The following is a 284,696-nucleotide window of genomic DNA, read 5'->3' as shown; positions in this document are numbered from 1 at the left end:
GATTCCCCTCTCCTCTCCAAGCGGGGTTTGATTCCCCTCTCCTCTCCAAGCGGGGTTTGACTCCCCTCTCCTCTCCAAGCGGGGATTGATTCCCCTCTCCTCTCCAAGCTGGGTTTGATTCCCCTCTCCTCTCCAAGCGGGGTTTGATTCCCCTCTCCTCTCCAGGCGGGGTTTGATTCCCCTCTCCTCTCCAAGCGGGGTTTGATTCCCCTCTCCTCTCCAGGCGGGGTTTGATTCCCCTCTCCTCTCCAAGCGGGTTTGATTCCCCTCTCCTCTCCACGCGGGGTTTGATTCCCCTCTCCTCTCCAAGCGGGGTTTGATTCCCCTCTCCTCTCCAGGCGGGGTTTGATTCCCCTCTCCTCTCCAAGCGGGGTTTGATTCCCCTCTCCTCTCCAAGCGGGGTTTGATTCCCTTCTCCTCTCCAAGCGGGGTTTGATTCCCCTCTCCTCTCCAAGCGGGGTTTGATTCCCCTCTCCACTCCAAGCGGGGTTTGATTCCCCTCTCCTCTCCAAGCGGGGTTTGATTCCCCTCTCCTCTCCAAGCGGGGTTTGACTCCCCTCTCCTCTCCAAGGGGGTTTGATTCCCCTCTCCTCTCCAAGCTGGGTTTGATTCCCCTCTCCTCTCCAAGCGGGGTTTGATTCCCCTCTCCTCTCCAAGCGGGGTTTGATTCCCCTCTCCCTCTACAAGGGGGGTTTGATTCCCCTCTCCTCTCCAAGCGGGGTTTGATTCCCCTCTCCTCTCCAGGCTGGGTTTGATTCCCCTCTCCTCTCCAGGCTCGGTTTGATTCCCCTTTCCTCTCCAAGCGGGGTTTGATTCCCCTCTCCTCCCCAAGCGGGGTTTGATTCCCCTCTCTTCTCCAAGCGGAGTTTAATTCCCCTCTCCTCTCCAGGCGGGGTTTGATTCCCCTCTCCTCTCCAAGCGGGGTTTGATTCCCCTCTCCTCTCCAAGCGAGGTTTGATTCCCCTCTCCTCTCCAGGCTGGGTTTGATTCCCCTCTCCTCTCCAAGCGGGGTTTGATTCCCCTCTCCTCTCCAGGCGGGGTTTGATTCCCCTCTCCTCTCCAAGCGGGGTTTGATTCCCCTCTCCTCTCCAGGCGGGGTTTGATTCCCCTCTCCTCTCCAAGCGGGGTTTGATTCCCCTCTCCTCTCCACGCGGGGTTTGATTCCCCTCTCCTCTCCAAGCGGGGTTTGATTCCCCTCTCCTCTCCAGGCGGGGTTTGATTCCCCTCTCCTCTCCAAGCGGGGTTTGATTCCCCTCTCCTCTCCAAGCGGGGTTTGATTCCCTTCTCCTCTCCAAGCGGGGTTTGATTCCCTTCTCCTCTCCAAGCGGGGTTTGATTCCCCTCTCCTCTCCAAGCGGGGTTTGATTCCCCTCTCCACTCCAAGCGGGGTTTGATTCCCCTCTCCTCTCCAAGCGGGGTTTGATTCCCCTCTCCTCTCCAAGCGGGGTTTGACTCCCCTCTCCTCTCCAAGCGGGGTTTGATTCCCCTCTCCTCTCCAAGCTGGGTTTGATTCCCCTCTCCTCTCCAAGCGGGGTTTGATTCCCCTCTCCTCTCCAAGCGGGGTTTGATTCCCCTCTCCTCTCCAAGGGGGGTTTGATTCCCCTCTCCTCTCCAAGCGGGGTTTGATTCCCCTCTCCTCTCCAGGCTGGGTTTGATTCCCCTCTCCTCTCCAGGCTCGGTTTGATTCCCCTTTCCTCTCCAAGCGGGGTTTGATTCCCCTCTCTTCTCCAAGCGGAGTTTAATTCCCCCTCTCCTCTCCAGGCGGGGTTTGATTCCCCTCTCCTCTCCAAGCGGGGTTTGATTCCCCTCTCCTCTCCAAGCGAGGTTTGATTCCCCCTCTCCTCTCCAGGCTGGGTTTGATTCCCCTCTCCTCTCCAAGCGGGGTTTGATTCCCCTCTCCTCTCCAGGCGGGGTTTGATTCCCCTCTCCTCTCCAAGCGGGGTTTGATTCCCCTCTCCTCTCCAGGCGGGGTTTGATTCCCCTCTCCTCTCCAAGCGGGGTTTGATTCCCCTCTCCTCTCCACGCGGGGTTTGATTCCCCTCTCCTCTCCAAGCGGGGTTTGATTCCCCTCTCCTCTCCAGGCGGGGTTTGATTCCCCTCTCCTCTCCAAGCGGGGTTTGATTCCCCTCTCCTCTCCAAGCGGGGTTTGATTCCCTTCTCCTCTCCAAGCGGGGTTTGATTCCCTTCTCCTCTCCAAGCGGGGTTTGATTCCCCTCTCCTCTCCAAGCGGGGTTTGATTCCCCTCTCCACTCCAAGCGGGGTTTGATTCCCCTCTCCTCTCCAAGCGGGGTTTGATTCCCCTCTCCTCTCCAAGCGGGGTTTGACTCCCCTCTCCTCTCCAAGCGGGGTTTGATTCCCCTCTCCTCTCCAAGCTGGGTTTGATTCCCCTCTCCTCTCCAAGCGGGGTTTGATTCCCCTCTCCTCTCCAAGCGGGTTTGATTCCCCTCTCCTCTCCAAGGGGGGTTTGATTCCCCTCTCCTCTCCAAGCGGGGTTTGATTCCCTCTCCTCTCCAGGCTGGGTTTGATTCCCCTCTCCTCTCCAGGCTCGGTTTGATTCCCTTTCCTCTCCAAGCGGGGTTTGATTCCCCTCTCCTCCCCAAGCGGGGTTTGATTCCCCTCTCTTCTCCAAGCGGAGTTTAATTCCCCTCTCCTCTCCAGGCGGGGTTTGATTCCCCTCTCCTCTCCAAGCGGGGTTTGATTCCCCTCTCCTCTCCAAGCGGGGTTTGATTCCCCTCTCCTCTCCAGGCTGGGTTTGATTCCCCTCTCCTCTCCAAGCGGGGTTTGATTCCCCTCTCCTCTCCAAGCGGGGTTTGATTCCCCTCGCCTCTCCAAGCGGGGTTTGATTCCCCTCTCCTCTCCAAGCTGAGTTTGATTCCCCTCTCCTCTCCAAGCGGGGTTTGATTCCCCTCTCCTCTCCAAGCGGGGTTTGATTCCCCTCTCCTCTCCAGGCGGGGTTTGATTCCCCTCTCCTCTCCAAGCGGGGTTTGATTCCCCTCTCCTCTCCAGGCGGGGTTTGATTCCCCTCTCCTCTCCAAGCGGGGTTTGATTCCCCTCTCCTCTCCACGCGGGGTTTGATTCCCCTCTCCTCTCCAAGCGGGGTTTGATTCTCCTCTCCTCTCCAGGCGGGGTTTGATTCCCCTCTCCTCTCCAAGCGGGGTTTGATTCCCCTCTCCTCTCCAAGCGGGGTTTGATTCCCTTCTCCTCTCCAAGCGGGGTTTGATTCCCTTCTCCTCTCCAAGCGGGGTTTGATTCCCCTCTCCTCTCCAAGCGGGGTTTGATTCCCCTCTCCACTCCAAGCGGGGTTTGATTCCCCTCTCCTCTCCAAGCGGGGTTTGATTCCCCTCTCCTCTCCAAGCGGGGTTTGACTCCCCTCTCCTCTCCAAGCGGGGTTTGATTCCCCTCTCCTCTCCAAGCTGGGTTTGATTCCCCTCTCCTCTCCAAGCGGGGTTTGATTCCCCTCTCCTCTCCAAGCGGGGTTTGATTCCCCTCTCCTCTCCAAGGGGGGTTTGATTCCCCTCTCCTCTCCAAGCGGGGTTTGATTCCCCTCTCCTCTCCAGGCTGGGTTTGATTCCCCTCTCCTCTCCAGGCTCGGTTTGATTCCCCTTTCCTCTCCAAGCGGGGTTTGATTCCCCTCTCCTCCCCAAGCGGGGTTTGATTCCCCTCTCTTCTCCAAGCGGAGTTTAATTCCCCTCTCCTCTCCAGGCGGGGTTTGATTCCCCTCTCCTCTCCAAGCGGGGTTTGATTCCCCTCTCCTCTCCAAGCGAGGTTTGATTCCCCTCTCCTCTCCAGGCTGGGTTTGATTCCCCTCTCCTCTCCAAGCGGGGTTTGATTCCCCTCTCCTCTCCAAGCGGGGTTTGATTCCCCTCGCCTCTCCAAGCGGGGTTTGATTCCCCTCTCCTCTCCAAGCTGAGTTTGATTCCCCTCTCCTCTCCAAGCGGGGTTTGATTCCCCTCTCCTCTCCAAGCGGGGTTTGATTCCCCTCTCCTCTCCAAGCGGGGTTTGATTCCCCTCTCCTCTCCAGGCTCGGTTTGATTCCCCTTTCCTCTCCAAGCGGGGTTTGATTCCCCTCTGCTCTCCAAGCGGGGTTTGATTCCCCTCTCCTCTCCAAGCGGAGTTTGATTCCCCTCTCATCTCCAGGTGGGGTTTGATTCCCCTCTCCTCTCCAAGCGGGGTTTGATTCCCCTCTCCTCTCCAAGCGGGGTTTGATTCCCCTCTCCTCTCCAAGCGGGGTTTGATTCCCCTCTCCTCTCCAAGTGGGGTTTGATTCCCCTCTCCTCTCCAAGCGGAGTTTGATTCCCCTCTCCTCTCCAAGCGGGGTTTGATTCCCCTCTCCTCTCCAAGCGGGGTTTGATTCCCCGCTCCTCTCCATGCGGGGTTTGACTCCCCTCTCCTCTCCAAGCGGGGTTTGATTCCCCTCTCCTCTCCAAGCTGGGTTTGATTCCCCTCTCCTCTCCAAGCGGGGTTTGATTCCCCTCTCCTCTCCTAGCGGGGTTTGATTCCCCTCTCCTCTCCAAGCGGTGTTTGATTCCCCTCTCCTCTCCAGGCGGGGTTTGATTCCCCTCTCCTCTCCAAGCGGGGTTTGATTCCCCTCTCCTCTCCACGCGGGGTTTGATTCCCCTCTCCTCTCCCAGCGGGGTTTGATTCCCCTCTCTTCTCCAAGCGGGGTTTGATTCCCCTCTCCTCTCCAGGCGGGGTTTGATTCCCCTCTCCTCTCCAAGCGGGGTTTGATTCCCCTCTCCTCTCCAGGCGGGGTTTGATTCCCCTCTCCTCTCCAAGAGGGGTTTGATTCCCCTCTCCTCTCCAAGCGGGGTTTGATTCCCCTCTCCTCTCCAAGCGGGGTTTGATTCCCCTCTCCTCTCCAAGCGGGGTTTGATTCCCTTCTCCTCTCCAAGCGGGGTTTGATTCCCCTCTCCTCTCCAAGCGGGGTTTGATTCCCCTCTCCTCTCCAAGCGGGGTTTGATTCCCCTCTCCTCTCCAAGCGGGGTTTGATTCCCCTCTCCTCTCCAAGTGGGGTTTGACTCCCCTCTCCTGTCCAAGCGGGGTTTGATTCTCCTCTCCTCTCAAAAGCTGGGTTTGATTCCCCTCTCCTCTCCAGGCGGGGTTTGATTCCCCTCTCCTCTCCAAGCGGGGTTTGATTCCCCTCTCCTCTCCAAGCGGGGTTTCATTCCCCTCTCCTCTCTAAGAGGATTTGATTCCCCTCTCCTCTCCAAGCGGGGTTTGATTCCCCTCTCCTCTCCAAGCGGGGTTTGATTCCCTTCTCCTCTCCAAGAGGGGTTTGATTCCCCTCTCCTCTCCAAGAGGGGTTTGATTCCCCTCTCCTCTCCAAGCAGGGTTTGATTCCCCTCTCCTCTCCAAGAGAGGTTTGATTCCCCTCTACTCTCCAAGCGGGGTTTGATTCCCCTCTCCTCTCCAAGCGGGGTTTGATTCCCCTCTCCTCTCCAAGCGGGGTTTGATTCCCCTCTCCTCTCCAAGCGGGGTTTGATTCCCCTCTCCTCTCCAAGCGGGGTTTGACTCCCCTCTCCTCTCCAAGCGGGGTTTGATTCCCCTCTCCTCTCAAAAGCTGGGTTTGATTCCCCTCTCCTCTCCAGGCGGGGTTTGATTCCCCTCTCCTCTCCAAGCGGGGTTTGATTCCCCTCTCCTCTCCAAGGGGGGTTTGATTCCCCTCCCCTCGCCAAGCGGGGTTTCATTCCCCTCTCCTCTCCAATAGGGTTTGATTCCCCTCTCCTCTCCAAGCGGGGTTTGATTCCCCTCTCCTCTCCAAGCTGGGTTTGATTCCCCTCTCCTCTCCAAGAGGGGTTTGATTCCCCTCTCCTCTCCAAGCGGGGTTTGATTCCCTCTCCTCTCCAAGCGGGGTTTGATTCCCCTCTCCTCTCCAAGCGTGGTTTGATTCCCCTCTCCTCTCCAAGCGTGGTTTGATTCCCCTCTCCTCTCCAAGCGGGGTTTGATTCCCCTCTCCTCTCCAAGCGGGGTTTGATTCCCCTCTCCTCTCCAAGCGGGTTTTGATTCCCCTCTCCTCTCCAAGCGGGGTTTGATTCCCCTCTCCTCTCCAAGCGGGGTTTGATTCCCCTCTCCTCTCCAAGCGGGGTTTGATTCCCCTCTCCTCTCCAGGCTCGGTTTGATTCCCCTTTCCTCTCCAAGCGGGGTTTGATTCCCCTCTGCTCTCAAAGCGGGTTTTGATTCCCCTCTCCTCTCCAAGCGGAGTTTGATTCCCCTCTCATCTCCAGGTGGGGTTTGATTCCCCTCTCCTCTCCAAGCGGGGTTTGATTCCCCTCTCCTCTCCAAGCGGGGTTTGATTCCCCTCTCCTCTCCAGGCTGGGTTTGATTCCCCTCTCCTCTCCAAGCGGGGTTTGATTCCCCTCTCCTCTCCAAGCGGAGTTTGATTCCCCTCTCCTCTCCAAGCGGGGTTTGATTCCCCTCTCCTCTCCAAGCGGGGTTTGATTCCCCTCTCCTCTCCAAGCGGGGTTTGACTCCCCTCTCCTCTCCAAGCGGGGTTTGATTCCCCTCTCCTCTCCAAGCTGGGTTTGATTCCCCTCTCCTCTCCAAGCGGGGTTTGATTCCCCTCTCCTCTCCAGGCGGGGTTTGATTTCCCCTCTCCTCTCCAAGCGGGGTTTGATTCCCCTCTCCTCTCCAGGCGGGGTTTGATTCCCCTCTCCTCTCCAAGCGGGGTTTGATTCCCCTCTCCTCTCCACGCGGGGTTTGATTCCCCTCTCCTCTCCAAGCGGGGTTTGATTCCCCTCTCCTCTCCAGGCGGGGTTTGATTCCCCTCTCCTCTCCAAGCGGGGTTTGATTCCCCTCTCCTCTCCAAGCGGGGTTTGATTCCCTTCTCCTCTCCAAGCGGGGTTTGATTCCCCTCTCCTCTCCAAGCGGGGTTTGATTCCCCTCTCCACTCCAAGCGGGGTTTGATTCCCCTCTCCTCTCCAAGCGGGGTTTGATTCCCCTCTCCTCTCCAAGCGGGGTTTGACTCCCCTCTCCTCTCCAAGCGGGGTTTGATTCCCCTCTCCTCTCCAAGCTGGGTTTGATTCCCCTCTCCTCTCCAAGCGGGGTTTGATTCCCCTCTCCTCTCCAAGCGGGGTTTGATTCCCCTCTCCTCTCCAAGGGGGGTTTGATTCCCCTCTCCTCTCCAAGCGGGGTTTGATTCCCCTCTCCTCTCCAGGCTGGGTTTGATTCCCCTCTCCTCTCCAGGCTCGGTTTGATTCCCCTTTCCTCTCCAAGCGGGGTTTGATTCCCCTCTCCTCCCCAAGCGGGGTTTGATTCCCCTCTCTTCTCCAAGCGGAGTTTAATTCCCCTCTCCTCTCCAGGCGGGGTTTGATTCCCCTCTCCTCTCCAAGCGGGGTTTGATTCCCCTCTCCTCTCCAAGCGAGGTTTGATTCCCCTCTCCTCTCCAGGCTGGGTTTGATTCCCCTCTCCTCTCCAAGCGGGGTATGATTCCCCTCTCCTCTCCAGGCGGGGTTTGATTCCCCTCTCCTCTCCAAGCGGGGTTTGATTCCCCTCTCCTCTCCAGGCGGGGTTTGATTCCCCTCTCCTCTCCAAGCGGGGTTTGATTCCCCTCTCCTCTCCACGCGGGGTTTGATTCCCCTCTCCTCTCCAAGCGGGGTTTGATTCCCCTCTCCTCTCCAGGCGGGGTTTGATTCCCCTCTCCTCTCCAAGCGGGGTTTGATTCCCCTCTCCTCTCCAAGCGGGGTTTGATTCCCTTCTCCTCTCCAAGCGGGGTTTGATTCCCTTCTCCTCTCCAAGCGGGGTTTGATTCCCCTCTCCTCTCCAAGCGGGGTTTGATTCCCCTCTCCACTCCAAGCGGGGTTTGATTCCCCTCTCCTCTCCAAGCGGGGTTTGATTCCCCTCTCCTCTCCAAGCGGGGTTTGACTCCCCTCTCCTCTCCAAGCGGGGTTTGATTCCCCTCTCCTCTCCAAGCTGGGTTTGATTCCCCTCTCCTCTCCAAGCGGGGTTTGATTCCCCTCTCCTCTCCAAGCGGGGTTTGATTCCCCTCTCCTCTCCAAGGGGGGTTTGATTCCCCTCTCCTCTCCAAGCGGGGTTTGATTCCCCTCTCCTCTCCAGGCTGGGTTTGATTCCCCTCTCCTCTCCAGGCTCGGTTTGATTCCCCTTTCCTCTCCAAGCGGGGTTTGATTCCCCTCTCCTCCCCAAGCGGGGTTTGATTCCCCTCTCTTCTCCAAGCGGAGTTTAATTCCCCTCTCCTCTCCAGGCGGGGTTTGATTCCCCTCTCCTCTCCAAGCGGGGTTTGATTCCCCTCTCCTCTCCAAGCGGGGTTTGATTCCCCTCTCCTCTCCAAGGGGTGTTTGATTCCCCTCACCTCTCCAAGCGGGGTTTGATTCCCCTCTCCTCTCCAGGCTGGGTTTGATTCCCCTCTCCTCTCCAAGCGGGGTTTGATTCCCCTCTCCTCTCCAAGCGGGGTTTGATTCCCCTCGCCTCTCCAAGCGGGGTTTGATTCCCCTCTCCTCTCCAAGCTGAGTTTGATTCCCCTCTCCTCTCCAAGCGGGGTTTGATTCCCCTCTCCTCTCCAAGCGGGGTTTGATTCCCCTCTCCTCTCCAAGCGGGGTTTGATTCCCCTCTCCTCTCCAGGCTCGGTTTGATTCCCCTTTCCTCTCCAAGCGGGGTTTGATTCCCCTCTGCTCTCCAAGCGGGGTTTGATTCCCCTCTCCTCTCCAAGCGGAGTTTGATTCCCCTCTCATCTCCAGGTGGGGTTTGATTCCCCTCTCCTCTCCAAGCGGGGTTTGATTCCCCTCTCCTCTCCAAGCGGGGTTTGATTCCCCTCTCCTCTCCAAGCGGGGTTTGATTCCCCTCTCCTCTCCAAGCGGGGTTTGATTCCCCTCTCCTCTCCAAGCGGAGTTTGATTCCCCTCTCCTCTCCAAGCGGGGTTTGATTCCCCTCTCCTCTCCAAGCGGGGTTTGATTCCCCGCTCCTCTCCATGCGGGGTTTGACTCCCCTCTCCTCTCCAAGCGGGGTTTGATTCCCCTCTCCTCTCCAAGCTGGGTTTGATTCCCCTCTCCTCTCCAAGCGGGGTTTGATTCCCCTCTCCTCTCCTAGCGGGGTTTGATTCCCCTCTCCTCTCCAAGCGGTGTTTGATTCCCCTCTCCTCTCCAGGCGGGGTTTGATTCCCCTCTCCTCTCCAAGCGGGGTTTGATTCCCCTCTCTTCTCCAAGCGGGGTTTGATTACCCTCTCCTCTCCAGGCGGGGTTTGATTCCCCTCTCCTCTCCAAGCGGGGTTTGATTCCCCTCTCCTCTCCAGGCGGGGTTTGATTCCCCTCTCCTCTCCAAGAGGGGTTTGATTCCCCTCTCCTCTCCAAGCGGGGTTTGATTCCCCTCTCCTCTCCAAGCGGGGTTTGATTCCCCTCTCCTCTCCAAGCGGGGTTTGATTCCCTTCTCCTCTCCAAGCGGGGTTTGATTCCCCTCTCCTCTCCAAGCGGGGTTTGATTCCCCTCTCCTCTCCAAGCGGGGTTTGATTCCCCTCTCCTCTCCAAGCGGGGTTTGATTCCCCTCTCCTCTCCAAGTGGGGTTTGACTCCCCTCTCCTCTCCAAGTGGGGTTTGACTCCCCTCTCCTGTCCAAGCGGGGTTTGATTCTCCTCTCCTCTCAAAAGCTGGGTTTGATTCCCCTCTCCTCTCCAGGCGGGGTTTGATTCCCCTCTCCTCTCCAAGCGGGGTTTGATTCCCCTCTCCTCTCCAAGCGGGGTTTCATTCCCCTCTCCTCTCTAAGAGGGTTTGATTCCCCTCTCCTCTCCAAGCGGGGTTTGATTCCCCTCTCCTCTCCAAGCGGGGTTTGATTCCCTTCTCCTCTCCAAGAGGGGTTTGATTCCCCTCTCCTCTCCAAGCAGGGTTTGATTCCCCTCTCCTCTCCAAGAGAGGTTTGATTCCCCTCTACTCTCCAAGCGGGGTTTGATTCCCCTCTCCTCTCCAAGCGGGGTTTGATTCCCCTCTCCACTCCAAGCGGGGTTTGATTCCCCACTCCTCTCCAAGCGGGGTTTGATTCCCTTCTCCTCTCCAAGCGGGGTTTGATTCCCCTCTCCTCTCCAAGCGGGGTTTGATTCCCCTCTCCTCTCCAAGCGGGGTTTGATTCCCCTCTCCTCTCCAAGCGGGGTTTGATTCCCCTCTCCTCTCCAAGCTGGGTTTGATTCCCCTCTCCTCTCCAAGCTGGGTTTGATTCCCCTCTCCTCTCCAAGCGGGGTTTGATTCCCCTCTCCTCTCCAAGTGGGGTTTGATTCCCCTCTCCTCTCCAAGCGGGGTTTGATTCCCCTCTCCTCTCCAAGCGGGGTTTGATTCCCCTCTCCTCTCCAAGCGGGGTTTGATTCCCCTCTCCTCTCCAAGCGGGGTTTGACTCCCCTCTCCTCTCCAAGCGGGGTTTGATTCCCCTCTCCTCTCAAAAGCTGGGTTTGATTCCCCTCTCCTCTCCAGGCGGGGTTTGATTCCCCTCTCCTCTCCAAGCGGGGTTTGATTCCCCTCTCCTCTCCAAGGGGGGTTTGATTCCCCTCTCCTCGCCAAGCGGGGTTTCATTCCCCTCTCCTCTCCAATAGGGTTTGATTCCCCTCTCCTCTCCAAGCGGGGTTTGATTCCCCTCTCCTCTCCAAGCTGGGTTTGATTCCCCTCTCCTCTCCAAGAGGGGTTTGATTCCCCTCTCCTCTCCAAGCGGGGTTTGATTCCCCTCTCCTCTCCAAGCGGGGTTTGATTCCCCTCTCCTCTCCAAGCGTGGTTTGATTCCCCTCTCCTCTCCAAGCGTGGTTTGATTCCCCTCTCCTCTCCAAGCGGGGTTTGATTCCCCTCTCCTCTCCAAGCGGGGTTTGATTCCCCTCTCCTCTCCAAGCGGGTTTTGATTCCCCTCTCCTCTCCAAGCGGGGTTTGACTCCCCTCTCCTCTCCAAGCGGGGTTTGATTCCCCTCTCCTCTCCAAGCTGGGTTTGATTCCCCTCTCCTCTCCAAGCGGGGTTTGATTCCCCTCTCCTCTCCAAGCGGGGTTTGATTCCCCTCTCCTCTCCAAGGGGGGTTTGATTCCCCTCTCCTCTCCAAGCGGGGTTTGATTCCCCTCTCCTCTCCAGGCTGGGTTTGATTCCCCTCTCCTCTCCAGGCTCGGTTTGATTCCCCTCTCCTCTCCAAGCGGGGTTTGATTCCCCTCTCCTCTCCAAGCGGGGTTTGATTCCCCTCTCTTCTCCAAGCGGAGTTTGATTCCCCTCTCCTCTCCAGGCGGGGTTTGATTCCCCTCTCCTCTCCAAGCGGGGTTTGATTCCCCTCTCCTCTCCAAGCGGGGTTTGATTCCCCTCTCCTCTCCAGGCTGAGTTTGATTCCCCTCTTCTCTCCAGGCTGGGTTTGATTCCCCTCTCCTCTCCAAGCGGGGTTTGATTCCCCTCTCCTCTCCAAGCGGGGTTTGATTCCCCTCTCCTCTCCAAGCGGGGTTTGATTCCCCTCTCCTCTCCAAGCTGAGTTTGATTCCCCTCTCCTCTCCAAGCGGGGTTTGATTCCCCTCTCCTCTCCAGGCTCGGTTTGATTCCCCTTTCCTCTCCAAGCGGGGTTTGATTCCCCTCTACTCTCCAAGCGGGGTTTGATTCCCCTCTCCTCTCCAAGCGGAGTTTGATTCCCCTCTCATCTCCAGGTGGGGTTTGATTCCCCTCTCCTCTCCAAGCGGGGTTTGATTCCCCTCTCCTCTCCAAGCGGGGTTTGATTCCCCTCTCCTCTCCAGGCTGGGTTTGATTCCCCTCTCCTCTCCAAGCGGGGTTTGATTCCCCTCTCCTCTCCAAGCGGGGTTTGATTCCCCTCTCCTCTCCAAGCGGGGTTTGATTCCCCTCTCCTCTCCAAGCGGGGTTTGACTCCCCTCTCCTCTCCAAGCGGGGTTTGATTCCCCTCTCCTCTCCAAGCGGGGTTTGATTCCCCTCTCCTCTCCAAGCGGGGTTTGATTCCCCTCTCCTCTCCAAGCGGGGTTTGATTCCCCTCTCCTCTCCTAGCGGGGTTTGATTCCCCTCTCCTCTCGAAGCGGGGTTTGATTCCCCTCTCCTCTCCCAGCGGGGTTTGATTCCCCTCTCTTCTCCAAGCGGGGTTTGATTCCCCTCTCTTCTCCAAGCGGGGTTTGATTCCCCTCTCCTCTCCAAGCGGGGTTTGATTCCCCTCTCCTCTCCAAGCGGGGTTTGATTCCCCTCTCCTCTCCAAGCGGGGTTTGATTCCCCTCTCCTCTCCAAGCTGGGTTTGATTCCCCTCTCCTCTCCAAGCGGGGTTTGATTACCCTCTCCTCTCCAGGCGGGGTTTGATTCCCCTCTCCTCTCCAAGCGGGGTTTGATTCCCCTCTCCTCTCCAAGCGGAGTTTGATTCCCCTCTCCTCTCCAAGCGGGGTTTGATTCCCCTCTCCTCTCCAAGCGGGGTTTGATTCCCCTCTCCTCTCCAAGCGGGGTTTGACTCCCCTCTCCTCTCCAAGCGGGGTTTGATTCCCCTCTCCTCTCCAAGTTGGGTTTTATTCCCCTCTCCTCTCCATGCGGGGTTTGATTCCCCTCTCCTCTCCAAGCGGAGTTTGATTCCCCTCTCCTCTCCAAGCGGGGTTTGATTCCCCTCTCCTCTCCAAGCGGGGTTTGATTCCCCTCTCCTCTCCAAGCGGGGTTTGACTCCCCTCTCCTCTCCAAGCGGGGTTTGATTCCCCTCTCCTCTCCAAGTTGGGTTTTATTCCCCTCTCCTCTCCATGCGGGGTTTGATTCCCCTCTCCTCTCCTAGCGGGGTTTGATTCCCCTCTCCTCTCCAGGCGGGGTTTGATTCCCCTCTCCTCTCCAGGCGGGGTTTGACTCCCCTCTCCTCTCCAAGCAGGGTTTGATTCCCCTCTCCTCTCCAAGCTGGGTTTGATTCCCCTCTCCTCTCCAAGCGGGGTTTGATTCCCCTCTCCTCTCCAAGCGGGGTTTGATTCCCCTCTCCTCTCCAAGGGGGGTTTGATTCCCCTCTCCTCTCCAAGCGGGGTTTGATTCCCCTCTCCTCTCCAGGCTGGGTTTGATTCCCCTCTCCTCTCCAGGCTCGGTTTGATTCCCCTCTCCTCTCCAAGCGGGGTTTGATTCCCCTCTCCTCTCCAAGCTGGGTTTGATTCCCCTCTCCTCTCCAAGAGGGGTTTGATTCCCCTCTCCTCTCCAAGCGGGGTTTGATTCCCCTCTCCTCTCCAAGCGGGGTTTGATTCCCCTCTCCTCTCCAAGCGTGGTTTGATTCCCCTCTCCTCTCCAGGCGGGGTTTGATTCCCCTCTCCTCTCCAGGCGGGGTTTGACTCCCCTCTCCTCTCCAAGCAGGGTTTGATTCCCCTCTCCTCTCCAAGCTGGGTTTGATTCCCCTCTCCTCTCCAAGCGGGGTTTGATTCCCCTCTCCTCTCCAGGCGGGGTTTGATTCCCCTCTCCTCTCCAAGCGGGGTTTGATTCCCCTCTCCTCTCCAAGGGGGGTTTGATTCCCCTCTCCTCGCCAAGCGGGGTTTCATTCCCCTCTCCTCTCCAATAGGGTTTGATTCCCCTCTCCTCTCCAAGCGGGGTTTGATTCCCCTCTCCTCTCCAAGCTGGGTTTGATTCCCCTCTCCTCTCCAAGAGGGGTTTGATTCCCCTCTCCTCTCCAAGCGGGGTTTGATTCCCCTCTCCTCTCCAAGCGGGGTTTGATTCCCCTCTCCTCTCCAAGCGTGGTTTGATTCCCCTCTCCTCTCCAAGCGTGGTTTGATTCCCCTCTCCTCTCCAAGCGGGGTTTGATTCCCCTCTCCTCTCCAAGCGGGGTTTGATTCCCCTCTCCTCTCCAAGCGGGTTTTGATTCCCCTCTCCTCTCCAAGCGGGGTTTGACTCCCCTCTCCTCTCCAAGCGGGGTTTGATTCCCCTCTCCTCTCCAAGCTGGGTTTGATTCCCCTCTCCTCTCCAAGCGGGGTTTGATTCCCCTCTCCTCTCCAAGCGGGGTTTGATTCCCCTCTCCTCTCCAAGGGGGGTTTGATTCCCCTCTCCTCTCCAAGCGGGGTTTGATTCCCCTCTCCTCTCCAGGCTGGGTTTGATTCCCCTCTCCTCTCCAGGCTCGGTTTGATTCCCCTCTCCTCTCCAAGCGGGGTTTGATTCCCCTCTCCTCTCCAAGCGGGGTTTGATTCCCCTCTCTTCTCCAAGCGGAGTTTGATTCCCCTCTCCTCTCCAGGCGGGGTTTGATTCCCCTCTCCTCTCCAAGCGGGGTTTGATTCCCCTCTCCTCTCCAAGCGGGGTTTGATTCCCCTCTCCTCTCCAGGCTGAGTTTGATTCCCCTCTTCTCTCCAGGCTGGGTTTGATTCCCCTCTCCTCTCCAAGCGGGGTTTGATTCCCCTCTCCTCTCCAAGCGGGGTTTGATTCCCCTCTCCTCTCCAAGCGGGGTTTGATTCCCCTCTCCTCTCCAAGCTGAGTTTGATTCCCCTCTCCTCTCCAAGCGGGGTTTGATTCCCCTCTCCTCTCCAGGCTCGGTTTGATTCCCCTTTCCTCTCCAAGCGGGGTTTGATTCCCCTCTACTCTCCAAGCGGGGTTTGATTCCCCTCTCCTCTCCAAGCGGAGTTTGATTCCCCTCTCATCTCCAGGTGGGGTTTGATTCCCCTCTCCTCTCCAAGCGGGGTTTGATTCCCCTCTCCTCTCCAAGCGGGGTTTGATTCCCCTCTCCTCTCCAGGCTGGGTTTGATTCCCCTCTCCTCTCCAAGCGGGGTTTGATTCCCCTCTCCTCTCCAAGCGGGGTTTGATTCCCCTCTCCTCTCCAAGCGGGGTTTGATTCCCCTCTCCTCTCCAAGCGGGGTTTGACTCCCCTCTCCTCTCCAAGCGGGGTTTGATTCCCCTCTCCTCTCCAAGCGGGGTTTGATTCCCCTCTCCTCTCCAAGCGGGGTTTGATTCCCCTCTCCTCTCCAAGCGGGGTTTGATTCCCCTCTCCTCTCCTAGCGGGGTTTGATTCCCCTCTCCTCTCGAAGCGGGGTTTGATTCCCCTCTCCTCTCCCAGCGGGGTTTGATTCCCCTCTCTTCTCCAAGCGGGGTTTGATTCCCCTCTCTTCTCCAAGCGGGGTTTGATTCCCCTCTCCTCTCCAAGCGGGGTTTGATTCCCCTCTCCTCTCCAAGCGGGGTTTGATTCCCCTCTCCTCTCCAAGCGGGGTTTGATTCCCCTCTCCTCTCCAAGCTGGGTTTGATTCCCCTCTCCTCTCCAAGCGGGGTTTGATTACCCTCTCCTCTCCAGGCGGGGTTTGATTCCCCTCTCCTCTCCAAGCGGGGTTTGATTCCCCTCTCCTCTCCAAGCGGAGTTTGATTCCCCTCTCCTCTCCAAGCGGGGTTTGATTCCCCTCTCCTCTCCAAGCGGGGTTTGATTCCCCTCTCCTCTCCAAGCGGGGTTTGACTCCCCTCTCCTCTCCAAGCGGGGTTTGATTCCCCTCTCCTCTCCAAGTTGGGTTTTATTCCCCTCTCCTCTCCATGCGGGGTTTGATTCCCCTCTCCTCTCCAAGCGGAGTTTGATTCCCCTCTCCTCTCCAAGCGGGGTTTGATTCCCCTCTCCTCTCCAAGCGGGGTTTGATTCCCCTCTCCTCTCCAAGCGGGGTTTGACTCCCCTCTCCTCTCCAAGCGGGGTTTGATTCCCCTCTCCTCTCCAAGTTGGGTTTTATTCCCCTCTCCTCTCCATGCGGGGTTTGATTCCCCTCTCCTCTCCTAGCGGGGTTTGATTCCCCTCTCCTCTCCAGGCGGGGTTTGATTCCCCTCTCCTCTCCAGGCGGGGTTTGACTCCCCTCTCCTCTCCAAGCAGGGTTTGATTCCCCTCTCCTCTCCAAGCTGGGTTTGATTCCCCTCTCCTCTCCAAGCGGGGTTTGATTCCCCTCTCCTCTCCAAGCGGGGTTTGATTCCCCTCTCCTCTCCAAGGGGGGTTTGATTCCCCTCTCCTCTCCAAGCGGGGTTTGATTCCCCTCTCCTCTCCAGGCTGGGTTTGATTCCCCTCTCCTCTCCAGGCTCGGTTTGATTCCCCTCTCCTCTCCAAGCGGGGTTTGATTCCCCTCTCCTCTCCAAGCGGGGTTTGATTCCCCTCTCTTCTCCAAGCGGAGTTTGATTCCCCTCTCCTCTCCAGGCGGGGTTTGATTCCCCTCTCCTCTCCAAGCGGGGTTTGATTCCCCTCTCCTCTCCAAGCGGGGTTTGATTCCCCTCTCCTCTCCAGGCTGAGTTTGATTCCCCTCTTCTCTCCAGGCTGGGTTTGATTCCCCTCTCCTCTCCAAGCGGGGTTTGATTCCCCTCTACTCTCCAAGCGGGGTTTGATTCCCCTCTCCTCTCCAAGCGGGGTTTGATTCCCCTCTCCTCTCCAAGCTGAGTTTGATTCCCCTCTCCTCTCCAAGCGGGGTTTGATTCCCCTCTCCTCTCCAAGCGGGGTTTGATTCCCCTCTCCTCTCCAGGCTCGGTTTGATTCCCCTTTCCTCTCCAAGCGGGGTTTGATTCCCCTCTGCTCTCCAAGCGGGGTTTGATTCCCCTCTCCTCTCCAAGCGGAGTTTGATTCCCCTCTCATCTCCAGGTGGGGTTTGATTCCCCTCTCCTCTCCAAGCGGGGTTTGATTCCCCTCTCCTCTCCAAGCGGGGTTTGATTCCCCTCTCCTCTCCAGGCTGGGTTTGATTCCCCTCTCCTCTCCAAGCGGGGTTTGATTCCCCTCTCCTCTCCAAGCGGGGTTTGATTCCCCTCTCCTCTCCAAGCGGGGTTTGATTCCCCTCTCCTCTCCAGGCGGGGTTTGATTCCCCTCTCCTCTCCAAGCGGGGTTTGATGCCCTCTCCTCTCCACGCGGGGTTTGATTCCCCTCTCCTCTCCCAGCGGGGTTTGATTCCCCTCTCTTCTCCAAGCGGGGTTTGATTCCCCTCTCTTCTCCAAGCGGGGTTTGATTCCCCTCTCCTCTCCAAGCGGGGTTTGATTCCCCTCTCCTCTCCAAGCGGGGTTTGATTCCCCTCTCCTCTCCAAGTGGGGTTTGATTCCCCTCTCCTCTCCAAGCTGGGTTTGATTCCCCTCTCCTCTCCAAGCGGGGTTTGATTACCCTCTCCTCTCCAGGCGGGGTTTGATTCCCCTCTCCTCTCCAAGCGGGGTTTGATTCCCCTCTCCTCTCCAAGCGGAGTTTGATTCCCCTCTCCTCTCCAAGCGGGGTTTGATTCCCCTCTCCTCTCCAAGCGGGGTTTGATTCCCCTCTCCTCTCCAAGCGGAGTTTGACTCCCCTCTCCTCTCCAAGCGGGGTTTGATTCCCCTCTCCTCTCCAAGTTGGGTTTTATTCCCCTCTCCTCTCCATGCGGGGTTTGATTCCCCTCTCCTCTCCTAGCGGGGTTTGATTCCCCTCTCCTCTCCAAGCGGGGTTTGATTCCCCTCTCCTCTCCAGGCGGGGTTTGATTCCCCTCTCCTCTCCAAGCGGGGTTTGACTCCCCTCTCCTCTCCAAGCGGGGTTTGATTCCCCTCTCCTCTCCAAGCTGGGTTTGATTCCCCTCTCCTCTCCAAGCGGGGTTTGATTCCCCTCTCCTCTCCAAGCGGGGTTTGATTCCCCTCTCCTCTCCAAGGGGGGTTTGATTCCCCTCTCCTCTCCAAGCGGGGTTTGATTCCCCTCTCCTCTCCAGGCTGGGTTTGATTCCCCTCTCCTCTCCAGGCTCGGTTTGATTCCCCTCTCCTCTCCAAGCGGGGTTTGATTCCCCTCTCCTCTCCAAGCGGGGTTTGATTCCCCTCTCTTCTCCAAGCGGAGTTTGATTCCCCTCTCCTCTCCAGGCGGGGTTTGATTCCCCTCTCCTCTCCAAGCGGGGTTTGATTCCCCTCTCCTCTCCAAGCGGGGTTTGATTCCCCTCTCCTCTCCAAGCGGGGTTTGATTCCCCTCTCCTCTCCAGGCTGGGTTTGATTCCCCTCTCCTCTCCAAGCGGGGTTTGATTCCCCTCTACTCTCCAAGCGGGGTTTGATTCCCCTCTCCTCTCCAAGCGGGGTTTGATTCCCCTCTCCTCTCCAAGCTGAGTTTGATTCCCCTCTCCTCTCCAAGCGGGGTTTGATTCCCCTCTCCTCTCCAAGCGGGGTTTGATTCCCCTCTCCTCTCCAGGCTCGGTTTGATTCCCCTTTCCTCTCCAAGCGGGGTTTGATTCCCCTCTGCTCTCCAAGCGGGGTTTGATTCCCCTCTCCTCTCCAAGCTGGGTTTGATTCCCCTCTCCTCTCCAAGCGGGGTTTGATTCCCCTCTCCTCTCCAAGCGGGGTTTGATTCCCCTCTCCTCTCCAAGGGGGGTTTGATTCCCCTCTCCTCTCCAGGCGGGGTTTGATTCCCCTCTCCTCTCCAAGCGGGGTTTGACTCCCCTCTCCTCTCCAAGCGGGGTTTGATTCCCCTCTCCTCTCCAAGCGGGGTTTGATTCCCCTCTCCTCTCCAAGCGGGGTTTGACTCCCCTCTCCTCTCCAAGCGGGGTTTGATTCCCCTCTCCTCTCCAAGCTGGGTTTGATTCCCCTCTCCTCTCCAAGCGGGGTTTGATTCCCCTCTCCTCTCCAAGCGGGGTTTGATTCCCCTCTCCTCTCCAAGCGGGGTTTGATTCCCCTCTCCTCTCCAGGCTGGGTTTGATTCCCCTCTCCTCTCCAGGCTCGGTTTGATTCCCCTCTCCTCTCCAAGCGGGGTTTGATTCCCCTCTCCTCTCCAAGCGGGGTTTGATTCCCCTCTCGTCTCCAAGCGGAGTTTGATTCCCCTCTCCTCTCCAGGCGGGGTTTGATTCCCCTCTCCTCTCCAAGCGGGGTTTGATTCCCCTCTCCTCTCCAAGCGGGGTTTGATTCCCCTCTCCTCTCCAGGCTGAGTTTGATTCCCCTCTTCTCTCCAGGCTGGGTTTGATTCCCCTCTCCTCTCCAAGCGGGGTTTGATTCCCCTCTCCTCTCCAAGCGGGGTTTGATTCCCCTCTCCTCTCCAAGCGGGGTTTGATTCCCCTCTCCTCTCCAAGCTGAGTTTGATTCCCCTGTCCTCTCCAAGCGGGGTTTGATTCCCCTCTCCTCTCCAAGCGGGGTTTGATTCCCCTCTCCTCTCCAGGCTCGGTTTGATTCCCCTTTCCTCTCCAAGCGGGGTTTGATTCCCCTCTGCTCTCCAAGCGGGGTTTGATTCCCCTCTCCTCTCCAAGCGGAGTTTGATTCCCCTCTCCTCTCCAGGCGGGGTTTGATTCCCCTCTCCTCTCCAAGCGGGGTTTGATTCCCCTCTCCTCTCCAAGCGGGGTTTGATTCCCCTCTCCTCTCCAGGCTGAGTTTGATTCCCCTCTTCTCTCCAGGCTGGGTTTGATTCCCCTCTCCTCTCCAAGCGGGGTTTGATTCCCCTCTCCTCTCCAAGCGGGGTTTGATTCCCCTCTCCTCTCCAAGCGGGGTTTGATTCCCCTCTCCTCTCCAAGCTGAGTTTGATTCCCCTGTCCTCTCCAAGCGGGGTTTGATTCCCCTCTCCTCTCCAAGCGGGGTTTGATTCCCCTCTCCTCTCCAGGCTCGGTTTGATTCCCCTTTCCTCTCCAAGCGGGGTTTGATTCCCCTCTGCTCTCCAAGCGGGGTTTGATTCCCCTCTCCTCTCCAAGCGGAGTTTGATTCCCCTCTCATCTCCAGGTGGGGTTTGATTCCCCTCTCCTCTCCAAGCGGGGTTTGATTCCCCTCTCCTCTCCAAGCGGGGTTTGATTCCCCTCTCCTCTCCAGGCTGGGTTTGATTCCCCTCTCCTCTCCAAGCGGGGTTTGATTCCCCTCTCCTCTCCAAGCGGGGTTTGATTCCCCTCTCCTCTCCAAGCGGGGTTTGATTCCCCTCTCCTCTCCAAGCGGGGTTTGACTCCCCTCTCCTCTCCAAGCGGGGTTTGATTCCCCTCTCCTCTCCAAGCGGGGTTTGATTCCCCTCTCCTCTCCAAGCGGGGTTTGATTCCCCTCTCCTCTCCAAGCAGGGTTTGATTCCCCTCTCCTCTCCTAGCGGGGTTTGATTCCCCTCTCCTCTCGAAGCGGGGTTTGATTCCCCTCTCCTCTCCAGGCGGGGTTTGATTCCCCTCTCCTCTCCAAGCGGAGTTTGATTCCCCTCTCCTCTCCACGCGGGGTTTGATTCCCCTCTCCTCTCCCAGCGGGGTTTGATTCCCCTCTCTTCTCCAAGCGGGGTTTGATTCCCCTCTCTTCTCCAAGCGGGGTTTGATTCCCCTCTCCTCTCCAAGCGGGGTTTGATTCCCCTCTCCTCTCCAAGCGGGGTTTGATTCCCCTCTCCTCTCCAAGCGGGGTTTGATTCCCCTCTCCTCTCCAAGCTGGGTTTGATTCCCCTCTCCTCTCCAAGCGGGGTTTGATTACCCTCTCCTCTCCAGGCGGGGTTTGATTCCCCTCTCCTCTCCAAGCGGGGTTTGATTCCCCTCTCCTCTCCAAGCGGAGTTTGATTCCCCTCTCCTCTCCAAGCGGGGTTTGATTCCCCTCTCCTCTCCAAGCGGGGTTTGACTCCCCTCTCCTCTCCAAGCGGGGTTTGATTCCCCTCTCCTCTCCAAGCTGGGTTTGATTCCCCTCTCCTCTCCAAGCGGGGTTTGATTCCCCTCTCCTCTCCTAGCGGGGTTTGATTCCCCTCTCCTCTCCAAGCGGGGTTTGATTCCCCTCTCCTCTCCAGGCTGGGTTTGATTCCCCTCTCCTCTGCAGGCTGGGTTTGATTCCCCTCTCCTCTCCAAGCGGGGTTTGATTCCCCTCTCCTCTCCAATTGGGGTTTGATTCCCCTCTCCTCTCCAAGCGGGGTTTGATTCCCCTATCCTCTCCAAGCGGGGTTTGATTCCCCTCTCCTCTCCAAGCTGGGTTTGATTCCCCTCTCCTCTCCAAGCGGGGTTTGATTACCCTCTCCTCTCCAGGCGGGGTTTGATTCCCCTCTCCTCTCCAGGCTGGGTTTGATTCCCCTCTCCTCTCCAAGCGGGGTTTGATTCCCCTCTCCTCTCCAAGCGGGGTTTGATTCCCCTCTCCTCTCCAGGCTGGGTTTGATTCCCCTCTCCTCTGCAGGCTGGGTTTGATTCCCCTCGCCTCTCCAAGCGGGGTTTGATTCCCCTCTCCTCTCCAATTGGGGTTTGATTCCCCTCTCCTCTCCAAGCGGGATTTGATTCCCCTCTCCTCTCCAAGCTGGGTTTGATTCCCCTCTCCTCTCCAAGCTGGGTTTGATTCCCCTCTCCTCTCCAAGCGGGGTTTGATTCCCCTCTCCTCTCCAGGCTCGGTTTGATTCCCCTTTCCTCTCCAAGCGGGGTTTGATTCCCCTCTGCTCTCCAAGCAGGGTTTGATTCCCCTCTCCTCTCCAGGCGGAGTTTGATTCCCCTCTCCTCTCCAGGTGGGGTTTGATTCCCCTCTCCTCTCCAAGCGGGGTTTGATTCCCCTCTCCTCTCCAAGCGGGGTTTGATTCCCCTCTCTTCTCCAGGCTGGGTTTGATTCCCCTCTCCTCTCCAAGCGGGATTTGATTCCCCTCTCCTCTCCAAGCGGAGTTTGATTCCCCTCTCCTCTCCAAGCGGGGTTTGATTCCCCTCTCCTCTCCAAGCGGGGTTTGATTCCCCTCTCCTCTCCAAGCGGGGTTTGATTCCCCTCTCCTCTCCAAGCGGGGTTTGATTCCCCTCTCCTCTCCAAGCGGGGGTTTGATTCCCCCCTCCTCTCCAAGCGGGGTTTGATTCCCCTCTCCTCTCCAAGCGGGGTTTGATTCCCCTCTCCTCTCCAAGCGGGGTTTGATTCTCCTCTCCTCTCCAAGCTGGGTTTGATTCCCCTCTCATCTCCAAGCGGGGTTTGATTCCCCTCTCCTCTCCAAGCGGGGTTTGATTCGCCTCTACTCTCCAAGCGGGGTTTGATTCCCCTCTCCTCTCCAAGCGGGGTTTGATTCCCCTCTCCTCTCCAAGCGGGGTTTGATTCCCCTCCCCTCTCCAAGCGGGGTTTGATTCCCCTTTCCTCTCCAGGCTGGGTTTGATTCCCCTCTCCTCTCCAAGCGGGGTTTGATTCCCCTCCCCTCTCCAAGCGGGGTTTGATTCCCCTTTCCTCTCCAAGCGGGGTTTGATTCCCCTCTCCTCTCCAGGCGGGGTTTGATTCCCCTCTCCTCTCCAGGCGGGGTTTGATTCCCCTCTCCTCTCCAGGCGGTGTTTGATTCCCCTCTCCTCTCCAAGCGGGGTTTGATTCCCCTCTCCTCTCCAAGCGGGGTTTGATTCCCCTTTCCTCTCCAGGCTGGGTTTGATTCCCCTCTCCTCTCCAAGCGGGGTTTGATTCCCCTCCCCTCTCCAAGCGGGGTTTGATTCCCCTTTCCTCTCCAAGCGGGGTTTGATTCCCCTCTCCTCTCCAAGCGGGGTTTGATTCCCCTCTCCTCTCCAGGCGGGGTTTGATTCCCCTCTCCTCTCCAAGCGGGGTTTGATTCCCCTCTCCTCTCCAAGCGGGGTTTGATTCCCCTCTCCTCTCCAAGCGGGGTTTGATTCCCCTCTCCTCTCCAAGCGGGGTTTGATTCCCCTCTCCTCTCCAAGCGGGGTTTGATTCCCCTCTCCTCTCCAAGCGGGGTTTGATTCCCCTCTCCTCTCCAAGCGGGGTTTGACTCCCCTCCCCTCTCCAAGCGGGGTTTGATTCCCCTCTCCTCTCCAGGCTGGGTTCGATTCCCCTCTCCTTTCCAGGCTGGGTTTGATTCCCCTTTCCTCTCCAAGCGGGGTTTGATTCCCCTCTCCTCTCCAAGCGGGGTTTGATTCCCCTCTCCTCTCCAAGCGGAGTTTGATTCCCCTCTCCTCTCTAGGCGGGGTTTGATTCCCCTCTCCTCTCCAAGCGGGGTTTGATTCCCCTCTCTTCTCTCCAGGCTGGGTTTGATTCCCCTCTACTCTCCAGGCTGGGTTTGATTCCCCTCTCCTCTCCAAGCGGGGTTTGATTCCCCTCTCCTCTCCAAGCGGGGTTTGATTCCCCTCTCCTCTCCAAGTGGGGTTTGATTCCCCTCTCCTCTCCAAGCTGGGTTTGATTCCCCTCTCCTCTCCAAGCTGGGTTTGATTCCCCTCTCCTCTCCAAGCGGGGTTTGATTCCCCTCTCCTCTCCAGGCTCGGTTTGATTCCCCTTTCCTCTCCAAGCTGGGTTTGATTCCCCTCTCCTCTCCAAGCGGGGTTTGATTCCCCTCTCCTCTCCAGGCTGGGTTTGATTCCCCTCTCCTCTCCAAGCGGGGTTTGATTCCCCTCTCCTCTCCAAGCGGGGTTTGACTCCCCTCTCCTCTCCAAGCGGGGTTTGATTCCCCTCTCCTCTCCAAGCTGGGTTTGATTCCCCTCTCCTCTCCAAGCGGGGTTTGATTCCCCTCTCCTCTCCTAGCGGGGTTTGATTCCCCTCTCCTCTCCAAGCGGGGTTTGATTCCCCTCTCCTCTCCAGGCTGGGTTTGATTCCCCTCTCCTCTGCAGGCTGGGTTTGATTCCCCTCTCCTCTCCAAGCGGGGTTTGATTCCCCTCTCCTCTCCAATTGGGGTTTGATTCCCCTCTCCTCTCCAAGCGGGGTTTGATTCCCCTATCCTCTCCAAGCGGGGTTTGATTCCCCTCTCCTCTCCAAGCTGGGTTTGATTCCCCTCTCCTCTCCAAGCGGGGTTTGATTACCCTCTCCTCTCCAGGCGGGGTTTGATTCCCCTCTCCTCTCCAGGCTGGGTTTGATTCCCCTCTCCTCTCCAAGCGGGGTTTGATTCCCCTCTCCTCTCCAAGCGGGGTTTGATTCCCCTCTCCTCTCCAGGCTGGGTTTGATTCCCCTCTCCTCTGCAGGCTGGGTTTGATTCCCCTCGCCTCTCCAAGCGGGGTTTGATTCCCCTCTCCTCTCCAATTGGGGTTTGATTCCCCTCTCCTCTCCAAGCGGGATTTGATTCCCCTCTCCTCTCCAAGCTGGGTTTGATTCCCCTCTCCTCTCCAAGCTGGGTTTGATTCCCCTCTCCTCTCCAAGCGGGGTTTGATTCCCCTCTCCTCTCCAGGCTCGGTTTGATTCCCCTTTCCTCTCCAAGCGGGGTTTGATTCCCCTCTGCTCTCCAAGCAGGGTTTGATTCCCCTCTCCTCTCCAGGCGGAGTTTGATTCCCCTCTCCTCTCCAGGTGGGGTTTGATTCCCCTCTCCTCTCCAAGCGGGGTTTGATTCCCCTCTCCTCTCCAAGCGGGGTTTGATTCCCCTCTCTTCTCCAGGCTGGGTTTGATTCCCCTCTCCTCTCCAAGCGGGATTTGATTCCCCTCTCCTCTCCAAGCGGAGTTTGATTCCCCTCTCCTCTCCAAGCGGGGTTTGATTCCCCTCTCCTCTCCAAGCGGGGTTTGATTCCCCTCTCCTCTCCAAGCGGGGTTTGATTCCCCTCTCCTCTCCAAGCGGGGTTTGATTCCCCTCTCCTCTCCAAGCGGGGGTTTGATTCCCCCCTCCTCTCCAAGCGGGGTTTGATTCCCCTCTCCTCTCCAAGCGGGGTTTGATTCCCCTCTCCTCTCCAAGCGGGGTTTGATTCTCCTCTCCTCTCCAAGCTGGGTTTGATTCCCCTCTCATCTCCAAGCGGGGTTTGATTCCCCTCTCCTCTCCAAGCGGGGTTTGATTCGCCTCTACTCTCCAAGCGGGGTTTGATTCCCCTCTCCTCTCCAAGCGGGGTTTGATTCCCCTCTCCTCTCCAAGCGGGGTTTGATTCCCCTCCCCTCTCCAAGCGGGGTTTGATTCCCCTTTCCTCTCCAGGCTGGGTTTGATTCCCCTCTCCTCTCCAAGCGGGGTTTGATTCCCCTCCCCTCTCCAAGCGGGGTTTGATTCCCCTTTCCTCTCCAAGCGGGGTTTGATTCCCCTCTCCTCTCCAGGCGGGGTTTGATTCCCCTCTCCTCTCCAGGCGGGGTTTGATTCCCCTCTCCTCTCCAGGCGGTGTTTGATTCCCCTCTCCTCTCCAAGCGGGGTTTGATTCCCCTCTCCTCTCCAAGCGGGGTTTGATTCCCCTTTCCTCTCCAGGCTGGGTTTGATTCCCCTCTCCTCTCCAAGCGGGGTTTGATTCCCCTCCCCTCTCCAAGCGGGGTTTGATTCCCCTTTCCTCTCCAAGCGGGGTTTGATTCCCCTCTCCTCTCCAAGCGGGGTTTGATTCCCCTCTCCTCTCCAGGCGGGGTTTGATTCCCCTCTCCTCTCCAAGCGGGGTTTGATTCCCCTCTCCTCTCCAAGCGGGGTTTGATTCCCCTCTCCTCTCCAAGCGGGGTTTGATTCCCCTCTCCTCTCCAAGCGGGGTTTGATTCCCCTCTCCTCTCCAAGCGGGGTTTGATTCCCCTCTCCTCTCCAAGCGGGGTTTGATTCCCCTCTCCTCTCCAAGCGGGGTTTGACTCCCCTCCCCTCTCCAAGCGGGGTTTGATTCCCCTCTCCTCTCCAGGCTGGGTTCGATTCCCCTCTCCTTTCCAGGCTGGGTTTGATTCCCCTTTCCTCTCCAAGCGGGGTTTGATTCCCCTCTCCTCTCCAAGCGGGGTTTGATTCCCCTCTCCTCTCCAAGCGGAGTTTGATTCCCCTCTCCTCTCTAGGCGGGGTTTGATTCCCCTCTCCTCTCCAAGCGGGGTTTGATTCCCCTCTCTTCTCTCCAGGCTGGGTTTGATTCCCCTCTACTCTCCAGGCTGGGTTTGATTCCCCTCTCCTCTCCAAGCGGGGTTTGATTCCCCTCTCCTCTCCAAGCGGGGTTTGATTCCCCTCTCCTCTCCAAGTGGGGTTTGATTCCCCTCTCCTCTCCAAGCTGGGTTTGATTCCCCTCTCCTCTCCAAGCTGGGTTTGATTCCCCTCTCCTCTCCAAGCGGGGTTTGATTCCCCTCTCCTCTCCAGGCTCGGTTTGATTCCCCTTTCCTCTCCAAGCTGGGTTTGATTCCCCTCTCCTCTCCAGGCGGGGTTTGATTCCCCTCACCTCTCCAAGCGGGGTTTGATTCCCCTCTCCTCTCCAAGCGGGGTTTGATTCCCCTCTCCTATCCAGGCTGGGTTTGATTCCCCTCTCCTCTCCAAGCGGGGTTTGATTCCCCTCTCCTCTCCAAGCGGGGTTTGATTCCCCTCTCCTCTCCAAGCGGGGTTTGATTCCCCTCTCCTCTCCAAGCGGGGTTTGACTCCCCTCTCCTCTCCAAGCGGGGTTTGATTCCCCTCTCCTCTCCAAGCTGGGTTTGATTCCCGTCTCCTCTCCAAGCGGGGTTTGATTCCCCTCTCCTCTCCAAGCGGGGTTTGATTCCCCTCTCCTCTCCAGGCTGGGTTTGATTCCCCTCTCCTCTCCAAGCGGGGTTTGATTCCCCTCTCCTCTCCAGGCGGGGTTTGATTCCCCTCTCCTCTCCAGGCTGGGTTTGATTCCCCTCTCCTCTCCAAGCGGGGTTTGATTCCCTTCTCCTCTCCATGAGGGGTTTGATTTCCCTCTCCTCTCCAAGCGGGGTTTGATTCCCCTCTCCTCTCCAAGCGGGGTTTGATTCCCCTCTCCTCTCCAGGCGGGGTTTGATTCCCCTCTCCTCTCCAAACGGGGTTTGATTCCCCTCTCCTCTCCCAGCGGGGTTTGATTCCCCTCTCCTCTCCAAGCGGGGTTTGATTCCCCTCTCCTCTCCAAGCGGGGTTTGATTCCCCTCTCCTCTCCAAGCGGGGTTTGATTCCCCTCAGCTCTCCAAGCGGGGTTTGACTCCCCTCTCCTCTCCAAGCGGGGTTTGATTCCCCTCTCCTCTCCAAGCTGGGTTTGATTCCCCTCTCCTCTCCAAGCGGGGTTTGATTCCCCTCTCCTCTCCAAGCGGTGTTTGATTCCCCTCTCCTCTCCATGCGGGGTTTGATTCCCCTCTCCTCTCCAGGCTGGGTTTGATTCCCCTCTCCTCTCCAGGCTGGGTTTGATTCCCCTCTCCTCCCCAGGCTGGGTTTGATTCCCCTCTCCTCTCCAGGCTGGGTTTGATTCCCCTCTCCTCTCCAAGCGGGGTTTGATTCCCTTCTCCTCTCCAAAAGGGGTTTGATTTCCCTCTCCTCTCTAAGCGGGGTTTGATTCCACTCTCCTCTCCAAGCGGGGTTTAATTCCCCTCTCCTCTCCAGGCGGGGTTTGATTCCCCTCTCCTCTCCAAGCGGGGTTTGATTCCCCTCTCCTCTCAAAGCGGGGTTTGATTCCCCTCTCCTCTCCAAGCGGGGTTTCATTCCCCTCTCCTCTCCAAGCGGGGTTTGATTCCCCTCTCTTCTCCAAGCGGGGTTTGATTCCCCTCTCTTCTCCAAGCGGGATTTGATTCCCCTCTCCTCTCCAAGCGGGGTTTGATTCCCCTCTCCTATCCAAGCGGGGTTTGATTCTCCTCTCCTCTCCAAGCAGGGTTTGATTCCCCTCTCCTCTCCAAGCGGGGTTTGATTCCCCTCTCCTCTCCAAGAGGGGTTTGATTCCGCTCTCCTCTCCAAGCGGGGTTTGATTCCCCTCTCCTCTCCAAGCGGGGTTTGATTCCCCTCTCCTCTCCAAGCGGGGTTTGGTTCCCCTCTCCTCTCCAAGCGGGGTTTGATTCACCTCCCCTCTCCAAGCGGGGTTTGATTCCCCTCTCCTCTCCAGGCTGGGTTTGATTCCCCTCTCCTCTCCAGGCTGGGTTTGATTCCCCTTTCCTCTCCAAGCGGGGTTTGATTCCCCTCTCCTCTCCAAGCAGGGTTTGATTCCCCTCTCCTCTCCAAGCGGAGTTTGATTCCCCTCTCCTCTCCAAGCTGGGTTTGATTCCCCTCTCCTCTCCAAGCGGGGTTTGATCCCCTCTCCTCTCCAAGCGGGGTTTGATTCCCCTCTCCTCTCCAGGCTGGGTTTGATTCCCCTCTCCTCTCCAGGCTGGGTTTGATTCCCCTCTCCTCTCCAAGCGGGGTTTGATTCCCCTCTCCTCTCCAAGCGGGGTTTGATTCCCCTCTCCTCTCCAAGCGGGGTTTGATTCCCCTCTCCTCTCCAAGCTGGGTTTGATTCCCCTTTCCTCTCCAAGCGGGGTTTGATTCCCCTCTCCTCTCCAAGCGGGGTTTGATTCCCCTCTCCTCTCCAAGCGGAGTTTGATTCCCCTCTCCTCTCCAAGCTGGGTTTGATTCCCCTCTCCTATCCAAGCGGGGTTTGATCCCCTCTCCTCTCCAAGCGGGGTTTGATTCCCCTCTCCTCTCCAGGCTGGGTTTGATTCCCCTCTCCTCTCCAAGCTGGGTTTGATTCCCCTCTCCTCTCCAAGCGGGGTTTGATTCCCCTCTCCTCTCCAAGCGGGGTTTGATTCCCCTCTCCTCTCCAGGCTCGGTTTGATTCCCCTTTCCTCTCCAAGCGGGGTTTGATTCCCCTCTCCTCTCCAAGCGGGGTTTGATTCCCCTCTCCTCTCCAAGCTGGGTTTGATTCCCCTCTCCTCTCCAGGCTGGGTTTGATTCCCCTCTCCTCTCCAAGCGGGGTTTGATTCCCTTCTCCTCTCCATGAGGGGTTTGATTTCCCTCTCCTCTCCAAGCGGGGTTTGATTCCCCTCTCCTCTCCAAGCGGGGTTTGATTCCCCTCTCCTCTCCAGGCGGGGTTTGATTCCCCTCTCCTCTCCAAACGGGGTTTGATTCCCCTCTCCTCTCCCAGCGGGGTTTGATTCCCCTCTCCTCTCCAAGCGGGGTTTGATTCCCCTCTCCTCTCCAAGCGGGGTTTGATTCCCCTCTCCTCTCCAAGCGGGGTTTTATTCCCCTCAGCTCTCCAAGCGGGGTTTGACTCCCCTCTCCTCTCCAAGCGGGGTTTGACTCCCCTCTCCTCTCCAAGCTGGGTTTGATTCCCCTCTCCTCTCCAAGCGGGGTTTGATTCCCCTCTCCTCTCCAAGCGGGGTTTGATTCCCCTCTCCTCTCCATGCGGGGTTTGATTCCCCTCTCCTCTCCAGGCTGGGTTTGATTCCCCTCTCCTCTCCAGGCTGGGTTTGATTCCCCTCTCCTCTCCAAGCGGGGTTTGATTCCCTTCTCCTCTCCAAGAGGGGTTTGATTTCCCTCTCCTCTCTAAGCGGGGTTTGATTCCACTCTCCTCTCCAAGCGGGGTTTGATTCCCCTCTCCTCTCCAAGCGGGGTTTGATTCCCCTCTCCTCTCCATGCGGGGTTTGATTCCCCTCTCCTCTCCAGGCTGGGTTTGATTCCCCTCTCCTCTCCAGGCTGGGTTTGATTCCCCTCTCCTCTCCAAGCGGGGTTTGATTCCCTTCTCCTCTCCAAGAGGGGTTTGATTTCCCTCTCCTCTCTAAGCGGGGTTTGATTCCACTCTCCTCTCCAAGCGGGGTTTAATTCCCCTCTCCTCTCCAGGCGGGGTTTGATTCCCCTCTCCTCTCCAAGCGGGGTTTGATTCCCCTCTCCTCTCAAAGCGGGGTTTGATTCCCCTCTCCTCTCCAAGCGGGGTTTCATTCCCCTCTCCTCTCCAAGCGGGGTTTGATTCCCCTCTCTTCTCCAAGCGGGGTTTGATTCCCCTCTCTTCTCCAAGCGGGATTTGATTCCCCTCTCCTCTCCAAGCGGGGTTTGATTCCCCTCTCCTATCCAAGCGGGGTTTGATTCTCCTCTCCTCTCCAAGCAGGGTTTGATTCCCCTCTCCTCTCCAAGCGGGGTTTGATTCCCCTCTCCTCTCCAAGAGGGGTTTGATTCCGCTCTCCTCTCCAAGCGGGGTTTGATTCCCCTCTCCTCTCCAAGCGGGGTTTGATTCCCCTCTCCTCTCCAAGCGGGGTTTGGTTCCCCTCTCCTCTCCAAGCGGGGTTTGATTCACCTCCCCTCTCCAAGCGGGGTTTGATTCCCCTCTCCTCTCCAGGCTGGGTTTGATTCCCCTCTCCTCTCCAGGCTGGGTTTGATTCCCCTTTCCTCTCCAAGCGGGGTTTGATTCCCCTCTCCTCTCCAAGCGGGGTTTGATTCCCCTCTCCTCTCCAAGCGGAGTTTGATTCCCCTCTCCTCTCCAAGCTGGGTTTGATTCCCCTCTCCTCTCCAAGCGGGGTTTGATCCCCTCTCCTCTCCAAGCGGGGTTTGATTCCCCTCTCCTCTCCAGGCTGGGTTTGATTCCCCTCTCCTCTCCAGGCTGGGTTTGATTCCCCTCTCCTCTCCAAGCGGGGTTTGATTCCCCTCTCCTCTCCAAGCGGGGTTTGATTCCCCTCTCCTCTCCAAGCTGGGTTTGATTCCCCTTTCCTCTCCAAGCGGGGTTTGATTCCCCTCTCCTCTCCAAGCGGGGTTTGATTCCCCTCTCCTCTCCAAGCGGAGTTTGATTCCCCTCTCCTCTCCAAGCTGGGTTTGATTCCCCTCTCCTATCCAAGCGGGGTTTGATCCCCTCTCCTCTCCAAGCGGGGTTTGATTCCCCTCTCCTCTCCAGGCTGGGTTTGATTCCCCTCTCCTCTCCAAGCTGGGTTTGATTCCCCTCTCCTCTCCAAGCGGGGTTTGATTCCCCTCTCCTCTCCAGGCTCGGTTTGATTCCCCTTTCCTCTCCAAGCGGGGTTTGATTCCCCTCTCCTCTCCAAGCGGGGTTTGATTCCCCTCTCCTCTCCAAGCTGGGTTTGATTCCCCTCTCCTCTCCAAGCGGGGTTTGATTCCCCTCTCCTCTCCAAGCGGGGTTTGATTCCCCTCTCCTCTCCAGGCGGGGTTTGATTCCCCTCTCCTCTCCAGTCTGGGTTTGATTTCCCTCTCCTCTCCAAGCGGGGTTTGATTCCCCTCTCCTCTCCAGGCGGGGTTTGATTCCCCTCTCCTCTCCAGGCTGGGTTTGATTCCCCTCTCCTCTCCAAGCGGGGTTTGATTCCCTTCTCCTCTCCATGAGGGGTTTGATTTCCCTCTCCTCTCCAAGCGGGGTTTGATTCCCCTCTCCTCTCCAAGCGGGGTTTGATTCCCCTCTCCTCTCCAGGCGGGGTTTGATTCCCCTCTCCTCTCCAAACGGGGTTTGATTCCCCTCTCCTCTCCCAGCGGGGTTTGATTCCCCTCTCCTCTCCAAGCGGGGTTTGATTCCCCTCTCCTCTCCAAGCGGGGTTTGATTCCCCTCTCCTCTCCAAGCGGGGTTTGATTCCCCTCAGCTCTCCAAGCGGGGTTTGACTCCCCTCTCCTCTCCAAGCGGGGTTTGATTCCCCTCTCCTCTCCAAGCTGGGTTTGATTCCCCTCTCCTCTCCAAGCGGGGTTTGATTCCCCTCTCCTCTCCAAGCGGGGTTTGATTCCCCTCTCCTCTCCATGCGGGGTTTGATTCCCCTCTCCTCTCCAGGCTGGGTTTGATTCCCCTCTCCTCTCCAGGCTGGGTTTGATTCCCCTCTCCTCTCCAAGCGGGGTTTGATTCCCTTCTCCTCTCCAAGAGGGGTTTGATTTCCCTCTCCTCTCTAAGCGGGGTTTGATTCCACTCTCCTCTCCAAGCGGGGTTTAATTCCCCTCTCCTCTCCAGGCGGGGTTTGATTCCCCTCTCCTCTCCAAGCGGGGTTTGATTCCCCTCTCCTCTCAAAGCGGGGTTTGATTCCCCTCTCCTCTCCAAGCGGGGTTTCATTCCCCTCTCCTCTCCAAGCGGGGTTTGATTCCCCTCTCTTCTCCAAGCGGGATTTGAGTCCCCTCTCTTCTCCAAGCGGGATTTGATTCCCCTCTCCTCTCCAAGCGGGGTTTGATTCCCCTCTCCTATCCTAGCGGGGTTTGATTCTCCTCTCCTCTCCAAGCGGGGTTTGATTCCCCTCTCCTCTCCAAGCGGGGTTTGATTCCCCTCTCCTCTCCAAGCGGGGTTTGATTCCCCTCTCCTCTCCAAGCGGGGTTTGATTCCCCTCTCCTCTCCAAGCGGGTTAGATTCCCCTCTCCTCTCCAAGCTGGGTTTGATTCCCCTCTCCTCTCCAAGTTGGGTTTGATTCCCCTCTCCTCTCCAAGCGGGGTTTGATTCCCCTCTCCTCTCCAGGCTCGGTTTGATTCCCCTCTCCTCTCCAAGCGGGGTTTGATTCCCCTCTCCTCTCCAAGCGGGGTTTGATTCCCCTCTCCTCTCCAAGCGGGGTTTGATTCCCCTCTCCTCTCCAAGCGGGGTTTGATTCCCCTCTCCTCTCCAGGCTCGGTTTGATTCCCCTCTCCTCTCCAAGCGGGGTTTGATTCCCCTCTCCTCTCCAAGCGGGGTTTGATTCCCCTCTCCTCTCCAAGCGGGGTTTGATTCCCCTCTCCTCTCCAAGCGGGGTTTGATTCCCCTCTCCTCTCCAAGCGGGGTTTCATTCCCCTCCCCTCTCCAAGCGGGGTTTGATTCCCCTCCCCTCACCAAGCGGGGTTTGATTCCCCTCTCCTCTCCAAGTGGGGTTTGATTCCCCTCTCCTCTCCAAGCGGGGTTTGATTCCCCTCTCCTCTCCAAGCGGGGTTTGATTCCCCTCTCCTCTCCAAGCGGGGTTTGATTCCCCTCTCCTCTCCAGGCGGGGTTTGATTCCCCTCTCCTCTCCAAGCGGGGTTTGATTCCCCTCTCCTCTCCAAACGGGGTTTGATTCCCCTCTCCAAGCGGGGTTTGATTCCCCTCTCCTCTCCAAGCTGGGTTTGATTCCCCTCTCCTCTCCAAGCTGGGTTTGATTCCCCTCTCCTCTCCAAGCGGGGTTTTATTCCGCTCTCCTCTCCAAGCGGGGTTTTATTCCCCTCTCCTCTCCAAGCGGGGTTTGATTCCCCTCTCCTCTCCAAGCGGGGTTTGATTCCCCTCTCCTCTCCAGGCGGGGTTTGATTCCCCTCTCCTCTCCAGGCGGGGTTTGATTCCCCTCTCCTCTCCAGGCGGGGTTTGATTCCCCTCTCCTCTCCAAGCGGGGTTTGATTCCCCTCTCCTCTCCAAGCGGGGTTTGATTCCCCTCTCCTCTCCAGGCTGGGTTTGATTCCCCTCTTCTCTCCAGGCTGCGTTTGATTCCCCTCTTCTCTCCAGGCTGGGTTTGATTCCCCTCTCCTCTCCAAGCGGGGTTTGATTCCCCTCTCCTCTCCAAGCGGGGTTTGATTCCCCTCTCCTCTCCAAGCTGGGTTTGATTCCCCTCTCCTCTCCAAGCTGGGTTTGATTCCCCTCTCCTCTCCAAGCGGGGTTTGATTCCCCTCTCCTCTGCAGGCTCGGTTTGATTCCCCTCTCCTCTCCAAGCGGGGTTTGATTCCCCTCTGCTCTCCAAGCAGGGTTTGATTCCCCTCTACTCTCCAAGCGGAGTTTGATTCCCCTCTCCTCTCCAAGCGGGGTTTGATTCCCCTCTCCTCTCCAAGCGGGGTTTGATTCCCCTCTCCTCTCCAAGCGGGGTTTGATTCCCCTCTCCTCTCCAAGCGGGGTTTGATTCCCCTCTCCTCTCCAAGCTGGGTTAGATTCCCCTCTCCTCTCCAAGCTGGGTTTGATTCCCCTCTCCTCTCCAAGCGGGGTTTGATTCCCCTCTCCTCTCCAAGCGGGGTTTGATTCCCCTCTCCTCTCCAAGCTGGGTTTGATTTCCCTCTCCTCTCCAAGCGGGGTTTGATTCCCCTCTCCTCTCCAAGCGGAGTTTGATTCCCCTCTCCTCTCCAAGCGGGGTTTGATTCCCCTCTCCTCTCCAAGCGGGGTTTGATTCCCCTCTCCTCTCCAGGCGGGGTTAGATTCCCCTCTCCTCTCCAGACGGGGTTTGATTCCCCTCTCCTCCCCAAGCGGGGTTTAATTCCCCTCTCCTCTCCAGGCGGGGTTTGATTCCCCTCTCCTCTCCAGGCGGGGTTTTATTCCCCTCTCCTCTCCAAGCGGGGTTTGATTCCCCTCTCCTCTCCAAGCGGGGTTAGATTCCCCTCTCCTCTCCAAGCTGGGTTTGATTCCCCTCTCCTCTCCAAGTTGGGTTTGATTCCTCTCTCCTCTCCAAGCGGGGTTAGATTCCCCTCTCCTCTCCAAGCTGGGTTTGATTCCCCTCTCCTCTCCAAGCGGGGTTTGATTCTCCTCTCCTCTCCAAGCGGGGTTTGATTCCCCTCTACTCTCCAAGCGGGGTTTGATTCCCCACTCCTCTCCAAGCGGGGTTTGATTTCCCTCTCCTCTCCAAGCGGGGTTTGATTCCCCTCCCTTCTCCAAGCGGGGTTTGATTCCCCTCTCCTCACCAAGCGGGGTTTGATTCCCCTCCCCTCTCCAAGCTGGGTTTGATTCCCCTCTCCTCTCCAAGCGGGGTTTGATTCCCCTCTCCTCTCCAAGCGGGGTTTGATTCCCCTCTCCTCTCCAAGCGGGCTTTGATTCCCCTCTCCTCTCCAAGCGGGGTTTGATTCCCCTCTCCTCTCCAAGCGGGGTTTGATTCCCATCTCCTCTCCAAGCGGGGTTTGATTCCCCTCTCCTCTCCAAGCGGGGTTTGATTCCCCTCTCCTCTCCAAGCGAGGTTTGATTCCCCTCTCCTCTCCAAGCGGGCTTTGATTCCCCTCTCCTCTCCAAGCCGGGTTTGATTCCCCTCTCCTCTCCAAGCGGGGTTTGATTCCCATCTCCTCTCCAAGCGGGGTTTGATTCCCCTCTCCTCTCCAAGCGGGGTTTGATTCCCCTCTCCTCTCCAAGCGGGGTTTGATTCCCCTCTCCTCTCCAAGCGGGGTTTGATTCCCCTCTCCTCTCCAAGCTGGGTTTGATTCCCCTCTCCTCTCCAAGCGGGGTTTGATTCCCCTCTCCTCTCCAAGCTGAGTTTGATTCCCCTCTCCTCTCCAAGCGGGGTTTGATTCCCCTTTCCTCTCCAGGCGGGGTTTGATTCCCCTCTCCTCTCCAGGCGGGGTTTGATTCCCCTCTCCAAGCGGGGTTTGATTTCCCTCTCCAAGCGGGGTTTGATTCCCCTTTCCTCTCCAAGCTGGGTTTGATTCCCCTCTCCTCTCCAAGCTGGGTTTGATTCCCCTCTCCTCTCCAAGCGGGGTTTGATTCTCCTCTCCTCTACAAGCGGGGTTTGATTCCCCTCTCCTCTCCAAGCGGGGTTTGATTCCCCTCTCCTCTCCAAGCGGGGTTTGATTCCCCTCTCCTCTCCAGGCGGAGTTTGATTCCCCTCTCCTCTCCAGGCGGGGTTTGATTCCCCTCTCCTCTCCAGGCGGGGTTTGATTCCCCTCTCCTCTCCAAGCGGGGTTTGATTCCCCTCTCCTCTCCAAGCGGGGTTTGATTCCCCTCTCCTCTCCAGGCTGGGTTTGATTCCCCTCTTCTCTCCAGGCTGGGTTTGATTCCCCTCTTCTCCCCAGGCTGGGTTGCATTCCCCTCTCCTCTCCAAGCGGGGTTTGATTCCCCTCTCCTCTCCAAGCGGGGTTTGATTCCCCTCTCCTCTCCAAGCTGGGTTTGATTCCCCTCTCCTCTCCAAGCTGGGTTTGATTCCCCTCTCCTCTCCAAGCGGGGTTTGATTCCCCTCTCCTCTCCAGGCTCAGTTTGATTCCCCTTTCCTCTCCAAGCGGGGTTTGATTCACCTCTGCTCTCCAAGCAGGGTTTGATTCCCATCTACTCTCCAAGCGGAGTTTGATTCCCCTCTCCTCTCCAGGCGGGGTTTGATTCCCCTCTACTCTCCAAGCGGGGTTTGATTCCCCTCTCCTCTCCAAGCGGGGTTTGATTCCCCTCTCCTCTCCAGGCTCGGTTTGATTCCCCTTTCCTCTCCAAGCGGGGTTTGATTCACCTCTGCTCTCCAAGCAGGGTTTGATTCCCATCTACTCTCCAAGCGGAGTTTGATTCCCCTCTCCTCTCCAGGCTGGCTTTGATTCCCCTCTCCTCTCCAAGCGGGGTTTGATTCCCCTCTCCTCTCCAAGCGAAGTTTGATTCCCCTCTCCTCTCCAAGCGGGGTTTGATTCCCCTCTCCTCTCCAAGCGGGGTTTGATTCCCCTCTCCTCTCCAAGCGGGATTTGATTCCCCTCTCCTCTCCAAGCGGGGTTTGATTCCCCTCTCCTCTCCAAGCGGGGTTTGATTCCCCTCTCCTCTCCAAGCTGGGTTTGATTCCCCTCTCCTCTCCAAGCGGGGTTTGATTCCCCTCTCCTCTCCAAGCGGGGTTTGATTCCCCTCTCCTCTCCAAGCGGGGTTTGATTCCCCTCTCCTCTCCAGGCTGGGTTTGATTCCCCTCTTCTCTCCAGGCTGGGTTTGATTCCCCTCTTCTCCCCAGGCTGGGTTGCATTCCCCTCTCCTCTCCAAGCGGGGTTTGATTCCCCTCTCCTCTCCAAGCGGGGTTTGATTCCCCTCTCCTCTCCAAGCTGGGTTTGATTCCCCTCTCCTCTCCAAGCTGGGTTTGATTCCCCTCTCCTCTCCAAGCGGGGTTTGATTCCCCTCTCCTCTCCAGGCTCGGTTTGATTCCCCTTTCCTCTCCAAGCGGGGTTTGATTCACCTCTGCTCTCCAAGCAGGGTTTGATTCCCCTCTACTCTCCAAGCGGAGTTTGATTCCCCTCTCCTCTCCAGGCGGGGTTTGATTCCCCTCTACTCTCCAAGCGGGGTATGATTCCCCCCTCCTCTCCAAGCTGGGTTTGATTCCCCTCTCCTCTCCAGGATCGGTTTGATTCCCCTTTCCTCTCCAAGCGGGGTTTGATTCACCTCTGCTCTCCAAGCAGGGTTTGATTCCCCTCTACTCTCCAAGCGGAGTTTGATTCCCCTCTCCTCTCCAGGCGGGGTATGATTCCCCTCTACTCTCCAAGCGGGGTATGATTCCCCCCTCTTCTCCAAGCGGGGTTTGATTCCCCTCTCCTCTCCAGGCTGGCTTTGATTCCCCTCTCCTCTCCAAGCGGGGTTTGATTCCCCTCTCCTCTCCAAGCGAAGTTTGATTCCCCTCTCCTCTCCAAGCGGGGTTTGATTCCCCTCTCCTCTCCAAGCGGGGTTTGATTCCCCTCTCCTCTCCAAGCGGGATTTGATTCCCCTCTCCTCTCCAAGCGGGGTTTGATTCCCCTCTCCTCTCCAAGCGGGGTTTGATTCCCCTCTCCTCTCCAAGCTGGGTTTGATTCCCCTCTCCTCTCCAAGCGGGGTTTGATTCCCCTCTCCAAGCTGGGTTTGATTCACCTCTCCTCTCCAAGCTGGGTTTGATTCACCTCTCCTCTCCAAGCTGGGTTTGATTCCCCTCTCCTCTCCAAGCTGGGTTTGATTCCCCTCTCCTCTCCAAGCGGGGTTTGATTCCCCTCTCCTCTCCAAGCGGGGTTTGATTCCCCTCTCCTCTCTAAGCGGGGTTTGATTCCCCTCTCCTCTCCAAGCGGGGTTTGATTCCCCTCTCCTCTCCAGGCGGGGTTTGATTCCCCTCTCCTCTCCAAGCGGGGTTTGATTCCCCTCTCCTCTCCAAGCGGGGTTTGATTCCCCTCTCCTCTCCAAGCGGGGTTTGATTCCCCTCTCCTCTCCAAGCGGAGTTTGATTCCCCTCTCCTCTCCAAGCGGGGTTTGATTCCCCTCTCCTCTCCAAGCGGGGTTTGATTCCCCTCTCCTCTACAAGCTGGGTTTGATTCCCCTCTCCTCTCCAAGCGGGGTTTGATTCCCCTCTCCTCTCCAAGCTGAGTTTGATTCCCCTCTCCTCTCCAAGCAGGGTTTGATTCCCCTCTCCTCTCCAAGCGGGGTTTGATTCCCCTCTCCTCTCCAAGCGGGGTTTGATTCCCCTCTCCTCTCCAAGCTGAGTTTCATTCCCCTCTCCTCTCCAAGCGGGGTTTGATTCCCCTCTCCTCTCCAAGCGGGGTTTGATTCCCCTCTCCTCTCCAAACTGGGTTTGATTCCCCTCTCCTCTCCAGGCTGGGTTTGATTCCCCTCTTCTCTCCAGGCTGGGTTTGATTCCCCTCTTCTCCCCAGGCTGGGTTGCATTCCCCTCTCCTCTCCAAGCGGGGTTTGATTCCCCTCTCCTCTCCAAGCGGGGTTTGATTCCCCTCTCCTCTCCAAGCTGGGTTTGATTCCCCTCTCCTCTCCAAGCGGGGTTTGATTCCCCTCTCCTCTCCAAGCTGGGTTTGATTCCCCTCTCCTCTCCAAGCGGGGTTTGATTCCCCTCTCCAAGCTGGGTTTGATTCACCTCTCCTCTCCAAGCTGGGTTTGATTCACCTCTCCTCTCCAAGCTGGGTTTGATTCCCCTCTCCTCTCCAAGCTGGGTTTGATTCCCCTCTCCTCTCCAAGCGGGGTTTGATTCCCCTCTCCTCTCCAAGCGGGGTTTGATTCCCCTCTCCTCTCCAAGCGGGGTTTGATTCCCCTCTCCTCTCCAAGCGGGGTTTGAATCCCCTCTCCTCTCCAGGCGGGGTTTGATTCCCCTCTCCTCTCCAAGCGGGGTTTGATTCCCCTCTCCTCTCCAAGCGGGGTTTGATTCCCCTCTCCTCTCCAAGCGGGGTTTGATTCCCCTCTCCTCTCCAAGCGGGGTTTGATTCCCCTCTCCTCTCCAAGCGGAGTTTGATTCCCCTCTCCTCTCCAAGCGGGGTTTGATTCCCCTCTCCTCTCCAAGCGGGGTTTGATTCCCCTCTCCTCTCCAAGCTGGGTTTGATTCCCCTCTCCTCTCCAAGCTGAGTTTGATTCCCCTCTCCTCTCCAAGCAGGGTTTGATTCCCCTCTCCTCTCCAAGCGGGGTTTGATTCCCCTCTCCTCTCCAAGCGGGGTTTGATTCCCCTCTCCTCTCCAAGCTGAGTTTCATTCCCCTCTCCTCTCCAAGCGGGGTTTGATTCCCCTCTCCTCTCCAAGCGGGGTTTGATTCCCCTCTCCTCTCCAAACTGGGTTTGATTCCCCTCTCCTCTCCAGGCTGGGTTTGATTCCCCTCTTCTCTCCAGGCTGGGTTTGATTCCCCTCTTCTCCCCAGGCTGGGTTGCATTCCCCTCTCCTCTCCAAGCGGGGTTTGATTCCCCTCTCCTCTCCAAGCGGGGTTTGATTCCCCTCTCCTCTCCAAGCGGGGTTTGATTCCCCTCTCCTCTCCAAGCGGGGTTTGATTCCCCTCTCCTCTCCAAGCTGGGTTTGATTCCCCTCTCCTCTCCAAGCGGGGTTTGATTCCCCTCTCCAAGCTGGGTTTGATTCACCTCTCCTCTCCAAGCTGGGTTTGATTCACCTCTCCTCTCCAAGCTGGGTTTGATTCACCTCTCCTCTCCAAGCTGGGTTTGATTCCCCTCTCCTCTCCAAGCTGGGTTTGATTCCCCTCTCCTCTCCAAGCGGGGTTTGATTCCCCTCTCCTCTCCAAGCGGGGTTTGATTCCCCTCTCCTCTCCAAGCGGGGTTTGATTCCCCTCTCCTCTCCAAGCGGGGTTTGATTCCCCTCTCCTCTCCAGGCGGGGTTTGATTCCCCTCTCCTCTCCAGGCGGGGTTTGATTCCCCTCTCCTCTCCAAGCGGGGTTTGATTCCCCTCTCCTCTCCAAGCGGGGTTTGATTCCCCTCTCCTCTCCAAGCGGGGTTTGATTCCCCTCTCCTCTCCAAGCGGAGTTTGATTCCCCTCTCCTCTCCAAGCGGGGTTTGATTCCCCTCTCCTCTCCAAGCGGGGTTTGATTCCCCTCTCCTCTCCAAGCTGGGTTTGATTCCCCTCTCCTCTCCAAGCGGGGTTTGATTCCCCTCTCCTCTCCAAGCTGAGTTTGATTCCCCTCTCCTCTCCAAGCAGGGTTTGATTCCCCTCTCCTCTCCAAGCGGGGTTTGATTCCCCTCTCCTCTCCAAGCGGGGTTTGATTCCCCTCTCCTCTCCAAGCTGAGTTTCATTCCCCTCTCCTCTCCAAGCGGGGTTTGATTCCCCTCTCCTCTCCAAGCGGGGTTTGATTCCCCTCTCCTCTCCCAACTGGGTTTGATTCCCCTCTCCTCTCCAAGCGGGGTTTGATTCCCCTCTCCTCTCCAAGCGGGGTTTGATTCCCCTCTCCTCTCCAAGCGGGGTTTGATTCCCCTCTCCTCTCCAAGCGGGGTTTGATTCCCCTCTCCTCTCCAAGCGGGGTTTGATTCCCCTCTCCTCTCCAGGCTGGGTTTGATTCCCCTCTCCTCTCCAGGCTGGGTTTGATTCCCCTCTCCTCTCCAAGCGGGGTTTGATTCCCCTCTCCTCTCCAAGCTGAGTTTCATTCCCCTCTCCTCTCCAAGCGGGGTTTGATTCCCCTCTCCTCTCCAAGCGGGGTTTGATTCCCCTCTCCTCTCCAAGCGGGGTTTGATTCCCCTCTCCTCTCCAAGCGGGGTTAGATTCCCCTCTCCTCTCCAAACTGGGTTTGATTCCCCTCTCCTCTCCAAGCGGGGTTTGATTCCCCTCTCCTCTCCAAGCGGGGATTGATTCCCCTCTCCTCTGCAAGCGGGGTTTCATTCCCCTCTCCTCTCCAAGCGGGGTTTCATTCCCCTCTCCTCTCCAAGCGGGGTTTCATTCCCCTCTCCTCTCCAAGCGGGTTTGATTCCCCTCTCCTCTCCAGGCGGGGTTTGATTCCCCTCTCCTCTCCAATCGGGGTTTGATTCCCCTCTCCTCTCCAAGCGGGGTTGGATTCCCCTCTCCTCTCCAAGCTGGGTTGGATTCCCCTCTCCTCTCCAAGCTGGGTTGGATTCCCCTCTCCTCTCCAAGCGGGGTTTAATTCCTCTCTCCTCTCCAAGCGGGGTTTGATTCCCCTCTCCTCTCCAAGCGGGGTTTGATTCCCCTCTCCTACCCAAGCGGGGTTTGATTCCCCTCTCCTCTCCAAGCGGGGTTTGATTCCCCTCTCCTCTCCAAGCGGGGTTTGATTCCCCTCTCCTCTCCAAGCGGGGTTTGATTCCCCTCTCCTCTCCAAGCGGGGTTTGATTCCCCTCTTCTCTCCAAGCGGGGTTTGATTCCCCTCTCCTCTCCAAGCGGGGTTTGATTCCCCTCTCCTCTCCAAGCGGGGTTTTATTCCCCTCTCCTCTCCAAGTGGGGTTTGATTCCCCTCCAAGCGGGGTTTGATTCCCCTCTCCTCTCCAAGCGGGGTTTGATTCCCCTCTCCTCTCCAAGCTGGGTTTGATTCCCCTCTCCTCTCCAAGCGGGGTTTGATTCCCCTCTCCTCTCCAAGCGGGGTTTGATTCCCCTCTCCTCTCCAAGCGGGGTTTGATTCCCCTCTCCTCTCCAAGCGGGGTTTGATTCCCCTCTCCTCTCCAAGCGGGGTTTGATTCCCCTCTCCTCTTCAAGCGGGGTTTGATTCCCCTCTCCTCTCCAAGCGGGGTTTGATTTCCCTCTCCTTTCCAAGCGGGGTTTGATTCCCCTCTCCTCTCTAAGCTGGGTTTGATTCCCCTCTCCTCTCCAAGCTGGGTTTGATTCCCCTCTCCTCTCCAAGCTGGGTTTGATTCCCCTCTCCTCTCCAAGCGGGTTTGATTGCCCTCTCCTCTCCAAACGGGGTTTGATTCCCCTCTCCTCTCCAAGCTGGGTTTGATTCCCCTCTCCTCTCCAAGCGGGGTTTGATTCCCCTCTCCTCTCCAAAAAAGAATTGAAGAAAGGCTGTACAAGAAAGTCTATTTATTCCAAATATGAGCCAATGTGCTATTTCAAAAGTAGTAGATAGTTCAACATCCAACAAAAGTACTTATAATGGAGTTTGCCAGAATGAGGTCAGAGATTCTATCCCCATTTTCAAATGTAGCACCTTTCACAGTGGCTTACTCTCTGTACAATAATAGCATTCCATTAGAACAGAACATACTTCATAAAATAAATGAATACCATTAAATCACTCTTAGCCTACCTCAAAGGATTTTTGCATAGTCATCAATAGCATTTCCAAAATATAGACCTCTCTATAAACAAGAAAATATGTGTTTACGACACATATTCATGAATAACATTAAAACATAATATCCATCAAATATTAAAATTATCTATTTAGTGCCACTCTGGCTACCAGCTCACTCTATAATGGAGATCCAGATCCAGCTGTATGTTTCAGAATCAGGATCTCAACCATGCTGTTCGGAAGAACAGGTGCACCATAGGGGCTGATAATTAAGAAAACTTAAAGGGCACACATTACTTCCACAATATGATGCACATCTTATTTAAAAAGAACAGGATAAGCCCCAAGATGAGTTTCAACCATGTGGTATGATTCTGTCCAAGGATAAGGTGAAAAAGCATTCTATCTGTTGGTTAATATCCATCTTTTGACATTGGCGAGGTGTTATAATTCCCAGTCCAAAAAAAGATAAGTCCTCCAAAGAGTGATTCAGCGTGATCCGGTGATCCGTCAACAGCACTTTTCTGATCCCATTTCAAATCCCGGATAGGTGCTCCATGATCCAGATCTTGAGTGGTCTGGTTGAGATTCCCACATGCACATTTTACACAAGAAATCGCATTTTTGGACAAACAATTAATGAAACAATCCACCGTGACTTTAAAATTATTTGAATGTGTGTGTGCGCCAAAGCCTCTAACATTGATTTGCAGACTGAGCAGTGGCAACCCTGTGCTGGCTCCAGGTTGGGAAACGCCTGGAGATTTGGGGTTTCATCCACGAGTGTACAGGGATCTCAGTGGGGTAGGATGCCAGAGAATCCACCTTCCAAAGTGGGAACTGATCTCTGTAATTCCAGGGGAACCCCAGGTCCCACCTGAAGGTGAGAACCAGGTACCACCTGAAGGTTGGCAACTCTAGCCTCAGCTGAAGTAGTTTTCAGGCTGGTGCAGGCCTTCTTTCAGTCAGCCCCTGGGCCATCTTTATTTTTCTTAAACTCAAGCTGATGTCTTCTACTTGATTGGCTGAGAATCCCTAGCTGGTGAAGGGGGAGGCCATGAGAACTAAATTTCACAGGGAAAGTCTGCTTCTGAGGAACTGTGACTAGGTCAGATAAGGTTGCCAGTTTCCAGGTGGTGGCTGGAGATCTCCCAGGATTACAGTGGATCTCAAGACTACAGATATCATTCCACCTGGAGCAAATGAGAGCCAGTTTGGTGTAGTGGTTAGGAGTGCGGACTTCTAATCTGGCAAGCCAGGTTCGATTCTGCGCTCCCCCACATGCAGCCAGCTGGGTGACCTTGGGCTCGCCACAGAACTGATAAAACTGTTCTAACCGAGCAGGAATATCGGGGCTCTCTCAGCCTCACCCCTTCACAGGGTGTCTGTTGTGGGGAGAGGAAAGGGAAGGTCAACTGTAAGCCGCTTTGAGCCTCCTTCGGGTAGGGAAAAGCGGCATATAAGAACCAACTCTTCTTCTTCTTTACAGGGTGGGATTGGCTGAGGTATTGAATCTCCACATTCAAAGGTACTCATCCTCTGAATCTCAGAGGAGTCAAACAGCAACATCAGGGGAAAACCTCAGTCTCTAGGCCCATTTGTTGGCCCTCCAGAGGAACTGGCTGACCACAGGATAAGTCAAGATGTGTGGACTTGATGGACTATTGGGCTATCTAGCAAGGCTTTTCATATGTTCTTATTCATGGAGGATATGTCTATCAACATCTACTAGGCATGGTGACTAAGAGGAGCCTCCACATTCACAAGCATCTGAATCCCAGAACCAGGAGGCAACATCAGTAGAAGTTCTTTGCCCTGTGGTTGCCCCTCCAGAGGAACTGTTTGGCCACTGTGTGAGACAGGATGCTGGACTAAATGGACCACTGGTCTGATCCAGCAAGGTCTCTTCTGATGTTTTCATGACGCCTTGGCCTCTCTACCCTGTTTTTAGAACTGGTTGACCACTGGGTGGGGCAGGATGCTGGACTAGCTGGACCACTTGGCTGATCCAGCAGGGCTCTTCTGCTGCTCTTAAGCAGGGAAGAGGTTGGCTCGGCAAGGCCTCCCTTATTTTCAACAGCAGCATGATTCATGTTTATCACCACTTCTGTCTAAACAATCGCCTCTTGGGGACACAAATAACTTGACTGCTTAGATCCCTTGGTTTTTCACAGGAGCATCTTGCCAAACCATCTGCTGTGGAGTTGCTTGTGACAAGTAAACCATAGAGAGAGTAAAAGCTGCCTCTGGAATATAATTCATGGTTACGCAGCTATTTCCCCTATTCCAACAGCTCCCATTGTGCCCTAGCTGGAAGCCTGGATGCTCTGCTCTGCTCTGCCCTGCCCAAAGAGGCCCATATCCTCTGCACAGGGGGCTGAGACACCTGGTAGGCCCAGAACAAACAGTCATGGACTATATTAACTTAATTCTAATGCCTGAAACCTGACTCAGCCACTGGAGGTCAGCAGAAACCTACAGAACAATTTGAGAGGGTAACCATGTTAGTCCGCAGTAGAGGCCAACAAGATGTTCAGGGTAGAAGCTTTCAAGAGTCCAAGCTTTCTTTGTTGGTTACAAGTTGGAGTGGAGATCTCGGAGTCCTTATATGCCAGTCTGAAGGTGGCAGCGGTGTTGCAAAGAAGGAACTCAGGACGCAGAGGTACAATGACGCTCAGTGTTGGTAAATGTATGGTGCTGCATAAGGGGATGAAAAATTCCCACTTCAACTAGACTAACAGGGTCTGAACTTACTGACACTGGGAGGGGAAAAGATTTGGGGTCATAGTGGACCCAAGTTAAAGTGTCCACTCAGACCATTCCCAGATTTAGGAGGCATAGCATACCTCATTTCAGTTTCGCTTTTTGATTAGATTATGTGAGTTGGCTTTTTGAATTTGGGATTTCCTCCCCTCTTTTTCCAGGCTGTAATTTGCCATGTTTTCCGCATTGGGGTCAGAAGGAGGCAGCCGCCCTTCCCTGTTCCAAAAGAGTGTTGTTGTTTTTGCAAAATAGGTGCCTGCTTGCAGCTTTCTTTTGTGGCCCTTTATTCCATGTTCCCTCACCTCCCCCCTTCCCCAGGTGTTTTCTTTTTAAATAAGGTTACAATGCTGTGGCGTTGTAACAAACAATTTATTATTGTCCCTGGAGGATTGGAGAAGGCAGCGGGCTTCAGAAGGACAGGGGTGGGGGGAGGCGGGGGAGGAGAGATCCATGTGTGCCTCCCCAATGCTGCATGGAGTGGCTGTCAGATTGCATGGAGAGGAGAGGCATGGAGGTCCTCTTTCTTCCCTTCCCCGATCCGAGCCCGCATTGCTGGGGAGAGGTGAGGAAACTTGGAATGAAAGGGTGCTATTTGGGGGGGGGGGAAGAGGCACAGGTAATATGGAAGAGGGGAACACTAGGGCACTTTGTCCATAGGAGGAGGAGGAAGAGAGGGAGGAGGGAAGATGGTGATGAGGAAAGTGGTGTACCCAAACACTTAAAATGGCCGGTGTGCTGTCCAAATAGCTATTAATCAGAATACTGAGAAATAAGAGACATTATCTCCGTTTACTTGGGAATTGTAGTCAGATCCCTAGACCAGGGGTAGTCAAACTGCGGCCCTCCCAATGTCCATGGACTACAATTCCCATGAGCCCCTGCCAGCAAATGCTCATGGGAATTGTATTCCATGGACATCTGGAGGGCCGCAGTTTGACTACCCCTGCCCTAGATCAGCCCAATTATCATCTGATCTGAGACTATATCCTTTGTCCCTTTTTCAGCCCTGAATTTCTGATTGTTTTTTCTAATTCTAATTTAGTGAGAAGGATGGCATCAAGGGAAAAGAAACAGCCAGACTGATAGTGAAAACAGGCACAAAGGGAGTGGAAGTCTTATCTAAAGTATCAAGCACACATGGCCCTAAAGCACAGATTGTTTTGAAACATCGTTTTTCACCGGGGGAGGCATCATCTGCGCATGGAATTGGGGTCCCTGTGGGTGGGCACGAAGCTGTGTATTTCCTTGCATTCTGCAGACTAGATGACCCTGGAGGACCTTTCCAATTCAATGATTCTGTGAAATACCAAAGACAGCAAAAAAATTTTTTTTAATTACATAGGATGGTATTTTCTTTCCCTAGAGATAAAAGAGCTTCCGTACTCGCATATAAGCAGAGTTTTCCAGCACAGTTTTTAGCACTTAAAAGACCTCCTCGGCTTATACGCAGGTAATTGATTAACAGCCTACCCCCAGCCAGCCAATTGCAGCATTGCATCTGCAACCTGATCTCTTTGCAAGTGAGCAAGTGGCCTCCAGTTAACCTTTGCCTTCTGTAAAGATCTTAACAACTAATCACTTGGTGAGTGAGCTAATTGTTCCCAGCTAACCTTTGCCTTCTGCAAATATCTTGAAAGCTTACTCTGGCAGCTTGTAGGCAGGGCCGGATTTTCCTATAGGCTAACTAGGCTTCAGCCTAGGGCCTCAAGATCAAGAGGGGCCTATATTCCACATTTTTTATAAATCACATGTTTCAGTTAACATATTGATATATATCACAGTAATGATGTATTTTATTATCTCTCATGTAATTTACAAACTTAAAAATGGGAGGTGAAAGGGCCACATAAGTGGGATAACCTAGGGCCTCTTTTCATGTAAATTCGGCCCTGCTTGTAGGACATCAATGATTTGGCTGAGGGATTCTGATATTTTCCCCCCTTCTTTTCCTAATCACTTCTTCCAAACTATTCTTTTGGTTTCTGTGGGTGGGGTGAGGTGGGTTTTAGGGGTGCTTTGGGATTTACTGTTTTTTCAGTGTTTCTTTTTTTACCTGAGGGGCAGCATTGTTTGCCTTTTCTTCTTGGGGTTGTGTTTCTTTTAAAAGTTGATTTTTACAGTTCTTTCTTTCAGTGTTCAGTTTTACAGTTCTTTATTTCAGTGTTTTGTTCTGGGGAGGGGGGGCACTGCAGTTGTAGTTAGAGTTGTCCATTCTCCCAGTTTGGTAGCTGTTGTACTTTTTGTAGTAGGTTGCCAACTTTGGGTACTACTGTTCTGCTCTGGTTTGCTGGCCGGGGGGCACTGTTTGGTTCTCTTGTCAGAGCTGTTCTCACAGAGCAGTTCTGTCAGTGCTCTCTCAGGGTGTTTGGCATCAAGAGAGGAAGGGAAGGTAAGCTGCTTTGAGACTCCTTTGGTTAGTGAAAAGTGGGGTACAAAAACCAGCAGCTATTCATCCTCTTGACTTTTCTGTATTTGTTGGGGGGGGGAGACTGGATGGGAAAGCCTGTGATGATGGAGCATGGATTAAGCGCTTAGGCCACCCTGTAAATTTACCAGTAGCTTGCTGCATTTCCCACCCTCGGCTTATATGCAAGTCAATAAGTTTGCCCAGATTTTGTGGTAAAATTAAGTGCCTCGGCTTATATGCGAGTATATACGGTATGTAAGAAAGGAATGGTTTTATAAAGGAATGCAGAAAGGGAGAACATGTCAGACCCTCACAGTGTAGGTGTAGGTTCCCTGGTTTGGGGCACTCTTGTCACTGGCCATCTGGTCAGCAGGGGGAAATTATGTCCCGAAAGACAGGCAAGAAGCTGGAAATAAATGTGCCCTGTCTGTGTTACCTAGAAGTGTCATAGGCACATCAGTGATGTTGGGGGGGGGGGATGCTCTGGGTTTGGGGCAAAACTCTATGGTAGAAGGCTAGTTCTACCATAGAACTTTTGCCCACAAACCAAAGCAGCTTCCCCAATGTCTTGTGTTACTTCTGTGTTCAGTTCCAGCTTCTTCTCGTCCTGCTCCTGGTAAGTTGACTCTCATCTCCCACCAACTGGTCCAATGACCTGGCAACCCTAGAAGCACATGTTGACTTGTGCTTTCTTGATTTCTCTCTGACAGCTTGGTGGCTGGCTAGAGCAGGGATGGAGTTTACAATTCAGAGGCACTCCTTTATATCTACTGTTGCTAATGAATGGGGGCTTGTGGACGTGCCCCAAGATCACCTGACCTTAGTTTGTTCTACAGCAAGACTGTCTTAAAGACAGCTGTACAAGATGGTTCAAGCACTCTTTATATTAAAGTTGGTTGAAGCCATTCCTCTCTTTGGAAGCCTTTATCTGCAGACTCCAAAACAGTACAGCTGGCATTGAAGACTTTTATTCGCAGAAGAAGTCGCTGATCTGCAAGATACAAACATTAGAAGGGAATAACAAAATTTATTCACTTGAAAACTATGCCAGATTTCTTTGAAAGGAAGATGACCCTGAATTTTATACACATGGACTTCACCTTTCAAAGCAGCCATTTTATCCAGGCGTACTGATCCCTGTCACCTGGAGATGAGAGTCCAGGAGCACCTTCAAAACTAATCACATTTGTGGCAGGGGAGGAGTTTTTGTGAGTCACTGCTCACTTCTTCAGATACAGGAAGAATGTGAGTCTGTTCTTATATCTTGGAGAGTGGAGCGATTTCAGGTGCCAAATGACTACACTAGGTGAATGACAATCACATGTGCAATTGGATTAGATGTGATAGGCAGAGAAATCAGCCAAGGTCATGAGACAGGAAACCTTGGTCTTGATTCAGTCCAGGAGGGTGCATTGTCTTAAGCTTCATTATCAGTTGCAATTCAGCAGTCGCACTTTCTAATCTCCTACTGAAATTTCTTTACAAAAGTTTCTAGCTGTATCTGACAAACTGAGCTGTGACTCACCCCTGCAAGGAAGGGCAAGTTAGCTTCATTATGTGTGGTGCTCCTGTGGGGTCTGCTGGTTTCACCCAGGGTGCCCTATCCTACTCTACCCATTTCATCTCCATCCAGATGAAGAACAGATTCATGCTGCTGCTTTCATTTCAGCATGCCATTTTGCTTGTGGAGACTGGGGCTGGGGCCTGAATGGAGTGGATTTGAGCACACCACCCACAACATCAACTCTCTTGAAGTGTTTGAAAGATTGTCCCTTAGAGGAGGGCAGGGACGGGTTCCTGTTGGCAGCAAAGGATAGGAGCCACAGTCATGGCTTTAAACTCCGTGCAGAGTGATACCGGCTAGATATCAGAGTGGTTCAACAGTGGGATGGGTTGTCTAATGAGTTGGGGGCGCTCCCTTATGTCACCTGTGGGTTCTGCAGAGGTATCTTTGTGCGAGGGGATTCGGAATGGGGAGATTGGTGGGCTGTTTCTGTGCCCATCCAACGTGTCACCGGCCCTGTTACTTCTTTCCAGCCTGGTTTTAATTCCAGGAAGAGCATTTCACCGTAACTTTTCATGCTCACATCACACACCCTCCAAAGTCCAGGGCCAGGTAGCCAGAAAGTAGCAAGCTGACCTTCAGGAAGGTCAACTGCTCCACTCTCCAGGGGATGATGTGCTCAGGCGATGTTGCCTGCATGGGGAAATGCGGGCTCACTCTGCATGAGAGGAGCTCCTGGGCCATGGCAGAGAGGTCCGGCCAGACCAAATCCCTTGTGGCCCAGCACCTCAGCGGACAGACGGTCTGCAGCTCATAAGACTCTGCAAGGTAAGCCCTCACCCTTGCAACCGCCGTGTCCTTTCTCATGGCCCTAACACTCCCCAAAGGGACAAACAACCACCCGATGACTGACATCTGACAGGGTGAGCCCTTGGCTGATGTTTGATTGGAAGGGTTTACAAGTTAAGCAATTCCTAACACAGACCCTTTTCACTAGAGGCCTACTTAGCAGAGCCTAACTTTCAGCCAGAAACACACATTTGAACCTAAAACACACAACTCATCTCAATACCCCCGCCCTAAAAAAATCCCAAACCTCGAGAAATTAAAGTACCAATCGCCTAGAAATTAAACTAGATCAAAACTGAAGAGAAACGACAACACCCAAGCCAAACCGGGGAAAAAGAGAGGCCTGCAGCCTTGGCCTTGCCCCACCCCCACCCCCAACTAATGGAAATGTGTGTTATAGAGACATTGTTAGAGGTGCCAAACTCCAGGCAAGACCTGGGGATCCCCTGAATCAGGGGTAGTCAAACTGCAACCCTCCAGATGTCCATGGACTACAATTTTATCCAGGCGTACTGATCCCTGTCACCTGGAGATGAGAGTCTGGCAGGGGCTCATGGGAATTGTAGTCCATGGACATCTGGAGGGCCACAGTTTGACTAGCCTTGCTCATCTCCAAAAGACCAGCAATGAGACGCAGAAGGTGGATCCAACCATCTTCCAGATGGCAAAGATCAGTTCCCCTGGAAAAAAGGGCTACTTGGGAGGGAGGACTCTGGGGCAGGGCATCCCACTCCCTGTCCTCCTCCAAAACTCCAGGAGTTTCAAAGTCAGGAGGTGGTGGCCAAGGGGGGGGGGGGGCTGGCAAGCCTCATGATTACAGGTGTGTTTTTGGAAATGTTCTGGGCAGCAGCAAGAGACCAGCCTTCCTGTATGGACACGCAAAAACGGAGCTCTGTTTTCGCCCCCAAAATATAAAATTTAGACACCTAAGAGGAAGCCCACTCCACAGCTCTTCCCTCGTGCCCTGCTTGCCATCTTGAAAAACCTGGAGGTCAGTCTCAGAGAAGGCAAATGGCCACTTAGAAGGGTGGATGGGGTGGCCTCATACCCTGCTGAGGAGCCTCCTCTTCTCCTCCCAGACTCCATCCCCCAAAATCTCCAACTTTTTCCCAACTGGAAACTCTAGGCATGAGGGTTGCCAGCTGTGGGTTGGGAGATTCCTGGAGGTGTGGAAGGGGGTGGAGCCTGGGGAGGGCGGGGACTTCAGTGGGGTCCAATGGCCACAAAGTCCACCTTCCAAAGCGGCCATTTTCTCCAGGGAGATCAGTTGGAACAGTGGAAGATCTCCAGCCACCCCCTGGAGGCTGGCAACCCTACTAGGCACAGCCCTGAGAGGCAGGTGGGTCATAGGCATGTGGGAAAGGGTGGCGCTCCCGGCGCAAGAGAAGTGATCTACACACACCTCTGCGGCTCAAAGGAGAGAGGCAACCCAGAGGGCAGCTGCCAAGAATGGGGCCTCTGGCCCAGCACAGTGGGGGGAGGGACAGAACAGGCTCGCGGCAGGCAGGAGGGTGGCCAACAAGCACAGGAGGCTCCTTGTACTCTGAAGAGAGCCCCTTTCAGCACACAGCAGGACGGAGCCAAGCAAAACTTGGCAGAGGCTCATTCGGTAACATCCGTGGAGCAAAAAGTCTGAGTCCAGCGCCACCTCCCAGACCAACACAGTGGGTAGCTGAGCTTGTGTGGATGCACACTTCTCTGGATGTGGCAAAACAGACTTCTCCGAGCATTCTAGACTGCTAGAGGGAGGGGGCTGAGTGGCCAGGGAGGATGCAGAAGCCCCTGGGGGTAAATGCTTTGACGGGTGTGCTGATTTGCAACTGCTCTAATGCAGTCTTTGCTAAAGGTGTTGCTCAGCTCCTCCTGCATCTTGATAGATTCAGGTGGGCAGCCTGGTTGGCCTGGAGCAGCAGGACAAAGTTTGAGTCCTGGGGTACCCTGAAGACCAGCAAAGTTTCATTCAAAGTAATGATTTTTGTGAGCAAGCACACTTCCTCAGGCACAGTGACTCCAACTAGCCCTTACTGGCAACTAACCTGCCCCCACACTTTCTGTTTCAAAGACCTTGTGGCCAGCAGACATCTTTGTTGGTCTTCAAGGTGCCACTGGCCCTCTAGCTCCGGTCCAATCTACCAATGAAGCAAGTGGGTCACTTGGTTACTTGGTCCGTCTTCATTTAAAATGAGCCCATCCGTTCCTCCACTCTACGGTTACGGGACAAGAAGCCCCCGCCCAGTTGCTCAAACGATACCTGAGCCTGGCAGGACCAAAACCCCTCTCCTACCTTCGTGGGAATTGTCTCGTTTGCTTTCCGGAAGACGTTCTGTTCCGTGACTAAGTTCCTGGGGAAATAGCCCATGGTGCCCACCTGGTCCTCATACTGTTCACTGTACACCTTGCAACAACAACAACAACAAAACCGCAAGATTAATCATGGCCCCCATGGTCCCCATAACATGGTAGTTCCCCTAGAGAAAATGGCAGATTTGAAGGGTGGACTATAAGGCATAATTCCACCCTGAAGTCCTTCTCCTCCTCTCCCATCCCCATCCCTCCCCTCTCAGTCTTTGGTCATTTCCCAGCCAAAAGATGGCAACCGACTTTTCCATCTCTGGGAAGAATGACCTACTGTAGCTTCTTAGGAGCATCAGAGAGCCATGTTTGATCAGGCCAGTGGCTCATTCAGGCCAACACTCTGTGTCACCCAGGGGCCGATAAGAGGTCCACCAGCGGGTCCAGGACTCCAGAATCTCTCCCACAGTGCCCCCCCAAGCAACAAGAACACAGAGCAGGGGTAGTCAAACTGTGGCCCTCCAGATGTCCATGGACTACAATTCCCATGAGCCCCTGCCAGCATTCACTGGCAGGGGCTCATGGGAATTGTAGTCCATGGACATCTGGAGGGCCACAGTTTGACTACACCTGACACAGAGTATCACCGCCCTGGACAGAGCGTTCCATCTAGACCTTAGGGCTCATAGCCAAGGATGGACCTGGGCTCCAGACATTTATCCAGTCCCCTTTCAAAGCAGACTGTGCTTGTAGCCAGCGTCACCACCTGGGGCACTGAATTCCGTGTGTAAAAGCTTCTTTTCGGAAACATGAAAGGCATCAGAAGAATGATCCTTTTCTGTTGATAAAATGCCTTTTGAAGGGGTTTTTTGATCCTGATGGGGGGATGGGTTGGAGGGGACACACACAAGGTGCAGTGAAATATCTGCCTTTTTCAGCCATTTGGCAGGAACAACTTATTTCAGCTGTTCCTTGATAGTTGCACGTGCCCAGTCTGAAATCTGTAGTGGCCCTGCTTTGAAAACTTCAGCCTGCCCCCCCCACTTTTCTGCCCCTCAACAAGCGAAAAGAGGCTAGAAATGGGTTCTTACACTCAATTATTGCTTTTCATGGAATCTGCTGCGACCTTAGATTCCTTTTCTTTAAACTTCTAATCAGGGAAGACTGACCAAGGTGAACAGGTGTGTTCATCTGTCTGGAGCAGCAGGAAAGAGCCAGAGTTGAGCAGCACCTCAAAGGTTAACAAAATTTGTGGCAGGGAAGGAACTTCCGTGTATCTTTGGATGCAGCTAGAATGCGAGTCCCTTTGTCCTTCTGTCTGGAAGAGTGGAATTATTTCAGATCCAAGAGGCAAGGCCAAAGGAACTCACATTCTAGCTGCACTGGAAGAGGTGAAAACTTTTGTTTTGTCACAAATTTTGTTAGTTTTGAACTCTCGCTCTACCAGGAGTAGTCAAACTGCGGCCCTCCAGATGTCCATGGACTACAATTCCCATGAGCCCCTGCCAGTGCATGCTGGCAGGGGCTCATGGGAATTGTAGTCCATGGACATCTGGAGGGCTGCAGTTTGACTACCCCTGCAGGCTAACCAGAGAAGGAAAGGGGTGTGACAGGCATGTAACTGGCCTTCCCAGAGATGTGGGGCTGACTTTAAAAGGATCCTGGTAATCCCAATTCCTTAACCCTGCAGTGACTGGCAGATAAGAGCCCAGCAGAGATATGATGACTGTTTATATACGGACGCTCTTACATTTCCATACCAGAATTCCCCTGCTTTTTTCTCTTTCACCAGCTTGGAGTAAATGTAGATCAGTTGCCCCTTTCGGAGATTGATGAACCTGCAGTCGGGTGCATTGTAATTGTCTTCGGCTCTTGCAAGAGAAATGGCATCTGTGGGGCAGAAAATGAGACAAGTGGATTTTCAAAAGAATGCAGACAGGGCAGGATCTAGGAAGATGCTACCATGCTATATTCAGGTCCCTAGTGTGGTATCTGTGGGCAAGATATGACCCGTTGACACAATTCCTGGTGCCCACCAAGTGCTTTTTGAAAGTGGGCAGGGTTACATGTGGTTTATAACAAGCGTGGCTTCTGGAGATATGATTGGCTGTTCAGACTTATATGAAAAGTTACTTTGACAGCAGCTGCCACCTTAGCACAATGGTCTCCACTGTGTGGTCAAAGGTGAGCTGCAGCAGCCATTTTGTGACTGGCTACACTTCCTGTGGCTGCCATTTTGTGGCTGCAGAATTCCAAAGGTGCCCTACAGGATCTAAAGCAGTGGTTCTCAACCTCGGGGTCAGGACCCCTTTGGGGGTTGAACGACCCTTTCACAGGGGTTGCGGCAGGGCAAGCAGCTCGGCCAGGGTGGCACCATCCATACAACAGCCTTGTGGGGTAGATCAGGGTAGTGTCCATCTGTCTGGAGCAGCGGAAAAGAGCGAGATAGGCATGGTGGGACAAGAGGCAGAGCCGAACTGAGAAACCCCAGGGGAAAAAAAACAATTTATATACAATCACTTGCATAATTTTATGGTTTGGGGTCACCACAACATGAGGTTATTAAAGGGTCGTGGCATTAGAAAGGTTGAGAACCACTGCACTAAAGGGTTGCAGAGCCCTGGCTTTTATGTAACCCACAAGAAGAATACTGAATTTTCTCAAGCGACATTCAACTTGTGCTAAAGTACCAAATGCCTAAGGTTTTGCCAAAAAATACAATTCTTGAAAAAACAGTGCACTCTGAAGCAGGGGTAGTCAAACGGCGGCCCTCCAGATGTCCATGGACTACAATTCCCAGGAGCCCCTGCCAGCATTCGCTGGCAGGGGCTCCTGGGAATTGTAGTCCATGGACATCTGGAGGGCCGCCGTTTGACTACCCCTGCTCTGAAGCGTATCACCTGGCCCCTCAGAGGGATTTGTGCTCGCTACCAATGAGATTAAAAAAGCAGACTTACACACACAGCCTTTATCTGCACACCGCTTTTTGCTGGAGAGTTTGCCCATAAAAAGCCCGTTCCTGGTCGGGAACGTGATCCCCAGGCAGAGCAGAACGAACAGCCAACGAATGGCGTGTGACATTTCCTGCCCCTGCGCTCTCTTCCAAGGACCTCACTCAAACGAAAGGCAGACGGAGGAATGGTTCCCTTCTGCAGAAACACCAAGACTCATCTGCAGGGGGGGGGGGGACGACATCTCCAACCAACCAACCAACCAACCAACAGGATGGGGCGTGGACCACATTCCAGCTGCAGAAATCCGCGGGGAGACTCAGTCCTGCCAAAATACCTCTGTCTGCTGCACAAGGCTACGAATGCAGGGAGCTTTAAGATTACTTCTATGAAATTTTGCCCAGAGATGGGGGGGAAAACATCCATCCTTTAACTGCACAAATGTTTTCAAATTATGGGTTGGTTGAAATACAGCAGCACCAGCAATCGTGCGCCGTGTCAGGGGGGGACATGTTGATGCCCACCGAGCCAGTGTGGGTGATGGTTATAGCAGGGATTCCCGATGAGGGGCCTACGGACCCCTGGGGGTCCGCACCTTTCCCCTCCTGCCTTTTTTTAATTTCAGATTTTATTTATGGTCCAACAGCAAAGGGTACAGGTGGTGATGTCACTTCCTGTGGCATTTCACTTCCGGGGGCATGGCAGGGATGTGTGTGGCTAGCAAACATCACTTCCAAGTGTGCTCGAAGCCTGAACATTTATTTCAGGGGCTCCTCCATGGTCAAAAGGTTGGAAAAGGCTGGATTAGAGACTTGGAACTGAACTAGGGTTGTGCGTCCAAATCGGCTGTTCCAGGCCGACGCTGACAGCGCCGCACTGCCAGGGCCATGGAGAGGAGCCTTTTGGCAGCAGGCAGAGATAGAGCCCTGCTGGACATAATCCAGCACTCCAGGAGCCTGCCCAGACTAATGGCCAACTCCCATATGCAAACTCATGGAACACATGTGATGGCGGCGAGGAAGCTGGCCGTGCGGCGGTACCACCAGACCTCGGAACAGTGCTGGACAAAGTTTAAAAGGCTAATATTGGACTTCCTCGCCAGTCTGGTGGCACGGCAGGGTGACCCCAGAGAGTGGAAGGACAGCCGTACACAATCAGTTTATGGTTCTCTGTGGGATGCTCTCAATGGGAGGAGAGACGACACCTGCAGGAATGCTTACATGTTAAGTTTTCAAGCACCCTCTAACTCAGGGGTAGTCAAACTGCGGCCCTCCAGATGTCCATGGACTACAATTCCCAGGAGCCCCCTGCCAGCATTCGCTGGCAGGGGGCTCCTGGGAAGTGTAGTCCATGGACATCTGGAGGGCCGCAGTTTGACTTCCCCTGCTCTAACTACTCCCCCCCCCACCCTGGGAATTCTCCCACAGTTCTGAACTGGGATTCTTTTGCAGGAGAGGCTGAAGCAGAGTTGGTTCTTATGTGCCGCTTTTCTCTACCTGAAGGAGGCTCAAAGTGGCTTAGTGAGAAACACTTGCTATTTCTTGCGACTTATCATCACTTTTTTGCTATATATGATGATGGTGTTTAATCACCCTTTTCTGAATCTTTTAATATTATTTGTTTTCCAAAATAAAGGAATTAAAAAAAAAACAGGAATGCACTAAGCATAATTATTACTTTTTTAAAAAAAATAGGGGACATCAGCAGCCTGACCCTAGAATAATTTTCTCAGCAGTAAACCCCCCTGTGATAAAGTGTCCCAGGAATGTGGCCAAAGGGACTCTCCACGGAGCCCCTTTCCTTACAATGGGGTTCAAAGGCCACTTGTGTATCAAACAACTCTAAGGGAGTTTAACAAGTGCTGCAACGCACGGCTGTATGGATTGATGATGAAAGAAGTCTTGTTGGAAACGTTTGGAGGATAAAAATTGTACTGACTGGTTCTGTTGTACTAGATTTGGAAAGACACCCCCCCCATACACACACACCACATTTCAGACCTTGTTTTATCAAAGGCAACAGGATGAGCGGTGCAGAAATAAACTCGAACAATAGGCAGCTGTATTGTGGCTGATCAAAGAGGGCATCATGCGGGAAAATCCGGCAGTCGGTAGGAGACTCCCACTGCCATCTGCTTATCTTCCCGGGCCTCGCACTTTCGGTAGAGATTAGAATTTGTCAAGGGAGGAAGAGCCACTGTATTTATCTCCAGCATCAGAAATGGGAACTTTAGCACAGAGGAAAGTGCTCCTTGCGTGCGCGGAGGAGAAGAGCACAAAATCAGAGGGAAGGGTGCCTAAGCGGCTTTTCTTTTCATTCGCATCAAAATGGGGCTGCCTTTGAGTCAGCGCCTCCAACGACTGGGCTGGATCCGCCAGCCCCTTGTTGTGGATGGAACTTCTGCCCACAGAGTGTGACTTCTGCTACAGCTAGAAATGCTCTGCTGAAATCCTTGGGGGGGGGGGCGGCTCTCTAGGTGCAGGGCATTTGGGGGTAGGGCGTTTTGAACAGATGCTGGAAGGGGACAAGTTCTGCACTGTGGACAGAACACGTGATGGCGCCTCTACTGAGTCAGACCCTTGGTCCATCGAAGGCAAGGTTGAAGTCTTTCACAACACCTTCTCCATGGGATCTTCTGCAGGACAAGCAGATGCTCTGCCACGGAGCCCTGCTCCAAAACTCTCAAGGAGACCCAAGCCACCACCCTCACTCGAGTCCACCAAACATTAAGTGCATTCCGGCTGAAAGAAGGCAACACACAGTGAATTCTCATTTCCCACCCCCAAAGGAATAAGACACAGCTTTATTCTTGAACAGGCAGCATTTCCTACAGGGAACTTCACTATGAAGAACCAGAGAAAGCCACAGTATAAATTGAACAGGGATCAAACAAAAACAACCAATTCAACCCAAGCACGGGTTAAATTTCTTCCACGCAAGCGTCAGACTCTTCTAGAGGACTCCTCGACCAATTCAAACTATTTCACACAATCGATTTCCCTGAAACTGAAGAAGCTGTGCATCAATTTACCAAAATGGTGATGTCCTATATAAAAACACTCCCAATAACCCAGTCCTTCTGGTTCACTTCTTGGCGTAAGTGATTTTCATGGCGTGGGAGGGAGTTATTTTGAAGCCCTGGAGAGCGTCCCGTGCAGCACCTGCCTGCCCTTCGTTTTCAAACTCCACAAAGGCAATGTCGTGCCTGCCGGGGACCAGGCGGACTTCTTTGAAACCAGGGAACCTTGAAGGAAAGAGAAATATTTATTTACAGTATTTATTCCCCCACCCCAATCAGGGCCACTCAGGTGGCCTTACCCAAGATCCTATTCTTTACTGAATTACAGAGCTATTCTTGTTTTCTAACAACAGAGAAATCTTCAGCCAGGTAGCTGTGCTGGTCTGAAGCAAAAGAACAAAGTTTGAGTCCAGGGGCATCTTTAAGACCAACAAAGTTTTACTCTGGGAGCAAGCGTTTGTGTGCAGGCACACTTCCCCAGATAGCTTTGTTCAACTGAGAAACCTGTAACTTTCACAGCTGAAAATAAAGTTGAGTTGCTACACACATTCTGCTAAAGAGGAGCACCTTAAAAGCACCACACACTGAAAACTGGAGATCATATGCAGGAACCACAAAATTTAGAAAAAAAACCAGCCCCCAGGTCTCCATAGTGGAGTTTTCCTTCAGGTCCTGCAGCTTCGCACTGGATCAATGCATCACAGTTGCTATCCCACCTTGGACTGGTCTTGTGGTCTACACTCAGCATTGGCCTTCAGACTTTCTAGACCTGAGGGATCTTCACAAACTCTGCCAGGAAACCATGTGAGAAGAAGAGGGCGACACAGAGCTAGGGCCTCACCACAGTCAAGGCCAGAACGACGGGAAGCAAACCAAGAATTGGGAACACAACCTGAGCCCCAGAAGGTATATCAGAAAACCTCTCCACAACCCAGTGTCTTCACTGGACTTTACAAGTTTCATGTCTGGACCAAGAATCAGAAGGCTTGCAGTCTTGGCGGCCCATTAAGCAGTTTCCCATCATGAAGAGGAAGTTGTATACAAGCTTACTTACTTTCTCAAAGAATTCTAAAGGTGGGTGAGGCAGGACTTCCCCGTCTTGCAGGAGCCTTGCTGATTTTCCCTCAGCAGGCCTTATCCTTCTATGAGCTTAACAATTATCTCTTTGATTACAACTTCTACTAATTTGTCTGGACAGATGTGAGGATGCTGGCTGGCCTCGCATTTCCTGGCCCCCCTCTGGATCTCTGTTTAAAAACAGGTGTTGCATTTGCTACTCTCCACTCTTCTGGCATAGCAGCTGTCCTTATGTTCTTATGATTTTCTTTGACCACAGCGCTAAGCAGCTTGATTCAGTTGTCTTGAACAGAGCAAAGACAGCGACTCTGAACATCACAGCTCAGCATAACAACCAGTTCCATTCCTTGAATGAGTATGAACAGGAAGATGGAAGGAGAGCTAAGGAAACACCTAACTGTAGCCCACACCTAACAAAAGAACTGAAAAAGAGTTCTGCAGGATCAGACCAGAGGCCTGTCTAGTCCACCGTCTTGTCTCACGCAGTGGCCAACCAGTTCCTCTAGAGCAGGGGTGGCTAAACTGTAGGTCTTCAGATGTCCATGGGCTACAATTCTCAGCCCTGAGGGCTGAGGCCTTCTCCTGAGGTTGCCCCCTGGCATGGGATTTTGAGCCTGACTGCCTGTGAATGCAGAGGTTCCTTCAGTCCTCATTGCTAGGAACCACTGATGGACCTTGCCTCCATGAATCTGTTTAATTTCCTTTTGAAGCCCACGGCCAGCACGGCATCCTCCAGCAGTGGATTCTTCCAAAGCTGTTCACTTGCCTCAGTGTTTGTCTTGTTTTGTCAAATTACAACTTGGAGCTAAGTTGGGTTGAAGGATGTGAATGTCCTGCAATGGCCTAGTCAAAGCCCAGACCTCAATCCAATGGAGAATCTGTGGGATGACTTGAGGACTGCTGTACACCAGTGCTACCCATCTAATTTGAAGGAGTTGGAGCAGTTTTGCCTTGAGGAATAGGCAAAAATCCCAGAGGCTAGATGTGCTAGGTTGATAAAAGGCATATCCCAAAAGACGTGCAGCTGTAATTCCAGCAAGAGGTGGCTCTACAAAGTATCGACCTACGCACCAATGTGATTTCTGTCTTGCGTACTGTTTTGATTCAAGTGGGTAGCTGTGTTGGTCTGAAGCAGCGCAACAAAACAAAATCAGAGTCCAGTGGCACCTTGAAGGCCAACAAAGATTTATTTCAGGCATGAGCTTTCGAGTGCAAGCCAGAATGCGAACTCACGCCTTGAATAAATCTTTGTTGGTCTTAAAGGTGCCACTGGACTCTGATTTTGTTTTGTTGAGTACTGTTTGTGTCACATCACAATGTGGTTGTAACGCGACACAACAGGGCGAACTCTGAGGATGGGCTGGGGAGTGAATAGTTTTGCAAGCGACCGTCCTTCCCTTTTGGCCAACATCAACACCTCATCTGTGTCCCCCCACGCAGAAAAAAAGAAGAAGAAGAAGAGAAAGAGGAAGAGGAAGAGGAGGAAGAGGAGGAAGAAGAAGAGGAGGAAGAAGAGGAGGAAGAAGAGGAAGAGGAAGAGGAAGAAGAAGAAGGAAGAAGAAGGAAGAAGAAGGAAGAAGAAGAAGAAGAAGAAGAAAGAAGAGTTGGTTCTTATATGCCACTTTTCTCTACCCGAAGGTCTCAAAGAGGCTTACATTCGCCTTCCCTTTCCTCTCCCCACAACAGACACCCTGTGAGGTGGGTGAGGCTGAGAGAGCCCCGATATCACTGCCCAGTCAGAACAGCTTTATCAGTGCTGTGGCAAGCCCAAGGTCACCCAGCTGGTTGCACGAGGGGGAGCGCAGAATCGAACCCAGCATGCCAGATTAGAAGTCCACACCTAACCACTACACCAAAGTTCACTTGGATTCCCTTCTCTATCTAGGCCACAAAGGCCCTTCCAAATCAAAATGGTGGGAAGCTGTTGTGAAGGTCCTGAGAAATCCGGGAGCCACTTGGTCTCGCTTCAGTCTTTTCAAAATCAGAGGATCTAAAAATCTTTAAGCATAAAGGTGGAGGAGGAAATGGCACTTACTGATTAAAGAGCATCGACAACATCATTTCGTTGGTCTCTTCTGGCAAGTTGTTGAGGAAAAGTATGTAGTTTGGTGGATTATCAGGGACCTGTAACAAAACACAAGCCCATTGGCTTTGAGAATCTGTGAACAATTTTCCTTTGGCATTCCTGGATCCCAGCGATTCTACTACTGCCAATGCTCCAAACTGAGTGAGGTTGGGGTTTGTAATGGCGCAATGCGACACCATGTTACTCCTAAGACTGGAGTAACTCTGCAGTGAGTGGCTCTTCTGTCAGCTTAGAAGAAAGGGAAGCAGAAAAGTGGGCCGCACCAGGTGGGGATTTTGCTCAGCATATTGGTCACCAGTGATCTGATTGATTGTGCAGATTTATAAAGGTGTTGCTTGGGCGGCGGCGGCCACAACACAGAGATGTTGGCCTCTGTTACTGAAGTTCAGCTGCACCCACCAGGTTGTGTCAGAATTCCAGTGCTGCAGGCAGGCAAAGGAAGGCTGTGGACCCCTGATATGAGTTACTCCGCCTGCTTACAGGAATGCTACTAGAACAAAGGCTGGGACTCTGTTAGAATGGCCAGATTTGGTAGCATACATTGGCTCAATTCATATTCTTTTTTTTTGGGGGGGGGGGGCGCGGGGTAGGACCACAGTATTGACTTGAAGGGAGTAAAATGGATTAATCCATTTCTCAACAGCCGATGGAAAAGTCTTGCTTAAGCCAAAAATGCTGTCACCTAAATACGCTCAGATCTGTTGCTCAAGAAAGCCAAGTGTGACAATTATTTGAATTTGTTTGAGAGAAATGTGAGGGAGAATCTTACCTGTTGGTTCTGCGAAGAGTTGGCCTGGGCATTTGCTGAATTCTGGTTTGCTCCCTAGTAAGAAACATAAGAATCTAAGGACATAACTGAAACCACGTTGGATCAGGCCCGTGGCCCACCCAGTCCAACATCCTGTGTCACACAATGGCCAAAACCCAGGGGCCGTCAGGAGGTCCACCAGTGGGGCCAGAACTCCAGAAGACCCCACATTGTGGCCCTTCAAGCACCAGGAATGCCCCAGACAGAGTGTTTCATCTATACCAGGCTTTCATAACCTAAAAGGGTTTCCCAAATTGGTGAGAGTTGATTAAGTTTTAATATATATTTTGAATTTCTTAAACATTTATCAGGTGATATGACCATATATGGACATCTGGAACCACCCATCCCATCCCCAAAAGGCCAATGATGGGCCTGGAAGGGGAGGGGACCCAGGTGGGTGTGTCCACAGCTCTGCTTCCCGACCATATTCTTCACAATGGCACCACTTCTAGTGTTCCTCGAAGCCTGATTAACGTTTCAGGGGTTTCTCGATGGTAAAGAATTTGAGAAAGGGCTGAAGTGGCAGTAAAGTAGTAACCGAGGGGAAAGGTGGGCTTCTCCCTGCAGAGCATGGTAGGAAGGCAGCCTCTATTGACCTCTGCAGGAGAGGGCCTCCCTCTGGAGCAGGGGTAGTCAAACTGCGGCCCTCCAGATGTCCATGAACTACAACTCCCATGAGCCCCTGCCAGCGTTTGCTGGCAGGGGCTCATGGGAGTTGTAGTCCTTGGACATCTGGAGGGCCGCAGTTTGACTACCCCTGCTCTGGAGTATTAAGGGAATACCAGAGTAGCTGTAAGACAGCCTCCAGTGGCTGGCTGTGGAAGCACAGTCCCAATATGTTTCTGCCCAGTGGATGGAAGAGGCAGTTTTGTTTTGTTTTTTAGATTATGGTCTCCGGAAGATTCTGAGAAAGGAAAAACACTGAACAACGCAATTTAATTTGCATTTCATATTACACATTTCAAGAAGTGAGGACTGACTCATGAAAGCTTATGCTTACACCCTGTGTCTAAGAGCTGCTGGTGGACTTCTGCTCCATCTGTTCACTAATCCCCTCTTGAAGCTGTCTAGGCTTGAAGTGGCCACCACTTCCTGTGGCAGTAAATTCCACCTGTTAATGACTCTCTGGGTGTTAATGACTCTCCTGTGATCTGTTATAAACCTGCCACTCAACAATTTCATTAAATGCCAATGAGTTCTTGTGAGAAAGGGAGAGAAGGACTTCTATCTCTGCCTTCTCTGTCTCCTGCAGAACTCGGTAAATCTCTATCATATCACACCTCAGTAGACATTTCCCCAAGGTATCGAGACGTAACTTCTTTAACTTTTCTTCACAAGGAAAGTGTTCCATCCCCTTAATCATTTTACTTGACTTTGTTTTCTGAGCAAAGAAGCCAGCCCACTCCTCAGCTATTCACTTGCAAATGGAGCTTACCTGATTGGGCTTTTTGTTTGCTGCATTTGCGGACTGCTCCAGCAACTTGGACTTCTTTTTCTCTTTCCTCTTCTCCTTGTCAGCAAAGGTCCCACGCATTTTCGAAATGACGTCGGAGTCTGTTTTCGCATACTGAATGCGCTGTTTAGAATGAGATTTTAAACCAGGGGTTTAGAATAATGAGGATGGATCCAAAGTTGTACTATGTTTGGATAATGTTTAGGGAAGCCAACGTGGAAATCTCCAAGAATTACAGCTCATCTCCAGAGATCAGTTCTCCTGGAGAAAATGGAAGCTTTGGAGGGGGGACTCTGTGGCATTGCTGAAGTCTCTCTCCTCCCCAGGCTCCAAATCCTGGTGTCTAGGAGTCTACCAACCTAGAGCTGGCAGCCCTACTCCACCTCTGCCAGTGGTCGGGGGAACCTGGAAACTGTAATAAGGTCTGAATAGCTAGGTTGCATGCTGACCCCTAGAACACAATATCTATTTATTTAGTACTTTTAAAAAATCCTGCTTCTTTTCATTTTATCCTCACAACAACCCTGTGAGATAAATTCGGCTGAGAGAGATCAGCTGACCCAAGGCCACTCAGGAAGCTCTGGAGCATAACGGGGATTTTGACCAGTTATATGCATGGTGGTTTCTGGACAGTGAAAAACTCATTTCCAAACATATTTTACCTGACAGCCTGCTGGCTATCATGTCCTAAATTTGGTCGAGGCAACCTTGTTTCAGCACTTCTAGCTGTTCTAACTCGTTGCAAAAGAATGTGCATGTTAAGCACAATAGCCATTCTCATGGGCTGGAAAGCATTTAAAAAACAGAATCCAGAAGATTCTGAACAACTTAAGGATCACATCCCAGAAATTATAAACATATTTGGCTACTGATTATGGGTTATTCATAATACTGATAGCTCTGACCAGAATGGCCCAGGCTAACCCAATTTCATCAGATCACGAAAGCTAAGCAGGGTCATGTTTGGATGGCATTCAGATGGGAGACTACCCAAAAAGTCCAAGGTAGTAACACAGAGACAGGTAAGGGCAAACTACCTCTAAATGTCCCTTGCTGTAAAAGCCCTGCAGCGGGCTTTCCCAACCAGGGTTTCATGAAACCTTGGAATTTCTGGATGGCTCTGGAAGGGTTGCCTGAATGGATGGGACTTAATTTTTTATATATTTTTAAATTTGTTAAACATTTATCAGGTGAAACGACCCTCTCAAACTGGCCAGTGATGGGCCTGGAGCGGGTGGGAATGGGAGTGGCCCCAGGTGGGCGTGAACTCAGCTGTACTTTCCAACCATATTCTGCACAATTGCACCACTTCTCGGGGGTTTCTCAAGGGTAAAAAAGTTGAGAGAGGCTGCCCCACAGGGTCGCCGTAAGTCAGCCGTGACAAAGAAAACTTACCATTGGTTTACCATAAAATGGAAAGCCCTGCAGCTGTCTGAGGGCATTGGTGGATGACCCAAGTTCCTTAAATATCACAAAGGCCTGTCCCCGCATCTTCATGGTCTTCAGAGCCACAATGTCCACGACATGGCCAAACTGAGAAAACAGCGCATATAAAGACCTTTTCAGCTCTGTTGAGAAAAAAGCCACAAGCATTACTGCATGCCTTTATTTATTTAGGGCTTTTTGCTCCTCCTTAAAAAGACTCAAGGTGGGTTATGACATTTTATAAATATTTGTTAGCAGAACAAGTCAGGTTACAGTTAAATATCTGCAAATCCAACAATCAAAAAGATCCAGCCAATCAACACCAGACAACGGTTACAAGCTAAACAGAATGCAGGGACAAACTGGGAAGCAATATGGTCCTGTTTGCAATTTTTAAATTTACTTCATTTACATCCAACCCTTCCCCGTAATGGGGACCCTATGCTGCTTACACAATAAAAGGGACCATAAAAGGTAAAGGTATCCCATGTGCAAGCACCGAGTCATGTCTGACCCTTGGGGTGACGCCCTCCAGCGTTTTCTTGGCAGACTCAATACGGGGTGGTTTGCCAGTGCCTTCCCCAGTCATGACCATTTACCCCCCAGCAAGCTGGGTACTCATTTTACCGACCTCGGAAGGATGGAAGGCTGAGTCAACCTTGAGCCGGCTGCTGGGATCGAACTCCCAGCCTCATGGACAGACAGCTTCAGACAACATGTCTGCTGCCTTACCACTCTGCGTCACAAGAGGCTCTCCACAAGGGACCATACAGGCTATCTAGTCTACTCCCTGCTTAATGCAGGATCAGCCTAAAGCATCCAGAATAAGTATCTCTCCTGCTGCTGCTTGAAGACTGCTGATGAGGAACTCATCACCTCTCCAAGCAGCCCATTTCACCACTGAACCACTCTAAGAAAAATGTTTCCTCCTAATATCCAGCTGGTATCACTCTACCCATAATCTAAACCCAGGATTGTGAGTCCTGTCCTTTGCTACCAACAGGAAAAGCTCCCTGCCCTCCTCCAAGGGACAGCCTTTCAGATACTTCTAGAGAGCTCTCATCCCCCCCCCCCTTTCCAGATTGAACATTCCAAGGTCCATCAGCCTGTCTCCAGGTCCAGTTTTGCTCTCCTCCATTGTATTGTCACAACAGCCCTGTGATGTAGGTTAGGCTGAGGGTATGAGGCTGGCCTGACATCATCCAGTAAGCTTCCACAGGCAGCAGGGGTAGGGGGGACTGCACTGCACCTGTTCTTATTACATTTTCTAGATTCATCTGTCTGGTTGGAGTTAAAAAGAATTATCAAGACTATTCTGAGCCTTACACTTTTCTGTTTCTAAAACGCCATTTTATTATTTATTAATTAATACTGAAGGCCACTGCAAGCAGGAGGGTGGTTACCAAATGTTAAAACAAAAATAAATAATTCTGCCATACAGGTCAGCCAAGTATAGTTGGGCCAAGATAGTCAAGTTTCTCACCACCAAGAAAGAAGAGCTGTTTTGGTTTTTTTGTGCCTTGCTTTTCACTTCCAGAAGGAGTCCTGAAGCAGCTTACAATCACAACGTTTCCCACAGAAAATATCACATGACTGCAGCAACTCTCCAGATGGAGTAGGCAAATGTCACTGACCACCACCTTTTTGCAGAGGCTGCTCCCTATTATAGATCAGCCAACAGGCAGCTAAAGAACAGCTCCTGTTAGTACTTTTTTCTCCTTCTACATTTCCCTAAAAAAAAGCTACCTTGAGAAAATCTCCTAAAGAATAATCCTCTCTCAAGGTGGGAAAGGAGAGACAGGAAGAACACAATTGCTGTCAATTGTGCTAAATCCTCAGGCTAACAATTTAGAGCCATTTTGGGGTAATGGTGTAGGAGTGGTGGCTTCTAATCTGGGTTTGATCCCCCACTGCTCCTCCTCCACATGCAGCCAGCTGGGTGAACTTCGGCTAATCACAGCACTGATAAAGCTGTTCTGACCAAGCAGTAATATCAGGGCTCTCTCAGCCTCCCCTCCCTCACAAGGTGTCTGTTGTGGGAAGAGAAAAGGGAAGGCAATTGTAAACTGCTTTGAGACTCCATCAGGGAGAGAAAAGTGACATATAAGAACCAACTCTTCTTCTTCAGTAATATCAGGGCTCTCGCAGCCTCACCTGCCTCACAAGGTTCCTATTGTGGGGAGAGGAAAGGGAAGGAAAATGTAAGCCACTTTGAGGCTCCTCTGGTAGAAAAGGGTGCATATAAAAGCCCACTCTTTTTCTCCTAAGTCTGAAGTGGTGAATTACTGTCATACCTTCTTTCTTAATTTTGTCGTTAACATTGTTGATGTAAAGCGTGTGATTTGGTCGTATATCCATCTTTGAATTGGTTTTGTGCTCCCCTGGAAAACACAATGTATAGATTAGCCACAATGTATAGATGTAACTGTCTGTCGCAGGGATGCTCTGTGTTCTTGGTGGGCCACACTGGGAGGGCTTCTGGAGTTCTACCCCCATTGGGTTTTGGCCACTGTCTGACACAGCGTTGGACTAGATGGGCCATTGGCCTGATCCAACACGACTTCTAATCCGTTCTCTTAAATCCAAGGATCAGGCACATTTTCTCTAGATGAAAGTCAGTGTGGTTCAGATTCCCCACTCTGCCATGGAAGATGGATGGCTGACCTTGTGCTTGTCCTACCTCAAGGAATATTTTTGAAGAAAATACAGACAACAGAATGATGTATGCAGTTTTGGGCCCCATTTGGGAGAAAGGTGGAGTATATACAAAGCAAATTATGCAAACTCAAAGCAGGTTTTGTGAGGATTATTAATCACAGTCCCCTTAAAAGGGAGGAAAGAGCAAATAATAGCAAGCGGCTCAAACTCATCAGTAATTTTAGTGGTCAATCAGGGACTGGAATTCATGGCTGCCCAGTCGAAACACTGCATCTCTACCCATCACATCACAAGGGCTCCTTGCACCAAAGCAAGGCACACATTATACAAAAATATAAGAGTGATGTGTAGTGATTAGAAAACGGAGAAGAACCAGGTTCAAATGCTAGACTGCCATAGAACTTACTAGGTGACCCAGGACCAGCCGTTTTCTCACAGCTGAGCCTACCACACAAGGCTGTAGTGAGGACCAAGAAGGGGATGAGATAGCCAAGCTCACTGCAGTCAACTAGATGAAGGAACGAGGAGATAAAAATTAAGTAGTAAGCTATTATACTTGGGTCACAGCATGATAAGCCAGTTGCTGGAAAAGATAATAATGCTAGGAAATAATCAAGGTATCTGGAAAAGAGTAATCCTAGAACTGAAAGGAGCCATGCAGGCCATCTAGTCCAACCCCCTGCTCAATGCAGGATCAGCCTAAGGCAGCCTTAATAGGAATCTGTCCAGCTACTGCTTAAAGGCTGCCAGGGACCTAACATGAGATGGATTGACTCCATCGAGGAAGCCACGGCCCTCAGCCTGTATGATCCAAGAAAGGCTGTTAATAGGATGTTTGGAAGATTTTAAATTCATAGGGTCACCGTAAGTCAGATGTGACTTGACAGCACATCACACAGACAAATACATGAAAAAAAGTACACAATAGACATTAACGTCAATCAAATATTGTTTGCACAATGTGTACAGGAACAGAAATGTAATAAACTTATATTTTTCAACCTTCCACACATCCTCAAACTAAGGAGAGGTAGATATGTGTGTGGGGATCAATTATCTGCCCAAATTTGTAGCTGGTTTCAACATAGCAACAGTAAAGGGAGCAGCCAAAGACGTTCTCAGATAGCCAGCCCTGCTGCTGATACACATAACAGTGACAGTCAGGAGAGATAACTCCACGCCAGCCCTCCCTGGCATTGAAATTTAACAGAGGGAGCCAGAACTCCCTTTTCTGCAAACTGCACTGTTTGAATTGTATAGGTGCCTTGGTCACAAGTTAAAGCAGAGCACAAATCTAAAAGACACACAAAGTTTAATTCCAGTAACAAGCTTTTGTATGGGTGTAAGAACCCAAAAGCTTATACTCAAGATTTAAACTTTGTTGCTATTTGAAGAGGCACACATGCACATGAAAGCTAATATCCACATTTTGGTGGTCTTCATGGTGACCCTGGACCCCAACATTGTTGTCTTGCTTCAGACCTGGATAATAGAATCATAGAGAAGGGACCTCATGGGTCATCTAGTCCAACCCTCTGCACTATGCAGGACACTAATATCCCATCTATCACGCATACACAGTTTTAAAGGAGCAAAACCACACAAGAGTCCTAGCTAGAGACTTTCAATCGTGGCCTGCTATAAGGGTCATTTTTGGGATGTCACAGCCCCCGCCCCCGAGTGCCACAAGACAGAAAGGCAGCTAATTAATTGTTTAATTGTTAACGAGAGGGATGTATCCGAATCAGCCTGCGCTTGAATTCCCCCTTCATCCACGGACATCACGGCGCTCTCCTCCCTGTCTTAACCCAAGAACAACAAGCCTGCGAGGGAGACCGAGGGGACTCTACGGCCCAATGAAGGAGAAGCTCGGAAGACAGCCCCAGCCACCCTTTCCATGCGGCCCTCAGAACAGCCCTGCGAGGTAGGCTGACAGGGTGGGACTAGCCTAGCGAGTCTCCGCCGCGGGGTGAGAACTAGCCCCCCCCCCTTTCCCGACGCCGCTCCAAAGCCCTCTCCTCACCGCGCTGCTCCGACCCACCGGCTGCATGCGCCCTTCGCCCCGCCTCCCGACTTCCGGTTCCGGTTCGCCGATCGCTCTAGCCACGCCCACTCGCTGTAGGCCGTCTAGCCCAGGGGTGGTCAAACTGCGGCCCTCCAGATGTCCTACAATTCCCATGAGCCCCCTGCCAGCGAATGCTGGCAGGGGCTCATGGGAATCGTAGTCCATGGACATATGGAAGGCCACAGTGATTGAAGCCGGATCCAAGGTCGGATTTCCTAAGTGAGGCCATAGAGACTCCTGGGACAGAGCGTCGGCAAGTCGGCTTGTCCAGCCGATGGGTTGGAGGCGTTCCAAAAACCGGAAATAGGCTTGAGTAGTTGGAACGCGCGCCGGTCGTCCTGGAGACAGCCTCGACTTCCGGTAAAAATGAAACCGCAAGACGGAAAGCGACCGGTTTATCCCGCGTCAATCATAGACCGGAAGTGGCTCGCGGGACCGCGTGCTTCCGGCGTTCCTGTGACGCCGCTTGCGGTTCCCTTGACTACGGGGGAAGAGGCTCGATCTCAGCACGATCAGCTCTGTGTTCGCCTCTGCCAGCATTCCCGAGCGGGCTGCTCGTGGCTGGAGCCTGAGCCTCTCCTATGCAAAATTTGCCAGAGTGGGATCCGGTACCGCCTCGTCTTCTTCAGTGGCTAATAATTACAAGAAGTCATCACAAATCACTGATCTTCTAGATGTGGATTGAACTGAACAATGAACATTCTCTCTTTGATGCTACCTGTATGACAAAAGACAATAAGCCCATGAGCACCTGTGTCGGGTAGTCAAACTGCGGCCCTCGAGATGTCAATGGACTACAAATCCCATGAACCCTGCCAGCATTCGCTGGTAGGGGCTCATGGGAATTGTAGTCCACAGACATCTCGAGGGCTGCAGTTTGACTACCCCTGATGTATGTTTCTTTGGAATGATACCCCAACAGCAGACATTACTTCCAGTCATACCTACAAATAGCACCACATTGCCACTCTTGTCTCAGTTGAAAAGTGTTCCGGAGGGGACCGTGGCCTCTGCCTACTCCTTAACCCTCATAGCTGTTAAGAGAGAACCTTTTTAAAACATGTCTTTACTCATTGGATATAACATTTGAAGTGACAGCACTCAGTGCCATGTCCTTGTCCAGAGCGTTCTCCCGCTGGAGGGGCAAGGACATCTTCTGGGTGATTTCCACTGTTCCATCAGGGAGGCAGGACATATTCGAGTTCTTCTTCCTTTTAGCCTTCAGTGGGCGTCACCCAAGCTCAGTTCGTTTCCTGCCTCGCATAGGGAGACAGCTAGTCAGGCAGCCAACAGTCCTTACTTTGATGTTCTATTCTATTTGTATTCTACTTCTTTCAGCCTATACTACTTATTTCTAATTCCTAAATGTCTGTCTGGAGTCTGTCTGTGCTCCAAGACAGCAGGAGAGTAAAACAGGGAGAGAAAAGCTGCTATAAACACACTTTCCACAATAGGGGTAAAGGAGGCCATTACAAGCCTTGAGGAGTCAATGGAAGTCAGAGGCATGAAGAGCTGTGACTTAGCTAGAAGCCCCAGTGTTACTGGGGGAGGCTGTAAAGTAGGCGAGTGCATCCTCTAGGACAGTGCTCCCCAATCTTTTTATCACCGGGGACCACTCAACGCCGGGGACCACTCACCGGGGACCACTCAATGTCTTTTACTGAGGCCCGGTGGGGGGGGGATAGTTTACTCCTCTACTCTCAACCACTGCCCTAGCGCTCTCTGATCGCTATGGCAATGTTTAAACATCCCTTCAAAATAAGATACAGACACCCCACAGCAATGAAGTGTGTTGTAAAGGGCTGGGGGGGGTGAAGTAAAGGGCCGGGGGGGGGGAGAAGGCGTCCTTCGGGACCCACCTCCAATTAGTCGAAGGACCACATGTGGTCCGAGGCCCACAGGTTGGGGATCGCTACTCTAGGACGGGCAATTAACCTGTGGTCCTGCAGATGTCCATGGACTTCAATTCCCATGATCCCCTGCCAGTGTTTTCCCTACTTTCAATTTGTTTCCAATGTCCTGTGTGAACTGGCCAAATCCACCTGCAAAGAGTCGCTGAAGTGGACTGAAACTGCATTTATATAGCGTGTGTGAAGGGGTCCAGAATTATTCTAGCAAGGAAGGCATTCAAAGGCCTATTGGTGATATCATGGCTACTGTATTAACCTTAGGAGGAAAAGAAGAATTGGCTTCCTAATGCCGCAAATCGAGCTCTTTGGGAATGACGCTGCTGAGACGCAGAGCAGCTCAGCTGATGGAGTGATCTGGATTCCTTGCTCAAAGAGTTTGGGGGAGATCAAAGACAAGGATATATTTGGAGCAGGACTGATGCACCAGGGGACTGTGTCTTCAAAGCCAGTTCTGAATAAGAGCCTCTTTGCTGATTTATCATGAACCTGAGAAGATTAATCTTAGAAAGGTGGCAGTGACATTATCTGGAGGGAACAGAAAAGTCACCCTCAAACCTCTACCTCAGAACGGGGCTTCCTGTGATCAAGGTTGACGGCCGCTGTTTGGGGGTGAGCAATCAGGTTTGATACAGCTTCTTATTTGGCTCTGTCCTTTCAGTCCAGGGCTGTTTCCTTGGGCTCATTATCAGCCAGGCCCTTTGCTAAAAAGGTCGACCCTGATCCGCCACTTCCCAAGGGCCCTCTCCCTGAGCCTCCCTCCTATTTGCACCCACCATAATTCTGCCCAACCCACTGGGTTATCAGTAGGAGTTATACAAATGTTTTGAATAAAATATTTAGTTTTGTAGCTCCCTCCTCCAGTGTGTCTGGAAGTAAACCTCTCAGTCTGAGGCAACATGCATAGGATTGGACTGCATGTAAAGTTGCCAGTCTCCAGGTGGGGCCTGGAGTTCTCCCAGGATTATGAGTGATTTCCAGAGGAGAGAGATCAGTTCCCCTGGATAAAGGGTCAGCTCCAGCATCTGAGCTCTATGGCATCACACTCTCAATGGATGGCGTCAACCCTTCCCAGCAGCTGTCCCCAAATCTCCAGGATTTTCCCAACCAGGAGTTGGCAACTGTGAATTCAGTTACAGAAGCTCCAGCTTCTCACCTGTCAATACTTCTGACCTCCTGAATGGTGAAAAGAATACGCCTTCCGTCCTGCACACTACCACAAGTTGCAGGACTAACGTTGTGAAGTCCCTGGAGATTTTGGGGTCGAGCCTGGAGAAGGACCTCAGTTTTCAGCCTCCATTATAATGATTGAGCTCCAAAAGACCAAGATAAGTTCCTCTGGAATAAACAGCGGTTTGGAGGGTAGACTCAGGGGTGGCCAAACTGTGGTTCTCCAAAAGTCCGTGGACTACAATTCCCGTGAGCCCCTACCAGCGTGCACTGGCAGAGGCTGATGGGAACTGTAGTCCACAGACATCTGGAGAGCCACAATTTGTCTACCCTGCATTATGGTATTCTAGCCTGCAGAGGTGCCCTCTCCCCCAGGCTCCACCCCCAAAATCTCTAGATTGGGAAGTACCTGTAGATTTCGGGGCTTGCAGAGGGAGCTCTGCCAGGTGCAGCGCTGTAGAGGCCCCCCCCCCCAAAAAAGCAGCATTTTCTCCAGGAAAAGGGAGAATCTCCGCTGGCTGGAGATCAATTATCACAGCGGGTGACCTGGAGGCTGGCAGCCCTGATTGTCGGGGGAGGCCAGATTGTCCGGAGTGCAGTTTAAGACCGGTCACCATGTTAGTCCAGGAGCACCTTCGAGACTAACCCCATGTGTGGCAGGGAGAGCTTTTGTGGGTTCCTGCCCGCTTCTTCCGATGCAGCTAGGCGTGCATCTTGCAGAGTGGCGGGATCAGGGGGAGTCAAACTGCGGCCCTCCAGATGTCCATGGACTACAATTCCCAGGAGCCCCCTGCCATGCTGGCAGGGGCTCCTGGGAATTGTAGTCCATGGACATCTGGAGGGCCGCAGTTTGACTACCCCTGGGGGGGATTATAAGAAGAGCCCCCCCAAAGCGCCTAACAAATCCTGTTAGTCGGTGCGGCGCTGCTGTCGGCCTCTGGCTCTTTTCCAGGCGTGGGAACAGCCTGTCCTTGCAGGAGGTCTCCATCCCCCCCCGGGAGGTTGGCACCGTAGGACACCTCCAGTGACGCGGCCAGACCAGCTCCCCGCTCAGCAGCACTAGGCTCGTCTGGGCTGCCGCTTGGAGCAGGCGGAGCGCGCGTGCGCAGGCGCTCTTCTCCGGAGAGCGGCGCGGTCGAAGCCGGGCAAGGGGGAGGCGGGCGCGGCTGCAGCGCGTTCCGCGCCGGTTTGTCCCTCGCCCGCACCTGTAGGCGCGTCCCGCTCCGGGCGGCTCCGCGTCGCCGGGCGGAGGGAGGTCGGTCGGTCGCCATGGCCTCGGTGAAGGTGGCCGTTCGCGTCAGGCCTCTGGACCGCAGGTGAGAAGAGCGGGCAGCGCTGCCGGGACCCCCCGGCTAGAGAGCCCCTCCGCTCTGGGTCCGCGGCGCGGGAGAAGGTTGCCATCCTCCAGGCGGAGCGGGCGGGAGGTCTCCCGGGAGGGCTCTGTGAGGGGTGCCAGGTGGGATCCCGTGGGATCCTCGCTCACCTGCGGGCGACAGAACAGCCCCCCCTGGAGACAATGGCCGCTTGGCAGGGGGGGCTGCGTGGCCCCGCACCCCGCTGAGCTTCCTCCTCCAGGAATCCCCCGCCCGGGTGTTGGCGGCCGGGGGCAGGAGGAGGCCGGGCCCTTTGAGACCCGGGCAGGAATCAGGCTGGTTGTCTTCGTCCCTGCTCGCTTGGAGTCAATAGCAGGTTAGAAGACCTGGGTTTGTTAGTGTGGATCGTAGAGTTGGAAGGGGGCCTCGAGGGTCATCTAGTCCAACCCTCTCCAAGCTCCCTCAACCTTTCTGCATACATCTTGGTCTTCAAACCCCTCAGCATTTTCATTGCCCTCTGGACATTGTTCTCTGCCCTCCGGTTTGTCTACATTCTTCATCAGTCGTGGTACCCAAAACTGAACACTGCTCCAAGTGAGGTCTTACCAGAGCACCTCCCATGATCTGGACACTATACTTATTTGGATAGAGCCCAAAATCCCATTTGCATTTTTAGCCGCGGAGTCGCACTGCTGGCCCCAGTCTTCTAAGATTTCTAGTTCTTTTTTGCACATACCGCTGCCAAGACAGGTCTTCCCCATCCTATAGTGAAGCATTTGATTTTTCCCACCTAAATGCAGAACTTTACAGTTTTCACTATTGAAATTCATTTTAACCCAGTTTTCCAGCCTGTCAAGATCATCCTGTATCCTGATTCTGCCTTTTGCTGTGTTTGCTACCCCTCCCAGTTTAGTAAATTTAATAAGCGCCTCTTCTCTTCCTTCATTGAAATCACTGGTGTATATGTTGAACAACACAGGTCCCAGGACAGATCCCTGAGGCACTCCACTTGTTTCTCCTCTTCAAGAGGATGCTGAACCATTAACAAGCACCCTTTGGGTACAATCTCTCAATCAGTTATCAATCCACCTCACAGTACTATGATCCATACAGCATTTTACCAGCTTGTCAACAGGAATATCATGTGGAACCTTATCAGAAGCTTTACTGAAATCAAGATAAACTATATCTCCAGCATTCCCCTGATCCAGCAAGGTAGTAACTTTCTCGAAAAAAAGAGATAAGGTTAGTCTGACATGATTTGTTCTTGACAAAGTGGTGCTGACGTCCATCTGATCTCTTAAAGTCCTGCAAACTATAGAGCTACACTTTGTACAGCTGACGGATGTGTTTGTGGTATTAATTCAGAGCATATAAATTTGTGTTCTGCTTCCCATGGAACTGCACTTTTAAAAGCAAGTTTCAGTGGAACACGGAGTTCTCCACCTCAAAGAAATAGTCCACGAAGTGCACTCTTTTTCTGCAAGAGTGTGCTAGACAGTTGGAGCAAAATTGAGCATGAGTCCCATGGCATCTTAAACACTTCAGGGTGAAGCTTATTTTTAAAGTGCCTAGTTAAAATATGGATTATCCTCCTGAGAACTTAGGGTCCCAGGAAATGGGAAAGGTACTGCTGCAGTCCATACGAAGGACTCATTTTTCATTTTACTCTTTGCACCCTTATACCTCTCTTATAGTCTGGATGCTGTTTGTTTGCCCCAGAATGACCACTTAAAACTGACATAGGGTTGCCAGTTTCCAGGAATTACATCTGACTGCTAGATTGCAGAGATCAGTTTCCCTTGGGGAAAAAAATCTGCTTTAGATGGTAGAATCTATGACATGGATATCAAATATATGCCTATAGACTGGAGCTGGCTCATCAAGGGTTCATCTGGCCTGTAAACAATGGGCCATTTCCTTCATTGATGGAGGACAGAGGCTGTGCATTCTGTCCCTATATGCCAGAGGTGGCCAAACTGTGGCTCTCCAGCTGTTCGTAAACTATAATGACCATGAGCTGCTGCCAGCACGTGCAGGAAGGGGCTTATGATCATTGTAGTCCATGGAGTGCTGGAGAGGCACAGTTTGGCCACTTCTGTATGCTGTCCCTGTGCTAGTGTGTAACAGGTGGTGGAAGTGGGAAGTTGGGCATAGAATCATGGAAGGATCCATATAGGTATCTGTCCAGCCCTGCTTAAATACCACCAGTCTTCCACTGTTGAACTACTCTGTAAACATTTTTTCCTGATATCTAGCCAGTATCATTGTTCATGTAGATTAAACACATTACTGCTGGTATTATCCTCTGCTGCTCTCCTCTAAGTGATAACCTTTCAAATAAAGAAAGCGATCGTCCCCTCTCACCCTCCTCCAGGCTGAACATTCCCAAGTCCTTCAGCCTTTCCGCATAAGTCTTGATCCAAAGCCCTGGATCATAAGCGTCGCTCTCTTCTGAACCCTCTCAATTTTGTCCACGTCCTTTTTGAAGCAAGGCCTCCAGAACTGCACACAGGACTCCACGTGGGGTCTGACCAATGCAGTATACAGCGGGACTATGACATCTTGTGATCTAGATGTGATGCCCCTGTTGATACAGCCCAAGATGGCATTCCTCTTCTTTACCGCCTCATCACACTGTCTGCTTATATTTAGCTTACTGTTCAAAAGTACCCCAAGCTCTCATTCACACAGACTGCTACCCACAAGTGCATCTCCAACCCACTATGCCTGCTGCTCATTTTTGTGACCCAGATGTGGAACTCTGCACTTCTGAATTGTATCTTGTTCTCATTTGAACTCTATTTTCTGGAGTGTTCGCTACTGTACAGGGGAGGTCCTGTAAGAAAAGACTGGTCTTTGGCATTATAACCATGCTGAAGTCCCTGCCGTAACCTGGGCTTCATGCCCAAATCTCCAGGAATTTCCAAATCCAGAGTTGGCATCCCTAAACTGACCACAAGTTGAGAATGGCAGTGTGCGACTTGATGGAATTGATCACACCTTGGTGACTCAGCAGGACAAAGCTTAACTTGCATAGCGCCATAAAAAACCAAATTGCATTGGAGTCTGCACTTTCCTCGGGCTTTCTTATTCACTGGGGGTGAACTAAATTAACCTCCAGGTGATAATGAAGGAGACCTCTTTGAGATAGCCAACTTCTGCGAGCTCTTTGTTGCTCCTCTTCCAAATAAGACTGGAATAAGTTCAGCAGGAGTCCTGTTGGTGACAGAGCTCAACTCTGGAGGGTGCAGGCAGAGAAATTTTTCCTTCCTCCTTGGCTCAAAGAAGTGGCTAACTGGCCGTATCCAGAGCCATATCCTTCCGCTCTGCCGTAAACACTCAGGGTTCTGAGCCTTGGCAGGCTCACTTGCTCTGACTTAAACAGGACTTCTGCTCAAAAGTCAGGGCCATTCCGCATGACTTAAATGTAGCAGCAGTCTTACCTTTGGTAAATGCTACAAATTGAACGTTCCGCATGACGTCGCACACAATCTGCAACACTCCTGCAACACTCCCGCAAAAAGCATTTTGTTGTAGTGCTTTTCGGGGAATTGGGAAAAGTGGGGGCATTTCCGCACAAAGGGAAAAGCGCTGCAGGCAAAAGCGGCAGGTCGCGGTAACGCACACAGCTGTTTCTATCGAAAAAAGGCTCTCCCACTAGCGTGGCTCTTGTACCACACAAGTTTCTGGTCTCACCGAAATTGCAACAGAGGAGGCAATATTTTTCCGCACTTCCTCCTGCCCCTGGCTGTCAATCAACCAGAACAGCCAATTAACTGTTGTGTTCGTGTTTACCTTTAAGAACTCTTTTTTAAAAACTCGAAAACACCAGTAGCAATGCATATTCATTACTTCCAGGTATCAGAGAGACCTTTTCCGCTGGTGTAGGAGCTGGTGCTTAATCGCTTAATCATTTGCACGCTCTCAAAGAAAAAAGAAATCCCCCCCGCTATTCCTGGCTGAAATTATGGGCGGTGTCAAAGGGGGGGGGTGGGCTGTATTATGCTTGGAAACTTTACAGACACTTGCTTGTTGAGTGATTTCAGCCAATGAAGCAATGCTTATTGTTGCTTTTGCTGGTTTAAGGGGAAAAAATGGCGATCGCTACACCGGAAGCGTGGGTGCAAGAGATTAGGGAGGGACATTCTTTCTACCGCTACATTGTGAGCGCACATGTCTTTTTCGGATGTGTTGCAGGTTGTTCTCAAGAGACTAGCGTTTTTTTAAGGGGGAATCCACTTTTGTGGACTTTTGTGGATTCCCCGAAAATCGCTACAACGAAGCGAATTTTGCGGGAATGTTGCAGGAGTGTTGCTGATTGTGTACGACCTTGTGAATAACGAGAAATATATAGCGTTACACAATGGCAGTACTTCGGCTACATTAACACTGTGCGGAATGGACCTGGATTCCCCCTGAAAAAACTGCTACACTTCTGCGTACAAGCTGCAACAAACCAGCAAAAGACATGTGTGTTCTCAATGTAGCGGTAGAAAGAAAGTCCCTCCCCCGCTCTTGCCCCGAACTTCCGGAGAAGCGATCGCCATTTTTTCCCCCTTAGACCTGCAAAAGCAACGAACAAGCAAGGCTTCTCTGGCTAAAGTCCCTCCACAGAAGTGATTTAAAGTAAAACAAAGCTCGCTAAGTTCCCAAGCACAACACAGCCCCCTGTTCGGCACTGCCGGTAATTTTGGCCACAAATCGCGCCCGTGGGGGGGGGGGATTTTTTTTTCTACTTGAGGAGCGTGTAAACGATTAATCGCCAGCTCCTAAGCAAGCAAAAAGGACTTTCCGATGCAATGATTGAACGCATATTCTTGGCAACGGGTGTGTTTGGTTAAAAAAAAAACAGTTCTTAAAGGGAAAGGGGCTTTTCAGGAGCATGAACACAACAGCCCATTGGCTGTTCCATTTGATTGACGGCCAGGGGCGGGAAGAAGCGATTTGATTGACGACCAGGGGTGGGAAAGGGAGTGGGCCTAATGTATATAATATATTCTTGGGATTCAGAACTGACCCAGATGAACCATGTGCTGGAGAAGTGAAGAGAAGGCTAATCCCAGGAAGAAAGGCTTTTACAAACTCGGGAAAGATTTTGAAGGACAAAGACATTTCAGTGGCAACAAAGATCCAAATGCTCAAAGCAGTAGTTTTTCCTCTGTCAATGTGAAAGCTGGGCCCTAAGGACTTGTGAGAGAAAGAAGATAGTTTGACTACCCCTGTCTTAAAGCAACGATCTAGAAACAAAAACTCCCACATGTGGGTCACAGAATGCATGCAAATGATGGATTAGAATAAATGATTATGCTTGTTAAGACTGAAGGAAGCAGAAGAAGAGACACTTAAAGAGCCAGATGAATGGTTTGAGTCAAAGACTTAAGTGGGTTGACTTTGCAAAAACTGCCCTGGGAACCGAGATAGTGGGAGAATTCTCAGTCCTTCACTTTGTTCTGGAAATGATGGGATCAGAGCCTGTTTATTTGTTTACAACCTCCCCCTTCCCCCCTTTCTCACCAGTAAGGGACCCTGAGCCTCTTACAATATTGTCTTCTCCTTCCCTTGTTTATCTTCACAAACATCCTTTGAGGCAGATTGAGCTGAGAGAGAGAGAGAGAGAGGGAGAGAGAGAAGAGATTGGCTCAGGGTCACCCACTGAGATTCCTGGGTCTCCCGGATGCTAGTCCTGAATTCCCCAGAATGGTGCCTGTGGGTGTCATGGTGCTTGCCAATACCTTTCCTGCCACCTGCCAAGTATTTTTCAAAATGGTTGAGGTCAGAAGGGACTTCTCCCCAGGAGGAGTTGGCCACTGGAGGTCTGACTGGCTGAGCAGATGAAAATAACCACTGGGTTGGTTTCATTCTGAGTCTTTCTCACTATATATGTGTGTGTGTGTGTGTATGTATATACATATACATATTGGTCCTCTTGCTGCCTGCTTCTTTACATAGGAATGTGTTTGGCTCTACCTCCCATAGCAGCCATATTGTGAATGTTGTGTCTCTTAAACCTGGGTCTCCGACCATTTTGAGCCTTCAGGCAGCCTTGGGATTCTTACACAGTGTGATGGGCAAAGCAACAGAATGGCTACCACAAAATGGCTGCTGCAGCTTACCTTCAGTTATACACAGAAGATCCTTTTGTTGTAGCGGCTGCCAAATCATCTGCAGAGCCAATCAGAAACCTTGCTAGACCCACCTACTTTCTAAAAACACCTGATGGGCACCAGGAAAGGTGTTGGTAGGTTTCATGGTACCCACGGGCAACATACTGGGGACTGCTTTAAAACTACTATCTCTTTCCTGTCTTGGTTGCCTAGAAAAGGGAATGTTGAATAAGCTCATTTTTACGATGTATGTCTTCTGAAGAAGGCACAGATGCCTCCACATCTTTAGTGTAACGCTATCCTTGGAGACAGTAACATGCATCAGCTTTCTCTGGGGCTTAGGGTTACTGTGATGTACTTTTGGACGTAGCACAGAAATCAGAAAATGTTGTGAGATGCCTCTTAGAATGCATTGCTTTCTGTTGGGGGTCCCAGGCTTTTTGGAAAGTTTGTTGGCACCTTTGGGTTTCATGTAGGCCCAGTCACAAAGCGGCCACTGCAAAATGCCCGCTGAAGGAGGCAGAGTAAGCACAACATGGTGCCGTAGCTTTTCTTCAGTCCCACTAGAGATCCTTGTGTTGTGTTGGCAGCTGCTGCCAAAGCAGTGTTTAGAACAGGGGTAGTCAAACTGCGGCCCTCCAGATGTCCATGGACTACAATTCCCAGAAGCCCCTGCCAGCATTCGCTGGCAGGGGCTTCTGGGAATTGTAGTCCATGGACATCTGGAGGGCCGCAGTTTTGACTACCCCTGGTTTAGAAGAAGAAAAAATCTGCACAGCCGATCAGGTCGCCATAACCATGGCCATGTCTATTTTTATGAAGATACTTGGCTGCCAAGGAAGGTATCAACTCCCTCCACCCCATGTATAATTTTATAAACCTGTATATCATGTCCTGCCTTAGTCTTCCGTTTTCTCAACGGAAAAGTCCCAGCCTCTTCAATCTTTCCTCCTAGAGAAGGAGCTCCAACCCCCTCATCATCTTGATTATTCTCCTCTGTACTCTTTCCAAATCTGCCTTGTCCTTTGAGAGATACGGTGATGAGGCCTGTAACTTGAACTGAACACACTCGCTATTTTTAGATATAAAAGCAACCTTGATTGCGTTCCCTCTCCCTGAATACAAAGTGGATCCTGGGACCAGTCTTGTGACCTCTGAAGTCATCTGCTTCTTTGCAGACACAAAACTCATGGCACCTGTTTATCATGATGGACTCTTACGCGGTCCACTGACTGTTCATGCAAGCACAAATGGTTTCTCAGGTACCACAAAACCAATGGGGCAGCTCTTTGTCTTTTGGAAAGGGTTGGTTAATTTTGGTTTGTTGGGCCGGTGCCTGTCCTTCACAGATCCTTAACTTTGACAGTTTCCTTGAAAATCAACAACTTTGGCCATTGCAGAAATTCAGTTTTTCCTATTCCAGTGGATCTGAGATATGTTCCTGAAGCCATGATGTCTCTTAATATATGCAAAGAAGGGGTTTTTGCTGGTTTTGGTGGCATTGAAACAAGTTCTGGAAGAGAAGAAATTCTCATTTGAACGAGGGTGTGATTATAATATTGGTAATGCTTCTGTGCAATAAAGAAGAGTTGGTTTTTATACCTGCTTCTCACTACGTGAAGGAGTCTCAAAGCTGCTTATAATTGCCTTCCTGTTTTCTCCCCACACAGACACCCTGTTAGGCAGGTGGGGTTTTCTGAGAGAACTGTGTCTGGCCCAAGGTCACCCAGCTGGCAGCATAAGGAGGAGTGGAAAATCAAACCTGCCTCTCCAGACTGGAGGCTGCTGCTCTGAACTTCTACCATGCTCAGGGTTTCATTTCAGTTGAGTACTGGACTGAGAACTACTAGCTAAGGTTTCTCTTGTCTTGTGTTTATCAATCATAAGGATATTAGTAAAACACTCATGATATCTAATGGGTGCTTTCATACATGCTAAATAATGCAGTTTCCATTCATATCAGTGACCATTTGTAAGTAGATTTTGCCATTTCTCACAATAAAATCCATTTGCAAAGTGCATTGAATATGGATTGAAATTGCATTATTTAGTGTGTGTGAAAGTCTACAGGCATAAATATATACATTTATACATTTATTTTGGATGAATGTGGGGCTGGTTTTTGCTGTCGTCCCAGGGTTTCAAAACACACTTGAAACCAGGTTGGTCTACTCTAGTGGGTAGAATGTTGATCTTGGATCTGGGAGACTCAAGTTTAAATTCTTGCTCTTCCACAGTCACATGCTGGTCTGGTCAACTTCCAAGTGATTTTGGACCAGTCATGGACTCTCAGCCAACCTATTACACCTCACTTGGTTGGGAAGGTTGAAGGAATGAAGGGAACCCGTATAGGTGGCCCTGAGGTTTTTGAAAATAGGGCAAGATAGAAATGTAGTAAGTAAATAGTAGGAGTGGCCAAACTGTGGCTCCCAAGATGTCCATGCACAGGCTCATGGGAATTGTAGTCCATGGACATCTGGAGAGTCATAGTTTGGCCACACCTGACTCCAGTGTTAGCCTGTCCAGGTCACTGTTGTCTGTGGTGCCTGGGAACATGGTTTCAGGAGATCTTTCACCATCTGTGGCTTGATCCTTTTAACTGTGGATGCCAAGAGTTTGGACCAGGACCTTTATGTATGTATGTATGGTATGTATGCATTTATTTATTTATCTATTTATTTATCTACCTATCTACCTACCTATCTACCCATTTATTTATTTCCCGCCACTTCCCAAGGGCTCGTGGCCGTTTACAATTCATTAAAACCCCAATAAAATCCTGTAACAATAAAACAATCTCGCATAAAACTAACAATAAGAGGATCCAGCGGAAAAAAAACTCGTCCCAATTTAGCCAACCTTAACCATCTCTAGAGGGGAGGGAAAAGAAAAAGAGGAGGAAGGGAGAGGGGGCTAATGGAATACGCTACCACTGCTTCTATGGGGAGAGGCACCTTCTGGCCCCTTTTGCATGCAAGCAGATGCTCTACCACTGAGCCATGGCCTGTCCTCTGCCAGGCTCCATTTTTTTTTCCTGGGGCTATCAAAAGATTGGGATTATCTCCCCTTAACTTTCCTATTTGTCAGTATGTGCCATCTCCCTCTTTGTCCACTGTGTTAGTGCGTGTTTAATGGAATGCAAGGTAGCTTGATTAATTCATGTTCTATTGAAAAATGGCCTGCTTCCTGAAGTCTCAAATAAGGACCAGCCAAACTGGCTGTGCAGGTACAGTGTCCAGTTCAGTTTCCTCTACTCCTCCCTCCCCCAAACTGAATTACAAACATTTGCCAGGATAAGCTGCTTATTGGAACCTAAAGTTTTTGCAGACTTACCCAGTTGTATATTGTGTGTGAAACTTATCCAGTTGTACATTTTTTTTTGTGTGTGCATGCATGTACTTGTTGGAATGATCCCCTCCCCCCCCAAATTAAGCGTGATATTCCTGGATTTTATATTTTGTCCTGTTACAATGATTCTTATATTGGGGTGTGTTATATGGGCCAAAATATCTGCTCCTCATCCCAGTCAGCCTACTTTCTGTTATATCCTTCCCCTTAGCATCTTAATAGTTCAGTGGCTCCTAGTTCTTAGTGCTTTGGGAGCAATAGTCAGAGGGCTTTTAGAGTTTGGGCCCTCCTGGTGGTCCTCCTGGTGGAGCCTGGATTTTGACCGCTGTGTGATGCAGAGTGTTGAATTGGATGAGTCACTGGACTGATTCAGCATGACTTATGTTCTCATGTCTGGGGCAATGACCCTCTGTCTTCTTGGTGCTTGGGGGGCAACAGTGGGAGGGCTTTTGGAGTTCTGGCCCCACTGCTGGACCTCTCGATGGCCTCTGGGGTTGGGCTTCAGTGTGACAAAGTGTTGGCCTGGGTGGGGCCATTCTTACGTCCCCAACCTCGTTGAGCTTGTGGGGCACCTTGGAATTCTAACACAATGTTATGGGTGCATCCCCAAAATGGCTGCCATGGGAGGTGGAGCTGATCTCAAAATGGCTGGTTTGGGAGGCACACACTCCCAAGAGGAAGCTCACGTACAGGAGAGAAGTGGAGTAATTCAAGGAATAAACTGGAGAGAGAATAAAAGCAGCACTGTGGTGATGGCAGCTCTCTTATCAAAGTTATTTGAATCTGCATAGCCCGTTAGATCTCCAGAGGCCAATCAGAAGTCATGTTAGGCAGGAGGCCCCACCCACTGGTGCTAGAGCAGCTTTGTTGCCAGAGCAGCTCCTTGCTGATACCTCTCCCGTTTCCCCCCTTCTCTGAATGCACTGCCCCCCTGGCACGGTCATCACCCTTCTGCCTTGGGCACTGCTGTCGCAATGCAGTTGGAACCTGTGGCATTCGAGTTCTAGAAGCTGAGTTCTTTAGTCTAACTAGCCGTGAGGCAAAGGACTCTAGTTTCACCACAGTGTCACGTGAATGATAGTGGGCCTGGACTGCTTCAGCTTTGGGGAGTTTGTCAGCCTTGCTCTCCCTTTTCTAAATTAGCTGGCTCTAGCTTTAGCTGTTATTTTTGTATCCTGTTTTTTATTACTGAGTCCCAAAGCAGCCTCCCCTTCCTCTCCCTACACCAAGGGTAGTCAAACTGCGGCCCTCCAGATGTCCATGGACTACAATTCCCAGGAGCCCCTGCCAGCGAACGCTGGCAGGGGCTCCTGGGAATTGTAGTCCATGGACATCTGGAGGGCCACAGTTTGACTACCCCTGCCCTACACAGATACCCTGTGAGGTAGTTAGGGCTGAGAGAGCTCTGAGAAAACTGGGACTGGGCCAAGGTTTCCCAGCTGGTCTCATGTGAAGGTAGAGGGCGAGCGGCAAATCAGCATGCAGCATATTGAAAATGTTTAACAGATTCAAGGCCTAAACAAGAATAACCAGCTTAGTTTATATGGTTACCATTTGTTTGGATTTAATTCAGAGGGGAAAACATAAACAAGGAAATAACTGTGTCAAAATTGGAGATTCGTGTGTAGAAATTTTGCATCCATTGTGTATTTTCTGGACTTTACTGTAAAATGCCATTTCCATTTTGATTTGGGTTGATTTAAATTTTCCCTCTGCAACAAGCATGATTGATCTGGAGTGACCCTACTTTTCCCTTGCGATATCCTGGAGTGGATATAACCCTCGATATTTTAAAAATTGGCATGAGTAAAGGTGCAGCTCTCTGCTTTCCCCGAAACAACTTGCCACCTCAAGCCTCCAATGCTGTAGAAAAGACCTAATTGGCCAGGGCGTCATTTCAAAGGCTTCCTTGTTCCCAGGCTGCAAGGTTTCCCTTAAAGAGGAAGCCCTAACTTCTCTCAGCAGAGGCTCCAGAAGCCCTAACCTCTCTCGGCAGAGATTTTCCTCTTGGATTTATTGCTGTCTCCAATCCTCCCCCCCCCCCCCTTCAAGAAAAGAAAGAGGCTCCTGCTGCGCTTGGTTCTTCCCCTTCTGAGTTTCCCTAATCACGTGCAGAATACTTTTTTGTTTCAGTGGGTGGGTGGGGGGGGGGCAGAGGAAGACCCGAGTTCAAATCTATCTGAGTTCAGCAGGATCCACAATAATCAAAGTAAGTGCAGAATCAACCCTGGGCTATCATTAAGCCCACAAATAGCCCACATGGCCTGTGAATACGGAGGCTGCCACATTCCCCTGTGTCCCTGAGACACATGGCCTTGTTTGGCCCAGAGGATCTCCTGTATGCTCTCTCTTCTGCCAAACTTCCTCTCCAGAGACAAGGCCTCCCTCTCTCTGACTTCTCCCACTCTGATCCACTGCCCTTTTATACTCCCCCCCCCAGCCTTCCAAGGCCCCTCCTCCTTCTCCTTCAGGAGTGCCCCTCCCACTAGGGATTCCCAGGTCCCCTTTAAGCTCCTAGCTATAGGGATCCGTCACAGTTTGCCTAAAGGAAGGGGCATGAAAGGGATCGCTGAAATGGTTGCCAGCCATTTAAATGTAACCACTTGGTGGATAGGTGGAGCTATCCGTGCCAATTTTATTCCTATCTGGTGGGGGAGCAGCACAACTGCTGAATTCTGGAATATGATTGCTACAGTTATCTCTAAAGCGGCCATGTTCCTGGAAGGTTTCTTAGGTTAAATCATGGAGAATTCCCTTCTCAAGGGATTTGTGAATTTGTTCTTCATTCCATAACATCTGCAAGGCTTTTTGCTCAGAACTGGAAGAAGGATCTGATCCCAAAGAAAGAGAATTGATCAGAGAATTCAGTAGAATGTGTTCATCTATGAAAATTAGCTTGTCCGCTACATGGCCATATGTCTGATGAGTTTGAAAGATGGAATGTTTTTAGAATGAGAAATTAATTCCAAGCTGGTATCATTGACATTTTCTAATGTATTTATTAAGGGATTTTTACTCTGCCCTTCCCCAATAGCTTTGTTGTTTGCATTTCAGAACTTTGTCAGTATAAGTTTTATTTCTCCATCTCCAAATCTCTAGGGATTTTCCATCCCAGATTTGGCAGCCCTACCTTGGGCAAGTCACTGTCCCTCTCAGCCTGCCTAATCTTCAAGTGGGGCTTGGAGTTCTGGAATAAGAACTGATCTTCACCACAAAGATCAGTTCCCTTGGAGAAAATGGCTGCTTTTGAGAGTGGATTCTTCACTGAGCTCTCCCCCTCCAAGCAGATCTGTCAAGCCTACCTCCCTTACAGGTGTATCAGGAGGCTTAGATGGAGGAGAAGGAAGTAATGTTGGGCTGGGAAGTAATGTTTGGGCTGATCCTGCGTTGAGCAGGTGGTTGGACTAGATGGCCTGTATGGCCCCTTCCAACTCTATGATTCTGTGATTCTGTGAATGTATGCGGTCTTAAATCTCTTGAGGAAGAGCAAATGGGATAAAAAGGTAACTGAAATATTTGAAATGAACACTGGAAAGTTGGATGGGAAATGAGGCTGCTGTGAAAAATCAAACAAAGGTTTATTATACTTGAAGAAATACACATTTACTGCCTACAAACACCAGTTGTTTAATAATATTCATAATCTCTTATAATACATTATTTTTTTTTACAGGGAAAAGGATCTTTGTGCTAAATTTATTATTTCCATGGAGAAAAATAAAACATCAATTACAAATATGAAGGTGAGCGTTTCAGCCATCTTGGAAATGATTTTTTTAATTTTTGACGTGTCTAATTTCCTGCCAGACCGGTATGTTATTGTTAGAATGTGAAGCTTAGGGGTATCAGGATCGGTAAACCTCTTCAGTAGTGAACCAGAAAAAGTGTCTTGTATCCCCCCTACAACAAATATTTGTATCCCCCCCCAGCAAATATTTCCCCATGCCAGATTGCTTTGTGGAAAAATTACAGAGGAGGGCGACCAAGATGACGAGGAGGTTGGAGCAGAGACTGAAGAGTCCGGGACTTTTCAGTTTAGGAAAGAGAGAGTTAAGGGGGGACATGATGGAGGTTTATTAAACGATAACATTTTCTTAATCTTCCCAAAAGACTAGAACTCAAGGGCATCCAGTGAAGCTGGTGGACAGCACGTTCAGGACGGAAAAAAGGAAATCCTACTTAATAGAGAGAGTGATTCAAATGTGGAATGCGTTGCCAAAGAATGAAAGCCACAGGGATAAACAGCTGTGAAAGGGAGTTAGATTCATGGTGGATAAGCCTATCACTGACTACTAGCCATGGTGACTGAGGGGAACCTCCACATTCAGAGGCACTAATTTTCTGAATTCCAGAGCCAAGAGACAAGGCCTCTATGAAGGAAGGCCACTATGCCTTGTGGCTGGCTCCACCTCCTATGGCAGGGGTAGTCAAACTGCGGCCCTCCAGATGTCCATGGACTACAATTCCCAGGAGCCCCCTGCCAGCAAATGCTGGCAGGGGGCTCCTGGGAATTGTAGTCCATGGACATCTGGAGGGCCGCAGTTTGACTACCCCTGTCCTATGGCAACCATTTTGTGGCTGCACCTATCACCCTTTGTCAGAATTCCAGAGGAGCCTGCAGGTTATAAAGATTAAGGGCCCCTGGGTGGTCCATTTTTACTTACAGGGAAAGGAATTATGCATTTTCAGCAGTGTGTAACAAATACACAGGGACATCGGTTAAACCAGGGAAGGACCTCCAGGTTTCCGTTAATGGTATTAGTCACAGTTTTACATCTCATTTATTTCATACAAAAAAGAGGAAAGACTTATTTGTATATTTGTATATAACATAAAATGGGATCCTGAGATAAATTTTCCAAACTTTTCATCATTAGATACCAGAAGGAGGAACTGGAGATATTGGAAGAGAACGGATCAAAACGTTTACCTATGATTTTTCCTACTTCTCAGCTGATGCTAAAAGTCCAAACTATGCATCACAGGAAATGGTAAGCCGTAGGGACCTCCAATTCTTAAACTTTGTAACTGATCCTCTTTAGTAAATACTGAGTTAGCGTTGTTAGTGGAAGGCTATTGTATTATATCAGGTGTGAGCTTCTGCTAAAGAGGGCAAATTAAAAGTTACGTTTTAATTTACTTATGCCATGAAACATTGCTAGGTAAAGGTATCCCCTGTGCAAGCACCGAGTCATGTCTGACCCTTGGGGAGACGCCCTCTAGCGTTTTCTTGGCAGACTCAATACGGGGTGGTTTGCCAGTGCCTTCCCCAGTCATTACCGTTTACCCCCCAGCAAGCTGGGTACTCATTTTACCGACCTCGGAAGGATGGAAGGCTGAGTCAACCTTGAGCTGGCTGCTGGGATTGAACTCTCAGCCTCATGGGCAAAGCTTTCAGGCGGCTGCCTTACCACTCTGCGCCACAAGAGGCTCTTATTGCTAGAAACATTCCTAGACCTCTTTTAATCTGTTTCTTTTCCACCTTCACAGGTTTTCAATGATCTTGGCACTGACGTCCTAAAATCTGCTTTTGAAGGTTATAATGCTTGTATTTTTGCATATGGACAGACTGGATCTGGGAAGTCTTACACGATGATGGGAAATGCCGTATGTCAATTTTCAGATTCCAATTATACTACTGCATCCAACCACCCATCTTTCTGCCTGTCTGTCACCTGTCCGTCTGCTTCCCTTGTCATCCATCCATCCGCCTCCCTCCCTCCATCCATCCATCCATCCACCCGCCTCCCTCCCTCCATCCCTCCATCCGCCTCCCTCCCTCCCTCCATCCATCCATCCATCCATCTGCCTCCCTCCCTCCCTCCCTCCCTCCATCCATCCATCCGCCTCCCTCCCTCCCTCCCTCCATCCATCCATCTGCCTCCCTCCCTCCATTCATCCATCCATCCATCCATCCATCTGCCTGCCTCCCTCCATCCATCCATCCGCCTCCCTCCCTCTCTCCATCCATCCATCCATCCATCCATCCGCCTCCCTCCCTCCCTCCCTCCCTCCATCCATCCCCTCCCTCCCTCCCTCCCTCCCTCCCTCCCTCCCTCCCTCCCTCCCTCCCTCCATCCACCTCCATCCATCCATTCATCCATCCATCCCCCTCCCTCCCTCCCTCCCTCCCTCCATCCATCCATCCACCTCCCTCCCTCCATCCATCCATCCGCCTCCCTCCCTCCATCCATCAATTCATCCATCCATCCATCCCCCTCCCTCCCTCCCTCCCTCCATCCATCCATCCATCCATCCGCCTCCCTCCCTCCCTCCCTCCCTCCATCCCTCCATCCATCCATCCAACTCTGCCTGCCTGCCTGCCTGTTTGGCATGATCTGAATTGTCAAAAGGAACATTTTAATTCCATACAGAATGAAATAGTTTCAAATTTCTATTTTTGCAAGGCATTATTTTGCTTAGCTTAGATAAAGGTATGGATTTTCAGAATTAAAGGTAGGCTCCATGACTATCCTTTGGTTGCTAACGTATATGTATGTGGTGGCTTCCTCAAATTACATACAGAGTAAAATGTAACTAATGTCACCACTCAGGGATAAAGCTTTACTTCTGTATTGGAAATGTGAAACAGTCCTACCTAAGTTATCGTTTGCTAATTTTATGAATACAATTTTTTCTGGCCACTCAATAGCCACAAATATCTTACCTTTTAAATGTTACCTGTGTCAGTGATCCCCTCACTTTGATGTTCTGTGCTGTATGACCCAATATGTACCATTGTTTATCTCTTTATAGGGGGACGTTGGTTTAATACCTCGTATTTGTGAAGGGCTGTTTAACCGAATCAATGAGAAAACGAGATGGAACGAAGCCTCTTTCCGCACAGAGGTCAGGTACGTTTAGTGATCAGCAGCCAAGGCCTGCCTGGTTTTTGCCGTCTTGGTGTTGATCAGATGGGTCGTCCAGTGGTTCACAAGACTGAGTCGTCTCTTCCTCCAACACATTGGCAGAGTGCAAAAGAGGTGTGAAGTACCAGCTGCCTAAAGAATAAATAGCTTTGTTGAGAAGAGAAACAACTTTGTAAAGAAGAAAGGAAAGAGATAGTCCTAACAGTTTTACTGACTAACTGTTGTGGAGGCAGTCAGGAAGGAAGTGTATTCAGAGGAGCAGGAAGTCTCCAACTCAGCCAATCAGGACACTGGAAGAGATTATTTGAAAAATACCTGGAAGTTACTGATCTAAATATGCTAACTATACATTTCTCCTGATGCCCCTGTAGGATATTGCCTGTATGCTGTTGAGTCATGCACACTTCAGATCTTGCATATTCCAACTCTGCACAGGTAGAGGCACAGGAATCAAGTTTACAGGGACCACTGCCTCATCAATCATAGAGGCTTGTTTGGTGATACACAAGAGGCAGCTGGTTCAGCAGCAGCCCCACAGTTATGGAACAGCCACCCCAGGGAGGCTTTTCACCTTCAGGAGCCAGCTAAAGATGGTTTTATTTAGGACCACATTTGGTTGAGTTTGCTAGCAGCCGTGGCTTATGTTTTTGATTTTTATGTTTTAATGTATTTGGTTTTATGTATGCCTACATATGCCTTGAGCTCCGTAAGGTAGAATGTTGGTGAATAAATGGTTTAAGTCAGTATTCCAGAACCATTTTGGATCCAGAGTGAGTTTCTTGATTTCTCGTGTTGTAGCAGCCCAAAGAAGCTGCACACAAACTCTGTGCAGGGAAAAGAGAGCATGAACACATGGGCTTAGATCCATCCTTGGATCAGCGCCCAGCCAAATTCCCAATAAGCAGACTCTTTGGATGAAGAAATCACTTTAGGAAAGAATGTAACAAAAAAGGTGCATGGGGTTCTTTGCTGAAACTGAAGTTAATGCAAACTCACCTATATGGCCACCTTAAGGCCCACCCGCTATAACTTTTTTGGCACGCAAATCTCAGTGGGTTTTGAACAGGGGTAGTCAAACTGCGGCCCTCCAGATGTCCATGGACTACAATTCCCAGGAGCCCCTGCCAGCGAATGCTGGCAGGGGCTCCTGGGAATTGTAGTCCATGGACATCTGGAGGGCCGCAGTTTGACTACCCCTAGTTTTGAACCTCATGTACTGGGCATTCATTTTTTATTCCTTCCCTAACTTGGACTTGTAAAAGTGTATTGTTTGAATCATAAGAGAGATCCATTTGAAAATATTCTTTAAAAAAAATTGGATGACCTTCTGATGTGAAGCTTCTTTGTTGTAGTTATTTGGAAATTTACAATGAACGTGTCAGAGACCTATTAAGGCGCAAATCTTCCAAAACAAATAACTTACGGATTCGTGAGCATCCGAAAGAAGGCCCTTACGTTGAAGGTAAGACCAAAGTAAGCAAATGTTTCCTTCTCCCTCTGAGAGGAAGGAGGCATCTGTGCTCGGTTATTCTTGCCTAATGCTAGGGAGGCAGTAGGCAAACTTTCCCCCCCTTCAGTTTCCTGTTTCTGGTGGGAATAGCTCCAGTTTTCCCTCCTGCTTTGAGGGAGAGCAGTTGGCTAGAGAGCTCTGCAGCTCTTAGCTTGTGTTTTTTACTTACATTTTCTCTTTACTTTAATTTTCTCTTATTCACTTAGCTACTATTTCTTCCTTTCTGTCAGTCCTCTAGGAGCTGATAGCTGGCTAATTTTTTGGAATTCTTAAAGATTTCTCTCCAACCCTCAGAGATGCCGTTCTTTGCCACATTTTGTCTGCCACATTTTGTCTGCCATTTAAAGCGGACATTTGCTGCTTCTTTTGTATGGCCCCAAACACACCCAATGACTACTTCCTCTCTGGTGGACAATGCCTCTAGGAAGGCTGTACCAACTGTGGCAAAGGCCCAAAACTGGGAAGTCCAAGCAATGTGAAAAAAAAAGCTGTGGGAAGAGCCAGCTGCAGCAGTGGTGAGTGTCCCTGCAATTCAGCCAAACCCTTCCAGTGGCCAGACTGTTGGCTCTGTGGCAGTGAGTCAGAGGGATGCTCAAGATTGCTCCAGCTCCCTGGGCCCCAATAGTGACACCTTCTCCTTATCCAGACCTGGCTTGGTTAGGAGTGCAGACTTCTAATCTGGCGAGCCAGGTTCAATTCTGTGCTCCTCCACATATAGCCAGCTGAGTGATCTTGGGCTTCCCACAGCACTGATAAAGCTGTTCTGACTGATCAGTAATATCAGGGCTCTCTCAGCCTCACCTCCCTCACAGGGTGTCTGTTGTGGGAAGAGGAAAGGGAAGGCGAATCTCTCAGTTGGGTGTACTCTCTATCCACAAGGACAAGGTTTTTACATACCAACCCAACTTTTCCCCCAAAGATTAGTTCATCATTTCATGCTTCCCATTTTATGCAACTCCAGACCTCCCAAGAGAGGGAGTGGAATAAATTGGATGTATGACGGGCCCTCAGGACTTGCCATAATAGAACCCAGGACATCTGGAGATCAAAGCACCTGTTCATCAATCCATGTCCCATGAACGCTGTTTCCAAAATGTCCACAGCAGCAATCAGTGGGGTTTGAGAGCTTGCATAATAGAAGGCTATAAGTCTCAGAAACTCCCAGTCCCAGTAGGAATCACAGCCCATTCCCTGGGAAGTGCAGCCACTAACACCACCTTTTGCAACTGAGCATCAGTCGAGGAGGTCTGCAGGACCACCACTTGGTCCTCTGTGCCTGCCTTTGTGTGTCACTGCAGGCTGAATGCCTACGGATGCAATCCACCTCCCTTGGTACTAAGGTGCTACAACATGTTGGGATCCAAAGATTATGGACCCGCTTAGGATTTAAGTGCTTTTCTTTCAAGTCTCAGCACAGATGCCCTCCTCTCAAAGGCAGAAAAAAACATTGGTTACCTACCGAGAAGGATCCTTCTCTTCTGAGTAAGGAGGGCATCTGGTCCATTCCCATTTTGTTCTGGAGCCTATTGGACATGTTGTAGTAATTCCTTGTTTAAGACTTGTTACCTCTTTAAAATCACTTGTACACAGAGCTAATACAAGGCTAACCTTCAGTTCTTTCTCTTGTTTCCTTGTTACTCATCTCTGTTCATGTATACGGTTCTGTAAATAGTTATTGTTAGTTGAGTACTTCCTTTATTAGGCTTTTGGAAGACTCAGACTGGAGCCAGAGCAATTCCCACCAGGAAACTGAAGGGGAAAAAATGTGCCTCCTGCCTTCCTAGCAACAGGTGAGAATAACCCAGCACAGATGCCCTTCTTACTCAGGGCAGAAGGACCGTTCTCAGTAGGTAACCAATGGTCGATTTATTGTCTATCCAGGTGTATGTTTAATTGAAAGAATTTGTCTTGGTTGTAAATGGGAGGTAGTTGTAAATGAAGTTATAAAAGCCTTTGATCCCTGTTTGGGTCTGCTAATTTGTGTGTAGTTTGTACCCAGTTGCGATGAAAATTTAAAGATTTCTTCTAGCAAGTGTTCTACTAATTGATTTGAGATTAATGCTGAGTCTGACTTATAAATCAAAGGCTCCTGTGATGGAAGAGTGCTTATTAGAGTTTAATTGTCTTAATCCATCCTTTTCTGATGTGTGCTGTAGTCTCCTGAGAGTACAACATATTTAGAAGATTGTGAACTTTGTATGCCCAAAGTAACTTTTTGAACATTTAATATACTTAGATGTCTACTGAAATAAATATGGTTGGTCTTAAGGTCTCCTTATGGCTTTCATGGTATAGTACAATAGTAAAATCGAGAAGTTTTTCAAGTATATTCAGAGAGACAACGTTGTGCAGTGGTTGGAACAGGGGACCTCAATGTGGTATCTGTGGGCACCATGTTGCTCGCTAACATGGGTGTAAACTTTGGGGGGGGGGGGCTGAGGGGCTCGACAAAGTCATAAGAGGGACTCGGTTACAATGGCAGCTGAGGCAAAGGATTTACTCTGCCGCTGTATAAATAGCCAAAAGCAGCAAAACTCCCACTCTGCAGGAAATAAAACCCTCCATGTATGCCATAGCTTCGCACCAGAGGAAACCAGGGAAAGGCATCTATTTTGGGCTGTGTGGCATAGCTGGTTGGTTTGACTGTGGAAAGACAAGAAACTTCTCACCATCTAGAAGGAATACATCAAGAGTGACTGTGACAAAATGTGCATGTTGCAATAAAAAATGTGTGAATTTGTTCATATCTTGTGGATCTCAATTGTCTGAAGTTTATTCTATATGGCTGGCTCACCAGGCAGATGCCTGGAGGCTGTAGCAGAATGGGTTGAGGATAGTCACATGAAACTCAACTCCTCAGAGACAGAGGTCCTTTGGATAGGTGAGAAAGGGTCAGACCAGGAAGCGTGCCTCCCAAACCTGAATGGTGTACAACTTAAAATTGCACAATTGGTCAGGAATTTCGGCATGATCTTTGATGCTTCCTTAGCCCTGGAAGCTCAAGTCACAAAAGTAGCTCAACTGGCATTTTCCCATCTCTGTCAAGCCAAGCTACTAGCACCCTATTTGTCCCCAGAACATCTTGCTAGAGGGATCCGTGCAACAGTCATCTCTAGGCTGGAATACTGTAATTTGTTCTACACAGGCCTTCCTTTATCCCTGCAATGGAAATTACAGCTGGTCCAAAATGCAGCTGCTGCTCGCATCTTTACCCGAACATCATGGAGAATCCACATTATCCCAACCTTTCTGCAGCTGCACTGGCTACCAGTTGGGGGTACTGGTACTTGCCTTCAGGGCCATATGCAGTCTGGGTCCTGTGTACGTCAAGGACAACGGGCGTCTTGTCTGTTACCATTTCCGTTTTAGGGAACGTGCTAGTAGATGTGTTCCACATTAATAATTTGTGTTGTTAATTAAAAGTTAAAGTTATTTTTCAGCTATTTGAAGAGTATTTGTCAAAGTGAAATGTTTCACAAGCTGAACCTAGAAGGCAGAAATTAACTATGCACTGCAATGCAGTCATTTCCCATAAACGGAGTCATGTGATTTTAATAATGACAATAATCATCACTTGCTTTGAATGTCTATGTTTTAAGGTTGACTTTTAAAGCAGTGTGCTAAGAAAGCAAGGTAGTCTCTCAAATCCTAGATGGCAGAAGGGTGGGTTTTATGGGCACTGTTCCGCATTGCCTCAAAACATGCTTGTACTGCCTTACAGGAGATGAGTTTAAAGTGAGATGAGAGCCAGTAGTACTCTGTACGTTATACCTCCTTAAATCATCCTCCATGGCCCCACCTCCGTAGGCTTCTCCCTGTGATGTCACTGGCTCTGCCCTATGATGCCAGCAGACCTCTGGCTCGGCTTGCGCCTCCCCCCCCCCTGAAATAGAAACTTCTAAACCCCTGCCCGCTGACACTTTACCTGGGGACTGCCAAGTGTTTTTAGGAGTGGGTGTGGCCAGGTGGGACTTCTATCCAACTGGGCTTCTGATGAGACATTAGAGAACTGAGTGGCTGTAGAGATTTAGCAGCACCTGGTTTTGTTCCGCCTCCCCTGTTTGCCAGTGTTGTAAAAAGAAATGATTCCTCTGATTTCCTGTATTTGGGCTTCCCCTGTGGATCTGTATCTGCAGGCCTATCAGCTTCTTGGGGTGGCCATTCTGTGGTTGTCTCTGCCTCCCTAAGAAGCCATTTTGCGGTTTGCACCCGGTGGCAACGTTCCAAAGGCTTTAAGCAGCCGGGGAGCCTCTAGATCAGGGGTAGTCAAACATCGGCCCTCCAGATGTCCATGGACTACAATTCCCAGGAGCCCCTGCCAGCGAATGCTGGCAGGGGCTCCTGGGAATTGTAGTCCATGGACATCTGGAGGGCCGATGTTTGACTACCCCTGCTCTAGGGGAAGAGAGATCCACTTGGCCATAAAAGCTTTCTGAGTGACACTGAGCCAGTTAAAAGCACTCTGCCTAACCTTCCTCACAGGGTTGTTGTAAAGATAAAATGGAGGAGAGTTTTGGGTAAGTTGCTTTGGGTACCCACTAGGGAGGAAGGCAGAGAATAAATAAAGGCAATAGATAGTGAACTCTATTGGGCTGTGAAGTAATCCTCCTCTATTTTCTTTCCTCCATCAGATTTGTCTAAACACTTAGTGCAAAATTACTGTGACGTAGAAGAACTCATAGAAGCAGGAAACATCAATCGGACAACGGCTGCCACGGGAATGAATGACGTCAGCAGTCGATCCCACGCCATTTTCACCATGAACTTCACTCAGGTGAGAGCCACAAAATTTCTGAAAGGTTAGGGCAGTTCTGGACAAATGACAGAGGAAGGGGCTGCAAGGGGCTGCAACCCCTTCCAAGGAGGAAAGGCTGCAGAATCTAGAACACTTCAGTTTAGAAAAGGGATTGGGGAGGGTGAATGGTAGAGGTTTATCAAATTATTCATGGGCTGGAGGGAGTGGACAAAGAGAACCTTTTCTCCCTCTTCCAAATGTCTAGAACTCAAGGGCATCCAAGGAAACTGCCCTATTGTTAGGGCCCTCCAGAGGAACTGGTTGGCCACTGTGTGAGTCAGAAGGCTGGAAGAGACTGTTCTGATCCAGCTGGGCTCTTCTGATGTTTGTGACAAAATGGCTTGTTTCTGATATGCAAGCCTTGGTCAGCCTTGCTGATTCCAAGCAGTTGCCAATTCCTGGATAAGCTTTTTTCTCCCTCCCTCTTCCTCTCTTCACCCCCCAAAAAACCTTTCTCAACCTTTTTACCATTAAGCAACCGCTGAAAAATTTTTCAGCTTTTGAGAATCCCCAGAGGGCTCAGAGCTTGACCAGAGCAGCAATTCGGGGAGAGGGAAAGTTGGTTTGAAAGCAGAGAAGAGGTCATTCAGAAGGCAGAGAGCCATCTTTTTAAGGTCCAAATCCAAGAGAAGGTAGTGGTGGTGGTCAGAATGTCAGACTAGGGTCTGGATTCAAATCTTACTCTGCTACAAATCTCCAGGTGTGGTAGAATCATAGGGCCATTCCGCACTCGTTCAAAATTGCACAATGGTTGCAAATTGAAATCGCTACAGTTTTGCTGTTATGCGCAGCGTCGTTGACAATCTGCAACACTCCTGAAACCGATCCGCAAAAAGCGCTTCGTTGTAGCGCTTTCAGGGAAATCCCAAAAAGTGGATTCACCATCTGGAAAGCGCTACACTCTTGCAACCAATCTGCAACACTAGTGGGAAAGTTCTGTGCGTTACCATTGCGGTTTCTGCAAAGTCCCTCCCCCTAGCTCTCTCCTCTGATCTTCCGGTGAAGCGATTGCCATTTTTTTTCTCCCCAGAGCTGTTTTAAGTCACCAAGCACGAAGCAACACACAGCCCCATTTGCTGGTTTATTTTCCCTTTATTTTTCACTGTATTTTTGGCCGAAAATCGTGCCCGTGCGGGGGGGGGGGTATTTTTTTTTCACTCGGGGGGAGCGTGGCAACGATGAAACGGCAGCTCAAACACCACCTGCTAGCTAGATGGGTCTCTCTGTTGCAACGAATCAACGCAGATTCGTTGCAACATGTGTGTGTTTTTTTTTTAAACCTTCCTTAAAGGGAAAGGGGCTTTTTGGGAGCATGATAACGGCCGCCCATTGGCTGCTTAATGGCCAAGGGCGGGACAAAGCTCGGCAAATATCGCTTCCTGGCTAGCGATTTTTGCCGAGACCGGAAACCTGTGGGAAACAATAAAAATGCAACTGGATTCCACTACAAAGGCAGGTATGCATAATGACGAATTCCACTATTTAAAATGGCATTTTTTTGTTCCGCAACCAATTTGCTACATAGATCCTGGTGCGGAATGGCCCATAGAGTTGGAAGAGACCTCCTGGGTCATCTTGTCCAACCCCCTGCACTATGCAGGACATGCACATCCCAATTACTCATCCACTGTAATCTGCCACCCCCTTAAGCTTTCATAGAATCAGCCTTTTCGTCAGATGGCTATCCAGCCTGTTTAAAAATTTCCAAAGATGTAGAATGCGCCATCTCCCGAGAAAACCCATTCCACTGAGAAACGACTCTGACTGTCAGGAACCTCTTCCAGATGTTTAGACAGAATGGTTCTCGTCCGTCTCTCCGGGGCAAGAGAGAACAATTCTGCTCCATCCTCCATATGGCACCCTTTTAAGTACTTGAAGATAGTTATCAGATCCCCTCTCAATCGTCTCCTCTCCAGGCTAAACAGACCAAGCTCACCCAACCTTTCCTCTTACAAACCCCTCACCATCTTTGTTGCCCTCCTCTGGACACCTGTTTGTCTACATTCCCCTTCAACTGTGGTGCCCAAAACTGAACACAGTACTCCAAGTGAGACCGAACCAGAGTAGAGTAAAGCGGTACCATCACCTCCCGTGATCTGGACACGATACTCCATTTGATTCAGCCCAAAATCCCATTTGCCTTTTTAGCCACCAAGTCACACTGCTGACTCATGTTCAAAGTATGGTTTACTAAGACTCCTAGCTTCTTTTCACACATGCTACTGTTAAGACCAGTCTCCCCCATTCTATATTGGTGTATTTGGTTTTTCCTACCTAAATGCAGAACTTTACATTTGTCCCTATTGAATTTCATTTTATTCAGTTTAGCCCAGTTTTTGAGCCTATCAAGGTCATCCTGTATTCTGATTCTTTCTTCTGTTGTGTTTACTATCCCTCCCAGTTTAGTCTGCAAATTTAATAATTATACCCTCTAATCCTTCATCCAAATAATTTATACTCTACAAAGTAGTTTTGCAGCGTAGAGGTTTTGTTGTTTATTGACCTGTGCAACGCCAGGTCAATAAACAACAAAACCTCTACGCTGCAAAACTACTTTGTAGAGCAAAGAGCGGACCTGGCGTGCTTGACAGAAACCTGGACCAGGGAAGGGGAGACAGTTGCCCTCAAAGACCTAGCCCCTGCTGGGTTCTCTGTCCTCCACCAGTCCCGGACAGCGGGGCGGGGAGGAGGGGTGGCAATCCTAACCCGAGAGGCTTTCTCCTTTAGAGCCCTCCCTGCGCCGTCAATACCAGGCATTGAATGTGTTGGCCTCGGATGGGGATCAACCGAGAGCGTGGCCATCTGGTTAGTATACCGCGCGCCCACTGCACCACCAGATGCCCTGCCTGCCCTGCTAGAGGCGGTGGCGGCCTGGACGCTACAGTTCTCCAGTCTACTAGTCCTGGGGGACTTTAACGTCCATGCTGAGCTACTGTCCTCTAGAACTGGACAGGACCTAGTGTCAACCATGGCAACACTGGGGCTCTCGCAATTTGTTGTTGGCCCCACCCATCAAGCAGGCCACACCCTGGACCTTATTTTCGGCGTAGGTTTGGATGTGGATCTGGTCACAACAACAGCCGTGCCATGGTCAGACCACTATGCTCTAAAGGCTCGGCTAAGGCTTCCACCACCTCCTCAGTTGGGCGCCGAGCAAATTTTAGCTCGCCCGCGGAGACTTATGGATCCAATAGGATTCCTGAACGCTCTGCGGGAGCCAATGCCTCCCGGCACTTCTCTCAATGGCCTGGTCAGTGACTGGCATGACAGACTGCTGACTGCCATTGATGAGATAGCTCCCCGACGCCCTCTCCGGCTCCGTCTCAAGCGAGCTCCCTGGTACACCGAGGAGCTTCGCGACAAGAAACGGGAACTGAGACGGCTAGAGCGAGTTTGGAGGAAGACTCGTGACGAAGCCTCGAGAACATCTTATAGAATGCAGATGAAAGCCTATGAGATGGCGGTGAAGTCAGTAAAACGCAATTTTTACTCGGCTACCATCGCATCTGCAGACTCACGCCCAGCTCAATTGTTTAAGGTAGTTCGATCTCTCACTGCCCTGATTGAAGGGCAACAAAACAGTAGCCAATTGGACATCAGCTGTGAGGCATTTGCGAGTCATTTTGCGGACAAAATCTCGACACTCCGCCACGACCTCCCCCCAACCTTAGATACAAAAAGTGAACTAGAGGCCCCTTGGCCGTCTTTGGAGAAAACTATGAGTAACTTCAGACGACTCACGCTGACCGAAGTGGACAGGATTCTAGCGACAACAAGACCAACTACATGCCCACTAGATCCTTGCCCATCCTGGCTCTTGAAAACAGCTGGCATAAAGATAATGGGCCCCCTCCGGGAGATAATCAACCTATCTCTAACAACAGGAGAATTCCCGGAGGGTTTGAAAGAGGCTGTGGTACGTCCACTGTTGAAAAAAACATCTCTAAACCCACAAGAGCCTAACAACTACAGGCCCGTGTCTCACTTAGCGTTTCTGGGCAAGATGATAGAAAGGGCAGTCGCAAACCAACTGACAGAATACCTGGAAGAAGCTTCGGTCCTAGACCCATCTCAGTCTGGCTTCCGGCCTGGCCATGGGGTAGAGACAGCGCTAATCGCCCTGACGGACGACCTCCGTCGCCAGTTGGATCGAGGCGGGTCGGCACTGCTGATATTATTAGACCTCTCAGCAGCGTTCGACACAGTCGATCACGAGCTTCTAGCTCGCCGCCTCATCGATGCTGGAATACAAGGGACAGCCCTTCAATGGCTGATCTCCTTCCTCCAGGGTCGTGGACAGAGGGTTGCAATAGGAGAGAAAACATCAGGCCGCCGGCAACTTACTTGTGGAGTCCCACAAGGAGCGGTCCTCTCTCCTATCCTATTCAACATCTTCATGCGCCCTCTCGCACAGCTGGTACGGACGTTCGGGCTGGGTTGCCATCAATATGCAGATGACACCCAGCTCTTCCTCCTGATGGATGGCCGCCCTGACTCTCCCCCAGAAGCATTAGCCAGCTGCCTGGAAGCAGTGACGAGATGGCTCAAGCAGAGTCGTCTGAAGCTCAATCCTTTAAAGACGGAGGTCCTGTGGCTAGGTAGGAAGGGCCCTTGCGAGGAAGCGCGCCTGCCTACCCTGGATGGCGTGCAGCTCTCCACGGCTCATGCCGCCAGGAACCTAGGCGTGATTCTGGACGCCTCCCTCACAATGGAGGCCCAGATCACAAAGGTAGCGCGGCTGGCATTCTACCATCTCCGCCAAGCCAAACTACTAGCGCCCTACCTGGCCCCGGAACACCTAGCCACAGTGATCCATGCGACGGTCACCTCTAGACTAGACTTTTGTAACTCGCTCTACGCAGGCCTGCCCTTAGCCCTGACCCGGAAACTACAACTAGTTCAAAATGCAGCAGCCAGGATCCTCACGGCAACACCGTGGAGGTCCCATATCCGGCCTATTCTTCATCAGCTGCAATGGCTACCAGTTGAATTCCGGATCAGACTAAAGGTTCTGGTAATTACCTTCAAGGCCATACGCGGTCAGGGCCCAGTGTACCTGAGGGACCGCCTCCCCGCCTATGCCCCCAAAAGAGCTCTACGCTCTACTGCCTCAAATCAGCTAAGGATCCCTGGCCCTAAAGAAGTCCGTCTGGTCTCGACCAGGGCCAGAGCATTCTCTGTTCTGGCCCCTACCTGGTGGAACGAGCTCCCAGAAGAGATCAGGGCCCTGACGGAGCTTAAACAGTTCCGCAGGGCCTGCAAGAAGGAGCTCCTCCATCAGGCATTTGGCCGAGACCAGACGTAATCAACAGCGACCAAGGGCCCCTGCTCCCCCCCCACCCCCCCTCAGAATTCAATCAATAAACCACCCCTCTCAGAATCCCATCAACAAGCCCTGGACCTGTTTGTATCACAACTGTTTACTGTTATACTGTGTTGTGTTTGGTTGCAATTGTTGGTTATTGATGTATATGTTTTACAGACTGTTTTATGTAAGGTTCCTTGTTATAATGTAAACCGCCCTGAGCCTCCGGGGAGGGCGGTATAGAAGTATGATAAATAAATAAATAAATAAATAAATAAATAAATAAATAAATATGTTGAACAACACAGGCCCCAGGACAGATCCTTGGGGCACTCCACTTGACACTCTTCTCCAAGACGATGCTGAATCATTTACAAGTACCCTTTGGCTATGATCAGTCAACCAGTTATCTGACAGAATTAGGATACATACAACATTTACCAGCTTGTCAACAAGAATATCATGTGGAACCTTATCAAAAGCTTTACTGAAATCCAGAAAAACTATGTCCACAGCATCCCCCTGATCCAGCAAGACAGTAATTTTCTCGAAAATAGAGATCAGGTTGATCTGACGTGACTTGTTCTTGCGAAACCCATGCTGATTCTTAGAAATCACAGCTCTCTGATCCAGCTACTCAAGGACCAGCTGTTCGATAATTTGCACCAAATTTTTGCCAGGAAGCGATTGCAAGCCACTTTGAGGCTCCTTTAGGTAGAGAAAAGTGGCATATAAGTCTTCTTCTTCTAATAATAATTTATCTAAATAGTTCGTGTATAATTTAATACGATGCAACTCTATTAACTACATAGAAAAGCCCCCTTGAATAATTAAATTTTGCACATTTTGCAGAAGGCCAGAAGTGCAGAAGCCTTGATGACCTCCTAATAGCCGTCTCACCTCATTATTTTATGGTTCCGGGCTATAGAGTGATAGTTTATCCATGATCAAAACGCCCGGTTCAAATCCTTTGAACCACATTTTTCAGACTCATACCGAATCCTAGTTAAGAAATGCTTTTATTTGAGTGTCTGTAATTCCAGTTGCACTATCATAGGTGCGATTTGGAAAAAGTAAACGGATAAATAACTTGCATGAGTGACGGTTCTAATCTCAAATTGCAGAAGTAGTACAGTACCCTGGTTCCTTTTTTTGTGAACAAGTGCTCTGGTGTCTTCCCATAACACCTTGGGATTCGTAGCAGGAGCAAAGTAATAATTCGTATCTCAACACCTCGTGGATGCTGCTTCTCCTCCAGGCCAAGTTCGATGCCGAAATGCCATGTGAGACTGTGAGCAAAATACATTTGGTCGACCTTGCTGGAAGCGAAAGAGCCGATGCCACCGGGGCTACTGGCGTCCGATTAAAAGAAGGAGGAAATATTAACAAGTCTCTAGTGACCCTGGGAAATGTAATTTCTGCCTTAGGTATGTCTCCCTGCTTTTTGTTTTGTCCTTTTGTTTATTGCATGCTGAAGAAAACTTTGCAGTTCTACTTGTCATCTGCCTCTCCAACGTTCCCCTTATTGTCTTTCTTCCTTCGTAGCTGATTTATCTCAGGATGCTGCAAACTCCTTTGCAAAGAAGAAGCAAGTCTTTGTGCCTTACAGGGATTCTGTTTTGACGTGGCTTCTGAAAGACAGCCTGGGAGGAAACTCGAAAACATTGATGATTGCCAGTGGGTTGTATATTTTTTAATCCGTATTCCCAGTGCGTTACCTTTCTTCATAAAAAAGGTTTTCTACAAATCTAATGGCTTGACATTGCAAATGATGCATTAAGCAGTGATACTGTCTGCTTTTAGATTTTAGTATCTTCACAAACATGCGGCAGTCAGAGTAAGATTCTGTGCCAACTGCGGGAGCAGAGAAAAAAAATCAGAGTTGTTCCATGCTATTACTTGAAGGTAGAACAAAGTTTGAGCCCAGTGGCACCTGTAAGACCCACAGAGCTTTCATGTGCAGGCACATTTCTTTAGATACAGCCTTGGCCAACCATTAGTTGCCAGGAAGCGCTAATGGGAGTCAAGATGCGTAAGCAATTGAACAATAAGTATGAAATATGCGTGCAGAATCAGAGTCGCAGAAAGAGACCACAAAAGGCCACTCTTCCTGGGGACGTAAAACATACGTAGTCCTGACAGGTGCTCATCCAGCGTTCTCCTAAAAACTTCCAACAAAGGAGACTCCACCACTCTCCAAGGCAGCATTTTCTACGTACAAAAAGCCCTCCCCATCAGAAAATGTTTTCCCTTATGTAAGTGGGATTTGAACCCATGGCTCCTAGTCCGTGTCTCTAAAGCAGGGGTAGTCAAACGGCGGCCCCCCAGATGCGGCATTTGCTGGCAGGGACTCATGGGAATTGTAGTCCATTAACATCTGGAAGACCACAGGTTGACTTACCCCTGTTGTAGCTAATAGCAGCAAATTAGTAGAAGGAGATTTGGTTCTTATATGCCACTTTTCTCTACCTGAAGGAGTCTCAAAGTGGCTTACTGTTGCCTTCCCTTTCCTCTCCCCACAACAGACACCCTGTGAGGGAGGTGAGGCTGAGAGAGCCCTGATATTACTGAAGAAGAAGAAGAGTTGGTTCTTCTATGCTGCTTTTCTCTACCCAAAGGAGTCTCAAAGCGGCAACAGACACCCTGTGAGGTGGGTGAGGCTGAGAGAGCCCTGAAATTACTGAAAAAGAAGAAGAGTTGGTTCTTATATGCTACCTTTCTCTACCGGAAGGAGTCTCAGAGTGGCTTACAATCCCCTTTCCTTTCCTCTCCCCGCAACAGGCACCCTGTGAGATAGGTGAGGCTGAGAGAGCCCTGACATTACTGCTCAGTCAGAAAAGCTTTCTGATGGCTGTGATGAGCCCAAGGTCACGTGGAGGAGTGAGGAATCTAACTCAGCTCCCCAGATTGGAAGTTGGCAATCCTAACCACTACACCAAGCTGGCTCAGAGATTATAAAAGAGTTAACAGTGGTGCAAAAATGGAGCAACTTAGTGAGTTCTGTGTCACTCAGTTCTTAAATCCTGTATATTTCCATGCACCACTTACATCATGGTCTTCAGGGTGCCCCCTGCTGTTTGCTTCCCCATTCAGGGTGGCCCACCTCAAACTGACCAGAATCTGAGTATTTGTCCCCTGCTCCCTGGGGTTCTGGAAGACATTAGGAGGGTCACCTTGTTGGAGATCTTCAGGAGGCTCTACCAGTTTTGTTTGCTTGCTTGCAACAGCAGGTGTCTTTTCAGGGGAGACAGATCACTTGAGAGGTTTATTAGAATCTCTGATGTTTAATTATTAACTGTAAGCTGCCTTGAGCCACAAGAAATGGCAGGGTACAAATACTTTGGTAAATAACAAGAAAATCCTTCTTTGTGCTGTATTTGATGATGAGTTTGTCTGGCCCTTGTAGCAACAATGTGTGTCATGTAGGCCAGGAGGCGGGGCAAACTGGATGAGCGAGGAGACTGGTTGGTCCGTCCCGCTTCTGATGCGGCATGCCATGGGTAGCCTTGCCCACTGATACTGCTCCTTTCTCTCTCTTCCTTCGGTGCCGGGTTTTGCCACCGTACTGCCCTCTCCCTCAGATGGTCACCCATCTGAGTAGCACACATTAGGAGAGGATGGCGAAGGTGTGCTTTGAAGCTTGCTTGTTGCTTGACCATAAAGTTTGTTAAATGTAATGATACAAAAATTGCCCCTTTTTGACTAGTGGTAACAAGATAAGAAACTACATCTGTGCAGAAACAAGAACTTGCTTTGTTCTGAGTATTAGATTCATTCATTCATTCATTTATTCATTCATATACTGCCACTGTCAGCGTGTTGGCTTGTGGCGGTTTACATCCAATAAAAAACATAAAAACATCATAAAACCACATAAAACCATCAAAATTACATAAATTACAGCAGGGTAGCCATGTTGGGAGGCAGTGGAAGATCTGGATTTGAGACCAAGAGCCCCTCAGAAACCGAACATATTTTGGGGCATAAGGTTTCAAGAGTCTCCCTCCCCTCTTGTTGGTCACAAGAGCCAGCTTGGTTTAGTGGTTAGGAGTGCAGACTTCTAATCTGGCAAGCTGGGTTCAATTCTGCATTCCTCCACTTGCAGCCAGCTGGGTGACGTTGGGCTCACCACAGCACTGATAGAACTATTCTGACTGAGCAGTGATATCAGGGGTCTCTCAGCCTCACCTCCCTCACAGGGTGTCTGTTGTGGGGAGAGGAAAGGGAAGGTGACTGTAAGCCACTTTGAGACTCCTTTGGGTAGAGAAAAGCGGCATATAAGAACCAACTCCTCCTCCTCCTCCTCCTCCTCCTCCTACTACAACTACTACTGCTACTACTGCTACTACTGCTACTACCACCACGATCTCAGGGCTCTCTCAGCCTAACCCACTTCATGGTGTCTGTTGTGGGGAGAGGAAAGGGAAGGCAAATGTAAGTTGCTTTGAGACTCCTTTGGGTAGAGAAAAGCGGCATACAAGAACCAGCTCTTCCTCTTCTACAATAGTATGAACCAACTCTTCTGGTTTCAAATCTAGGTTTTTTTAGTTGAATTATTTTGTTAAAAACTGCTGTACCTTTCTTTTGTGATTGTGTCCAAGTCAGAAATTGCCTGGTTTGAAATAGGCTGTTAAATCATGCATAGAAAATGAGTAACACAGTCCACGTCACAGCAGGAAAATAGGCCACTCACTTTCTGTCCCCCCCCCCACCCCTGCCAATATAGGGTTTGTATGATTTTGAAATGATGCTTTGGTGAGCCTGTGTCCGAATTCTCTTCCTTCAGCTATTTCACCCGCCGACGTGAATTACGGGGAAACCCTAAGCACCCTTCGCTATGCAAACCGGGCCAAAAACATCATTAACAAGCCTACCATCAATGAAGATCCAAATGTCAAGCTGATTCGAGAACTTCGAGCTGAAATAGCCCGGCTGAAAGCTCTGCTTGCCCAGGGAAATCAGGTGAGTTTGCACCTGAGAGAAGCCCCCGGAGTTTCTTTGAGAAGCGCCTTCTGCCTCTCCTTCACAGAATGCTCTTGATTTTATGCTGGCGTTCACATAGACTGATGCAGCTCTGGCATTTTCCTGACGTAATTTGCTCTTCAGTTCCCTGCTGGGATTTCCTCTGTGCTTTCCTGTTTTTCCCTCTGGAGTCCCCAGTGGTCTTTTTGCCATTGTTGTATTGACAGGCCAGGTCAGGGCTCCCCAATGTGTGGTGTCCATGGGCACGGTGGCAATCATGACACCTTTCCTGCTGCCTGACAGATGTTTTCAGAAATCGGGGGGGGGGGAGGCTTTCTAAGTCAGCTGTGGCAGCCGTTCTGTCTCTGGCTTCCCGTCCTAGGGCAGTCATTATGTTACTGTCTGAACTTTAAAATTGCCCACATATTGTGGACACTGACAACAGAGTCAGTGTCCTAACACTACTACACTATACCTCACTACCTGTTTTTTAAAGGGAAAATGCCTGCCAGTGATGGTGTGTGGGGTGCAGGATGGGGAGGGAATCCACACATTCCCTTCCACACTCTTTGAACTTCCACACGCAGCCCCCTGCTCAATGCAGGATCAGCCTAATTTATACAAGATAAGTACCTGTCCAGTTGCTGCTTGAAGACCACCCGTGAGGGGAAGCTCACCTCCTCCTTAGGCAGCCTATTCCACTGCTGAACTACTCTGACTGTGAAATCCCCCCCCCTCATATTTACCCAGTAACGTTATACACATAATTAACAGTCGTTACTGCAGGTCCTGTCCTCTGCTGGCAACAGTCAAGTCAAGTCAGATTTTATTGCATGTAGCCATAGGCCATTACAATACAAAAGGAAAATATAAAAGGATTTAAAGGTATCCCCTGTGCAAGCACCGGGTCATGTCTGACCCTTGGGGTGACGCCTTCTAGCGTTTTCATGGCAGACTCAATACGGGGTGGTTTGCCAGTGCCTTCCCCAGTCATTACCGTTGACCCCCCAGCAAGCTGGGTACTCATTTTACCGACCCCGGAAGGATGGAAGGCTAAGTCAACCTTGAGCCGGCTGCTGGGATTGAACTCCCAGCCTCATGGGCAGAGCTTTCACACTGCATGTCTGCTGCCTTACCACTCTGCACCACAAGAGGCTCTTAAAAGGATTTAAAACATTTCAAATCAGTAATAAAAAAGGTGCTGGCAACAGGAACCGCTCCATTCCCTCCTCCAAGTGACAACCTTTCAAATACTTAAAACATGACACCTTACAAACATGACGCCCCTCACCTTCCCAAATCCCTCAGCCAATTTTGGCCATGTCCCTTTTGAAGTGAGGCCTCCAGAACTGCACACAGGACTCCAGGTAGGGACTGACTAATGCAGAATACAGCCTGGCTGTGACATCTTGTGATTTTGATGTGATGCTTCTATTGATACAGCCCAAGACTGCATCCACCTTTTTTACTGTTCTCATTTGCCCACTTGAACACTTTATCTCCGGAATGTTCACTACTCCTCCCAGTTTGGTGTCACCCACATATTTAATGAGGATTCCCTCAGTCTACCCCCTTGTCCAGATCAATGAAAAAAAAATGTCTCCACTCATAAAATACTATGGACAGCCACTCCTTGGGCACAGTTTTCTGGCCAGTTCCCTATCCAGGCTGGACCAGTCCTAAAAAGCATTGCATACAGAATATAAAAATGTAGCATAAAGTGTTATATAAATCAATAAAACAATCAGTGGAATATATTACCTAGGTATGGGGAGTAACCATTGTTTCCGAAGCCTAATTGCCTGGCAACCAAGCTTCGCCATTTGAAAGGTAGTCTTTGGGATCTTCTAACATTCTATCTTTCCTGGGTGTTAGTCAAACTGCGGCCCTCCAGATGTCCATGGACTACAATTCCCATGAGCCCCTGCCAGCGAATGCTGGCAGGGACTCCTGGGAATTGTAGTCCATGGACATCTGGAGGGCCAAAGTTTGACCATTCCTGTTCTAGGCGGATAGCATCTATGAAGGATTCACGTATTTGGTCGTACAGGTGACATTCAAAAATTACCTAATCCACAGACTCAGCATATGCATAAGCGTTCCAGGGCATCCTCCTATGTTTACCCTCTAGAACAGCAGAGGGTAAGGCATCATGCCTTATAAGGGTGAATGTTCTTTGATAGTCTGGATTTTCTAAATTCCTTAAATAGGGCATTAGAACAACTCTATTTAGGCTGACCCTACTAGTTAGATGCCTTCTAGCTCCATCCAGGGCATGTTGCCTTTCTGTATCTAGGATTCTTTGTTTGGCAGACCTTGGTTTGTTGATAATCCACCGCAGATAGAAATGGCTCAGACAAACCATAGAAACCCAGTTTATTTCTCACCAACCTTATTTCTCACCAACCTTGCCCAAGTGGGCACATATTTATCTTTCAGAACTAAACTCTTAGATGAGGTAGTCAGCTTCAGCCAGTAAGTTATGACTGCAATCCAAAGCCTCGCCTCCATGGTGACCATGCATGTCTCCAGCCAGGTGATGAAAATCCAGTCTACAGCCCTCCAGTTTACCCATTAGAACATCAAGAGCCTTAGTGACATCCAGGTAAACAACATCCACTGAGTTTTTGCGATCTAATAAGCCCACCACTCTGTCAAAGAAGGTAATCAGGTTGGTCTGGCAGGGCATGTTGGAGACATATCCGTGAGGACTTCCCCAGATCACCAAGATGTTTGCAGATTGCCCCGTTTAAAATCCGCTCCATTATCTTCCCTACAATTGAGGTCATACTCACTGACGTGTCGTTTCCCAGGGCATCTCTCCTCCCTTTTTTAAAGATTGGGATAAGATTCCTTCTCCTCCAGTCTTCTGGCACATCTCCAGTCCTCCAAGAGGTCCTAAAGATGGTGGACAAGTGTTCCATAAACTCTCCGGAAAGTTCTTTGAGCACTCTCAGGTGCACACCATCTGGCCCAGGGGATTTGAACTCGCGCAGTGCAGCTAACTGCCTCTCAACAACCTCTCTGTCCATGTCAACCTACTGTCAGGATCAGTACCTGTTCCCTGCCATGACTTGTCCATGAACAGGGGCCTCTCCATCGTGTCTGTATCCTGTATGCTTTGTATTCAGTTGGGGCTCTCTATGTAACTCAAGCCCCTTGATTTTGCTGTCTGCCTAAAACCGAAACCTCTTTGCTGTTCCCATGTTATCATGATTTGTAGTGCCCGCTTTGAACTGTTTGTCTCTTGAACCTTGCAAGCTAGCTCTGCTTTTTGTAACAATAATAGTGTATCTTGTTAATAGGCGCCAGGCAGTCCAAGGATGCGCCAAATGTAACACTCCCTGGCTAGTTACCTAAATTGGTACCTGGAAAGGAGGGAACCCTCCCTCTGGGAACATTCAAGTTTTGGGCGGAAGAACTGCTTTGAAAAGGGCTTGCATTTTCATTGTAGGTTAGATTTGACTTTTCAAGTTATAGTGACTGAAGTAAACTTCCATTAAAGCTTTCTTATTACAGAAGTTTTGTTGTGAGTTCTTTTATCACTTGACACCTACCACCCAGACACTATACCTTGCCTAGTGTCATCCTTAGATATGTCCATATTCAGAGGCAAAATAGCAATTGAGCCTTTCTGCAGTGTCTCTGTCCTTTATCCTAACCTCTCCATCTTTACCCAACAGTGGGCCTATTGCCTCGTTTATCTTTCTCTCCAGTGTGGACCCCAGATTGCTCACATCATTCTTCTCTCTTGCATTTCATCTCCACAAGTCACCTAGGAGGTCAGTTAGACTGTCCCGAGGTCACCCGTCCCATCAAGCTTCCGTGGCAGAGTGCAGATTTCAGCCCAGTTCTCCCAGATTCCAGTCTGACACTCAAACCCTGCTGGCTCACCTGGTGTCTCACCAGGCTATCCATGAAAGGTGGTCAAACTAAGGTTCTCCAGATGTCCAGGGACTACAATTGCCATGAGCCCCTGTTGGCTCGTGGTAATTGTAATCCATGAACATCTGGAGAGGCACAGTTTGGCCACACCTGCTGTAGATCATTCAAAGGAAGCACATAAATGATGATCCTTCACAGGTAGACTTGTCTGGAGAGCTGCCCATTCCATATGCAGGGAAGAGATTTCAGCAGGGCAGAATAATCTCGTTCACCGAAACCAGTGAATTAATGATCTTTGCTTTGCTTTCCACTCAGATCGCGCTTCTGGATTCTCCAACTGCTTTAAGTATGGAAGAGAAACTTCAGCAGAATGAAGCAAGAGTAAGTGAACAGTTTGCCGGAAAGTGTTCTGAATGAGGTTCTGGGCCTCTGTGTAGGGCTGCCCTTGAAGATTGCAAGGAAGCTCTTGGTGGTCCCAAATAGAATGGCAAAGGTCTTTACTGGGATGTTCATCTGGGATCCTATGAAGCTGGTGTGATGTCATCTACTGGGCCCAATACAAGGTGCTGGTTTAGGCCCTTGAAGCCCTGCACACCTTGGACCTTGGATTGTCCAACGTGGGAGTTGGAATCTGTACAGGGGACCTTACTTAGGGAACCAGGCTTGTCTGAGATTTGGCTAGGTGACCCCGGGCAGGGCCTTCTCTGCTGCTACCCCCATCACCATGGGCCATCTGGCTGGGCTTAAAGACCTGCCTGTTCTAGATAGCCTTCGATTGAGATGAAGGGCTTTTAGGAATATGTTGTAGGAGCATTGTAGGGAAATTAACTTCACCATTGGATAGTCTAGAACAGTGTTTATTATTTTTAATGCTGTTTACGTTGGGTGTTTTTGTCTTAAAGTAGCAACTTCCTTGTGGATAGGGTTGTCAACCTCCAGATAGGGTTGTCAACCTCCAGGTAGCACCTGGAGATCTCCCTTTATTGCAGTTGATCTCCATATGAGCAAGATCTTTTTCCCTGGAAAAAAATTGGTACTGTGGAGGGTGAACTCTTATGGTATTAAGACCAGCTGAGGTCTCCCCCTCCACAAGCCCTTCCCTCCCCTGGCTCCATCTCCCAAATCTCAAGAAATTTTCTCTCCCAATTTTTCTCCCCCAAAACCTGGGGACCCATTTTGTTGGCTGAACAGCGATTAATCTCGACTCTAGAGAGAAACCAACCTCCGGCAGTTTCTGTGTAAACATAATAAAAATCAAACTATAATTTTGTGTTCCAGGTTAAATCAATAAGCTAAGAAGTGTTGTGAATTATTGTTCACATTAGAAACTGCAAAATAGGGGCTAATTAGAATGTATTATTCATAATCAGATGGTAATAATCATCTTTTTCCCTGCTGGGAAATCTGCACAAGAAGTATTTGAGCATTAGTTTTCCATTGCCTTTTGTTAACCTCATTAGCATGTTGTGTGATATGATTCAAGGTAATTGTTGCAGGTTTAATTCCTAGAAATCTGAAATGGGTTTTACAATGGTCAGTCCCTAATCTAATGCAGCAATTAATTAGTTTTGAAAATGAAACCTTTTATTTTTGCACACAGCTTTAAAAAAGCAGCTTTTTTTGTCAACATAACTTTATTCTCTCAAACAAATTTCTTAAGAGGGGAGGAAAAAACCACCCCTGCATGGAGTGTCACAACTGCTGGAGTCACTAGCCTGACCTTCCTCACAGATTGTTGTGAGAACATAATTCAAGACAGAGGTTCAGTACCTAAAAACTCTAGACTTTTGTTTTGATTAATGCTCTGGGTTTTCCCTCTCCTCCCCCCTAGGTGCAAGAGCTTACCAAAGAATGGACCAATAAGTGGAATGAAACCCAAAATATTCTAAAAGTAAGACTTGTTTTGCATGTTTTATTTTTTAATGTCTGAATGTTTAATGTGGATTCCTGAGCCTTAAACTTCAGTTTGTGTAGAATGGAGTTGGATGTAGAATGAGTAGCAACATCATTTTGTTCAATATGGCTTGAATTTTTAAAAGTAAGCTAAAGGTAAAGGTATCCCCTGTGCCAGCACCGAGTCATGTCTGACCCTTGGGGTGACGCCCTCTAGCGTTTTCATGGCAGACTCAATACGGGGTGGTTTGCCAGTGCCTTCCCCAGTCATTACCGTTTACCCCCCAGCAAGCTGGGTACTCATTTTACCCACCTCGGAAGGATGGAAGGCTGAGTTGACCTTGAGCTGGCTGCTGGGATCAAACTCCCAGCCTCATGGTCAGAGCTTCAGACAGCATATTGGCTTCCTTACCACCCTGCGCCACAAGAGGCTCTTTTTTAAAAGTACAGTTTGTTAAATTTGCTTTAAATTATTTTTATTGGAGATCTTAAGTTAGAATTTGAGGGATGGATGCTTTATTGTGGAGAACACCGTGGCAACTAGCAAGTTTTCTGGGGAAGGAACCATCAGATCTTTGCAAATGTTTAACGCACTTTTCTTCATAAACAAGACCTTTAGTGCTAATTTATTGAATCTGAATTTGTTTATAAGAGGTTCATCTAGTCCAGCATCAAGTCTCACATAGTGGCCAGCCAGTACTTTTGGAGATACAATAGCAGGGTGTATAGCAGGGGTAGTCAAACTGTGGCCCTCCAGATGTCCGTGGACTACAATTCCCATGAGCCCCTGCCAGCGAATGCTGGCAGGGGCTCATGGGAATTGTAGTCCACAGACATCTGGAGGGCCTCAGTTTGACTGCCCCTGGTGTAGAGGCTGAGGTCTTTCCCCAGTGTTGCCTCCTAGCAATGGGATTCAGAGCGTTAGTCTCTCTGATCTATTGAGGTTCCCTTTAGTTCACAGCACAAAGGAGAAAATAAAAAAGGGTCAAAACAAGGGAAACGTGCTCAAGCCTCTGTAGGGCAAAACGTGTTGCAAAATTGAATGTTAATATTTATTAAAATTAAAATCCCAAGGCTCGAAATATAATCTCCTTCAAATCCAAGTGTTGCTAATGCCACCACTGATGCATTTCGCCACCCCTGCCTTTATCAATGGTCAGGCATCAGTAAATAAAGCAGCATACATAAAATACAGAAACAGCCATGCTAAATATACAGTTGGCTCCTTTACATCCAGTGATATAATATGTTTACTATGTAGGACACTCTGTCTGGTCTCCTTTTTCTTTATGCCTGTAGCAATCACTACATTGAGTGGCCTGCCTTTTTGAGAGTTCTTACTTCCGAAAACTTTTAAAAGATTGAACAGGTATAGAAAGGTTGCAGGGCTCATGAAGACCATTCAGGACATCATCTTTTTAAAGTGGATAGTTTATTGCTGGTAGTTTATTGCTGCTTGTTATATTCTGTTAACCCTGACAAGGGATGGGCATGAAATGAAGCATGAAGCATGATGCACAATTCGTCACAAATATTGGCCTGTTTGTGATTCATGAACCATATTTTAACTGGTCTACCATCACAAAGTGGTTTGTGGTGGTTCATTGATGGAGCAGAAAACAGGGATTTAAAGAGACTCCGCAAAAACCACTAAAAAACTGACCCTCGGGGAGGCATACCTGTCAAGATGAGCAACACATGGAGGCGTGGTCCCCCCCCCCCCAAAGTGTCCAGACTGGTTAGGGATGAGCAGTAGAACACGACCATGGCCGCTCCCAGGAGGCTGGGTTCCCACCTTACATTTACAAAACACAGTGCACTGTGTCCAATGCTTTCTAGTGTTTGGTTGAGTCTGGGGCTTGTTTGTCGTCGTCGTCGTCCCCCCCCCCCCCATATTGGGGCATATTTTTTTTGTTCAGGGAATGGTATACAGTTATTTTAAATGCATTCATATTATGTATTTATGTCATGCTTGCAAAATACAGTTTGCAAGGAAGAGACCTACAAGAACTTGCAAAGGAAGGAAAATATCATTCCGACCACTCCCTGTGGCCATCCCCCCCCCCCCCAGCGCGGTCTCTTCCTTCTCTCTCCCTCCTCCCAGCTCACAGTTGACGTGGTATCTGGAGCTGTCACCCCAAGTTTAGTCAATTTCTGATGTGGTTTGTTTGCTTTTGGTTAGCTTTCAGGAAGGATTCTATCCCAAAATGAGGCAGTTTTCTTTCTTTTCTTTTTAAGGTCATGTTTTCCTGCAAAGCTGGGTAGATCTAGAACTTGAGATGGGCATGAACTGGGAAACGAAAGCCCATGCCTTGAATAAATCCTTGTTGGCCTTAACGAACTTGTTAGACTAGCAAAGGCCTGGTGAACGTCTGTATCCCGATCCTGTTAAAGCAAATCCCAAATTCTAGTGCAGGGGTCCCCAGGCTTTATGAATCTAGGGGTGCTTTGGGGATTCTTATACAAGGTGGTGGTCCCTGCAACAAAATGGCTGCTGCAGGAGGTGGATCCAACCACAAAATGCCAGGGACTGAGGGTCTTCAGAACTGTCCTCATAACTCTTCAGTATTTACAGCAGAATCTCTAACATAGAATCATAGAATCATAGAGTTGGAAGGGGCCATACAGGCCATCTAGTCCAACCCCCTACTCAATGTTCATAGAATCATAGAGTTGGAAGGGGCCATACAGGCCATCTAGTCCAACCCCCTACTCAATGTTCATAGAATCATAGAGTTGGAAGGGGCCATACAGGCTATCTAGTCCAACCCCCTACTCAATGTTCATAGAATCATAGAGTTGGAAGGGGCCATACAGGCTATCTAGTCCAACCCCCTACTCAATGTTCATAGAATCATAGAGTTGGAAGGGGCCATACAGGCCATCTAGTCCAACCCCCTGCTCAACGCAGGATCAGCCCAAAGGATGAGTTCCAACCTGCACAGCCAACCTGAAGCACTGCTGGGGACAAGCTCCGCCTAAGCCTGCACTCTTTCTGTATAAATACCTAATGGGCACCATGAAAGGTATTGCTGGGCACCATGTTGGAGACCCCTGCGTTAGTGTTTAGCACTAATACATTGCGCTCTCTCGCCAGTTAGAAAGCCCAGCAAGGGAGAAACTGGTTTGGGACCCAAGATATACCAAAACAGGGATGATACAACAGAGTGCCTTCCTTTCCCCCCAAGAACTCCCTTTCCCATCCCATCCTTATTCTGCCTCGGAGAACAGTGCCACAGTTGCTGCCCAGCCTCTTGTGTGCTTCCCTAAAAATTCTCACAGAATCAGGTTTGCCCATATATGCGGCATATTGTGGGCGCTGCTCCCCTCCCCCTTAAGGCTTCCTGCTGGCATTTTTAAAAAGGCAGCCAGTCCACTGCTTGGCTCTCCAGTGCTACCAGCTTTGCCAATAACATAACAGCCTCACACTTTGAAATGTGTGCGCAATATGGAGCGCTATGTGGCACTGAGAGCCACCAGGCAGATGGCATGGCAGAATGAACCGCTTTGCTTAATTTCTGCCCAGAGACGGAACTGGGGATTGGAAAATTCATATTGCTCAGAACTGAGGTACAACTTTCAGATGATAGGCATGATCTAAGTTTCCTTTTCTCTCTTTTCTCCCCCCTTGCTTAGTACGTCATGACTGGGAAAAAAAATCTTTTAAAATAGTTTCCCTTTTAAAAACTTGATCCTCTTTGTTTGAGCTGCTCCCGTTTTGATGTGTCAATCATAGAGAACTGGCTTGTATTTTAATTGACGTCTGTGCGGCAGGCTTAGCTTCAGGGAGAAATAGAAGCATCAACCCATTCATCTGTTCTGTTTTACGGCTGCATGCTAAAACCCTGTGTCTTGGGAAGAGGCAAACTTTAAGTGCGAGCCATAAAATAATACAGCTTTGGCAACATAAAACAGCTGGAAGTTTGAGCTTGGCTCCCCTGGTACTTACAGGAACAATTCAGCATTCTCTCCTCATCCGTTGACTCTCCAGTGTATTCTGCTTGAGAACTGCAACTGCTCTGGCCGTGAAATGCGCTTTTTCCAAACACACGGAGGAAATGCGGGCTGCAGGCCCCGTTTGCAGTAGGCACTGTTACTTTTTCTTTTTTTTTTGTACTTCTCAGGCTGTCCTCAAGGGGCTGAAAGTGCAAAAAGTCCTACAACAAGAGGACAGCCAGCTCTGAGCCCCGTGGCACCTTACAGACCAACACAGTTTTCAAGATACGAGATTTTAAGAACAGCAGAAGAGCCAGTCCAGGAGTCCTTGTAGGCCAGCATCCTGCACAATGGCCAGTCAGTTCCTCTGGATGGCCCACAGTAGGGCATAGAGATGGAGGCCTTCCCCTGTTGTTGCCTCCTGGCTTTGTGATCCAGATGTTTATAAGGACATGAGAAGAGACTGTCTGGGTCAGACCAGGGTATATCTAGTCTGGCATCCTATCTCTTACAGTGGCCAACCAGTTCCTCTGGAGGTCCCACTGCCAAGACCAGGGGTAATCAAACTGTGGCCCTCCAGATGTCCATGCACTACAATTCCCAGGAGCCCCTGCCAGCGAATGCTGGCAGGGGCTTCTGGGAATTGTAGTCCATGGACATCTGGAGGGCCGCAGTTTGACTACCCCTGGCCAAGACCTTCTGATATTGCCTCCTGGTACTGAAATTCAGAGGTTTATATTAACATATAAGAAGGGCCCTGCTGGGTCATACCAGTGGTCTGTCTAGTCCAGGCTTTCTCAACCAGGGTTTCGTGAAACCCTGGGGCTTCTTGATGGCCCTGGAAGGGTTTCCCAAATGGATATTTTTGATGTGGAACACATCTTCTGGCATGCCTCCTGGGACGGAAATGGGTACAGACGTGACATCTGTAGTCCTGCCCAGGGACTGCATCAGAAGAGGCAGGAAGGGAAGCAGCCGGTGGAGGCGGAGGCCAGGGCACCAACCATGAGGGAGGGGGGGAGGGAGGGAGTCAGCTGGTGGAGGTGGAGGCTGGGCGCTGTCCATGAAACAGAGACATGGCCAGTGGAGGCGGAGGCCTGTGGGGCCCAGGGCAGAGGCCACATGACAGGCCAAAGTCGAGACACTGCATTCGCTCATGGGATTGTAGTCCATGGACATCTGGAGGGCCGCAATTTGACTACCCCTGCTCTACGGCTTGCAAGAATGGGCCGACGAGGTCACGGCTAGGATCACCGAAGTGGCCAAGGCGCACTGAAGTGCACTGTTAAATAACAGTGTATGTTATTTAACTGGACCAGTGTGCCAGCAGCAAGCCCTGTGAAAACCGTGCTTGCAGAGCGGTGCTGCTCCTTACCGAAATTGGGATGATTCATTAGCAGTCAAGCTTTACACAAGAGATCTCTTGCTCTCCCTCAGGTTCTGTTCCCTCTGTTGACCTGTCTCTTCCTCTTCAGCCCTTTGCAAGAGTCACCTTCTTACGGCAGCTTCTGCCCAGCTTTCCCATGCTTGGGTCTGTAGAAGTGATCACTGCTATGACTCACACTTTCTACACTGTCCTTCCAACGTTATGGGATCAGAGAAGGCTACACATTCCTCCTTTTCATTGGGTTTTAAGAAGCCGTGTAATCCAGGGTTTCCTGGTAGGCTTTTGGCTTAATCTGATTTTAATGCTTCATTTATTTCTATTGTTTTGTTCTGTGGCTAGGGGCCCATTGGCGTGACATCTGACCTCCAAGGGACAGAGATCAGTTCCCCTGGAGAAAATGGCAGCTTGCTGAAGTCCTCCCCCCCCCAAAAAAAATCTTTACAAATTTCTCAACCGAGAGCAGGAAACCCAATTGGTTTAAGTTTTAATTTGGATAATAAGTGTCTTTATTTTTGCTTAAAGCACTTTATGCCTCCTTTCTACCATGTAGGGTCCCCCAGGAGGCAAACATCAAAGCACACGAAAGAGGGTTGAGTATCATGCTGGATTAAGTCCCATAAAGACATTTTAAATATAAGAAATATCTCTGCTTTGCTTGCCAGGTAGGTTTTATGTATAAAAAAAGGAATGATAGGGCGAGTAACTAGGTTGACCGTTTTGCACTCAGAAAAGAGCAAGTCTCCATCAGCCCCTGCAACACTAACAACATTTGTGGCAGGGGAGGAGCTTTCCTGAGTCCCTGCTCTAGTTCATCATCTGTCTTGGAGAGTGAAGCGATTTCAGAGCCAAGCTATAAAAACTCGCATTCTCACCGGATCTGAAGATGTGAGCAGCGACTCACGAAAGCTTCTCCCCTGCCACAAATTTTGTTAAGGAGCTCCGGGTCTCTGGCTGTTTTCTGAATGCAAAAGTGTCAGTATGGTTACTACTCCTCCTCTAACTCTTGTCTCCTCGTCATGTGACCAAAGTATGACATTTCAGCATCTTGCTAGAGTTCCGGCTTGAATGTCAAAGTAAAAAAGCAGCTGGTGAGATATGAACCCAGAAATCCTACTTCAACCCAATGTCACGTCCCTCTGTCTAATTTTGGAGGGCATCTTGTGGTTACCGAATGCTAGAAATACTGTCCCACCCGCAGCCCAGTTTCTTCCAGGTCCTCTAATTCTTATTGCCAGGACGAGGAGGGGAGAAATTGGTGGTGCCTTCTAGTGCCATTCTTTTCACAATCCTCTTAGACTACAAAACTATGGTGATTTATTATTGCAACCTGACTGATGGTTTGTTCTTAGATCTGCCTTTGTGATTTTCATCGGCCTACTTTGAAATGCTTTTGTGCCATAATGTGGATGTTGGCTGTTGAGAGCTGTGTGAAGAAGCTGCCTAGCTTTGAAATCCAACGTCAGATGTTGGCTCCTTTGACCCCATCTGCTGTGCGCTCTCTTCCCGAAGGTCTGCCTTTGTCAGTGCAGAGTCCATGCCCCTGTGCACTGCGCATTTTGACAAAGTAATCCCTTGTGCTTTCCATTGACTTACTAAAACTACTTGGGACTTTTCCTCAGCATGACAGATTATCCAGTTAGGAAGGAAAGAGGGCAGTGTCTTTGTTTGTCATCATCAGGTGGCAAGTGTGAAATTTAAAGTGCAATGGTTTTTTTCTTGGTATTTTTCAGTTCAGGTCTATTGAACCTGAAACAGTTTCAGAATTCCTGAAAAAATCTCAATTCTGGTAAAGTGTTTGGATCTGGATTTTGCCAAAAATCCTATTTTTCCCAGGTCCGATACATTCGAATCGAAAAACACAAGGGGGGGAAGCAGCCCCAAAGCTGCAAAAAAGAAACCTCCCAGCAACTGAGAGGTGTCTGAGCTGGGGCTCTTTTGGGTGGGCCCTTTAAACCAGATTACCCAACAGAGCGCACAAAGCACCAGTTATCAGCCCCTCTTGAATGAGGGAGAATGGCCTGAGAGACGTCAGGGCCAGGGACTAGGCTGGGGGGCATGCAGAGGGCGACCCTGGCCTCAACCACATGCCTGGAAGAAGAGCCCTCATTCCACCAGGCCACACACTCTTCCCCTGGGGTCGCCGACCACCAGTAAGCTAGAATTTGATGAGCAAAGTTCTCCTTGGGGGTTTAAACTAGAGTTGTGCACTTGGGCTTGGTTTGGCCACCTCGGCGATCACTGGAGCCCAAAGTGGTGTGTAGGAGGCCAGTGCTGTGGCGCGGAAAGGAGGGGCAGCAGCAGTGATGGTGTTGCAGTGGCCAGCTGGTGTGCCATCGCAGCCCCCCTTCTCCGCAATGCAGTGCAGTGATCGCCAAGGCGATCCCTTAGTGCAGGGGTAGTCAAACTGCGGCCCTCCAGATGTCCATGGACTACAATTCCCATGAGCCCCTGCCAGCGAATGCTCAAGGGAATTGTAGTCCATGGACATCTGGAGGGCTGCAGTTTGATTACCCCTGCCCTAGTGTATAGGGGCTACACCCCTAGTGTATACGGAGAGGCAGGCCCAGATCACGTCAAGCCTTAAAGATTTTCACTGCATCCCAGAAGTAGATATTAAATATTCTCTACGCAATCCTAACACCTTAACTCTCCAGTTGTCTAGTGCCTTGTTTGTTTTCCAAGTAATTATCCCTCAAACCTGACAACGTCTTTTCTCCCCCCACCACCCCTTTCTAAAGGGCATTAAGTTCACTTATATTCCAGATCAAAAGTTTGTAATCCATGTTCAAGCCTCCATAGAAACCAAGTCCCTTTTCCCATCCTTCTCCCTTTTCCGCTGGTCTTTCTATTGAGCTGGTGGTTGTTGCCTACAATCGTGACGCGATGGTTGTGGGCTTTCTTTAACTTCCCACTGTGTTTTATATCTTTTGACCAATTCACTCACTCTGAAGGCTGAGTTCAGTCTACATCTCTGATCTTGGAATGTAAAGATGACGCCTCCGAATTTGTCCCATCGAAATGAAATCTGTTTCTGCGCGAGTCTATCTGTCAGGAAGACGTAATCTTTTCTTTTCCATGAAATTCTTTGTGGGACTTCCTTCACAATTATCCCTTCCCTACCATCAGTCTTAAATTTCATCTTGGAATATTGTTGTAGGGTTCGGTCTCCAGTCGATTTCTACACAAGCAGACCAATGTATCCCTTGGAGTTTTCCTCGTTGTTGCATATCTGGAGTTCATGCTGTAGGCAGAATCCACTCTATTTGCATACCTTCTTCTGAAAGTTCAAGGAACTCTGCAAATGAATTAACCACTCTTTGTCTTATACCAGGGGTAGTCAAACTGCGGCATTCGCTGGCAGGGTCTCCTGGGAATTGTAGTCCATGGACATCTGGAGGGCCGCAGTTTGACCACCCCTGTCTTATACTTTCTCCCTTCATGTCTGTGATATTTCTCTATCTTAGGAAATGCTCCTTTTCTTTATGTTCCAAAAGACTGGAGTTATCCAGGCTTATTTTAAGTTGTATATTAACTGCATCCATCTTGGTTTCTGATGTTAGGTTTTTCTCTTTAACAAATTTGAATTTCCACTAGAAAATGATTTATAGAGTTATATTTCTTAATACCATCCTTCACTTTAAATCGCATGGTTTTGAAGGCCTCTTTGAAACATAGGAGTCTGTTGTTTATTAATTGAAGACTGGCATCTAATTTACATAGCCTCTGTTCCAATTTCTGATCTGGAATTTCTGGAAAGAGTTCATACTTGGTTTTTCGGATGTTTGTTCAGTCTTGATGGCCATTTTAGGAGCCTTTTGTTGTTGCTGTTGTTGCAAATTTACGCATTTATTACACATTTGTTGTCATTATTTTCCCATCTATACTATCTTCCACAGTCACTGGATGGCTGTATTTATAGTCCAAAAAGGTTAAGTTATCCAAGTGTCCACTAGATGGTAGTATTGCATCACAAATGGATTTAGCTCAGTCTGTGACTCTCTGATGACCCCAGACATGCCCTCTGTGGTGGCCAACTGAGCCACCTTGCCTTTCTAGAAATACAAGGCATGACAATGGCAGCCTGGTTCCTGGGATCTTGTAAACCTTAATTAAGGCTAAACATACTGTTCAGGTGCCACCAACTCAGATTTCCACTTCATGGGAGCTTCAAGAGTTGTGCAGGGGTAGTTTGCCACTGCTTTCCCCTGTATAACAGCATCAGTATTCCTTGGTGGTCTCCCATCCAAGTTCTGGATTCCCACCTTTCCCAAGTGCATGTGGACCAGATTCAGATCTTGTACCCCTTTCCAAACCTGGACCAGTTAAGTTTCCCAAAGGGAAGCTCCCTGAGGCCATTGGAAGTCTGGAAGAGAGGTCTATGGCAGAGGTCTCAAAGCCGTTGTTTTGAGGGCCATGACTTTGTCAGGCAAGTCCAATGGTATCGTGAAACACAGTAAGAGAATAAAGAGCTGCACCAGTCACTAAAGCAGGGGTAGTCAAACTGCGGCCCTCCAGATGTCCATGGACTACAATTCCCAGGAGCCCCTGCCAGCAAATGCTGGCAGGGGCTCCTGGGAATTGTAGTCCATGGACATCTGGAGGGCCGCAGTTTGACTACCCCTGCACTAAAGCATGGGAAAACAGGGAGAAGGCCGATGGTACACAATAGGGATAAACATTATGTCGGGTACTGGAGACATGCACTTCATAAAGGACAGCAGCTGGTAAGCTGGTGTATCCTCATTGCAAGGCTTCATAGCCTGGGTGGGCGGGTGTGCACAGCAAAACCTACATGGGCAGACAGGCAAGGCAGTGGGGTACTGACGGGCAGATGCTCCCACACTGGCAGGAGGGGAGCAAACAACTTCCCCAACCCGCTTCCACCACCAATGCTGAGAGCCCCGGCCCCAGGGTAAAGACATGACGCAGCTGGGGGGTTGTGAGCTCCTCTGTACCCCCAAGCTACCATGGTAGGGGATTCTCCCTTGCTTTTAACTCTCAATAGTGAACATTACTGTTTCTCTCACTTGCCTGTCCTGGACATTTTCCTTCCAAGTCTTGCATAGTGTTGACATAGCTGTACCAAACGTATCTTATTACACTTCTACTTAAACAGTAGGTATCCCTGTCCCCTACTTAGTCACACTGAACTTCCATGAATTTAATCATAGCTGTCTCATTGTTCAGATCTTGGTGCATAATCTCCTTTCTCAGTCTGCTAGCTACCTTCCCCAATCCTTTTATCCCTCCTCCGCCCCCTTTTCTGGTTTATCTAATTTCCTCTTCTTATTCTCATGCTTCCCCCCCCTCCCCCCAATTTAATGTGACTGCTCAGCTGTATCACAAATTCCCACTCACCCACCATCTCCATGGGAAGTTCTGCATGCCTGCTTCTCCTCCCAGCTGATTGTCACCCCTTCTTTGTTCCTCGACCATAATAGCAACCACGGTGGCGCCGAGGCTAGCCAGGCGATAGGGAAAGCAAGAAACGCCACGTTCTCCCCCCTCTCTAGACATCCGTCCCAAAAGCGCCCAACCAAAATACCTCTGTCCCACGAACATCTTGCACTTCACATAGGCCTCCCATGCTATGCAGCGTTTGTTTCACTGTCCTTACGGAACTGGCACAGTTTTCAGGGAATCTTTCTCATTTCAGACTTCAAAGACCTCATGTTGTCCAAAGATAGCATAGTACTCTATGCTGAGTCAACCAATAACTTTTTCTGTATGGACTTAATATTTGATGTGGACACAGCAACCCACTTTATAGCCTGACTAGGGGTAAGACCCATTGCATTCAGGAATACAACTTGCTAGATTGGGGGGTGGGGAGCGGATGGCCCCCCCGTCTCCCCAGGACCTGGAAAGGCTGCAGGCAGCTGTTAGGGTGGCATGGCCCCGGCCAAGGCTGCAGCAGCTTACATTCACTTTCCCTTTCCTCTCCCCACAACAGACACCCTGGGGGGGGGGGCTGAGAGAGCCCTGATATTACTGAAGAAGAAGAAGAGTTGGTTCTTTTATGCCGTTCTCTCCCTGAAGGAGTCTCAAAGCGGCTTCCAGTCGCCTTCCCTTTCCTCTCCCCACAACAGACACCCTGTGGGGTGGGTGAGGCTGAGAGAGCCCTGATATTACTGAAGAAGAAGAAGGAAGAAGAGCTGGTTCTTATATGCCGCTTTTCTCTACCTGAAGGAGCCTCAAAGCGGCTTACAGTCGCCTTCCCTTTCCTCTCCCCACAAAAGTCACTCTGTGAAGGAGGGGAGGCTGAGAGGGCCCTGAGATTACTGAAGAGGAAGAAGAAGAAGAGTTGGTTCTTGTATGCCACTTTACTTCAAAACTTTCCGGAAGGGGTACCCCCCATGACGCGGTGCTGGCTGCTTCGGTCGTGAGTAGCCGCTTCGGACACCGAAGTGCCCAACCCTAGTACCAATTCACTCAGGACTGGACTTTGTGTTCCACGCCTCTCTGAAACAGGTGCTATGTTTGAGGCCGGGTCAAGACATGACGAGGGCTTAAACCAGGGGTAGTCAAACTGCGGCCCTCCAGATGTCCGTGGACTACAATTCCCAGGAGCCCCTGCCAGCATTCGCTGGCAGGGGCTCCTGGGAATTGTAGTCCACGGACATCTGGAGGGCCGCAGTTTGACTACCCCTGGCTTAAATGTCATATTTCAGAGGCCCCATAACATTATCAGAAAGCAGGAATCTAATATTTCAGGGACATATTTGTATTGAAATCCTCATAATCCGAAGGCACAGTCTATCATTTATTTAGCTGGTACGCAAATCTAATTCTGCCTGCGATCCTAAGAACAGTCTCCGTGGAGAAATGCCGCTTTAACATTTGATAAAGTGGATTTGCTTCTGAGTAGGCCTGCATAGAGGAGGGGCTGGGGTGGAGCGTCCACTTGCTATGCAGAAGGTCCCCAGTTCAATCCTCAGGGGTGGGTTAGACCTTGGAGAGGTCCTTAGACCTTGGAGGAAGGCTGCAGTCTGAGTGGACAAGACTCTGTAGATGGCAGCATCATGTCCTCATGAGATTCCCCCCCCCCAAGACCTGGTCATTTGGCCCTTAAATATTTGCTTGGGGGTCAGACTTCTCATAGAATCATAGAATCCTAGAGTTGGAAGGCGCCACACAGGCCATCTAGTCCAACCCCCTGCTCAACGCAGGTTCAGCCTTCTGGCAGCCATAATGAATGCCTTCTTAAGAATAAGATCCCTGCTGGCTCAGACCAGTGAGGCTCCATCTAGGCATCCTCCTGTCTCACACAGTGGCTGGCCATTCCCTGCTGGGGTTCAACAAGAGGGCAGAGAGGCCAAGGTCGGAAGAGCCCTGCTGGGTCAGACCAGGGAGGGTCCATCCAGTTCAGCCTCCTGTCTCACACAGTGGCTTTGGTGTGATGCTTATAATTTCTATTATATTCTGAATATTGTTAATGTTTACAAGTGGTGGGAAATGCAGTGTAATCCACGCACAAACAACCTGGATGGATTTTGAAAGTGAATCTTTTCCAGCCTCCGGATAAAATGATCTACCTCCTGATTTTCCAAAACTTGTGCCCGTGCTTTATTGTCTTTGCCACTAGATGGTGCTGCAGGTAGAGAAATTGTCTTAATGTGTTGAACATATCTGGGACTTCCAATGCTGTCAAGCTGTACTTTCATGGCATTTCGGGGGGGGGGGGGGGGTGTCAGCAATTGTAACAAATTAATATTGTTTTTCAGGTGCAATATGTCAATTTGCCATTCTCTTTGTAAGGCAGAAGCAAATACAATGCAAAGATCTATTTGTATTTTTTTGCCCTATTTACAAAGTGAATTATGCAATTTCTTGACCTCCGCTTCTTATGGCTGGACAGTTCATAAAGGCATGAATGCTGGATTGATAGGATGCCTCCAGGCCTTTGCAAGAGGGTACATGGGTGTTCTGCTTGGAATTGGAGATGGGGGGGGGGAAGGAGGAACCCTCCAACCAGTACACTTTATACAATTACCGTATTGTGTGAATAAGGCGACGTGTAGGTTTTCCAGGCAGGTACACCTCCTGCTTCCCCAAGACAGATATTCCCGTGAAGGGAAGAAAAACCCACATGGAATACCTGTGCGTTACACAATGATCCTGTAGATCAGGTCACCTCAGGAACAGGCACAGGCCCTAGACATGTGGCAGGCATGCTTTAAGTCTTGCAAACGCTGCACCAGTGTCATGTGCCTTGAGGGGTTCTGAGACCCAGAGCCAGGAGGCAGCATTAGAGGAAGGCCTCGGCCTCTATGCCCTGCCGTTGACCCTCCAGAGCAGGCTTTCTCAACCAGGGTTAGGTGACAGCCCTGGAAGGGTTTCCCAAATGGGTGGGAGTTAATTTTTTTATATATCTTTTAGATTTGTTAAACGTTTATCAGGTGATATGACCACATACGGTCATGCCGACCTGCCTCCCTTCCCAAAATTTCCAGTGATGGGTGGGAAGTAGAGGGACCGGGTGTATGCACAGCTATGTTCTACAGCAGGGGTAGTCAAACTGCGGCCCTCCAGATGTCCACGGACTACAATTCCCAGGAGCCCCTGCCAGCATTCACGAATGCTGGCAGGGGCTCATGGGAATTGTAGTCCATGGACATCTGGAGGGCCGCAGTTTGACTACCCCTATTCTACAGGGCCTCTACAGTGGCCTATATATAGCCTACGTCTTTCATCCTCACAACATCCCTGTGAGGTAGCTTTGGCTGAGAGTCTGTGACTGCCCCAAGGTTACCCAGCCAGCTTCCATAACAAAACAGGGATTCAGACCTGGGTCTCTGAGTTTACAGACAGACACAAACTGTTGCCCAAGGCTCTTCAGCCTTCATGCTTAGAAGAAGAAGAAGAGCTGGTCCTTATATGCCGCTTTTCCCTACCCGAAGGAGTCTCAAAGCAGCTTACAGTCACCTTTCCTTTCCTCTCCCCACAACAGACACCCTGTGGGGTGGGTGAGGCTGAGAGAGCCCTGATAACACTGATCGGTCAGAACAGTTTTATCAGTGCCATGGCGAGCCCAAGGTCACCCAGCTGGCTGCATGTGGGGGAGCGCAGAATCGAACCTGGCATGCCAGATTAGAAGTCCGCACTCCTAACCACTACACCAAACTGGCTCTCTTATAGACAGTGTTGTGCACTGGTGACTAATCAGAGTGGCCGTAGATCAGATAAGGAATGGAAAACGGGGGGGGGGGATCTTATGTGTGTTGAAAAAGCTAAAATTAAGCATGTTGGACATGGCTAGAGCAATTTCTTCCTTTTGCTGGACACATCAAACATTTATTTATTTATTTTTATATTTATATGCCACCCTCCCCTGAGGCTCAGGGCGGTCAACATGGGAATGGCTTCATGAACGTCCCACACCCTTTATTTTTCTTTGAGTACTAAATACCTTTTAATATTTAACACTAGTGATAACGTGGCCTTGTTCTGCGGGAAAAGCCAGCCTTTCCCTTCTTTTCCCCTCCATGAAGACAAATTAATCGGCCGTGCCTGTTGTTTTTTCATCCCTTGCGGTTCTTCTCTCCTGGAGTGCAGAGGCCCCGAGTCCTCCAGGACGGTAGCACTCAGGGTAGCAGTGGGGGAGCGGAGTAAAAGCTGCGAGATGCTGAGCGTGTCTTTGGGGGACAGGTGCCTTCCTGCTCCACAGCCATTTCCTAAAAATCCCTCGCTCCCCCCGCGATGGCCGGAAATGTTGGCGTCTTTTTAATGAATGGAAATTCTGTGCAGGTGGGGATTATATTTTAAAAGGACCCCCATATCGTTCCCATCACGAAAAATTAAGCCCGTGGCTTGACTCATTTGTGGTCTGTTAAGGCAGGGGTAGTCAAACTGCGGCCCTCCAGATGTCCATGGACTACAATTCCCACAAGCCCCTGCCAGCGAATGCTGGCAGGGGCTTGTGGGAATTGTAGTCCATGGACATCTGGAGGGCCGCAGTTTGACTACCCCTGTGTTAAGGGCTTGGGGGGCTTTTGGAATGGGGAGTTCCTGATGAAACATTAATTGGAGTTGCGTTCCCAACAACGCCGTTCATAATTTCTTCTCTCTGCTAACAAATATCCGTATTTAAAAGGCTAGCAGCAACTGTCTATGGCAGAAGGGGGAAAGCCGTATGCAGTGGGAAGACTTCATAAGAACCACAATGGGCGTATAATCCCCCCCCCCTCTCGCTTCTCCTCTGCCCGAAAAGAACGGCATCATTAATTGTGCATCATTTGAACTCCGGCAGAGCTCATTTGGACAAGGCAACCTGGGGGAACTGCCTTTTTAATGGACGTCCATTCAGGGCATGCCGGTGTGGGCTGTTCACAAACAAGAGCTCCGTGGGGTACGATGCTGCCCCCCCTTCACTTTTTGTACAGTATTTTAATGGGCTTTCTTGATTGATGCTGGGGCTGTGACCCAAAGCACTGCGCGGCAGAGAAGTCTCCAGCTAGGGCATCTTTTATGAGCGGGTTATCATTCCTTTGAACGTAGTTTACTTTCATAAGCAAGCTAACGTTTAAGGTATCCATTTAAAAACAAACCAACTAAATGAGGATCTGGGGGGGGGGGTGGCATTGGTGAGAAGCAGATGATCTTCTCATGCTTCATTGGACTCCTTTCCTGCTGTGTGTTTCTAAGATTTGGGGATTTGTCCCAAAAGGCATTGGGTGCTTTTTGCACAGGAAGAGAAATGTGTGTCTTTTGCCTCAGAATGGTTTCTGGGCCTCAGGTGTCCCCACAGGTGCCGGCCCACTGGCATGGGCGAAGGAGGGGGGCGGCAATCATAGAATCATAGAATCATAGAGTTGGAAGGGGCCATACAGGCCATCTAGTCCAACCCCCTGCTCAACGCAGGATCAGCCCTACGCATCCTAAAGCATCCAAGAAAAGTGTGTATCCAACCTTTGCTTGAAGACTGCCAGTGAGGGGGAGCTCACCACCTCCTTAGGCAGCCTATTCCACTGCTGAACTACTCTGACTGTGAAAAACTTTTTCCTGATATCTAGCCTATATCGTTGTACTTGTAGTTTAAACCCATTACTACGTGTCCTCTCCTCTGCAGCCAGCAGAAACAGCATCCTGCCCTCCTCCAAGTGACAACCTTTCAAATACTTAAAGAGGGCTATCATGTCCCCTCTCAACCTCCTTTTCTCCAGGCTGAACATTCCCAAGTTCCTCAACCTATCTTCATAGGGCTTGGTCCCTTGGCCCCAGATCATCTTAGTCGCTCTCCTCTGTACCCTTTCAATTTTATCGATGTCCTTCTTGAAGTGAGGCCTCCAGAACTGCACACAGTACTCCAGGTGTGGTCTGACCAGCGCCGTATACAATGGGACTATGACATCTTGTGATTTTGATGTGATGCCCCTGTTGATACAGCCCAAAATGGCATTTGCCTTTTTTACCGTTGCATCACACTGCCTGCTCATGTTTAGTTTACAATCCACAAGTACCCCAAGGTCTCGTTCACACACAGTGCTACCTAGAAGCGTATCCCCCATCCAGTAGGCATGCTTTTCATTTTTCTGACCCAGATGCAGAACTTAACACTTGTCTTTATTAAATTGCATCTTGTTCTCATTTGTCCATTTTTCCATTGTGTTCAGATCTCGTTGAACTCTGTCTCTATCTTCCGGAGTATTTGCCAGTCCTCCCAATTTGGTGTCATCTGCAAACCTGATGAGTAGTCCCTCTACCCCCTCATCTAGATCATTAATAAATATGTTAAAAAGTACCGGGCCGAGCACCGAGCCCTGAGGTACCCCGCTACTCACCTCTCTCCAGTCTGATGAAACACCATTGACAACAACTCTTTGACATGCTGACTTCCTTGGATCACCAAATTGTCCTCCAGATGTTTGCAGATCGCTCCCTTTAATATCTGCTCCATTATCTTCCCCACAACAGAGGTCAGACTCACTGGTCTGTAGTTTCCCGGGTCATCCTTCCTCCCTTTTTTGAAGATCGGAATAACATTTGCTCTCTTCCAGTCCTCTGGGACATCTCCAGTCCTTAAAGAGGTTCCGAAGATGATGGACAAGGGCTGTGCAAGTTCTCTGGAAAGTTCTTTGAGTACTCTCGGGTGCATTTCATCCGGACCAGGGGATTTGAACTCATCCAGTGCAGCTAAATGCCTCTCGACAACCTCTCAATCCATGTTAACCTGCCACCCAGACACTATCCTTTAACTACGGCCATCTCTAGATGTGCCTAAACACTTTGACCTGTGGGAAAAAACAGATGTAAAATAGGCACTAAACCTTTCTGCTTTCTCTGCATCTTTCGTTAGAGTTTGTCCATCCGCACCCAACAGTGGGCCTATTGCCTCCTTTACTTTACGTTTGCTCCTCAATGTTCACGGGTAGTTTTCCCTTGCCACTTTTGCCCCCTCCACACAGACGGTGTCTGAGGATTCCACCTAGGCCCATTATGCACAGAGTGGAAGGTCCGCATTTGGGGTGAAATGGTCACCAAGTATGCACACTGCAGGCGGCAACCGGGCGCAGAGTCAACGTATGCCACTGAAAAAGCTGCGTTAGTGAGATGCGAAAGAAAGTGGAGCTTCCTGGGACCAGGGCGCAACCAGAAGCAGCTCCGGAGTAGCCACGTGCATAATCGGATACTCTGGGTTTTGCCGCCGTTGCATTCCGTCACATGCGTAAGCAGTTTGCTTCGCTTCTTCCTCCTCTGCGTTCTCCATACTGCCGTTTCAGCAGCCGTGGATAATAGGCCCTAGGGTTGCCAACCTCCGGGTGGGGCCTGGAGTTCTTCTAGAATTATAGCCAATCTCCAGATGACAGAGCTCAGTTCCTGTGGAGAATACGGCAGCTTCAGAGGTGGGCTGTATGGCATGAGGGTCAACTGAGGCGCCTCTTCCCAGCCTCCACCCGGCCCTGCATTAATCTTTAAGCAAAGCGAGCGGGGGTCTTAGGGAACCGGGGGAGGTGCCCAGCTATCATGCCCTTCCGCTCCAGATTTCATTATTCATTTTGCTGGTTTTTCACATAAGCAAGGTAAGTTTCAGTGCCGAGGGGCACCACTGTTGGGCTGTGCCTAGGGCATCCGCTGGCCTCAAGCCAGCCCTGCCTGAAGCCCAGATCTCCAGCTGAGCCCCAGCAGCCCGCATCCCATAACTTCTTCCAGGGACAAAATTTCACGGGACTGTCATACGAAGGAGGAATATATAGACGCACTGGGAAACCAATACGGCAATAAAATATCCAAATTGGACTTGTATAGAGTCTTCTCTCTTCAGTAATTCTTTTATTCTTATTATATTTCACACAAGTCCCGACGCGTTTCGCCTTACAGCTTTTTCAAGGGACAATGGTTTTTATATTTACAACAATACAAAACCTTTAATGGCATTCACGATATAAAGCAATATACAAATCGGTTCTGTAATACAAGTCTAAAAAACTGTGAGGAAAGTTACAACAGGCAAGGGAGCAGCAAATACAAAAAGATGAGGCCAATGACGTGTTTTTTATTTAAGGACCAACTTCAACTTATTAAGGAATCTCTTGATAGAGTATAAGGTCATGCTCACAATAGCTAAACTTACCTTGTGGCGCTTCAGACCCTTGAAAAATCTGTAAGGCGAAACGCGTCGGGACTTGTGTGAAATATAATAAGAATAAAAGAATTACTGAAGAGAGAAGACTCTATATAAGTCCAATTCGGATATTTTATTGCCGTATTGGTTTCCCAGCACGTCTATATTTTGTTTCTTCACTGGGACCCACCCCTCCCAGTTCATTTTTTTTTTTTGCTTACAAAGGAGGAGGCAGAGGCGTCAGATGCGCCAGTGTGCCAGTCTCACTCTACTGGCTGTGCTTTGGATCTAGCCCATAGACCAGGGGTAGTCAAACTGCGGCCCTCCAGATGTCCGTGGACTACAATTCCCAGGAGCCCCTGCCAGCATTCGCTGGCAGGGGCTCCTGGGAAATGTAGTCCACGGACATCTGGAGGGCCGCAGTTTGACTACCCCTGCCATAGACTAAAACTGCACAGAGGTTGCCAAGCAGGTTGTTAACTGAGCGGCCCGTGTAAAATAACTATGTATTTCAGACGCTCCATCCCTTGTTGTGGCAAGGCCTCCTATTTAGTTTATCTCTAATTAATGAGTATCTTGTCACTTCCTTGAAAATATCAAGCATGTCAAAATAATTTTTTCACAACAGACTTTGGCAGTAATCGTCCTGTCAATCAAAAGGTTCTGGGATTTTTTTCTCTTTTTTCTGATTTTTTAAATTATTATTTTGTTCAAAGGTGCCTGACTTAAGACTTTGCGCATGAGGGGCAATTAGCGTGTGGAATTCACTGCTGCAAGAGGTGTTAGCAGCTACAAACATGGGCAGCTTCAAGAGGGGACTGGAGCAGAGATCCCTGCCACAAAGTTTAGATGTCTGGAGCAGTGCTGTTCTGCATTTTTGGCACTTGGGGGACCACAGTGGGGGGGCGTCTACCATGAAAACACTAGAGGGTGTCACCTCAAGGATCAGACATGACTCGGTGCTTGCACAGGGGATACCTTTACCTTTACCTTTAGGGTTTAGGCCAGAATTTTTTTTCAGGAGAAAGTGCTGTAAGCTGCTCTGGATCCCCAATGGGGAACAAACAGGATATATCATTTATTGAAAATATTTATTACCATCTTTTTTCCTTACAGAGTTCAAGGCTGCTTACGTACAATATAGTAGATAAAACATATGAAAAAAGGAACTAGTTATATCACTACATTTCCAACATGTATCGATATATTCTTTTGCAATTTTTCTAATAACATTATGAGTAATATACCAATGATAAAACATTTTATACCAGTTCTCTCTTAATGGGTGACATTTTATAAGTTTTGGTAACTTGAACCATAATCTTTCCCATTCTTCCATTGAAATATTAAGTTGTAAATTTTGCATCCATTTAATCATACATTGTTTAATCTGCTCAGTTTCTGTATCATATTTCAACAAAAGCTTGTATAATTGACCTTGCAGGTATGGTTTGTTTTGAAATACAATATTTTCAAATTCTGGTAGTGCTGCCGAAGGGTCCAGGTGTGTTGGGAATTCTGAGTTGAGCCTTGATACTAATTGATTATATTCTAAACATTGTATATTGATTCCTTCTTTATTAAGAATGAATATACTTTTGAGCAACCTGGAGCAAGTTAAAAGGTCCTTGTACTTTAAACAACCTAATCTTTTCTGACGTAGTTTAGAAAAATATACCTCAATTGGAGATTTCAGCAGTGATAATTTACCTGAGAGCCTTACTTTATATTTGTTCCATATATAAACCATAGTTCATGTTCACCTTTCTCTTCCATCCAGGCAGTGGCCTAAGAATACTGTGAAACTTTCTTGCCAGCCTGCTTTTTCCAGTATTAGCTCTCTTGCTGAGGGATCTAGGATCAATTCTGATAACACCATCAATACAGCAGCATGTAGATAGAGTTTTAAGTTTGGTATTCCTTGCCCTCCTCTTTTCACCTTGTAAAATTTTGAAGGTAATCCTTGGTCTCTTTACTTCACTTTGCCCTTTTTGTATAACAGAGTCTTTGATTTGTAAAAGTAAAACTTGAAACATATTCCTTTTTTCAACAGCCATACATGCAAACCAGGATAGTTTCAACAGATCATCTTGAGATTTCCTGTTGAATTCCTTTCCGTAATTTGGAATCGTTATTACCTCCAGATCAGGTTCCCCTCTCCCCTTAGGGTCTGGCTCAGTATTAGATTGGCCTGATTCAACAGGTCCCCAGTGACAATATCCCAATTTCCATCGCCCATCTTTGGTCCACCCCCTGGGTTTGTTTGGGATATAAATTAAATTGTATTTCCCCTTAGTTTGGGTTGAGTCTTAGAATGTTTTTAACGGGTTTAATGGGGGTTTTATTCTTATTGTATGGATTGTATACCAAAATTGTAAACTGCCACGAGCCAGCTCTGGGAGCGGCGTTCATACAAATCCAATAATAAATAAATTATCAAAAAAAATTTTTTTTTAAATATCATTGTCTATTACCACACCAAGATATTTTACCCTGGGTGGATTGAGTTCACATCCAGAGTTAGTTTGAATGTCTTTTATAATCTGTTCAGAGAGCCCTAGAACAAAGATTTTTGTTTTACTTTTATTGATTTTACTAGCTTCAAAGCCCGTTCCTAAGAACGGGCCCTGAAAGGGTCCCCCTCCCCTGGCTCCTGGCCAGGCAGCTTAAGGTGGCTTTGGGCCGCAGCTCGAAGCCAAATGTAGTGGGGCGGGTGGGGGCTGGGCAGCTCGTTAGCAGGCCCAAAACAGAGCTCCTTTGCAGACAGTCAGCAGGCCCAGCCTAGCAGGCCAGGAGGCCCTCGTTAGCAAGGCCTCCACTATGACCCTTTGCCCAGGGCCTCTCCCCTTAGCTGCTGCTGGCTCCAGGCACTGAGGCGTCTGAGATCAAAGAGGCTAGAGTCCAGGAACGGAAGGCGGGAGCTGCAGGGGCAGGGCCAATCAGGGCAAACTGGCTGCACTCTGATTGGCCCTATTCTAACTTGGACAGCCGGACACGTCCCACCCCCTAGGCTGTTTCAGAAATATATAGAGGAGCAACAATGGATAAGGATACCCAGAATATACACTGAACTCTTTCAGGACGTCAAATAGCAAATAAATAGAAGTTTCGGGGTTAGTCATTACAGAAACAACATCATCAACATAGCTTTTTAACTTACAATCTCCATCAACCTTAAGACCTGTGAACTTTACAGTTGATCTAATCTTAGTTGCCAAAGCGGGGAGAGTTATAGAATAGAATGCCATCTTTTTATTGTAATAATGGGTATTTATGGGGTTTTATATGTGATTTTACTGTGATTTCATATTTTATTGTGAACCGCTGTGAGACCTTTTGGCAAACAGCGGTATATAAATCCAATTATAAATAAATAAATAATATTGGGGTTAGTGACATAGACAACAGCCCCTCTCTTCTTGACCGCTGCCAGTGCTGCAAACTTGCTTCCCAGTTTCTTTGCTACTAGTCTGTGTTGGTGCTTTTGTTTGATATGAGTTTCTTGTAAACAAATAATATCCACTTGAGACTTGTGTGGTTTGATTGAAAAAATTAGATCTTTTAGAACAGGGCTAGTCAAACTGCGGCCCTCCAGATGTCCATGAACTACAATCCCCATGAGCCCCTGCCAGCAAATGCTGGCAGGGGCTCATGGGAATTGTAGTCCATGGACATCTGAAGGGCCGCAGTTTGACTACCCCTGCTTTAGAAGAAGCATTCAGTCCATTAATGTTTATGGAGAGTATCTTGAATCTCTCCATCTTGAGCTGTGGAACCAGAGGCCCCTTGCAGAGCAGATGGTGCTTTGGCACCTTGTGATGCAAATGATGTCGGAGACTGAAGTGATTGTCGAGGGTCTGAGGCAGAGTCCCCTAACAATTCCGGTTGAGGGGCAACTAACGGTCTGCTTGCGAGGTCTCCCCCGAGCCTCGTGTCAGTCGATCAGCCAAGTCTTGAGCTTGTTTGTTGTACTGTCTTAATAATCTTCCTCCCAGAAGGCAGGATGACTTCCAGAGCAAAAGTAATCTTCCAAAGTTATCTGATACCTTTACGAAGCAAAATCTGACATAGAAAATGGAATTGTGCCCTCTTTTGTAAGGTGTCAGTGGGTAAATCATTAAAAAAATTTTACCTCTTGTTCAACAAGTTTAAGTGGGGTGGTATGGTTCTTTTGAAGTATTTTGTCTCTCACCAAGTTACTGTCAGTTTTTTTTCTTAATGTCGGACTGGCTAGGAACTTATTTGCTGCTTCCATAGTTGTTCCCATGATGACATAGGTGTTTACTCTCTAAATTTGCATCCATTTAAATCGTACATTTTTCACTTGTTCTTCCATTTCGTATTTAGGAAGAAACATTGTCCAAAATGATCTTTTTGCGTTGGAATCATCTCAAACTCTGTCTTTTCTCTTTACCACCCATATTTATTGCTTTCTTTCTTCTTGAAGGTGATTGATATTGACCATCAAATATTAAACCATCTTTAAGATCTTTCAATGCAAGAGAGATGGTTTTCCATTGCCTACTTTCATGTAGTAACTCTGGACTTCCTTAGTAGTCTCCCATCAAAATATTAATGAGGATCAATCCTACTTAGCTTCTGAGGTCTGATGAGATTAAGCTAGCCTTGGCCATCCAGGTCAGGACAGAGGTGGGTTGCCAGTGCTTGCCCCTGGACAGTGACCTTAGAGTTCTTTCGTGGTCTCTCTTCCAAGTACTAACCATGGGCGACCCTGCTTAGACTTCCAAGATCTAATGAGATCAGGCTCGTCTGGGACATGCAGTGAGGGCCCAGACCTTTACATTTCTAAACATAATAGTATGTGTGAGCAAACAGCATTAAACTAAACTAATTTATTTTTATTACGCACCCCTTAGTTCTTCAAATTCTTTCCTTCCCAATACGTATGGAACTACCACCATTTTAGGTCAATAAAAAGTGATAGGGATATGCACAGTAGTAAGATTTTCAAAATAAAAGAGTATTTTCAACTAACTTAATACATTTTACATGAGATCAGAACTTGCAGCACATTTTCTGGTAGCTGATGAATCCATTAGCACTGAATGATTTCTTTTAGAAATAAATTTGCTCATTTTCACAGCACCATATTTCAGTGACATTAGATTTAAGTTATGGGTTATTGGAGACTTAATACAAAAAATTAGGATGACCGTCCAAAGGTCAAATGCAGCAAAAAAAAAAATTGAACTCAATGTTGGTCTCTAAGTACAAAATCAAACATTTTTACAAAGACGGGCTAAAATGGCCTTTCAAAATCTATCTGTTTGAGTCTGTGTACCCATTCTATAAATAATTGGTTGTCTTGCTAGCTCAAATGTCATACGTAATTGGCTGCAGTCAGTGGCTATGGATTCTGCCCAGATCTTTTTTTTGCTCATATTCAAGTATGCAAATTCAACGTTGCATTTCAGATGTTTTATTAGGACAATTAGATTCTCAAAACTTTTAAACTGACGTAATAGAAATAAACGACAAGGTAACCTTGACATAGCATAGCAAGAAAGTGACCCCAGATGCCTGACATTTGCGTCTACTCCCGCACATTAGAAAAATGTGGACGTAAAAGTTTAAATTTGCTAAATGGTCACTGTTGTATTATCAGTGCTCTTGTGCTCCTCGGAAAGACCAAATGAGTGTACAGAGCACAATTGCAGAAACAACTCAAGAGGAGCACCCAAGCACCATTCAAGGGCTTTCCTGTTACTGGGTTCCCACATGGCAGGAACTGTTCATGCGCTTGTGCACTTGCACATAGGAAGTAGCATTTTGAGAGTTTAGATAATGCCTTGGAGCTGGCAGGAAATAAAAGTGTGCAAAAGGCAGTTAAAGTGGAGAGAATGACAACGGTTGAAGACTGCTTCTGGTGCTGGGGAGAATTGCAGTTCCCCATATGGTTTAAATGAGCCTCTTGTGGCGCAGAGTGGTAAGGCAGCCGTCTGAAAGCTTTGCCCATGAGGCTGGGAGTTCAATCCCAGCAGCCGGCTCAAGGTTGACTCAGCCTTCCATCCTTCCGAGGTCGGTAAAATGAGTACCCAGCTTGCTGGGGGGTAAACGGTAATGACTGGGGAAGGCACTGGCAAACCACCCCGTATTGAGTCTGCCATGAAAACGCTGGAGGGCGTCACCCCAAGGGTCAGACATGACTCGGTGCTTGCACAGGGGATACCTTTACCTTATATGGTTTAAACTTGTTTCTGAATTTGGGACTTTGGCAGAGGGAGTATTGGGATTGCGTGGCTGCCTCACCCCTCTCTTTCCCCCAATGCCTGTTGGTCCCAGCAGTTCCCCTATGACAGGGCTTGTTGTGTTCCCTGGTTGATGCATTTTACGATTGCATGCCCTTTGTTCTTTATACAAAGCAACCAGAGTTGTTCATCGTTAAACTGGCCTAACGGATGAAATTGCATTCTGACGGGTCAGCAGTATTGGATTCTGAAAAGCTAACGTGTTTCAGAGCCAACCCAATAAACATTCTTTGCTATTGATCTTTGAATAAAAGCCTTTCTGAACAGCATGGATACTTCTACAGAGAGCAGATCCACCATCCTGGGCCATTAGTTCAAGGCTGTTCACACCTTGAGCCCATTGAGTATCTGAAGAAAGGGGCCTGAGCTCTCAAAGCTCAATACCTCCAAATCTTGATCCCTGAGGTGCCATTGGGTGTGAATCTAGCTGTTCTACTGCACACTGGCATAGCTATCCTCTGGAACTATTGCACAAAGAAGCACGCTTATCACGCTTAGGGCTGATCCTGTGTAGAGCAGGGGGTTTGACTAGATGGCCTGTATGGCCCCTTCCAACTATGATTCTAGGATTCTATGATCATATTGAAGCAAGCTCAATATAAGCGTGATAAGAGGAATGGGAAGGCGACTGTAAGCCGCTTTGAGCCTCCTTTGGGTGGGGAAAAGCGGCGTATAAGAACCAACTCTTCTTCTTCTTCATCATAGACCCAACATCCAATGTGACTCCCTGTCCAGAATACCCAGAATTGTTCAGTTTTGGGCACCTCAGTTGAAGAGAGATGTAGACAAACTGGAGCTTGTCCAGAGGAGGGCAACAAAGATGGTGAAGGGTTTAGACACCAAGACATATGAAGAAAGGCTGGAGGAGCTTGGTCTGTTTAGCCTAGAGAGGAGATGACTGAGAGGGGATCTGATTACCATCTTCAAGTATTTGAAAGGCTGCCATATAGAGGATGGAACAGAGCTGTTCTCTCTTGCCCTGGAGGGACAGACCAGAACCAATGGGATGAAAGTAATGCAAATTTTGTCTAAACAGCTGAAAGAATGACCCCCAGGGTCATTCTGGTGGCTGTTATTCCTTCCCTCTGGATGGGTCAAGTTGTATGTTGCCACCCCCACTTGGACTGGTTGGGTTGATTGGGTTTGTTAGTTTTTTATGAGGATATTACTGTATTAGGGGTTTTATCTGATTTTACTGTATGTGACCTGCCGTGAGCCTTGCGGGAGTGGCGGACTATAAGTCTAATTAATAATAATAAGAAGTTCCTGACAAAGCGGTTTCTCAGTGGAACAGACTTCCTCGGGAGGTGGAAATGTTTAAACAGAGGCTGGATGGCCATCTGACAGAGAGGCTGATTATGTGAAAGTTCAAGAGGGTGGCAGGTTACACTAGATGAGCAATAGGGTTGTGAGTATCCTGCATAGTGCATGGGGTTAGACTAGATGACCCTGATGGTTCCTTCAAACACTATTATTCAATGAACCTAAGTCAAAGTCAAATAAAGAGTACTGTATGGCATACCAAAATGTGGGAGCGGGGCATTTTGCATAATATTGTCTACCTTTGTTAAGGGCATTCACCTCCCTTGATGATAAATATGAAAATGTTCACCTTTTTGTAAAGTGGTTGTTGTTATTGTTGTTGTTGTTGCTGGGTGCGAAGTCTTGTCTGACCCATCGCAACCCCATGGACAATGATCCTCCAGGCCTTCCTGCCTTCTACCATTCCCCGGAGTCCATTTAAGTTTGCACCTACTGCTTCAGCGACTCCATCCAGCCACCTCATTCTCTGTCGTCCCCTTCTTCTTTTGCCCTCAATCGCTCCCAGCATTAGGCTCTTCTCCAGGGACTCCAGAGCTCTGGCTTTTGCTGGTGAGGGCCCAATCGGAAGGTACTTTGTGCCTTCCCATTGGGCCCTCGCCCGACAAGCCAGAACTGTTCTCCGTCCGGGTGAGGGGCCAAAGCGCCTTCCGATTGGCCCCTCACCTGGACCGGCCCCGCCCACTCTCCACCCACTCACCCCTTAGCCAAATAAGACAGCGAAGCTGTGTAAAGATATGCACGCTCTGAAGCTGAGCAGGCAAGTTATGATTTTGACTTCAATCAACATCATGTAACTTTACATTTAATAGTTGATTTCCTGATTTTATCCCCAAATATGGCCAGTGTCCTCAGGAGGCAGCGGCACATGAAGCAGCACATCTAATGGTTGATTTTCTTACTTGCTCAGATTTTTATATGCCTTGGATATCACTGTCCTTGTATTTCATTTTAATTTTTTATTTCATAGAATCACAGAATCATAGAGTTGGAAGGGGCCACACAGGCCATCTAGTCCAACCCCCTGCTCAACGCAGGATCAGCCCTAAGCATCCTAAAGCATCCAAGAAAAGTGTGTATCCAGCCTTTGCTTGAAGACTTCCAGTGAGGGGGAGCTCACCACCTCCTTAGGCAGCCTATTCCACTGCTGAACTACTCTGACTGTGAAAATTGTTTTCCTGATATCTAGCCTATATCGTTGTACTGTAATTCCTGTAATTTTCCACTCGTGTTTTAAAAGTATCATCATAGCAAATAACCTGTTAAACATTTAAAAGAGATTATAACAAATTATCCCTTTTAAACAATCCAAAACGGCAATATATATGTACACTGGTAAGATATATTGGTCAAATCCTTTTTAAAACGGTAGCTATTTATGGTATTCACCTGATAATATATAGTATTTCAGTTTTCTTCAGAGAAAATGAGTCTAAGTGTATTTTTATGGGGGATAATAAATTTAAAGTGTGGATGGGATAAACTGTAATGTACAGCCATTTCCCACCATGTACTTTTTAGGGCTTATGTTCCTGGAATGCCTTTCCACATTGTAATGTACATGGGAAAGCATTTGGGCAGGTTCATTTGATTTTTGTTGTGTGCTAGCTTTCTTCAGTTCTTATTACTTTGGCATTTCTCCCAAGATAGCTGCCTCATTGGCTATTGCTATGGTATGAAGGGTATCACATCCATGGGGAGGGCAGTGGCCCAGTGGTAAAGCATCTGCCTGGCATAGAGAAGATCCCAGGTTCAGTCCCTGGCATGGCATCTCCAATTAAAAGGATCAGGTACTAGGTGATGTGAAAGACTCAGCCTAACAAACTGGGGAACCACTGCCAGTCTGAGTATTAACATCATTGGACCAGTATTAGACAGATTCATGTGGACAAAGTCGCATACCTACTTCTGTGTGTCTGTAAGAGTAGTTTCTCCTCCACAATGGGGACTTGGTCAGGGGAGGGAAGGCAGCATGGTATAGCCTGATCTGTTCAGATGTCAGAAGCTAAGTAGGGTCCGTGCTTGGAAGGGAGACCACCAAGGAAGACTCTGCAGAGGGAGGCAACAGCAAACCACCTCTGCTTTTCACTCACCTTGGAAGACCCTTGCCAGGGGTCTCCATAAGTCAGCTGGGACTTGACGGCATTTAACGTGGGGGTTGTCAATCCCCAGTCCGCAGACCAGTACCAGGCCGCAAAGGCCTCAGTAGCAGGCCGCCGGCGGCCACGTCTGCCTCTCCCCCCCCCCTACAATGAGAAGCTCACCAGGCTGTGAGAGAAGTGGCCGCCAAAGCTTCGCTCGTGGTCCGGCTAGCTTCTTGCTGCTAGAGGGGGGGAAGAGGCAGGCGTGACCGCCGTCATGTTGGCAGACATAAACGCGCATGCGCGGAGCAGGTGAAAGCGCGCATGCGTGGCAGCTCCGCGCATGCTCATTTTCACCACCAGGGGACGCTAACGCGCATGCGTGGCGCCTGGGCCACCGGCTCTTCCTCACCCCCGGAGGCGGTCCTCAACCTTCAAAAGGGTGGGGACCACTGGTTTAACGCATACATCATGATCATACCTGACCTCCCCTTTCTGTGAATGCCACCTTAGTCTTTCGTCAATCACAGGAAGTCATTTTTGCTTCCAAATTTAGAACTTTCTCCAAAATTGTGTTGGCCTACGCTTATGGCAAAGTTCTATCTGGATAGAGAATAGTAGCTATTAGAAATTTTAAGGTTTCTTTGTCTTCCTTGCGGGAAAATAAAGATAAAGAAAAGAAAGACAAGGTGTATTCCTGAATTTTTAAAGTAAAGATAATTATTTGGCTTTCAGAATAAGACACTGCTGCACCAGTTAAGAGTATTTCTGGAAAAAGTTCCATTTTCTCTAGAGTTTCAACATATGTATACCTGTGCAAATGTGATGTATTTGCTGATGTTGTGAATGTTAGATGGGTTCTGTAGGAGTTTTTGTCCATTAATAATTCCCAATCCACCTGAGAGGCTATTTAGTCTGTGTTTCTGTGCTGTACCCCAGGGGTAGTCAACCTGTGGTCCTCCAGATGTCCATGGACTACAATTCCCATGAGAACTCATGGACATCTGGAGGACCACAGGTTGACTGCCCCTGCTGTGCCCCAAATGATAAGCAAGGCCCGGCTAACTCCAAGAAAGTAAAGGAGCCCTGCCAATGACCTTTGGGCGGCTTTTGTTTCTGCAGGAACAGACGTTGGCTCTGAGGAAAGAAGGCATCGGTGTCGTGTTAGATTCTGAGCTCCCTCATCTAATCGGCATTGATGACGATCTTCTGAGCACGGGCATCATCTTGTATCACTTGAAGGTAATTCAGTATTTATCTGCAGTCCTGTTCCTAAATGGACAGCTTTAATTGTAGTGTTAATTTTGCTGTCCAAATCAAGCTTAAGCATCCATTACGTCTTGGTGATAATTTGACAGCAGCTGTTAGATGCTCTAATTTGTTTCGTATTAAAGTGTCAGCTACTCCCTAGATCGGTCCTGATGGCCAATGTTAGATGAATGACATTCCTGCTGAGTGTATTGGGTTTTCATTCATTTTGTTACAGCCGTGATTTGATGTTAGCTGAACACTAGCAAATCAATTGTGACCTGCAGAGAACATATATGCAGGGTATAGGCCTCAGGCACCCAAGGCACCCCACATCCTCAGACTGCATTATTGGAGCATAGGGGGCAAGAATAGGAGGACTACAGGAGTTCTGCTCCCACTGGTGGAACTCCTGAGGTCCCCTGAGTGTTGAACCGGAAGGTCCATTGGCCTGATCCAGCATGGCTTCTCTTATGTTCTTATAGATGGAACACTTTGTCTGATGCCCTGATGCTCTGTATTCTTGGTGTCTGTTGACCTGGAAGGTCCATTGTCCTGATCCAACATAGCTTCTTTTATGTTCTTATTTCTGAATAGACTCAAAACAAAGCTGTTTTGTGGCCACAAATTATATCTGTGAGGTGTAGATTGTACTAGAATCAATAACTCTTATCATTTTTTTCCCACCATAGGAGGGGCGAACACATGTTGGGAGAGAAGATGCTGTGGCCGAACAAGATATCGGTAAATGAATGGCAGCTCTCTTCCGTCCTTTAAAAATCAGCTAGTTCTGCTGCTTTAATCCATAATCCACAAGATGAATAACAAGTCGTGGTTTGTCATAATGAGGACAAGCCTCAGAAAGTTTAGAGCAGGGGTAGTCAACCTGTGGTCCTCCAGATGTGCATGGACTACAATTCCCATGAGCCACTGCCAACATTCACTGGCAGGGGCTCATGGGCATTGTAGTCCATAAATATCTGGAGGACCACAGGTTGACTACTCCTGCTCTAGAGGCTGCATATTCCTTCTCTTCTTGCCTTGTTCATGGCTTTGATATTGAGGGCTTCCTAATCCTAATTCTTCATAAATTGGAGACCCTTACGGCCTACAGATGTGACAGATTGTGATTTGCTTTAAGGACATCAGAGAAGCCATGTTCGATCAGGCCAGGGGTCCATCCAGTCCAACACTCGGTGTCACACAGTAGCCAAAACCCAGGAGCCTAAATACCAGGAGTTCAAATCATGGTTTCAGCACTGGATGGTGCTTAGATTGAGTCAAACGCTTGGCCCATTCAGGTCAGTGTTCTCTGCAGCAGCTCTCCAGGGTCTCAGGCAGAAGTCCTTCACATCACTGAACAGCTTGATCCTTTTAACTGGAGGCAGTTGGGATGGAATCTGGGACCTTGTGCATGCAAAGTTGATGCTCTGCCCCTGGGTTACAGCCCTCCCCTTCTTGTTAAAGGCCTAAAACCCAACTAGCTTGTCTCTATATCCAATTATGATATCATAACCAGTATGGTTTGTTGGTAACTTGGAAGCCTCTTATAGCCACAGCTCACTTGAGGGGACAGAAAGAGGAAGGGAAGGAAGGAAGGAAGGAAGGAAGGAAGGAAGGAAGGAAGGAAGGAAGGAAGGAAGGAAGGAAGGAAGGAAGGAAGGAAGGAAAGGGGGTAATTAGGGAGGGAGGGAGGGAGGGAGGGAGGGAGGGAGGGAGGGAGGGAGGGAGGGAGGGAGGAAGGAAGGAAGGAAGGAAGGAAGGAAGGAAGGAAAGGGGGTAATTAGGGAGGGAGAAGGAAGGAAGGAAGGAAGGAAGGAAGGAAGGAAGGAAAGGGGGTAATTAGGGAGGGAGAAGGAAGGAAGGAAGGAAGGAGGCAGGCAGGCAGGCAGGCAGGCAATCCCTGGCCCTATAGACATCTGCCTGGTCCTTTTGGCCCAGGCCCCAGCCTGGTGGAATGAGTTGCCAGTTGAAAACAAAGCCGTGCAGGAGCTGTCAGAGTTCCGAAGGGCCTGCAAGATGCCACTCCTCTGCCTGGCTTGGGGCTGAGACCAGAACCAAATTTAAATTATACCCCCCCCCCCAATTTTATATTCTGTATCTCACCCTTAATTAGGAGACCAGGCGGCGTGTGTTTAGGCAGGTGTGGGGGGAGGGGTTTAAGTTTTAACAGTTTTATGGTTGTTTTGTTATTATTGTCTTTTATTGAGGCCATGCATACCTCTAGTAGTAACTCTTCAGCATTCCAGAATGCCTTTTGACATTCTTGCGCCTGCACACAGTTTACCCTCCTTGTGCTGTGGTGGCAACTCCATCCAGAGCAACATTTAGGGGAAAAAAACAACAACTGCTCAGCCAGTCAGCTCCTGGGGCCTGTCAGAAATCATCAAGGGCAAGAATGCCGCCTGGCCCCACCCATTTGTTAAAAACACCCGGTGGGCATCAGGGAAGGTGTCATTGGCTGCCATGGCAACTGCAGGCACCATGTTGGGGACCCCTGCTCCAACTCTTAACCCACACTTTTAATTGGCTGTGTGTGTGTGTGAATGGATTGTTATCAGAGAAAAATGTGCACTTCTTATATTCCTCTTGTTTTAAACAACTCCATATAGGTGGCCTAGTGATACCATTTGCTACCCTAGCCACTGCTAGCGGTATTTATTACACAAGCATTCTTTTTGTGAGTAATATATTTGCATAGAGACAGTGTGAGGGGAGGGGGAAATCTTGGAGCCCTTTTCCCAGCAGATTGGAAATTGCAGGCTAAGGACCATAAGTGCCAGTTACGTTGGCTACTAAAAAAAAAGTAAGGGTCTGTTTTCTTTGTTTGGCAGTCCTTCACGGCCTTGACTTGGAAAGTGAGCACTGCATCTTTGAACACTTCGAGGGAACGGTTCATTTGATCCCACTTAGAGGAGCGCAGTGTTCTGTCAACGGGGTTCTGATAACAGAGGCCACACAGCTCAACCAAGGTACTGCTTATTTACTCCTCTTTTGCAATGAGAACAAGACACATTTAAAGAGCTACAAGGGGATACCCCTTTTTGTCCTCCTATGCAAAAGATACTCATTGTCTGAGAAGCCATATGTGGCTGTTGACATATCACCTGTGGCTCTTCTGAGCTCCATTCCTCCATGTCTCCAAAAATCCCTGGTGGGGATTAGGAATGCCAGCTTCCAGGTGGAACTTGGGAATCCCCTAGAATTACAGTTTATCTCCATACTACAGAGCATAGTTCCCCTGGAGAAAATTGGTGCTTTGAAGGGTGACCTGTATGCCATTGTACCCCACTGAGATCCCTGTCTTCCCCAGGCTCCATTCCCCAATCTCCAGGGGGTTCCAACCGGAATCTGGCAACCCCACCTCCCCATCCCCCACTGGTCATTGGAAGTTGGTTCTCACCTTCAAACAAGAGTAATAAGAAAGTTGTGAGCATTCCAGAGGTTCCAGGAATGGAAGCAACCTGGCTCTTTTGATTGATGGTAATTGCAGATGTTGCTGTCCATGAGCCCTGGAGCAAACACCACTGTTCTATATCTAAGCATCGCCAGGCTTCTGTGTTTTGTACTTATTTTGGGGTTGCCCATCGCACGAAACAAACGGGAAGAACTCATTGCACTTCGCGTTTCTGTGTTTAAATTTACACTAAGTACTTTTATGTAAGAAAGAGAGTTGTGCTAGAATAAGGGCTGGTTGCCCAACTGGCTTGTGAGGTCCATGCAGTTCTAGTGTGGCCACCTGAGTCCGGTTCAGTGGACTGAGCTTCTGTTCAAAGTTCTTCCCAAGCTGTTATTTGGACCAAAACAAACTTAGGAGGAATACAACGAACTCCCAGCAGTACCATCTGCTTGGCTGACATTAAAAAAGGAGCCTGGGTTTGGTAAAGAAGCAGTGTCTTCCGGCCTGGATTGTGAGGTCGGGAGATTTTTGGCTGAGAGTTGGAATGAAAGATGTCTCTGTGATGATGCCAGCTGCTCAGTTTCCTGCCCGGTGTCACAGTCGGCGCCTTCTGCCATCGTACTTCTGGCCAAAGGGCTCCTTGCCACACCTGAGATGTGAAAAGGGCCAAGGTTGACAACACCCTACGACCTCCTCCTTCCATCCTGGTCTCTGCCCTGGCTTGGAAGAGACACTGGCTGCATCCTCCCTGGCTTGGCTTGCAGAGCCTCCTGGGTAGTCCTGTCCATCTTCTCCCCTGTATATGAGCCTATTTAGCCTCCCAGCTAGCCCTCCTTCCCCGGAAGTGTCCCTGGTCTGACTGTGCGGTGCGATCGGCGGCATGTGGCTCTTCAGGGATGCCTGCTCACATTGCCTCTCTGGCTGTGGTCTGGGCAGTGCTCTTCAGGGCCTGCTCTCCACCCCCAAATGAGTCCCCCCCTCCCCAGTTTCTCACCTCCTTGTTGTTCTGCTGGCACTTCCCTCATCCTGAGGGGCTCTGAGGCTGCAGGAGGGCCAGTGCAATGGCTGCTCCACTGCTCGATTGGGGCACAGTCTGTGGCACAGGGCTGCCTTGTCCAGACCGTTTCATTTTTATTGCTCTTCCAGTTTGTCAGAAGGAAGGGTATTACACTTCAGTGATGCTTCTTGAGTCTGTTTCTTATTTTATTTCGTTATTCAATTTATGTCCCACCCTTCACTTGCATCTTGGGGCAGCTGACAACATTGCTAAAATTGCAATAAATGGAGCCTCTAGAAACAACAAGACAATTGCAGTTGCTTCCCTTAGTTCTCTCGCAGAGTGGTGCTTGCTGTGATGCTCTGTAGGGAGCTCCGATTAGAAGTACGTTCTGTTGCCTCCCTCTCCATCTTCTGTAGAGTGGGTCAAAGGGTTTTAGATAGAAGACTCTCCCAGTACGCCATGTCAGCTTTGAAAAGGGCAGTCATTCTCAACCAGGGTTACTAGTCACCCCAGGGTTACTCCAAATCCCCAGAAGGGTTACCCCAATGTGTGTGTGTGTGTGTGGGGGGGGGTGGAATTTGATATGCAGATGATACCATCTAATGGCAGAAAGTGAAGAGGAACTAAAGAGCCTCTTGATGTGGGTGAAGGAGGAGAGTGCAAAAGTTGGCTTGCAACAGCATCAAGAAAACAAAGATCATGACATCCGGCCCTCTCAATTCCTGGCAAATAGATGGGGAAGAAATGGAGGTAGTGACAGATTTTATTTTCCTGGGCTCCAAGATAACTGCAGATGGGGACTGCAGCAAAGAAATTAAAAGACGCTTGCTCCTGGGGAGGAAAGCTATGGCAAATCTAGACAGCATCCTAAAAAGCAACTAACAACAACAAATTTATATTTATTTATCATATGCCAAAGTTACGTGCAGGAAGCATGTAACCAAGTTGATACAACAGGTATTCGGACTGGCTGGGCAATCCACCTGAATACTGATACCTGCATTTTCACTCCACTCCTCAGCTGGGGAGAGTGCATAGTGATGCTTTCCATCACACCTCCCTGGAAAGCATGACACTCACATTCCTGTGACAGACAAAAAATAGTTTGGTGGGATGCAACTTAATTGCTTTAGGGTTTGGGTATTTTGCCTCATTTCAACAGCAGGGCTACAGAACTGGCAAAGTCTGTTCGTATTCTATTATCTTTATGTGGCAAGTCAAATCTGGCAGGGCTCTTGTTGGTACTTATCAGTTTATGAACCATTCATTCCCTAAATTGACTTTTTGTGCATGCAGAATTTGTGTGGATCTTATTGCTGGGTATCTGGATAGATCCCTGTCAGTCGGGTCTTTGTTTTCAGTGGTCTTTCTGTATGAATGAAGAAGAGCAAATCTTTCTTGTCTTTGGAGGTATGGGTGGCCAATAAGTTGCCAACGTGGGTAGCCAATAAGTTGGAATGGGTGAGGGGTGCAATTCTAGCTTACCTCCTCATGGGGCACCCTCGTGGTAGACCACTAAAGTGCTGTAAATTTGAGTCTCAAAGCAGCTTCCAATCGCCTTCCCTGCCTCTCCCCACAACAGACACCCAGTGATGTAGTTGAGTCTGAGGGAGTTCTTGACAGAACTACTCTGTTGTGAGAACAGCTCTAACAGGAGTGTGACTAGCATAAGGTCACCCCACTGGCTCCATGTGAAGAAGGAGTGGGGAATCAAACCCGGTTCTCCAGATTAGAGGTGGCCACTCCTAACCACGACAGCAAATGTGTATGTGTATGGGAGTGATCCATGAGACCCTCTTTAACACTGTGGAAGCTTAAAACTTGGGACCTTATGTTTGTGGAGAAGATCTCTTTAGTGAGTAACCCTACAGATTCACATTTGATGTTATTTCACTTTTTGGACAGGTGGATTACTCTTCTTTCTTGTTTGGAGGGAATGGAATGTCATAAAGGTGGGGAAATTCTCTCCAAACAGACGTTCCTTTTTCATGACTCATCTGTGTATTTTATTTGCTTGTTTTAATGCGCATAGGACAGAACATCATGTCTCTAGGTTTCACTCCATTATATTTGTTGTGTTCTAGTTGATGTTCTCTTGCTGTTTGAAATAAAAATTCTAAAAAAAATAGATGGTGAGTTGGGTGGAAAGGCAGCACACAGGCATTTTAAAGTTTAAATACTTAATGATAAGTAAATGCATGCATGTTGATTGTTTACCTGGATTTTGTAGTAGATTCTAAACTACTTGGTTTGGAAAAAAGGCCTGGGTTTCCAGGCTATCTTCTTGCCACAGGTGCCCTTTCCTTGCAAAACCCTTAATACCGTTTTGTCTTTACATTGACACAGGAAGTCTGGGGCATGCTATCCCTGGAAAGGGATGAATGATCATTTATCGTTTCCTTCCTTCAAGATAGATTCAAGTGGGCCGTCATATTGGTCTGAAGCAGCAGAACAAAATTCAGATCCAGCGGCCCCTTTTAGGCACTTGAAGCTTAAATGGGTCAGAAAAGCTGCTGTGGAATTGTGTCGTGTTTCTGATATATTCATATGTGTGTGGAGGAATGAGCAGGACTCTCTTCACACATCATTAGGAGCTTCGCAAAAGTTACTTGTTCTGTTCTCAGTGAGGCTGTTGCTTGTGGAAAAGGAACAGTTGATGTTAGCTATTGATTATGCAAAAGGGGTACAAATGTACACCAGAAGACTCAGGAGGCAGTGTACGTGTTTGCAGCACGTGTGGCAGGATGTTGTAGTCAACAAGAATAACACTGTCTTGTATTGTTAAATAGAGTCCATCATCCAAAACAGCCACTTCTCTAAGGCCGTGGTTCCCAATGGGGGTCTGCGGTCTCTCAGGGGTCCACGGGGATGTTAGAAGGGGTCCGTGACATTTCCCTTGCTGCCTTAGCTAGGCTTGGGGACTGGCCATTTCCCTTGTTCCCCCTTCCCCTCAAGAATGATTGGTTCAGTCCAGGGGTAGTCAACCTGTGGTCCTCCAGATGTCCATGGACTACAATTCCCATGAGCCCCTGCCAGCAAATGCTGGCAGGGGCTCCTGGGAATTGTAGTCCATGGACATCTGGAGGACCACAGGTTGACTACCCCTGGTTTAGTCCACTGATGGCTTTCCCAACTGGGCGGAGGTGGAGCCTGCATACTTATTCCCAGATTAAACTGCCTACTGCCTCTCCCCTGCCCACAGTCCTCATCAAGTCCGCTTGTTAGTATTTATGCTCCTTGGAGAATGTTCCTTTCCTGCATTGCTATTGGGAGGTTCTGTTTTTCTGCCTAAAACAGTGAGCTTTAGGAAGGAATGGGAGCCAAGGTTTGTGTGGAGAAGGTGGCGGGGGGGGGGGGGGGAGAGGGAGGGAGGGAGGAGACTGGCTCTTAAATGCACGTAGCTTGTCCCCCTGCTTCCTCTCCTACTGCAGGCCCCGACAGCAAGGAAGAAGGCAGAGAGCGTTTTTTTCTGTATAAAATTGGTGAGCTCTATGAAGGAAAGAGGGCCAGGGCTTGTGTGGGGATGACGGCCGGGAGGGGAGGACAGACAGACATGAGGCTTGCTCTTAAATGCGCATAGTCTGTCCCCCTGCTTCCTCTCCTGCTGTATGCCCCATAGCAAGGAAAAAAGCAGAGAGCCAGTTGGAGGGGGGATTCTGCCTAAAACTGGTGAGCTTGCCAAGAAAAGGGAGCCAGGGCTTGTGTGGGGAGGGTGGCTGGGTGGGGGGGGGGTGGTGAGACGAGGCTGGCTCTTAATAGCCCCTAGCCTGTCCCCCTGCACTCTCTCTTGTTGCATGCCCCAATAGCAAGGAAGAAGTTAGGGAGTCCCAGCTGGAGGCTCCTATCCCTGACTCTGTGTGGGACACAATGCTATATTCACCCTCCAATGCAGCCGTTTTCTCCAGGGAGACTGATCTCTGTCGTCTGGAGATGAGCAGTAATTCCAGGGCATCCCTAGCTGAGAGCTACTTCCCCTGGATCCAGTGCAAGGACTGTGCACAGCCTGCACAAGGATTCCTTTCTTCCCAGGTTTCCCTTAGACCTGGCAGACATTTCTGACCCTGAGAAAATGTATTCTCCGGTCCTAGGATTGCCAGCCTCCTGGTGTTGCCTGGGGATCTCCCCAGAACTTGTCCGAATCATATAGATCATTTTCCGTCCAGAGAATTGCTGCTTTGCGTGGTTGGCTTTATGACAGCTGAGATGAATACTTCCTTGTTCTGCTCAGGAAAGGTTTGCTATTTAGCTGGCGCTTTCCCATCACAGGAGTTGGGGTTCCCAGGCCTCTTCCTGTGTCACCAGAATTGATATATCTATTAAACGCTCCCCACTCTTGCCTACATTTGACTTTGACACATTGTAAGAGATGCCAACGTCTATGGGGTGCCTAGCAATCTCAAATAAGCACAAACCCATTTCCTGTGCATCATGAACAAAACAGTACCTGCACTCTGGGCTGGCTGTTTGCTCTTCTTCAGGGAAAAGGTGATTGAGGTGGCCGAGAGGCTGTGGCCGAAGCCTGAGCAAGGGGGCTGGAAATCTCTGGGCAGGATAAGGTGTCCTTCCTCCGCCAGAAGCCTAGAGCCCGGCCACAGCTTCTTCCTCCTCACCTTCCTGCAGCGTAATCTTGCAGAAGCCAGCCCCACTCCTGAGATGGAATAGTCACCAGATGTGCTGCTGGCTGACCATAAGAACATGAGAGAGGCCATGATGGATCAGTCCAGCCCTTCATTTCACACAGTCACCAAACCCCAGGGATCATCAAGAGGTCCACCAGCAGGGCCAGAACTCCAGAATCCCTCCCACTGTTGCCCCCCAAGCACCAAGAATAAGACCATCACTGCCTTAGTCATAGGAACAAAAAAGGCCAATGGTCCATCCAGTCTACCAATCTGTGTCACACAGTAGTCAAATCTCAAAGGCCATCAAGAGCCCTTGTTCCGCACAGGGAAAGTCGCTTGAATTATATGTTCCCAGAGTCCCTGTGCCAGAAACCAACCAATAGGAAAGTGCTTCTGGAGTTCTGGCCCTGCTGGTGGGCCTCCTGATGCCCCCTGGGTTTTAGCCAGCCCTCACCCCCCCAAGCTGACATCTCTAGCAATGTGTGAAAGTCAAATGTAAGTAGGGGTGGGGTGGGTTTAATAGGTATGTCAATTCTGGTGATACAGGAAGAGGCCTGGTAACACCACTTACTGCAATGCGGGAGTTGTCTGTTGACCTCACATCCAATGGAAGCGTCTGGGAGATGTCACTTCCAGTGATACATGATTTCTGGGGGTGTGGCCAGCTGACATCACTTCCGGGGGTCCTCAAAGCCTGAAGAATACTTCAGAGGGTCCTTCATGGTCAAAAGGTTGAAAAACACTGCTCTAAGGGAACTGATCTTTGGCACATGGAGCTGAACAATAAAACTGGGAATCCCCAGGCCCCACCTTGGGGACTGGCATCCTGAGTTCACCAGTGTTCTGCGATTGAGAAGAAGACCTAACCATCCCTCATAGAATAGAGGATGTCACCCTCCAGGTGGAACCTGGGGATCTCCTGGAAGCTTATCCCTGGGCTATAGAGGTCAGTTCCCCTGGAGGAAAAGGCTGCTTTGAAGTAGAGGTGTCAAAACTTATTGGCTATGACTGCCAGGTTAGGACCTGAATGTCATTTTTCAGGCCAGGCCGTGTGTGCCACCAAACGTAATGCCAGGTGCCAGGGAGATAAACTCATCTGGTCAAATCTGAAGGGCATTTGTCCTTCCTTCTAATAGGTCGTTTGAATTTACCAAAATAAATCGCCCAGTTTTTGGTTGTAGATGAAACCACCTGAAAAGTTTCTAAATATTTAGCTGCTGTGCTGGGATTGCCTCCGTAGGACCTTTTCTTGACCTTTTCGAGTAGGGTTGGGCGCTTTGGCGTCTGAAGCGCCCCTTTGCACCCGAAGCAGCCAGCACCGTGGTGTGGGGGGAGAGGGGAGGCACGGGCGCCTCCCCTCCCCTCCCCCCCCCAGCACAGCTCTTGCTGCTTCGGGCGCAAACAGCCAGTTTAGACACCAAAGCGCCCAAACCTATTTTTAAGCCTTTTGAGCCAGAAGAACAGTAAGATAAGAAGGAAATTTCTCTATGAGACACTGTGATTGAGAAGAAACGGTTTGTGTGATGGGCAAAGCAAACCCATGGCATCTAATTTAGGCAAGATGGCTCCTTTCTGTACACAAAAAGATCCCTGCACACAAGCTGAGAAGTTTGATTGCGATTCTCTAATACAGGGGTAGTCAAACTGCGGCCCTCCAGATGTCCGTGGACTACAATTCCCAGGAGCCCCTGCCAGCGAATGCTGGCAGGGGCTCCTGGGAATTGTAGTCCACGGACATCTGGAGGGCCGCAGTTTGACTACCCCTGCTCTAATATGCATATTTTATCACTGATTATATTATTAATCTTGCAGCCTGGGATAATAGCCCCTTGAAATGTCCGCTTCAGGTATTTAAGTTGCGTGTGAATGTATCTTTTTATTTTGGATTACCGTTCATTTGAAATGTAGTGATAGTTTTAAGACTCTTCAAGGAAAGTTATATGCAGCACACAGCGTAATTACCGCTTCTTTGTCCAAATTAACCGCACAGGCTACCATTAATGGGCCTTTTGATTCTGCACAAGTGTATGAAAGATTTTCATCTGAATATTTTTTGGCTTTGCCTCATCCAAATGCAGGTCGTAATTCTTTTTATTCCGTAAAATAGAGCTAAAGTCATGTGAGATCAGGTTGTAGCCCCAGTGTGATTGTTCAAAAAGTAAACTACTTTCCTGAAGTTGAATATAATTATAATAATTGCCTTGTTTTCCATCTCAGAAGCAAATATCTTTACGGGGATGTTGCATGTCCAGTCAGTGAGGGTTTGTTTTCCTTTCACTAATGAAACCTCCGAATTCCAAATTACCCAGGAAGAGTGCTTGCTCTTGAAAGCTCACGCCTTCAATAAATCTTTGTTGATCTTAAAGGTGCCACTGGACTCTCATTTTATTGTCCAAATTACCCAGTGCTTCATTATTTTTGTAAATACATATAAATGCATATGGCAATTCCTGCAGTTTTCCTTGGGCATAGTTGGATACAGAGACATGGCTGATAGATAATAATGATAATAATTTGTATAGCCTGCCCTTCCTGATTGGCTCAGGGCAGGTAACACCCAGGCAAAACATACAAAAATAATGTATATAGTTCTAACAATTAATATATAAATTTAAATTATAGTATTAAATGCAACCCCTTAAAAGCCGTACCTAAGGGGGCTGATTGATACTGTGTGGATCCGTGTTTTGTGGGTGGGGTTCTTCGGGAGGGATGCCAGCATTTCCTTATGTTAATTCCCTGTCCTCAGCCTGGAAGAACTACAGGGGGTCCTAGAGGGTCCTGATCTCACCAGGGAGAGCGTTCCACCAGGCCGGGGCCAGGACCTAAAATGATAGTAGAAAAGCCGTGGAAATTCTCACATCCTCCTTCTCTGTCCATATGCCACTTTTCTTCAAAAACACGGAAGATAACAGCACCTTATGAGAAGGTTGCCCCTTGGCAAGACCAAAGCAGGAAAGAAGATGATAGATTAGATGCCCAGTGACCATTTGAAAAGGGATGGTTCTACATTTCTTTTCAAAATCAGACTGTGTAGGGATCTTTTGTACTTCCAAAAAGCAGCTTGGTATCGTGGCTAAGGGCGGTGAACTCTAGACTGCAGCCTTGTGGGGGACTTTGTCCAGTCACAGTTCTCTCAGGGCTCTCTCAGCTCCATTTATCTCACCAGGTGCTTCTTATGGGGGTAGCCAGTGTGCTATAGTGGTTAAGAGAGGTGGACTGAAGAACTGAGTTTGATTTCCCACTCTGCCACCTGAAGCCTGCTGGGGGACCAGTCACAGAACTGCCTCTGCCCCACCTACCTCACAAGGTTGTTGCTGTGGGGAAGGGGAAGGAAGGTGATTGTAAGCCACTTTAGGACTCCTTAGGGTAGAGAAAGGTGGGTTATAAAAACCTACTCTTTTTCCTCAGGATGGGCATTCCTTAGCATCCATCCCCCCCCCCCCCCACTTTGAGCACTCATGTGCTGTGGGTAATCAGGGTGGGTTCTGCACTTGAGCATAACAGAGATGACAATGCGGCTCATAATAGGAGAGATGGTCCTTCAAATAAGGTGGCCTCAGGTGATGTAAGATGTCAGAGGTCAAAAACAGCTCCATGAATCAGAGCCATAAGCATATTGGTGGCCAATATAACTGTACTGGCTTGGATTTCATGGCTGGTCCCATCAGATTTCGGAAGCTAAGTAGGGTTGGTCTTGGTTACTATTCAGGTGGGAGACCACCAAGGAAGTCCAGGGTCATTATGCACAACAAGCTCTGCCCAGACCTGCATGGTCCAGGATGGCCCAATTTTATCACATCTCTGGAGCTAAGCAGGGTAAGCCCTGGTTAGTACTTGGATTTGGGATCACCAAGGAAGTCCAGAGTTTCTGGGCAGAGGTCGGCAATGGCAAACAACCTCTGAACATCTCTTGTCTTTAAGCCTTACGAGGTCACTGTAAGTTGGCTGCAGCTTGACAAGGCATTCCACTACCACCACCAAAACTGAACCAAGATAGTAGTACACACCCATCTTTGTAATAAGCAAGCTGCCTCCTCTCTACCCATTGTATCTCAAGAAACACAACATCTGTGTTTAGAGATGGACACAAGCCAACCCACAGGTCTCTGCAAACCTATAAAATGGGGTAGTTCATGGGTCACAAACTGGGCTTGTATGGCCATGCCCCTGATGACCATGCATGATCACATACCGGTCTGACCCCCTCTGTGTGTGTTTTTCAGGGGTGGGGTTTCCTCCCTGAGTGCACACACATGAGTGTGTGAAGCATACAAAAATATCTCTTCCAGCATAGATGGGCTTGGGAGAGTTGTCTTTTGGCTACTCCAGTGATTGCCCATCTAGCTTGATTGGCATCGTTAGCCAAGAGTAGTGCTCCCCTTGATTTCAGTGGGAGAGCCTTGGTATGTATAGAGCCTGGCTGCTCATTTCTGGCTGGAAGAGTTGGCATTTCTATTTATCCCCTTGCTTGGATACCCACCTGTTGACCTAGGCAATGCAGAATGAAGCATATGTCATGTTGACTCCATCATTCTGTTCTCCTCTCGCCCATTTCCATGTGTGTTGAACAGCTCATCTGGCCACAATGGCCATTGAGAGCTGGGATTGCCATGACAACAACTGGTCCATAGTTCCCCATCTAGTGAGATGGTCCCCCAAAAACTTCAACACCAAAGGCACCACTTCAACACCAAGTTTACATTCTTTCTCCGGGCATACTTCCCCTCTCTTCAGGGCCCCATTCCAAATATTCTGAATTTCTGTCTTTCTCCGTGCCACCCGTCCAGTCCAATACTCTGTGTCACACAGTGACCAAAGCCCAGGGGCCATCAGGAGATCTATCAGTGAGACTAGAACTCCAGAAGCCCTCCCACTGTTGTCCCCCAAGCACCAAGAATCCAAAGCATCACTGCCCCAGACAGAGTGCTTCATTGGTACCTTGTCCCTAATAGTCATGGATGGACCTCTGCTCCAGATATTTAGCCAGTTTCCTCTTGAAGCTGTCTATGTTTGTAGCTGCTACCACTTCCTTGATGGACCAGCAAAAGGTGGCTTCATGAGTTCTACAGCTGGGCAGGGAAAATTAGCCAAAATCCCTGCTTCTCATCCACAGAAGTTGTCCATGGAGTCTAACCCAATAAAATGATGACATGTACATTTGTTAAAGAGATAAAATTGAGCTCTAAATCCCCCCTCCCGCATGCCCTTCACAGCCCATTTGACCAGGTATAATAGTTAAAGCAGTGGATTCTAATCTGGAAATCCAGGTTTGGTTCTCTGCTCTTCAACTCAAAGCCTGCTCAAAGACCTTGGCCCCGTAATGTTCTCCCAGAAGTCTCTCAGCTCTGCCTGCATCATAAGATGCCTGTTGTGGGGAGAGGAAAGGAATGTGCTTGCAAGCTGCTTTGAGGATCCTTAAACTAGAGAAAAGTGGGGTCTATTTTTTAAAAAATCCTGCTCTAACTATTTCTCTTGGAGTTACTAGAGCTGGAAGTGCTATAAATCCTACTGTCTTCATCAGTATGTAGGTGCAGTCTTTTCCCCCCAAGCTGTTAAGTCTTTAGTTTTTACTTTCTTCTTTTTTTGTAGAAGTAAATACTGCAGTCAAGTCCTATTTCTGGAAAGAGAAATGTGCTTTAGTCACGAAGTTCCTCTGTAGTCTGAGCCTCCCTTATATGCTGGGGGAAGCATGTGCGGGAATCTTTATAGGGTTGGGGTATGAATGTGCCAATTGAGAACGGCTTTTTTCTCCCTGTTTCTTCCCAACAGTTGACAGAGTACCCTTAAATCTCTCTGAGTTTCAAAAAAAAAGAAAAAGGCAAAATAGTAAATTTAACTTTTGGGCTAGCACAAAGGATGAGAACGAGAGAAAAAAATCTTTTGGGAAAATAAGGACCATGTGAAAGAGTTAAAAGAGGAACTGTTTTACAGTGATAAGCTGGCAGAATTGCATCCGGCTGGGACTCCTTCAGAACGGTTTCATTAAAAAAAGGAGGAAAAGGGTATGCGGATTGAGAAGAAGGCCAACCTGTTCCGTCGCATAAATTACGGTGATGGTATTGAAATGGCTTTGCGGCATAAAGTTTTATGAACAGTAAATCTTTTTAAAGATAAGACGGCGATAAAGCGCAGCGCAGGCGATGTTGACATAATTTTGAGCTGAAAAGAAGCACTGGATGCTGCCTATCTAAGGGATGACTTGCACAATTTACAGAGCGTGTTTGCTTTACGATCTTTTTTTTTCTTTGTTGCATTTTAATTTCTGTTGTGAATTGTGGGTTACGGTTGTCAAAAGGAGGAGGTTGCTGCACTGCGAAATGGTTTGAGAAAATTGTTCTAGGCCGGGGATCACCAGTATGGGTGTCCCTGGCTGGCCCAGTGCTCACCTGGTGACAGCTAAGCTTTTTTAGAAGGTAGGCGGGGCTTTTGCCCAGCAAGGCTTCTGAGTGGCTGTTTGAGACCTGATTGGCTGTGCAGATTTTTTAAACCAGGGGAGTCAAACTGTGGCCCCTCCAAATTGTCGCGCATGCGCATTTGCGGCCGCGTATGGCGCAAACGCACATGCGCGGCCACTGGATCGCCCTCCCCCCCCACTGGTCCGCAGCCTTAAACAGGTTGCGGACCACTGCTCTACATATACAGGTGAAAATCTGAATGTGACGTCATCTGACGCTCTAGGAGCTACGAGGGACACTATAGAGCTGATGCGCTGGTGTCATGTCTGTATTTTCAACCTGCTGTGATGACACATAGCATGCTGTCCCATCCACCACATGCCCCACCCCTCAAGAACCCAGGACGGGGCATTCCCGAGGGAAAGGAGCTCTCTACTGTGCCTTTAATTTACCTAACTTTTAACCATTCAGCATACGGGTTGGTTTACCCAACTATAAACTTCGTTGATGTTTCAGGGGAAGTCAAACTGCGGCCCTCCAGATGTCAATGGACTACAATTCCCATGAGCTCATGGGAATTGTAGTCCATGGACATCTGGAGGGCCGCGGTTTGACTGCCCCTGGTTTAAACCTTGCTTTGGCAGCAGCTGCCACTACAGCACCAGAATCTTCACTGTGAGAATTAAGGGAAGCTGTGAGAATGCAGCATGAGTCAGAATTCCAAAGATATTAAAACCTCTCTTCTGCACCAGGTTTGCTGTTTTGTAGTCCTGTTACTCGAGGGTAAGGGTCATCCATTAATGTGTTGTGTCAAAACAGCAATGCTGTGCTAATTAGGAATTCACCGCAAATACTAGGTTTCCTGGCAAAAAAGCAACAGATAGAGATGGAATTGACAAATGACATTATCCTCCAAGCGGTTACCTGGTAGAATGGATATGCGTTGACAGGATACAAAAATAGTATTCCATTCCCGATCTGAGAAGAGAGCTGAACCAGCCTTCTGGCTTACTGAACTGTTTAGATTGCAGGCATTTCAAGGCAACATGGTATTTCATGATATTTACAGAATGGGGGGTCTAGCTCATAACCAGAACCTCTAGAGCACCCTTGTGTCTCCACAAGTTGAGAAAATTGTTTGCTTGAGCCTTTCCAAGAGTAATTAAGGAACAACAGCTGACGTTCTTGGTAGCATCTGCTCTTGTTTGGGGCAAACGGATCAACCAAAAAAGAATGGACTCAGAAAAGACCCCAGAGAGAAGGAAACCAAAGACCATGAAATGCCAACTCTAAATTGCCCTGTAGCTCTCCAGAACCATCTTAATCCTATTATCCATCTTTGGAACATCTCACCACACAGATTTTCTTTTTTTTTTTCAAAACTTAGAGGCAGTTGGTCCTTGGGGTCATGCCTAGTTGATTGGCATGAAAGATGTGAAATTCATCCAGAACTAATGAGCAAGAAGATGTCTAAAATTTTAATTGACGCAAGGCATCAAGCCACAGAGCTTGCTGTGCATCCCTTAGGGTCGAAACTCCTTTTAGAAATAGCCAGAATGCACTGAGGGTGATTTGAAATTGCTCTTCTGACAACTAGAAGTCCTGAATCCTAACTCTTGAGAGATCACGCTCAACTTTTCTGTAGATGTCAGCTTCCACTAGATCAACAGATATGAAGTTGCCTTTGGTTCCATCAGTTTGATGGACCATTGGTCCATCAAAGTCAATATTGTCAATGTAGACTGGCAGCGACTCTCCAGGATCTGTAGCAGAAGTCTTTCACATCGCCTACTATCGTATCATTTTAAATGGGGATGCTGGGAATGGGAGCAAGGACCTTCTGCATGCCAAGCAGATGCTCTGCCACTGGGTCACAGCACTGGCAAACAACTTACATTCATCTTTGGTCTTCCGTGCAGGCCTGTGCTGGGACTCACCTTGACGTTGCCTCCTTCCTCAGAACTATTGCAAGCCATTGGTTGATGGGGGGCACCCTTTCTCCCCCAGTTCCTTTTTTGCCGCCATTGGAAAAGTCTCTCTTCAAACAGTTCTCTCCCTGTTTTGATCCATTCTTAAAGAAAGGCAGATAATCAGAATTGTAAGCTGTTAAAAAAAGAGTTAAACGGTTTGTTTTTGTTTGCCTCAGGACAATTTATTAGAGCCAAAGGGCTGCCTTAAAGGTAAAGGTATCCCCTGTGCAAGCACCGAGTCATGTCTGACCCTTGGGGTGACGCCCTCCAGCGTTTTCATGGCAGACTCAATACGGGGTGGTTTGCCAGTGCCTTCCCCAGTCATTACAGTTTACCCCCCAGCAAGCTGGGCACTCATTTTACCGACCTCGGAAGGATGGAAGGCTGAGTCAACCTTGAGCTGGCTGCTGGGATTGAACTTCAGACTGCATGTCTGCTGCCTTACCACTCTGCGCCACAAGAGGCTCACTTAGGGCTGCCTTAGTACCCCCTTATTTTCTGCAGGGAATTATGGCTCATAAAGTGCTCTTTAAGATGTGAACTAAATGTGGTACCAGAATGCCCCTCTCCAGTGAGCACAGCCTGTGCCTTCTACGTTTGGGATAGGAACATAATGTGGGGGCATGTTGGTTGTGCCAACAGTTCACTCCAAAAGCCAGGAACAACAGAGCATTCCGTTTGAAATTTGTGTTGTGGGGAAAAGCTTTACCTTCCTCCAATATGCCTTTTCAGTCCATGCTGCAGGCAGAGCAGCCTACAAAAGCCACCCACAGTACCTTTGGTTCCATCAGTTACCTGTTTGCTATCTCCAACCCCTTTAGTGCCACATAGTGTGTCAGAACCGCTGGCCAAGAAAAAGAAGACCAAATTGAAACATAAAGACAGATCCAAATCAGAATCTCATTCCCATCACCCTTGATCTGAGGGATCTGGTGCCAAAATCCAAGGCATCTGGTGGCAATTCAACGACAATCTGTCATTGTCTGGCCTTACTATAAATAGGAGAAGATCTAGGCTGGAATGGACTCAAATTGTTCTGTTCATCTGGGGCATCCTTAGATTAGCTGGGTTATATCCCAACTATCAGAGACAGTGTGATAAACTCCTTAGTCTGTAGTTTTTCACATTGACAATTCCAGAGGGCATAATCTATTCAGAGATTAATGGGGTTGATGGCCTCAACTGAGGCTGTTCTACGTGTGGTCAAACTCTTTATGCAACCATTGCAAATCTGGTTTTAAAATTCAAGCTTAGTGTGCCCTCCCCCCACCAGCTCTTTTCCATACCTAGACAGGTTATTAAACTCCTCCCTTCTTGGGCATGCAATGGCAATATATTTGCTGGCTCCCCTTGTGACCTTCAACAACACAAGGTTGTCCTCACAACTGAGTCTTCCGTAGGGGGGAGAGCACTGTGAGGGCTTTACCGTAAAAGAAGTTGGCTTTCTTGCAAAAAGCAGCTAAAGTCCTGGAATTGAGAGCCATAAAATATGTTCTTATCTCCCTTTCAGGCATTGTTCAGGGGAAATTGGTCCTAATACAAACAGATGTCGCTGCTGTGTTCTGTGTCAACAGGCAGGGAAACACAAGATCCATTTATATCTGCTAAATGTGGAAGCTTCAGAGACATGGCGTTGGGCTTTGAAACACAATGCTCATCTTCAAGCCATCCACACTGCTGGGGAATGCAGCTTGCAAGTCAACATCCTCAACGGGGTTCATCCATCAAACCACAAATAATCCCTTGCAGATCAATATAAACTTTTCCCGCCAACCTGATACAACAACAAAACCCCATGCTTCTGATCCTTGGATGGCAGCGCTCTCCTATCAATAGGTGATGTCTTCCAGTTTACCTGGGAGGGCCCCCCTTTTTAATTTGCTTCCTCCCTTTCCTCTGGTGACCAGAGTGGTGGCAGAAGTAGGGTTCACTCCCCTGCTCAAAAGATGCTTCCATACACTGCCCAGATGCTCCCAACTTACTGAGGAGCAGGCAGTTTTTTCACCACAACATTCCACATCTCCACCTTACGATGTGAAGATCAATGAGCAATAGGACATTCCTATAAAGGTTCAGGAGGTTGTGCAGACTTCATGTGTCTACTTGGTCCTGTTATGAAACAAAGTGAAAATGTTTCTTGACTTGGGCTCTTTCGAGGGTTCTTGCCCTAGGTCAGGGGTAGTCAAACTGCGGCCCTCCAGATCTCCATGGACTACAATTCCCATGAGCTCCTGCCAGCGAATGCTGTCAGGGGCTCATGGGAATTGTAGTCCATGGACATCTGGATGGCCGCAGTTTGACTACCCCTTCCCTAGCTCATGCCCCATATTTGATATCCTAGAGTAGTTTATACCTTAAAGACTCAGGGATTGACACTTTTATTTGTTTGTTTGTTTGTTTCTTAGACTTTTAGCCCCTCACTCCCGAGGAAGGGAGCTCATATCTGCTTATCATGCCCCTATCAGAGGTCCTACAGTTTTTAGGCATTCTAAACAGTTCCTTAGGGGCTTGATTAATATGATTAATATGTACTCTCCACATCCCTCATTAGTCCCACAGTGGTCCCTATCATTACTGCTCTCACAACTTTTGCTGATGCCCTTTGAGCCTCTGGCTACTTGTTCGGAAGGAGAGTTGGTTTTTATGCATCGCTTTTCACTACCCGAAGGAGTCCCAGAATGGCTTACATTGTTGTAGGATGGTTAGGGCTAATCCTGCGTTGAGCAGGGGGTTGGACTAGATGGCCTGTATGGCCCCTTCCAACTCTATGATTCTACAATCACCTTCCCTTCTTCTCCCCACAACAGACACCCTGTGAGGGAGGTAAGGCTGAGAGAGCTCTGATAGAACGGCTCTGTGAGAACAACTCTAAACAGGTCTGTGACTAGCCTAAGGTCACCCAGCCAGCTGCATGTGGAGGAGTGGGGAATCAAACCCTCCTCTCCAGATTAGAACCCGGCACTCTTTACCACTACACCAAGCTGGCTCGTTTGACTTGTTGTCTGTCACAGTTTGTCCCCTGTTATCACCCAAGAAAGCATGAAAAGTGAAGCATCATAGTTCAGTGCAGATATTAGAATCTTGAGCTCCCTGGCAACCAGGGCTTGAGATAACTACAGAACACATAACTTGCAACCAAAGGGCTCACAGCCTCTTCTAACCCCCATTCCACAACAGACGAAGCACTTCAATCCTTACTTTTGACAGGAATATTGAACAAAATCATGGCATAGGCAGAGCAGCCCATGTTACTTGTCACACAACCCATCCTTTTCTGCAGAACGTGCTGTGTATACTCTAGATCTGTGGTCCCCAACCTTTTTATCACCAGGGACTGGTCAACGCTTGACAATTTTAGTGAGGCCCGGGAGGGGGGGGAGTAGTCTTTTGTCGAGGGACGTCGCCGCTGCTGCCCGAGCCCCTGCTCCATTTGTTTTCCCGCCACCCACTGCGCAGTCCCACGTCGAGGGGGAGCCCCAGCCATGGTGGCTGCTGGAGAACACCAAAGGTGAGCCGGCAGCAGAGTGGCAGGGCAGCCCCCGAGGCAGCAACCAGGGAGGAAGACGAGGAGGAGCCGTGGCCCATTACCGACTGATCTACAGACCAGTCCCGGTCCCCGGACCAGAGGTTGGACCAGAGATCAACCACATGGTCCTCTGCAGCAGGGGTAGTCAAACTGCGGCCCTCCAGATGTCCATGGACTACAATTCCCAGAATCCCCTGCCAACAAATGCTGGCAGGGGCTTCTGGGAATTGTAGTTCATGGACATCTGGAGGGCCGCAGTTTGACTACCCCTGCTCTGCAGACACCTTTACGAAACATTATGCTCTGGACCTGCAAGCTTAGAAGGGAGGTTGGCAAGGCTGTTCTGCAATCCTTGTTTCATTGACGTAACATGAGAATTTCACCTCCTGGGTCTCTAGTTTGGCAGAATCCCAATGTGAATTTGTACTGAAATCCAAAGGTGAAAACAGGGTTGCACTTACATGTAACCATTGTTCATCTTCTGTGCAGGCACACATTCCTTCCCTCCTGCCCTGCTGTGAGTTCTCTTTTTTCTGTCATTACTTACGGGAACTCAGGAAGAACCGAGGGAGAAAGGACACACACCCCCATCGACCGTATGACCATTGAGGCAAGAAGAAAGAGCTTGCAATGGCTCTGGGGGAGGGAGGTGCCCTCTAGGTGAATTTTTAAGCTTTAGAATGAATCTGTCTGCCGGTGACCTACCTAGCTACAGTCCCAGTGTGTGTGCCCACACAGAAGACAATTTGATGAACAACAGATACAGTTAAATGCAACTCTGTTTTCTGTCTTGTAAAGCTATTTCAGAAAAGGCGGAAAAGTGTATTTTCGTTTGTGAATAACAGAGAAGCATTCGAGACTGTCTGTCTCATGAAGCCAATAATAGCATGGGGATGACTGGACAGTCTCTTGGGACTTTTTTTTGCCATCTAGGCACGGCTGATTTATAACGACCCTGTAGGGAAGGGGTGGCCAAATCTCCAGATGTCCATGGACTACTGTTACCCCTGCCACACTTTGGCCATACCTGCTGTAGGGTTTGCAAGGCAATTGATGTTTTCCATTGTCTGCCTTCACATCATGACCTTGATATTTTTTGGATGTCTCCCATCCAAATACTTACTGGAGACAACCCTGATTAGCTTCTAAAATCTAATGAGACTGGACTAGTCTGGTCCATTCAGGTCAGGGTTCTTAGAACCTGCTCAGCAAGACAGAAGTCAGGTATGGGACTCAAACACTCCTAATCCTCCTGCTAATCTTCCCATATGCCCAGAAGTAACATTTGCCATACCGAGTAGTGCAGGGGTAGTCAAACTGCGGCCCTCCAGATGTCCATGGACTACAATTCCCAGGAGCAAATTTGCTGGCAGGGGCTCCTGGGAATTGTAGTCCATGGACATCTGGAGGGCCGCAGTTTGACTACCCCTGGAGTAGTGCATTTAGGTAAACACACTATCCGTACCTAGTAAAGAGCTGACCTGTTCAGTTGCCCCAGTTGCTGAACCTCATCCTGCATGACTTCATAGACAAAATCTTCTCCTCCTGACTCATTTCCTGAAATAAATATGTGTGCCATGCAAAGTACAGCTTCAGTCTGCATTTTAATTATGGAAGAGCTCTAGAAACTCTCCTTGTTTTTAAAAAAACTGTTCCTAATTTAATGTCGCCGAGGGTGAATATTAATATCTGAGGAAAATATTTCATGTCAATATCCTAATCTAGTCTGCCGAATTATTATTATAATATATAGCACAGTATTCTGCCTCCCAAATGGATGACTCATTTTATATCTGTGTAAAGATAAGATGAATATACCAAGTTAGTTAACAGGGGGGCAAATCCTCTCAGGTCACTCATCTGTCATTCCTTGCCTGGAAATGTGGTTCTGGAATTACTAATTGAAGTACTAGTTGACTGCAGATATCGTATAAATTGAGAGAACTGTTTTCTCTTGTAGTTCTGTTAGAAACTTGGTTTGGAGGTCTCAACACTCACTTATGCAGTGGGTGAGAATGACACATTGTGGCCAGGACCAGATCGTACTAATGTTAGGAGTTGTGGCTTCAGTCTACAGGTATTCCATCTTAGAATCATAGAATCACGGAGTTGGAAGGGACCTCCGAAGCAGCACTGCATTTTAGAGTGGTTTTTAAAAAGAAAATGCAGCTTTTCTTAGAGGGTTAAGATTTTTCTGCAGCTTCTGGGTGGGGCCTCAAGTGGGTAAAAATTTTCATCTCTCCCATGCAGGCTCAGTCAGTAGATTATCTATCTGTCTATCTATCCATCTATCCATCCACCACAACTACTTACTCACAACCTTTATCAACTTTCTTACCATTGAGAACCCCCTGAAACATTCTTCAGGCTTGGAGAAACCCCAGAAGTGGTGGGATCCTGCAGAATATGGTTGGGAAGCAGAGCTGTGGACACGCCCACCTGGGCCCCTCCCCTTCCCACCCCCTCCAGGCCCATCACTGGCCATTTTGGGAGAAGTGGGTATGACCAGATATGGTTATATCATCCAATTAACATTAATCAGTTTTTTAAAATAAGTATAAAACCTAATTAACTCCCACCCATTCGGGAGACCCTTCCAGGGCTGTCAAGAAATCCCAGGGTTTCATGAAACCCTGGTTGAGAAAGCCTGGTTTGGAGGCTGGAGGCGTTGGGTGCTTGGGCCTGGTTGAGGCTCAGGCTCTGGGCTGGTTTCCCTGAGCAGTTCTGGTGCTGCTGAGGCTGTTGGCAGTGGCTGAAGCCCAGGAGCCCATCCTGACAAGACTCTCAGCTCTGCCTCTTCCTTGGAGTCAGGCAGGCATGCAGCTGGTGGGGGCCTGACAGTGAGCTGTAGAACAGGGGTAGTCAACCTGTGGTCCTCCAGATGTCCATGGACTACAATTCCCATGAGCTCCTGCCAGCGTTTGCTGGCAGGGGCTCATGGGAATTGTAGTCCATGGACATCTGGAGGACCACAGGTTGACTACCCCTGTTGTAGAATATTGGGAAGTGATAGCAACAAGCATTTCAGCTGGAACAGGCTAAACCAGGGTGGCTCAGCTGTGGCTCTCCAGAGGTCCATGAACTTCTTGGCCACTACAGGTTGACCACCCCTGGATTATACAATCACTTGTTTTGTCGCATGCATCCCATCTTCCCTTCAAGGATTGTTCCTGTGTCCAATAACAACGGCTTGGTATCTCTTCAAAGTAAAAATAGGGAGGTTAGAGAAGTCAACATATGTTCTGTGGGATTAAATTGATGATTTTTTTTTAAGAAAGAAAATGTTAAGATAATATTGACGTTTGGAGGCAGCTCGTATTGGTTTACATGAAACGCTTGAAGGCTGTGATTATGTTAATTATTCGTATTCCGCTTGTCTCGCTAAATTGGGAGTCCAAGTACAGTATTTATAGCATGCTTATCTCATTGCATTTTCTGTGGGACATTTTCTATGTGTAAAGAATTAAAAGAATGACCAAATGGATGCTTAAAATAATTGTTTTCCTGTTGCTTATTATGTTGTGGGTATAATTGGGGGGGGGGGGCTAGATCTCTTTTTGAAATGTTTTTGCTTGCTCAAGAGGCAGGAGAAATACATGAACCAATGCCCTGTATAAGGCCATTATGAAAGAGTCTGCTCTTGTGACTTCAGATCCATTGAAACTTTTGTCCTATGTCCCATTCAGTGGCCAAGATTTGAGCACAGAGGATTTCCGAGGACCATTTTATCTTGCTTCCCAGGAAGGTCAGATCAGGATAAAACTAGTAGTACTGCTGGCAGATAGGAATAAGTGCATTTCTTTCGGCATGGCAAAATTAGTTGCTGCTGTCAGAAAGGTTGACAGTGAGCCTCATCATGTAAGCACGGTTGGACCGCTCTCGAACAGTCCCGCTCCGGGTCCTTAGCCATTGAATTGTAAGGTTGTGTTTTGAGAGATTTTCAACAAGGCTTACGTATTTTAATTATTCTATGAGAATGTGTGGGCATTTCTTTGTTTTGCCCGATGTAATCCTTGTGCTGTTGCTATGGCTTCTTTGCTGATGGGATGAGAGACCAAGAAAAGGACCGATTGGCATGAGGCTGTTAAAAACCAGCCCGGGTTTTGATAATTGGGTGACAGAAGAGTCTTTGAAGGAAGATGGGGAAATGGGAGGGAAAATAAAAGGAATTGCTTAGTTTGGGCCATTTCCGCACAGAGGGCCAAACTGAATGATGTCTCCTACCCACAACTGCGGGAGAGTATATTGCGCTATTTCTCCCCCTCCACACTCTGCCGCTGCGTCTCGCCTTTGCCCCTCCTCATTAGCGATGGAAAAAGCACAAGAGAGAGCAATGCGGTCTTTTACTCACCACTCCCTGGCCTGTTGATCGATGGAGGCAACCAATTGGAGGTTTGTGGGTCTAGTGCAGGGGTAGTCAAACTACGGCCCTCCAGATGTCCATGGACTACAATTCCCAGAAGCCCCTGCCAGCATTCGCTGGCAGGGGCTCCTGGGAATTGTAGTCCATGGACATCTGGAGGGCCGCAGTTTGACTACCCCTGGTCTAGTGCGATTTTAAAAAAAACGAAACCTAGTGTGACAGTGCGTATGTATTGCCACGGAAGGTAAAGCACACACAAAAAATCCAAGCCCAGCTGGCCAGGAGAGGGAGGCAGATTCTCACCCCTGTAGGAGTTCAACCACCATTAAAATTCTCTCTGGTGGTCCTAAGGTAACCTCTGCCGCCCAAGCCACTGCAGCCTCCTGCCCAAGTGCCTCCTTCCCTTCCTCCTCTCTTGTGTCATACTCCTGTCCCTCCTGCTCCTCTTCTCCCGCCCCCCCTGCTGGTCCACTCACCTGCTGCACAGCCCTTCCTTCCCCACTCGCCTTTGAAACAAAGAACACACAGACACAGGGGGAATGGTTCTAAAAACAGCTGCACAGAGAACACTAGAATTACATAGTGCTACATGACTTCTCCTTGGAGGCTGAGAGTGATGCCCTTGCAGGATGGGCCAATAACTCGAGGTCTCCACCTCTCATCCCATCTCCTAGGACCACCTTGCAGCCACCAACCCATTCCCCTCCCAGCTGCTGACAAGGTTCAAAAAGCTGCTTGCATGCCCCCCCCCCACACACACCACCACCAATGTTTACATTCACAGCAGTAGAGGCACTTTTCTGTTCTTCCTCCCGGCCGTGAGATAAGGTCAGTTCAAGTTTAGTTTTAATGTAAACATCAGCATAAACATTACTATCTGTAAGCTTCCTTCTGTATTCCAAAAAGACAGCAAATTGTACTCTCTCCTTTAGAGCAGGCCTGCTGAATCAGAGAACAAATCCAGGTGCAAAGTCATATCCACTGACTAACAGCAGAGCAAAAATGTTAGAAATTTGTCACCCATCACCCACACCAGACACGCTGTGAGGGAAGTAGGTCCGAGAGAGCTCTGAGAGAACTGGGACTGTGGAGGAGGAGTGGGGAATCAAACTCCAGATTAGAAGCCGCTGCTCTTAACCACCGCATGAAGCTGGCTCTCTTGGTTGTTTTTATTGTCTCACACACTCCTCTTTCCCAGTATGTTAAAAAATGAATTGTCATGTACCCTTTCCTGGGGCTGCGTATAAGTGTGAGAGGGAGAGTTCCGCCTCCCGCGGCAGCCATTTTGTGGTCATGCCCACCATTCTCTGTCAGAATTCCCAAGTGTGCCTGTAGGCTCAGAAAGGTGGAGGACCCCTGTCCTAGGACACATCAGCTGGCTGTTCAGTCCTGAGTCAGGGGAGCCGCGTTGCTTCCTTTTGCTCATAACAAACTTGTTCCATTTGATCAGAATTGACCCCTCCCCAAACTGAGCTCTGTTGCTGTTGTTCCATGCTCTGGACATTTTTCTTGCCAGGTGCCGTTATCTTGCTTGGGAGAACCAACATGTTTCGATTCAACCATCCCAAGGAAGCGGCTAAACTGAGGGAAAAAAGAAAGGTAAGCCCAGGGACATTCCTGGGAAGACTCGATGTCTCGTCAAGCAGTCCAGTCGAACCGTTTGCTCTTGGTTCAGTAAATGTCTAAGAAATGCTGAGTTTGGGGTGGGAAATGTGTGCCACCATGATTTCAATAGCGAGTAATTGTTTGATATCCTGCTGTTTTGTTAGAGCGGCCTGCTTTCCTCCTTCAGCTTATCTATGACGGACCTTTCAAAATCATGCGAGAACCTCTCTGCGGTCATGTTGTACAATCCAGGGTGAGTAGATCTGGAAGAGCCATTCTGCTGATCTTGGCAACAGGAGTGCTGCTTAGTCGTCCGTGTTTGAAAAACAAGGTTTTTGCATCTGTCCCGCTGCAAATGCATGCCCGCGCCTAGAATTTGTCATGCATTCGTAGGTAGCATCTGCTGCAGAATGTCCCACAACTGTGCATGAGTGTCTTTTCCGAGCTCTTAGTTCAGTCGAGAGGCGACAGAACTTGTTCGGAGGTTGCGTCAGGGGAAATAAAAGAATTGATCAATTCTTCCTTTTTTCCGATGAACGATCAGTACTGCCAGACTGTTCCAGACAGGCGATGCTCACACAGAGTGGTGGGGCCTGGCACCGCTGCTTAAGTCAAAATGCAAAACAAACCTGGTGCAACCATTAGTTTTTCTACACCAGGGGTAGTCAAACTGCGGCCCTCTAGATGTCCATGGACTACAATTCCCATGAGCTCCTAGGTCCCCAACTTGCTATCTGAGGGTGCCATGCCCCCTGTCAGAACTATCCTGGGGCCCTCCAAATGTTTTTAGAAAATGGGCAGTGCCACGTTGGACTTATGCCCAGCAAGGCTTCCTGGCTATAGGAGATTTAATTGGACGTGCATCCTTTAAAAAAAAACGTTGCTTTAGCAGCACCTGCCACCCCAGCCTGAGGGTCTTCAATGGCATTGGCAGCCATTGTGTGGCTGGCACCACCCCCTTGTGCAGCCATTTTGTGACAGTCGTTTTGTGGCTGCCCCACCGCACTGTGTCAGAGGCTCCCACGGGCTCCAAAAGGTTCAGGACCCCTGCTGCGGACTGACTAACCCAGCTACTCCTGCTTGTTGATCTTTCAAGAGCCAGTTTGGTGTAGTGGTTAGGAGTGCGGACTTCTAATCTGGCATGCTGGGTTCAACTCTGCACTCCACCACACACAGCCAGCTGGGTGACCTTGGGCTAGCCATGGCACTGATAAAACTGTTCTGACCGAGCAGGAATCTCAGGGCTCTCTCAGCCTCACCCACCCCACAGGGTGTCTGTTGTGGGGAGAGAAATGGGAAGGCGATTGTAAGCCGCTTTGAACCTCCTTCGGGTAGAGAAAAGCGGCATATAAGAACCAACTCTTCTTTCCTGCTACGTGTTTTAACTTTCACTGTATGCAAGGGATTTATGTCGGACCTCTGCCTATTCAAGCTCCCCAGAATTGTCACCTCTGTCAGGTTATTATCAGTCAGCTAGTTCAGAGTCTGTGTTCATCCCTCATGCCCTCATGCAATATACTCTTGCTTTAAAAAAAACTATTTTTAGTATTGTGTTTTGAATACCAAGCACGCCATTGACTTTCACCGGACCTTGTTGAACACGTATCTCTCTGTGAAATTGGGAAAACAACCTACAACATGATCTTGTGAGGAGGAAATTGGGGATTGTCAAGGGCAGGCTCTTGTTACAGATAGCATAAGCAGAGCCCCGTTGCATCAGAATCAGGGACCATCCTGAATTTTATTTAGAATAGTGGCCTTCCAGATGTTTCTGAGGGTGCTTGCTATAGACCAGCCTTTTTTCAACCTTTTGACCATGGAGGAGCCCCTGAAATAAATTCTCAGGCTTCAAGGACCCCCGGAAGTGACGTCAAGTGGCCACGCCTCCCTGCTACACCCCGGAAGTGACTTAACCACCTGCTCCCTTTGCCCTCCTTGCCCTCCCTCCCTCTGCCTTTGCTCCTACTGTGGTGATTCCGCCTCATGCAGGCCAGGAGGAAGGGCAGGAGCTGAGAAAACAGCCTGGATCACTCAGAGCACACCACAATTGACTCCCTGTCTTTGATTTGTTACACCCACAGCCTACCCACCAAGCCCTCTGGGCAAAGGCTGCCAGTTTCCTAGCTTGTGACCAAATCTATCCATATAGGAGGGGAAAGGCTGCGGACCCCCTCTGGAAGTCCTGTGGACCCCTGGGTGGTCCATGGACCCGTGGCTGGGAATCGCTGCTATAGACTAACCCTAATTCCTACAGGTTGATTCTAGCCCCATCTCTTCGGATCGTGGAAGCTGAGCAGGGGGGACCCTGGATTAGAGCTTGGATAGGAGACCACCAAGGAAGTCCGGGGTCACTACATTGAGGCAGGCAATAGTATTTGTCTCCAGGCATATGCAGGCGGAAAGAATTTGGACTGGAGTGGGGTACAACATGACATAGATATTCCCTCTCCCTCAGTACTCAGGCATCCAGTGCAGCTGATGGGCAGTAGGTTCAGGGTGGACAAAAGGAAATACTACTTTACACAGAAAGTGATTAAAATATGGAATTCGCTGCCAGAGAATGTAGTGATGGCCACAGGAATAAACAGTTTTACAAGAGGTTTCGATAGATTCATGATCAGTCTGTCAGTGGCTACTGGCCATGGTGACTGAGGGGAACTTCCACATTCAGAGGCACTAATCCTCTGAATCCTGGAGCCAGGAGGCAACATATGGGGAAAGCCTCAGCCTCTCTGCCGTGCTATTGGCCACCAGAAGAACCGGTTGTGAGACAGGGTGCTGGACTAGAGGGACCATTCAGTAGGGCTCTTTATGTCCCCATGAGACATAAGGAAGGGTATAAAGAGAGGAAACAGGTTAAAAAAATTTAAAATGATAAGTACGATAAAATAAGAAAATGAATAGTCAACCCCCCCTCCTATGGCCTCCTCTTGCTAACAGGCTGAAATCAGGAAACACATCACTCCAGATTTCACGGTAACTGTTCTGGCTCTCCAAATTCTGTTTATTTGAAGTGACGCCCTGCACTCTCAGCCCTTGTGGTTTCAGGAGGTTTATCTTGACCATAAAACACAAAACACAGGGGTTTTAGTTTTGTTTTGAGGGGCGTAAACTAAACAGGTAAAAATGATCAATTAAATGCCCGTGTTTCTGCAGACCACAGTAGTGGTTCTGTTTTGCTTTGTAAGTGCAGATTCCCAGCAAAAGCTGCAAGTCAGCAAAGACCCATTTAGTGGTCCAGGCAAAAACCAACACCTTGTGTCCTTCCCTGTGTTGGAAAGGAATTCCTTCCTTATTCCCTGCTAATCTTGCATAGGACTGCGCTATCTTTGAACAGCCTACTCAGGATAAGAGAGAGTCCATCCCCCCTTTGTATTACCAATTCCGACTACTACGGGAACACAAGTTGCCTGACTCTTGTTCTCCAAGGCACTTTCCCCTTGGAACTGCGGGTGTTCAGAACAGAACTCTTAGTCTGAGGAAGAGTGCTCACACCTTGAATAAATCTTTGGTGGTCTTAAAGATGCCACTGGACTCTGATTTTGTTTTGTAATACTATTTCTGTGAGGCCTAATTCCAGGCAGGCTGGGGCTTGTGGAATGATCTGTAAATACCTGCATCCGCCCTAAGCACCTTGGCCTTGGCCTGTGTCTGTTACAGTTTTGGGTACTCTGCAGGGCTCTTTGCCTAATTTGGTGTAACTTACAAAGCGAGAAGAAATCCTACTGCTGCCCATGAGGTACAGAAGCAGGGAAAGCGCTTGGGGCAGGGAAGATGTGAAAGCTCTTCTCTCTGAGAAGCATTAGGGGAGATAGAAGGGATAGATCAGTTGTCCTTTTTGGGCAGGCATTCTATTGCCACCGCCCTGTCCCCCTCCTCCCCCCAATCCTTCTTCTCTAAGAACAATTGGGGGGGAGGCGGAAAGTGGAAGTACTCTACACGTCAAAGTCATGTACAGGTGAAAATCTGAATGTGACATCAGCTGACGCTCTAGGAGCTACGAAGGACACTATAGAGCCAATGCGCTGGTGTCATGTCTGTATTTTCAACCTGCTGTGATGACACATAGCATGCTGTCCCATCCACCACATGCCCCACCCCTCAAGAACCCAGGACGGGGCATTCCCAAGGGAAAGGAGCTCTCTACTGTGCCTTTAATTTACCTAACTTTTAACCATTCAGCATACGGGTTGGTTTACCCAGCTATACACTTCCTTGATGTCTCAGGGGAAGTCCAACTGCGGCCCTCCAGATGTCCGTGGACTACAATTCCCATGAGCCCCTGCCAGCGAATGCTGGCAGGGGCTCATGGGGATTGTAGTCCATGGACATCTGGAGGGCCGCAGTTGGACTACCCCACTCCTCTCTATGTGGGGTTATGCTCCTTTGCAAAGGCTGCAGCATTTAAATTCTTCAATATCTTTAGGAAGAACGCCGACATAACACAAAAGAGTTTAGAGGAGAAAGATAATTCTTACCTGTTCCCTGAGAAATCACTCTAGAAATCATTTCCCATTATTCCTCGGCTCTTCTGCATCTCCACCATCCACACTGAAAGGTTGCCTCAGTGACACTTCTAGTCCAACCATCACCCTTGAATAATTCCATCTAATTTATGGGATTCTGCATGCCACTGATAAAACTGATTAATGGTGATTCTTAATGGGAGACTGCACTGATCCCTTGATGACATATACGCGGTTATGTTCCCTAGCGTTGTTGCCATTACAGACCCCTTGTTGCTGCTTTTTTAATCTTATTTCTGTAAACTCTTCTCTTCACTGATGACTGTTTGTCTCTACCTCCTCTGGCAGTCTTTTCCCTGTAAAAGGACCAATCTGTCTCAGGTTAGAGAAACTCAATTTCTTTATATTGATCGCTTATACCTGCATGTACCTAAAGCCGTTTAAAAAAATCTGCATTAACCCCCTTGCTTCATGTCGCTGTGTTATGGTTGTAAATTAAACGCTGTGTAAACACATTTATTTGTTAAGTCCTGAAATACATTAATACGATTAAGTGTCCTTTATAATCATAGGGGTTTTATAATCATGGGTTCCTTTTTCTTTTATAAACACTAGGTTAGAGTTCGAGAGGCAGCAACGAGAAGAACTAGAAAAATTGGAAAGTAAAAGGTAAGGGCGTCTAAGCGTAAAAATGTCCGCCTGGTGCAGACAGATGAGCATCAGCGAGAGAAAGTAATATATTGTCTCATTTGGTGGAGTGTGTTTTCGAAATAACTTTCAAGTTAGAAAAATGGTGGCGGCTCCTTTACAGCTTTGGCCAAAGACAGATGCATTTCCTCCCGAGGAGCATAACTTCCTTGTTCTCCCCTCTTGAAATGCCCCTGACATTCTGCTCCTGGGGATCCCCTGTTCCCCATGGGAAGCAGAATAGAAAGGCCGTTTCATTTGTAGATGATATGAGGGGACAAGCTAGACACAATTGTCCTTAGAGAGGGTTGACAAGGGGAATTATCCTGCCCCTCTCCTCCCACACCACTGAACACATTTTGAAGCTTCCATGCCGCCCAAGGAGCCTTGCTCCAACTTCAGTGTGGGAAGAGCCATCTAAGTGGGCGGGAGGCTCCTTGCCACAGTACTAAATTTCCATCCTAATGCCATTGTACTGAACTTGGACCCTGTAATAGGCTTTAAGATCAGTTTTCTGTCTTGTGGGAAGGATGGAAGTTAACGTGCCATTATGATGGAGCAGTTAGAATACTGGGCTAGGATTAGAGAATTGCAGGTTCAAATCCCCACTGTGTCATGAAAGCTTTGTGGGTGCCCTCGGGCCAGTCATACATTGCCAGCCTAACTTCCCTTATAGGACAGGAAAAGAACTATCTGAAGAAGTGAGCAGTGACTCATGAAAGCTCACACCCTGCCAGATATTATGTTATTCTTTAAGGTGCTGCTGGGCACTGCTCTTTTCTATGACTACAGCCAGACTAAAACGGCCACCCATCTCGGTCTGTCTCCAAGCAGGCCATTCAGTTGCTGACCTAAGTGTAGCAGTTCTCTTGCAAAGGAATTTCAAAGGGAGATGAGAAATAGCGACTGCTGAACTGCAGCTGATGAAGACGCTCAAGACAATGCACACTCCTGGACCAAATCGGGATGTAGGCTTCCTGTCTCATGACCAAGGCTGATTTCTGCACACCTACTATCCATCTGCTTATCTAGCTGCCTCTGAAGAAGTGAGCAGTAACTCAAAAGAACCACAGATTTAGTTAGTCTTTTGTTGACTGTTTTTTTTTTTTTTTACTGTTATAGACAGATTAAGATGGCTAACTATCTTGATTCAGCTGATAGGGTTGTTGCAGGGGTAGTCAAACTGCGGCCCTCCAGATGTCCATGGACTACAATTCCCAGGAGCCCCTGCCAGCATTTGCTGGCAGGGGCTCCTAGGAATTGTAGTCCATGGACATCTGGAGGGCCGCAGTTTGACTACCCCTGTTCTAGGGATTCGGTCGCTTCGGCGGCCGTTCCCTCCAGGCGCCGTCAGCGCCGCGCCACAGAGGAGGGAGGGTGGCACGGGTGGTAATGCAACGGCAGCGACGCCCCCCCCCCCCCCGTGGCGCGGCGCTAGCCGCACCCAGAGGGAACAGCCATTTCGGCGGCCGAATTGCACAAGCCAAGATCATGTGGAGGCGAGGAGGACAGTATAAGCTGCTTGATGAGAAAAGGGGATATACATGAAGTCAAAATATTTATTTCTGTGGACCAGCATTATCAGTGAGCCTCTGGCGCAGAACGTCAACCGCAGGGCAGAGAGTCCAATTGAAGATCTCAGCTTTATAAGAACACACTAGAAAGTGCTTACCCTTTCCTTAGCTTTAGGCAGCTTCCATGTTATCAACCTGGCTATTTTTAAAACACAAGTTTGTGCTGTATTGTGGTGTTGTGAACTGAACGTCAGACTAGGATCTTGGGAGACCTGGGTTCAAATCCACCCTTCTGCCATGGAAGCTCCCTGAGTGACCTTGGCCTCATCATAAGCCTGGCTTGTCTCACAGGGTTGTAGTTGGGAGGAATTCCAGCTGTGGGAGGAAAAAGGGAGGGGGGTATATGCTAATAGATGCAAATGCAAAATGCTATAGATGTTCTTGTGCTCCCACTCCATGTCGGCACCTATGTACAGGGTTAAATTTTCTCACAGAATGATGTTTTTTAAAGTGTATCACTGTTAATGTATTGTAGCTTTTAAGATTGCCGTTTCCTTAATGCATAGCTACACTGTCCCTGATCAAAGCCTCGTCCTCTCTCCGTGGTTCCTTCATACTAGGAGAGCTCTGTCTCTGTGTGCAGGAAGACAGAACTGAAGGATGTCTGAAGCATTCAGAACAATTGCACAGCAGAAATAAAAGGCCTGCAATCTCTCAGGTGCCGGGCCTTTGAAGTCATAACTCCTTTCTCTTTTGTTGTTTAATGCTTTAGAAAGCTGATAGAAGAAATGGAGGAAAGACAAAAGTCAGATAAAGCCGAACTCGAAAGGATGCAGCAGGAAGTGGAGTCTCAGCGCAAGGAGACGGAAATCGTTCAGCTGCAGATCCGAAAGCAGGAGGAGAATCTCAAGAGGAGAAGCTTCCACATCGAAAGCAGGATGAAGGACTTGCTTGCTGAAAAGGAGAAGTTTGAGGAAGAGAGATTACGTGAGCAGCAAGAAATCGAGCTTCAGAAGAAGCAGCAGCACGAGGAGGTTGTCGTTCGGGTGAAAGAAGAGCTGCAGCGGCTGCAGGAGCTTGGGCAGAATGAAAAGGCGGAAAAAATGCAGATTTTCCGAGAACTGGAAAAGCTCAAAAAGGAGAAAGAGGATCAGTATCTCAAGCTGGAAATGGAAAAAAAGAGGCTCGAAGAGCAGGAAAGAGAACAAGTGACGCTGGTGGCCCACCTTGAAGAGCAGCTGAGAGACAAACAGGTTATGATCCAGGTCCTGAAAAGAGGAGACATGCAGAGGGTTGCAGATGAGAAGAAGGACCTCGAAGACATCCGGGAGTCTCTTCTGAGAGTCAAAGAAGCAAGGCCGGAAGGGGATGAAGACTGCGAAGAGATGGAAAAGGCCCAGCAGAAGTTTATGGACTTCAAGAGGAAGCAGTTGGAACATCTCATTAGTTTGGAGAGAGGCTTGGTTCAACAGAAGGATCACCTAGAAAAGGAGGTGGCTGATGAATGTGAACATTTGGGCCGACTGAAACACACAAATCTTGAGAGACACGAAGAGAAGGCTGCCAGCACTGCCACGGGGGTTGATGAAGGTAGCAAAATGAAATCTGAATATTGGCTGCAGCAGAGACGGCAGCAGCTTCGGTACCTGACGGATCATAATTTACCAGCTTTGCTGGAGGAAAAGCAAAGAGCCTCGGAGGTACTCGACAGAGGCTTGCAGAGCTTGGACAATACGCTCTACGAGGTCGAGAAAGAAATGGAAGAGAAAGAAGAGCAGCTGAGGCAGTACCAGGCCAGTGCCAGCCAGCTGCAGCACCTTCAGGAGACATTCGAATTCACCGCCAACGTGGCTCGGCAAGAGGAGAAAGTTCGGAAGAAGGAGAAAGAGATCCTGGAGTCGAGGCAGAAGCAGCAACGAGAGGCCTTGGAGCAAGCCGTGGCCAAGTTGGAAAGACGACACTCGGCTTTGCAGCAGAGTTCCACCCTGGATATAGAAATCGCAGAGCAGAAACAGAAACTTGCGGTTTTGAACAGCAGCTGCGGCGAGCAGGCCGGCCTCCAAGCGACCATCGAGGCGGAGCAAAAAGCCCTGGAGCAAGACCGAGAAAAGTAGGAAGGGAATTGGGCATTCATCCTCAACGCCCACCATTTATTTTACAAAGAGGTTTTGTCTACTCTTTAACTTGTTAATATTCTGTAAAGAATTGACCATCATGGTGCCTCTTCTGATGTGTTTGTTCAGAAGCTGGGGAGCGGCCGTGGGTCAGACGTAGAGCATCTGCTTGGCAGGCAAAAGGTCCCCCCCCCCTTGGCATCTCCCGTTGAAAGGACCAGGGAGTAGGTGATGGGAAAGACCTAATGTAGAACTGCTTCTGATGCAGAGAAGACCCTGGAGAACTGCTTCTGGCTTGTCCTTGAAGGACCAGTGGCCTGGCTCAGCAGAAGGCAACTTCCTATGTGTTCCTGTGAACAGTAGTTGCTAGCTGCTTGCATTCTCTAGTTGCAGCCCAGCAGTCTATGAAATGCCCAAACAAACATTCTTGAGATGTAAAATTTCATTAGCAGTTTCTAAAGGGCTGTTGAATATTTTAACGTTCCACGTGCCTTATCAGTAGCACCAGAGCCCTGTGCATATGCATGGCATTTTCTTCTAGGGAATCAGGCCATTAAAGTTTATCCCGTCTACCCAAACTGGTGCAGACTAGCCTAATCTTAGCAGGATCACCCCTGGTTAGTACTTGGATGAGAGACCACTGAGGAAGTCCAGGGTTACTAGGCCGAGGCAAGCAATGGCAAGCCACCCGTTCGTCTCTTGCCTTGACCTGAATGTCAGAAGCTAAGCAGGGTCCCCCCTGCTTAGTACTAGCATGAAAAGCCATAAAGGAAGTCCAGGGACTCTGGCCAGATGCAAGCAATGGATGCTTTAGGCCGGGGTGGCCAAACTGTGCCTCTCCAGTTGTCCACGGACTACAATTAACATGAGCGTGTTGCTGGACATGGACATCTGGAGAGGCACAGTTCGGCCACCCCTGCTTTAGGCTGATCTGGCACTGAGCAAGATGGACTAGATGGCCTTTATGGACCCTTCCAACTCTAGCACTGTGTGATTCTATGAACCACTCCTTGTCTTGAAAATCCTATGGGATTGCCACAAGCTAGCTGCAGCTTGACAGCATTTTCCATCACCATCATCTCCACCCAGACTGGCTGCCTCTGTAACTCTTCCAAGGAGCAAATAATACTCAGGAAAACGGTATATGGGGAGTCTAGTCTTGCAGTCCCCACCGGCCTCTGTGCCTTTTGCCAATGAAGTTTCTCCCAGGAACACACAGAGGCAGCATGACTGGTAGCCCTTACGCAGCGGTGATTGGTAACCTTCATGTGTTCAGGTAGGCCAGCCTTCCTCAACTTTTTTACTAGTGAGAAACCCCTGAAACATTCTTCATGCTTTGAGAAACCCCACAGGTGGCACACATGCAAAATATGCTTGGGACACATACATGCCCACCTGTATGAGAGCGAGTTTGGTGTCGTGGTTAGGAGTGCGGACTTCTAATCTGGCATGCCAGGTTCGATTCTGCGCTCCCCCACATGCAGCCAGCTGGGTGACCTTGGCCTCGCCATGGCACTGATAAAACTGTTCTGACCGAGCAGGAATGTCAGGGCTCTCTCAACCTCACCCACCTCACAGAGTGTCTGTTGTGGGGAGAGGAAAGGGAAGGCGAATGTAAGCCGCTTTGAGCCTCTTTCGGGTAGGGAAATGCGGCATATAAGAACCAACTCTTCTTCTTCTATGCTTCTGTGATTCTTCTGAAGCACCTCCTCTTCTTCCAGTGAGATGGAAGAAAGCCAGGAGTGACTTTGTGCTTTGAGGAAGGGATGTCTTGTCTAAGAAGCAGCTCAGTACCAGGAAGGGATGTCCAAGAAGTAGCTGGGTGCCAGGAAACCCTTTGGTGGTCATGACGCTGGGGGTCAGTGTGCCAGCTAGTGTGCAATTGTATCTGCTCATAAACAGATGGAACTGAGGTGCTAAAGTGGGCTAGACCAGCATTTGGATATGCTCAGCCTTCCCTCTTTGTCCATGGTCTGAATAGTATTATGTGCTTGCTGGCTGGACAGAGCTTGATACTTGATACTTTCAGCTTGCTGTTTAATGGGGAGAAAAGAGCATAACAGTGGATTTTCCATTGAGCAAAGGTAGTTGAAGATATTTTCCCAAGACTTTTAAATACCACAGTTGCCCTTTATTAGGACCTTCAGGCCCAAAGGGACAAGGTGACATTAAGAACACAAAGAAGAACCCTGCTGAATGAGACCAAGGGTCCATCTACTCCGGGGGTAGTCAAACGGCGGCCCTCCAGATATCCATGGACTACAATTTCCATGAGCCCCTGCCAGCTGGGGCTCATGGGAATTGTAGTCCATGGACATCTGGAGGGTCGCAGTTTGACTAGCCCTGATTCTAGAAGAAGAAGAGTTGGTTCTTATATGCCGCTTTTCCCTACCCAAAGGAGGCTCAAAGCAGCTTACAGTCGCCTTCCCATTCCTCTCGCCACAACAGACACCCTGTGGGGTGGGTGAGGCTGAGAGAGCGCTGATATCATGCCCGGTCAGAACAATTTTATCAGTGCCATGGCGAGCCCAAGGTCACCCAGCTGGCTGCATGTGGGGGAGTGCAGAATCAAACCCGGCATGCCAGATTAGAAGTCCGCACTCCTAACCCCTGCACTAAACTGGCAATCTTGTCTCATACAGTGGCCAACCAGTTCCTCTGGATGGCCAACAACAGGACAGAGAGGCCAGATTCTTGACGGAAGTGTATGTAAAGGGCCCTCAGGGTGCAGACCACTTGTGGCAACCCCAAGCAAGAAGCTCTCAAGGCAGGTGAGCAGCAGAGGTGGCTTGCCATGGCTTTCCTCTGCAGGGACTTCCTTGAAAGTCTCCCTTCCAAGTCTCTGCCATGCTTAGCTTCCAAGTCTGACAAGATCAGTTTAGACGGTGCTGCCTTCCCTCCCTCCTGATAGATAGCAGTGGATATTTAAGGCAAAACTAGCTTGATCCTTTGGTTGCCATTATGTGCTGGCATATCAAATAGTATAGCCTAAAAAATAAAATGAAAGGATGACTCATTCCCGGGATCTCACTCTGGTATGTCATTCTAGCAACAACAGTGCTGATAGTATTTTTCAAGAATATACACATGGCACACTTAGCAACTGCACAGTTCTTTACCAATTTATAGTGGGATGGGTTCCACCAATCATTTCTCCTTTCCCCCCCAGTTTTTCCACAGGAAAAACAATTTTCCACAGGAAAAACAGGGAAATTTGAGGGACCACTCAAGGAAAGCCTCCCATGAAATATTTTTTCCTCTTGTTGAGTGAGATAAAACTGTATCTTCCAAAACATTTCATTAATTCCAGATGTGCCACATAGAAATATGCAGACGTGTTGGCCGTCCTCCCAATTGTTACTTTATGAGAGAATTTCTGTACAAATCATACACTGTCTTTTCTTTATTTATTGTGTTGGGCTTTCAACTCTCCCCCCCCCCAATGCCTCTCAGATTGCAAAAATTAAAGCTACACATGCTGTAGTAGTTTAGGGATCAGCAGTTGGCTACTCTCTCTCAATATACTTACATTTTTCTTAGAGGAAAAATATAGATACGTATACTTTTAAATTCCATAGATACATTAGATCGGGGTAGTCAAACTGCGGCCCTCCAGATGTCCGTGGACTACATTTCCCAGGAGCCCCTGCCAGCGAATGCTGGCAGGGGCTCCTGGGAATTGTAGTCCACGGATATCTGGAGGGCCGCAGTTTGACTACCCCTGCATTAGATAGTACAGTTTTATATGCTGACAATTATAAGTGATGCATTAGTTATTGATCAATCAGTAAAAGAAAAAGGTTGATAGTTTTGGGGGAGGGGGTTGTCCCACACATCAGAAGCCCTGGGGAGGGGAGGAATGGGTTGTTTTATTCGACAGCCTCAAAATCTGTAGAAATTTGACATCTGTGCTGTGGTGTGGTCACAGAGACACTGGGTTCGGGACAAGCTCTTGCCTGACACAAAGGGAAATCAAAGTTGACTTAGCAGTTTGTACCAGTTGTGTGTTGGAGAGTGGCTGTTGAAGATACTGAGTCTTACCCCAATGAGCATTTTTGTATTTGAGCTGTTTTGGGAATGGAAAATTAACATTCTGAAGACATAAGCCACTTTCAAAACATGGTTTTAAAAACATTTTGGGACGGGGTTGCGGGAGAACCAGTGTGGTTTTGCCCAAGGTGGAAAATTCGTCTTGATGGAGGGGGTCCTGTTGTTCTTGCTGGCTGCTGGGTGAAACTGAAACTTTCAGGGACTTTTTAGAAAGTTTCTTTGATTAATAACTTTCCGTACAAAGTTTCTGTGTGACAAATATCACACACCATCTGGAGTGGCAGTTGTAAGTTATTTCTGTTGAAGCAGTTGGGAAGTGTGAGACTCCTTGTCTGGAAGGAACCATTAGTTTTTTCCCCAAAACAAATGGTCTGCCTTGAGTTTCATTATTTTGCCTACCAAATTTCCTACAGGTGATTACCAAGATCTTAGGTTTCGTCCGGGATTCAGCTGGTAACCAGTGCAGCTGTTAGGAGTATAGGCCAGATGTGGGCCCTCTAAGGCAGGGGTAGTCAACCTGTGGTCCTCCAGATGTTCATGGACTACAATTCCCACGAGCCCCCATGAGTGTTTGCTGGCAGGGGGCTCATGGGAATTGTAGTCCATGAACATCTGGAGGACCACAGGTTGACTACCCCTGCTCTAAGGTGTTCCCATGAGAACCCTGGCCACTGCATTCTGGACCAGTTGTAGTTTCCAGATCAGGGATAAGCATAGGCCCGTGTAGAGCGAGTTGCAGAAATCCAGTCTATAGTTGACCATCTCATGTAGCACTATGGCTAGGTCCTTTGGGGCCAAGTAGTGCAAAGATGGTGGAACGCCAACCACACTGCTCTTGTGATCTGTGCCTCTATAAAGAAGGAGGTGTTCAGGATCACAACCAGGTTTCGGGCAGAATGTGCCACTGACAGCTGCACCCCATCCAGGTTGGGCAATTGCGCTTACTTGCTTGGACCCTTCCTACTCACCATAGGGCCTCAGGGGCTCATAGGAATTGTAGTCCATTGACATCTAGAGAGAATAAAAAGAGGATCCAAAGCATTGCATCGTTCTTGAAATCATAAAAATTTCAGTTTCAAAAATTTTGAAATTATAAAAGCATACATGCACACACACACACACGCAACACTCTTTGGCAGGCGATTGATTGATTGATTGATTGATTGATTGTATGGAATGTGTAGTGTAGCCAGGAGAACTGAAGATTGTCTGACAGCTAATCAAAGGGTGTTCTGAGGCAGTTTACCATTTCTTCCCTCCACATCATGACCTCTAATGTTACTTGGAGAAACTGCCAACCAAATCCTTGGAGGTCTCCATCCAAATACTAGCAAATACAGTCCTCAAAAAACAAAGCAGTCAGGACATTGTGGGTATTCTAATGCGTTATATTATGGCCAGCTGCAGCATGGCTCTCCAGGATCTCAGAGTGATTTTTCATGTCACTTGCTACCTGGTCCTTTTAACTGAAGATGCCTGGATTGGACCTGGGACCGCGTGCGTGCCAAGCAGATGCTCTGCCTCTGAGCCATATTCTCTCTCCAAACTTGAAAAAGTTGTCCCTTTTGAGTTCTACCAGAGAAATAATTGAAACCCTTTGTTTGAATTCTGAATGGCACAAAGTTACTCAAATGGGGCTACTGGTCTAAGGTTGGGGAGAACTTTTTGAGAAATGCCAACTGAAACTCCTTTCATTGTGCCCGGTCTCTTGCATAGAGAGGGTCAGACTTTGGGGGCCTGACTTGGGGGAACTCTCTGCAGCAGAGCTCGAGAAACCCTGCTGGGATTTGTCGTGTCTTGAATAATATTCATTGGAATTTGCTGACAGATTGGACTTGCAAATACAGCAGCTGAAGCAGAAGATCTGCGAAGGTGACGAAGTCGAAAGGGGACATCTTGCTGGAGAAGAAAGGCCGTCTCAGAGCAGTTCATCCCCTTGTGCTGCAAAAACCCCGCCCCCTTTTATCCCGTTGGTCGATGATAGGTACGTGTTCCCATTTTACGTCTTCTAGTCCCTTTACAAAACAAAATTAATTGACGCAGTTTTCTACACATTTTTAAACGGATGTCTTTAATTAACATTCTGAATTCAGTTTGAGTAGAATGGCACTGTTCCTTTTTTCCCCCCTTTTGCTGTGAAGAGTCTAAATGTTTTCCAAATAAAGCTTTTCTATTTAGAGTAGCTCTTGAGTTTTGAGTTCTTAAACGCAGGGTCTGAGACCCGCCTGGAACTTCTACTTAATGCCAGGTAATGAAGGAAATATGAAATTATTAAAGTGCCATAGGTAGAGACCAGTTTCTCCCTCTTGCCAAATTCCTTAGGGTTGTTTCTTGAGTAGCATCATCAGTAATATCTTTAGCTCCAGCAGTCCAGGATGGGGAAGTCTCCATGGATGGGATGAAGCTTCTCATGTGGCCAGGCAGGGCTTTTTTTTTGGGGGGGGGGCAATTCCTGCAGGGGAAGGGGCTTCTCCCATGACCCCTGTCTTTGGCCCTGCCTTTGGCAGCTTGGGCATCAGCTGTGGTGTTCCTGCAGAGCATAGTACTTCCAAGTTATTTTATTTGTCTTTCTTGGCTGTGCAAGCTTTTGAGAGGCACAGGTTCCTTGCTTTTTTCTTTGCCATGCTCCTTTTCCTCAGTCATAGCCAAGTGTACTAGGGCTGCAGCGGTTGTCCAGCTTGTTCTGTGGAGAGGAGACAGCCAACTCTCCCTGCCCATGGGGATCTCCAGCGCTCGGGCAAGGAGCTTTCCCAGTCTCTCTGCAGAGTCCAGAGAAGGGGTAGTCAAACTGTGGCCCTCCAGATGTCCATGGACTACAATTCCCATGAGCCCCTGCCAGCAAATGCTGGCAGGGGCTTATGGAAATTGTAGTCCATGGACATCTGGAGGGCCGCGATTTGACTATCCCTGGTCCAGAGTATTGGGAGCAGTTCGCTCGGGAGCACCCTTGTTCTCTGTGTGGCGGATGAGAATCCTGAGTGTTCAGAATCTTCCTCAATTTAGGAACAGGGAGATGTTTCAGAGGAAAAGGAACCTTTAGTCACCACAATGCAGGTCTGTCCTTTTCCTCAAGATATTTTTCAATAAAATCCTCCCCAAATTTTTTATATACTCTGCAAATTCCTGTCTCCTATAAGGAGGTGGAAAACCAGATCCTTGAAAACCTGCAGGGTCTGATAAGGCCTTCCCAAAAGCCAGGTCCTTTTCATTGGAATTCCCAGTCAATTTTGGTAAAGTGGTACATGCTGAGTAGGAGTCGGCGGCTAGACCAAAGTCGAACCATCCTATTACCTCCAAGTTTTATTCCGTGATTCCAGAGGCACTGGTGCATTTCAAATTGCCCCAAGAGATCATCTAGTGGCTAGTCTTGGTATCAACTCAGACCTTCCTATGGAGGCAGGTGGTTTGCCTAGAGCAGGGGTAGTCAAACTGTGGCCCTCCAGATGTCCATGGACTACAATTCCCATGAGCACCTGCCAGCAAACACTAGCAAGGGCTCATGGGAATTGTAGTTCATGGACATCTGGAGGGCCACCGTTTGACTACCCCTGGCCTAGAGGCCCATGTGACAGGAAGATTGAACAGGCTCTGTGTAAGAACTTTGAGGCTTCCTTAAGTTGTCAGGACCTCCACTGCAAGTTCTCTCTTTGCCAGGGTGGTTTATTCCCAGGCTTCAGATCTTTTTGCCACTGACAGTGGCATCCCTAAAGGACCAAAGGATGAACTAATGAAGATTGCCCCATCAGCTGCCTTATCTACAGATACCTCTCTAGACGCGATCCAACTTTCAGATAGAGCCATGTCCTAGGTTGTTATAGGAAGAAGAAATACATACTGACCCATCCTCCCAAGCCGAGTTGGCTCGTAAACCATGTAAAGGCTTGCATTTGTTTGGAGAAGGCATGGATGATAAAGATAAGAAAGAGGCTTTACCCTCTCACAAGAACGATTCCAAGCCCATAAGCAGTTTTTCTCCTTTCGTAAGGAAATCCTGAATTTTTGGGGGGCTCAGTTTTCCGCTATGGGTGTACATATTAAACTATATTATATATATTATAATATTATGATATCCTTATCCATTGTTGTTCCTCTATATATTTATGAAATAGCCTAGGGGGTGGTATGTGTCCGACTGTCCAAGTTGGAATAGGGCCAATCAGTGCAGCCAGCTTTGCCCTGATTGGCCCTGCCCCTGCAGCTCCCGCCCTCCGTCCCTGGACTCTAGCCTCTTTGCTCTCAGACGCCTCAGTGCCTGGAGCCAGCAGCAGCTAAGGGGAGAGGCCCTGGGCAAAGGATCATGGTGGAGGGCCTCCTAACGAGGGCCTCTTGGCCTGCTAGGCTGGGCCTGCTGTCGAGGGGCTCCCGGCCTGTTGATTGCTCATTAAGGATTGCTAAGGAGCTGACTAGCTGACTGCTAAGGAGCTCTGTCCCGGCCCTGCTAACGAGCTGCCCAGCCCCCGCCCACCCCACTTGATCTGGTTGCAATCTGCGGCCCAAAGCCACCTTAAGGTGCCTGGCTGGGGTCCAGGGGAGGGGGCCCTTTCAAGTCTCAGGGAACTGTTTTTTGAGGTAGAGGCACCAAACTTGCATCATAGCTGCTGCTTTTGCTCCTCAGAAAACCTCATCACTTTCAAAAAGATTGGACCTGGGTATCCAGTTGTATGGGCCCCCAAAAAGGTGGGAGGCATTTTTGAGAGTTCATGATATCCTTAAATGCCTTCTGCAAGCTGCAAGGGACATCTGGAAGTGTTTAAAGGGCTCATAGTCCCTTGAAATGCCTTCTCCAAACCACTTGTTCAACTGGAAGGCTTATAAAGGGACTCTGATCCTTTTAAACACCCTTTATCTTCAGCTGTCTGGCAGTCCTGGAAAATCCTGAATATTTTTGGGATTTGGGGGGCTTGGCTGTTTCAGATATCTGGGGAAAAATGTATTTGCTATTTGTATTTGTATTTGCTATTTTATTTAGAATCAATGCCTTTATTGAAGAAGAAGTTCAGAGACGTCTTCAAAATGTTCACTATACTTCTGCAGAGAACAATAACAGCTTCTTCCAGTCTATGGAATGTTTGAAGGCAAGTCGTTATATTTAGTTATCTGATCCTAGTTTATGATTTAAAAAAAAACTATTATAAAAATTATCTCAATGAAGTGGTCTTTCCCTCACATTCTTCCATGACTTGATGGCTGCATTTTTTAAAACTTATTTTTAAATTAAGCTTTGCCTTTCCTTAATTTTTCAGACAGGGACAATGATTCCCACTTTTAGGAAACCAGTTTCAGCTACTGCTCTCTGTGTACCTTTAAAAGGTAAAGGTATCCCCTGTGCAAGCACCGGGTCATGACTGACCCTTGGGGTGATGCCCTCCAGCGTTTTCATGGCAGACTCAATACGGGGTGGTTTGCCAGTGCCTTCCCCAGTCATTACCCTTTACCCCCCAGCAAGCTGGGTACTCGTTTTACCGACCTCGGAAGGATGGAAGGCTGAGTCAACCTTGAGCCGGCTGCTGGGATTGAACTCCCAGCCTCATTGGCAGAGCTTTCAGACTGCATGTCTGTTGCTTTACCACTCTGCGCCACAAGAGGCTCTCTGTGTACCTTTAGGAATACCTTAATCATTCTGAGCAAAGATGGCTTATTCCTGTTGATTTAACCCCTTAAAAAGTACTTTAGGTTTGCTAACTACTCACATGGGCTACTCTGTGAAATAAAGAATAATAATACTGGTAAATAATATTGATAGGTAACTTAAATATATAGGGACCAATCCAACCTTCTGCAGGGAGCTGGTGAGTGGAGGTATGACTCAGTCCTATGCCAGTTGAAGAAGAGTCAGTTTTTATACTTTGCTTGTTCCTACTCCAGTGGGCACTTTGTGAGGCAGGTAGGGCTGGGAGACTTCTGAGAAAACTGTGATTGGCACAAGAATCAAACCTGGTTCTCCAGGTTCCCAGTCCCTGCTCTTAACCAGTACACCATGCTAGCTCGATCTAAAGAAGGCAGTTCCTTTCATAGGGGAAGAGAGGAGTTTAATCCCTTGTTAGATGCAACAGTGGAAAAGACAATAATGCTTGGGAAAGTTGGAGGTAGCAGGAAAAGAGAAAGAGGAAAAGAGAAACATGAGATGGCTTGAATCAGCCAAGGAAGTCATGGCACTCCATTTACAGGGCTTGCGTAACAATAGGATAGAATCATAGAATCATAGAGTTGGAAATTTTTAAACAGAGGCTAGATAGCCATCTGACGGAGAGGCTGATTCTGTGAAGGCTCAAGGGGGTGGCAGGTTACAGTGGACGAGCCATAGGGTTGTGAGTGTCCTGCATAGTGCAGGGGGTGGACTAGATGACCCATGAGGTCCTTTCCAGCTCTATGATTCTATGATTCTATCCTATTGTTACTCTGCCTGTTCCTCGGACGTTTTGTAGATTGCAAATTCACAGCATTGTCATAAGCTGGAAGTGACTTGATAGCGCTTAACATACCTGTGCACAGACACAGCATGAAGGCTGGGAGCAGACAAGGGAGACGACCTTGTGTTTCCTTTGATACAGCATCCAGTGTACATTACGGTGATTCTGCACTGGCAATGTCATACATTGAACATGAGTCAGCAGTGTGACTCGGTGGCTAAAAAGGCAAATGACATTTGGGGCTGTATCAAACGGAGTATCAAGTCCAGATGGAAGTGATGGTACCATTTTACTCTGCTCTGGTTCGCCCTCACTTGGAGTCCTGTGTTCAGTTTGGGCACCACAGTTGAAGAGGGATGTAGACAAACTGGAGCGTGTCCAAAGGAGGGCAACAAAGATGGTGAGGGGTTTGGAGACCAAGACATATGAAGAAAGGTTGGGGGAGCTTGGTCTGTTTAGCCTAGAGAGGAGACAACTGAGAGGGGATCTGATAACCATCTTCGTATTTAAAAGGGTGCCATATGGAGGATAGAGCAGAATTGTTCTCTCTTGCCCGGAGGGATGGACCAGATACAATGGGATGAAATTAATTCAAAATAAATTCCATCTAAACCTCTGGAAGAAGTTCATGACAGAGCGGTTTCTCAGTGGAACAGGCTTCCTCGGGAGGTGGTGGGTTCTCCATCTTTGGAGATTTTTAAACAGAGGCTGGATAGCCATCTGACGGAGAGGCTGATTCTGTGAAGGCTCAAGGGGGTGGCAGGTTGCAGTAGATGAGCAATTGGGATGTGAGTGTCCTGCACAGTGCAGGGGGTTGGACTAGATGATTTCAAACTCTATGATTCTATGGTATCCCCACCCACTCACCTATATCAGAGAGGTAAAAAAACCACTTCCACAGGGACTCATAAGAACCTTCTTCTTGAAAGCCTCTCTCAAACCTCCCAGTTTCTAATACCCGCCAGAAGGTAGTGGAGAGTACTTGACCCCCTGCTGTTTGTTTGCGAGGTAATTCATGTTTAAATGATGATAGGCCAGTGGGTTCACTTTGCCCCTCTTTCTTCCAGAGCACAGGGGAAAAAATGCTTTAAAAAGTGGTCATGTTGAAATCTTCTAAGAAGGTGGGAGACATTCTGCCCCACCCTCTTGGGTGGTACTGGGCCACAGTCCAAGCAGTTGTAACTTTGGAGGAGTGATCCAGGCATCCGAGAGTGCCCAGATCAGAAATATGTCGAGGTTCCTGGATCACTTCCCGGGTAAAGAACCATCTCTGTGTCTCAAGACTCAGGCTTGGTTTTTCTGCTCATTGTAAGTCCATTGGGGTGGAGATCCTTTTGTTGGATGTCAGGAAGAACAAAACAGCTCTGTGTGTTTGATACTCGATTCTTACCCTGCCACGTCCAACTGTTTGCATTTAAACCAGTTTAGTTTCCATTATGGACTATAACTAACTCCATTTCCAGTATTCTGGCTGGATTAGACTGTTCCTTGTCACAGATAGCTCTGTTCTATTTTTTCCCCCTTCCCTTTCAGATTGAGACCTTCTGAACTGTGTCTTCTCTTTGCTTTCCAGGATAACGAGACGTTTCAGAACGGTCTTGTTCAGCGGAAGCTGAAGTATGAGGTAGGCTACTGCCAGTCAGCTTAAATCACAGCCTGCTCTTTAATGAATTTTCCTTTTTAAGTTTCAGCAGTGTAATTAGATTTCTGTATTCCAGCAAGATTAATGGTGAGCGGGAAAAGGATTGAGATTAAAGTTTCTGTGCTGAGAAAGCTTTGGGGTTCCATGAGTTGACTGGTGGTGGTGTTGAGGCTGCAACAGTATCCCTTTCAGAGCTGGATGAGGGAGGAAGTGTTTGTCCCCGAGTGGGTACTTAGTTCCCTTCCTTCTACACAGAAACCGGCCTAAATTTCAGTACTAAAGAAGGCATGCTCCTTCAGCAGTATAGTGTAAAACCAATCAGCTGGGATAAATGTCTTGAGTTTTCCGTTTTGGGACAAATATTTTGCCTTGGTTCTGTTCCAAGTGGAAATAAAAAGTTTTATTTACCATATTTGCCAGCGTATAAGACGACCCCCCAACATTTCCACTCAAAATATAGAGTTTGTCACATTACATTACAGTAGTATGGGCCACTATAGGCAGCTATGTCTATCCCAACTGAAGTGCACCCGGCGTATAGGACGACCCCCCCCCCCAACTTGGAGGCATGTTTTTCAGGGGGGGAAAGTAGTCTTATACGCCAGCAAATACTGTATATACATCCTGCCTTCCTCCCCACTGGGGGGACATCATTCTCCTCTCCTCTGTTTTACTTTCACAACAACCCGGTGAGGTAGGTTAGGCTGAGAATGTGACTGACCCAAAGTCACACAGCAAGCTTTCGTGGCCGAGTGGGGGGTTTGAGTTTCTGAGATTCTGATCTGACACATTGACCACTGCGTTACGCTGGCTGGTTCGATCCGATCAATTTTCCTCTGGTGAAAAAGAAGCCTCCTCTGACTGCCAAAAAACACATGGGGATCTGGAAGTCCTTCAACACCTTCAACCTAAGGAGGGGAGGAAAAGACAGTTGGATATTTTTAAAAAGCTGTTCAGTGAAATGCGATTATTGTTTTTTTAAAACTTTGCTTTAAGACAAGCATTGGGTTAGAGGAGTCCGTCTCCCTTTGGACGTTCAGCAGGAGTTGTGTGTGTGTGTGTGTGTGTGTGTGTGTGTGTGTGTGCGCCCCCCGTTGACTTTGGGATGCAAATTAATCCTCCAGAACTTAATCAAGGGAAATGGATACTGTTCTAAAGGCAGGTTGATGGCCAACAGAAATTATGGCTTCTCTTCTTGAATCAGAACCGATCTCTTTTAATTGAATTCAGCTTTACAGCTTTTTAATTCAGCATCGCACAACACAAATCAGTGCCTAAAAAATTAAATCAGAAAAGAGATTTCTTTGGGAAGCAAACAAAGGCACCTTGTATCTCTCTTCTCCTCCCCCCCCCCCATTTTAAACAGAAAAGACAGCTTTGGTTGCCCCTTTATGGCTTCCGCGCTCTATCTAATGAGGACAGCCACTGCTGTAACCTGATTGGTGAAGATGCAAGAGTAGCAGGCTTCAGTGAGCAGGACAAAAGCCCGGACACATTTAATCCTAATTGGGGAAGAATCCTGCCGTTCTGCATGACTCGAGGAGGTTCAAATGAAAGGAGGCAATTAGGACGAGAATACGTTGACTGGCTGCACACTAATGAATGCGACTTGACTCAGCCCAGAATCCTTGAGGGGAAGGGAAGTTGTTCAAAGCATTTCCCAGATTCTTCTCCTCAGCCTTGGGGCAGAGGTGGGACAATTCACTCCTCAGAGGGTCAGCTGGGAGTCTGCCATCCCAGAGGCCCCAGCCTGCAAGTCCCTCCTTGGGGAAACAAGAGCTCGGGAACAGCATCTGATTTGGCCCATGGCCACAGCGTCCCCGCCTCAGAACCCTCCCCCTCCGCGAAATATCAGGGGGCCTTTTGTTTTTTCCTCTCTCGTGGAGAACAGAGCTGCCAAGCCTGTGCAGACGTTCCCATTCAGTGTGGAAGTGTTACAGGCACCCTGCAAGGCCACCAACCAGAATTCGATGGGCCAAAACAGCCAGGTTACGGCCTGGGCTACCTGTACAGCAAATGGGCCAGTGTTTATCGAGATGCCAGCTTTCAACTCAGAAGCGGCCGGGCCTTCAAACACCTGCGGGATCTTGTGGGCTTCCGCGACGAAAACGAGACGTGTACACAAATCACCTCCTTAATTAAACGCTTCCCATTTGTGAGGAAGATGCAGCTAAGGATGCCTGCGGGTGGGAGGGGGAGTAGCTCCCGTTTGACGGATGAGCTCATTGCTGTTGAGGCCAGCGGCATCCCGGGACGTCTCGTGCGGCATGAAGAATTCACGTGTTCCGAGGTTGCAGTCGCTGCACGTGGAACGGCACACTCCAACCCATCAAGGATCTGTGGCATAAATGAAGACGGGAAAGGCAGCCTTGTGCCAAAGCAGAATTTTATATACTTTTCAGACAGGTTCCTGCAGTTGCAGCTGCGTCCCTTGGATGAATTGCTGCAACATGTCACCGGTGTCTTGCCTGAAATATCTGTCAAGCCTGAAGAGTTAAGAGGAGTGTATTGGATTGCTGTGGGCAACTGCGAAGACCCCCGGCCCAAGCCCGCCTGCTTGTTACTTTGTTCGGCTGCCTATGCCATCGTCCCGTCAGCCAGCCAGCTAGAGAGCAGTCGAGACTCTCTGGAGGTTTTTCACACTTTCCCAGTCGCGGCGTTAAGAGAGCTCCAAATTGGATTCGCTGGGCAGAGCGTCCGCCTTTTGAGCTTTAATGAAGATGACGCAATGACAATCTTTACCTTCGACCGATATTTCACACAAAGACTATGTCTTGACATACTTAGCACTGTGATTTCGCTGTCAGATTATGCTCGCTTAAATCACAAGCTCCTCAAAGGTGACCTATTGCAACTTTCCCTGGACTGGACTTTAAAAGTTTCAGACTTGGTTTTGGACAACGGTGTGCGGGTAACAAGTCATTTTGAGTCCTATTTAGCCGATCTAGTTTACTTGCTCCATGAAAACATGGGAACCAACAAACTCCCTTTAGGAGATGTTCAGATCCTGCTCTATACCCCTGTGAAGCTAGGGGGCGAGTTCCGATCACTAGTCGTTACTAATACCCACATAGGCCTTGTACAAGATAGTAGCATGTTCTACCCAGCTAGATCTTTGTGTCGCACACCTGCGGATTCCGACAGAATTCAGCTGCATGGTTTGTGTGATCTCAAGTGTCTGGTTGTCCCTGAGAAAAAAAATCCAACAGAAATCGAGCTTATCTTTTCAAACCCTCTTAAGGAAAGCTGTGATTCGGACAGGAGTTTATCTTGTGATTTCCAAAATACTAAACCAAGCTGTGTCTTACCCTTCAACCACGCCACCCCAAACACCCCATCCTCTATCTGGAAACTGACTCTACGTTCACATGAAGATGCTTTTAGGTTAATGGACCATTTGATGGGTCAGTAAACCAAGGTGCTTTTTAAGGTTTCAAACCTGATCTGAGGATATTATCTTGCACTCCCATGGAGGGGGAGGGAGGGTCTTGTAAACCAGGGGTGGGCAAAATGTGGCCCTCCAGATGTCCATGGACTACAATTCCCATGAGCCCCTGCTGTCAGCAGGGGCTCATGGGAATTGTAGTCCATGGACATCTGGAAGACCACAGTTTGCCCACCCCTGATGTAAACAAACCAAATCAGTGTGTGTGTATCTATGAACATCTCTAGGTTGTGATGTTTCCTAAACTTTTAGGAGTGAGATTGCACACAAGAGATTGCACGCAAGAGAAAGAGGTTATGCAAAAAAAAAAAAAAGGATACTTCATGGTTGCTTCACCTTCCCCAAAATGTGGTGGGTGTCAAGGCATTCCTGATGGTGCTCGTACCTTCACCCCCCACCCAGCATCATCCGCAAAAAGGTGTGCAGGCAGTGTGGGTGACTGTAACAGAAAGTGGTGGGAGAATATGTGAGTGGGCAGAGAGAGGGATGCACAGGCAGGTGGGGGCCAAAAGCAAGACTTCAAAGTGTACATGGGGGAGGGGGGCAGGTATTCTCTGGCCAAGGCCCCCAAAATTTGGAACCATGAATTCAGAGGGGTATGATGATGTAACAATGCAGCCCTTCTAGTGCAGGGATGGAGAAGGAAGAACTAATAGCAACAGGTTCTGTCTTGTGACAAAAGACGTAAAATATCAGCAGTGTGAGTCACCAATCTCAAATCTGCCGTGGGGGGCTCCCCTGCCTTCCTTGCTGCCTGCATCCACCCATCCAGATGAATGCTCCACCCACCCAGCAACCTCAGTCCATTGTTATTATCAACCCGCTCAGAAGCACTTCCAGTTTTTCCCTAGAAGTGATAGCAGTGAGAGCTCAGGAGGCGTGGGGGGGGGGTGGAATGGGTGCAGATCCACCACCCCAACTGAGGATATGGCCTCCCTAATGAGCTTCTGCAGGGAACGCTGCTTCTACAAAATGATGGCCAAAATTTTTTATCCATAACGGTCTGTCTCCTCTTGCTTTGCCCTCAGATTTCTCCATCAAATGAAAAGAAAAATGATAAAAGTTAGGAAAGTCGACAAAATCCAGACATGAGTTCACACTCCACAATTGATAAAAATTTGTTTTTGATTAAGGCAACCTTCCCATTTTCAGAAACTCACGCATCTCAGAGTGAATTGATAGATCGCTTATTAACTGGGTTGGATCCAAACTTGCCATCATGCGAATAGGTGACTTGTGCAAAGAGAGGGAGGAGAACCACATTGAATCCCCTTCCCCAAGGGCCGCCAAATCTTCAGGACCAGTTTCAAGGGGCTGCATTGGGAACTAAGGTTGGGCGCTTTGGCGCCTAAAGCAGCCAGTCTCTACCGGCGCAGCCAGCACTGCGCCGCAGGGGGGGAGGGGAGGCACGGGCTTCAGTGCGCGGTGGGCGCACCTCCCCTCCCCCCTGCCGCAAGACGCTGGCTGTGCCAGGACAGACCGGCTGCTTCGGGCGCTGAAACGCCCAACCCTATTGGTAACTGAGAGTTGGGAAAGATCTATTGCTGGAGCCAAAATCTGCTCCCAGTCCTTCAAAACCAGCCCAATTATTTGGATTACAATTATACGAGTGTGAATTATACCAGTGTGCTATTTGTTTATTTAAATAAAGCTTTGTCTGGGACAGCTTATTGTTTTGTCTACCATTATTGTGTTACTTAACAGCTTAATGGTGTAAATATTTACTTAGAAGCAAGCCCTGCTGATTTCTTGGATCTGCTTCCAAATAAGTTCATCCAGGATTGTGGCCCTATCTGTATTTGCTGGATTCCTATGTTTACAGTTGCTTCTTGCATCATCATCATCAATATTATTATTATTATTAATTACATATGTATACCTGCCTCTCCTAAGGCTCAGGGCGGTTCACAGAAGGTAACCGAAGAGTACGTCAAACTCATTGATTATAATGATTGAAATGTAACAGTAATAATAACAATAAACACAGAACATAACATTCAACATAGTGAACAATCTAAATGCCCATGGTTGGTCCGATCTGTCACATCGGTTCAAGGGAGGGAGGTTCAGGGCTCAGTAGAAGTTATCTAGTTTCGGTCGGCCTGAACTAACTGCCTGGTGGAGGAGCTCCCATTGCAGGCCCTGTGGAACTGCTTTAGTTCTATTAGTGCCATGGTCTCCTCTGTGAGCTTGTTCCATCCGGTGGGAGCCAGGACAGAGAAGGCTGGCCCTGGCTGAGGCCAAGCAAACTTCCTTGGGGCCAGGGATCACTAGCTGGTTGGAGGAGGTGGAGCACAGAGCTCTTTGAGGGGCGTAGGCAGAGAGGCGGTCATGGGCCCAGATGGCTTATTATTATTTAGCAGTCATTTGTCTCTTCTTTCAGTGTTGTCAGCTTCTATTCGGGTCATATTTGTCAACATTTCTGACTATCCTCTGGATATCTTTTGGCATCAGAACTGCACAATGCGCAAGATTTTGATGCAACACATTGCCTGACTCCTGTCATATCATGAAAGTTCTTTCCAGTTCTTACAACCAAGATGATGAGACCTTGGATTTCTGTATCCTGACCTCAAAAGAAAACAGTCGTTTCTTAATGCCAAATGTCCCAAACCGTAGTATCGCCTGATACTGCAGGAACTGAAACTGTCCCTTCCAGTGATTAGCACCTCATCAGATTCTTGAGTATTTGCTCAACACATAGCTAACCCCTGACATATCTTGCAAAGGCAAGTGCCTTACTGCTGACCAACTGTTAATCCACAAATATCAGAGGGAAATTACTTCCATGGCCTCGGTGTTTATAATGAGGAATTCTTGAAAGGACCCATGCTGCTTTTATTGCTTAAATTGCAGCAGCTATTAAAGCCTATAAGACTCAAGTGCTCGTTGGAGTATGTTCTGCTCTGCTCATTGAAAGACTGGGCAGACCTGAATCGGATGCCATGATGCAGCCAGGGACTGCTGCTCTTCTCGTGGTGACTGGGTTTCAGAGGCTGCCTTGCCACAATTAAAGGATTCACTCGTCCAATAAATCCTCCCGTTGGCATCCTTTCACGTTCAACAGCTATGTAAACAAGACAGGGGCATCTGATCCATAGAATGTTTATTGCTATTAACAATGGACTATTATTAACAATGGAGATTTGACTAGAAAATTAATATCTAACACAATTTTGAGTTGAATTCAGTCTGCTTTTTTGTTAAACCTTGCCCACGAGCGTATGCTTTCAGAGAGCACATGTCAGCAGCTCAACTAGAGACTTCTCTGAGCAGGATGAATTTCAGAACTTAAAATCCCATGTCGCCTGATCAGAAGAGTATTGTGAGTTCCTCTTGTGTTATGCTGTTCAGTGGAGTAGAGAACTTACATGCTAGTTCATACACAAAAAGGATGGGAAAATTGATGATGTGAAGCACCTTTTACTGGCCATTTGTAGTAGCAAAACCATGTCCCCCCCCCCCCCAATGCTTTCTTTTGGAATCCTTGGTGATCTAAGTATCTTAAGGGCAAATTCTTACTGATACTAGCAAACATTGTTCTGACGGAATACTTTGGTCTCCTCAGGTATTAATCACTTCCTTCTCTTAACATTAAGTAAGAAACGGAAAGCAAGATGACATTGTGGCTCATTCTGGGGAGGTCAGCATGGTGGTTTAAAAAATTAGCTGTGCAAAGTAATCTCTGTGACTTATAGCTGAGAAAGCTAAACAGCAAAAGAAGCAGATGCCTGAAGCCTCTGTACAGAGTTTATTTTATAAAAATGTATTCACAGCCTCCTTTTCCTTAATATCCAGTGGGTTGAAATAGTAACAATATGCTAATTGATATCAGTAGAGATATAAAATGTATAAGAATTTTTAATTCATGGGGGGACAAGAGGGTTTTTTTTCTGTTTCCCCCCTTGTTTTTTTGCCTCTCCCCCTCCTTTGGAAAGAATGGAAATTCTGGTAAAAATTTGAAATACATAAAATAGTTACAGTCCTGTGTGACCTAATCCAATATTACTGCTTTTAACAACATAAAACGCATCATTTATAATTTATGCAACATGCAAAATGGCAGTGTTTACATATTTATAGAATTTAAAAAGCTTTAAATGCCAGTTTTCTGGAAATAAAATTGCCAATAGACCCAGTGCTTGAGAGAAAACTGCACGGTGAGGCACCTAGTGCTGCCTTAGTGCAATAATTTATCGAATCTAATAATCGTGGCTGATGCTACTATGCTTAATTCTGGTTCTAAATTTTAACCTGTTTTAATATTGCTTTATATACGGAATATACGGATTTTTACTTGCGTTTTAACTTGGGTAAACCATCCCGAGGCAGAATGCCCGAGAGGGGCAGTATATAAATCAGGGGTAGTCAAACTGCGGCCCTCCAGATATCCATGGACCTCAATTCCCAGAAGCCCCTGCCAGCGAATGCTGGCAGGGGCTTCTGGGAATTGTGGTCCATGGACATCTGGAGGGCCGCAGTTTGACTACCCCTGATATAAATCCTTAAATAAAGTCCCTGTTTCCCAGTTTGTGGGTGCATGTGTCACTCAGACTGGTTTGAAGGAGAGGTGAAACGGTCAACCACAAGAGAAGAGTCAAGTCAAAAGATGGGTATGCAGCAGCTAAGAAGCAGCGCAATCCCTGCACAGTTTTAGTGCGTGTGCTGCTGAAGCGATGTGAGGGTGATCTGGCTGCGCCATCTGTCACCCCGTTCATCACCAGGGTTAATTCAGCCGATCTGGCTGGGCGTCCCCTACCTTCCTCACTGCTCCATGTGGGTCCCTCCCGAAGCTGTGCAGTCGGTGGAAGAGGACGAAAATCCTAGATAGGTGTGTGCCGGTCTCTCCACACTCCCCTCATAAAGCTTAGGCCTCGTCCTAGCTGCAGAAATGTGTTATGGAATTAAGAGCTGTGTATGTCTACAGCAGGGGTAGTCAAACCGGCATTTGCTGGCAGGGGCTCATGGGAATTGTAGTCCATGGGCATCTGGAGGGCCGCAGTTTGACTACCCCTGGTCTACAGCATGCCCACTTTGCATTTAAAGGCATTTCATTCATTCTACTAAAAAGAAAAATTATTAAGAGGATTTTTTGGGCACTCCGCAACATTTCCAGTCCTTCTGTTGGCAAAATTGGGGGGGAGCGGATGGGCATTCTCATCTCTAGATGATAAAGAGGATATTTTAGCAAGGCAAATTGTTTTTCAAAATTGTCCTGCCGCCTTCAGATTTTCCAGCTGGATCTGTTGGAAGATGGCTTTCTTTGTGATAAGAGGATTGCCATATGCTTCCACATAGATTTTTTTTTTTTACATTTTGGGTTCCCTTATTAATATTATTTTTAGATCTGTCAGGAAATATGCTCTATCTTTGCAGAGTTTTGTTTATGTAGTGATTCAGGTTTTAATTTGTTCTTCCTGTTTGATATTCATTTGATAGCAAATGATCTGTCACTCTGTTAAAACAAATCCCGATGACCTAAAGAATCCCATTAAAATTAGTATTCCACGCTACGTCCTTTGCGGGAAAGGAAAGGATGAGCACTATGAATATGAAATAAAGGTAAGGTGTGGATTTGTTTGTTTGTTTGTTTTAAAAAATAGCTACTTTTCAATTTTTGTCTGTTTACATTTATATTAAGTTTGTGCATTGCATAGTTTTGATAGGGGCCTCCCAATAAAAAAGAAGAATCAAATTTTCTGTCACAAAGATAACTCAAAATTTCCTGTTTCAATTTATGTTTCTTCAATTTAAGTTAACATAAGAATGTAAGAAGACCTTTACTGGATCAGGCCAGTGGTCCGGCTAGTCCAGCATCCTGTCTCACACAGTGGCCATCAAGTTCCTCTGGAGGGCCAGCAAGAAGGCTGAGGACTTCATAAGAACGTTAGGAGAGTCCTGTTGAATAAAACAAGTGGTCCATCTATTCCAGCATCTCATCTCAAACAGTGGCCTACAAGTTACTCTGGCAGTCCAGCAACAGGGCATAGGAGCAGAGGCCTTCTACTGATGTTGGCTTCTGGCACAAGGATTTAGTGATTCCCTCTTGGCCCCCTGGCTAGTAACCACTGACAGACATCTCCTGTCTAATTAGAACTGTCTAATCCCCTTTTAAAGCTGTCTGTTCTTGTGATCATTACTAGATTGTCTGGCCATGAAATCCAGATTATAATAATTCATTGGGTAAAAAGTATTTTTGTTAGTCTTAAATTTATTGTCCATCAACTTCATTGAATGTCCTTGAGTTCCGGTATCTTGGAAGATAAAGAAAAAGTTCTCTCTGTCCACTCTCTCTGCCTGGAGCATAATTTCATAAACTTCTATCATGCATCCCTCTTACTAGACAGAGTTCCGGTGTCTTCAGACTTTCCTCGTAGAAGAGGAGTTCCAACTCTCTTGGTTGCCCTCTGTTTTGATTTTACCAACTTTGCAAGATTTAATGACCAGAACTGTACAGATTTTTTCATATTTGCTTATTGCAGTAAATTCAAAATCATCAAGGCTCAGATTTCCTGGGTGTCATGCCCAGGATCACTGAAACAGAAAGTTGTGGCTCCAGTCAGATTTATCTGGAGGCCAAATGGTGGGAAGAAAAGCTGTAGGACCCTGGGAGGGGTGACGAGGTGAGAGAGAGAGAGGGAGAACTACATACATGATATAGCATCTGTATGTATTTCTTGAAATCTCTTAAGAGTGAATAAATTTACTTCCTGGGCCTCACATTTGGAATCAGTGCCACGTGTCTCAAGGCGATGACAGCAATAGCATACTCCAGTGTGGACCATAGTCCCATTCGGGGTGGTGCTGGGTACGAAACACCCATTGAGTCTAACAGAATTGAACTGCATCCTTGATGTGATCTTGGGGGGTGTAAATAATCTTCATGTATTGGCTGAATGGCATGGGAAACGCCTGATGTCAGTGTAATCATATCCACTCATAGGTGAATAAAGGTAAAGGTATCCCCTGTGCAAGCACTGAGTCATGTCTGACCCTTGGGATGACGCCCTCCAGCGTTTTCATGGCAGATTCAATACAGGGTGGTTTGCCAGTGCCTTCCCCAGTCATAGGTGAATAGGGGCATGCATTCAGCTAACCCAAGCCAGAAAAATATCCGAAAAATACCACAGTGGTAGTTTTTGGGTATCTATTCAGCTGGTTCTATTTTTTGGCGATGTGAAATGGCTGAGACTGAAAAAAAAATTCATAATTTTTTGGGGCTGCCAGATAGCTGACATTGAGTTTAGCTTCCAGGTGAACTTGTGGCTTGGAGAAGATGTTTCCTAAACTCCTTTGGAGTTCACTCACAGAGTTGCACTGTGACTTGCAAAAGGCATTTACGTTTTAAAGGGACTGAATTCTCTTTAAAGTTTAAGTGCCTTTCCCCACTCCAGTTACCCCAGGTTGATTTTTCATTGTATTGTATGAGGACCATTGATTATGACAGTCTCCAGTCAACATAGAATCCCATTGTGAGGAATCACTCCACATGCCTGCTGAAGCAAAGTATGATAGGATCCTCATTCAGAGAATCCACTGCCAGTGATGTAGTGATGATGATAGCTTGATGGAGAACACACTTGTCAGTGGCCATGGTGGCCTTCAGATTCAGAAATAATGAACGCTGAATACCAGGAGGCAACATCAGGGGAAGGCCTCAGTCTTTATGTCCTAGGGTTGGCCCTCCAGAGACAACTGGTTGGCCATGGTGTAAGAGAGAATGCAGAACTAAATAGGCTACTGGTCAAATCCAGCAGGGCTCTTATGTTCCAATGAAGGCTTCAGACACTATACCCTGTTATTGGACCTGCAGAGGAACGTGCTGGTCACTGTGTGAGACAGGAAGCTGGTCTAGAGGAATCACTGGTCTGAGGCAACAGGACACTTCTTAGGTTCTTATCAGGCAAGGCCTCGGCCTTTATGCCCAGTTGTTGGCCTTCCAGAAGAACCAGTTGGCCACTGTGTGTGACAAGATGCTGTACTTGATGGACCACTGGCCTGATTCAGCAGGGCCCTTCTTACGTTATTCTCTTTCAGTGTACTGAGAATGCAGTGGTTGTGTTTCCTTTCAGTGTGACTTGATCCTAATAGTCTTAACTGAGAATGAAAGCTTATTATCTTCCCGTCAAATTGGATAAATTTATTTATTGTAAGAAGCCACATAAATATACTGATCTGAAACATGTATTTTTCAGTGGTGCATATTTTGGTGACATATTTCCCCTCCCCGCCCCAGATCACAGTCCTTGATGAGACTTGGATGGTGTTCCGACGGTACAGTCGTTTTCGGGAAATGCATCAAAGGTTGAAACTAAAATACCCCGAGGTGAGTGGCTGGTTCAATCACCGTCCAGAGTCTGAGTAACCTGTTTTCCCTTTTGCTTCTGTGTCAGCTGCGGGAACTGGAGAGCTTTTCCGCTGGCTCTTCAGGAACGTGCCATCATTGCATTTTCACTGCAAACAGCCCTTGCTGAGCCTAAGGACTTTATTGGTCTTTCTTTCTTGGGAGGAAGCTAGAAAGGGGTCTTATCTTTGGCAAGAGGCAGCATGTCTGGTTCATTAGGAGCTTTTTCACAGCTGGGGGGGGCTTCCATTTTGTTCTGTTGTTTTTAATATCGAAGAACACAAGTTTTAAAAATTGGCCTTCCCCCCCCCCCTTGTTCTTTTCCAAGGTTTTTAAGAAGCTCCCCTTTTTACATTAACATAATGTGAGTTGGATTTCCAATATTTTGTTCTTGTAAGAGAGTATACAGTGGCAGGGGATCAGTGCAAGCTATACTTTACAACAGTGGTCCCCAACCTTTTTATCACCGGGGACCACTCAACGCTTGACAATTTTACTGAGGCCCGGTGGGGGGGGTAGTTTACTCCTCTACTCTCAACCACTGCCCTAACGCTCTCTGATCGCTATGGTAATGTTTAAACATCCCTTCAAAATAAGATACAGACAATGAACATAAGGACAACAATGAACATAAGGAACATTTTATTTTCATGGAAATTTTAACTCATGACAATGACAAATCAATGGGAACCCTGAGCTTGTTTCTCTGCAATGAGATAGTCCCATCTGGGAGTGATGGGAGACAATGACACTCGAAGTGTGTTGTAAAGGGCTGGGGGGGGGGAAGGCATCCTTCGGGGCCCACCTCCAATTAGTCGAAGGACCACATGTGGTCCGCGGCCCACAGGTTGGGGATCGCTACTTTACAATAAGTACATAGGGTTTAGATGGCCTTGTAGGAGAGTTTCCAGGCAAGAATTTGCAGTCTTCCCCCTTCCCGCAGCTTCTCTCGTAAGAAACATGCCTTCTTGGGCATCGTAGGGTCCCAGTAGGAACCCAGAGACTCGTTCTTCTGTGCCAAAGAAAGAAGCATCATTCATTCAGATTAAAAATAGCTGCTTGGAGATTTTACTAGCCCTTCCTTGACATTTTCTTCACAACTGTAATGAACTTAACTTTGGGGCATTAGAGAATTATTGCTTGCTGATTCTTAACTGATCTTGAACTAGTAATTCCTAGTAAATTTCCATTGGGGCTCTTTTATGCATGTTTTATTCACCAGCTGTCCTCTCATTCCCTCTCTTATTTATATCTTTAATAATATTTTAAGAGCTATGTTTCCTTAAGTTCTTCTGAGAGTCTTGAAAGATTTTATTATGAGGTTGACTGGTGTATCTTCACAAATGTAGATGTCATGTTTGCATGGGAAAAGGTAGACAAGCAAAAGGTGGATGAAGGCCCCGGGTTCAATCCCCGGCATCTCCGGTTACAAAGGACCGAAGGTTAAAGCCCTTACCCTGAGACCCTGGAGAGCTGCGGGCCTGAGTAGACAATACTGGCCTCAATAGAAGTCCAGCTTCAGATCACCTCTTGGCTTTGAAGACAAGTTTTAAAAGAAAAATCTAACAGCTGTGCTCTCAAGCAAAGAGAAATCCAGGTGCAGAATGTAGTGCCTGCCTTTACTCTGGTCCCGATCCTGCTTTGCATGCTCTTCAGAGGACAGATCCAAAAGCAGCCCAATTTGATCAACTTTCCAGAAATAGATGTAGAAAACACGAGTCTGTTGGCATCTCCCTAAGGGGATGTTTGCCTGTCCCCGGCTCTCATGGGGCCCGGGTTTCCATGAAACCCTGGGGTTTCCTGATGGCCTTGGAAGGGTTTCCCAAATAAGAGTGAGTTAATTAATTGTTTAAATTTTTTAAATTTGCTAAACATATATGGCCATGTACGGTCATGTTGACCCAGCTCCCCTCCCAAAATGGCCAATGATGGGCCTGGAGGGAGTGGGAAGGGAAGGGGCCCCTGGGGGATGTGTCCACAGCTATGCTTCCCAACCATATTCTGCAGGATCCCACCACTTCTGGGGTTTCTCCAAGCCTGAAGAATGTTTCAGGGGGCTCTCAATGGTAAGAAAGTTGAGAAAGGCTGCATGGGGCAGATGAGCTAGTGTGACCGCTTTAATGGGAGATGTCTCTGTTGAGCTGATTCACAGATAAATGCGCAGTGGTGTTCTCGACCTGCCTCTTTCTTTCTGGCTATTCACTGATTGATTTATAAGTTCAACAATTTCTACCAGTCAGTCTGGGCGATAATTTTGTTTCTTTCACTGAGATTACGTTAGATTAGCATTACATTAGGTCCGAATCCTCTAGCGTCAAGAGCAATGAAATTTTCAGGGAGAATCAAACCTCCCTCCATCAGATACGGCCTTGACTCTCAAAAACCTATAGCCTGAAGATCATGTTAGTCTCCAAGGTGCTATTGGACTTCAATCTAGCTGTTCATCTTCCACCAGAGCAGTTCCACGTTGGGTACTGTAATTGTGCAGGCCAGTCACCAGAGGCTCTCTACAGCAGAGGTAGTCAACCTGTGGTCCTCCAGATGTCCATGGACTACAATTACCATGAGCCCCTGCCAGCAAACATTGGCAGGGGCTCATGGGAATTGTAGTTCATGGACATCTGGAGGACCACAGGTTGACTTCACCTGCTCTACAGCTATTCCAGGGGTGTCCAAACAGTGACTCTCCAGATGTCCATAGACTACAATTGCAGGGGCTCATGGTAATTGTATTCCAAGGACATTTGGACGGCCACCGTTTGGCCACCCCCAGAATGTACAGTCCTCCAAGGGGAGCCCCTCCCCCGCAGAGCTTGTTAGAGGCCATTTTCCCACCCAGCCATTACACGCTGTGCAGGGAAACATACACAAAAGCCGTTGTCATTATTTTCAAGCGAGCATAATTGGATACATGATTGCGAAGGGGAAGGGTTGTAGGGTTTTGGAATTAGGATCTTTTTTTTCTCCACGTAAACGGTTAACGTTGCCCAGACTTGACTATTTCAAAGCATCCTTTGAATGTTGTTGGTTCGGGTTTAATTATACAGCATGAGGTTTAGGGATAAATGTCTTCTGAATGATGCTGATAGCTTTTTAAATCCCTCGTTGACAGCATTTGTAATTAAACAGTTATGCTATTGCCATATGCTTCAGTGTGAAGATGCTGGATTGATGTTCGCTCCAGTGCCGCCTCAGCAAAAAAGCCCTCAAAACGCTGCTCCGTGTCATAATATATCTTAACATTATTTGCTGTACTTAATCTTCTAACTCTAAATTTTTATATTAATTACAAATACCAAAATGCACACTCACTTTATTGTACGCGGTGTCCTGTAGCGGTGAACTTTATAGCTCATTAGCTGCTCGGTTCTCGGCTGTTGCCTCCGCATTTTAATTTGAGGCTCCACGTCATCTTTCCGGCCCTCCCACTCCCTGAGGAAGTCTATCGAAGGATTGATTTTTGGGGAAGGCCAAATCTCAGCACTTTAAAAAGGCAAACTTCAGTTATCTTACAACAGGGGTAGTCAAACTGCGGCCCTCCAGATGTCCATGGACTACAATTCCCAGGAGCCCCTGCCAGCGAATGCTGGCAGGGGGCTCCTGGGAATTGTAGTCCATGGACATCTGGAGGGCCGCAGTTTGACTACCCCTGTCTTACAACTTTAAAATTTGCCCCAAACCATGTGGGTTGAGGCATCCATGTAATTCATATATTTTTATTTAACTGTATTTTGAACCTGCATTTCTCACTAAGACTCAAGGCAGATTGCAAAATATTAACGTTTATACTGCAAAATTCTTGTTGTCCGCTAAGGTGCTACTGGTATCTAATGGAAGAAGCCCAGCAGTGGAATGGGCTGCCTAAGGAGGTGGTGAGCTCCCCCTCACTGGCAGGCTGTAAGCAGTGGCTGGATGGATACTTTTCCTGGATGCTTTAGGCCAGTAGTTCCCAAATGTTGGACTGTCAACCTCTTGGCTTTGAAGCCACCTTTCTAGTGTCCCCCACCACTACAACACACACACACACCTCGTTCCTGGTGCTAGGTCTGCTGCAAATTCAAAGCACACTATATTGCCTACACTACTTTTGTTGTTGTTGTGCAATGCCCATATTTTAGTCTGGAAAAAATATAGGTTCTTTGTGAAAGCCACTTTGGGATCTCATTGGGGAGAAAGACAAATGGCAAAGAGCAACTCTGGCCACATTGTGACTGGACTAGATGGACCACTGGTCTGATCCAGCAGGGCTCTTCCAATGTTCTAATAGCATTTCTAGAGTGCTTGACTGTCATAAGATCAACATTAATTTTATTCAAGCTGTTGGAGTTGTCTTCGTTGTAATCACGAAGCCATCTATGTTCAAGACTTGGCAATTTGAGCTGTCAGACCTCTGTTGCTGTGTAGATCCACAGCTTCTGCAAGCAATAAAGCCAGTATTTTATCACCTCTATGAAAATGCCCTTGCAATAGCTGCGTGTCCACGATTTGTAGAACTAGTCCTTTTTGTGTAAAGACAGCAAATTAAATAATTGTTTGGGCACCACAGTTGAAGAGGGATGTAGAAAAACTGGAGTGTGTCCGGAGGAGGGCAACAAAGATGGTGAGCGGTTTGGAGACCAAGACGTATGAGGAATGGTTGAGCGATCTTGGTCTGTTTAGCCTGGAGAGGAAACGACTTAAGAGGGGATCTTATAACCGTCTTCAAGTATTTAAAAGGGTGCCATATGGAGGATGGAGCAGAGTTGTTCTCTCTTGCCTCGGAGGAACGGACCAGAACCAATGGAATTAAGTTAATTCAAAAGAAATTCCATCTAAACATCCAGAAGAAGTTCCTGACAGAGCTATGGAACAGGCTTCCCCAGGAGGTGGTGTGTTCTGTATCTTTGGAAATTTTTAAACAGAGGCTGGAGAGCCATCTGACAGAGAGGCTGATTCTGTGGAAGTACAAGGGGGTGGCAGGTTACAGTAGATGAGCAATAGAGTTGAGTGTTCTGCATCATGCAGGGGGTTGGACTAGATGATGCAGGAGGTCCCTTCCAACTATTATTCCATGGTGATTCTGTGATAGTAGTTTCCACCACTATAAATGTATCCGTTATATTTTGACAAATATATTTATTGCTAAATTGACTTTGTCTTAGAGGCCAAGAAGATTGGGGGGGGGGAGGGGGAATGTGTTTCTCAGAGTCAAAGATTCCTTCATCAGATACAAGTAGGAATGGAAAAATCTGAGTCCATATATCCCAGGTAGGAGGTGGGAGGGATGCTGCAAAGAAAGGAATCAGAATGCAGAGGTACAGTGCATAATGTAGATTTAAAAGGAAGAAATACTTGGGGGCAGAAAATTAGTATCTGTAGTAAGATACGAATCCTGTGTCTCTATTTAGCCCTGGGGGAAGGATTCCATTGTTCTGAACTCCAGTTCAGCAATCTCACATTATAATCTCCCCTTGAAACTTGTTCTCCAGTTTGGAACACACTACAATAAATTTGAGCGATAAAAATTCTAATTTATCCAGTGTCTTTTTAAGAAAGCTTTGTGAAAATTCTCTCTCACACAAGTTTCATTATTTTATATCAGGTTTTCTGTCCTCTGATTCTGACGGTAAAGATGTTCTATGTACAGCATTTTTCCAGGTTTCGTTTTTTCTTCTTTAGTGAGTAGGAGTTGGTGGTAGTTTGAGTTCTGAAGGCTAGAATATCAGCAGCACAGAAAATATGTTGGGTTCATCAGCTCACTGCAATGTGTAGGGGGGAAATTAAGAACAAGGTGTAGACTTTTCAAGGCTTAAATACTATTTTTCTGAGTAATGCAGAAATATTACTTAAAAAAAAATCCCTCACTGTACTGTCTGGCTTGTTTTGAAACGCTGCGGCTGTTTGCTTGCAACAAATTAAATCCAGAGGAGGGTTGCTTATTTGTTCACAGGTATATTTCTATGTGACAGCTGTGTTCCTGGAGGCCCTGGGACCCACTATTAATTTTGGGAAGTCAGAAACGCATCCATCTCATCAGCACTAAGAATTATTGCTGTCCTTTGATGAGTTTTCATTATTAGCATTTCTCAGAGGCAAGGGGGTGGCTAAAATTTACAGCGATATTCTGGTCTCATGAGATGGGAATGTTTTCATAAAAACTGGCAGATGCTGTTCAGCTGAGCTTCTGTGCAGCTGAAGGATCATCTTTGCAATGCTGTTACGGAGTTTTTATGTCTCATTTGGAACTCTGAGTTAAGGTCCCTGATCAATTCCAGGACACCCAGTAGGGCGTGGCCATGACCTTCAGGGCCCAGGCTAGCCTGAGCTCAGAAAAGCCCAACAGCTAAGCAAGGTCAGCACTGATTAGTACTTGAATGGGAGACCACCAAGGAAGTCCAGGTTTGGTATGCAGAGATAGGTAATGGCAAAGCACCTATATTTTTCTGTTGCCTTGACCTGGCTGTCCCATGCTCGCCTGAACTCAAAAGATCTCAGAAGCTAAGCAGAGTCTGTCTTGGTTAGTACTTGAATGAGAGCACACCAAGGAAGTCCTGGATAGCTACACAGAGGCAGGCAATGGCAAACTACCTCACTTTGTCACCCTGACCAGGATGGCCAGGCTAGCCTGTAAGCAGGGCCACATGGGTCGGAAACCACGAATGAAATCCAGAGGGGCTACACAGAGGCAGGCAATGGCAAGCCACCTCTGAATGGTCCCAGCTAGCTCCGTTGTTTCAGAGCTTGGAAGTGAAGCAGGATTGGTATTTGTATGGGAGACCATCATGCAGAGGAAGGCCATGGCAAAGTGCCTCTGAACAGCTCTTGACCTGAAAACCCTGTGGAATTACCATTAGTCGGCTGCAACGTACTTATTTACTTACTAGATGCACTAACATGGGCGCTGGTGGGGCCGGGGACCTTGCAGGGGTGCTTGCGGGACCCCCGCCACGCCGGCTCCACTGCCGCCTTCCTCGTACTCCCCTCCCCCACGAGGACCAGGCTTCGGCAGGGCAACAGGAGCCTCTGCTCGCCGCGCCAAAGCCTTCCCCCCCCCCGTCCAAGGTCCCGGCCTCAGCACCGGGAAAGGAGCAGCCCCCTTTCCCAGCGGCGAAGCCTCTTCCCCCAGCCCCCTCACCTCCGAGTCCACAACGGGGCAAGTGGCCAATCAGGGTTGGCGACTTAGCCCCAGACTGACACTCGGAGGGGCCAATCGGATTTTTTAAAGCTTGGCTTTACGACGTTTCTCCAAGACACTAGACTCAAATGTTGTCCTGCTAGTTCAGACCAACACAGCTAACCCCTTGAATCTATCCCCCAAGACATGCAACTTCTGAAAGATCCATCCCAAGGAGACGACAGCTCGTTTGGTTTCTTTTAGTTCTTTTCATTTTTGATCTTTAAAATTTCTATATAAATTTGAATGCATAATCTAAAAAGGGCTAACTAGCATTAGACCTTTGGCTTAAACAACTCTTCCTTGAGACACTCGATAGAAACCTCTGTATAGACCAGGGGTAGTCAAACTGCGGCCCTCCAGATGTCCATGGACATTCGCTGGCAGGGGCTTCTGGGAATTGTAGTCCATGGACATCTGGAGGGCCGCAGTTTGACTACCCCTGGTATAGACCTATTATGCAGAATGTCGGGTTCATTTTTACCTAATCAATAGCCTGGCACAGAAGGCTAGATCCAGCCGTAATTTCAGCAGAGAAGGGATTGCCATCCGTGACACTGGATTTGACCATATTTCACTGCAGCAGCCTGAAATGCTGTTCCCAAAAAGTATAAGGTAAATCAAAATAGTCAATTAATTTAGATTGCTTGCTAGGTGACAGTAATGCTGTATCCCCCACGTCATCTTTCTTTCATTGGACTTGTGGGCTGCTGCTGCCAGCTCGCAGCGGTTAACATCAGAATCACCGATGCAAAATTTAATACGTTAAAACAATTTAAAAAATCTCACCCCATCCCCCTCCTCCACCCCATCTAATTTCCCCTGCTGCTGTGACCCAACAGAAGAGAAATGCTACCTAGATGGGAACTCTGGGAAACATTTGAGGAGGAGGGGCTCACGATATTCCCTCAACCTGGCCTCAGCCAAAAGCCTAGCAGAAGAGAAGAAGAAGAAGAGTTGGTTCTTATATGCCGCTTTTCCCTACCCGAAGGAGGCTCAAAGCGGCTTACAGTCGCTTTCCCTTTCCTCTCCCCACAACAGACACCCTGTGGGGTGGGTGAGGCTGAGAGAGCCCTGATATCACTGCCCGGTCAGAACAGTTTTATCAGTGCCGTGGCGCACCCAAGGTCACCCAGCTGGTTGCATGTGGGGGAGCGCAGAATCGAACCCGGCATGCCAGATTAGAAGTCCGCACCCCTAACCACTACACCAAACTGACTCTCCTTTCATGAGAGAGCCCTGATATCACTGCTCGGTCAGAACAGTTTTATCAGTGCCGTGGCGAGCCCAAGGTCACCCAGCTGGTTGCATGTGGGGGAGCGCAGAATCGAACCCGGCTCGCCAGATTAGAAGTCCGCACTCCTAACCACTACACCAAACTGGCTCCGTCTTGCAGGCCCTGTGGAACTAAATTAGTCCCTGCAGGACCCATAGCTCTTCTGGGAGCTCATTCCACCAGACAGAGGCCAGGGCCAGGTGAGCCTTCTCTGTTGTGGCCCCCACCTGGTGGAATGAGCTCCTGGAGGAGATCAGGGCCCTGACTGGGCTAAAACAGTTCCGCAGGGCCTGCAAAAGGGAGCTCTTCCACCAGGCATTGGGTTGAAGCCAACTGGAATCAATCACATCTTCAGGGCCCCTGAACCTCCCTCCCAAGAACCCATACACCTGAACCGTGGACCTGTTGAACTGTTATGAATTAGACTGTCACTTCCAATTATAATTGCTATTGTTATTTTTATTACTGTTACAGTCCACTTACGTTATGAAGAAACAAAGTTCCATGTATTGTTTATGCTCCATGTGAACTTCCCTGAGCCTCAGGGGAGGGCGGTCTACAAATAAAATAAATAAATAAAACGAAAAACCTCAAGCAGGCCGGGAATCACCAACCTTTTGGCATTCGCAGAGTGAAGCACCCTGGTCAGGGCATAGGGTGTTAAACAGTCCCTCAGATATGCTGGGCGCAGATGGCAAATGGCCTTAAAGGTCAAAACCAGAACCTTGACCTTGATTTGGAATTCAACTGTCAACCAGTGCCAGTCATTTTTTTGACTCCCATTTCCAGAAGCCAAACAACTGGCAGACTAGAACTGTTCTATCTTCCCCAAGATCAGAACTGCCGGTAAAATACTATCCCAAGTGCTAAGCTCCTAATATTAAACACATTGAAGAGAGTAGACTTGCAGAGCGTTGTCAGGTTGCTTCCTCCTGACCAGGGGTAGTCAAACTGCGGCCCTCCAGATGTCCATGGACTACAATTCCCAGGAGCCCCCTGCCAGCAAATGCTGGCAGGGGGCTCCTGGGAATTGTAGTCCATGGACATCTGGAGGGCCGCAGTTTGACTACCCCTGCTCCTGACCATTGCCTGCCTAGGCATCAGCATGCACATTTGTCATTTTGTGACCACAAGGCAGAGCGTGCCTTCAGCAATCTGGGTTTCTGATCAAAGTTGAGAAATCTTCAATATTCATGCAAAATGGTGAACATGTACGCTAAAGGGGGTCAACCTTAGCGAAGGCGCTTCCTATAGACGCGAGAAGATCAGCATAATCTTAGTGACTGCAAAGGGCTTTTGGGGTTAGCAGAAACCAGAGACATCTTGAGATCCTACCGATATTCCTTAGAACAACTCAAGTAAAAATTGTAGGGGGAGGGAGTGCTTCTTTCTTAATAAGTAGCTTGCAATGATCTTACATAACTAGAGTTTTGCTTAGTTGGGGTCTTGGGAGAACTGATATGGTTTATGGGAATAAATTTAGTTCTGTACTAAATTTATAATTTGTAAATAGCCTGTGCTTTACTAGTCCTGGGTTTTTTTGGTAAGCAATTTAAAATCCAGTTGAGTCTACACGGTGTTTATAGCTCTATAAAAGGTTTGCATGAACTTCCAAATTGTACTGCACTCAAGTTTTATTAGCCTTCCACATATAAATGCTACCATCCTACTTACAATGAATAAAATGGTGAAGTAATTTATCATTAGAGGTGTGCAAAAGAACCCAGTGTTTTTCAGATTGGTGTACACTGAACTCCAAAATTATTGGTATTTCTAGACTAAGTATTCCCCAAACCCAATATCAGTAGGTTGTTCAGGTTAAGAAATAATTAGGAAAGCCAATTTTTTCAGCTCCATTAGTCCAAGAAGATTGAAATTTCGCTCTCCCCCCCTTTCCAAAGGAGGGAAGCCAAAGGGACCACTGAAAGTGCTTGCAGCCGTTCCAGCCTTACAGCAAGTAAGAGGACCATCAAGCTGCTCAGTTTAAATGGCTCGAAGCCATTTCAGCAGTTTGTTTCACTTCTCCTTGATTGTAAGGAGGAGCAAAATGGACATCCGATTAGGATAGATAAATATGCCCAAATGAAAGCTGGGAAAATTTTCGCTTTCATTAGGGTCATCTAAACCAGTAGCCATTGAGCCTCTTGTGGCACAGAGTGGTAAGGCAGCAGACATGCAGTCTGAAAGCTCTGCCCATGAGGCTGGGAGTTCGATCCCAGCAGCCAGCTCAAGGTTGACTCAGCCTTCCATCCTTCCGAGGTCAGTAAAATGAGTACCCAGCTTGCTGGGGGGTAAAACGGTAATGACTGGGGAAGGCACTGGCAAACCACCCCGTATTGAGTCTGCCATGAAAACGCTGGAGGGCGTCACCCCAAGGGTCAGACATGACCCAGTGCTTGCACAGGGGATACCTTTACCTTTTAAACCAGTAGCCAAAATAGATTCAGAGTATATGAAAATAATGAAAATACTGGTAAGGAGGTTGTTTTTTTTTTTTGTATTTGTTTGTATTTATTCGGCTCAGGTACATCTGTTTATCATATTCTGTAATCTATCATAGCTGGTACTGGTGATGTTTACAGCCCACTCTCAAAAAAGTATGGCCACAGCATTTAGCACATGACTGCCATTGCTTGGGTGGGGGGCACCAGCAGAATAAGCCTGTCTGGTGGGTCTGAAATTGCATGACTCGTGAGCAGATGTGCGATTTGGGGCAGGCACAAGAGGCACAGCTGGCTTTATCAGGATGACCAAAGTGAGTGACTTGCCTGCTTTACCTGCGTTCCGTCCGCCTCCCCTGTCTTTTGGACTTTTGATTTGCCTGTGTTTTTCCTTCTCACGTTTTGCACTTTTGCACTGCTCATTTGTCACAGCGTGCGGTTATTGGTGGAGAGCAGAGCCTTTCGGGAGGAGGCCATGCCTGCATGCCAGGCTCCTCCTACTGGGAGAATCTCCATAAGAGGTTGCGTCTGTGTCAGGCAATGGTGTCCTCCCAGCTAGAGAGATGGCTGCCTCACATGGCAGGGTGGCGGAGGGGAGCTCCAATAGAGCACCCTACCTGTCCCCCAACCACCTGGCCCCAGTGATCCATGCAACGGTCACTTCCCGATTAGACTACTGTAACTTGCTCTACGTGGGCCTGCCCTTGGCTTTGACGTGGAAACTGCAGCTGGTACAAAATGCTGCTGCAAGGGTCCTCAGTAGATCACCGTGTAAGACCCATATTCAGCCAGTGCTCAGACAACTGCACTGGTTTCCAGTCTGCTTCCGGGTCAAGTTCAAGGTATTGGTATTGACCTTCAAGGCTATACACGGCCTGGGTCCCACTTATCTACGGGACCACTTGGTTGCTTATGCCCCCCGCAGGGCTCTTTGCTCTGTGGGTATGAACTTACTAGTTGTCCCGGGCCCCCGAGACGTCTGCCTGGCCTCGACCAGAGTCAGGGCCTTTTCAGTCCTCGCGCCAACCTGGTGGAATGAGTACCCAGAGGAGCTGAGGTCTCTGCCAGAGTTACCATCTTTCCGCAGGGCCTGCAAGATGGAGCTCTTCTGCCAGGCATATACTTGAGGCCAGGCTGGGGTCTCAGCACTATCATCAGAGGATCCCCCAGATAGGTTAGATCTAGCTCCCCGCTGCCCTCAGAAGAGAATTTGGCCCTCAGGCTGAACAGGGGTGGGGGGTTGGGTGTTTAGAATTCTCTAGGGAAGTGATCGCCATCTGTTTTAATTGTGATAAGGGATGTTTTTATGGGGATTTATGGAAATTATTGTTTTATAATTGTAAACTGCCTCAAGACCTTCGGAGAGTGTTGGCATAAAAATAAATAAATAAATAAAACCTGTCCCCCTGCCAAGCAAATACCATTTCGAATAAAAGATGCAGCCTAACCCCTACAAAATTTTCCAGCTGGTGCTGGTTCAAGGCCCACAGGCTTGTGGCCAGCCCATCTCTCCCCCCCCACACACACATATACACAGTCCCAGGCGAGAGGATAGGGACTGGGATGCCAATTCCTGTCCAGAAGAGCTGGAGGAAGAGGCACACCAGGCTTATTTGGAGAACCTCAAGTCTGAAGACTCGGAAACCAAGGCACTCAGCCTTAGGAACATCAGGGGGGGATCTTTCAGGCCCCGATCCACTCCTCTTGCTTTGAGGTGGAGACTTGTCTCCAGGCAGCGCTCTACTTCTGTGGCCAGATCTGTCATCTCCATGGTGGAGGCTCTCTCAGACAGGGAAGAGAGTGAGCTCTCGGGGGAGGATGCCCCCGATTCCACAGACTCTTCCAAGCTGAGCATTTGCAGTAGCTCCTGCCAAAGGTAATTTCTTCTCTGAAATATGAGATGGAGGTTTCTGAGAAACCCAGATCTAAGGCATCCGCCAACTTAGATGCGGGAGGCTTCAAAAAGCCCAGGCCTGTCCAGACCGTCCATCCCTTATCTGACAGTTTTGAGAAGGTCATAAAAACAGAGTGGGTTGTACCAGCGGGGGGCACTACACTCACATCCATTGCAAGAAAACATTACACCTTAACAGAAGAGGTCATGGAGGACCTGAAAGTTCCCGTCATTGATGCCCCACTGGTTGCCCCCCATTCCGGGGTGGTACTCACTAAGGATAGTGACAATGCACTAAGCGATTCTGAGGATTGCTGGAACGAACATGTACTCAAGAAGACTTATGAGGCGTCTTCAATGGCCATCAGAGCATCTGCTGCCCTCTCAAATTTTACTAGAGCCATTATTATATGGACGATATGCTGAAGTCCACCGAACAAACTAGTCTATTGGCTAGACAAACCATCCTCAAGATCAAGAGGATGGCAGAGTTTGCAGCAGATGCTTCACAAGATGCTATCCAGTTCTCCGCCAGGGCACAAGCAGCCAGCATCGCCATCCGACAAAGCATCTAGCTCAAGCATTGGAAAGTGGATACCACATCTAAGAGCATCCTGTCCTCACCCAAGTTCTTGGGCCGCCTGCTTTTTGGGGAACCTGGACCGGGTTCTGGTGGAGACAAAGGAAAAGAAGAAGGCCATGACTGCTTCCAGCAGCCAATACAAGGATTGGGAAGGAACTTTTTGCCATCATCAGTCCTTTCATCCATATAGAGCACAAGCCAGAGGTCAGGACACCAGAGATTACCGGTCCTACTATTCAAATAAATACAGATCTGAATATGCCAGCCGGCAGCCACAGCAATTCCACCCAAACAAGGGTCAGCAACCCAGGAAACAATCTGCCTGACTGTGTGATTGGAGCCTTCCAGGAAGCGTGGAGCTGTTCTACATCAGATTGATGGGTCTTGAATATCATCTCAGAGGGCTATCACATCGAATTCTCAGGCAAACCGCCAGACTGTTTCATCACATCCCCGACTCCAAGGTCTCAACCCAAGTGACTTCTCCTCACAGGCCATTCAGCACTAACACCATAGAAGCCATCGAGGAAGTTCCAAAGGAGCACTGGTACACTGGGATGTATTCAGTACTCTTCTTGGTGCCCAAGAAGTCTGGGGACTGATGCACCATACTGAACCTCAAGTCACTCAACCTGTGGGTTGGGAAGAAAAAATTCAGGATGGAATCCCTACGCTACATAATTCAGGTCCTTCAGAAAAACGGACATGTTGACCTCACTTGATCTTCGGGAGGCATATCTCCATATTCTGATCCATTGGGATTCCTGTTGCTACCTCCGATTCTACCATGTGGGTCACCACTTCCAGTACACAGCCCTCCCCTTCGGGCTCTCTTCTGCTCCACGAGTGTTCACCATGGTCATGGTGACTCTGGTGCTTCAGAGGGCAAAGGATGCAGCTGCCTCACAGCAAACCTAGGCAAACCATGGTTTCCTCATCAACGTGGAAAAGAACCATTTGGTTCCATCCCGGGATCTGCAGCATCTGGGGGCCAGACCGTGTACCAGCACGGCAAAGGTCTTTCTGACATTGGACAAAGAATGCAAGCTGAAATGTCTCACTTTGCAAGTTGTTGGGGCAACCTATATGGACCTCATGCACTTGACTGCATTTGCACGGCCTGATGATTTCCACCCACAACATCGTCCCCTGGACAAGTTTCCACTCCAGACCGCTCCAGTGGGCTCTTTTACCTTTCCAGCGCTACATTGCATGGAGGTGGTCCAGGCAGGTGGTCCTGTCAACCCACCTATGCAAGGAACTCTGCTGGTGGACGCATGCCCACAACTTTCAATGGGGGATGTACTTTGTCCAGCCATCACAGGTGATGGTCACCAGCGACAACAGTCAACACAGTTGGGGTGTGCATTGCAATGGGCAGACAGCTCAAGGTTGGTTCGGGCGTGCATTGTAATGGGCAGACAGCTCAAGGTCCCCAGGATGTCTGACGCAGCATCAACTGGCTGGAGCTTCATGCCGTTCACCTGGCCCTCAGGGCGTTTGGGCCCATGCTACGCAACAACCACGGGCTGATCCACATGGACAACATGACGACCAAGGCCCACATCAACTGTCAGGGAGGGACCCATTCCCTCTCCCTCTACTTAGAAGCCTGGCGTCTCCTCACCTGGGAAGTGTAGCATCTCATGAGCCTGAAAGCGGAGCACCTCCAAGGTCTAGCAAATCATCAGGCGGACTGGCTCAGTCGCCAGGACCTGGATCCGGGGGAATGGACCCTAAACCAGGAGGTCAACACCAAGGTCATCCCGCAGGTTCAGAGTTCCCATACTGGACCTGATGGCGACTCCATATGCTCAGACACAGCAATTCCTATCTCAGTTTCCTCGTGACCAGGCAGAGGGCGAGGGCGCTCTAACGTGCCTGGCCTCTAGACCTCCTCTATGCCAGGATCTGACGAGAGGGGGCCACGGTAATAGTCATCGCTCCCCACTGGCCTGTGGTTCTCCGAACTCATACAGCTGACAGTGGCACGGCGGTGGCCACTCCCACACAGGATGGGCATACTTCATCAGGGACCCCTATACCCTCCTGATCTGGCCACAGCTGACAGCTTGGAAGTTGAATGGTGTTAATTACAACAGTTAAGCCTGGCCTTGGACTTGATCGACGTCATGATTCAGGCCCATAGACCATTGACCAGATGGATCTATGACCACACATAGAGGTCTTTCTGCAGATGGGTGACTGCCAAGGGGGTCGACCCATTACATCCTTCCTACAAGGACATCATTTTGTTTCTAAATACTGGTAGGAAACTAGGCCTTTGGGTCAACACCCTGCACAGGCAGGTGGCAGCTATCAAAGTGCTTTTGGGCCTAGGGAGTCACAACTCCCTTTCTGCCAATCCTTATGTCAAGCGCTGGGGTGGCACAATTGGATGAGCCAATCCAGCATAGGTTCCCCACCTACAGTCTTCCTACGGTTCTCAGGGCACTGACTAAACCTGTTTGAGCCCATTAGGCAGACTGAGCTGAACTTCCTGTCCTGGAAGGTCACTTTCTTTGTCGCCATAACGTTGGCCAGATGCATTTCAGAGATCGCTGCTGTGTCAGCTAGGAAGGAACTCTGCAAAGGTCTCCATGACCCTCAGGACAGATCCTGGTTTCACCCCAAAAGTTATTTCCCGTTTACATCTGGAACAACCGGTGGTTCTGCCTTCGTTCTTTCCAAAACCTGTCACTCAGAGGGACAAGGACCACCACATGCCGGATACGTGCAGAGCACTTTGCACTTTCTTGAGGCAGACAGCAGGGTTCCACAGTTCGGATCCCCTCTTTGTTTCATACAAGGCCCAGAACATGGGCAAGAAGGCATCTATCTCAACAGTCACGAGATACAGAAGGCATTAGACCAGGGGTTGCCAAACTATGGCTCTCCAGATGTCCATGGACTACAGTTCCCATGTGCTCAGTTACTTGCCTTACCTTCAGCCCCACGGCACTGTCCAACTGCAAGCACATTCTCTTCTCTTGTCTCTCACCTGATAAAACTGACTTCCCTGGAATTGCAGAGCTAGCGGAACACGTGATGGAATTGAGACTAGCGTGCTAATGTGAATATTAATTTGGGGGGGGGGGTATTGATGTATGAACCCTGTCTGCCCTGACCCGGAAAGCCTTGGCTAGCCCCATTTCACCAGATCTCAGAAGCTAAGCAGGCTCAGCCCTGATCACAGTTCGGATGGGGGAGGCAGGCAGGCACTGGCAAACCATCCCTGGGAATATCTGGCCTTGACAACCCTACGGGGTGATCCTGAGCCAGCTTGCAAATTGACCACACTTTCTACCTACTGCTATTAATCCCCGCATATGTCCTGTCTCTCTGTTTGCCACACAGAGTTCATAAGTCTGCATAATATTCCGGACAAAGCCAGGGGGAATAAAGGAGAGAAACAGCCAACAAAGACTGATTTAGATCTTCCTACAGAGTGGTTAATTTTTCTCTAGCTGTATCCTGCTAGCTGCAAATGGGAATTTGCATAACTGAATTCTCTTTTGCATATGGACATTTAGCCTTCTCCCCATTATGTCTTACGTCAGAGCAAAGGGAACCAGCCAAATATTCTTCTTAACATGGGGGGGCGGGGGAGCTTCATGTGTGACATATTGGGGGGAGGGGTCCATGAGTAAGCTGCCCCTTTCTGGGTATGACCCGGAATAGCATTGCCAACATTCCAGTAGTGGCTGGAGATCTCCTGGCATTGCAGCTGGCCCCACAGGCAAGGGAGATCCATAGCCTGGGGGAAATGGCTGCGTCAGAAAGTGGACTGCAAGGTGTGCTACCCCACTTAAGTCCCTCCCCTTCTCAGGATCCACCCCCAAATCTCCAGGTATTTCCAAACCCAGAGGTGGCAACCCGAGTCCAGAGACACTTTAGCAAGAATGAGGCCATTTAAAAGCTTGGGGAGGGCAGGAGATGTTGGTTCGGGGAAACACTTAAAAAACTTACACTTCCATTAACAGATTGTTGTTTCATGACTATAATAATATCCTCTGCCCAAAATAAAAATTGTACCACAAAAACACAAGGCACGTCTCATGCCAGAGTGAGGCAGACTAGAGCAGCTCTGACTCCTGATACCACCACACTGACCCCTTGAACAGTTGCTTATGACAACAGCCAATCACATGAGGGCATTGGCTTTCCATTGTTGTAGTAATCTGTGCCGATTATGACCGCCCTCCAGACTGGTGCTATTAACATTGCTGAAGCACTAACACATCGAGGAAGTGGTGGCAACTCCAAGCACAGACAGCTTCATGAGGGATTGGAGAAACATCTGGAGCACAGAGGTCCATCAGTGGCTCATAGCCACAAGGTAGAAATCGAACACTGTCTGGGGCAGTGATGCTCTGTATTCTCAGTGCTTCGGGGGCAACAGTGAGAGGGCTTCTGAAGTTCTGGCCCCACTGATGGACCTCTACTGTATCCACTGTGTGACAGAGAGGTTTGGACTAACTGAGCCAACATGGCTTCGCTTATGTTCTTATAGAAGAAGATAGAACTATGTTTGGGGCAGTGGTGCTCTGTATTCTTGGTATTTGGGGGGGGGGGGGTCATAGTGGGAGGGCTTCTGAAGTTCTGGCCCCACTGATGGACCTCTACTGTGTCCACTGTGTGACACAGAGGTTTGGACTAACTGAGCCAACATGGCTTCTCTTATGTTCTTATAGAAGAAGATAAAACTATGTTTGGGGCAGTGATGCTTTGTATTCTTGGTGCTTGGGGGGGAGGGTCATAGTGGGAGGGCTTCTGGAGTTCTGGTCCTTCTGTAGGATCTTCTGATGGCACCTGGGTTTTGACCACTGCATGGCACAGTGTTGGACTGGATGGGCCATTGGTCTGATCCAACATGGCTTCTCTCCTGTTCTTATTATAGGGAACATTGGGACCAAGCCCTATGAAGAGAGGTTGAGGGACTTGGGAATGTTCAGCCTGGAGAAAAGGAGGTTGAGAGGGGACATGATAGCCCTCTTTAAGTATTTGAAAGGTTGTCACTTGGAGGAGGGCAGGATGCTGTTTCCGTTGGCTTCAGAGGAGAGGACACGCAGTAATGGGTTTAAACTTCAAGTACAACGATATAGGCTAGATATCAGGAAAAAGTTTTTCACAGTCAGAGTAGTTCAGCAGTGGAATAGGCTGCCTAAGGAGGTGGTGAGCTCCCCCTCACTGGAAGTCTTCAAGCAAAGGTTAAAAGGTAAAGGTATCCCCTGTGCAAGCACCGAGTCATGTCTGACCCTTGGGGTGACGCCCTCTAGCGTTTTCATGGCAGACTCAATACGGGGTGGTTTGCCAGTGCCTTCCCCAGTCATGACCGTTTACCCCCCAGCAAGCTGGGTACTCATTTTACCGACCTCGGAAGGATGGAAGGCTGAGTCAACCTTGAGCTGGCTGCTGGGATTGAACTCCCAGCCTTATGGGCAAAGCTTTCAGACGGCTGCCTTACCACTCTGCGCCACAAGAGGCTCTTCAAGCAAAGGTTGGATACACACTTTTCTTGGATGCTTTAGGATGCTTAGGGCTAATCCTGCGTTGAGCAGGGGGTTGGACTAGATGGCCTGTATGGCCCCTTCCAACTCTATGATTCTGTGAATCTATGATTGGACATATGCAGCTTCATCAGGTCAAACCATGAGATTCCATTTTCTCCAGCAGAGTCAGAAACAGTATTAGTTATTATGGGGTAGTTGTAGGAGAAGCAGTGACATCAAGATGCCCTCTGCATATTTCATCTAATCCAATCACACCTGCTGTTGTCATTTGCTTGCTAATGTAATTTGGCACCTGAAATCCTTTCACTCTCCAAGAGATAAGAGCAGGTGGACTGACACTCCAGCTGTATCTGAAGAAGTGAGCAATGACTCACAGAAGCTCACCCCCTGCCTCAAATAATTTTTGGTCTTATTGCTCTTGGACTTGGGCTCTTTTCTCCTGTGTGGTAGGTTAGATTGAGAGAACATCAAGAGGGCAGGATGCTGTCCCCATTGGCTGCAGAGGAAAGGATACGCAGTAATGGGTTTAAACTACTAGTACAACAATAGAGGTTAGTTATGAGAAAAAAAGTTTTCACAGTCAGAGTAGTTCAGCAGTGGAATCGGCTGCCTAAGGAGGTGGTGAGCTCCCCCTCACCGGCAGTCTTCAAGCAAAGGTTGGATGCACACTTTTCTTGGATGCTTTAGGATGCTTTGGGCTGGTCCTGCGTTGAGCAGGGGGTTGGACTAGATGGCCTGTCTGGCCCTTCCAACTCTATGATTCTAACATGATTGGTCAAAGTTCCCCAGCAGGTCTCCCAGGTACTACTAGGATGCTCTATACCACACTGCCTCTCAGTGATCTCCCCCCCCTCCCAATGCAGGATTACGGTTGGATGCTTCGGCCGCCGAAGCGCCCAACCCTATGCAGGATCCCTACTGTAATTTCCCCCCAGTGTTGATTAATTGCCACTCCAGAGGGTTGGGGAAATTCCGATTGTAGCAGCAGATAAGGGGCTGTGGGTTGTTAACCCTATTTCCCCCATCATTTTATTGGTTTCAAGAAGGGGGGGGGGTTCAGAACAGGTAAAAAGCAGGTGCCTGTGTTGTTCTTGGAGCAAGACAGAGGTGGAACCCCATCCTGCCCCTGTACTGAAGGAGGAAGAACCATAGAGGGAGAAGTATGAAGCCAACAATGTGGCCATGATCCAAACAGGGAACGAACATACCTGTGATTTACTCCTAAAGAGTTGAGGAAATCCAGACATAGATTTGGCCCCATGTGGGATATGCAGGTGCCAATTCCCAACTCACTGTGGGACAACCCTAACCTATGCTGAGGACAAAATGGAGGACAGGGAATGAGGTCACCTGCTTTGGGTTCCTGCTTGGGGTGCCAATCTCCCTGTGGGGGCTGGAGATCTGCTATTACAGCTGATCTCCAGGAGGCAGAGATCCGTTCATCTGGAGAAAAGGGCCACTTTGCAAGTTATCCCCCACTGAAGTCTCTGCCCCCCCCCAACCCCACTAGTCTTCAGCCTCCATCCCCAAAATCTCCTGGAGCTGGCAACCCTAGTCTCCGCTGCGGGAAAAGGTGGGACATATAAATGAAGTAATAAATGTGTTTTTTCCTTTAAGATCACTCAGTTGCTTTTTGGTGTAATCAGTGTTTTACTTTTTGTCTTTGATCTCTGTTTTAGAATCACTTAACTGAAAGCAAGCTGTCTGCCTTTTGGGAAACTTTTGTCATCCATCCATTTCCCCTCTCCTCTCCCCCCCCCCCCACCGTCTCTTGAGAGCTGCATAGAAACGCAGGCAAAAGGCTATTTTTGCTTCAAATGGCTTACTAGAGGAATCTTCCAAGACCAGAAAAATAAGAGAGTTGTCAAATTTTGAAATCTCTGTAGTCCTACTACCTACTTAAGAGGTTTTGGTCCAGTTCTTTTCCTCCAAGACTTTTCAGTACTTCTCGAGAAGATGAAGCTGGAGTTCCTTTCTTTAAATCTTCAAAACCGGAAACTAGGACACCATTTCTTGCATTATTAGCTCAAAAGTCAGTCGCTGCCTCTTCGCCACCTATAGAATGAGCCCACTTCTGATTTTTCCCCCCTTGTCTCAGATGTAGAAAACTAGGACAAAAGATCAAAAGTCAAACACACCCCCTTGAAAAATCTGATAGGAAACCTAAGCCCCTGAATGTAAAATGACTTGAATAACACTTCTTTAAAAAATATAAATTTGTCATTATTTTAACGTTTTCTCTTGAAGGACAATGGAAGAGTAATGCACAAAACCAGAACAAAGTTCAAGTCCAGTAGCAACATCAAGTCCATCAAGAGCAACACAGTTTTATTCTGGACATAAGCTTTTGTGTCCTGATTGCCACGTCAAGCAGAGACTTTCTTTTCTACGCCACGACGGCGGCCAGACTAACTTTGGCGAAGGAATGGAAAAACATGACTATACAATCGATATCGATCTGGTTAGATAAACTTGCAAAAATGGCAAAACTGACTAACCAGGTTAATTGAAGAGCGACACAAGAATTTCAAGAACAATGGCGTTATTATGTAGACCAGGGGTAGTCAAACCGAATGCTGGCAGGGGCTCATGGGAATTGTAGTCCATGGACATCTGGAGGGCCGCAGTTTGACTACCCCTGATTTAGACTTTCTTGCTTAATAGAGCAGGGTTGGGAACTGATGAATTCTGGCCCTGCAGGGGAGAATGGCTTATCCATATCTCTGTATTTCTGTTCTTTCTTATCTTTTATAAAAATAAATATGTTCGTAAAAAAAGAAACGAAATAAAGTCATGGCAAGCAGTTTATACAGGGAAAAAAAACATGCAACTGATTATTAATTTAATAATTACTATTTCTTACTGATTAATATTTTTATTTATTTCATTTGTATACTGCCCTCCCCTGAGGCTCATGTTATAAATATTGAATATATAATATAAGGCATAATAAATGCCTAAGCTTGTTATTCCAGTTTGGTGTTTGCATCTGTTAAATGCCTTTATTTATGGTGTATGCTAATTTGCTGCTCACCCTCTGCCTATATTTATGGACTTGCTTTTCAGTCTCTCTCAAGAAGTGTGCAGGTATACAAACGCTTTTACCTTGAAGAAAACGTTGTTGGTCTTATAGGTGCCACTGAACTTGAACATCACTGTTAAGAAGGGTACATCTGCCCATCAGTCTCTGATTTTTATATACCGTATTTGCCGGCGTATAAGACGACTGGGCGTATAAGACGACCCCCCAACATTTCCACTCAAAATATAGAGTTTGTTACATTACATTACAGTACTATGGGCCACTATGGGCAGCTCTGTCTATCCCAACTGAAGTGCACCCGGCGTATAGGACGACCCCCCCACTTGGAGGCATGTTTTTCAGGGGGGAAAAGTAGTCTTAGACGCCAGCAAATACTGTATTTCCTTCACTATCTTTCCCTCAGGAATTACACCCAAACAAATGGTGACCATATAAACTGAGTTTGTTATTCCAATTTGGCCCGAGCATCTGTTAAACAACTTTATTATGTTCTAATTTGCTTATGTTCTAATTTCACCCTGTACCTATATGTATGGGCTAGCAACTTACAGTTCAGTGTATCTGAAAAAGTGTGTGTGAACACAAAAGCTTATACCCAGAATAAAAGTTTGTTGATCTTCAAGATGTCACTGGACTCGAATTTTGTTCTGCTTCTTCAGACTAAGATGGTGATCCTACAGTGCAAAAATCAGATGGTGAACATACTCAAGATCGTACTCTTGATCAGTGGAAGATTTGTAAAGTTGTGTTGTGGGCAACAGAAAAGAGAGTTTTTCCTTTAAAAGAAAATGAATGACAAAAATATGTGTCTGCATTTTGCAAAAAAAGAAAAAAAACCCTTTGAACATCCACAGCCCTGCTGGGTACAGAGACTGAAATGGCGTCCTTTGACTTCATTCGGGAACTCTTGTCTGCTTTAAAAGACTCCTGCGGTATTATGGCTTGCCTAGACTCAGCAGCCTGCCCACCAGGATTATCTTAAATAATAATGTCTCCATTCATGCTGAAAAATAGTAGCCGAGAGATGTTCATCCTCCCCCTCCTCCTCACCCAAGTGTTTCATGGCTTTTAAAGAACTGTTTTCCACTCTGACCTTATTTTCTGTCGCTTCTTGCAGCTGGCTGCTTTAGAGTTTCCTCCTAAGAAGCTCTTTGGAAACAAGGATGAACAAGTCGTAGCCGAGCGGCGGAATCACTTAGAGGTAATAGCAAGCTTCTTCCTTAAAAAAAAAAAAAAAAAAAAAGGTATGGTAATGTAGGTATATTTACCCAGTTCTGTCTGCCTGACCACTAGAACTATTTCCCATGGGATGGGAGAATTAAAACCGCCTAGTGATAAATGAACAGTAGTGCCTGCTTCATTTAATGCAGGAGATGGCAGCAGTAGATCATCAAGTTGTGCTCTGCTCTAGCGGGGAGGCGTCTTCTGCGTTTGTAGGGAGCATGTTTCTTAAAGGGCTAGAGAGGCTCCACGCCAGATGAATATTTCAAATAGTGAGGCAGGCAAGAGTTGTTAAGGCATTCGCTGCTGTAAATTCGTTTTATTCGCTTCCTCTGTGAGGCCATTTCCCCCTCTCACTGCCATGTTGGGTCTGTGGGAATGGCCAGCAATTTTTCAGTGTCATTGGGGTTTGTGTGAAACATGAAGCCGTCGTAAGATCCAGTCCGACTACAATCCATTTAGAACTGCATTGTCTACACCTGAAGCCTCCAGTAATCTTCCATCAAGAAGCAGAAAAACAGTGTTATAATATGAATAACCTACGTCAGGGATAGTCAGACTGTGGCCCTCCAGATGTCCATGGACTACAATTCCCATGAGCCCCTGCCAGCGAATGCTGGCAGGGGCTCATGGGAGTTGTAGTCCATGGACTTGTAGTCCATGGGAATTGTAGTCCATGGGAATTGTAGTCCATGGACATCTGGAGGGCCGCAGTCTGACTACCCCTGACCTACGTAAAATCTCAACATTCATTATTCTCCCCAACACATTTAGCAGTTTGCTTAGCATCTGATTGTTCACAGTACTTGTATTCTTATTTTCGAGAATAGGAACATTGCTTTGCAGGACCAGCTCTGCATGGGAATGAGTGGAGATTTGGGGGTGGGGGGGGGAGCCTGAGTTTGTTGGGATTTGGGGAGGAGAGGGACCTCAGCAGGGGCCATAGATGCTACATCATTTTTCTGACCAAGCCATGAAAGGTGCATAATTGAGCCATTGCCATAGGAAAGTATCTGACTGATCAAGAATTGTTTATTCATTTATTTATTTATTCATCTATTTATTCATTTATTTCATGCTTTATATACCACCCCTCTTGGTTGGCCACCTCAGGGCGGTTTGCATAGTCTAAGTGAGGCCTCTGTTTGACATCTTTGTCTTCGTCACAGTGACCGTTAACACTATAAGAAATGATTGTTGCAGTGAAATGTCAAGGGCCATTCTAAAATTGCATTGTTTGACCACAGAGGAAGGCCAGTGGGCCGAAATACTTATGGCCAGGGTCAGGAGTCGTCATTCTCCATTGTTGCTGTACAATTTGATTCTTAACTGAGGCAATCACAAGAGTTAAGGTTGTTTTAAAATCTGTTTTGTAATATAAACATGTATATTTTTGTATACCTGCCCCCCCCCCATTGCTATTTTTTGGTCAGGTCTGTTGGCCTCAAAAAAAAATTCGGCATGATATTTGGAACCAGGATTTCTCGGAAATCCAGAATGTTTCTAGGTCCAATATATCCAAGAAGATATTTTTGTTTGTGTGTTTTTAATACGCAGCCTGCAGTGCAGTTTAAACCTCGCCACAGGAGTTGTTGGCCCCAGCGTCCACCCCACACAAACCTGGCTGGGAGCTCTCAACTCCTGCCCCCCCCCAGGAGATCCTTGGCTGGCCACTGGTCTAAACTAGGGTTGTGCGATTCGGCTGGTTCGGCGGCCGTTCCCTCCGGGCGCAGCCAGCGCCGCACCGCAGGGGGGGGAGGGCGGTGCCGGCAGCGGCGTGACAGCGGGCGCAACCACGCAGGCGTGCCTGTGTGGTTGCGCCCGCTGTCACGCCGCTGCCGGCACCGCCCTCCCCCCCGCGCGGAGTGGCGCTGGCTGCGCCCGGAGGGAACGGCCGCCGAACCAGCCGAATCGCACAACCCTAGTCTAAACCTGTGGTCCTCCAGATATCCATGGACTACAATTCCCATGAGCCCCTGCCAGTGATACAAGATGATGCCCCGTGCTCAGAAGATTGTCATCAATGCCAATTAGATGAGGGAGCTCAGAATCTAACACGACACCGATGCCTTATTTCCTCAGAGCCAACGTCTGTTCCTGCAGAAACAAAAGCCACCCAAAGGTCATTGGCAGGGCTCCTTTTCTTTCTTGGAGTTAGCCGGGCCTTGCTTATCATTTGGGGCACAGCAGGGGCAGTCAACCTGTGGTCCTCCAGATGTCCATGGATTACAATTCCCATGAGTTCTCATGGGAATTGTAGTCCATGAACATCTGGAGGACCATAGGTTGACTACCCCTGATCTAAACTGAGCAATCAGAGGAGCCACTCCCAGCTGAGGCAGAGAAGAGGGCTCCACCCACCCACCCACCCCCATCTCTTCCTCAGTATATTTCAGCTCAGCTATACTGGCAGCTGATCAAATTCTCTACTCTGTATTTTTGGGGGTATTTTTTTCAGCTTGGTTTATGCTGAATGCACACCCATAGTCAATATCTAACCTTTTTGAGTTGACTAACAGATTTACTGGGCCTATACATTCAGATCTTCTTAATCTCTAAATTCTTAATACAATGGCATAGAATCGACCCTTCAAAGCAGCTATCTTTTCCCAGGGGAACAGGTCTCTTCTCTGTATTTTGGAGATCTGTTGTAATTTTGGGAAATCTTCAGGTGCCACCTGGAGGTTGGCAGCCAGTCTTCACTACAGAATGCAGTAGTTCTTTGGTCAGCCCCCGCCAGTAAAATATCGAGAGCCTCCTGCTCACAGTGCAGCTTGGTTAATCAACAAACAAACCTTCCAATTGATGTGCCTACACATCAGAACTACAATGGGGAAAAATGTGCACCAATGTTTCAATCATGTTAGCAGCGCAAAGACAAAATTAGGGTGGGTATTTGCAGATGGTAGCATGTTAAATCTAGCCAGCATAAATGCTTGGCTGTGTCTTGCTACAGTTACTATTGATATATAATATGTATGTTGACACAGGATTATTGAACTGTAGAGGAGAACACGCACCACGGGCCTTAGCAGGTTTCTCATTAACTACTGGTAGCTTTCTGGGTGGTGTAGGGCAACATAGCACCAGCCAACACCTTTCTGGTGCCTCCCACTTTGAAGAAAGTGTGCGGGGCTATTTATTTATTTATTCATGTCGCCCAGCAGGGCTGCTGATTGGCCATTGAAAATCTAATTGGCTGTGCAGATTAAGATCACACGATTTGGGCAACAGCTGCCATCACACTGTTGGCTTTATTCTTTCTCTCCACTCGTTCCCAGGCTATGTGGAAAGAAATTGTGGACTGTTCCCTGTAGACTCGGGCCTTGCGTGGTGGCCATTGTGTGCGTGCACACCTCTCCCTGTGACAGAACCCCAGTGGTGCCCATAGGTTGAGAAAGGTTGGGGAAACCTGCCCTTGACAATCTAGGGCAGGGGTAGTCAAACTGTGGCCCTCCAGATGTCCATGGACTACAATTCCCAGGAGCCCCTGCCAGCATTCGCTGGCAGGGGCTCCTGGGAATTGTAGTCCATGGACATCTGGAGGGCCGCAGTTTGACTACCCCTGATCTAGGGAAAGATCTGCTCTGGATTTGTGCGTATGTGGTGTATTTGTGTGTTGTTTTAACTTCTGTTTCAGAGGATTTTTTCCTTTTTGCTGCTTAGCCTGGTAGCTTCAGTTCTGGTGCTCTTCCTTGTCTGCGTTCTATTTCTGGAACTGAACAAAACTTGGTAACAAGCTGGGGGGTGGGAGGTCAAGATTTTTTTTTGTGACTTAGAAACATCTCTCATGAAGAAAAGATTTGTGACCCCTGATCTCCATTGATCTCCAAGACTCTCCAAGATCCTTTTAGGTGGATATGTAACCTGGGGCCTTTTGCCCTGCGTATGGGTGAGAGAGAAAGAGAAGGAGGACTCTGTAGCAACTTCCCACTGGACAGATAATGTCCAGCCCCTCTCCCCCAAACACAAAAGTTTGTGATGTATTTTGACTAGATTGGGAACAGATGTTCACAAACTGAAGAGCTGCTGCAAACTTCCACAAACTATAAGGCAGCTGGTGAAGAGCAAAAAACGGGTTTAAGTGGCTCTGGGCCATTTAACCCCGTGTTTTCAGCTCCCCATTGCTCAGCTGTTCGGTTTAAATGGCCTGAAGCCATTTAACTGCCTTCTTTCTGCTCCTGAAAAGTGGAAGAGAGCAGAAGGTGTGGGTCACAAACTGGCTTTGGTTCACGAATCAAGTTCATGAACCACTAATCGAACTGCAGGAATTAGGTTCATGTCCGTCCTTCGTTAAACTGCAGTCACCCACAATTGGGGGACATATGCTGTTACTAAAGGATCAGTTGTATGTAAGCTGTGCGTTTCCTAAACCTGCTAAATGAGGGCTGTCCTTATACCTGAGGTAAACAGAAAGCACTTTTCCCCTAGATATTTGACTAGACCAGCTTTTCTCAGCCTTTTTACCCTGGAGAAATCCCTGAAATATTCTTCAGGCTTTGAGAAACCCCAGAAGTGGCATGATCATGCAGAATATGGTTGGGAAGCAGAGCTGAGGACATGCCCACCTGGGGCCCCACTCCTTACAACCATCTCCAGGCCTGTCACTGGCCGTTTTGGGAAGGGGTCATATCACCCAATAAATGTTTTAACAAATTTTAAAAATATATTAAATATTAATTAACTCCCACCTATTCAGGAAACCCTTCCAGGGCCATCAAGAAACCCCAGGGTTTCACGAAACCCTGGTTGAGAAACCCTGGACTAGACAGACAAGGTACAGATGGAGATGAACGTTAAAGATTTATCTAACAGAAGATAATGTTTTTAATACAGTAAATGTTTTGTGTGAATGGCGTCAGCAAAGTGAAACTAGCTCCCCAGTAAAGTCAATATACTCTGAAGGGAGTTTTGATTCCCCTTTCTCCACTGAGGTAACTTCAGCAGATCAGGGATGCCGTTTTTCCATTTCCATTTCCAGAGACCCTATGCACACCAATTAGGAATGTCAGACCCCTAACAGCATGCTTATTTCATTCTCTAAGCCAGGGGTAGTCAAACTGCGGCCCTCCAGATGCCCATGGACTACAATTCCCAGGAGCCCCTGCCAGCGAATTCCATCTCCCTGTGTCAGGTCTCAATCCCACATCTTTTCTTTCCTGCTGTAGGGATTTTTGCTGCTGAATTGGTGGCCAACCTATATGTTGGCGCAGGGAGAGGGGGTTGTGCTTTTGCAAGGAGATGCCTTCAGAGCTGACAGTAAAATGAGAGAAATCTTTGTTTTTATTATATTATATTATATTATATTATATTATATTATATTATATTATATTATATTATATTATATTATATTATATTATATTATATTATATTATATTATATTATATTATATTATATTATATTATATTATATTATATTATATTATATTATATTATATTATATTATATTCCAGTTTTTATTATTTTTATATGTCATTTGTCAGATTTTATTTTTGGGGAAGTTAAAAATTATAGCTTGATTGCTACCTTTAAGATGATAAAAGCATCTTCCACTTCAAAGCCAGATTCATAATTACCAGTGGAGTTTCTTCAGGTTGCACATGGGAAATTTCCTCCCCATTCCCATGGTATTTCCATTGCTTAGGGCAGGGGTAGTCAAACTGCGGCCCTCCAGATGTCCATGGACTACAATTCCCAGGAGCCCCCTGCCAGCGAATGCTGGCAGGGGGCTCCTGGGAATTGTAGTCCATGGACATCTGGAGGGCCGCAGTTTGACTACCCCTGGCTTAGGGCAAATATTTAAAAATTAGTTAGCTTGGATTGTTTCACTGATCCATGAACTAATTGCTATGGTCATGGAAGACAGGCAAGCACTGGACTATCATGAGACTCCTCAAAATAATGTCTGAAAGAAAAGATTATCTTCTGGGGGGAAACTCAGACTCAGGAACCGTTTATTGGCATACACAATTACAATCCAAGGAAACAAAATTGATTAGACAAGACTATGCTGAGTTATTTATTTGGAGTATACTTCCAAGGGCATCGGCTACCCTGCTAAGTTTAATGGGATCCTTTTCTGAAAGCCTTAATTTAATGATAAGGGATCTAGAGTTGACTTTAAGATTTAAATCCCTCAAATATGACTGGATTAAGGCTCATTGGGGGAGGAGACTGGACACTCCAAAACAATGTCTTGTAGTGTGTCTGGGACTTTGCAGCCATGAAGGTGGGAATCTGATGAAATCTTCCCCAGGACATGCTTGGGGGGAAGGAGTTGACTCTGTCAAGAAGGAAGGCCCTCCTAGCCAAATGGGAATTCAAATGATAGAGATATGCTGGTAGGAGTTTATAGTTAAGTGAAATGCCCCACAATTGGGGGGAACAAGTATTACATGGAACAGAAGACAGTTTGCATTTCGATATCCTCAACTCCATGTGAAATGGCCTTGAAAATGTCTTATTCACTCAGACCCATGAGCCACACAATATCTAGCCCAATATTTTTCAGTTTAAGTAAAATTCTATTATACCAACTGGAAATGTACCAGTCACACAAGAGGTCAACGGGGTAGGCTGAGAAATGAATTCTCAGGCAATATTTGAAGGTCAGTAGCCATGCTTCCAAAGCCAGGAGTTACTGACCTAATTCAGTAAGGCTGATTCGATTTGTGACACTTTTGGGTACCTCGGGGAAGGATCTTAAAAACATGGAATGTAGAGACTCCAATTCATTATTATTTTTACTCCCCTTTTGATGGTAGAATTGAATGAGGAGAGCTAGGGCTGTTTTCATGTTTTGGCCAATCTGCTTCGTATGATGTTCCCATTTGTTGCTAAAGGAGAAATTGAGACCAAGGCATTTGAAATGGGACACGTGTTCAAGAGCCTCTTGATGCGGGTGAAGGAGGAGAGTGCAGAAGTTGGCTTGAAACTCAACATCAAGAAAACGAAGATCATGGCATCTGTCCCTCTCAATTCCTGGTAAATAGATGGGGAAGAAATGGAGGTAGTGACAGATTTTATTTTCCTGGGCTCCAAGATCACTGCAGATGGGGACTGCAGCAAAGAAATTAAAAGACGCTTGCTCCTGGGGAAGAAAGCTAAGGCAAATCTAGACAACATCCTAAAAAGCAGAGACATCACCCTGCCAACAAAAGTGTGTCTAGTCAAGGCTATGGTCTTCCCAGTTGCAATGTATGGCTGTGAAAGTTGGACCATAAGGAATTGAGGCTTTTGAACTCTGGTGCTGGAGAAGACTGTTGCGAGTCCCTTGGACCAGTGGTCCCCAACCTTTTAGAGGCTGGGGACCGGCAGGGCAACTGCCCGCCCATGCATTGCACATGCGTGGCCACACATGCAGCCCTGATTCCCTCTCCCCCCCCCCCTGTAGTAAGAAGCTTCCCGGGCCACAAGCTTGCGGCCTGGGAAGTTTTTTACGGCGGGGAGAGGCCGCAGCCCGCGGGTTGGGGAACACTGCCTTGGACTGCAAGGCAAACAAACCGGTCAGTCCCAGAGGAGATCAGCCAGGACTGCTCCCTAGAAGGCCAGATCCTGAAGATGAAACTCAAATACTCATGAGAAGGAAGGACTCCCAGGAGAAGAGCCTAATGCTGGAAGTGATTGAGGGCAAAAGAAGAAGGGGACGACAGAGAATGAGGTAGCTGGATGGAGTCACTGAAGCAGTCGGTGCAAACTTAAATGGACTCCGGGGAATGGTAGAGGACAGGAAGGCCTGGAGGATCATTGTCCATGGGGTCGCGATGGGTCGGACACGACTTCGCACCTAACAACAACAACTTGTTCAATTCTGTGCCCATCAATCTTCCATGAATATTTATAGTGGGGTTTGCAAAAACTAAGATCTTAGTTTCTCAAAGTTTATTTCCAATTGATTGTTGTGGCAATAGACCATAAAGCCGCACAGGTACCATTGGAGACCTACACGTGATCTGGACAAGATGACAGTGTCATCAGCAAATAAAAGTAAAGGGGTTGGTCTTTTCCCCAAAATGGGGGGATGCTCTCTTATGGACTGCAGAAAACTGGGGCGATGGTGCAAAAATAGATTAAACAATTAGGAAGCACCCCTGTTTTACCCCAATGTTAATGGGGATTTTCTCAGTTAAATTGCCCGAATGTTAATTTGACCTGACAGGTATTATCTAGGGTGGGGATCAATCTTGAGTTCTGCAAGTTTATTCCAGAGTTTGTCTATGGGAATAGAATCAAAGGCCATCTTTAGATCCTTTAGATCGTTTAGAGACTTTACCAAGGAGAGTGGTAGGATATAACCCCTAGAATTTAGGGTTGCCCTGTATGTTTTCTTTCTTTGATTTTGTGGTCAAAATTAGTGCTATTAAGACAAGGCTGTAATCTCATTCCTTCCCAAACCTTAGTAGCATCTTCACCAGTTTGGTCTTTTTTGTTACCATTATTTCTTCCATTTGCTAATGTAATCTGCTGTACTTTCCTTCTAATTACTGTGATGTTAATTATCCTGGGTTTGCTAATTGGAAGATTCAGCCAGCTGGAGCTCATATCACGAATAAGATGGGATTTGGTAATGTAATATCATTGAGGGCAAGGGACTCCTGGGGAGAGGAGTCATTCCAGGAGAAGTGACCTGAGCAACTACAGGTGCAGTTGTATCATTGTGGAACCTGTGCAGTCCTGCATGGGTTGCTGCACATGCAGGGGCCTACTGCAGAGAGTTTTTGCAGCTCAAAGTCTCGAGGAAACTGGAAGGAAATGCTTCTTGGACCAGTGTGTACTTCTAGATCAGTCATCAATACATCACATATGGGGAGGGGAGAATTTGACTCATGATGGACCACTGGTATGATCCAGCAGGGCTCTTTTTATATTCTTAGCATTAGTGGATGGCCTCAGCTTCTGTGTCCCAGTCTTGGCCCTCCAGAGGAATGGATTGGCCACTGTGTGAGATAGAATGATGGCTGTAAATGGTACAGCCCAGTGGGCTTTTCTCATGTTCATGTACAGTAGTGTACGTCAGAGGATAGGGTTTTTTTTTTGTTGGGTTCAGTAATATAGAGAAGAGCATAGACTTCAAAGAAATTGTTCTTTATCACTAAACCATTTGATATGTACTTGCTGTTAATCATTTGCTACATAGTGATCTTTTAAAAAATTATTTGTGATTTATTTTGGTATAAATACGTGAATAATCCATCTCCTATTTTGTCAGATTCTACCTAGGATTCTCATTGCTAAATATAATGCTGTTGTGCTCTTACAGAGGATTAAATACTTTTCATTTTAAAAACCTGGATTCCACTCTCAGTATTTTAGAATTTCATACTTTGATCATTTATATACTCAACAGCAAATTAATGGATGGCATTTGAGCATGCATTGATAATCAGCTAATTCTATTGCATTAGTCATTGCAGTGGCAAACAGCTGTCTCTATGCCTGTTTCTTGTATTTAGTTTATATGAAGCTATAGGACATATAACTTAATTAAATTTTCATAGATTACCCCTGTGTCGCACTGGCAGCATAATTAACATAGACACACAACTATAATCTCTCATGGGGGGGAAATGCTACAACAAGCATTTCCATTCAATCTCTTCCAATTCCCTTCTTCTGAGATGGCTTCAATACATATAAGTCCCATGAACTTCAATACATATAAGTCCCTTGCTTAGTGGTCAAAGTGGTCTTCCTTTTTCATCAGCCAAAACGTTGGTTGGTCCCTAACCCCGTAATTCATTCCATCCCCTAATAATAAAGCATCTCCAAACAGTTTCAAAAGCGAAGCAAGGCCAGGGCACAGTCCTTTCCTACCCTCGCATTATGCTTGCAGAGCCATTATAGGATCATTAGTAGACTCACATTGTGCCAGTGTAGCAAACTGACACTGTAAATTCACATCAGTGTAATGATACCATTGCTGCCAGCAGAACCTGTACACTCAACGAAAACAGCAAGCTCAGGGGGGATAATTCTACAAGAGACATGATCTATGGAATTGCGTATTTACTCAGAGCTTGCTCCCGTCCCCTCATTATAACAGCAGAATAGGAGGCATAAGTAAAAACTCTCCCAGGGAAGTTAATGCAGAACCCCGTAGAAATCCTCCCTTCTCCCACCCCCCTTGGCTAACATAACATTTTAATTTGGCAGCCAGACACAGATAATGTAGAATTCCCGCTACCTCAACAGCCATTCATAGCCCAGCGTAAGGATCCCAGAAGCCCAGCCAGGGGTCGTAGCACATATGACAAGTTGCATTGTGTGAGTTTGTATAATCCCACCCCCACACACCAGTCCCCCATGTGAGGCAACGGATGTTCAGAGGTGGTTTGCTATTGCCTGTTTTTTCATAGCAGCCCTGGACCTCCTTGGTATTCTCCATCCGAAATGCTAAAGAGGGCTGACCCAACTCAGCATCCAAGATCTGAAGAGATCAGGCTAGCCTAGGCCATACAGATCAGAATTTCCCTTGTGTGGGCCTACAGTTATAGAGGGAATGAAGTTCAGGAGGGAATGAGAGAGTGGGTAAAGAGGCTTTTGCACAAATGCTGAGGCAGGGAATCTTCCCCCTCAGGATGTGAGATCCTACCCCCAGGAGTGTAGCAACCAGCTTTGTGTGTGTGTGTGGAAGGAGTGCCTATCTTCTGAAAGAGTGTGAGAAGGGCCAATGAGAGTTCTGCCTCAGTCCCCCTTGCTTAGTTGGCTTAGCACACTGGTATAGAGAAGTGAGAGAGAGAAAACCACCATTAGTGGCCGCTTCTCCTGAAACAAAATTATTTTAATCTACACAGTCAATCAGTCAATTTTATTTACGGTCATAGACCAACCAATAAAAAACATAAAATTACAGATAATCTACACAGTCAATCAGCTCTTCAGTGACAAATCAGAAGTCGTGCTAGGCAAGAGTCTTAGCTGGCCCCACCCAGTTCTAAAAACTCTTGGTGGGCACTAGGGAAGGTCTTGGTGGATGCCATGTTGGGGATCCCTAGTGTAGTGGCTAATGGGGAGAAGAAAAGCAACCAATTGAGCACCTCTTGGACCCTATTTCCAAGGCAATATTTTGGGCAAACTCTTAGTGTGGATACTTGAATGGTATATGCACCTCAATTTTGTGTATCTGAAAGAAATCTGTACCATGTTTTTAACTATTGCTGTCCCCCTGTTGAAGAAATCTTGGTCAATAAACCATGTTAATGTTATTCAATTACTCAGTTACATATGCTTGGGGTTTTCTCAAGGAACAAAACCATGACTGTAGGTGAAGAAGGGTCATCTTTTATCCTATATAAGCATACTGCTCATTAGTTTTATTGAGTGCCTACAAGTTCTTGAATTGTGAAAAAGAGATAAAAGTACTTCTTTCTCTGCCTTCTGTATCCCATGCATAATTTTGTAAACTTCTACCATGTCATCCCCCACTTGTCATTTCTCCAAACTGAGGAGCCTAACCTCTTTAACCTGTCTTCATAGGGAAGGTATTCCATCCCCTTAATTATTTTACTTGCTCTTTTCTGCAGCTTTTCCAATGCTGTGATACCTTTTTTGAGGTGTGCTGACCAGAACTGCACACAATATTGCAGATGTGGTTGCACCATCAATTTGTACAGGGGCAATTAGAACACTGGCTAATTTGTTTTTATTCCCCTCCCCAATAATCCCCATAGTAACATTTGACTGGTAGAGTGGTTAAGGCTTATAATCTGGTGAGCTGGGTTTGATTCCACATTCCTCCAAATCCAGCCAGCTGGGTGATCCTGGGCCCGTCACAGGTCTCAGAGCTCTCTCAGCCCTGCCCCCTTCCCAGGGTGTCTGTTGTGGGGAGATGGAGGGAAGGTGATTGTCAGCTGTTTTGAGACTCCTTTGGGCAGTGAAAAGCAGGGTACAAAAACCAACTCCTCCTTCTATTGCAGTCACACACAGAGTCCACATTTTAAGTGAGTCATCTACCACGACTCCAAAATTTAGTTCTTCTACTGCAGATAAACACAACCACCCTCTGAAACTAAACAGTAACAGTCTTATAATCACTGGAATCACTTGAACTGCCTATGCACATTGACCAAGAGACCGAAAAAGTATTTTCACTCCTGATACCACATAGGAAGGAAGGAACTTTTGCTCCTGTGAGGTTTCACCCACTTGCTTTCAATAAGCAGACATTCTTTGAAGAAAATCTCTTTATTGAAGAAACAATGATGTGAGCATCTCTAAGCTCTTGCTAAGACTGACCTCCCTGGGAACCGTTAACCCTTATCAATCCCAGCTCCTGTCACACACACACCCAATCGCCTATTTGGGTCTAAATCTTTTCAGATGCTCCCTGGTGCGCCAAAAGCAAAAGCTGTTCAAGGCTGGGAGTAGAGCATTTCCCCAGTTCCCACAGCATCAAACAATCCAAGGGATGGAATCCCAGAGGCACTAAACTAGCTACTTTCACACCTACGAGCATGAATAACATGGGATCGAAAAGGGCTTAAGGCTAAGGTGACAGGTATAAGCTGGTTACAAGAAAGGAAATGGCAGGGTTTTGTGATGATGGGGTTTTGACAGCCCTGTCCTCAGTTCACCTTTTCAAAAAGTTCTTTGAGTCATATGCTGAAAATATCTGGTCCCAGGTGAGGATTAGAAGACACATTAGCAGCCATCTTGCAAGAGGCTGGTCAGAACTTAGGAAGTCTCCTGAGAACTCTGTGGACTCTGTCTTGAGTTTCATGAAAGAACTAAAGGGAGACACCAGTGCAATGAATTAATAAAGAATAAAATCCCCCCTTCCCCCCAAAAAAAATTCCCCTGTGATCGTTTCTGACGTTGGCCAGGTTGGCCTGTAGTAGGCAATGGGAAAGCCCTCTGCCGGAGATCCTGGGGACCCACTGTCAGTCTGCCCTTGCTGAAGGGGAGGTCTGATTCAGTGGAAGGTGGCCTCGGAAATGTCACAGGACTCAAATTTAGTACTTCTAGCGATGAAACACTTTTCCGTCAAAAGTATTCCAGGGGTGACACAGATTCTTTTTCTGTTACTTTCTGGAGCGGGCTTCAAAGACTGAAAAACCGGTGACCAGCAAAGTGGGAAATCTGTATCTAGGCTGGTTCACCACTTAAGGCAGAAGAAGCAGAAAATGCCAGAGCAGATTTCTGGGGAAAGGTTGGAACATCTCTTCCTACAAAACTAGACCTGAAGGTGCCCGTGGACTAGACCTGAAGGTGCCCGCTCTTTTACTCTGCTACAGCCGGAGCAACAGGCCACCCATCTTGATCTCGTTTCCGATGTCCATGGGTGCTGGGGGTGGGGGGGACGTTAAATAGAAGAATATTCAACTGTGACTCTTCACTTGGAAGTGGTGCAGCCCAGGCGAGGGCCCAGCGTCTGACCCCAAGCCTCTCAGCATATTTTGTCAACAGCCAATTTAGTGGCCTTAAGTCCCCGTCGCACACTAAAAACTCTAAATTAATTGTTCAGCATGTTAAGGAGTGCAATTTAAGTTTCGAGCCAGCCCGGCTTGATTAAATCTCTCTTGACTGACACAGCCAAGAATTTGGTTGATTAAAGTTAATGAATGGAAGTTAATGTTGTTTATCCATTTGTGCCATTTGAAAACTATAAATAGGGAAATGGTATCATTATTTGTCTGTTTTAAGACCCTCTAGCACAGTATATATATATTTAAAGGGAAAAAACAAAGGGCGCCCAAAATTAATGTGAAAATTACTTTTGCAAAGCAGAAAAAAAATGGCTTGCTAAATATAGCGAAGTTTGTTATTTATATGAGCTCGAATTCCACAAAGTATAAGTACTCGAATGTTTGAAATTGATCCTTCTCCTCCCTCCCCTCTGTCCCATTAGCCCCCCCCCCCCCGGCCACCCTGCAAGACTCCCCTTGGAGATTGTTGGACCACCCAGAGGAAAATATCCCATGGTGGGAAAGTGAGAGGAAGTAATTGGGGAAATCACCTTCCCTTCCTCTTCCTTTAGTGGTACTTTTAGTGACACCAGGCATTTCAGGTTGCCCTTCTTTTCACCCCTCCTCCCTACTGCTCCCCAGGCCACTTGGCTTTTTGTCCACAAGGATCAACTACTTGAAGAAAGTTCAAGGATCTGGCTCTTTCCTGCTGCTACAGAAAGACTAACACGGTGATCCATCTTGGTCTATCTGAAGAAGTGAGCAGTGACTCATGAAAGCTCCTATCCTGCCATAAATGTAGTGAGTTCTTAAGGTGCTCCTGGATGGTCTTTCTCTTTTCTGTCGCTGCAGGTAGGCAAATATAGCTACCCATCTTGAAATCGCTCCGTTCTCTAGGATATGAGGACAGATGAACTCACTTTCTGGTTGTATCTGAAGAAATGAGCAGTGACTCACAAAAGGTGCTCTTGGACTCCTGCTCTCTTCTTCTACCCCAGGGCCCGTTCTGCACATGTAAGATAAAGCACTTTTCAATGCACTTTAGAAGTAGATTTTCCTGTTCCGCACAGGAATATCCAGCTGCAAAAGCACCTTGAAAGTGCATTATCCAATGTGTGCCGAATGGGCCCAAGAAAGTTCAGTTTCTGGGGCACATGATCTGGGGGGAGAGGGAGACAGCAGGGCAACTTGTAGGGCGCACGAGAAGCAGAGCAGCACTCGTCAAGGGGACACCAAGCCAGGGAGTGAGGGGACTGCCCTGGAGAAATGTCCTTGCCACATTTGTATGGGCTGCTGGCAATAAAGCAGCATTTACTGCCAAACTCTGTAAGTCTTCCCTCTCCTTGCAAGGCCAGCCTCCTCACAACCTCCTCAGCGGCCCAGTACTGCAAGCACCCTGGGCTGGCCCTGTGGGACTGCTGGGAACCAACCTTTCCTTGCCAGAAGGGGTCCCTTGAGCAGGTGACTCATTTGCAGTTCCTGCAAAGTGGATCACAGTGACTCTGTCCCCTCACACTTGGCCGTCGCAGGCTGGATTGAACCCATTCCCAAGAGACGGTCAACACTCTGCTCTATGCAAGTGAGCGTAAAAATTAAGCTTGCAAAGATCCCCTTAAAACCCTAGAGTTTCTGTCCTAGTTTCTGTTTGCTGCCTACACACAGAGATGAAGGAATAAACAAATGGCAGAAATGTTAGAGTACATCAAACCGCGTTGCTTAAAGCTACGAAGGGGCATATGCTACTGTTTTTATCAGATTAAAGAGAGAAGGTATCATAAACAGAAGCATATTGAAGCCTGGCAGTGGGTGGTGTTAAAGGAAGTTGGTATAATGTAGTTCATGCAAAGAAGAGTCACATTTTGTTTAATCTCAGAGGGCTCAGCTACACGAGATGGGTTCTTCCCTGTTTTATTTTTAGCAGCCTTTTTTCCTTCCCTTTTGCAGTCAGCTTCTGGCGTTGCCATATGAAGTACAGGAACGGTGTACAGAGGGGGGGGGGGAGAGCCTTAACTGTTTTCTCTTCTGCTTTTTTTCTGTCCTGAGCGGGTTGCTTTCCTGCTTGTTGGTTTATTTCCTTATCATATTTGGAGGCCGCCGCTCCTGGCCTGGCGCCTTGGGTTGCAGGGGAAAAGACCAGGTTTGCCCGTTAGGAGTAAAAGCAGCAGAGACGTGCGTTTTCTGATGGGGTGGGGGAGGAAAAGGTTCAAGTTCTTCTCTCCCCCTCCGCCAAATGGTCTCCTCCCCAATAGAAAAATGGCAAAGGCTGAATTTGCAGAAGAGCCAAGGTTGTATAAAATAAGTGTAGACGAAACCAACCTCCACATCCTGTGATAACGAGGTTCAAGTTCAGTAGCTCCTTAGAGAGCAACAAGATTTTGGGGTACAGGCTTTCAAGAGTCAGCGGATCCTTCATCAGATACAAGACCAGTGACACCTTGGGAATCAACAAAATATGGGGAGCATAAGTTTTCGAGCCTCGTAGCTCCCTTTGTCTAGTAGGACCGTAGAGACCAACAAGATTTTGTGGTATAAGCTTTCAAGAGTAAACAGTTCACTTCATCAGATAAGAGTCTAGTAGGAGCTTAGAGACTGGCAAGATTTGGGGGAATAAGCTTTGGAAAGTCAGAACTTCTTTAATCAGATATAAGTCCCATGAAGAGAGCTTTGACTCTCTAGCTCAGGGGTAGTCAAACTGTGGCCCTCCAGATGCCCATGGACTACAGTTCCCAAGAGCCCCCTGCCAGCATTCGCTGGCAGGGGGCTCTTGGGAATTGTAGTCCATGGACATCTGGAGGGCCGCAGTTTGACTACCCCTCTAGCTCTTCTACTGCAGGCCAATGCAGCTGCCCTCTGAAACTGGACCTATGATGTGTGATTCTGCTAAAACAAAACCATATGATGTGTTTGCATGGGGGAATGCAAAATTAATAGTGTCTGAGCAGATTCCTTTAGCTCCTTGGAACCGAGTCTTGGTTCGTGTGCTGATAAATAATTCAGTTTTGCAACTGGTTTCAAGGTCTGCAGCAAAGCTGTTTTGTGTGGATGCAGATGCTGTCTGGTTGTCAGTCACAGGATTCAGTGGACTGAGTTGGCCAGAGAGTGGTTTTAAATAAAGTAATTAGTCATCTAACTCAGGGGTCGTCAACCCCCGGGCTGCAGCCCGGTAATGGGCCACAAAGGCCACGGTACTGGGCCGGTGGCAGCTGCACCTGCCTCTTCCCCCCCCCCCTCTGCAGCAAGAAGCTTGCCAGGCCACGAGCGAAGTGGCTACCAAAGCAGCATGCTGGCAGTCGCAAACGCACATGCGTGGAGCTGCCACGCATGCGCATTTGCGCCCCGGTGGACGCAAACACACATACGTGGCAGCTCTGCGCATGTCCGTTTGCGTGGTGCAGCTGCACGTGTGCGTTTGCGTGGAGCCGCCGCGTGTGCACATTTGCGCCCGCTGGCGGGGCGCAGCCGCGCAAGTACAGCACATGGGCCACTGGCTCTCCCCCAGCCCCAGAAGCAGTCCTCAACCAGGAAAAGGTTGGGGACTGCTGATCTAACTGACGTCACCTGAAGTGTGTAAAGTGCCAGCAAATTGCAGCCCAAGCATTTTCAAGGCAGAGACATTTAGAAATGCTTTGCCATTGCCTGTCTCTGTGCAGCAACCCTGGACTTCCTTGCTGGGCTCCCATCCAAATAGAAACCAAGGCTGCCCCTGCTTAGCTTCTGAGATCTGACAAGATCAAACTAAGCTGGGCTATGCAGGTCAGGGCAAAAGACATGCAGGTGTGGTTGGCCATTGTCTGCCTCCACATAACCACCCTGGACCGACTTGCAGGCGTGCGCACAACAGAACCAGCCTGTTTCTGATCCAGCCCGAGTTGATTGGCCAAATTGATTTGGCTGAATCCGAAATGTTCCAGCAGTCTCTTGAAATGTCAGGGAGGGCAGATGTGGTGTTCCCCATCCCTTGCTTCCCCAATACTGGGGGGCTTTTTGCACGCCTTCAAAATCGCACAGTGGTTGCCAATTGGAAACGCTATTGATTTGCCATAACGCACGACGTCGTAGACAATCTGCCACACACCTGAAACCAATCTGCAAAAAGCGCTTCCTTGTAGCGCTTTCAGGGGAATCCCAAAAAGTGGATTCACCCTCCGGAAATCTGCAACACTAGCGATAAAGACCTGTGCGTTAACATTGTTGCGGTTTCTTCAAAGTCCCTCCTCCTGAGCCTGTCCTCCAAACTTCCGGCGAAGCGATCGCCATTTTTTTTTCTCCGAGCGAGCGGGGATAAACGCACCAGTGAGCCTCTTTCTGTTTAGAGGCTTCCCTGGCTTCAGTCCTTCACCTTTAGTCACTAAGCACAAACCACAGAAAAGCCCGTTTGCTGAAATAAAGTCCCTTTATTTTTTACACATTAATTCAGCCGAAAATCGGGCCCATGAGAGGGGGGGAGGGGGATTTCTTTTTTTTTCACTCGAGGCAGCGTGGCAACGATCATACGATCAAACGACAGCTCACATTAGGCAGCTGGATGGGTCTCTCCGTTGCAACGAATCTACACAGATTCGTTACAATGGGTCTGTTTTTTTTAAAAAAAAAACCTTTCTTAAAGGGAAAGGGGCTGTTTGGGAGCATGCTAACGGCTGCCCATTGGCTGCTTGACGGCCAGGGGCGGGACGAGCTTGGCAATAGCGCTTCCTTTTCTGCCGAGACCGGAAGCTGTGGGAAACGCTACAAAACGCAACTGGATTCCACTACAAAGGCAGGTATGCATAACGACGAATTCCACTATTTTAAATGGCGATTTTTCATTCAGTGACCAATTTGCAACAAAGATCCCGGTGCGTAAAGCCCCTGGCTCTCCTTCTAAGCCTGGGGGAGAAAAAGAGTGCACCAAACAGCTGATCTTAAGAGAGCAGCTGATTGGCAGGCCCTTTAAGTGCCTCCCACCCTTTCTAAGGAAGCAGGAACCAGATGGCTGCCTGAGGAAGAGCTGATCTATCACGCTCAGCTGCTTTGGGCACCCTTTGAGCACCCTCCTCCCGCTTTAATAGGCAGCGGTCTCTTGTCATTGCCTAAGAAAGCAGGGAGAGGCATTTAAAGTGCGCGGCGAGTGGGATCAGGGAGGGTGAGGGCAGCGTGGGGACTTGTCCACCCTGCTCTCACTCTCTCCAATCCCAGCTGACAGCCGGCCCCCAAAGGCTCCAGGAGAGTGGGGGCATGGTACTTTTCAGTTTGTCTCAGCCAAATTGCCTATCCAAAGATAAACTAGGCCCGACCCTGCTTAGCTTCTGAGATCTGACAAGATTGGACTAGCCCCGGCCCTCCAGGTCAGGGTGAGATCATCTATGACCCTTTACTTTGAGGTTAATTGGAACTAGTTAAACCACACACTAGTTAGACACACTAGTAAGTGAAACTTGTGGGATTACATGGAACTGTGCTCAATTAGGAAGATCTGTCAGAGCTACTAGTTAGATGTCAGTTCATGCAGAATTATTAAGAAAATTGCTTGAGATTCCAGTACTGGAACTCTGCAGGAATTGCTACAAGGCAGTGTCTTGTTAACTTAGATCCTCCGGTTGGAACTGAGGAGGTTTTGTTTTTTTTATTCTACCAATAGGATTTCTGGACAATTGCTGTATTTCCGACAGTATATCGTACATCTTTATTGAAACACTCAAATGTTTAAAGCAGGTATTTACACCCAGGAATTCTCCACCTAGCTTTAGAAGCTTTTTCTCCATATTGGCAAAGGAGCAGAAAATAACCAACGTAATTTTACGTTTTTTTTTGTATTTGCATGTTTTTTTAAAAGATTGCTTTCCAGTGTTTTCTAACTTAAGTGCTTTGACGTTCAGATGTCACAAATTCTTCATCTTCCTCAATAGCCAGGCCTTTCCTGGGACTGATCCCCATCAAATGTAATGCTTTGCTTTTCTGAGCAGGGCCTTCTGCATGTGCCGACCTGCAAGTGAGCAAAATCAACAGGTGCCTGTACATAGGCCTCTGTGGTGGCCCCCATCTTATGGAACTGGACGGCTCCCACTCTCCTGGCTTTCCACAAACTCTGAAAATTGGAGTTATTCTAGAGCAGTGGTCCCCAACCCCCGGTCCGGGGACCGGTACCAGTCCGTAGATCAGTCAGTACCGGGCCGCGGCACCTTCTCATCCTCCTCCCTGCCACTCTGTTGCTGGCTCACCTTTGGTGCTCTCCGGTGGCCACTATGGCTGGAGCTCCCCCTCAGCGAGGCACTGCACAGCTGCTGCTGGCAGCACCCCCCAGCATGCAGTGGGAAGACAGGGGTGCCGGCAGGAAAGCAAGTGGAGTAGGGGCTCAGGCGACGGCAGCGACGTCCCTCAGCAAAAGACTACCTCCCCCCGGGCCTCAGTAAAATTGACCGGTCCCCAGTGATAAAAAAGTTGGGGACCACTGTTCTAGAGGGCTTTTCTACACAGGTCATAAGATTGTATGTGAAGACGCACGCCTACAAACAAAAGCTTAGTCTCAGAATTGAAGATACTGGCTTAAAGGCACCACCAGAAGCAAACTTTGTTCCACGGTATAAGCATTGTTCGCAAAAGTTACATAGATACATAGTTAGGGGTTGCAGTCTCGATTGCTGTGCATAGCTTGCTGTAAGATCCTGCTGTGTAATTCTGCATCATCATTTAAATAAATTGTATTTCTGCATCCTGCCCACTCGGGATAGCTTTCCCAGCCAGGGTTTAGTGACACCTAGGGGCTTCCTGATAATGCTCAAAGGGTTTCCTGAATGGGTGGGAACAAATTTTTTTATTAGATATGTTAAAAAATGTGTTGAACGTGTATCAGTTGATATGACCATACCCACCCACTTGCTCCCAAAATAGCCAATGAGGGGCCTGGAGGAGGAGGTGGGGAGGGGAGGGGAGGGGTCCTGGGTGGGCATGTCCACAGCTATGCTTCCCAACCACATTCTACACGATTGCACCATTTCTGAGGTTTCTCAAAGCCTGTTTCAAGGGTTTCTCAGTGGCAAAAAAGTTGAGAAGGGCTGGCTGAATGTGCCATGTTAACACTTATACTGCCTGGTTCTGCAACCTGAATCCTATAGAAGAAGAAGGAGAAGGAGAAGAAGAAGAAGAGGATGAGGAGGAGGAGAAGGAGAAGGAGAAGAACCCAAGGTCACCCAGCTGGCTGCATGTGGGGGAGTGCAGAATCGAACCCGGCATGCCAGATTAGAAGTCCGCACTCCTAACCACTACACCAAACTGGCTCTCTATTGCACTGTTAATTAAACGTGCCATCCTGTTGATTGTATTGACTCACTCTGTGGAATCCACGTTGAGTCCCACTAAATAACATAGCATTTTAAAGGGGATTTACTTCCACGTAGCCCTCCTCCCCAGGTCAGCGGGATGGCTGTGTGGGCACCTGTATAGGTTCAGAGGGCTCTGTGATCATCCAACCTCAAGCATATTGACAGGGGCAGAGAGGCATTTGGGGCCTGTCCTTTTCCCGAGGCAGCTGATCAATCAACCCTCTGGCTTTTTATTTCACCCAAGGAGTGGAGGGCAGTGCTTGTCAAGATGTCCGGCTGACTGTTCACCAAGGCCACGTCCAAGAAACGACGCGCTGTCACGACTGACCTGGAGATGTGTTGTAAATTCGGTTCTTTTGCTGTTGTCTGTGAATGGGTTTTGACAGGACTCATTTTAACTGGCGCTCAGGAGGAAAAGATTGATTTCCTTCACTAGACCGGGCGTATTCTGATGTTTTTTTAATATGGCTTCATCTGTCCAAAGAAAGCAGATTCTCAGATGGACAGGCTGTGTACATCACCCTTGTTTTTCCAATAACAGTCCAGTCCAAGTTTTTCATTGATGACAAAGAGTGTTTTGATGCAGAGACGTTATAAGGAGTATTAAATCTTATAGATTCTAAATGAGTTTCATTTATTAAAGTGTAGTAGGAAGGGTTATTGCAGATAATTATTCCAGGCTGAACTTGACTAGCTCGGACGCTTAATTTGACTGATGCTGCTCTATGGCAATTCAATATAATACGCGCATGCCAACATTGGAAATGTCACTGTAATAAATAGGTCGGATTTCATGACCTGCACAATGGGTGACAAGTAAAAAGCATTATTAAGTTTGGATTCTCACGGTGTGAGGACAGTGAACTCCCATCTGGGTAGCTACAGAAGACGCTTCCTTCATCCCAGTTCAAAGCTGCTTTACAAGCCAAGGACTTTGTGTGTATTGTGCGAGCAGGATTTTGAAAGCAGCCTTTCTGGTGTCTATGTGTGTGGTCAGAGTCGCAACAAGTAGAGGTTAAAACAGGGTGACTTTGGCTCTTAACTTCCTTTCTGTGGGCACTAGTTCTCGCCTCCCCCCCCCCAATGGCTCAAGAGGCCTAATTCAAGAAATACTCTTAACGCCACACTCAGATGCTCAGAGCCTTTGCGTTCCCTTGATGAAGACTGTAATGTGGGATCCTGCTGCTTTTGCCAGCAATTCGCCCCCAGAGCTTGAAGTGATAGGGCTTTTTGCTTTACCTTTTGGTAACCTCCACTGATAACTTCCCCAGGTGATCCCGCCAAGCACCTCCCCATCCGCAACAACCTCAGTTCCGTTGGTTCCATCTGCGACCCACTCCGAACTGACTCAGTGTCACTGTCTCCAGTTCCACTGAATCAAAGAAGCATCTTGGGACGAAGCCAGTCTAAGTCAAAACCTGTCTTTGTCCCATGCCCAGTGACCCTTCACACTGGACACCACAATCACCCAAACTGCTTACCTGCTATTCCTCCTGGGACCACTTCAGCGTGCTCCACTTCACCAATCCATGTCAGATGCCTCTGGGTCAAGTCTCACTTGCTAGCCCAATACCGACTTGCATGGACCAGTCAGATCCAACAGCCTGGCATCAACCCTACTCACCATTCCCATGGCAGCCATAACCATACCATTATGTCTCCTGCCTGTCCTGAATGCCCACCACTCCCATGTTCTGGCCAGGATCAATATCATCCTCAGTGCTGGAGTCATCCCTCCACATCACTGTTGATTCCATCAAGACCACGTATGATAGTTCTCACCCTCAGTTCTAAGGAGGATGGAAGGGTGGATTTGAATCATAATTTGGAGATTCCATCAGATTTGTGACTGGACAAACAGGTTGGTGACCCTACTGTCATGCCTCAGTCAGCTGTTACCCTGCCAAACTGAGGAAGAGGCAGAGCTGACAGTCTTGCCAGGATCAGCCCCTGAGTTTCAGGCACTGCCAACAGACTCTGCCAACAGTTGACGTCCCTTTCTACTATCACCATGCCCATTTGTGGAGAACCAGGACAGGGCTTGGTGGGACTGTCTCTGCAGCTTCATAGTTTCATTCATTTATACTGTGGACTGAGTGCTATTCACTGGTAAACAAACGCCTGGGGTTCCATCCTTGGCATTTCCAGTTAAACATGCATCTCGTTCTGCCCAGCATTTTAGATGCTCATCTCAGTCAAAGTAGGTGCTACGGAATGGGATGAGCCAGTGGTCTGACTCAGCTTCATGTCTGCAGTTTTTTGCACCACTCTCTCCTGTTACACTCCTCCCAGTTATCTGATAACGTGTTCCTCTTGTGCAGTAGTTCTCAACCTTGGGGTCCCAAGTGGGGTCGCCAGGACAGGTTGGTAGTGGCGGTGGCAACTGGCACAGGGAGCGGCAGTGATGGGCAGCGGCAGGTGGCAGCAACCGGTGGCAGTGGAGCCATGACACTGGCCACGTCCAGGCCGCCTCCAGATTGTTATGCGTTTGCACGCACACCTGTACAGACATGAGCTGCCACTGCAGTTGGGGTCACGGCGTTACGGCGGTTGGGAACCGCTGCTCTTGTGTCTCATCTTTGTTGCTTCATCTCTCCTCCATTCTCACTGTTTTATGCTAGCTCATGCCACTCAGTGCTTTTGAAAAGCTATCACAAGCCAGATTGCTAAATAAGTATTTTCTCTCAAATAGAATTGTGTGCAGTCACTGTTCTTGATGTCATGCAGCTTATGCATTAGGTCAGGGGTAGTCAAACTGTGGCCCTCCAGATGTCCATGGACTACAATTCCCAGAAGCTCCTGCCAGCATTCGGACATCTGGAGGGCCACAGTTTGACTACCCCTGCATTAGGTGTATTGTACTGCTTACTGTAACCAACAGGGAGGAAATAATGTTATGACTTTAAGGCTACTTTATAAAGCTAGAATATGCCGTATATACTTGAGTATAAGCCGACCTGAACGTAAGCCAAGGCACCTAATTTTACCACAAAAAATTGGGGAAACCTACTGACTCGATTATAAGCCGAGAATGGGAAATGCAGCATAAAATAATAAGTTCATTGAGTAATCAAAAGGTTAAATGCTTTTTAAATATTATTTCATAGAAAAACAGTAGTCTAATTTCAAAAGAGGGTCAACAAGAACAATATGGTATCAACAATAACTTTAAAACTGCATAAACCATAGCTCAATTAGCAACCAAGCTAAAAGGCAAAAGTTAAAATCCTTCAAAACTGCATTCTTCACCATCATCTGTATGTCCAAACAATGCTTTGGCTGTAGCTGGTGTGAGGTTATCAGCATAGACTGAGTTTGCAGTTGTCACTATCACCGCTGTCGTTCTAATACAAAGTGCTGTCTTCACTGCCATCCATAGCATCAGAAAGCAAGGGGGGTGTCACATGGACACCTTCCTCCTCCTCAGCAGGATTATCGTGTGAACCTGCCCTACTGTCCTCTGGTGGAGGGGCTCAGGGTGATCTTAGTGCTTCATCCATGCTCCAGCATCACAGGCTCTCCCATCCAGCCTCCCCACAAAAAACAGCTACAGAAAAGTCAAGAGGATGAATAGCTGCTGGTTTTTGTACCCCGCTTTTCACTAACCAAAGGAGTCTCAAAGTGGCTTACAATTGCCTTCCTTTCCTCTCCTCATGCCAGACACCCTGAGAAAGCACTGGCAGAACTGCTCTGTGAGAACAGCTCTGGCAGGAGAACCAAACAGTGCCCCCCCCAGGCCAGCAAACCAGAGCAGAACAACAGTACCCGAAGTTTGGCAACCTACTACAACAAGTACAACCACTACTAAACTGGGAAAATGGACAACTGTAACAACAACAACAGATCCCTCCCCCCCCCCAGAAAAAACACTGAAATAAAGAAGTGTAAAACTGAACACTGAAAGAAAGAACTGTAAAAGTCAACTTTTAAAAGGAACACAACCCCAAGAAGAAAAGCCAAACAATGCTGCCCCTCAGATAAAAGAAGAAAGAAACACTAGGAGAAAGAAACAGTAAATCTCAAAGAACCCCCAAAACCCACCCTGCCCCACCTGCAAAAACCAAAAGAATAGTTTGGAAGAAGTGATTAAGAAGAGGAAGAAGAAATGTGAAGGCAATTGGAAAAAAAGATCAGAGACCCTCAGTGAAACTGTTGATGACTTCTCCAGCAATGATCCTCCAGTGTTGAGCGCAGCAGCCAGCCAGCTAGCCAGCAGCACACTCTCTGAGAGTCAGACTGTAAGAGTCTACTCTACCTGACAGAGCAGCACGGGCCAGGAGGCCAGCAACAGAAGGCAGGTAAGAAGTCCCCTAGCCTTCTATACGTTCCTGGCCGAACACAGAAGATTTTCAAAACGGAAAACCTTCTATGCTTGGCCAGGAAATGTTTTCCCACAAAAACATGTGTTTCTGTAGGCTAACTTTCCCAGCCCCGCCCCCCTTGTCTTCCTTGCAGGCTCATCATTGCAATACATTTGCAAATGCAAAAGGCATTGCAATGATTGGCTGGCCTCCTACAAGCTTCCAGAGCAAGTTCAGCATTGCAATACATTTGCAACTGCAAAATGCATTGCAGTGATTGGCTGGCCTGTCCTCCCATAGGGAGCCCAGCCAGCCATTAGTCTATCCCCCACTCACCCCTCCCTTTGTTCCAGGGCCTGGGAAGCCCAAACAAAGAGAGGGCAAGTTGAAGCACGAAAGCAGTCAGTTCAGCCAAGGTAAGTGGCAGCCATGCCTTGGGGTTTTTTTTGTCCCAGCCAAGCTGCACATCCCTTGTGGGGCCCTCACTCGAGTATAAGCCGATGGGGGCTTTTTCAGTATGAAAAAATGTGCTGAAAAACTCGGCTTGTACTCGAGTATATACTGTATATAAGAAGAGCCCTGCTGGATCAGACCACTGGTCCATCTAGTCCAGCATCCTATCTCACTCATTGGCCAACCCATTATTTTGGAGGGCCAGTGATAGGGCACAGAGGTTGCCTCCTGGCTCTGGGATTCAGAGGATTAGTGGCTCTGAATGCAGAGGTTCCCTTCAGCCACCACGGCTAGTAGCTATGATAAACTAATCCTCCATGAATTTGTCTAATCCCATTTTCAAGCTGTTTCTTTCAGTGGCCATCACTACACTTCTGGCAGCAAATTCCACATTTCAGTCCTCTCCGTAAAATAGTATTTCCTTCTGTCTATTCTGAACCTACTGCTCATCATGGCCAGCCTAACTTTTGTCTCTTCTTTGGTCATTGTTTGTAGTACCCAAACTTTAAAGGAGTGCAAGTATGTAACTATTTTTAAAGAGAAAAACTTTATTAATTATATATGGCCATTGACTTCAAAGGCTGTAGCCATTTATAACAAGATTATGAGAATAGTGACAGTGAGCTGCATTCCCTATTAATATGTCACCTCCAGATGAGCAATTACAGCACCTCTTGAATTGCAAAAAAGAAAGAAAAGAAAAAGATATTTGATTTTAATAATTTTAATAACTTTAAATTAAACTAAGATTTATGTCACAGAGCCTTTTAGAAACCCCTTTGAGGCCACCACTGTGTGAGATGGTGCAGAAAACATTAGAATGACGTCTCTCCTGATATATTATACATCATACAAGTGCTAGGCCAGCAATAGAGAACAACCTTATTAAAATAATAATTGTAATAAGTTTTTAAATGACTGCAGTTTCACTCTTGACCTAATTAGAGCTTGGCAAAAGTTGCACAGGCCCGCTCAGTAAAGAAGTTGTTCAGAACATTTCTCTCTTTCCTCTCAGAGATTCTTGGATAGGTAAGGCTTTGAAAGTTAGCTGAGACCCGCTCACATTATATGGATGGATTTAAATATGTATGTAATAATGTATGTTATATGCATTCACACCCAGACAGCCCCTGCCGAACAACCGTGTGTAGGGTTCAGCGCTTCGGCCCGAAGCAGCCTGTGGTGGAGGGGGGAGGAGAGGGGAGATGCCGGCATACTACCTGGCGCACAAACGCATGCGCAGGCTACTTTGGGCACGAACAGCCGCTTCAGACACTGAAGCGCCCAACCCTAACCATGAGCAAGCCATGTCTTACTTCCTCAATCTGAGCAGGGTCTTAACAAGGAAACCTGGGATGAAGGCTCACTTTGTGGACTTCATGGACATGATGCTCCAGAATGACCACATAGAACTTGCCCCACCTCTAAGAAGTGGGGAAGAATGTTGGTATCTACCATTTTTTGGAGTATGCCACCCACAAAAACCAGGACAAATAAGAGTAGTATTTGACTCCAGTGCACAGTTCCAAGGACTCTTGCTAAACAAAATTGTTACATGACCAGATCTGACCATCAGTCTGCTAGGCAAGCTCATCCACTTCGGAAAGGAAGCTATAACCATCATGGCCGACATCAAGTGTATGTTCTACACCAGGGGTAGTCAAACTGCGGCCCTCCAGATGTCCATGGACTACAATTCCCACGAGCCCCTGCCAGCATTCGCTGGCAGGGGCTTCTGGGAATTGTAGTCCATGGACATCTGGAGGGCCGCAGTTTGACTACCCCTGTTCTACACCTTTCTTGTCAGAGAACATCATTGCAACTACATATGCTTCTTGTGGTTTGGCGATGAACAACACATCCAACAAATCACTAAATATCAAATGAGTGTTCATATTTTTTTTTAATGGATCCTCAGTGATGGTAGCAAACTGGATTGCAGTGCATAGCACAGCGGGTACAGATGAGTATGGTGAAGACATCTGATGTTTTGTACAATGAGACTTCTATGTTGACGGTGGCCTCAAGTCCGTATCTTCCCCAGCAGAAACCATACATTTCCTGAAAAAATTCAGTAGATGTTGGCTGCAGCCAGTTTCACAAAAAAACCAATCAAGCAGCTTGTTCAGTTAAGAAACAGAAATCACAAAGAATCCTGAACAGGGGCTGAATAGAGTACAATGAAAGTAAATCCATTTACTGAAGAAGGGACATGATTTTTTTCTTATTTCTTATTATTTCTAAATAGCGAAGAGTGGTGACCCAAAGGCACATATCATAGGTGATAAAATTTACATATATTGGTTGAAGCCATAATTTACAGATTCCATTCAACCACTCAGCTACACTTTATAAAGAGTTTAATATAGATACTTTATATAGAGTGTATTATCACAGTTCTGACCACTGAGGAAGACCCAGTAGGGTCAAAAAGCGTTTGGTCTTGAATGTGCTGTTAGTTCTGTATAGTTTTTATGAAATTTTTATTCTGTTTTTAATTGTGCACTATCTGTAACCGCTCCAGCGGTATTAAATAAAAGGGTAAGGGCAATGTGGGAGGAAAAAGGACTCTGTCCAGGATAAAAACTCGGAGGGCCAGAAACTCAGAGGGACCTCATAGTGTCCATCCAGGGCCAAACGGCCAATGGGGAGCCACAGTTCACCCGGCTCCCCATTGGCTGCTTGGCCCGGCCGGGGAGTCACCACACAGACACAGAAGGATGGCTGTGTGGTGAGTCCTGCGCCCAGGTTCTCCTCCCAGTAGGGAAAGGAGCAGGGATGCCGCATCAAAGATGCAGCACCCCTGCTCCTTTCCCGCCCTGGGTCCCTTACTCAGGAGCCTTCTGCCGGCCCCAGGCCACCTTCGCAGAGTCCAGGACGCTGCAAGGGTGCCCCTGGGACCGGCAGAAGGCTGTGCCACACACACACACCGCTCTTCCCCCGGCCACCCCCCCCTTCGCCTTAGCGATTCCCCCACGCTCCGGCCCTGCTCCTACCCACACACCCATCTCCCTCCCCCTCGCCCCTGCACCCGCCTGCCTCTTCACAAACACCCCTGTCGCATCCCATTCTACCTACCTCCCTGCCTTCTTTCCTTCTTTCCTTCCTCTCTTTCTCCATCTCCTTTGTTGCCTTTCTATCTCTCCTTCTCACTGGCTTCCTGTCTTACTTCCTTGCCTACTTCCTTTTCTTCTCCCTTCTTTCCATCCCTTCACAAAACCCTTCCCCTCTTTTCTCCCTCCCATTCCTCCTTCCCTCTTCTACCTCCCTTTCCTACATTCTTCCTCCCCATCCACTAGCGCCCGCTGTATTTTTTTCACAGCGGGCTTAATTTCTAGTAGTAAATAATCAACAAGTTTTACATTATTTTATTGTACAGCTCAACTTCTGAGTTCCTACCTGTTAAGTTTGGGTTGTGTTCATTTTTTGGTTTTGGTTTTCCATTGCTGGAAGAACCAGACCCCTTGTGCAACTCTGGAATACTTACAGAGTCCCCTAGCATGATCCACAAGCCAAGAGCTCTTCAGCAAGAGCCTTTTATAGCACAGAGGCCCACCCAGCAGAAGGTGGAACTAGCAGTCAGCCCCACGCAAAACTGCCACTAAATGCAAATCAGCTAATTTGATTAGCAGTAGTGTCCCACCACCCAGGCAAGGAACAGACAACAAAACAACAACAGCTCTCAGTCTTCTGCAACCTGTATACACTCACATACTGCCCTCACACACTGTAAGAAAGAAACAATCACCAGTAGCTCCTGAGCTGGCTCTTTCTCCTTCTCCATGTCCAGCTGCTTGCTTGGTTGTTAGTAAGTAGATCTAGTATATACTTAGAAGTATGTATATAAAGAGTGGAATTTGTCAATTCCAAATGTACTGCCCACATAGCTATTAGCGTGGAATACCTAGATGCAAGAGGTATATCTCCCTCTTGCTTTGTAGGCAAACAGTTGTTTTGATTTTTTTATATTTGCATGTTGGAAACTGGCTGGTCTATGAGCATATTAATTGAATTGAATTGAATTGTGATCAGAGCAACCTCTCTGGATCTTTGGAACAGAACGCTGGTTGCTTTCCTAGCTAGCTTTCCTGCTCTTTCCCCTGGCCACTTCCTGACTTGTCTTTGAGTGGGATTTAAACCACCTTCCCACACTTTTTAAAAAGGTTTTCTCATTTCTCCACAAATCTGGGGTGTCCCTCAGGTCGGCAGAAGCATACCTTCCCTGTGTGAACCTAGCCCTATTCTCTCTGCTTATCGATCTGCAAGGTGCTACAAGACTACAGGAGAACTTATAAGGACCCATCATAATCTTAAGGCTAATTTAGGCTTCTCCAAAATGGTTTTTAATATACTGAACAGGTGGCCAACAGTGACACTCTATGCTCTCTGCTGTTTCTGTGGTGTGTAAGTGCTCTGAAGTTCAGTTTTTTTCAGGATATATTAGCATTTTGGCTTTCAAAGTGCCTTCTGCATTCAGAAAAACTAGATTAATCATTTTGTGTCTGTATGTGATTGCACTCTCTGTGAACTAATTATGATGAATGCTGACACCACATCTGTCCCCTGATTTAAATTGCCTCCTTTTCCGCTGGCATTCATCTTAAAAGAATTTCTTCATACAACTTTTTGTTTTTTTGTTTTTTTAAAAACCTAGTCTGAATGTTAATGCAACTTGTGGGAGACTTGAATAAAATATACATTACGCTTGCCAAGAAAATAGTTAGAGCGTCAACTTAAAAAAAACAAAAAATATATTAGCATGATTAATCTCTGAGAACTTTAATGCAAACTAACAGTAACAAAGCCAACGGATTATGTGGAATTCACATGGCATTTACTGGCTCTGGTGGCAGCCACAAGCATTGACATCTTCAAAAAGGAATTGGATAGACCAGCCTTTCTCCACTTTTTTACCGTTGAAAAACCCCTGAAACATTCTTCAGGCTTCCAGAAATCCCAGAAGTGGCGTGATCGTGCAGAATACCTGGAGTACTGTGTGCAGTTCTGGAGGCCTCACTTCAAGAAGGACGTAGATAAAATTGAAAGGGTACAGAGGAGAGCGACGAAGATGATCTGGGGCCAAGTGACCAAGCCCTATGAAGATAGGTTGAGGGACTTGGGAATGTTCAGCCTGGAGAAAAGGAGGTTGAGAGGGGACATGATAGCCCTCTTTAAGTATTTGAAAGGTTGTCACTTGGAGGAGGGCAGGATGCTGTTTCTGTTGGCTGCAGAGGAGAGGACACGCAGTAATGGGTTTAAACTTCAGGTACAACGATATAGGCTAGATATCAGGAAAAAAAATTTCACAGTCAGAGTAGTTCAGCAGTGGAATAGGCTGCCTAAGGAGGTGGTGAGCTCCCCCTCACTGGAAGTCTTCAAGCAAAGGTTGGATACACACTTTTCTTAGATGCTTTAGGATGCTTAGGGCTGATCCTGCGTTGAGCAGGGGGTTGGACTAGATGGCCTGTATGGCCCCTTCCAACTCTATGATTCTATGATTCTAATATGGTTAGAAAGAAAGCTGTGCACGCACACAGGGCCCCTCCTCTTCCCACCTCCTCCAGGTCCATCATTAGCCAGGGGGGGCGGGTCGATATGACCATGGAGGTCAGGCTGCTTTAGGTCATGGACTGAGGGAAACCCGTGGATGTTGTTGGGTCAGTTGGACTCAAGCAAATGCCTGGTGGATGAACTTCCTTTTGCAGGCCCTGCAGAATTGTGGGAGTTCAGGCAGGGAGAGTTTCTGGGGCACTGGCTGGGGCAGTGATTCTCTGTCTTCTTGGTGTTTATGCGGCAACAACGGGAAGGCACCCAGGAGTTCTGGGCCCACTGATGGACCTCCTGATGGCACTTGGAAGTTGGTCATTGGCCTAATCCAACATGTCTTTTCTTACGTTCTTATGTCTGGGGCAGTGCTTGGGGGGACAACAGGGGGAGGGCTATTGGAGTTCTGGCTGTACTGGTGGCCCTCCCGATGTCACCTGGGTTTGCCACAAGTGTGACGGAGTGTTGGACCAGATGGGCCACTGGCTTGATCCAATAAGGCTCCTCTTATATTTTTATGGAGTGGCTGCTCTGAAATCAACTTGAATGTGGACTATTGGAGAAATGCTCCCAAATAAGTCAAGTGCTCTCTCTAACGAGTGCATTTTTCAAAGGGTCTTGTACTAAATACACGGGAGACAACGGCGGTTGACATTCACCAATCTGTAACCAAGCAAAATTCCATCCTTCCATGGCAGATACCATTTCCCATGCAGCTGCTTAAGTTCCTGCTTCCCTTTTGACTCATGATGCATCCCTCATGTTTATGTGTTTCATTACCTTGTTGCAGTTGGACGTTTTCTTATGCTTTCTTTCAAAACCTCATTCAGATACCACAATAATTCTGCCAAGCGTTTGATGGGAGGGTGCTGAGGTTTTGCAAAATTATCTTCTAACAGTGGTGTTTCCATGCCTTTTACACCAGGGGTAGTCAAACTGCGGCCCTCCAGATGTCCATGGACTACAATTCCCAGGAGCCCCCTGCCAGCGAATGCAGGGGGCTCCTGGGAATTGTAGTCCATGGACATCTGGAGGGCCGCAGTTTGACTACCCCTGGAGTAACATAAAAGTAGATTTGTTGTTTTGCTTGTTAGTTCTAGCAAGGAAAATCCTTGTTTCTGTTAACCATTTTCTTCAATAAACAGGAGCAAGAGGCCTTTTCGCATAACACAGGCCAGTGTTTAGGGTATGTCCCCAGGGAATGTGACCGAGCCTTGGGACAGCTCCCATGGGGATGTGCCACACATTAAGTAATAGTGACAATTACACCTGTCAATGAGCCTCTTGTGGCGCAGAGTGGTAAGGCAGCCGTCTGACAGCTTTGCCCATGAGGCTGGGAGTTCAATCCCAGCAGCCGGCTCAAGGTTGACTCAGCCTTCCATCCTTCCGAGGTCGGTAAAATGAGTACCCAGCTTGCTGGGGGGTAAACGGTCATGACTGGGGAAGGCACTGGCAAACCACCCCGTATTGAGTCTGCCATGAAAACGCTAGAGGGCGTCACCCCAAGGGTCAGACATGACTCGGTGCTTGCACAGGGGATACCTTTACTTTACACCTGTCAAATGTTCCTGTGAATAGGCGTGGCTAGAAAGGTATTCAGCACGCTGAGTGTTTTTGTATTTTGTCTCTGTCAATCTTCATGCCGTACACCAGGGGTAGTCAACCTGTGGTCCTCCAGATGTCCATAGACTATAATTCCCACGAGCCCCTGCCAGCAAATGCTGGCAAGGGCTCATGGGAATTGTAGTCCATGAACACCTGGAGGACCACAGGTTGACTACCCCTGCCGTACACTGTTGTAACCATTTTGTTAGTCTCGATAAATCTTCATTTATGGTACTCGAGATGTGTTGGCCGTTGTCTCTGACAATTCCATTTTGCAGAAAAAGGAGCTAGCTAGTAAAGGACTAACGAGCTACTAGTGGTTATGATCCTGTATCATGTCTAGCCTGAATGTGTGTAGTTTATCTTTAAACCAACTGATGCCCATCCTGTATTGCAAATTGCTTTTGAAATCAATCACCCATATTCTGTTATTTTGCCCACTTTATGTGGAGAAGAAATTGTTAGCCCTACCGCTCAACACATTTTATCCCTCTAGAAAATTCTTTTAAACATACTGAGGGTCTCATACGGAGACATCTTTTGGATGACAAGCACAAGAGAATTTCATATATGGTTGCAAACTTTTTGTCATGCATTGATCTGCAAAGGCAAAGCACTTTTAATAACGATGGAATTTTATCATTTTTATATATTACATTTTTATCTATAATTCTATAATTATCGTTATTAATCATCTATGCCACATTGTTATAACCCCTATATGTATTGTGATATTTTACTTGTTTGTTGGATTTTGCTGGTCAATTGACGATAAATAAATTGATTTGATTTTGAAATCTCTCATTCTTGCAAAAAAAAGATATGTTTTACTGGGCAATGCTTGTAATTTTGAATTATTTTTCCTCCCCAGAAATATCTCAGAGGTTTCTTCAATGCAATGCTCAACTCTGAGTCATCCCCACTGTATATAAACAGAGAGGGACTGAGCCTGTCCAAGCACACCATTTGCGAATTCTCGTCGTTCTTCAAGAAAGGCGTTTTCGACTACAGCAGCCACGGAACCAGCTAACTGGTGAAGGAACAACCACTTTGCCTTGTCTTCCATTCCTGGTTGCTTTGCTGCCAGTGGGATGTGGAAACTGTTGGTTCCTTGCAAGTTGGGTTGAGAAAGGACATGACATTCTCATGCTGACTTTGGAGCCACTCACAGGCTGACGTTTTTCCTCACACACAGCCCCAGACCATTTGTGCAGGGATAGTCAAACTGCGGCCCTCCAGATGTCCATGGACTACAATTCCCAGAAGCCCCTGCCAGCATTCGCTGGCAGGGGCTTCTGGGAATTGTGGTCCATGGACATCTGGAGGGCCGCAGTTTGATTACCCCTGTGTTACAGCGTTCCCTCGACTTTGATTGTGCCTGCAGACAAGCCGATGCGTAAGCAGGTTTTCCGTTTCCTGCAGTTCCGTTTTGTCCTAACGGTATCATCTCAGATTCCTGCCCTGCGTATCCATTTTCCTCCTGAGAACTTCCGCACTGCAGTCGCTTGACGGTGCCGTGTTTGTCTTCCACGTATGACTTTCAACCTGAACGCTTACAAAATAATATGCTGCACTTGAAAATCTCTCAAGTTTATTGCGCCTGATTATACAGACGTGGACTCCCGTGTCACTATTTAAAAGAAAAAGAAGCAATCACTAGCGGGGTGGAATGAGTTCAGCTTCTTTTTTTTCATTTTCCAGTTACGCTCAGATTGTTATACAATGCTGACAGCTAGGCTTAATAAATGCAAAATGGACTCTCTTTTTAAATGATAGCTTGTCCATAAAAGGGTAACATTGTCTCATTAATGTTCTTGTTGCAAAAAAAGGAAAGAATAATGCTTTAAAGCTTAACTCAGGGCTTCTTTAGAATTGCACATGTATAAAAGGGCTGTGGTACATATTTTGTAAAAAATACACATTGAAAAAAATTGTGGCCTGTAATAGGGTTATACGTTCTGTACATAATAAAAAACTGAAAATAGAAGCTTGATTATTGTAACTGGCTAAAAAGTGCACCTGTAAGCTCACTTTCATAGCATGTGGGTATGGTAAAGGGTGTTTGATGGTGGCCACTTCTGGGGAGGTGACAACCTGAACAGGAGTATTCTTAATAGCTCGAGATCTTGCAGAAGGAGTACTAATGCCTACATGGAGTTCCAACTGATAGGTGATTCACCAGAGGGGCTGATTAATTCTGATAACACCAAAATCAGCCAAGAATAACAGGGCTTTTCCTCCAAGGTTAACCTCATTTCTTATGAGTATTTTCTTATTTGTTTCCTTGTTTACTTTATGCTCAACACAGGGTCAAATTCCTCAGTGAGACTTTATGTGGCTCTAACTTTCCCTCTGTTGCTGAAAAGATAACTTTCCCTCTGTTGCTGAAAAAAATATCTGACCGTGTCGACAATGTCACATATAAAACCTCACTATTTGCTTTAGCTGCAAGGAAAATGAGGGCCAGCGTTGTCACCGTTAAAGCTCCCAGCAACATTTCTCCAGTAAGAGGGTCTCGAAGTTTATTGATGCGGGTGCCAGCGCGCTGGTCGACGCACGCATGCAGGCGCAGAGGTCTCTGGGGAATATATTCAGAAAGGCAATCCTTCAGATATGCAGGGCCCAGAGAGGGTAAGGCCTTGAAGGTAAGTACCAAAGGCACTGAGCCACTTCCTCCCTGATCTTATTATCCCATCATTGTTGGATTAGGCATAATAGCAACTCAAAATCAGGGTTTAACTCCCCAGGGGCCTGGTTTACTTTAATATCCAGCTGCCTAGGAACAGGAAAATGATCAGTTACAATAGATTGGCATGTTTTAAAAAGGGTTATCTTAACAAATAAATCCAATGAAACCAAGACTAAATCTATCATGCCAGAATAATTTCTAGAACCAAATGTATAATCCACAGTACCATCCATTGAATTCTTACCAATGACTAAAACTAACCCATGAGTATTTGAACATTTTCCAAGCACGGTGCCAGCAACATTGCCTGTATCATTCCCACCAGGGGGGAATCTGACCTTAAATTAACTAAAATTCATTCTAAACAGTTGCTCATTACTAAAATCCCCGGTCAATAATACAAGGGGCCATAGGATAATTGTTCCTCACACACTCCAGATATATACCGAAATTGAACTATATTTCATCTAAATCATCAGAAGTGAAACGGGAAGGAAAATAAGCATTTATGATCACCATATTAAAGGGAAAAGCTTATGAATATCAAGCCAAAACATTAATTCCCAAGAGTTCCATCTGAGTTATTTTCAAATCTAGGGATTTAACCACAAGGCTGGCAAGGCCATCCCTTGGCCATCCTGCAGTCCCCACAGCAGGAAGATAACATGATTGAAAGCCCTGCCATGCGCCTGTCAAGTTTCCAATAAGCAGGTTTGTTGTAAACAAGAAATCTATTGAAGAAAATGGTGAACAGAAGCAAGGTTTTCTTTGCTGAAACTGACAACCAAAGCTACAAGCATACTTTATGCACCCCTCATAATTCCTCCCCCCAATTCACATCTCAACAGTATACCATGCCTCCATTTTCCCAAACCATGTTATCCCAGCAGAAGTGCACTCTTACTTTCCGACACTACATAAAATCATAGAATAATAGAGTTGGAAGGGGCCTCCTGGGTCATCTAGTCCAACCCCATTCACTGTGCAGGACACTCACATCCCTCTCGCTCATCCACTGTAACCTGCCACCCCCTTGAACCTTCACTGAATCAGCCTCTCCGTCAGATGGCTCTCCATCCTCTGTTTAAAAATTCCCAAGGATGGAGAACCCACCACCTCCCGAGGAAGCCTGTTCCACTGAGAAACCGCTCTAACTGTCAGGAACTTCTTCCGGATGTTTATAGACAGAATTTCTTTTGAATTAATTTCATCTCATTGGTCTGGTCTGTCCCTCCGGGGCAAGAGAGAACAAGTCTACTCTATCCTCTATATTAGCGATCCCCAACCTGTGGGCTGCGGACCACATGTGGTCCGTTGACTAACTGGAGGTGGGCCGCAAATGACGCCTTCTCCCCCCCCCCCGGTCCTTTACTTCTTCCCCCCCGGCCCTTTACAACAGTGGTCCCCAATCTTTTTATCACCGGAGACCGGTCAACGCTTGACAATTTTACTGAGGCCGGGGGGGGGGGGGTAGTCTTTTGCCGACGAACGTCGCCACTGCCACCTGAGCCCTTGCTCCACTTGCTTTCCCGCCAGCACCCCTGACTTCCTGCTGCCCGCTGGGGGTGCCATGCTGAGGGGAGGAGGACAAGGAGGAGCCGTGGCCCGGTACCGACTGATCTACGGACCGGTCCCGGTCCCCGGACCGGGGGTTGAGGACCACTGCTTTACAACACACTTCAGGTGTCATTGTCTCCCATCACTCCCAGATGGGACTATCTCGTTGCAGAGAAACAAGCTCAGGGTTCCCATTGATTTGTCATTGTCATGAGTTAAAATTTCCATGAAAATAAAATGTTCCTTATGTTCATTGTTGTGGCGTGTCTGTATCTTATTTTGAAGGGATGTTTAAACATTACCATAGCGATCAGAGAGCGTTAGGGCAGTGGTTGAGAGTAGAGGAGTAAACTACCCCCCCCCCACTGGGCCTCAGTAAAATTGTCAAGCATTGAGTGGTCCCCGGTGATAAAAAGGTGATAGACCACTGTGGTAGAGGACAGGAAGGCCTGGAGGATCATTGTCCATGGGGTCGCGATGGGTCAGACACAACTTCGCACCTAACAACAACAACAAACCCTCAAATAACCAAGGGCATTGCAAAATTCCTTCACGGGATTTTCTCCAAGTGATCTGGGATCTGAACCACCTTGTCTTTCATATAGATGTTTTATTATGATTATGCCATTAAAGGTATTTGATTTGATTTGATTTGAATACTTGAAGATGGTTATCAGATCCCCTCTCAGTCAACTCATCCCCAGGCTAAACAGGCCAAGCTCCCCCAACCTTTCTTGGTCTCCAAACCCCTCACCATCTTTGTTGCCCTCCAGTTTGTCTACATCCCTCTTCAATTGGGGTGCCCAAAACTGAGCACAGGACTCCAAGTGAGGCCGAACCAGAGCAGAGCAAAGTGGTAGCATCACCTCCCGTGATCTGGACATGATACTCTGTTTGATACAGCCCAAAATCCCATTTGCCTTTTTAGCCACCGAGTCACACTGCTGACTCATGTACGGTCTACAAAGACTCCTAGATCCTTTTCGCACATGCTGCTGCCAAGACAAGTCTCCCCCGTCTTATATTGGTATGTTTGGTTTTTCCTACCTAAATGCAGAACTTTACATTTGTCCCTATTGAACTTCATTTTATTCCGTTTAGCCCACTTTTTGAGCCTATCATGATCAACCTCTATTCTCATTCTGTCGTATTTTTTAAACATTTCATTATGCTTATGCACATCTACAAATAACAACATCACCACTTGATAAAAAAGAAACATAAAACACATACAAAAACAAAACAAACATCACATCACATTTTTTTCCTGTTCTATATGCTGTGTATCTCCATCTTTGTATTCTCTGTGTTTATTCATTAAGTCACATATTGTAGACCCCCCTCACTCTCACCTTAAAGACCTCTTGATCCATTTACTTAAGGGAGTAATGATGCTATTCTTAAACTCTCCTCAGCGAAATATTATGTCCCTTAAGTTGTCCTGACAGCTTCCACAACCTATAATGCAATTTTCTTATTTGAAACATTAATAACAATCTACTGAAGAGTGGTTTTCATAGCAAAGCCCAATAGGATCTTAGATCAATTGTGCCATAAGCTGCATAAGTTCACAAAGCTTTTGTTTAATTTGATACTTACTATTCCACAAGGGATGCCTACCCCTTAGGGGCAGATCACTAGAATCACCTGACTGGGAATTAGCTGCAAAAACTGTTGCATTCTACTAAAGTCTGCCAGCTCCTATGTTCCTTCCATGTCAGTCTGAGCATCTTTCCTACTCAGCAGAGGGATATAGGTAGATCTACGGGACTGCACCTTATCATGTTTCTATATATGTTAGCTATAAGGGCAGTTTGGTGGAGTGGTTAGGAGTGCGGACTTCTAACCTGGCATGCCGGGTTCGATTCTGCACTCTTCTACATGCAGCCAGCTGGGGGACCTTGAGCTCGCCACGGCACTGATAAAACTGTTCTGACCAAGCAGTGACACTAGGCCTCTCTCAGCCTCACCCACCTCACAGGGTGTCTGTTGTGGGGAGAGGAAAGGGAAGGCGACTGTAAGCCTCTTTGAGCCTCCTTTGGGTAGAGAACCAACTCTTCTTTTTCTTCTTCTTCAGTTAAATCTCCCAACGCAAAAAAGACTTGGGTATCAGTTTGCATCGCCATCTCCTCTTTAGGAGGTTGTATAGGTTGTGTAGAGCAGCGGTCCCCGACCTTTTTGTAGTTGGAGACCGCCTCCGAGCGTGGGAGAGAGCCGGCGGCCCGGCCGCCGCAGCTGCATGTAAACGCGCACGCGCAGTCGCTGCGCATGCACGTTTTCGCCACTATGTGGCACTAACGTGCATGCGCGGAGCTGCCGCACATGCGCGTTTTCGCCAGCAGGGGGCGCAAACACGCATGCGCGGCAGTTCCACGTGTGCGTGTTTGTGTCGCTGGCGTGCTAGCGGCCATGCCTGCCTCTTCCCTCCCTCTCACTGCGGGGGGGGGAGGCAGGCGCAGCCGCTGGCAGCCCGGTACCATGGCCTTTGTGGCCTGGTACCGGGCCGCAGACCGGGGGTTGAGGACCCCTGGTGTAGAGCAGTGGTCCCCAACCCCCGGTCCAGGGACTGGTACTGGTCCGTAGACCAGTCAGTACCGGGCCGTGGCTCCTCCTCATCCTCCTCCCCGGCTGCTGCCTCGGGGGCTGCCCTGCCACTCTGCTGCCGGCTCACCTTTGGTACTCTCCATCAGCCACTGTGGCTGGGGCTCCCCCTCGCTGTAGCACTGCTCAGCAGCTACTAGTAGTGCTGCCCAGTGGGTGGCAGGAAGTCAGGGGCGCCGGCAGGAAAGCAAATGGAGCAGGGGCTCAGGCGGCAGCAGCGTCCCTCGGCAAAAGACTACCCCCCCCCCGCAGGCCTCAGTAAAATTGTCAAGTGTTGACCGGTCCCCGGTGATAAAAAGGTTGGGGGGTCACTGGTGGTTCTTCCTCTTCAAGCAGACTAAAACATTTTGGATGCCAATAAGATTCAAGACACTCAGGGGGATTTATAAAATGATCCATTTTAGCTTGCTTGAGTTTTGGGGCCACCTCCACTGGGGAGGGTGATTCCTTGTCCATAGCAGTTAGGGAAACATTACGCCACCTCTCACAGATCCTACTGCAACTCCAGGTCTCAAAGAATCCAGCATAGAAATTTCAAGGATGCAGACAAAATATATATATCCCTAAAATTTCCTAAAAGGAAAGAAATTCAATAACAAAACCCGACCAAAACAAAGAACAAATTAAATGGGATGAGCTATGTAAACTAGTAAACTACTAAAGTAACTATAAAATAAGTCCAGCTAGCTGTAAGATAAATTTTAGTTAGATCAAAAACTAAAATTTATTTTACAGCTTTAAAAACAACAGCTAGACCAGGGGTAGTCAAACTGCGGCCCTCCAGATATCCCTGGACTACAATTCCCATGAGCCCCTACCAGCAAATGCTGGCAGGGGGTCATGGGAATTGTAGTCCAGGGACATCTGGAGGGCCGCAGTTTGACTACCCCTGAGCTAGACCAAAGACCAACAGACAAAAGAAACAGACCAATCCAAGGACACCAGACTAATTAAATTTATCTTTAAAAAAATTAACTAAACATAAATAGGATAGAAAAATATAAGGAAACAATTAAAATAATCATGCCAGAGGGAAGTGAAGCAGCAGGTAACGGACTGTCTGTAATTTCAATAAATTGAACCCCCCCCCCGCCCCCGGGTGCTGAGTGAGAAGATAACCACATGGCTGAAAATAGAAGTGAGACTCCCAAGAGTATCTGAACTAGGGATGGGCGTGAGCTGCAGTTTTGCAGTACAGTTTGGTTCATGATTCATGGCAAAGCAGTTTGTAACCATTCGTGGGCCATTTAAAGTCTGCTTTCTGCAAAAAGTGGCAGGGAGCAAAAGGATCCTGCCGGGTCCCTCTCTCTCTCTCTCTCTCTCTCTGCTTTCCAGTAGCCTCCCCTGCCTCCCTGAGGCCTCTCCTTTTAGTCTCGGGCTGGGTTGTTTTGTCTGAGGACTCTGCATGAGTCATGGGGACAGTTCCAAGCCATTTCACCACAAGCTTTCTGTTCATCGCAGCTTTTGGTGGCAAACAAACAGCTCCCATTTTGTTTCTGGGCACAATTCAAGGTGCTGGTCAAGACCAAGATATGAAGGATGGTCGACACAGTCATGAACTAACCCAACTGAATTTCCAACTTCCAGGTGGCATCTGGAGATCTGCTATTACAATTGATCTCCAGATGACCAAGGTTACTTCCCCTGGAGAAAATGGCTGCTTTGGAGGGTGAACTCTAGGGCATTGTAGCCTGCTGCGATCCCCCCTCCCCCAGGTTCTGCCCTCCCAAATTTCCAGGTATTACACAACTCAGAGTTGGCAACTCTACTAGCACCTGACCACTGTGGTCATCTTCAAAGGCTGCCCTCCACCTTCTGAGTGGAAACAGTGAGAGGGTCTTTTGTCTCATGGCATCAAATGTCTAGAACTTTCTACACCGAGGGAGTTTTGTCTGTCCTCTTCTGTTGCCACCATTAGCTGGTGGGTGGAGACTTTTTTGTTTTGTTTGGCAATCGTTCAATAATATCTCTGTTACATCCAACATTCTATTTGCTTTTTAAAGTTCTATATTTATTTTAACTCTGTTCTGTATTTATTTATTGAATTTGTAGCTGCTATCCTTATTATTGTCATTGTTTCTTTGTGGTTGAATCCCTGATGCTCAAGACCAGGGGTAGTCAAACTGCGGCCCTCCAGATGTCCAGACATCTGGAGGGCCGCAGTTTGACTACCCCTGCTCAAGACTGTAAGAGCAGACTCAAGGGAACTTTTATCTATGTAGAGTCCCCCTCCCCTCTACCAATTTTTAGATAGCCCAGGCTAGACAACAAGCTTGAGAGCTGAGTCTCCAGTATTCTGAATGGGACTGCATTGTCTTAAGCAGGGGTAGTCAAACTTCGGCCCTCCAGATGTCCATGGACTACAGCGAATGCTGGCAGGGGCTTCTGGGAATTGTAGTCCATGGACATCTGGAGGGCCGCAGTTTAACTACCCCTGGTCTTAAGCCTTTGCCTTCTTTGGATGTATTGAAAATTCATCTTCTTAGGGGCTTCGTACTTTTGGACCTTCCTTAAATTTAAAACTTCTACATGAAAAAGTCTTTTCTTTAGACCTGAGTGATAAAGGTTCCATCGTGTAATTTCTAATATAGACTGCATATGTTAATCTTTTTCACTTCACAATGGAGAAAGCTCTAGTGAAATGGGATCTACAATTAGCTGGCTTGCCTGTTGTGTTTTTCTTTATTTAGCTTTCTGTGTTGATGTATGTATTGCCCTTACTCTAGAGACATCTTATTGACTTGCCTGACCCATTCTATTGTTCCTCTGCCTCTTTTCATAACATTTGTGATTGTTTCTGTTCTAATTCCATGTACTCGTTTTATAAAATAGTACTTTGTTTAAAAATTGCATGAAGCTTTTGAAGGTTATTAAATATTGGTAGACTTGTGGTAAACTCTCAATATCCTGAATGTTAGCTGAGTGCCTAGTATACCTAGTAAGTGCAGGGGGCTGAGTGCATGTGGTGAGAAAACAACAACAAAAAGAAAAGCACATTCACCAAGTGGTAACTAATATAGTAGCTATTTATTAGATAACTTGATAATACATACTTAGAGAAGAGTATCTGCACTAATGCACAGAGTATGGGAAACAAGCAGCAGGAACTAGTAGCCGTAATAGAGGAAGGGGGCTATGCCCTAATAGGAATCACAGAAACTTGGTGGGATAATACTCACAATGGGAATATTAAAATTGAGGGGTACAATCTATTCAGAAGGGACAGACAAGAAAAGAAGGGGGGAGGTGTAGCAATATATGTTAAGAATTTTTATACTTGTGAAAAAATACAGGTACCCGAGCATGAAAGTTCAGTTGAGTGTATTTGGGTAAATATGAAAGGAGTAGGAAATGAGAGTGGTATTATTGCGGGGGTCTGCTATAGACCACCAAGCCAGTCAGAGGACTTGGATGAGATACTCCAAGACCAAATTACACAATTTTCAAAAAGGTGGGAAACTGGTCATGGGTCATTTCAATTACCCAGATATCTGTTGGAAGACCAACTCTGCTAAATGTGCAAACTCCATTATATTCTTAACTTGTCCTGCTGACAGCTTCATTTCCTAGAAAGTAGAGAAGGGAACTAGGGCAGGTCTGCTATTTTCATCAATAGGGGAGAATTGGTAGATGAGGTGGAAGTAGTGGGCATGCTTGGCAGTAGTGTCCATGTGATTTTGGAATTTACAACTGTGGGAAAGAGAAAAAAAACTTTTGCATAGTCAGATATATAGACTGGACATCAGGAAAGCAAATCTTAACAAACTTAAAGGGATGTTGGGTTGAGTCCCATGGTCAGAAAGAGATGGGAGTCCAAGAGGGCTGGGAGTTTCTTCAAAGTGAAATACTGAAGGCTCAATCACAAACAATTCCCTTGAGAAGAAAAGATGGAAGGAGCCTAAGGAAGCCAAGGTGGCTCCATAAGCAGCTGTCAAAAGATTCGAGGGGAGATTTATTAAATTTGTAGTTAGATGAAGCTGATAAGTTGAGCAAGATTTGCAGAAAAACTTTGATAATGAAACAAAAGAAAGTCCACACTGTCAGTGCCTTTGACACAAATATTTCTTTCTCTCATTTTCATTTCAGTTACTTCCTTCATTTCTTGATCTTCCTCTCTCTTTATCATATTCTCTTTTTCTCCTACTCTCTTCTTTTATTTTTCCCCCTCGCATCCAAGTTAGGAGGCCATTGCTTGAAATGGTCTGGTTGCCAGCCTCCAGGTAGGACCTGGGGATCTTTTGAAATCATTCACAACTGATCCCCAAGTGACAGGGATCAGTTCCCTTGAGGGTGGACACAATGGTATGCCCCTCCCCAAATCCCTCCCTGCACAGGTTCCACCCAGAAATTCTCTGAGTTATTTCCCAGTCCAGAGTTGGCAGCCCTATGATTCAGAAATGCCATTATATTGTACGCACACCAATGAGCAAAACCACAATCAAGTTGCTCCAGAAGCAAATTAAAAATCTATAATTATCATCACCATCACTATCAAAGATTATAGTCACCAACTTTGCCATCTCTCTACTTATCTTGTAGCTAATTAGGTAAAGGTAAAAGCTAGCTAATTAGACAAGCGTTAAACAAAAGGGAAGCCAGTGACAAAGATTTTCAATAACTAATTCAAGCATAATCCAAGTTCAAAATAATGTTTCTCCTCTCTAAAGAGAGAGCCAGTTTGGTGTAGTGGTTAGGAGTGCAGACTTCTAATCTGGCAAGCCAGGTTTGATTCCCTGCTCCTCCTCCACATGCAGCCAGCTGGGTGACCTTGGGCTCACCACGGCACTGATAAAGCTGTTCTGACAGAGCAGTTATATCAGGGCTCTCTCAGCCTCACCTACCTCACAGGGAGAGGACAGGGAAGGCGACTGTAAGCCACTTTGAAACTTCTTCGGGTAGAGCAGTGGTCCCCAACCTGCGGGCCGCGGCCCGGCGCCGGGCCGCAAAGGCCATGGCACCGGGCCGCGGCTCCCTCTCCCCGCCCCGCCCCCGCAGTAAAAAACTTCCCAGGCCGCAAGCTTGCGGCCCGGGAAGCTTCTTACTGCGGGAGGCGGGGAGAGGGAATCAGGGCCGGGCCGCGCCTGTGCGGGCCACGCCCGCTCGACCCGATCCGCGGGCGCGGCCCGATCCGCGGGCGCGGCCCGGGCGCGGCTCGTGGGCGCGGCTCGGGTGCGGCCCGATCCGCGGGCATGGCCCGCACGGGCGCGGTCCGCGGGGGCGCGGCCCGATGCCCTGCCGGTCCCCAGCCTCGGAAAGGTTGGGGACCACTGGGGTAGAGTAAATCTGCATATAAGAGCCAACTCTTCTTCTTCTTTAGGAATATCAGGGCTCTTTCAGCCTCACCTCCTTTATGGGGTGTCTGTTGTGGGGAGAGGAAAGGGAAGGCAATTGGAAGCCGCTTTGAGACTCCTTTGGGTAGAGAAAAGCGGCACATAAGGACCAACTCTTCTTCTTCTAAAGGGATTTTGGAGGGGAGCAGAACCGTAACATTTAAACTGGTCAATAAGAATGCAAAAACGGAAGTCACTTTTGACTTTTGACCCGTCATGAATCTTTTAACAGGATGGCAGAAAGCCCATGAGAGCCAGTTTGGTGTAGTGGTTAGGAGTGCGGACTTCTAATTAGACAGGCCCTGTTGGCCCCCGCAGTGGGCTAAGGGAACCCGGAAGAATCCGCATTCCCTTAGCTTGGGGCTTCTGAGGCCAGATCCATGCCAGGCCCGAGAGGGTGACAGCTTGGTGGCAATGTCCTTTAGAAGTGGGAATTTGCCCTCCTTCCATATGGCTGCCCTCTCGGCCTTTTCCGCCCATGCAGAATTGGCCTGAGAGATTCACAGAGGCTAAGGCCTTAAAATATGAGGCGGTAGTTTGGGACTGACCTTTTTGGCTTCCCTGCCCAGAATAAGGGAAAACAGTGGCTTCTTGATCCTGCCAGCTGCTTATTCTCTTAGGTCATGTCTTCAGCTGAATAATCGATGGCAGTTTTCTGCCTGCCCCCAGGATGAAATCTTATGGAGGTGGCGGGGAAGTGCTTGAATTGTGTACTGATCCGTTACACAGCTCTACTGTGGGAGCCATGTTTAATCCCCCACTGATTTAAAAATATTTATTCTTCTAATTCTTCCCACTCTAAATTGTTTGGAAGCAGAATGGCCATCAGAACAGTCAAAATGAAGAAAAATAGGTCTGCTTCTGCCTCGTTCCCTCCAATTCAGCAACTCGTAGACAGTCAATGGGACAAAATATGGGAAAGAGGTGGAGATGGCCAAGGGTGGACAGGGCTGGAGAAAGGCATTTTTTAAAAGGGGGGGATTAAACCTGCTAGGAAATAACAACTGACGCTCTGGCTAAGTGTTTCTTCTTTATGGAGAGGGCAAAATCAAGTCCTTGCAAATTAGAGTTATTGGACCCAAAAAACAACAGTGAAGCCAGCACTGAAAATCTGAAAGAGTTCATAACAGTGCCAGGATTTGCAAGATGATACCTTTTATATTACAAGGAAGTTGGTTATTTGTCAAAGTAAACACGGTAGAATACAGGCAAAGCCTCTGGGATCCTTCCATATTAGTAGCACGGAATGCATTATTAATCCCAGCCAGGATTTAGGCTGATTTACTGGGATGTCTTCACTTCCTTGCTGTGTCCTTGACAATCTTTCATGGTTACATGCAGGTTGTTTTGAATGCAGAAATCTATCCTGCAGAACTTGGCAAGCCACCGGTTGCTCAGCAAAGGGGCTGATTGCATTCCTAAAAGGAAGGGCTAATTTCTTTAATTCAAATTCAGTACTATTATGTAAAAGGAAATGCAAATTCCGAACCATTATGTAAAAAGAAGAAACGCTGAGTGTAGTGAAAACGCTGCACTTTTACTTGACAAGCAAAATTAGGGTTGTCACCTCTGGACTGAGAAATACCTTGAGATTTTGCGAGTAAAGCCGGAGGACGGCAGAGTTTGGGGAGGGGAGGGACCTCAGCAGGGTACAATGCCTTAGAGTCTGCCCTCCAAAGCAGCCCTTTTCTCCAGAGGAACTATAGTCTGAAGACTGCAGAAACGGGAGAGCTCCATGCCCCACTGGAGAAGCCTGGAAGCAATTGCACAAAATAATACTTATCCCAGAGATATTAACCCAACTGTACAAGACTGCTTGGACGCGTGCAGTCTGACATGCACTCAACTAATTGTGGACTCCAGTCATAATGGTATAGCAATGCAACAGAGACTGTATGAAACTCTGATTATCTCCAGAAGGGTCAGTATAACAAAGACATATTTTCATGGGTAACGTTTGTTGTCTTTCGGGAGTTCTTGGATAACTTTTCCACAGGGTCAGCTGCAGGGAATCTAGGAGATGTACGGCTGGATTGCCTAACTAATTTTATATCTCTTTGACTGTTTCCGCATGAGGAATTTGCCCCTGCCCAGCCTCTCATTGTTTGAGTCCCTAAAACCACCGCTGTAAGGCCGGTTGGCAGCTTACATTGATTGACAACCTGAGAAGCAGGGGGAAACCAGCAGGTTGTCCACTCTTCGGGCTTCTCCAATGCCTCGTCGGGAAGCAAAAAACCACAACAAAGATGGTGGGATAAGGTGGGAGGAGTCTCCTGTTAGGAAGTGGACAAATGTGCAGTTTACTATTGCGCATTTACAAGCAGGAGGCACTGCTCATTGTCCGCCTCCATTGCTCCCTCCCTCCCTCCAGCTTTCAACATGAAACTATGATGACCACCTGGGATTTCCAAGCCATCACAAACTGTTCTATGCAGTTTCATTGGCAGGCTAGAATAATTGGGGAGAGCCCATGAGTAAGCCCACAAGATCTCGCAATTTTAAACTTTTTAATTTCATCCAATTGTTTGCTCCTTTTGAACGTTAAGATTTTTCTACCAACCTGAGAGTTGCATAAGTTTATCCTCTTTCTGTACTTGGCCCCATTCTGCTGATGTTTTGATCTGCCGTTTTGGTCAGCACTTATGGAAAGCAAGCCTGTGACTAAGTTAGCAGTCTGAAGCTATGCTGGTTCCTGAAAACAATCTACAAATGCCTAATGGAGGATCTTCCCAGCCTCGCTGTTTCCCTTCTAATCCAAGACTCCAACAACCAAAATACAGATATTGTCACTGCTCTTTCACAGAGATTCTTGGCTCCATTCATTGCTCCCATCTCTTATGGTCATTCTGTGTGACATCCTTCATAACAGAGCCACTGAAATGTTCATTTATTTATTCACTTCACTTATGTCCTTCTTTCTCCCTACTTAGGATCCAAGGTGGCCTACATCAGTCTCCCCGCCTCTGTTTTATTCTTACAATCCTGTGAGGTAGGCTAGGCTGAGGGGAAGAGACTGGCTCAAGGCCACCCAGTAGCTTCCCAGGGCAGAGGGGAGATTTGAACCAGGTTCTCCACGATCCTTGTCTAACACTTTAACTACCACACCATGTTGGGTCTCACATGCATTGTCTTCCCAAGACCACAGCTGTTCCCACAGCATTGGATTAGAGGACTATCATGCAGAATACGGATTTAAAAAGAGGGTCAGCTGTTTGCACCACTAGGGCCAGTCAGAAAATAGGGTCAGCTGTTTGCATCAGTGGCAACAAGAGCAGTGGAAAAAGCTTTTCTTGGTGTTTTCAGTGTGCCGTGAAATGAGAGTGGAAACAAAGAAGAGACTGTACTAATTTCAGCATGAATATATTTCTTACTGGATAATGACAAGTCAAGAAGGAGTGACTATACCAGAAGACTATACCAGAGCATTCACCCGCACTAAGCCCTAGTTTTGTGCACAAAAGGGGTCCTCCAAGGTCTTTTGTCTCGCCGTCTGATCTGAGAACCATGCAGATATTCTGACAGCTGTAATCAGATTTCAGTCTTGTTTCCTTGCATGTCCTGATTGATCTTTTGTTAACTGAGAAACTTCAATTAAATACTTGTGATTGCCTGAGATCCTGAATGCTTTGGCACACCTTGATGTCAATGGATTCTTGTGACATCAAGAAACACCTCTAATGACAGCAAATGCAACATTATTTGCTTAAAGATCCTCCTCCTCCAACAGAAAGAAGATACCCAGGAAGTGAGTCTTTGACTAGCTCACCAGATTAGTGGGGTGGGAAAAGAAAGGTGAAAAAGGAAGAAGGTCCCTCATTTGCACTACAAGATTCCTGGATCTATACCAGGGTGCTCAAACTGGCTCAGTGGTAGAACATCTGCTTGGCATGCAGAAGGTTACAAGTCCAATTCCTGCTATCTCCTGTCAACTGATCAGACGGTAGATGCTGTGACCCCAGAGAACTGCAGCTCTGGAACGAAGGTCTGATTCAGCAGAAGGCACTTTCATGTGTTATAACTCTTCACTGAGTTTAATCTAATGGTTTTAATTTTCTCTCCCTCACACACAGCCTCTCTTCAGTCATGCAGTAAAGTTCCTAGTGGCAGCTGCTGCCAAAGCAGCTTTGGGAACATCTGCAGCCACATCTGTCTCCACCTGCTTTCTAAAATGACTTGGGAGCACCAGGAAAGGTGTCGGCAGCCCCCCTGGGCCACAAGTTCACCACACTGGAGATCCATGATACGGAATAAGGCTTTTTCTCAGAGGGCCCAACTACAAGCTATGTTCTCCGCCTCCTCCCCCCCCCCCCCCGCAATCCCCCAGCAGTTGTTAGGAAAGGCATCTTAAAATCCAGGGGAGCCCAGTGGAGCTTGGAATTGTGATGTGGGTGGAGGAAGAAATTGATCCTGCCTTCCCTTCTGTGAAGAAATGTAATTTCCCTGTATGCTGTTTGAAGGAGCATTTTAAACATTTCCCCCCTCTGGGCAGAAGCCAGGCAGAGAGAGGAGAAGGTATAAATACAAATGGTAATATGTCTGGACAGAGACAATGGGGCTCATTCCGCACACAATGGGTGATACATTTTCAACGTGCTTTTGCAGCTGGATTTTCCTGTGTGGAATAGGAAAATCTACTTGTAAAGTGGGCTGAAAGTGGGAAATCTACTTCGAAAAGTACATTGAAAGTGCATTATCCAAGGGGTGCAGAATGAGTCCGGGTGACTCAAACTTCCCTTCTCTAAATAGGGAAAGTGGTTTGGAGGACCTGGATTTTAGAAAAGCTTTTGACAAGGTTCCCCATGATGTTCTGATGGATAAATTCAAGGACTGCAATCTGGATTTTCAGATAGTTAGGTGGATAGGGAATTGGTTAGAGAAACGCACTCAAAGAGTTGTTGTCAATGGTGTTTCATCAGACTGGAGGGAGGTGAGTAGTGGGGTACCTCAGGGCTCGGTGCTTGGTCTGGTCCTTTTTAATATATTTATTAATTATCTAGATGAAGGGGTGGAGGGACTACTCATCAAATTTGCAGATGACACCAAATTGGGAGGACTGGCAAATACTCCGGAAGATAGAGACAGAGTTCAACGAGATCTGAACACAATGGGAAAATGAGAACAAGATGCAATTTAATAAAGATAAGTGTAAAGTTCTGCATCTGGGTCAGAAAAATGAAAAGCATGCCTACTGGATGGGGGATACACTTCTAGATAACACTGTGTGTGAACGAGACCTTGGGGTACTTGTGGATTGCAAGCTAAACATGAGCAGGCAGTTTGATGCAGTGGTAAAAAAGGCAAATGCCATTTTGTGCTGTATCAACAGGGGCATCACATCAAAATCACAAGATGTCATAGTCCCATTGTATACGGCACTGGTCAAACCACACCTGGAGTACACCTGGAGTACAGTGTGCAGTTCTGGAGGCCTCACTTCACGAAGGACGTGGATAAAATTGAAAGGGTAGAGAGGAGAGTGACGAGGATGATCTGGGGCCAACCTATGAAGATAGGTTGAAGGACTTGGTTATGTTCAGCCTGGAGAAAAGGAGGTTGAAAGGGGACATGATAGCCCTCTTTAAGTATTTGAAAGGTTGTCACTTGGAGGAGGGCAGGATGCTGTTTCTGCTGGCTGCAGAGGAGAGGACACGCAGTAATGGGCTTAAACTACAAGTACAACGATATAGGCTAGATATCAGGAAAAAAATTTTCACAGTCAGAGTAGTTCAGCAGTGGAATAGGCTGCCTAAGGAGGTGGTGAGCTCCCCCTCACTGGCAGTCTTCAAGCAAAGGTTGGATACACACTTTTCTTGGATGCTTTAGGATGCTTTGGGCTGATCCTGCGTTGAGCAGGGGGTTGGACTAGATGGCCTGTATGGCCCCTTCCAACTCTATGATTCTGTGATTCTGACTTCTGTTTAAAGTCTCCAGGAATAATCTCCAGGAAGTGGCTCTTTGACTAGCTGACCATGTCAGTGGATGTGGGAAAGATACATGATAGACCTCAGGGGAGCAAGGAAGGTCTCTCTTTTGCACTGGATCCATCAGAAGGGATTTGCCTCAATCTGGAGGATCAGCCATTGGCTGAGACATGCTTTAAGGTAAGAGAGACTCAGTAAAAACCTGCAACTTCTTAAATTAGAGCGGCCTACATTATAACATCTAGTAGGGCAAGTTTAATGAGAGGGGCAGAAGGATTGTGGGCATTTATGCATATTGAAAAAACAGCATTATGCCAGCACTATGGTATAACGCTAATAAGTAATGCGCCTCTGGCCATTCCTCACCTCTTCACTCTCTCCCTTCCCTCTGCCGCCTTCTCATGCTTCTGAGCATTCTGCACGCCTCCCCATTTGGGAAACCCTACTAGGGCCATCAAGAAACTCCAGGGAGCCATTAACCACTGGTGGAGAAAGCCTGTGCTACATTCTCACTGCCCCACTACTACTGCTTTCCTGTTTCCACCCAGATTGCAGCGTTGGAAATGCTGGTTGGTACTTGGAGCAGGGGTCTTAAAAATTTAGCCTGGGTCTTTTCTAGGCTGGAAATATTGGCATTTATACACAATGGGGCCCCAAACATCATCTGTGCTAGAGGTTTTGCCTTGAACAGCTTAAGGGCTGAGGGAACATTACGCCCACCTTTGTGCCAGAAGAATTTCTGAATGGCACCTGAGCCTCTCTGGGCATTTGAAGAAATATATGATATATGGGAGTTTCTACGGCCATTTGATTGGAATAGTATTCCCAGATATTTGTAAAATCTGACCTGTTCTATGGGTGATGAATTGAGATGCCATGTATATGTTTTAGGCTTGTTACCAAAAACCATAATCTTTGTTTTTGAATGATTGACTTCTAGCTGGTTCAATCGGCAGTAAGTACCCAGTAGAACCAAGGCCCTTCTCATTCCATTTGGCGTTCTTGATAACAGGACAGCGTCATCTGCATAGAGCGGTAGTGAGATATGTTTGTTAGCTAATCTGGGGGGATGTAATTCACTATTCCGAAAATGTTCAACCATATCATTTATAAAGATGTTAAACAGTAGGGGTGATAAAACACAGCCCTGCTTAACTCCCTTAAGTGCTTTAATAGAATTAGTCAGATGACCATGGGCATTACACTTAATTCTGATGGTAGTATTTTCATGCATAGCACGTATCAAAAATAGAAGATGCTTATCTATGTTAGTCTTAACTAATTTCTCCCATAGTAATTCCCTTGACACAGAGTCAAAAGCCGATTTCAAATCAACAAAAGCTGCATTCAGGGTTGTCATAGAGCTGGAAGAATATTTAACGACGAGATGATCAAGTATTGTACAGTGATCTTGTGTTGAACAACCCTCTCTAAATCCTCCTTATTCATCTGCCAGAAAATTATTCTGGTCCAGCCAATCCCGAAGTTTCCACTGAAGATGTTTTGCGTAGAGTTTGCTTATTACGCTTAGTAGACTTATCGGTCTACAATTGGCTGGGTCATTCAGATTCCCTTTTTTATGTATGGGTACAATGGTTGCCACCTCCCAACCCTTTGGAATTTTCCCTGTCTTATCAATTATCGTGAATAAATTGGCTAATACCGGTGCCCACCATTCTGCATTTCTTTTAATTAGGTCCAGGGAGGACTAAATCAACTCCAGCTGCCTTACCAGGCCGCAGTGTACCTATCAAATTTTTGATCTCAGAAAGTTGAACAGTAGGCCATAGGGGAAGATTATCCAGACTTCCTGAGTTTACTTGGCATGTTTCAGAGATGTCCAGAGCCGCATAAGTTCTTGATAGTGGTTTTCCCAAATCTCTAGTAGTATGGTTGAACTTGGATAGGATTTACTTGTTCAACCAGAAACTAGTCTCCAGAACTGTGATGTGTTATTTTGTTTAATTGCTTGCCTTAGCAGCTCCTATGTTTTGTATATGTCCTCAAACTTTTTGCATTTAATTAATGCTTTGTAATAAGATTTCTTTTCCTTTAGTTCTTCCCATAGGTTTTGTGTAGGGTTATGTCTATACTCTCTATGTTTAGCTCTTAGGGAATTCTTACATTGCCTACATTCTCTGTCGTACCAAGGTTTAGACAGATTCCTTGCCAACTGCTTCTGGTTCATATTCAGACTTTTGAGGGCCATCTGTACTTCTCTTACCAGTTGTTCAAAGACCATTATGCCAGTATCTATCTGTTCACAGTTTAAAAATATCTGTGACATATCTCTAAAAGCATGAGAGTCTAACAAATCTGCCAAGGTTTTATCTATGTTGGCATTCCATCTAACTGGGCATATCTTGATTTCAGAATCTGTGGGTCCACTAGTCCTTCCGTTTAACCTCAGGTTGGCTATGGGGGGACTAAATACCATTTTCAAAGGCAAATGATCGCTATCATAAAAGGACGTGACCTTGAATGATCTTATGCACTGGACAAAAATTTTTGATACAATGATACACTCCTTCTGTCCCCCATCCAGTATTTAAATTCAGCTGGGTGATCCCCTTTTACTGAGCCGTTTAACATACATAGATCCATTCAGTTTAGCATTTGGGTCAGAAGGAATCCTGCGTAATTACATGTAAGGTCTTTAGAGCATCTTATATAAGGCAGCACCCTATATTCGTCATCAGGTTCATTGGCTTTATAGTTAACATAAAGCTTATTGTCATCTGGTCCAGCTCTAGCATTAAAGTCACAATTATGTATGTCAGGGGTAGTCAAACTGCGGCCCTCCAGATGTCCATGGACTACAATTCCCAGGAGCCCCTGCCAGCATTTGCTGGCAGGGGGCTCTTGGGAATTGTAGTCCATGGACATCTGGAGGGCCACAGTTTGACTACCCCAGATATATGTTGTTGGATAGGTGTTTATCAATTCTAGAATATATTTTTCCAGGCCCTCCCAATCTTTATCCAGTTGGGCGTTGGTCTTACCGGGAGGCGTATGGACATTGACAACCAGGGATGAAGTCTGCTGGCAAATGCTAATAGCCATAGCCATTTGTGAATAAGAGGGAAGTTGGCTAACTACTGCGTTCAATGATGTAGCAATCAAAATTCCCTTTGGCTCTGCCATGAGTAGAGGCTAGAGTGTGTATGTGGCATAACCATTCATGGTAATTGGGTTTAAAAGCCATGATTCCTGCACCACGATTTTATCAAAACTGGAAAGAAATTTATAAGTGGATTGGTCCCTTAACTTGCTTGCCCAGCCCATAACGTTCCAGGAAAGGAGTGAAAGTCCTAGGTCGCAGGTATTTGTGAATTTTTTAGTTCCCTTTGAGAGTCAATCTGATGTTATCTGGTTCAACCGTTGCTCAGTGTCATGGTAGATGCATCCGTTAGTGCTTACATGCTCCCTCATAGAAGGTTGAGGTTCTCCTGTTATTGCCTGCTGTTCACTTGCCATCTTCTCCGTTGTATTATTCGGTTTAACTTCTCCTCCTTTATGGTTACTATTCCCAGCTGTAAGAGGGGTTGTGTCCTTTGGTACACTGGGTATTATGAAGGCAACTGTAGTAACCAATGCTTGGGCAGGCTCCATTGGCTCTGAAAAGTCCATCAGGTTGTAAGTCTCCTTTGTACTTAGTAGCTTATTCCTAAGGGTTTCCAGTCTGTCTGTGATGGCCGTTTGTTCCTCCGTAGGTAATAGGGCAAAGGACCGGATCAGGTCTTCCTCAATCAGGCGGCTCTCTCTTCCCGAAGTGGACAAGTTGCTGAGTTCGGTCAGGGCGACCACTTGCCCCCTTGATCCCTGCCCTTCCTGGCTCCTCAAGGGAGGCGGCCAGGGGATAGGAGGCCAGCTCAGAGACATCATCAACTCCTCCCTAAGTTCAGGGGAGTTTCCTGAGCGGCTAAAGGGGGCAGTGGTTCGCCCTCTCCTAAAAAAATCAACGCTGGACCCGCAGGACCCTGCCAAGTACCGCCCAGTATCGCATCTGGCGTTCCTGGGCAAGGTGGTGGAGAGGGCTGCGGCTGACCAGCTCTCAGCATTCCTGGAGGAAACTTCGGCACTCAATCCATATCAGTGGGGCTTCCGTCCTGGCCACGGGGTGGAGACGGTGTTGGTCGCCCTTTTGGATGATCTCCGTCGCCAGCTGGACAGAGGCGGGTCGGCCGTGTTGGTCCTTTTGGATCTATCGGCGGCCTTTGACATCGTGGATCACGACCTTCTGATCCACCGCCTCGCCGGCACGGGGATACAGAGCACAGCCTTGCGCTGGATACGCTCCTTTCTCCAGAACCGGACCCAGAGGGTTGCGGTGAGGGAAGAGTTCTCGCGTCCCTACGGACTCCCCTGTGGGGTACCGCAGGGCGCAGTCCTCTCCCCCACGTTATTCAACATCTTTCTACGCCCTCTGGCCCAGCTCGTACGGAGCTTTGGGCTGGGTTGCCACCAGTACGCTGATGACACCCAGCTCTATCTCCTCATGGACGGCCGCCCAGACTCCCCCCCGGAACCATTCGCCAGATGTTTGGAAGCAGTGACTGAATGGTTCGAGCAGAGTTGCCTGAAACTCAACCCCTCCAAGACGGAGGTCCTGTGGCTGGGAGGCAGAGGGCAGGACCAGGCAGCGCGCTTACCCACCCTGGCAGGAACGCAACTTACTATCGCGCCCCAGGCCAGGAATTTGGGGGTGACCATTGATACCTCCCTGACTATGGAGGCTCAGGTCAAGAGAGTAGCCGGTCAGGCGTTTTTCTATCTCCGCCAGGCCCGACTACTAGCGCCCTACCTGTCCCCTGACCACTTGGCTACAGTGATCCATGCGACAGTCACCTCCAGAATAGATTTCTGTAACTCGCTCTACGCCGGCCTACCCTTGTCTCTGATCCGGAAACTCCAGCTAGTGCAAAACGCAGCTGCTCGGGTCCTCACTGGCACACCTTGGAGGACCCATATCCAGCCTGTGCTGAAGCAGCTGCATTGGTTGCCAATTGCTGCCCGGATCAGGTTCAAGGTTCTGGTTTTGACCTTTAAGGCTATACGCGGGTTGGGACCCACATACCTGAGGGACCGCCTACCGCCCTACATCCCCCGCAGGGCTTTACGCTCAGCGGGGGAGAATCTCCTGATCGTTCCTGGCCCTAGAGAAGCGCGCCTGGCCTCGACCAGGGCCAGGGCCTTTTCGGTCCTGGCCCCTACCTGGTGGAAAGAGCTCCCGGGTGAGCTGCGGGCCCTGCAGGATTTACCAGCTTTCCGCAGGGCCTGCAAGACGGAGCTCTTCCGCCAGGTTTTTGGTTGAGGCCGGGGTGCCAACATTCCCCCCCCCAGACTTAGCATCTCCTCCCCACCCTCCCTGCCGCTCTGATAGCAGGGGTGGGAATAATAAGTTCCGCCATGTTGGGATTGTTTTAAAGTCTTTTAATGGGTATTTTAATGGGGATAGGACTCCTGTGACCCACCACGAGCCTACGGGGAGTGGCGGGATATAAATCCAAATAATAATAATAATAATAATAACTGAGTTATCCAGATTGTTGACTTTCAATGTAGATGCAGGCTGTCCAGTCCATTTTAGTGAATCATCATTGTCCTTAATAGTCATTTCCTTTTTATCCAATGATTCCCTATTTTCCACCGCCAAGATCTTTGTGGGAAAATATACACACAGCGGCTATATCCAAGTGTTATAAAAAAACCCTTGCAGGATATATCCCCTTTTGAGCTAGGCTTTGCTTTTGATTTGCAAGCAGGGAAGGAATCCTGTTGGTCTTGAAGGTAAGCATCCTTCTTAGTACCTGGTTGGGAGTGTTAAGTTGTTCTATATCTGCAAGGTCAATGTAAGAAACACTTCTCCCAAGTAGGTTCCTAAGATGTTTTATAGCTTCCTGCTCATTGTTCCAAAGGGGTGTCTGACCTCTAAATGGACAGATAGACTGATCTTATACCTCTGAAGAATTAAATTTTGTTTGGGAAGGTTCTTATCCGCTTCTATGGGTGTTTCCTTTTGAGAGACATGCTTAGTCACTGAGGTAGAACAGGGGCTGTGTGGGAGTTGTGATTGGCAGTCCCCAGCTGTTTCCCACCTCCCAAATGCAGCAGCATTTGAGTTAACCGGCCCATCTCCTCCTTTAGCTCTTTTAATGTAGAGAAGATTAAGGAGACCATTCTAGCAGTCAATTCGGCGTATTCTCCTACAATGTCTGTAGCACTATTAGCCTTACCCCTTCTGTGTTCAGAAGTTTTAGTCAGCCTCTCCAGGGACTCTTCACAACCATCCTCCTTTTCAGCCACTTTTTCCACAATGTGATTTTCAGACAAGGAGGCCAGCTCAGTGTAACGGTCGTAACAACATACTGTCCTTGTCTATGTAAGTCGAAATAATCAACAATTCTCATTTGCTTACTAGCTGGCAAAGATACTGTATCTCCCTTCACCTCCCTCTGTCCTTTTTTCTGGCCCATTTAGCTATCAAACCGCCACCAGTCCAAGCCCTTCAGCCCCTTCAGTCTAATGCAGGGGTAGTCAAACTGCGGCCCTCCAGATGTCCATGGACTACAATTCCCATGAGCTCCTGCCAGCGAACGCTCTAGGGACTCCTCTACGCCGCCACCCCCACCGTTTCGTAGAAATTTCGTAGCAGACTCTATCGCAGCTGTTCCCAGCCCCTTTCTGTCATGCTCCATGAGAAATGAAAAGAAAATTAAAACAGATCAGAAATCTAAGGAAGCCTCATCTTAAGCAGTTGATTCCATTTTCTGCTTCAGCTCACTGAGGCATGTACATTATTTGGACTAATCTGAGACTGGTAATAACTTGCAAAGCATCACTACGCCCAAATCCCTGGGTGAGACCTAGAAAAGAAAAGCCACGTGGCTGGTTTGTTGGAGTTTTTTTGGTTTTTTGTACAAAAGAGAGTTTACATAAAAATTTCCATTGCTTTCCTAAACCAGCTTCTTAACCGCTTGATGTTTCCCTATTCCTAATCCCCCGCAAAAGCGAAAGCAGAATCATATCGTTGTGACAATAATGTAATTAGAAACCATTGTCTTTAGGGCAAGCAGATCAGGCAATTGCACACTGGAAGACGCTTCCTCAGTGCTCAGGCTCTGGCGCTGCGTGCTCTCGGAGAGAAAGAAAAGAAGGACACATGCAAGGGGAGGAAATGCATTTGCTTTTAGGTCAGACAAACTCAGGATCTCAGCAAGGTCTTCCGGGTGGAGTCGGAAGTGTCAACAAGTAGCAGCCGACTTAGGAAGGCTTCTCATGGGGTTTTCAGGGCAAGAAACTTCATGGCTAGATTGCCATTGCCTGCCTCACCATAGCAACCCTAGACTTCCATGGTGGTCTTCCATCTGAGGTTCCATCTGGCTTGCTCTTGGCTGCCAAGGGAGGGGCTCATCAGGAATTTCAGTGGGATGTTAAAGGTCCAGTCCACCTCCACAAGCTACACCTGTCAAGAGGGAACTTGGTCTCATCCCCTGCCAAGGGAGAATTACAGGGGTGTAGTAGAGCTGGAATGGGCTAAAGTACCACACCATTATTCAGGGTAGGAAAGCTGATATTATTTATTTATTTATCTATCTAGACTAGAAGAAGAAGAATAGCTGGTACTTATATGCCGCTTTTCTCTACCCGAAGGAGTCTCAAAGCGGCTTCCAATCGCCTTCCCTTTCCTGTCCCCACAACAGACACCCCTGTGAGGGAGATGAGGCTGAGAGAGCCCTGATATTACTGAAGAAGAAGAGTTGGTTCTTATATGCCGCTGTTCTCTACCCGAAGGAGGCTCAAAGCGCCTCTCCCCACAACAGACACCCAGTGAGGTGGGTGAGGCTGAGAGAGCCCTGATATCACTGCTCAGTCAGAACAGCTTTATCAGTGCTGTGGGGAGCCCAAGGTCACCCAGCTGGTTGCATGTGGGGGAGTGCAGAATTGAACCTGCCTCTCCAGATTAGAAGTCTGCACTCCTAACCCCTACACCAAACTGGCTATCTGTCTGTCTGTCTGTCTGTCTGTCTGTGGATTTGTATCCCACCCCTCCCAGCTAGGGGTGGATTGGGGTGGCTCACAGATAAAACAATAAAACCCCATAAATGCAATACAACATTAAAATGTTCCCCATCCCCACAATTAAAACTAGTAATAGAAAACTAACCTCAAGATGGCAACAGAAACAAGAAAAAAGAATCATAGAATCACAGAATCACAGAGTTGGAAGGGGCCATACAGGCCATCTAGTCCAACTACTCTGACTGTGAAAAACTTTTTCCTGATATCTAGCCTATATCGTTGTACTTGTAGTTTAAACCCATTACTGCGTGTCCTCTCCTCTGCAGCCAACAGAAACAGCATCCTGCCCTCCTCCAAGTGACAACCTTTCAAATACTTAAAGAGGGCTATCATGTCCCTTCTCAACCTCCTTTTCTCCAGGCTGAACATTCCCTGGAGAAAGACACACAACCCCCATAACATCACTGCTCTGGCCTCAAGCCACTACTGTAGCAATCGATGGTATCTCAATGGTTGTGATATTCCTGGCGCCAGATCTAGCACCTAGCATTTAGCATTGGATGGGACCCCCAGATTTTAACGCTGAGCATCCCTCCCCGGGAATAGCTGACCCACCTCTGTCCAGCTAGTGCCAGATATCATTTATTTATTATTTATTTATTTAATATATTTATATACTGCCCTTCCCGGGGGCTCAGGGTGGTTTACATAATAACATAAGAACAATACATGGAACAGTCTATAACAGTCTATCATCTGCTAGGGTGACCAATGCAGTCTCCGCCCCAGGGCCAGGAAGGAAGCCAGACTGGTATGGGTCTAGGGCCAAAGCTTCCTCCCATGAAAATGGGAGCCCCTCCTAAGTTCAGCAGTGGAATAGGCTGCCTAAGGAGGTGGTGAGCTCCCCCTCACTGGCAGTCTTCAAGCAAAGGTTGGATACACACTTTTCTTGGATGCTTTAGGATGCTTAGGGCTGATCCTGCGTTGAGCAGGGGGTTGGACTAGATGGCCTGTATGGCCCCTTCCAACTCTATGATTCTTTGATTCTATGATTCTGTGATTCTGTGATTCTGTGATTCTGTGATTCTATGATTCTAATCCCTCTCACAGCACCTTCTGCTCAGCCTGTGAGGCAAGAGGTGTTGCCTAGAGTCACCATACCCCGCAATGGAGGTGGGGGTCCCTCCCACATCAGCAGGCCTCACCACCCACCAGTTGACCAGTGAGAGGGGCTCACCTGGAAAAAGAGTACAGTTCAGTCTTGCAGCGATGTGGCTGTGTCACTTCTGACGTGACATGGAACTGATGTCATCCCATCAGCAATATTGGGGTGACACTCTGACAAAAAACAAAAGAGAAAATTCCACAATTAAGAAGTGTGCATCTGCCCATCAGTCTCTGATTTTGATATATTTATTTCCTTCACTAAGCTTCTCCTCTGGTTAGGATTATTATGTTTAGCAAAGAGGTGACAAGAAATAATTGTGTCAAAAGGTATGTAATTATATTTTTTTAATAAATCGATTAATTAATCGATTTTGGGAACAAAATTGTAATAGAACTGAATGCCTGTTCTTCTCTGCTAATAAAGGCTGATGACTGACTGACACTCTGTTTCCCTTGGCATAAAACCTAAACAAATGGTGACCACATAACTAAGCTTGTTATTCCAATTTGGTCTTTGCACCTGTCAGGTTTTATTAAGCTGCATGCTAATTTGCTGTTCACCATCTACCTATATGTATGAACTGGCAAGTTCCATTTCAGTGCATCAGAAGAAGAAGAGTTTGTTTTTATGTTCCAATTTTCTCTACCCAAAGGAGTCTCAAAGAA

The 284,696-nt window shown here is 48.2% G+C and overlaps 3 protein-coding genes across 6 annotated transcripts; 1 reads left to right on the top strand and 2 right to left on the bottom strand.

The window, feature by feature from the left end:
- Positions 1–45,054: 45,054 nt before the first annotated feature.
- Positions 45,055–54,237, bottom strand: OTOR (otoraplin). Its single transcript, XM_077316548.1, has 4 exons — positions 54,007–54,237; positions 52,800–52,939; positions 51,042–51,152; positions 45,055–47,395 (listed from the first exon to the last, which is right to left on the bottom strand). The coding sequence occupies exons 1-4, from the start codon at positions 54,128–54,130 to the stop codon at positions 47,372–47,374; spliced, it is 399 nt and encodes a 132-aa protein (XP_077172663.1). The 5' UTR covers positions 54,131–54,237; the 3' UTR covers positions 45,055–47,371.
- Positions 54,238–56,766: 2,529 nt separating this feature from the next.
- SNRPB2 (small nuclear ribonucleoprotein polypeptide B2) lies at positions 56,767–68,687 on the bottom strand. Of its 3 annotated transcripts, XM_077316526.1 has the most exons (8): positions 68,553–68,576; positions 66,936–67,037; positions 66,166–66,252; positions 63,842–64,014; positions 62,429–62,569; positions 60,952–61,005; positions 60,132–60,220; positions 56,767–57,244 (listed from the first exon to the last, which is right to left on the bottom strand). In XM_077316526.1, exons 3-8 carry the CDS (start codon positions 66,227–66,229, stop codon positions 57,085–57,087), a joined length of 681 nt encoding a protein of 226 aa, XP_077172641.1. In that variant the 5' UTR covers positions 66,230–66,252; positions 66,936–67,037; positions 68,553–68,576; the 3' UTR covers positions 56,767–57,084. The 3 variants fall into 3 exon arrangements, with proteins under 3 accessions (XP_077172641.1, XP_077172631.1, XP_077172650.1); XM_077316516.1 differs by lacking the exon at positions 66,936–67,037 and having other exon boundaries at positions 68,553–68,687; XM_077316535.1 differs by lacking the exon at positions 66,936–67,037 and having other exon boundaries at positions 68,571–68,615.
- Positions 68,688–72,813: 4,126 nt separating this feature from the next.
- On the top strand, positions 72,814–257,988 carry KIF16B (kinesin family member 16B). 2 transcript variants are annotated; one of them, XM_077316492.1, is made up of 27 exons: positions 72,814–72,987; positions 86,113–86,182; positions 87,317–87,430; positions 87,930–88,046; positions 89,196–89,293; positions 90,661–90,770; positions 95,450–95,592; positions 102,177–102,345; positions 102,464–102,595; positions 105,705–105,880; positions 110,081–110,146; positions 111,597–111,656; positions 141,335–141,454; positions 142,153–142,204; positions 144,295–144,432; positions 168,256–168,338; positions 168,509–168,597; positions 173,159–173,191; positions 173,426–173,479; positions 175,784–177,121; positions 183,004–183,159; positions 186,145–186,250; positions 189,159–189,209; positions 198,112–198,234; positions 200,909–200,998; positions 224,037–224,120; positions 257,615–257,988. In XM_077316492.1, the coding sequence occupies exons 1-27, from the start codon at positions 72,941–72,943 to the stop codon at positions 257,771–257,773; spliced, it is 3,978 nt and encodes a 1,325-aa protein (XP_077172607.1). In that variant the 5' UTR covers positions 72,814–72,940; the 3' UTR covers positions 257,774–257,988. The 2 variants fall into 2 exon arrangements, with proteins under 2 accessions (XP_077172607.1, XP_077172618.1); XM_077316503.1 differs by lacking the exon at positions 173,159–173,191.
- Positions 257,989–284,696: the final 26,708 nt, after the last annotated feature.

Source organism: Paroedura picta, chromosome 1 (assembly GCF_049243985.1).
Source record: "Paroedura picta isolate Pp20150507F chromosome 1, Ppicta_v3.0, whole genome shotgun sequence".
Lineage (NCBI taxonomy): Eukaryota > Metazoa > Chordata > Lepidosauria > Squamata > Gekkonidae > Paroedura > Paroedura picta.
Note: the sequence above shows the minus strand (reverse complement) of the source record. Positions and strands in the feature narration are given on the sequence as shown.

Coding starts and splice junctions, on each gene's coding strand:
- OTOR (XM_077316548.1), bottom strand. CDS start 54,130: ATGTCACACGCCATTCGTTGGCTGTTCGTTCTGCTCTGCCTGGGGATC. Junction 52,940..54,006: donor TGCAGATAAAGGCTGTGTGT/GTAAGTCTGCTT, acceptor TCTGCCCCACAG/ATGCCATTTCTCTTGCAAGA. Junction 47,396..51,041: donor ACGAGACAATTCCCACGAAG/GTAGGAGAGGGG, acceptor TGTATCTTGCAG/ATCAGCGACTTCTTCTGCGA.
- SNRPB2 (XM_077316516.1), bottom strand. CDS start 66,229: ATGGATATACGACCAAATCACACGCTTTACATCAACAATGTTAACGAC. Junction 64,015..66,165: donor CGACAAAATTAAGAAAGAAG/GTATGACAGTAA, acceptor TTTTCTCAACAG/AGCTGAAAAGGTCTTTATAT. Junction 60,221..60,951: donor ACTCTTCGCAGAACCAACAG/GTAAGATTCTCC, acceptor GTTTTGTTACAG/GTCCCTGATAATCCACCAAA.
- KIF16B (XM_077316492.1), top strand. CDS start 72,941: ATGGCCTCGGTGAAGGTGGCCGTTCGCGTCAGGCCTCTGGACCGCAG. Junction 88,047..89,195: donor ACACGATGATGGGAAATGCC/GTATGTCAATTT, acceptor ATCTCTTTATAG/GGGGACGTTGGTTTAATACC. Junction 186,251..189,158: donor AGTCTATGGAATGTTTGAAG/GCAAGTCGTTAT, acceptor TTTGCTTTCCAG/GATAACGAGACGTTTCAGAA.